We start from the raw sequence: 287,207 nt of genomic DNA, 5'->3' as shown, positions 1-287,207 counted from the left end.
CACATCACAATGGGAGCCCATGTTCAGCTGATTATCCATCATGACCCCCAAATCTTTTTCAGTCACTGCTTCCTGGGATAGAGTCACCCCATTGTAGAAGTCTGGCCTGCATTCTGTGTTCTTAGATGTATACATGTACATTTAGCCATATTAAAATGTATATTGTTTGCTTGCGTGCAGTTTACCAAGCGATCCAGATGGCTCTGATCAGTGACGTTTCCTCTTCATTATTTACCACTCCCCCAATTTCTGTATCATCTGCAAACTTTATCAGTGATGATTTTGTTATCTTCCAGGTCATTTATAAAAATGTTAAATAGCATAGGGCCAAAAATGATCCCTGCGGGACCCCACTGGAAACACACCAGATTGATGATGATTCCCCATTTACAGTTACATTTTGAGATCTACCAGTTTTTAATCCATTTAGTGTGTACCATGTCCGTTTTCTACCATTCTAGCTTTTAATCAAAATGTCCTGTCCATGTGCCTCAGCCACGAACTGCAGGGAGAAGGGGTTTATGTTTCCCAGGTCCATCCAGTGCTTGACAAGTCTACTGGAACTGTCAACGCAGGTGTGATGCTGATTTCTTGTGAGGTGGCTGCATTTCCATTTGAAACGGAGAGCTAGCAAACTCATTTCACATACTTCACGGAATAGCTCTCTGGTGATGATGACTGTACACTGCTGCTCCACACTAGTCAATGTGGAGACCTAAAGGTGAAAGGCTGTGTAGGCCACAACCATCCCCATTACCTTCATAATCCAGGGGTACATTTTAAAGGTGAGCCAGGTACTGTATTGTGGGTGTGGTTCTCCTAACATCTGATCGTACTGCCACTGAACTCAATGATTAAGCTCCCATCAACTACAGTGATGCAGGATTGGGTCCCTCTTGCATGTCCCCCTGCAATATTTTCAGTTCTGTATAAATAAGTGAGCTGGGTAAGTGGAACAGTTGACAGCTACCCTGAGGGATGTAGAATTTATCAGCACTGGAAAGGGTCACTCGTCACCCCGTGCTGTGGCATTTCACAGAGATACATTCCATCTCTGCAGTAGTTATACCGTTGTGTACAGCACTCTCTAAACGTAAGATGGATGGTCCCTAAGTGCTGTTTCCCTATGGCAGCTCCTCGGGGCTGGGCCAAGGATGTGATTTTATACTGGGGCCTGAACCCCCCTCCCTAAATTATGAAATGAACAAAATAATCAAATCCTAACACCCCGCCCCTCCTCCACCACCAACCAAACCTCTCACCTGCCTTCTCTCCTTGCTTAGGTCACTGATCTTTATTTATCTTTCAATTTTACAGGAAGTGCTCTTTCCTTCCCTTTCGGCATAGCGGTGCCATTTTTAAAACTGTAATCGCTTGATGTACTGAAATCGGGGAAGGTGGGGGAAAAGGGGAGGGTCGTGGGGGGGATTCAAAGAGAACTTCTGAAAACTCCCTGAGCAACTCAGAAAACTCAATTCCCCCACAAACCACGGCCTGTGGCAAAGGTCTGAGTAAACACACACCTGCCTGCTTTCAATGTGGCCTGACCGGCAGTAAATTCAGATTGTATCAGGCTAACAATGTAATACAGGAAGTCATATCTCTCTCTCTCTCTCTCTCTCTCCTCTAGCCACTTTATCGCAATACCAGTTAGGATTAAATACTTTCTTGTTGCTTTTAACAAAGTCCAGGTCATTCCTTCCTGGATTCATTTGTAGCATCTTTCTCCCTCACTCGTACCCACAGATCTGCTCTTTTTTGTTGTGGTAAAATAATAATAATGAATAAATGCTCAGTAAATATCAAAACAGTTTAAATGTCAGTTATAACCATAAAAAACAACAACGAGATGTCGTTGTGGCACCTTAGAGACTAACAAATTTATTTGGGCATAAGCTTTCATGGGCTATAACCCATATAACTCTGTGGGACTCCTTTTTCTTTGTTGCATTGTCTACCTCTTCCTTAGCACAGATCCGCCCCACTGGTAGTGGCATAGTGGATGTTTTAATTTAAAATGCTTATTAGTATTAATTCTTTTCTCTGTCTCTCTGGGTTTTACACTGCCACCCATCACCTTGGTACCTGAACAACTTCCACATAAAATCAACAGCAATAGCAAAATTGCTAGTGGATTGGATGGAATTTGTGGCTCGTCTTTTTGGGGGTAAAAGTCTGACTTTAATTTGCTCTCTGTTAGGCTGCTTTGTTTTGGGGTAGTTTTTATTTAGTTTTTGATTGATTGGGGTTCTGCAGTGGAAGGGGGTGTCAGTGTTGTGAGTGTCATCCTTAGGGTGGAAAAAGGTCTTTCCAAAGATGAACGTCTTGCAGCGTTTCCTAAGGACAGTCAGACAGGATTCACCTAGTTGTGCCTGGCATTTAGGCTGTATGCAGCCCTGATCTCTATTGCTCTGTGGGTTGTTTTTTCCCCTTTTTGCAGATAGTATTTATTGGCTTGTGCTTCATTAAGTTTCAGTTCAATTTCACATACAGTATAAAGTCTTCACACTTTAAACTCTGCTGTTGCTCAAACTTTAAACTTCTTAAGTGTTTGTTCTTCTTGTCTGCAGGATGCATAAACTGTACTGTCACTCTGTGAAGTGGGGAAATGAAATAGTAATACCTGTGGTGGGACGGGGGTGGAGTCGCCACAGTTTATCTTGGAGACATTTGGAGATCTTCGGATAGAAGACACCATAGAAATGCAACGTATTATTAACTAGACAAATTCCGGCATGGGTAACTACATTCTGTCCCTCTAAATATCTCTTGCAAGTTCTGCTCTATGGTGGAAGAGTCTTTACTTGTGCTGCTTTGCTCTGGTAAACCGTTGTTGTAATACACCCCGAAAATGGTTGTAAGTTTGGGGTGTGTTAACTAGGGGGAGGGATAGACCTGGTTCTCCTCTCACCTGCCACAGTTATATACCTCTGTATCTCCACTGACCGCAAAGGAATTATTCCTGATTTACATCAGTGTGAGCGAGTGAGGATCAGGCTGATATATCAAAAATGGTGGAGATTATGGTAAACAATGTTTAAAAATGTGCCCAGTTGCACTGACTTCACTCCAAATTGGAAAACTGTTGAGGGGAAGTGCCCCAGTCCTTCCTCTAAACTGATCCTCTGCAAGTCACTTTTGCTTTTATCCCGTTGCTGATGTCTTCAGCCCATGCTGGTGGAACGTTTATAAAGCAATTTGGGATTTGGTGTGCTTGGCTGAACACTTCTGGAACTCATTTTGAATGGAGAGCACATCAGTAATGATCTGGTTTTAGTAGTGCTGGGAAGTTTCCTGCTAGCTGGGGAAAGGATGGAGAGCTGAAGGCTGTTAGTAAACATTTTAAATTACATTCATTTAATTTTTTAGGGGTTGTGGATGGTTATTCAGGCCGGCTGCTTGTCATAGGCATAGCTTCACCACTGAAACCATGACTTTTAGAGGGTTTTGATTTAAAAAAAAAAAACTGGGTGTTTTTTTACCCTAGCCAGCCTGCCACTGAGTAAGACCCCAGCGTCAAGTTTGACAAGCTTGGCTCTCCTAGTGCCTGATGTGTGTATATCTCTGTCTACTTTGTCTGTCTGGAAGTCTGCATGGCCGTCATCTCCATGGCACCTAATCATGCCTGTCAGTGATGTCTCTTGTAAAAGGCAGGACATTGATTTCTATTTTTCATACTTTCCTCATGCCAAACAACTTAATATTTTAAAATAGGATTTGCAGCGGTCTTTTAAATTAAAATGACGACTTTTGCGTTTGGTGTGACAAAGCAGCGCTTTATGGGCCAGTCCAAGGCTTGTTTCGCTTTGGTTTAGAGGGGGCCTCATTCCCTCATTAACAGTGTTGTCAAAGGGTACAACTGCTTAACTGACTTCTAACCTGAATCTTCTAATTCCGTGAGACGGAATCTCCGGTGTACAGGGTGAGCAAGCGGAGTCTATCTGAGGGCACACTCATTTTATCCCAGCAGTACAGAAAGGCGACAGGTTCTCTGGAAACTGGCTCAGCCATAGTCCCTTAGAGATTCTGGAACAAACTCTGTTGGCATTTTACACTGGGGTAAATCTGGAGTTACTCCGGATTTACTCTGGTGTAACTAAAACATGAATGTGGCACTGTGTCATTCGTTCCACCCTGTGGATTTTTCCCAGTTTCTCCATGCTCTTCACTTCGAGGGGGGTTCTGTTAGCTGAGGGTCTTTGCAAAGGAGCTATGGTATATCAGGTACCACTGTGAACAGCAGAGTAAGTTAGGTCCTCAAATGATAGAGGTGGGGTTGCCAACTTTCTCCTCACACAAAACCGAACACCCTTGCCCTGCTCCTGCCCCTACCCCACCCCTCCTCTGAGGCCCCACCACCTGCTCACTCCATCCCCCCTCCCTCTGTCACTCGCTCTCCCCCACCCTCACTCACTCGCTCATTTTCACCGGGCTGGCTCAGAGGGTTGGGTGCAGGAGAGGGTGAGGGCTCTGGCTGGGGGTGCGGGCTCCAGGGTGGGGCCAGAAATGAGGGGTTTGGGGTACAGGAGCAGGCTCCAGGCTGAGGCAGTGGGTTGGGATGCGGGAGGTGGTGAGGGCTCTGGCTGGGGGTGGGGCCAGGGATGAGGGGTTTGGGGTGCAGGAGCGGGCTCCAGGCTGGGAGGTGGAGCAAAGGGGTTCAGAGTATGGGAGGGGGCTCTGGGCTGAGGCAGGGGGTTGGGGTGTGGGAGGGGGTGTGGGCTCTGGGCTGGGGCCAGGGATGAGGGGTTTGAGGTGCAGGAAGGGGCTTTGGGCTGGAGGGTGGAGCCAAGGGGTTCAGAGTATGGGAGGGGGCTCTGGGCTGAGGCAGGGGATTGGGGGTGTGGGAGGGGTATGGGCTCTGGGGTGTGGGTTCCGGGATGGGACCAGAAATGAGGGGTTCAGGGTGTGGGAGGGGGCTCCAGGCTGGGGCAGGTGGTGGGGATGTGTGGGGGTGAGGGCTCCGGCTGGGGAGGCAGGCTCTGGTGTGGAGCCGGGCATGAGGGATTTGGGGTGCAGGAGGGGGCTCTGGGCTGGGGCTGAGGGGTTCGACGTGTGGGAGGGGTCTCCGGGCTCAGGCAGGGGATTGGGGCACGGGAGGAGGTCAGGGGTGTAGGCTCCGGGCGGCGCTTACCTCAAGCAACTCCTGGAAGCAGCAGCATGTCCCCCCTCTGGCTCCTACATGGAGATGTGGCCAGGCGGCTCTGCTGTGTGCTGCACCATCCGCAGGTGCCGCCCCCACAGCTCCCATTGGCCACGGTTCCGGCGCTTGTGGCAGGGGCAGCGTGCGGAGCCCCCTGGCTGCCCCTACACATAGGAGCCAGAGAGGGGACATGCTGTTGCTTCTGGGAGCTGCGCGGAGCCATGGCAGGCAGGGAGCCTGACTTAGTCCCGCTGCGCCGCCGATGGACTTTTAACAGCCCGGTCAGCGGTGTTGACCAGAGCTGCCAGGGTCCCTTTTCGACTGGGCGTTCTGGTCAAAAACCGGACACCTGGCACCCTTAATCAGAGAGCCCTGGCTGTCTTAGCACATACCTCTCTCCTCGCATCTTAACTTGGCAGATGAGATCAGCTAGAGCTTACCGTGCCCTTTGTGCATCTAGGGATCTTCAGCAGAAAGTTCTCAACCCTGGAATTTGCGCACGCTCACTTTATCTGATAACGCCCACGTTTGTTTATTTCCGGCTTTCTCTGTGGAAAGTTGTGGTGTGGAGGTTCATCTGTGGTAGGGGTGTTATTTCACTTGCTGAGCTAACATTGAGCGGCTCGTGCACTGTACCATTGTTTTTATCGTAAAAGGTCTTGAAGTTTGACTGGGTTTTGCATAGAAAAAAACACGACCAAATGTTTTGCTCAGCTCCCTGTCTCTGTACATCTCTGTAGGGCAGAGTTCCACGTGCACAGGGCCGGCTCCAGGGTTTTTGCCGCCTCAAGCAGCGGAAAAAAAAAAAAAAAGCCGCGATCGCAATTGCGATCGGCGGCAGCTCCACCGCACCGCTTTCTTCTTCAGCGGCAATTCGGCGGCAGGTCCTTCCCTCCGAGAGGGACAGGGACCCTCCGCCGAATTGCCGCCGAAGAGCCCGACGTGCCACCCCTTCCCCTTGGCCGCCCCAAGCACCTGCTTGCTCAGCTGGTGCCTAGAGCCGGCCCTGCATGTGCAGCCACAAGAAGTCAGGCACTCGGTGTTCTGGGGCTAGCGAGAAGAAGCAAGCATTTGTGTGATGCACGAGGCACCTTCTCCTCTGGTATACATGGGTCGTGAGTTTCTCTTCACTGGCACATTCAACGGCAGCTCAAATCCACAGGGAGTGCTTGCTCAACACAGTAAAGTTAGATTGTGTTTCACAAGCCTGGATTTTCTGTTAACCACTGCAAGTGTATGGTTATAGGCTGAGGGTGAGGTGAAGTGAACATTTGGTTATGAATACACACTTCAGGAGTGAATAAGCCAGTGTATCTGAAGAGGCATGTCTGCGCTCCTTTTGTTCATGTTGTGAAGCACAGACAATCTTTGGCCTCTTCATCCTGATGTACCCTTGTGATGTGGAGGAACATCTACTCGGGGCTGGGTAGCTATCTCTATCTTGCATTTCAACCCAGGTCTCCAGAAGTGAAAAGCGAATACGTTATCTGTGCACTCTTGAGGCCTCTCTTTGTTTGCTTCATGAACGTTATTTGTGCGCTGATGGAGGGGGACTATTCATGTCAGACAAGAAGTAGGAGGAAACAAAATTGTGGAGAGTTATCATGAAAAGATTCTGCAGGTGGGTTGTCAAGTGTCTCAGGTGCTGTATAATAGTTGTAAACAAGGCTTTGTGTGTTGGTGACTGGCTTCTTCTCCACCAAGAAATCTCTTTGGCTGAAATATTTGCTAGTTTAATTAATTTGGAGGAGTTACTCATCAGCCCATGGAAAGCATGGAGAGCTGAATCACCTGGGCTGATGTATAGTTACTTTCCTTTGGGTCCAGTGAGCTTTTGTGGCAGCATCTCCCACTCCGGCATTGCATGGTACTTTGCCTTGTGTGGGTACCTTCTAGTGCCAGGCTTGACTTGCACCTGATTTCTGCTGCCTAATTTAATATGGACCTAACGTCTAATGTAATGGGCCCAATGAGTTTGTAATCTGTCATGCACTTCTAAATGATTGAAGTGATGGGATCTTGTCTTAATAGGGACTGCAAGAAGTCTGTATTCCCAAGGTTATCTCTGCAGTTCAGAAGTGCTTGAAATATGGTTTTTTAAAACTTCATTCCACCGCAGCTGATCACAACTCACTTTGGGGCTGAGACCAGATCCAGTTCTACTTAATCTCTTCATTTTGTTTATGGTAATGGTTCATTACTTATTTCATTTCCTTACCAAGTTTCTGTTGTGGTCAGTTTTCTTTGGGGGAAAATATGAATTATACCAAGAAGGAATGGTTGGATGTATAGCTACCATGACTTAAGGTGTGCTAAAATAGCATAACACAGCAGGAAGCATGTTGCGTAGTAGATCATGGTTTCTTGAATAGATCTGTATAAAAGAATCCATATCAAAAAGGTAACAGGGCCAGCTTTTTAGAATATGTCTTACCATTTTGCACCCACAAATTCAGTTGCAAATAACTCATGGCACAAATTTTCACCAGCATGTATTTTCAGGTGCAATTTAGATCACTCATTTTCTAAACTACAAAGATAACCATGTTTAAACATGATTGTAGCCAAACTATTTTAGAGCATTGTTTAATTTTCCTTCTTCAGACCGAACAAAACCTGTTTAAAATTATGTTAGGGCTGGTGTACACTTATATACTGTCTACACTTATATACTGTTTTGACTAGGAGTCTGGGTGGTTGTTTTTTTAACCAAAATAGTTATACTGGTAAAAGTCCTAGTGTGGACACAATGATACTGGTATAAAGGTGCCTGATGCTGTTCTAGCTTATTCCCCTTCCTGCATGCAGAAAGTTCATAGAATCCTAGGACTGGAAGGCACCTCGAGAAGTCATCTAGTCCAGTCCCCTGCACTCATGGCAGGATTAAGTATTATCTAGATCATCCCTGACAGGTGTTTGTCTATACTGGTTATACAGTTATACTGGTATAAGCACGTTTATAATGATTAACTGTGTCCACACTAGGGGGGCTATTCCCTATTGCTAGAGCGGTACAACTTTTAAGCATAGACAAGCTCTTAGATAACCATATGTAACCTGGGTATCTGTATGGGTTCTCTAATCTGTTATAACCTGCCATTTTTTCCTATCCATACAAACACAACATGGTTTGGCCATATCCATCTTTCACAGCTCTGTTTAAACCTGTTTGTTTTTGTTGTGTAGTTCGATAAATACTCGGTCAGTGGGTGCAGATGTGTAAGTGACTACAAAGGCTGGTGCAAATGCAGAGGCTGGGTAAATCTGGAAATCTGCTACAAAACTCCTCATTGAAGTGTTTTCCTGGTTTAGTTATATGTGGAGTCACCACAGGAAATCCTTAGGGAGCCTACAAGGCAGACTGGTTTGGCCTAAGAGAAGGTTGACATGTGCCACGTTAGAGGAAGCAAGCCAATGGATATTAAGTGAACTGGGTTAAATGCCACTACATTGATACAACTAAAAGCATTTGACTTTTGACCAAGCCCAATTTGAATGTGAGTCTCTAGCAGGGAAGACTAATGCGTTCCGGAGGTGATGGGAATCGGTGCGTGCATTAATTCGCTCTGCTGGCTAGAGTGACATTAATGAAGGGATGCATTCGTTTTCATTCCGTCAAGGAACATTTTCACAACTGTTCCTTGATTCTCTTTTAATGTGCCCAAGTCTCCCTCTCCTTTAGTTTGTTGTATTCCCTGGTGGCTGACACGTCAGGCACGGGCTCATCGCTAGGGCTTCTGAATAGAAACACACATTTCCCATCTGCACCTGGGGGCTTTTAGACATTGTGGTTTCTATAACAACTCGATGCTGTGCTTTCTAGGGTATTCATTTCTTTCTTGTTGTATGAGTGCCAAGACAGCAGATTAGCCTAGCCTTTGTGACTGATTCTCTTCTCGCTGACGCTGGTGTAACCCCAGCAAAGTTACACTTCACACACACCAATGTGAGTAGCATCAGAATCAGGCCTAATGTGTTTCCATAATCTGGCTGGGATTACAAAGAAGCCCCAGGAATATGGGTACCCAACTCTCACTGAAATTCAGTTGGAGTTGGTCTTTTAACTCCCTTTGGAAATCCCAGCCCTGGTCATTAGTATATTCTCATTCAGACGCAGTCATCTCTAACAGCCATTAACATGGCAAACGCAGGGTTTCTAATTTGCACTCAATGTGGGAGTTCAACCTCTCTGGTTTTTCTATGACATATACAGTGTGTCTGCCCAAAGTGTTCACCCTCTAAACTCTGAGCAAGACTTAGATATTCTGAGGAGTTCAAGCAAAGCTTAAACTCTGATCCTCTTAAAAATTGGCCTTCAAATAATTTCACATTCAGAGTTGCATGATTCTGGGGGAGTTGACAACTGTAGAAAGGCACTAATCTGTGCATAGCGAACAGGACACTTCTTCGCTCTTTGGTTAAGATTGCATTGCTTGCCCATTGTGCCTGCTCTCTTCCATGCTAATTCTTCAGTGCTCTGCTTTATTCTTTCTGTTTTTATGTGGGCACTTGCCCCTGTGATATCTGAGCACCTCCCATGAGGAGTAAATACAAATTTATCAGCTGGGGCCTTGTAGCGGGGTGGCTACCCCGCTCCTGCTGGGAAGGGCTTAAAACAGCCCTGGCAGAGGGCTGCAGCTCTAAAAGCTAGGCTGATTGGGGAAGCAGCCACAGCAGGGCCACGCCCCAATCAGGCTACAGCTGGCTTGTATAAAAAGGCTGGGAGCCAGTGGCTAAACAGTCTCTCTCTGCATTTAGAGAGAGAAGGGTCTGGCTGCAGGGAGCTTGATACAGGGTAGCTGAGTGGAGCAGGGCTGGGGAGCTCCAGCCTGGAAAGCCCTAGGCTGTGGCCTAGCATTGGGCTAGAAGGTACTGGGGGTTGCAGAGGGCAGCCCAGGGGTAGGCCAAGGCAGCAGGTCCAAACCCAACCTTACCTGTGATGAGTGGCCTATACTGCAGTCTGCCCCAGGGAGTGGGGGCTAGTTGGTGACTGGCAGTGGCCTTATTCTGAGGCGAGGTAGGGATAGTGGGTGTGGGTTCCTCAGGGAGGGGAGACCCTAGTACTGAGGGGTGTACAGCCAGGGGGCAGCACCCCAGGTAAAAGGGCACTGGGGTTTGGGAGGGACACGGGGCCAGCGGACAGGCAGACCACTGGCCTGCAGAGGGTGCTTTGATGGCTGGATTGAGCTAATTCCCAGAGTCACCAGCAGGAGGCGCTGCAGGGGTGAGTCTGTACCTGTTACAGGCCTCTTCACTTCCCCAACACAAAGCCCGGGAAAATGCTCCGTGTCTCTTGCACTTCCTAGTATTTTTATTATAAACAGTGGACAGTCAAGCTCAGACTTTGATGCTCCTGATCGCCTGGGAATGGAATTTTGTGTAAATGATCAGTAAGGCTAAGTTTTTTGTCATGGATATTTTTAGTAAAAGTCAGGGACAGGTCACAGGCAATAAACAGAAATTCACGGAAGCTCGTGACCTGTCCCTGACTTTCACTAAAAATATCCCTGACGAAAGGGAGAGGTGGGGTCAGCACCCACTGCTGCTGGGGCTCCTGTGTCCCCCCACCACTGCAGTGCATGGGAGCTCTGGGATCCCCCTGCCCACGGGGCTGGACTGCTGTGGGGTCCCCTCACCCCCAGGAAGTGGTAGCTGCAGGGTCCCCCCCTGCCAGTCGCTGTGGTTGGGCATCTGCAGGTGGTCCATCACCAGCCCTCTACAGCTGGGCAGTTGCAGGGTCTGCCCACCACCTGCCGTGGCTGGGCAGCTGCGGGGTCCCCCCACAAGGGTAGGGGCTGGGAGCTCCAGCCCCAGGGCAGAAAATGTCACAGATATCAGTGAAAGTCATGGATTCTGACTTCCGTGACCTCTGTGACATAATCGTAGCCTTAATTATCAGCGTAAATGGGAAAGATTATGCCAAAAAGAAGATGGGGAAACTATTTAAGGTGGGATGTGGTGGGTTTTTTGTTTTGGTTTGGTTTAGGGGTTTTTGTTTTGGTTTTTTTTGCTGTTGTATAGCTTCCTAAAGGGCCAAACCCAGCGTCCATCTCTGAAGTTCTGGCCATTCCATTGGCAGTGGGACTGGTGTAATTCTGTTACACAAGGGGGCAGAGAGGGGCTATGCAGTTGTTGTAGTTATTTATTGCTGTAGAACCTAGGGACCCCAGTTATGGGCCAGAACCCCGTTGTGCTAGGCGCTGTACAAACGCAGAACAAAAAGACAGTCCCTGTCCCATGGAATTTACAATCCCAGTATAAGACAATAGACACCTGTGAGACTGGCAGACCAGGTGCCAGCTCATGCCAAGGTCTCCATGTCTCAACTGAATACTGATAAATACAGAGCTGGAATTAGTCTGGTTCACCTGCATGTTAGTATTGCTAAAATAGGTATTAGAATTACAGTATAAGAATGCATTTTGCCTTTAGACTTTATGAATGCTTGTAAATTTCTGCCTGCATTAATCTCACTTATCCTATCGGTATTCTATACTATACGGTGGTAATTGAGTGTTTTGCATTGTAAGCCTCCATAACTGTGTAAATCACTAGACAGGAAAGAGACACTAACTGGGGTGAAATGCTGCTCTCCCACAGAAGGCGTTATGTCCTGCCTGACAGGGATGGCTCATGGACACCAAACAGACTAGCGTGGAACATTAAAGAGGACAAGTGTCTTTGTTGTTTACTCTCCCATCCCCATGGAGATGAGTCATGCAAGTGAATTCCTCCCGTCAGCTGAGTTTGCAGCTCAGGCAGAAGTGGGGGAGGTAATAAAAACTCCTAGGAAGAAGGAACTGGATCTCAGTGCTGCTTGGACTATGAGAGGCAAGGTTTTCTAGGCATAAACAACGGATCCTCAGCTACTTAGCCTAGGTCAGCCCTAAGAACATTTAGAGCTTGCTTATTCTAGAAGCATCTATTACACTTTGAAACTGAAGCTTGTAACTCATTTGTGTGTTTACCTGCTTTAACCTTGTGAATAACTCTTATTTCCTTTTCCTATATAATAACTCTTTAGATAGCTTATTGTAGGGTTGGCTACAAGTGTTGTCTTTGGTGTGAGAGCTAAAGTGTGATTGACTTGGAGTAAGTGACTGGTCCTTTGGCACAAGGAGTAACCTGAATCTGGCTGTGATTCACAGTAGAGAGACAAGGCGGGTGAAATAATATCTTTTATTGGATCAACTTTGGTTGGTGAGAGAGACAAGCTTCTGAGCTACACTTGAAGTGATTCATGGTGTAAAGGACCATCTGTCACACAGGCAGGCCTGCCTGGGCAACAAGACAGATCTGAGTACCCCAGGGGACTGTCTGTGACTCCGTATTAAGGCTGTTATCATGCCTGAGGAGTTTACTCTTGATAGTTGTGAGTTCTGTACTTGCATATCACCAACCAACCAACTTGGGGTTTGTGCCCTGGTTCTTATCGGTCTGCCCTGAGGTTGGTACTTGTGCTCTTGAGCCACGGCTGGACAGCTTGACAACAACAAATGGACGCAACAAGGAAACTGTCTAGCACCCACCACGATGGGGTCCTGGTGCATGACTGGGACTCCTAGGTGCTACAGTGGTGATCATAGTAATTAATAAACAGACAAAACCGGTCAGGGCCGGTGCTACTATTTAGGCAAACTAGGCCGTTGCCTAGGGCACCAAGATTTGGGGGTGCCAAAAAGCGGTGCCCCCAATTTTTTTTTACAGCGTTCCTATGCCCCCTCCCCGAGCCGCGTGGTCGCCGCTCCACTTCTCCCGCCTCCCATTGCCATTCAGCTGTTTCTCGCTGCAAGCTTGGGAGGGGAGGAGAATTAGAGCGGGGGCGGCGTGCTCGGGGAGGAGGCGGAGCTGGGGTGGGGAGCTGCTACACAGCTCCCCGAGGGGGGGAGCTGCCACAGGGTGGGGCACCTCAGGGTGGGGGGTGCCTCACGGTGGGGAGGGGGGGGGCGCAAGGTGGAAGTTTCGCCTAGGGTGCAAAACTTCCTTGCATCGGCCCTGAAACCGGTCAGCGTGAAAAGCATACCCACCTGTCTAATTATTGTCATGTTATCGTGCATGCCCTCTCCATGGTAAAGAGCCCATCTCTGCAGGGGGCTTCTTGCACAGGGGGCGGCACATGGGAAGGCTGGGGGAGAGGCAGGGCCAAAGAACGTGTCACTGATTAGATCTAGCAGCCCTCTCTCCTCCAATGGTGTCCACTCTAGGCTAGTGCAGGGCCACTGCAGCCGTTGGGCTGGAGTAGACCAGGAGTGGCCACCAAGCCCGTTTGCAGGCATGGGAGGAGGATGCCTTGTTGCTTTCCCTCCATACCATCCCTCCAGCACCCAGCCTGCCTAGTCAGACTGGATGTAGAACTCTTGGCCTTTTTTCAGATGCCTAAATGAGAGCTGGACTCTCTTGGAGGTGTGGCTGTGCATAGGAATAGTGGGGTTCTTCGTGCTTCTCTCTGGCTTGTGTCCAGGGCCGGCTCTACTGTTTTTGCCGCCCCAAGCAGTGCGCCGAATTGCCGCCGCGGATGGTGGGGGCAGTCTGTGTGCCGTTAGGGCGGCACGCGCATTTCCGCAGCGGCAGCAATTCGGCGGCAGCTTCTGTCTTCAGCCGGAAGACAGAAGCCGCCGAATTGCCGCTATGGGCAGCTGAACATAGAAGCTGCCGCCGTATTACTGCCGCCGCAGAAACGCGTGTGCTGCCCTAACGGCACACGGACTGCCCCCACCATCTGCGGCGGCAATTCGGCGCGCTGCTTGGGGCGGCAAAAACACACGGACTGCCGCCCCTTGCAGATTGCCGCCCCAAGCACCTGCTTGGAATGCTGGTGCCTGGAGCCGGCCCTGGTTGTGTCTTACTGGAAGGAGGCTTGAGTTTTTCCTTTTCAGTCATCTTATTTTTCTTAGTGTCCATCTGGTCAGTGACATAAACCTGCTCGGCAAAGGCCAAGAAAGATGAAGCCTTTCAATTTGTTACAAGCTCGTCTCATTAATTCCAACTGGAGTAAAGTCCGAGCTGAATTGAATACTTCTGAAGCCTCATTGGCCACGTGATTTGCAGAGGCTCGCTGGGACTGAATATGATTGCTGGGGTCCCTGGGGCTGATTAACTGCCCCATCGTTAGCCAGCTGACATAGTGGCCTGAGGATGTGGCCAGAGAAGTTCCCTTCACTCTATAGACCTTAACAGTCTTAGTGAAACTTCCCACCTACAACTTCTTTGGCCCACTGTCACCTCACACAGTCTGTCCGCTCAATCCCGCTGGACAACACAACCATCCTCTCAGTTCTTCAGACCCATACAGTGCAATGGATAGGGTACTGGACTGAGATTCGGGTGACCTGAGTTCTGTTCTTGGCTCCTGCCACAAACTGACGGTGTGACCTTGGCCACTTCACCTCTCTGCCCCTGCTCACCTTCCTACCCTTTGTCTTGCCTATTTAGATGGTAAATTCTTCAGAGCAGGGACTGTCCCTACTATAGGTACATACAGTGCCTAGCACAGTGATTCCAGGCTGAGACTTCTTGTCACTAATCATTTTTGACTCTGACCTCTGCCTAACCCCACTCATCAAGGCTGTGTCTAAATCTGAGCAATTCCACCTCCGCAGCCTTCCAAAGGGTTGATCTTTCCTGTCTATGCACAATGCCAAACCCAACAAAGGCCCTTATCTCCGGTCTTGATTCCTGCCCCTCGTCCTCTCTGCCCTTGACTATTGCAACATCGCCTCCTCTGCTGCGAAGATCATCTTCCCAGCCCATCATTCTGACCCCATCACCTCCCCCCTCCCCACCAGGCCAGATAGAAGCTTCTTGCCCTTTTCCTGTTGGCCTTTCATCATTTAGTCCTACCCTACTCACTACCCTCTTTCAGATCCCTCCTTCAGGCTCAGTGGTACCATGAAGCCTGCAGAACCCTGGCAGCTGATTACAGCTCGGCAGCATCAAGCTAGGGCTACTGCTACTCATCTGCTTCTTGGCCTCTGTTAAAGTATCTCCCTGCCTCTCCAAACCAGCACGCCTCTAGCTAAATATTGTGCATGCTGCCAGTCCGTGAGAAACCAGGCTCCAGTCACGTTACTCTGGCACCCCATACCCCTCCATTGTGTCTGTTACACCTTGTCTTAAACCACATTTGTGAGCTCTTGGGGCAGAGATTGTTTTACTACATCTGTACCGCACCTATCTCAATGGGGTCTCAGCCTGCGTGGGTGCTATTATAATACAAATACAAATGATGTGATGGGTGAGATTGGTGATTCACCTAGCTGACAGTCAGCTCATTGTATTAGTGTCTGGCCATGTCTATGCTACAGGGCCTGTCAGCGTAGTCTCCTAGTATGGACGCAACAGATGCTGACAGAAGGAAGAGTTCTGCCGGTGTAGGAAGACCACATATCCCGCAGGTTTTGTCAGCATAGCCATCTCACTAGGGGGTGTAATTTCATTTTCACTCTCCTAACTGACATAGCTCTGCTGGTCCAAGCTTTCATTGTAGACCAAGCCTATGAATTGCCGCTTGTGTCCATGCATCTAGAGACTGCCAGGAACATTTAATAAATAGAAATAGATTCAATTAGTCATTGAATGGAATAGGAATGAAATGACCTTATCACTAAACCGGTTTGGAATAATAGCGATAGTCATGATTAAATGGCCCCTCTACCCAAAAGCTCAACTGACTGATACAACGTGGCAAGGGCTACTAGGCAACATGGCACCATGGTAACCAGGAAAACCAAAATCTGCAGCTTGCCCAGTCACCGAACCTAAAAGAACGACAGCTCTCACCCATCAGATGTGAATCCTGATCAACCTAGGGCAGTTGTTCTCAACCCGTGGGGCGTGAGCTGCTGGCGGCCCAAACAGCACACAGCTTCAGCCCATGTGACATCCTCAGGGCCATACAGGTAGTGTATATATTGTGGATGTGGCCCACGTAACAGAGCTGCATATGTGGCCCACAGTGGTAAATAGATTGAGAACCACTGACCTGGGGCTCTCCAAGGTTCATCTGTAGAAGGTAGAAGGAAGTGCTTCAACTCTGAGTAATGGAGGCTTGAGGCCTGGCAAACTTGGCTCATTTTGTCAGAGGGCAGCCTGATGTACTCCAGAGCTACTTTAGTTGGGCTGCCCCACATCCAAGTTTCTGCTCTCCACCCACTCTGTGGTGGTGGAGAACTGGCTAATAGCATTTGAACACGCGGGTGTGAATTGCACTGTGAGGGCTCTCTTTGGACCCATCTGTTACCCCTTTGACTGACTGATCAGGAGAGTCAGGCCATCATTTTCTGTGAAGCTTTCACCCCTGACCTCTTCTCCACCCCATTAGCTGGATCCCAGAATCTCTCACTTTGCAGGGCTGGCAGGGGATCCAGGCCACTCAGTGCTCTTAAGTGATACATTAAGTGGTATGGACTCACTTGTCCTGAGGTTTCATTCCACTCAGCCTGACCTTATCACGCAAGGTGGTAAAGGCAAGTCTTGCACACTCTCCCTAAGATCAGTTCCAAACAGCTGCAAACATCATTTCCACTAAAGACACTCTAGAAGTTTTTGAACATTGTCCGTGTTCTGCCTCCAGTGTCAGGGTGGAGGAGGAGGAAGATGATGAAGAAGAAAGGAGGAAGATGTGGTGGGTGGGTTAAAGGAGTAATTAAAAGCCCAAACTTTAGTTTCATTAACTAGAACAAGATCAAATTAACATCTGTGATTCTTGAAGCCTATTTAAATTGAGATTTTTTTTTTCCGGGTGCTCTATTATCCAGACACAGGTATTTAGTCTGTTCTTTCTCAAGTTGCCTGTAATGAGCGTAGGTGGGTATAGACAGGGGAAAAAAAGCCCTCTTTCGTGGGAGGAAGTTGAGGCAGAGTCCACCCACATACTCCATTACGATATTCAAATGTCAATATATTTTTAATTGGTTTATATGCCCCCTTCCCCCTGCAGCTGCTGCTATCAGTTGCCTTTGGTAATTAAGGCCCTGTAAATAGATTTTACTGTAACTGGTACAAGCAGGAAAATTGGAGGACCTTGTACAGTGTACAGGCTTTTCTCTTTTTCCCCTCTCTCCTCTTTTGGCTCCTCTTAGATCTGTGAGCGTTTTATCCGGTAGAGGATGAGGTGGAGAGATACGGAGAGTTCTGCCCAAAAGTCTGAAGCTCTACGGCCAGGAGCTTTCTGCCAACTAGAAAATGGGGAACAAAATCCGAGAGAAGAAAGGGTTATCGGATACTACTCAGGATCTATGGGGGTGCTAGCGAAATATACTAGAGAGCTAAGATATTTCCCTTCCAACATGCCAAAGAGGGGGAGAGAGAGCTCCGAGATTTATTCCAAAGTCTGTTGTTGTTGCTTTGGTATGAAGCCAAAATACTGTGTCTATTTTTAGCCCCCTTTACAGGTTCTCTCTTTTTAATCCGTGTTTGGATTTAATGATGTTTCTTGGTTTTCTATTTATATCAGCCTGTTTATTTATCTCCCCCCTCTTTTTCTTTCAGTTTGTGTAAAGGACGGACGCTCTACTCGGTGGTGAGAGATGCAAAGATTGTCCTGGATGTCAACAAAACGAGGCAGATAGCTCAAGAGATTGTGAAGGTACCGTATACCACATGGGCATCCTCGTCTCACTGGGTGAAACTCAGCCACTGTGCATAACTCGAGTTAGCAGACCCTGGGTTTTGTTAACACAGGCTGACATGTCCACTCTTATTTGTAACCTTGGGTTAGGAACTGTTGAACCCTTTGTCCCAACCTGGGGCTCCAGCGTCTACACTGCATTATGCAGGCCTGAGTCCAACCACCCATATCCCAGACTTCCTAGCCGCCCTCCCAAAATGTGGCTGCACTAGCCCTTTGTTTATGGTGCAGTGTGGGAAAACTTGACTGTCTACCAAACTTGGCTGTCCAGAGGGCAAAGAAAGTCAGCCTGTGGAATTGTGGGATACTTTAGGTTGACTCCCAGAGCACAAGTCAGTGGGGCTAGAACCCTGGGTCCCAGCTTCACTCAAGCTTGGAGCCTCCACCCCCATGGGGTCCTGGGACCCTGGGTCCAAGCCCTGGGTTAGTGCGATTTGTGTGTAGATGGAAGGAGGGTTAGGCTTGAGCCTGAGTTCAAGCCCTGGGCTTACATTGCAGTGTAGACATACCCTTAGAGGCTAGACAGGATGATCACAATGGTCCCCTCTGGCCTTAAAGTCTATGAAACTAAAGTCCTGCTTAAGCCCTTAAAATGGGGCTTAAGTGGTGCCTAGGTCTTGTGCTTGCTGTCTGCATGGTGGTGATCTTCACCCAACTTGACCAAATTCATCCTCAGTTTGAAAGAGAACAAATTATAGGAGAAATATGAAATATCAACTACTTAAGAACTGTCAGCCAGTTCCTCAGCTAGTTGGAAGCTTGGATCTTACGGAAAAATTCTCCATTTTAGCTGTAATTGTTCATGATCGCTGTCCAGAGGGAACTTTTTTTTTTTTACATTATTAAAATAAATGGAAAGTAAATCAGTGCAGCTACATTTGAGGTAGGCGTGCATGTGTGTGGGCGTGTTCAAAAACCAGAATACAAATAGACTTCTCCTGCTCTAAAAATTGCTTCCAACTTTTGCTTTCACAGCGATAACTGAAAACTCCACTTTGACATTTGAAACTTGGCTATAAATAGTTCTCAGCGAGGAGCATGGTGGTGGCCCAGCTAGGGGGGAAATGGGTTGGAAACTGAAAGGTTATGTCTGCCCTGGACCTGGAAGGTATTGTTTCCAGCTTGAGTTGAGATCTGTCAGAGCTAATAGACAACAGTTGGTGTCTTTGGCCAGCGCATGCCAAGGGACGTGCACTGAGAAGCAGAGCTGTAAAATAATGCCTGTGCATGTCTCCGATGGGAGAGCTTTGAGAGGAATTTTTTTTTTTTTAAATGTGCTGTGTACGCACCGTACGAAGCTTTCAGCCATGTGGCACTTTCTCTGGGTATGTCTGCACCGGAGCTGGAAGGTATACATTTCTAAAGGTTTTAAAAGTTCTAAACGTTTGAAAGCTTAATACTGAGCGTATGCAGCAAACATTTTTAAAAATCCCTCTCAATGCACTCTCATCCAGGGAGATGCAAATGCACATTTACAACTATACTTCTCAGTGCGTGTTCCTTGCCTTGTGCTGGCCAAAGATGTTGACTGCTTCCTGTTAGCTCTGGCAGGATATAGCACTTCCAGCAGGACACCAAGCACTAATGGCTGACTGGTGCCTATATCCTTACGTGTGTGTATACGGAGCACTTGCATATGCAGATCTGGAGAGGGACAAACTTTAAAAACCAGGTTGAGGGATGCAGTTCAGAACACCTGTGTGTTCTCCCCATGCTCTCACCCGTTACTTGCTAGAACTGCTCGGCAATTTTTTGACAAAAAATATTTTTTGGTTGGAAAATGCTGATTCATCATAACAATAACAATTGGGGGGTGGGGGGGGAGAGAAGGGCGAGTTTCAATAAATTTCCTGTTTTGAAAAATATTTGCAAATCCGTTTCCAAATTGTCAGTATATCCCAGTCTGACCTTTTTTGTTTCCCCCCAAAAAAGTCCTATTGTTATATTTAAATGACTTTTTGTTTAGAAATGTGTTAACTTAGATTTTTTTTTTTTAAGTTAAAATCGAAAGAATGTTTTGATTGACCTGACATGAATTTTTTTTTATTTTTGGTTTGTGAAAATGTTTGTGATTTTGGCTTTTTGTCCCAATTCGGGATGGGAAAATTTCTCAATCTCAACTTCTCACAGGGTGGGAAAACTGTTTCCTGCCTGCCTGTGCCCCTGGCACCCTTCACACTTAAAGACACACATGTGTGGTACATGCAGACTTCCAGTGGTGGTTGTGGTTAGAGAGCTTGGCTTTTTCTTTTTAAAATAAATAAATAAACCAACCCTGGGAACCAAAATGCAAAAACTGCATTCGTGCATCGCAGAGGCTGCTCAAGACAATCTGCCTCCCTAGGCAATACCTCAGTGGGCCGCCCCCTCCAGCCTCCTAGAATAGAATCATAGAATATCAGGGGTGGAAGGGACCTCAGGAGGTCGTCTAGTCCAACCCCCTGCTCAAATCAGGACCAATCCCCAACTAAATCATCCCAGCCAGGGCTTTGTCAAGCCGGGCCTTAAAAACCTCTAAGGAAGGAGATTCCACCACCTCCCTAGGTAACTCATTCCAGTGCTTCCCCACCCTCCTAGTGAAAAAGTTTTTCCTAATATCCAACCTAGACCTCCCCCACTGCAACTTGAGACCATTACCCCTTGTTCTGTCATCTGGTACCACTAAGAACAGTCTAGATCCATCCTCTTTGGAACCCCCCTTCAGGTAGTTGAAAGCAGCTATCAAATCCCCCCTCATTCTTCTCTTCTGTACACTAAATAATCCCAGTTCCCTCAGCCTCTCCTCATAAATTAGATTTACTCAACCAGGAGGGATGATGAGTGTCTGGGGTGGGGGCATGGCAAGCCCTCTGGTTCTATGGTTATGGTAGAAGGGGTAGGGGGGCGGGAGGGACATGCTAAGTGCTAGGTTGCAGGGCCACTCACTCAGGTTTGGCCCTGCTGTTGTCATGACAGAGGGGTGGCCAGGCCAAATCTGTGTGAGCACGTTGTGATCTGGCACACCAAGTTGCAGTGCCGCTCAGGTTTGGCCCAGCTGCCCTTGCTGCCCCAGGGAGCTGCCTAGTTTGCCTATAACTACAGCAGCCTCTGGTGCAATGTGGAAGTTGCACAGTTAAAATCACAAAGTCAGGAAATGCTAAGGTTGTTTCCTCTCACTGTGCTGCCTGGGCGGCTTTGCACGTGTGTGGTATCTATACCCCTATTTGCCTTGTAGAACTTATACCTGTTGAAACACTCAAATGCACGTCATAGAGCAACATCTAGACTCTGCAGTGTAGCCCAAGTCATGATAGGATCTTCACTTTTCTCTTCCTGGTTCTGTATTTTCACTTGTGTCCTCTTAACGTTTGAATACCTAGTTTGGGTTTATTTAGGCCCAGATTCAGCAAAGCATTTAAGCATATTCTGATCTTGAAGCACCTTCTTAAGTCTTATTGAAGTCAATGGGATTTAAGCAAGTGCTTACAGTTAAGCACTTTTGTTTTCTAGAAGCTGGGAATGGGCAACAGGGGATGGATCACTTGATGATTCCCTGTTCTGTTCATTCCCTCTGAAGCACCTGGCATTGGCCACTGTTGGGGGGACATGCCTGTGGACCGTCAACGTCAGCAAAATGTCTCACGGCTTGCAATCAGATCACCTTGATGGGCTGCATGCGGCCCACAAGTTGCCCACCACTGATCCAGACTAATGAGTAGCTGTGTCACCCCTGCCCTCTAACCTGGGGTGCCCTTTACAATGCCTTGCTCCTGTAGTCTCCAGTCTGGACTGCTCACAAACAGCATTCTGCGTGCAAATCACTCCTAGCTATGTCTGGGTGGTGCTGCAGCCAACCACCCCTTGGCTCTTACCAGCCTGGGTTAAACTGCAGGGTGACCTCAACACACTCCCAGCCTTACATTTCTGGGGGGGAAATCTATTTCCTGTAGTGCCCAGCCCACTCCTGGACAACAAATGTTTATATAAAGTCCATCATTTCATCAATAGAAATGATGCGCACACATCTTGTTACCCCAAATGGAGTTTCCCAGAAACTTCAGTTTAAACGCACCGGATTAGATAAAACAAGTTTATTAACCACAAAGAGAGATTTTCAGTGAGCACAAGTAGTGAGGCATAAAAGTCAGAAATGGTTACAAGAAAAATAAAGATAAAACACACCTGGTGTCTAACTTAACAAACTATTTTAAATTCAAAGCAAAGTTTTCTCACCACATGCTTTCAGCAGTCTTACTGACTGAACTTCATAGGTCAGGACCCCTTCTCCAGTTCAATGGCTGCTTCCTTTGTCCCTTCTGGTGCAATGAATCAATGGGCAGAGACGGAGAAAGGAGGGTCTCTTGCGGTGTTTGTCCCTCCTTTTTACAGTGTCAGTCCCCCTTTTTGAAAACATTTCCAGCTGAGCTTCAGGGGACTGAGTCTATAGGGAAGGATGTTCCCTGCTGCTTTTCCCTCACCTGTTTGAGCAGCCTTTTGTTTCCCTTCCTGCTCAATGACTCTGTTTATTGCTTAAACTCAGTTTGGAACATGTGTTAAGAACACCATACAGCAGAATCTTATAACTTCACATAGTGTTGCCACACACATTTTATTAGGACAATAATGATCAGCAAATTATGAGTTTTCAAATGGTACATCCCAAAGGCATACTTTGTTCAAAGATTATTACAATAGTGTGTAGGGTGTGGACACAGGGGTACATTCTGTCACAGTGCCCTAAACACCCAGGCCCGATTTTCAGAGGCCAACCATCCACAGCTTCCATTGCAAGTGAGGGGCCTCCCCTGTCCTTAACTTATAGCTGCCTTTGTGCATGTGTCCTTAGCGTACAGGCCAAACTGTGTAGTGGTCACCCACTGCAGGGGGGACACCATGCTGTATCACCAAACCTTTCAAGCTTGGCATGTTGTTCAGTGCAGCCTTTGCTGCACCTCTGCATTGCACTGTGGCTTTCCTCTCCAAGCCAGCCTAGAAAAGGCTCAGCGTAGCCTGGACCGAGGGAGGAGAGGTGGCTCGGAGTAAGACCAGACCAGGATCCCTGACTATACTGTATCAGTCACAGTAATTGAACGATTCTATCCTTTTAGTCGCCTTACTTGATTGAAGATCCTTTAAGCTTATTGGATTATTGGGTGCAAGGGTTCCTGTTGTAATGTGATCCTAGCTAACCTCGGGTTAATTCGTTTAGAAAGCTGAGCCAGCAGGGGGAGCTGACTTTTCACATACACAGGAAGCCTGAGACAATTAATGTAGTACTTAGCAAAGGATGCGCTTATCATTATCGATGCAAAGGCTGGAGGGAGCGGGGCTGTTGGAATCTGGTGTGGGACCTGGGCTGACAGATGTAGGGGAGAGGTAGAGAATTTGGGCTGGGTGGCAAAGATGCTGTTTGCTAGTCCAGGGCTTGTTCCAACTTTAAGAAATATCCTAGGCAATACGTTGGATAAATTCCTTCCTCCTAAACTGCAGCCACTGTCTGAGCCAAAGCAAACAAATCACAAAGAGCCAAGTCCTCCCCTCAGATTGAGTGTGCGTCTGAGAGGGGAGTTTGGCCCCCCAGTGCAGGTTCCTGTCCTTGGGTTTGGGAAGTCTCTGAAATAACACGTCCCCTGTGTGTAAAACGATAATGCTCCGGCCAAACAGGGGTCCTCTGAAGTTTTACATACGCAGCATCAGTGCTTTTCCTACAGGAAACTTTTAGCCAAAACCAAGGCTATAAATAACGCTTTGCAAAGCCACCTCTTCCTTTCATTGAGAACTGCTGCCTCTTTCATAAACACAGGGGTGGCACAAAGGAACAGGGAGAGAATGACCCTTGCACAGGCACACCCAGTGAGTAAGCACTGACTTACCATAGGATGTCTGCTGTTGTCAACACACCATAAAATCACTGCTGTGCACCCCAGGCCAGCTGTGACCAAGCCCAATTTCAAATCTTTCACCCAAACATCACCCTTTTTTGGGTACGGAACAAAACCCTGAGTCTGGGTTCTAGGCATCAGCCACCCAGGCAAGGGATGGAAGAACACCTAGTGTGAGTCTGGATTTTGCTGACTTCAGTCCAAGTTTGGCTGAAAATATCCCTGGGGGATTTGGTCTATAATGAACAGTCATCGGTGGTGATGGCTTGCTTAAGGTAACTAACTTCTACTGCAGGGGTAGGCAACCTATGGCACATGTGCCAAAGGCAGCACGCGAGCTGATTTTCAGTGGCACTCACACTGCCCGGATCCTGGCCACTGGTCTGGGGAGCTCTGCAATGTAATTTAATTTTAAATGAAGCTTCTTAAACATTTTAAAAACCTTATTTAGTTTACATACAACAATAGTGTAGTTATATATTATAGACTTATAGAAAGAGACCTTCTACAAACGTTAAAATGTACTGGCACGCGAAACCTTAAATCACAGTGAATAAATGAAGACTCTGCACACCACTTCTGAAAGGTTGCCGACCCCTGTTCTACTGTATGGGCCATTTGGAAGCTGATTGTCACTATAACATAAGTGTGTGAGTGTGCGTGAGCTTGCATGCGTGCAGCACCTAGCACAGTGATCTTGGTTGGGAGCCACTCAGTGCTACTGCAACAAAAACAAATTAATTTCTTTTCTTGCCCTTAGTTTTTTGGCAAGGTGATAGTAACGATCATTCAAAAACCAGCTGGCATAGAATGTTACTACATGCATTAGGGTGTGCAGGCCCCTCTTTGGGCCTGTAATTCCAATAATAATCACCACGTTCAGCACTTCCTTGGTGTCTTTCATCAGAGGCTCTTGGAGCACTTAGCAGTTGTTGGTGAAGTAAGCCTGTGTGGGTTAGGAGAGTGTCTGTTCTACAGATGGGGAAACTGAGGTATAGAAAGCAGATGTGACTTGTCCAAGGTCCAATAACAAGACACAGGTAGAAACCGGGATAGAACCCAAGTGTCCTGACTATGTCCTCTGCTCTAAACAGTAGACCACAAAAGAGCTCATGCCCTGGTAGGAACCTGTTGTATACCTGGTGTGAGGTGGCAGAGGAGGGACTGTTTAATGGAGAAGCAACTGGCTTCTCCTTCCTTAATCCTGTTTATGGATTCTTAAAGTATCAGGTCTCTTTATGACTGGGCATTTCCCATGGCACTAGCCATCTCATGCCACCTGGGCTCTGTGGCTTGGTCTACACATAAAAGTTGTATTGACATAGCTACACTGGTGAGGGGTGTGAAAACGCCACGGTCCTGATTGACATAGCTACCATCCTCAGGAAGAACAGGAGTACTTGTGGCACCTTAGAGACTAACACATTTATTTGAGCATAAGCTTTCGTGGGCTACAGCCCACTTCTTCGGGTGCATAGAATGGAACATATATTGAGGAGATATATACACATACAGAGAGCATGAAAAGGCGGGAGTTGTCTTACCAACTCTGAGAAACCAATTAAGACTCCCACCTTTTCATGCTCTCTGTATGTGTATATATCTCCCCAATATATGTTCCATTCTATGCACCCGAAGAAGTGGGCTGTAGCCCACGAAAGCTTATGCTCAAATAAATGTGTTAGTCTCTAAGGTGCCACAAGTACTCCTGTTCTTTTTGCGGATACAGACTAACACGACTGCTACTCTGCATCCTCAGGAAGGTGGTGCTCCTACACAGACAGAAAAACTCCTGAGAACGTAACAAGAGCAGCCATACTGCCTCAGACCAATGGTCCACTGAGCCCAGTACCTGAGCTTCAGGAGAAGTGCACAGAACAGGGCAGCTGGAGTGATCCACCCCCTCTTCCACTCCTGGATTCTGGCAGTCAGAGGTTTGCATTGCCCTGACCATGGTGTTGCGTCTCTGACCATCTTGGCTAATAGCTATTGGTGGATTTAACCTCTATGAATTTATTTAGTTATTTTTTTTTAACCCAGTTGTCCTTTCAGCCATTACACCTTCCCACGGCAATGAGTTCCACAGGTTTTTTTGTGTGTTGTGTGAAAAAAGTGCTTCCTCTTGTTTGTATTAATCCTGCCGCCTATGAATTTCATCGGGTGACTGCTGGTGTTTGTATTGTGGGAAATTGTGTTCTGTCAGTGTGGGCCGAGTCTACACTCGGGGGCTATGCCAGCATGGATATTCCGACATAGCCCTATGCCAGCACAAGCTCCTTAGTGTAGACATTGCCTGAGAGCGGGCTTCAGAGTGTGGGTTCTTCCAAACATGACATTTGTAACATAACCTAGCGTCACGGCCCAGATGTCTTCCTAGCAGAACTCTGTCATTGGCTGCCTTTGACCAGCTCGAACAGGCTTGCTGCAGGGAAGTTCTGATCTCCCTTCCTCCCCTTCTTTACATCACTGGTGCTAATTATAATTTTCCACGACATAGGTCTCAATAGGAGACAAAGCTAAACCAAGCCTTTACATGCCTCCTACGCTGCTATGATCTCTAGACTATTAGAAATTATTTCTAGACTAATCTTGGGGTGAAGGTAGAAAACATGAATTAATGATTCAGAGAGGGATGATGGTGGTGGAGATGGAAAGCTTTGAATTACCTTCCAGCTCCCCAAATCGAAAAGAAAATGAATACAAAATTCCTCATCCTCAGCAGAGGATTGCAAGAAAGTGAACGCTATTTGTTATGCTGTTGTTTTTTTCTGCATAATGAATTAATCAGGATGATGAAATTGGAACCAGCTTAGCAAATAGGCATAAAATGATAACAGAATGGCTCTCTTCTTTGGCAGCATCCAGCCAAGGATCTCAATACACTTTGTAAACATTAATTGAGTCTCACAGCACCCCTGCGAATTCCTGGCTTATCCTAGTCATCCCCATTTTACAGATGGGGAAACCGAGGCAGAGAGACTCCAAGTGACAAGCCTAAGGTCAGACAGCCAGCCCCATGCAGCACAGGGAATAGTCATTCCCTTGCATGCCTGGATGTCTTGTGATTATCTAAGGCAGAATGGCTCCTGGAGCTTCTCCTGGGGCAAGGCAGTTCCACACTGGGAGAAAGGATAGACAGCATACAGTAAGATGTTTATACACGAATGCGAGAAGCCTAGGTAACAAAATGGAGGAATTGGAGCTCCTGGTCCAAGAAATGAAACCTGATATCGTAGGAATAACCGAAACGTGGTGGAACGGTAGTCATGACTGGAGTACAGGTATGGAAGGGTATGTGCTGTTTAGGAATGACCGGAAAAAAGGTAAAGGTGGGGGTGTGGCATTGTATGTCAATAATGAGCTAAAATGTAAAGAAATAATAAGTGATGGAAGGGATAAGACGGAGTCTGTATGGGCAATAATTACACTGGGTAAAAGAACTACTAGAGCCTCCCCTGAGATAGTGCTTGGGGTGTGCTATAGACCGCCAGGATCTAGCCTGGATGCAGACAGAGAACTATTTAATGTTTTTAAGGAAGTAAAAACTAATAAGAGCTGTGTAATCATGGGGGACTTTAACTTCCCAGATATAGATTGGGGAACAAATGCTAGTAACAATAATAGGGCTCAGATGTTCCTAGACGTGCTAGCAGATGAATTCCTTCATCAAATAGTAGCTGAACCGACGAGGGGGGATGCCATTTTAGATTTGGTGCTGGTGAGTAGTGAGGACCTCGTTGAGGAAATGGTTGTAGGGGACAACCTTGGCTCGAGTGACCATGAGCTAATTCGGTTTAAACTAAATGGAAGGATTAACAGAAATAAAACTGACTAAGGTTTACGATTTCAAAAAGGCCAACTTTAATAAAGTAAGGCAACTACTTAGGGAAGTGGATTGGGCTAACATACTTAGGGATCTAAAGGCAGATGACGCCTGGGATTATTTCAAGCTGAAGTTGCACGAGCTGTCCGAGGCCTGTATCCCGAGAAAGGGAAAACGGTTAGTAGGCAGGAGAATTAGACCTAGCTGGATGAGCGGGCGTCTCAAAGGGGCGATTAAGAAAAAACAGAAAGCGTACAAAGAATGGAAGAGGGGAGGGATCAGCAAGGAAACCTACCTTATTGAGGTCAGAGCATGTAGGGATGCAGTGTGAGAGGCCAAAAGCCGTGTAGAGTTGGACCTCGCAAGGGGAATTAAATCCAATAGTAAGAGGTTTTATAGCCATATAAATAGGAAGAAAACAAAGAAAGAGGAAGTGGGACCGCTGAAGAATGTAGATGGAGTGGAGATTAAGGATAATCTAGGCATGGCACAATATCTAAATGAATATTTTGCATCGGTCTTTAATAAGGCTAATGAAGGGCTTAGGAATAGAGGGAGCAGGACAGAGGGGAATAAAGGAGGGGCGATTGACATTACAGTATCAGAGGTGGAAGCCAAACTTGACCAGCTAAATGGGACTAAATCGGGCGGACCGGATGATCTTCATCCTAGAATATTGAAGGAACTGGCGCGAGAAATTGCAAGCCCCTTAGCGATAATTTTTAATGAATCTGTAAACTCGGGGGTGGTACCGTTGGACTGGAAAATAGCTAATGTGGTTCCTATTTTCAAGAAGGGGAAAAAAAGTGACCCGGGTAACTACAGGCCTGTTAGTTTAACTTCTGTAGTATGCAAGGTCTTGGAAAAAATTTTGAAGGAAAAAGTAGTTAAGGACCTTGAGGTGAATGGCAATTGGGACAAATTACAACATGGGTTTACGAAAGGCAGATCGTGCCAAACCAACCTGATCTCCTTCTTTGAGAAAGTAACAGACCTTCTAGATAAAGGAAATGCGGTGGATCTAATATACCTCGATTTTAGTAAAGCGTTTGATACTGTGCCGCATGAGGAATTATTGGTTAAATTAGAAAAGATGGGGATCGATATGAAAATCCAGAGGTGGATAAAGAACTGGTTAAAGGGGAGACTGCAGCGGGTAGTACTGAAAGGTGAACTGTCAGGTTGGAGGGAGGTCACCAGTGGGGTTCCTCAAGGTTCGGTTTTGGGTCCGATTTTATTTAATCTATTCATTACTGACCTCGGAACCGAATGTAGGAGTGGGCTGATAAAGTTTGCGGATGACACAAAGTTGGGAGGTATTGCCAATTCGGAGAAGGATCGGGATATTCTGCAGGGAGACTTGGATGACCTTGTAAATTGGAGTAATAATAATAGGATGAGATTTAATAGTGAGAAGTGTAAGGTGATGCATTTAGGGATGACTAACAAGAATTTTAGTTATAAGCTGGGGACGCATCGGTTGGAAGTGACGGAGGAGGAGAAGGACCTCGGAGTCCTGGTTGATCGCAGGATGACTGAGTCGGCAATGTGACGTGGCTGTGAAAAAAGCTAATGCGATCTTGGGATGCGTTAGGCGAGGTATTTCTAGTAGGGACAAGGAGGTGCTGCTTCCATTATACAAGGCGCTGGTGAGACCTCATTTGGAGTACTGTGTGCAGTTCTGGTCTCCTATGTTTAAAAAGGATGAACTCAAACTGGAACGGGTACAGAGAAGGGCCACTAGGATGATCCGAGGAATGGAAAACCTTTCCTATGAAAGGAGACTCGAGGAGCTCGGTTTGTTTAGCCTAACCAAAAGAAGGCTGAGGGGGGATATGATTGCTCTCTTTAAATATATCAAAGGGATAAATACCAAGGAGGGAGAGGAATTATTTCAGCTCAGTACTAATGTGGACACGAGAACAAATGGATATAAACTGGCCGTGGGGAAGTTTAGGCTTGAAATTAGACGAAGGTTTCTAACCGTCAGAGGGGTGAAATTTTGGAACAGCCTTCCAAGGGAAACGGTGGGGGCGAAAGACCTCTCTGGCTTCAAGATTAGGCTAGATAAGTTTATGGAGGGAATGGTTTGATGGGATAACGTGATTTTAGTCAATTAGGCATTAACGTGCCATCGCGGGTAAAATGAGGGTCCGGCTGTAGAATCTTGCCTGTATGCTCGGGGTTCTACTGATCGCCATATTTGGGGTCGGGAAGGAATTTTCCTCCAGGGTAGATTGGCAGAGGCCCTGGAGGTTTTTCGCCTTCCTCCGCAGCATAGGGCAGGGGTCACAGGCTGGAGGATTCTCTGCGACTTAATTTAAAGACTACAAGGGAAAGTGGGTGGGTCAGCTTTTGTGGCCTGCATCATGCGGGAGGTCAGACTAGATGACCATATTGGTCCCTTCTGACCTTAAAGTCTATGAGTCTACATAGGCAATGGCCAGTGGTCATGACTGAGCAGGTAGTAACTAGTGAAGCTGCCCCTCTGCATGGCTGCACATGGGCCTGGCTGCAGGCTCACTGGTGCAGCAGCCCTGTGCAGGAAGAACAGTTTCATTCCCTGTGTCCCCTAGGGCAGAGCTCTACTGGGGGTTCACGCCCCCGCTGATTAGAGCTTTAGGGTGCAGGAGTGGGCTGTGGAGGGCTGAGTGGATCCGGGCCACCTGAAATCTTAGTTGCACCCTGCTCATGCTTGCACTAGAGCATCACGGCCCTACGCACCCTGCTGTGCGCCGCCCAAGGGCCGTGTGCAGGGCAGGAGCCAAGGATGTCATGTGGTTTTCTCTCACAGCTGAAATTCTGTTTTGCAAGCAGAGGGGTGATACAAATAATGTGTGTGCTCCCACCCCTCCTGGACCCCTCGCTTGGAAACGCTCCGCTGCCTGGAAGTGAAGGAGCACTCACATCTGAAATCCCTTCCCCTCTCCTTGCGTTCGGTCCGTACAGAGATGGTACTGAAAGCCATCTGGAACCATGCCGCATGCTGGCACGAGCTGGTGTCTCCTCGGGGATTATGCTATTCCAGTTGTTTGTGTCTCCCTTCCAGTTCCTTCTCTCTCCTTTGTTGCAGGGAATGGGGTACCTGCACGCGAAGGGGATCCTTCACAAAGACCTCAAGTCTAAAAACATTTTCTATGACAACGGGAAGGTGGTGATCACGGACTTCGGGCTCTTCAGAATATCGGGAGTTCTGCAAGCAGGCAGGTAGGCTGCAGCTGACGCCTGTGGGGTGCTGGAAATGCTCCTGTGGGTGTTAGTCCTCCACACCATCGTTTGTCTCTAGCATCTTCCAGCCTGTCTTCTGTGCCAAAAAGTAACCTTCCTTTCTCTGCTAATGACGTCCTCCTCTCGTGGCCCACCCCCGACCATCCCTTATGGGATAGGTCCAAGGAGGGGTCATGGACCCACGCAGGAATCAGCCATGGAGAAATGGGTTTGTGGCTCTGTAGACTTGCTTTGGCCTGGGGGAGCCGTGGGGCTGGCTCAGAGAATTCCCCTCCTCTTCCTTGTGTCCCCTTTCCCCCTGCAGGGACACGGTTTGGTTTCTGGGAACCAGAGTGGAGGGTGTTGCCAGCTTACCAAGAATGGCCTTTTGAGTCAGTGCCTCCAGCCTGTTACCAAGGGAGTGGTGGAGGGAAGGGCAAGGCAAGCCACTCCCTGGATGGGATGATGCGGTGGCAGCTTAAAACTCCCAGTCACCCTACAGAGGGGATGATTTTGACCCAGAATTTTTCCTGGGGCAGAAGCCATTGTGACTCGCTCTGACCTGCTTTTTCTTTCGGTAGTGATGTGCCAACGGGAGGAAAGGGCTTCTTCATCCCCGAGTCTAGGCCGAGCTGGCCGTTGCTGTCGCATTGGGATAGTTAGCAAACTCTTGCTTTCATGAGCGCCGCGTGACGGCTTTGTAGTTAAACCCCAAAGCAGGTGGGCGCTCACTCAGAATTCAAGTCTAGATACCAACTCAGATCGCAGCCCAGAGCTCCTAGGTCCGTGGACTGAACGTGGGCCCTGTTTTGAGCAAACGGTCCAGTTTACAGTTTCAGTTCGGAACTGTGTGAAATGGGCTTCCCTGTGATCTTGGTGCTGTGCCGGAGGGCATTTCGTAGGGATATCGTGTCACCTATTGATGTGATGATAATACTTAGCATCTTTAAAGCCTGTTAATCAACCAATCCTCACAACTAGAACTGGGGGACATTCTTTGGACAAATAATTTAGTTGCTGAGAAATGCAGTTTTGGGTCAAATTTGCTGAATAATTTTTGCCGGGCCTAGATTCACAAGGGAATTTGGCTTGTCACCATTCACAAGACAGGAGGTGGTGGTGCCCCCCACCCCTGCCCCTTATAACTTGAGCCATGCGACACTCACTTGGAAGGTGGACACCTGGGTTCAGGTCCCTGCTCTCCCGAGTGAGTGTCCCACACACTGAGCTGAAGGTTATTCGGGTGCCAATGCCGCCGCCTCCTTTGCTTTCATGAAAAAGGTTAAAAATGCTAAAGGTTTTTGTTCAACACTACATTTTTCCAAATTTTTGATTCAACAAAAAATCCCCCCAAATCTCATTTTCACCCCAAAAGAACCTTCATTTAAAAAAAAAAAAAAACTGCCAGTGAACCAAAAATCAATGATTTGCACAGCCCCCTTGTTGGGGAAGTCGTATCCTCCCCATTTCACATGTGGGCTATTGAGGCAGAGAAGCTATGACTTGTCCATGGCCGTACAATGAGTCAGGGGCGGGAGCTGGGATTGGGGAACATCCTCAGCTCAGTTCCACTAGCCCGCGGTCAGTATCCTGCCTCACCCAGCCAAGAATCCATGTGCTGCAGCGATTTTACCTGTTCTGTCCCACTACGGTTCCTATACGGAATCAAGTGATCAGACTCCTCCCTGGTGTTCCTGTCTTAGCCAGAGCCTTGGGAAATGCGGCGCTAATTCTGGAGCAGGAATATTTTTGCATGCTGTCTGATGCTGCACTGGGGACATTTCTGTCTGGATCAGCCACGTCCTAGAACTGAGGCTGTGCGTCTCTGGGTTTGGAATGATTTCAGGCTGCCTCCAGGAGAAGGGTTTAGTCTCCTTGCTCTGGCAGTTGGATTGCTTTGCTGGTTTTGAGACTGGGAACCATGAGTTATAGTAGAGCAACTGGAATTTTGGGCCAGAATGTTGCGGGGGGGGGGGGGGGGGGGAATCCCTCGGTGGCTTCAGTGTTACCTTCAGAAGAGGACAACTCATGTTACAGTGGACAGGTGTTCATCCATTATAGCTCCCAGAGGTAACCGTTCTCTGCACTCTCCCCCTTAGCATTGTGTTCCCAGAGAAGTGGCTTCGGCTATTTTATTTATGCACCTGATGTGCAGCTGTTGCAGTCTGTCCCTGCAGATGATCTCTTCTCTGATGAGAAGCACCAGTCCAAACAGGACTGCAGTGCTGCTGCAGCAGCTGGTTCCCTTCGCCTAGGCCAGAAGAGCATAGAACAAAGTCACTTCCAAATTCTTCCTCCCCTGGTCTCTTGGTCCTCTATCGATGATCAGCTCTAGACCAGTCTATGCTGCCATCAGTTAAGATAAGAACAGCTGAAGGCAAACTCCACTTCAGGTGCCTCCTAATTTAGATTTAACTTGTTTTATTTTTAAAAAAATCTTCCTATATTTAAAAAAACAAACCCTCAGTATTGTAGAGATTTGTTGTGGTTAATTATTGCTTTATTGCAAAGCCACCTGTGAGATAAACGGTATATTTTAATCGTTTTTTAATTATAGTGTGTCAAAGTCAGAGGATTAAAGAAAGAGATAATGGGCCACCTATTTCTATCCCCCACCCCTCTTGCCAGTGTATCCATTGTCCAGTTAAGTGGTTAACTGTGCGATGAGCGTTTTTCTTACAACGTGCATAATTAGATCATTGCCAATTTTTAGCACAAACATTTCCCAAAGCTTTAAAAGTCCTAGGAGTACCTCTGTTTTGGCACTTTCCACACGGTATCTGCAAATGTGATACACTGGCAAATGGTGTTTCCTGTCCCACTTTAGTGGCTGGGCCACTAGAAGATAACAACTTACTACAGCTACCTGCTAATGGGCTTACTCATTAGGCTGAAGTGGTGGTGATCTATGTCCTCAGACCAAAGATTCCAAGTTCAAATCCTGCTATGATTACAAGGGGTGGTTACAGAACTGATCCTCCACACATTGGCTTGTTCTGATTGATGCTTTGTCTTATTCTTTTTAGATAGTTCCTGACCCCAATGCAGTCCATCCCTTAGACCTTCACACTAGGTGTTCTTCCATCCTTGCCTGGGAGGCTGATGCCTTAGAACACTGGGTATGTTAAAAGAGTGCCCAGAATTAGGGTGACAACCAGTGTGTACACCTCCTCCTGGGATCTGGAGGTACCGCACACAAACACAAACTAAGGATGTTTGACCCTGTTGGCGGCGACCGGACAACAGGTGAAGAAGTTAATATTGCACTGACAGATGAATCCAGGACCATTTACACAGTGTCTTTCATCCCAAAGGCTCTCAAAGCACTTCATAAGCTCGCTCTGCCTGTCAAGGCGGGGATGCAGCTAAGCAATAAGAAGGGATGGAGGGAAGTTTCAGCCAGGTCAACAGAACAAACCTGCTTTTCTGCACTGTGGGATTTTTAATGCCCATGCAGAGCAGAGACAAGGCCTTCACTTCTAAAGGCATCAGCTGAAAGACCTACACACAATATACTCAGGGCATCATCCTGGGAGAAGGAAAGGCTGAGGCAGCTCTCCCAAGATCCCAAGCGTCCTGTTTTCGTTAGGGCTGGGTGACTTCATACCAGAAGACTGGACAACAAAGCCTCCAAGGATGGGCCAGATCTTCAGAGCAGATCCTATGGAGATGAAATACTTCTTCATTCCTCTGAGGCCCTCCCACAGAAAAAGGGAGTAATATCCAAAACGGTTAGAATTCCATGCCCTTTCTGAAGGCGCAGGGTGACAAACCTATCTGCCTTCCAGGACTTACCTGGACATTTGCCCTCAAGATGTGGCCACTTGTACGTTCCCTGAGGTGGTACTAGAATAGCCTAACCTGCTCCCTGGGGCAAATGGGCTTGATCTCACAACCACGTCAATACTGTGCCCTGTGACTCAACGTGGGCGTATCTCAAGTGTCTGCAACGTGGCTTTGCAAACATCTGTGCCAGCGCAGCCCACCCCCACTCCCTGCGTGACTCAGGCATGCCAGAGGGCTTCGGCACCTGGCGCTTGCTGCTGTTTGAATGCCCTATTGTGTTTGCCTTTAGCGGGCTCTGCTAATGCACCTATCAACACGCATCTTCTCGTTTATTTGTTGTTGTTGTTGTTGTTTTTCTTCTGCGGAGTAAATTGCAGGTTTCATTTGCCGAGGGTGGTGTTTTGACAGAGCCGAAAGGAGCAGGGAATGCTAATGAGTTGTGGTAGGAGAGGGTCCTTCCAGTTGGTGTTCAGTGACTGCATGAAAAGAGCCTTGCCCGACTTCTCTGTTCCCCACCCCGCAGTTGTTGTTTGCATTGTGGTTGTACCGAAGGGCTCCAGGGAAGGACTGGGGGCACTCTGACCTGAGCAAACACTTGTTTAAAAGACAGTCTCTGTCCCAACGAGTTTACAGGCTAGGTTATTACAAGTGCACAGCAGGTGGACAAACCAACAGGACTGGAAATGGAGGATAAGCTCAGCTCTGTGGGGAGTGACAGTCATTTCCTATAAATTTGTACAGTGCCTGGCACAGCTGGGCCCCAACTTGGTAGGTCTCCATACACTGTCACAGTATAAATGTTAAATAAGAATAGCAGGGAGACAGTGAGCTTTGTGCTACATAGCTGCATAAGATGGCAAGGTCCCTGCCCCAGAGGGCTTTCAATATAGTTCAGGCACCAGGTCTCTCCTCGCATGCACCACTAACATGCAGCCCATAGGTTGGTTCTGAATTAATTCTCTATTCTTGAAGGTATGAAAAACATCCAATTACATAGATCTACAGTCATCAGACACTGCAGTTTTCTAAACTGGAAAGGGGTGTGATGACCTGATTTCACTTTGCATCACGGCCTCAGCCGGATTCATCCTACACGTGTGCAGCAGACTTTTCTGCCTTCCTGAGAGAATTTTTCCACTCACTGCAGTGGCCCTCAACTTTAATAACAATACAGGCCCTGCTTTGTGGGTGGCCTTGGAGGTTTGCTGTGGTCCCAGTGCAGTTGCTTGAGCTGGGAAAGGAGCAGAGACCAGATGCTACTAGTGCATTCTTTTTTTAAATTGCAATTTGGTTAGGGATTCCATTGGCAGGTCGGTATGCTCTGCCCGCCAGTTCTGGGGTGGCTTCTAACATTCCATTCCTTTCCCAACACGTTCGAGAAAACTCACTAGGAATTCTCAAGAGCAAGCAGGTTTGCACCTCTAACGTTGCAGTGTGACGGGGCATTCACTTCCTGAGCGCTTTCCCTCCCGCTCCAGGTGCCCCTTGTAGGTTGGTGACCTTTCTTGGTAGGTCTTCAGTGGCTCAGCCCTCCAGCCAAGTCACACAGTGAAATGGTGTAGTCAGGTCCAAAATAACACAAAACAAAAGTCTTCCAATCCCAGGCTCAAGCTGGACTCAGCCTCGCCTTCCTGAGCGGGCCTTCTCTCGTCAGCCTCTCCTGGACTCCTTTCAATCCAGCACTTTGCTCAGGCTTGTAAAGGAAACGTGTCCCTTTTCTCGGCACTGAGGTCACTTTGCCAGTGGCCAGTGGGAGAACCTGGGCCCACCTACTACTCCTGGTCCCAACTCAGGGACCCTATAAACAGCAGCTGCATACTGCTGCCTCCCGTTCACTGCTGCCGTTCCCCGGGCCGTTCCCCACGTAGCTCCTTTCTCTTCACCCTTCTCTCAGGGCTGAAGTTCTCAGATCCTCTTCCTCCTCGCTGAATGCCAGCGCCACCAGAATCCATCTTCTGGTTCTCGCTTGAGCTCCTGTGGCCAGCAAGGAGCATCCAACCTGGCTCCTCTGGCCCCAGCCAGGAACTGACTTGCTCAGGCCCTGCAGCTCCTTTTATTTGAGCCTGCTGGGCTCGGATTGGCTGCTTCCACGCAGCCTCTCTAGGCAGGCCTGGAAGACCCACCTTCACTGCTCCTTTCCTGGGGTGGGGTGTGATAAGTCTGTGGGGCCTCCAGCAGGGGGCCTCGAAGAACCAGGTACTGCCCGTCATATGCAGGCATCAGTATTTGCTGTATAATTTCCCTTTTACAGAGTCATAATGAACCAAATGAAGCCCCTCATCTTACAAAGGGTCCCACTAAGGAAGAAGGGTCTGCCCATACAGAGACCATTGCAGGCTGGTCACTCAAGTCTGCTGACACAACAAATTGACTTTTCAATGGATTCCATCACACGTTGGTGTATACTGGAGTGAGGTAGCTGATGACCTGGCCAAAATTGGAAGATTGGAAACTCAGGTTGGAACAACAGTGGTTGAGGATATTGATGCCCTCTCAAGGGAAATATTAGCAGAAATTAATGGTCAAAAGATGAAAGATCCTCTGATTGATACCAAAACATCTAGGAAAATAATATCCACAGTTATGAGATTGCAGATGGGTCACATTGCTGGAATGAAAATCAATAGAGGTGGGACCAAAATATATCCACTTTGCAAGACGTGTCAAGAGCAGGCTCTAATACCTGCTCAGGCTTTTAAATACAATATTGTAAGGAAAGTGAAGTTTTTTGGATTGAACACCTTGGATTGATCCCTTACAAAGGAGCCTGGATGAATTGCCGAATTCATTCTCAAACTCCATGGCCTGATCTGATGATTGCGGGACAAGACAACAACAATTACAACACCTGATGCACCGGCACAGACCATGCACAAAGTGCATGTGAAAATCACTGAGGTTTTGTCTTCACTAGGGAAAAAAAGGTGTGTTCTTTCTCACTTCCTGGTAACTGACGCAAGGTAAAACCCTAGTGAAGACAAGGCAATTTGTAGTTTTCATATGTGATACAGCAGGATGAAGTAAGGGCTATGGGGGAGCTTAGGGTTTACCTAGATGTGCTAAAATGTGTGAAAACAACAAACTGCCTGGTCTTCACAAAGATTTTACCCCATTAGCTACCACCTGTTAGCTACCTTGAGGAAAGAACGCACCTTTGTTCAGTGAAAACTCACCCTGAGTTGACAGGAGCATGAGGCATAATGCATTTGCAATCTAGGTATGTGCAAAAGTGCATATGCCTGTCTGATGAATAGGCTTAATGTGATCATTAAAATCTGCACTGGAGAGACTTACTTAAAGACTTAGCTCGAGAGAGTTTTATTTGTTTTATTTTTCTTTAAATACTTGGCTGCACTCAGTAGACCTCGTCTGTGATTAGGAATGAGGGGAGTGGATTTTGCAAAATTTGGCGAGCTCTTCTGCTCTCACTTTTAATGTAAAAGTAATAAAACCTTGTGTTTAAATCACCAGATTTTGCAAGGCTCTAAGTCAATAACACATGTTCATTTAAGTCTAGGGGGACAGCTTATTTACAAACCCAGGAACAACTTATGTCAGGAAGCCCAAAATTGCATCAAATGTACCCAGTTTCGGCTCTCGGTACAATCTCCGAGCCCAGCCCAGTTCAGTGGAAAGCTCATAAACCCTGAAACCCCAGACTCAAACGCACCTGGATCTCAGGGAAGTTTGGAGATGGATCTGTACCAGAACTTCCCAGCTGAATCCCATCCTAATAATAGGCCAAAGTGGAATCCTGGCACGCCAGAGTATCGCTGAACTGGATGGCTTGAGCCGATTGGTACTTTCAGGCAGACCTCCGCTGATTCGTGGTTTTGTGTCAAAACTGTGGGAATCTCCTGGATTCAACTGAGCTTTGTTTGGAGTTTTTGGACTGACGAGCAGAGGTGGGGACCACATGGGTGAAAACCAAAGGAATGGCTGAAACCTGGGAGTTGCTGCAATCTGAACTGCATGACCCATTTAGGAAGCCACTCCATTGTATTTGCAAGGCTTTGCTTTTCAGAGCCCTGTGTGCACGCCCTATTACTGGTGCTTGTCTCTCTCCCCCTCACCCACCATTAGAGAAGTGCTGTGAGCACAGACTTCAGTAGTGGGGGGAATCTTGGTGCCTTTTAATTGACCTTGGTGCTTAGTAGCAACTTGTAATTAAGAGCTGCACATGAGGGCCAGCAAAGAATCTCAAAGCCCGCTGGTGGGAGTTGAAAGCTTCCCTTCTGTACCAGAGCGCTCTCACCTCTGACTCCTGGAGCATGGAGGCCTCGGAGCGTTGCTGGTGCTCCTGGTTGCCAAGGCGCACTCCCCACAGCCAAGACGAAGAGGAGCTGTCAGGTTTCTAGAGTGATGGCAGAGACTTACTAAGCATTGTGAGCTGCTTGTGCTGTTGTGAACTCTTACGTCCCTTCACGCAGTGTGTCGGGAGGGTTGTGTTTCTAATTGACCTACCTCTTGGTTGTTTTTCTCATTACCTGCCTCGGAGCGTTTTGGGGGGAAACAGAGTGAAGTTTGCATCTGATTTTTGATCTTGCTCACGGCAATGTGAACTTGTTGATTTCAGTGGCATTTCTTCCATTGTCCATTGGTGTGATTGAGATCCAAATCAGACTGCGTGCTATCAACACGCACGTGCTGCCTCGGAACAATGGTACATTTTTGTGGTGAAGGGGAATTTTTAAAAACAAATGACTGGATTTGATCATGTCTCTCAAATGGATGCAGGCAGGTAATGACTGGGAAGAAATAGGAAAGGGGAAAAGCAAATCTCCCTAGGGGCATGTGTGTTTCTATGCATGCTGTGTATACACGGCCACACAAAACGGTGTTACCTTCTTAAGTAGGAAGAGGGAACATTTGCTTTGGGAGTTTATAGTTCTTGGGCCTCCCTCGTGGCCTGGCCAGTAGAGGAAGAGGACATGGTTGGGTGGAAAAAGACAAAGTAGAGTTGAGCCCAAACTGAAAAGTTTCTATCGGGATCTGAATTGTCCCCAAGTTTGGAGGGAGGGTGTTTGGTTTGGGCCCTTTACAGAGACAGGCCTGGGCTGTGACGTTCAGGGAGAAAAGTGCCCAGAGCCTGCCTCTTCTCCCCGATGACTGTAACCTAGAGATGAAGTGAGGGCAGGGAAAGGAGGAAATTTCCTTAAAACCAACTGGCCAACCATCTCGGAGGGCGACTGTACTTACAGCAAAGACCTGCCCTCGTGTAATGAGCTTTCCCGTTTCCCTTGGTTGTGCCAAACATTCTCTGCGGTTAGGCAACACACTCCAGACTTGGGAACTCTTCCCTGATGTGATGTTTTTCTGCAGCTGCCTTCAGAGCAGGCTAGCCCTTCATGTTTACTTTTGATTTAGTGTAAAGTTTTCTGGGGATTTATCAGTATTTATTACAAACATTTAAAAATGGGTGAAAATCAATAAAAAATGAAACTGAAGGGCCTCGGGTGCCTGGTACTCATGTGGGGCAGTGGGTGGGAAGGTGAGGGGTGCCCAGTATTCTTGGGGGGGGCAGTGGGGAGGAGGGGTGTGGGGTGCAGAAGGGGGCAGAGGCCAGGGTGCCCGGTACTCATGGGGAGCAATGGGGTGAGGGGTACAGTGGGTGAGGGGTGCCTGGTACTCATGGGGGGCAGTGGGCAGGGAGGTGAGGGGTGTTCATGGGGCAGTGGGGTGAGGAGCTCAGTGGGTGAGGGGTGCCTGGTACTCATGGGGGGCAGTGGGCGGAGAGGTGAGGGGTGTTCATGGGGGACAGTGGGGTGAGGAGCTCAGTGGGTGAGGGGTGCCTGGTACTTACGGGGTTCTTGATGGGGGAGGGGCTGCCCAGTATTCCTGTGGTTCAGCAGGTGGGAGGCACCCAGCAGGGAAGCGGGGCCAGTACTCCTGGGGTGCAGCGGTTGCTGTACTCCTTGGTTATGGTCTCAGTGTAGCAGCTGAGGAAGCCGCCTGCTCCCTGTGCGCCTGTCATTGCAGCAGTTGGCCAGGCTTGGCTGCTGGGCCCTGGCTTCCCACTTGTCTTGCTCCCTGACTGTGAAGCAGCCGCCACCGATCAGCAGTTCCCCTCCTCTGCACAGGTGTGCTGAGCCGTCTGGTGGAAACTCTGTGAGGGGGACCCCCCTGGAGTCTGGTCCTGGCCCCCCACTCCAGAAGGAGAGATGGCAGTTCACGAGCCGCCAGATCTCCTTCCAGAACAGGGAGCTGGGTCCAGGGAGTCGACACTCCCAAAATTAGGGTGAAAATCGGTAAAACGTGAATAATGGCTTTTTTTTATAACCCAAGAATTTTTTTGGAAAAAAATCGGTGAAAACCAAAACTGAAGGGCCTTGTATCTGGGCTGCTGACTGGCTGGGCCAGGTGTCATGCTGAGGGGGAGAATACGTCCCCTTATGGACACGGCTTGGCTGAGGAGACAGCTTTGTTGAGCAGCTCCAGTGTGGCTTGGGGAGCAGGTTCAAGTGGAGAGCAGTGCCCGTGTGACTGATACCTCCTAAGCTCCAGCCTGGCAGGTGAAAGGAGGAGGAAACCTACCTGGCATGCTGGTATCATCCATTTGCTAAAGGATCGTAATATATGTGTATTGATTAGCCAGGAGCTTGAGGAGATAAAGGGAGTGACTGGTAGATGAGGTGGGGAGCAGGATTAAAAATGTGCTGGCGAGGGCTCAGGATTAATAGTCATGTCACCAAAGAGATTGGCAAATACATTTACTGGGGCAGCTAGTTTTAATGAAGCAGGACGTGAGAAGTGGAATTAGAGTGAGGATGGGCTACTGTTTGGGGAGCCAATTACAAATGACCCTGGCTGGGTGCTTGCAGGGGAGGACGTGTGTGATTTGTGTGTAGCCTTGGGACACGGGGTGGAAATCTAGCGCATGCAGCTTGACTGGGGGGCAGGCAGAGATGTAAGAATTAGGGGCTGGCCGGGGGTAATGCAGAAATGTGGAAGGCAGATGCATGGGTGAGTTAGGAGGCACCTGGAGTTGACTCTGTGGGGTGTCCCTTTGTAAAACACTGAGCAAGACAGATTCCCTTACCCAACTGTCCTACAGTCAACAGTAATCCAGGCAAAAACATGTATATGGTGTGACAGCTTGTGGTAGAAAGCACAGAGGGCATCGCCTTGGATGGAGGAGATCAGTGTATGGAGCAGGACACTTCTGCTTTCATTGTTAATTCTAGGGGTCAAATGACGCTTTAGACTGGACGGTGTGCATGAGGCAGATGGAGATGGGCCATAGGCGGGATTTGATTATGGTTTAGGAGGCTTCTTTGAAAATGTTTCCTTTAGCATCCTGCTAGAAGGAAAGGAGGAAAATCACTATTTACTGGTGAAAATGTCGGTCCAGCTTTACTATTTCTGCGTTTTATTTTCTGCTCTGAGATGAAATCTAGCTTTATGCCAGGCTGGCTACTCCTCCCACAACCCTGGCACTCCAGCTGGAGCATCTGAGGTCCTTTCATCTGACCGACCAGCTGACACTACAGCATCCTAGCTCCTAGAAGAAAGCACTGAGGCTGCCTCCAGTTCCCCTTCTGCAATTAGAAGGCGGTTTTGGAGCAGTGACATAAATCTCGCCTTTGTCCCAAGGTTCTGAGTCTCGCCTATTCAAACTGCTGCCTGATGCTCCCAACACTGGCCAGCAAAGTGACAAAGGAGCTGAGCTCATGACACCCCCCCCCCCCCCCCCGGCCATGTCACTTTAGACGACCCAGGTGACTCCACGTGCTGTTGCCGAGCTCCCAGGCCACACACCTGACTTCCTTGAGACAGTTACAGAGCAGGCAATCGGTACTTTGTGCAAGTCCCACTGCTTGCTAATGCTGACCTGAGTTCACTTCATTAACTAACAGTTGTTTAATTGCTGTCAGTGATGGCTTCCCTAGGGATTATTGCTCAGTGTAATATGGCATCTGTTTTTCATAAACAGGACTCTAGGGAAGGAAAAGGTTGAGCTCTGGGTCCTAGGCTGTGCCCTTGCTGGGACGTGAGTTATGAATGTTAATGTTCTAAGTGCCAGGCAAGGTCAGTGTTCGCTCCTGGTGCCAGCACAGATTACGAAGTGTCCTTTCAGGCCAGCCGGTGACATAAAGGTTATTGCTGGAGAGGAGACACTGGAGACCTAGTGAATCTCAGTGGTCATGAATTAGGCCTTGCGTGAACCGATGTGGTTCAGTGGGTGAGACAGCCGCCAGGCATTTAAGAGACCCGCGTTCTGTTCCCAGCACTGCCCCGCTGGGTGACCTTGGGCACGTTACTTTACTGTTATTACCTTTACTTATTATTTGTGTTGCACCAGTGTTATAGGTCATCTTCTGCAGCACCGGCCACAATGTGCACTAACAAGGCTGGTCTTTCACCCTGATGGAACGGAGATAATAATGTTCCCCCACCTATTTATACAGCGCTCTGAGAGCACTGTCCAAGCACAAAGCGTCATCATTATTATTGATTGATTGATTGATTCATTGACTGATTTTATTATTTCCCCAAGATGCTGAATGGGCAAAGCTCAAGCCATCGGGTCAGTGAAAAGCAGCTGAAGGGCTGTGCACCGCAGTGTTCAGTTAAAAAAATCTATTCAAGAATAATGTTTGTGAAAACGAGGGGCAAAGTGGCCTCTAATTAAATTTGGCATTGCATTACTGGATGACTGTGCATATCCATGGACCCTCAGCCACATATATATGTCCGCAAAGCTATTGGTAATAAAAATATAGGGTGAGCTTTTCAAAGCCAGCTCTGAGATTTAGCCATGCAACTCCCATTCAATGAATGGCCATTGTCTGTCTAGCTCCCCTACTCAATAATGAAAATGTTAGCCCTCTATTGCTAACAACACTGGAATAGCTCTCCTCAAAAACTCCTCCTCCCAACTTGCAGATATAATGTGACTTTTTTCCTTGAGTTGCTAGTTCACACGCCCATCTGGACCTTTCTGCTCTATTTAGATTTCCTGACGATTTCCCTTTTGTAATATGGTGTCTTGTCGCGCTGTAGCAGATGCATGTAAAGGTCTTTTCTGCGGTTCGGTTGCATTGCTTATATTGTTCTGTACAAAACGGTTTGAGTCAACGAGGAAGCCACTTGCTAGGATTGCTTTTGTGTGTGTCTCTGACATATTTCCTGTATAGACTCATAGACTTAAAGGCCAGAAGGGCCCATCACGATCATTTAGTCTGACCTCCTGCACATCACAGGCCACAGAACCTCACCCACCCACTCCTGTAAAGGTTTATATTATGTATATATCAGGCATTGCTGTAACGACGGCCTGAAATTCCAGGGTGTCTTTTCTTTCACACAGGCTGTCATTTGCCGGGCAAAGTCTTCTCTGTTAGAGCAGTGGATATTTGGAGGCCCTTTGCTGAAGTCAGCGGAGTGACTCCAGAATTGCACCAGCATACCAGATCAGAATTTAGCCCTTTGTCCGTTTATCCCTAGCCGCTTTGTTCTGTTTTAGGACCTGATCCTACCTGGATTGACTCCAGCGGCACTAATTCCAAATACAGTTTATTACTGGATAAAGTTTTATCTTTTGCTGGTGTGGATTTCTGAGACGGTCGCTAGTGTAAAGAACTCATAGCATTGCGAGACTCTAGGGCAGGCGCTACGCAAGGTTTCTTCACACGACGCTCCTGACTAATCTCAATCCCAATTGAGCTACATCGCTCCATTTCTACCACCCCGTGTGAGTCCTGGGCTTCCACGAACAGAGTCTGCCTGTGCCCCATTGTTTTGTGAGATGGCCAAACATGCACATGGGACGAAAGTGAGGTCACTCATTTTGTTTCTACTTGTGATTTATTTAGAGGAGTTAGAACACGGGTGCTACCCTAGAATAACCACTTTACTGACCCAGTGAGGTAAACCCAGTTTGCCTCTGGACTGAATAGTCGCAGTGAGGACGTGCAGCCTTAGCCAGTTGCTATCCCAGGTCGTCACCTCATGGTAGGGACCCTCGTAGGAGGTATGGTTGAATGGCAGCTCAGTGACGCTCTCGCTATCGCCTTCCTGTCTCCTCAGGAGGGAGAATAAGCTGCGGATCCAGAACGGCTGGCTGTGCCACCTGGCCCCGGAAATCATCCGCCAGCTCTCGCCTGACACGGAAGAGGACAAGCTGCCCTTCTCCAAGCCCTCCGACGTTTTTGCACTTGGGTGAGTCCAGTTGTAGGCCCAACCTAATATTTGGCTCTGTGGGGAGGAGTTTGTGGTTGGGGGTGAGCCCATGGGCTGGCAGTGTTGCTGCATTATGGTGCTGCTGCAAAGCAGGTGGGAACGACGGGAGGGAAGTGAAATGGAACGGAAGGAATCCATTTTGTTGCAGCAGGAGTTAAGTAACTCTCTTGGTCTCCCAGGCAGATTTTTGGTTTGTGGAACAGTCCGAACAGGGGGGAGTCCGTTCCAGGTGGGAGTAGGGTGTGTGTGTGTGTATGGATTCCTTGCGGGGGGGGCACCTTCTTGCCTATAGAAAGCCTGTGGAATGCAACAAAGCCTGCAGTATTCTTTGTGCTACAGAGCCAAGTTCCTACCAGCCCAGTACATATGTGTTAGGGGTTTGTGGAAAGGCCAGGGAAGTGGCTGGACCAGGCCAATCCAGGATGGCTGGTTCCATCCATTAACTGTATGGATCCATTGGCCATCCTCTCTATGTTGAAGAAGGCACATAGGAGATAAAGGAAGTGACTGCTGCAGCCTATAGGTCATATAGCATCTGCCAGCTGTCTGCCCCACACCCTGGGGTCTTGGCCAGCATGAAGGATTCTTTCTCTCTTCTTCCTGCCAATGCTTAAACTAGTTTGGAAAAAAGTGCGGGCTATCATAAACTGGGAGCCCCAAATTTAGTAAGAGAGTGGTTAAAGCGCACCCATCAGCAACCCAGCTCGATTTTAAAAAAATATTTAAATATTTGTTTGCCGGGTCTGCGACCCCTTGCGGCCTTTCCCCACTTTAAGCGCCATTCCCCGTGTTGCGTGGGGGGATGAGATTGTCTCCATGCTAAATGCTGCTATAGGGAGTGCTGGAGAAATCTCACTGACCAGACTAAACTGGGGAGGAACCTCAACTTAACCCTTTCTTCTAAACGATGGGGTGTTGCATCGTTTAGAAGAGCCAAATTCCAGAGTTGACCCTTGTCTCCAGTGGACTGAATCGAAACCATAGTCCAAAAGCCATCCCCCAGCTTGGGGCAAGGTCCCATTTGACTTCAGGACTTCCACTTTGTTACTGGGGCCAACTCCAGAAAACTAGATCCACCTTAAGCTCTCGGGTTTTGGGTTCAGACCCATCTCTCCCCTATAAATACTTCATAACATGAACATAGGTGAAACATTTTAGAGAGCCCGGATGATTGCGTGTGACGCGGTGGGTAGGAGAAACTAGAAGAGTTCTATACTCTGAATTCTCTAAGGACATTGATCTCCATGCTAGATAATCTAGAACTATTTAAACATTATTAGAATTGTGCTCGAAAACTGCGGACAGTAGGGGAGGGGCTGCTAAATGACAGGCAGTAGAGTAAATGGTGAATTTTTCTTCCAGTTAGAGCATCTAGTGCGCCATTAATCATTCACACTATTTATCTAATAGAAAATATCCTTTGTAAAAGTGGCTCAACCATTTCCCTCATCAAAATCTTCCTTGAGGCAGACATAGGACTATCGGTTTTATCCGGTGGATTAATTTTCCTTTGTGCCATATTGATGGACACCTTAACGACTGCAGCATACAGTGATTAGTTTATGCGAAGCTGTTATCTGATGAGATATTTCCATTTTAAAATGCAGTAATTAAACCAGTTTCTGGTGTAACTTCAGCATTTTTAAAAAAAGAAGCAATTAAGGGATCTTATCAAACTAAGCAAAACCCATTTGCTTAAGGCTTAAAGTTATCTGAGCGCTCTATGCCTGTTTAAAGTAGCCGTCGATTTCTTTGAAAAGTTTTCAGTGTTTTTGTTCTTCCTGGTTCGTAATATCCTCTCAGCTGCTGGGAATTGTTCGGCCAGATCCTCAGCTGCTGAGAATTGATTTTAGTGGAGATTTGCCAGTTTCCACCGGCTGAGGCTCTGGCTCACAGATTCTTTTCCGGATGGAATTTGGGACCAAATCATGCCCTCTCGCTGGGACTAAAAATGGCAGCAAAGGGAAATAGTCATAGGACTTGGTAAGGCAGCATTGCCTTTCTGCCCCCTTTTGGTCTCTTTCCCCAGCGCACTGCAGGACAGCACTAGTTCTTCTCCTTTTGGTAAACATCAGTGGGCAGATCGTCAGCTCGGGTCATTGATTTCAGTGGCACTATGACAACTGACACCACTGTGGCTTTGCCCACGGATTTGGCTGGTGTTCTGGTTCTTCTAGAGTTACGGGTGGCCTGAGGAGATCCGGCTCCTGGGGCACTGAGAATTACCAGGGTACAGGGAAAGCCTGCATGGCCCCTTTCTGCTAAGCCTTAGGGAGCAGGGTAGTGTAGGCACGGCTCTGCTACTTCAGTGCCTCTGGTTCATTCCTCTAAGCAGGGATGGTCTTGCTGGTTGGCTGACCTTATGGGGGAGGGATAGCTCAGTGGTTTGAGCATTGGCCTGCTAAACCTAGGGTTGTGAGTTCAATCCTTGAGGGGACCATTTAGGGAACTGGGGTAAAAATCTGTCTGGGGATTGGTCTTGCTTTAAGCAGGGGGTTGGACTAAATGATCTCCTGAGATCCTTTCCAACCCTGATATTCTATGATTCAAAGTGTCTGCAGTGGGATCTAGGCTCTAGTCCCTAGGAAAAGATTCTGGCATAAAAAAAGTTTTATGGAGAAACACCGAATGTCCAGGTGATTAAGACCTTGCTTCACAGATGCTCTACATTAAGGAGGAGGAAAAATAAGGAATGGAATCAATCAATTTAGCAATGTTAAGTGTCAAAAAGCTAAGAGATGCCTTCAGCTCCACTGCAGTAATGAATGTTGTACGTCTGGTCTGATAGTTACGGAATAACCCTACACGGATCTGGGCAAGGGAAAATCATGCTTAGAAAAACAAATTAATTAAAGCTGGTTGCAGCCATCAAAATAACGGAGGCGACTGCAGGATGTGGTCTAGAATTGAAAAGTAAACTCTGGAAAATGAGTTTTCAGAGTGGGCCCTCTGAAAATTCTCTCTGGAAGCCTCATCCTCTTCACATTCAGGAGATGGACAGCTGCAATCTTTGGATCTAAAAACTGCTTTTCATTGAATCGCTGACCATCAGTAATGACTCTCAGCTGAGCTGGAAGGAGTACAGCTGCCTGTGAGATGGTGCTGTTAGACTCAGCCTTTCAAAACACTCTGATCCCCCTATCTAAACTGCATTGTCTGAGCCTAGGAAAGGGAACATATGACTATATTTATACGTACAAAGCTTTTTATTTTCCCTTCATCTCAGACAATACACGTTTATCAAGCAGATTAACGCAAGAAATAGTTCAGGTATGAGAACTCATTAGAAATAGTCCAGACCCCACAGTAATGTTTCAGGTTCCCATTCCGTTGGGAGTATAAGCCACTTAGGCACACTAATTTCTTTTTTTGGGTGGGGGGTTCACATGTTGGGTGCCCAATTTGATAGGACCAGGGCTCATTTTTTCAGCAGCATGGAACACCAGTAGCTCCTGTTGACCTTGGTAGGGGCTGTGAGTGCTCAGCACCTCTGAAAACCAGGATCTAGCATGTCAGATTTAGCACCTGAAAACAGGCATCCAAAATTAATGGACACTTCCCAAGATTGAGGCCTTAGATACCATTGCACTTAACATACCACAGTGACAGGCAACTTACAAATACCATCGGCAGACAGCACCCCTTCCTCTAATTGTGCTGTATCCAGTCCAGTGGACAAAATTGTCTCTAAATTATTGGATACTGCCAGCTGGACCTGCCCCCCCTGAACCCCAAGACAGGCATAGTTCTGGAGCAAGAAATATTTTATAAAATGTCTACCCCCACTTTTGTAAAGATGCAGACTTGTCACTCAAGGCAACTTTAGAACGGTTTGTATTTATATTATTCACAGCCCATGGATCCTTTCAGCTATAAACCATCAAGAGTTCCAAACTTGGGGTCTGATCTTGCCTCCCCTCTGCTCCAATGACTGTCACTGATGAGAATGGCACTTCCAGGCTACCACCACTGTCTTCAAAGAGGAAGCCCCTAACGTTACTAGTCCAGTATGCGAGGAAAGGACCGAGCCATGGTGGATGTACCTGGGGCCAAAGGCTCTGAGCTGCCCTGGTTTATGCCAGAAGGGAATTTAGGCCTGGTGCCCAGGTTGGTGACTGGCATGCTAAAAAGCTGCAGCTAGACCTGCCTCATCCCCAAGTCCCCTTTTAGACATTTGTGCCTTGAACATAGTGAATGTGAAGAGAGCTCCTGCCGTTTGTTGTTGGTGCTGCTGGGCTTTGGTTCTCAATCAGTTTTATCGTAACAAACAAGAAAAAAGAAATGAAGCGAAAGTTCAGTAGATGCAGAAAGAAGAGAACCCTACTTACAAAAGCACTCTGTGTGCAGCCGGTGAAATATTCCTTTCTCAAGCACATTATTTCAAAACAAACCCATTTGGGGGCCCAAAGGCCAGCAATACTAACACAGTACAGACAAAAATTCCCCAAGAAACCTTCCGATTAATCCCAAGAGTCCACTTAAAAGCATGAACATTTACTTTTTCATAAAGTCCCGTTCTCCAGACACCAGATAATAAGCCTGGTTGTCAAGGGAGCAGGGAGCAGACAGCTGGGTGAAGGCGAGCTAGCTGTTGAATGCATCTCCTCTTGGAAGGGATGTTGGAGGCTGTCTCTGGTCCTAGAGCAGCAGTGAGAAGTGCAGGCGGCTGGCTATGGGGAGAGAAGCTGATGTTTCATGCCCTCCCCTCCCACTAGTTCCATCTAGGGAGCAGGAGACAGCTGTGCTGGTGAGGCAGGAACTGGTGAGGTAGGAGCCCAGCCTAATTGTCTGCCTTCTGGATACTTCACAACTTTGTAACTGTGCCCCCAGCTCGAGTTTTCAGATCCAGCTCTATTGTGAGCAAGAGAAGAAATCTCAGTGGGGTCATGGGGGGGAAGGGAGGAAGGGAGTTGATGTCCAGGGAGACTTAGATCTTCCTTTCACGCTGGCTGATGCTTTTCAGGACGTCTCTCATTACCCTGTCAAGGTGCATTTCCCCTTTGACTTGATGGATTTCTGGTTTTCAATTAATACCTGAAAGATGAAGCGCGCGAGGCTGTATTCCCTTCCTCCCCTTCAACCTATTTTGCATGGTGCCGCGATTGCTGCTGTCATGGACAATCTTTTTTTTTTTCTTCTCCCCCTCAAGTCATGTCTTGGTGGTGAATATTATAAATGTGAAGCAGAACAATGCCTATGGACAGGGCTGTCCGCCTCGGAGCGCTTTTGAAGCAGAAGATTGATGTTTCTTGCAAAGCTGAGGGAGGTGGCTCAAAACTCCTCTCCCTCCACAGTTGTGGGGCTGGGGAGTCAGGGAAGAACATTGCCCTCTACCATGGATGGAGGCCATGGGGATGGGGCTGCACACAAGTGGCTTCAAACACCTTTGTCCTTAGCTCAGCTGTGCCAGATGTCAGGATTTGAGCCCTAAGCTTTCATTTAATTAAATGGGTTTGCAACCCTCATAGTTGTGCAGAAAACCTTATAAATCATGAGCCCCCTATCAGCCAATGAGGTGTGGTCCTCCTGACCTAGCCGACCCCGTCTCAATGGTTTGTTGACTCTGAAACCATAGGGACCCATTTTAAATGTTAACACTGTAAACTGATGATCACCTGAGCAGATGCTACCAACACGGGTCTCTTCCACAATCTCAGACCACCTCCCAGGTGCCGAAAGACCCAGCTGGCCCCCGCTCAGCTGCCAAGATCTTCAGCTTCCCCCCGACAACACAGTTCAGTTCCATCAAGTCACACCGCCTGTGGCACACTGAAACCCCCTCATGCTGGGGCAGTGCACAGCAAATGAAACGACGTACAAAATTAACTGTGCAGCCTGTGCTATCCATGGCCACATCGGCCAGCTCAGCTGTCGACTGGAAATGAAGCTGCTGCAGAATGTCCAGCGGGCTGCACCAGAGCGACGCAGAAGTCAGGTGCAGCTCACAGCAGAGTACATGGGGCCTTGGCTCATTGTCTGGAGTGGCCAAGTAGCGAATGGGTGGAGTCTGACCGACCCTCTCCACCCCAGGAGGTGGCTGGTCCTGCCAGGTCAGGAATGAAGATCCCAGGTGGGGTGGGGTGGGGGAGCTTGCATCACTGTCCAGACAGTCCCTACATTACGGACAGTCTACATACCACATATCTGCCTCTGGGGCTCTTGATCTAGCACTGGGGGAAAAATGGAAAAGCAAAACCTCCTGTTTCTACAGCGCTTGCTTCCAGATCCAGCTGGAGCAGGTGGCGTGAATGTAAAAAAACAGCTGCAAGGCATATTTACCCCCTGCATTAGCTATTAAGCTGCTCCCTATGCAGCAGGTTCAGCCGCTATTACAACACTGCAGGAGCCTCCCATTTGAAGTACCAGGCTCACTAGTCAGTCTGTTTGTGCCTCCCATCCAAGAGGCGTATTCTCTTCTCGGTGGGCCAGATTCTTAGCTGGTGTAAATGGATGTAGCCCCATCAAAATCAATGCAGCTGCACCAGTTTTACACCAGTTGAAGATCTGGCCCAGTATGTGCTAGAAAGAGTGTAGGGGGGGAATGGCACAGGTGCCTTTTACGGTTAATGAGAGTTACATTCACATGTAAAATTCCTGCAGGTCAAGGTGAGACTGTGCCGAGAATCCCTAGCAAAGGGAAGGCAGTGTATTGGAACCTGGGGCTGGCAGTCAGGAGAGCTGGGTTTTCATTCAGAGTTTGCCAGCGACTTGTCATGTGACTTTGGTCAAGTCACTAGCTTCTGTGCCTCAGTTTCCCCATCTCTGAAATGGCATTAATACCCACCTTTGTGGGATGCTTTGAGATCCCTGGGTACAAGGTGCTATCTACATAGGAGGGGGTAGCGGTGGTGTGAGAACATGCCTTCTCTGAGAGGTCTACCTTGGATGCTGAAGGAGGACTGCCCCTGGCAGGGCATATTCGATCAGTGCTGATGGGCAGAGAGAGAATGCGGCCTGGCTCCAATGTTCAGAGTTACCCCCTGCTGCATCTTTGGTGTCTAGGTCATTCTAACTCCCAGTGCGACTGTCTCCTAACAGCACCATCTGGTATGAGCTGCATGCACGGGAGTGGCCTTTCAAGACACAACCGGCAGAGGCAATAATATGGCAAGTGGGAAGAGGGATGAAGCCCAACCTCAGCCAGATCGGCATGGGCAAAGAGATATCGGTACGTGAGGCGGCAGTGTGGTGAGGTGGGTGGGGGGAGGTGCTCCCATTGTGACTCAGCCAGGAACCACTCTAGCATCTCCCAAAATCACCTTTGCGGGGGTGGCCCGTGGGCCAAAGAAAATGCGGGTGGTGTTGTGTGCCAGGATCTAACTTCTCTTCCTGCTGTCTCAGCCAGAAGAGACTGCCAGGGTGGTGGAGGCTCACGCAGTCCCTGGAGGGGAAGGAGCGCCTCATGTCACTCCACAGCAGCCACGTTTAGACCCACTTGACCTGTTTTTGGTGGGCCCCATCCAGCTCTTATTGGCTGGAAGGAGGAAGGGGTTGTGGGTAGGAGGAATAAAGGGGAGAGCTGCAGGGCTTCAGCAGCAAAGCATGGTGTATCCCTTCCCCTTCCAGACAGGGAACACAGCTGCTCCGTCCTTCCTGCATTTACCCAGCCAGGGTCTGGGAGGTGGCATATGCTCCTTTGAGTGAACTCCACTGTCCCCCCCACCCTTCTTTGCAAGAATATGGGGCCCAAGCTACAGAATTCACGTCAAGATGTTCCTCAAAGTTTGGGACCTTGTGGGGAGTTTGTTTCAGCCCATGATAGAGATAGGGAGCAGATGCAAAGTTACCCAAAGCACGCGGGTGCTGGGATCCAGGGCATTGTCTCGGCCGGTCTCTATCTGGGTATGTGCAGTCCCAGTAAAGTGTGTGGAGAGGGCTGACTCCGTTGTTTCATTCTCTGTCTTGTGCATGCTGCAGGACATCCTTCTCTTCTGCTGGGCGTATGAACAAGAGGAGAGACCCACCTTCACCAAGCTCATGGAGATGCTGGAGAAACTGCCAAAGCGGAACCGTCGCCTTTCGCACCCTGGGCACTTTTGGAAGTCGGCAGAGTAAGGCTCCTGCCCTGTATTTCCACTGATTCTCCCCTCCCTGCGCCTGGTGCTCTAGCTCTTCCATGGGTCAGCCCCTTACACAGGTCTGCCAGTAATGCTGCCCATTGGCATTAGGGTGGGTGAAGGAGGGGAGTGGATCCGGATTAACAGGGAAGTCCTTCACCCCCACCCCCTTTGGGCATTTCCAATGGCAGCAGTCCCCTGCTGCCTAACCCAGCAGTCCCTGGTCTGTGGTCCATGGACCATTGGTGATACAGGGAACACGTGTCGGTGATGCTTAGGGAGCTGGCTGGTCACATGGTGACCATCTGTAAAATGGGGGTAAGGATCCTTACCTCCCTTTGTAAAGTGCTTTGAGATATGCTGATGAAAAGCGCTATATAAAACTAGGTATTGTTGTTATTATGGTGCTGGCTTTTCTTGGTACTAGCTGCTGCTATGGGTGAGACTCCTGGAGCCCAGGTAAGTTGTTGGAGACAAGCAGGAGGAGCCAGTTAAGCTGCCTCCAGTGGGATTGCAGCTTGATAGAGAGGAAGAGGGAATGGGCTGCACTTGGGGTCTGGGGTGACTGGAGCTCCCAGGTGCCAGTGGGAAAGGAATGTTCAGAGGCCAGAGGAGCACTGGTGAATGGGGTGTGGGGAAGACCGGGGGGCCATCTATGTGCTGGTGAATGAGGGGAAGGGAGGTCTGTGGGGTGGTGAGTGGGGCAGGGAGAGAGAGGTGGCCCATATGGTGGTGAATGGGTGTGGAGGAGGTGACTGCGTCCCAATGTGGAAGAAGTTGGAGAACCCTTGCCCTAGACATAAAGTTCAGCGTTTAGCTGTTACATTCCAGGCACAGTTACTCATCAGAGACATACGAGTTTTCCAAAGCATCAGCATGCCTTTGTTAGTTAATAAGACAGAGAGAGGTTCCATGCGTTCCCTGCATCCACCTCCCCCGACCCACCTATCACCCGATACTGCATTAGCAGTATCCAGCGGGAGCTGTCACTGAGTCAGCAATGGATCTCAAACTGGAGTTCCTAAAATGTGTCTTATAGCAAAATAATGCCCATCCTTGTGTTGCTGAGACATGACGCACAGTACGTATGCTTCCAGTACAGTCCTAAATATACTTACCAGCATGGAGACGACTTGCCTGGCCTTTCCAAAGGCCGTTAACGTCTGGCCCATGATTGCCTCACACTGCGCCATGGCTTCAGAGAGAAACTGCTACGGTTTCAATGTTATTGTCAAGGATGTTTTCATTTCTGAAACTGAGAAGTCAAGAGAGGTGGTGATTTGTGGGTTGCCCGTTGTCTCCAGGGGGCCATTCGCATGTGGGAGTACAGCATGGGTCAGCCTTTCAGGATCAAACAGCGGGAGAGTTTGCAGAGCCAGGAGAAAGCTCTCATTCTGACACAAGCATCTGTCAGCCGAATCCTGTCCTCACATCATTTTGGCTTAGTGCTTAGTCAGATCTCCCACTGGCTTCAATGAACACTTTACCTGAGTAGATCCCAGGTAAGGGACTCCGGATTTGACCCTATAATAGCTCCAGGGAGAATGCAGAAAATCACATCCCCAATTAAATTGTTCCATTTTCTCCCCCTAAGTTTCCTCAGTGGGAAGGTCCTTCTCTCACTGTCTATTTTTCCTCTACAATACCTAGTGCATACACTGGGAAATAAATTACTTCACAACATGGGGAGCAGCATGCACAGTTCCATAAACATACCAAGCTGGAGGGGAGAAATTTCTCCTTACCTTGGAGTATAATTTCTGTCATGGAAATTGTAGAACGGAATGGCAGGACAGGACACTACAGGTATAATGGGTTGGGGAGAGTTGTGCTAATCCACCTGCAAAAAGTAACCAAGGCCGCCTTGCATTTGGACTCATCTATCTTGGGCAAACATCTTTCTGGAAGACAATGAAGAGCCCTGAGATGCTGATTTCTCATCCTGCATCTGGCAACCTAATCTCCCAGACTAGCATTCTAACTCTACTCTGTAGCCCCAAATGAGCTGCTGAGGCCCTTGGTTATTCACTGTGCGCCTCTCTCAGAGCTCTTTAAATTGCAGAATGTCTCATGCTCACATTGGAGAACAAGGCTTGGGAAACTCTTCACCATAGAATCTCCCTGTTTAAAGTTCTCAGCTACAGAAGTTCCTGTTGCCCCATCTTTATTAGTGTTTGGAGGCAGGGCACACCACCAATCCCAGAGATAATAAAATATCAGCCTTTAGAAGGCTACAGTAGATGGTCCAAAGCTCGCCATAAATATAGGTGGTTTGACAAGAGTGATGTTAATTGACAATTTGTGATGGGAACTGTCCAGAGAACTTACAAGGAAGGCCAGAGGTTGATGAACCCGAAGTTGGTAGGTTACGTGGTTGCTTTGTTGCATTTGGTCATTTAAATAGCTGCCCTTTAGGGTATTGCACTCATTTTGCCCTTGCTATGACGGCTGGCAAACTTCTTCTGGCTGGCAGCTTACCCTAATTACTGCAAGTCTGCCCTCGGTTTTTGGTAGCTGCACGGAGATGAAGAGGGGGAGAGGATTTCAGATCCGCAGTTGTTTTCTGTCAGAGGTATCTCTCTGGCTCCCTCATTAAGGAGAGGTTGGCTGCTGCTTGTCTCCTTGGTGTTGCTGCTTCCTCCAGAGCAGTGTCACAGGGTAATGAGAGCTGCATTGTGCATTGTAGTAATAATTTGCTCACCCGCACTCTCCCCCAGCAGCTGGTTACTCATCTCTCTGGGAGGTGGAATTCAGGCAGGCCCGAATATGCCTGAGACAGCACTGCTGTCCCCCCCCATCACCCCCCTCCCCCCCATTGCTAAGCCAGCTGTACGCGTGCTGCTGAGGTGAACATGACAAGCTGTTTCCATTCCCCACCCGACTTCGCTCATGGATGTGTTTGCATGGGGGGCTTGGGAGAAGGTGGCTGCTAACCTACACCCAGCCTTCCAGCAGCCTGGCTCCAACACCTATAACATGATTGTTTATTAATAAACACACCCCTGATTCACTGTCCTTGGCCTATGGGCTAAGACGACATATGCTGTCAGTTTGATACACGGTATTATACGTCCTCTGGGGACTTCGTGCCCCCCTTGGCAACGGACTAGATGATCTGACAGTTCTCCCCTGACTCTTACGACTGTGATGTGCCTGCTGTATAATCATCTCTCTGAGACGGCGGTCACAGACTGAACGAACAAAAATGTTTCCGTGAAGCCCTGCCATGTTTGGGCCCAGATCCTCAGAGGGATCTATGCGCCTAACTCCCATTGATTGATGGGGCCTTCATACCTTTCAGGGTCGGGGCCCAAACCTCTAGGTGCTAGAGGTAATGGAGATTCTCCCCCTGCTGCCATGGTCAGGCCTAGTAAATCTGCAGCTTTGTATTTCTGCTGATCACCAGTCGCTGGGTAGTGGTGGGTGAGGTCTGGTGATAACGGGGTTCTTGAGTCGCTGTTATGAGATGAGCAGGATGATGGTGTTTGGGAATGGACATGGGGGAATCAGGTCTTTGTAGCTAAGGGTCTGATATGGAATAGAGACCTATAATAGGGCTGCCTGGATGCTTGCTGCCTACGTCCTGAAGCGAAGGGTGCATTAGAGATGATAGCTCAGGTACTTGTATAAAAACCTTTGTCATTTATCATAGTCTGGTCTATGCAAACACACTGTGTATGTATGGAACAATCAAATCATACGTCTGCAGGGTGGGAAGGGACCTCGAGGTCTAATCCATCCCTCTGCGCTGAGGCAGGAGATAAAGGGACATCTATATATACAATTTTCTCCCCCCACCAATCTGGGCAATAAAACAGAGGGCTACTTACACCAAACAATAATGTGAATCTAACTGATATGGGGGTACCGGGGGGAAATGGGATTACTTAAGCCGTCTTACCATCTCCATGGTAACCCTCCTTTGCATAAGAACGAATGGACTTGTTGGAACTTTACCTGCCACACGTTCCTTCCATCCCCTGAGTAACCCCCCTGTCAGAATTAATCCCCTGGTGTGAGTAGGTTAGTGTTCGGAGAGGGCTGTTCCACGGTGGGTGGCACCTTGGAGTGAACTGCTCTCAACAGAATGTCCAGCTGTCATTGTTCAGGTGCTGACTGCTGTGTGTCTTGTCTCTCCTCTCCAGGCTGTGACAGGCGGAGTTAAGGGACGGTGCCTTTCTCATCCCTTCAGTTCTCCTCCTCCCCTTCCTCTCTCTTTCCTCCATGCTCTAAGGAAGACCAGAGAGTACCATGGACTGGGAGCATGGAAGGAATAAAGACGCTTCCTGCTCATTCTCTCCCCGCCCCCAGATGCTTACCCACTCTCCAGAATAAACAGCCAGCTCGGACTGGACAGGAGGAACGCAGAATTCCCGACGGTGGTCTTGAAGGGATCCTAGGGGGAAATGTCTGGAGAGAGTACAGGTTGGAAAGAGCAATCACCAAGCGCTGTATAGACTTGTCATGGAGTCCCCCTCCACTCCAGCAAAGGCCGTGAGTGAGGGGGTTGTGAGAGAGTGTGTGTGTGTGTGTGTGTGTAATTGATCTTTTGAGATTTTTCCACTAGTTCATACTGAGCGGGAAGCAACCAGCTTCAATTGAGCACTGTGGCTTCTGAGACCCCAATCAGCTGTTCAGTGTGAATGTGGGTCATTTGGGGGATTGTTTTCTTCTTTTTTAAAGAGGAATCTTGCTGCTCCATCAGTTTATCACTTGAGACTGTGCCTGCTCGATGGGGAGAGGGGTCTTTTCACTGCTGTCAGCTGACTCCTGCAAGGAAACGTGTCTGCAGAGACAGTTACGAGAGCGCTGCTCTGCAGAACCTTGATAAACACCTTTCACCTTTCACAAGTGGCTTCTCTACCTCCCGCCCACACCCATTTACTCTTATCCTGTCCCTCTCTGCCTCTCAGCATGGCACAGATCATTTTAGCATTTTGCACTGTCTTGTATCTAACCAGCAAATCTTCCTTTCTTTGCTCCCCAGGGCTGCAGCTTCTCCACTTGTGCCCTCCCCCCTCTCCCTGTTTCCCCATGTGCAGGGGGTCTGGTTTTCAGCCACAATGTGCACTGCTGAGCAGATGCACCCATGCAAATTGGGGTTCAAGTCCAGGCCTGGACCACACACACACACACACACACAAAAAATAGGGCTTTGCAGTCAGGCATCTAGCAGTGCATTGGAAAAATGTGTGCTGGCATGAGACCCCCAGCATGCATATGTGTCTGGATTTTAGAGAGACACAGAAAATAGTGTGAACATTTATTAAAACAAGCCTATGAAACCCTCACATGTCAGTGCATAAACTGGCCGCTAACTTCCTTTGGTTAGAAGGGACTTTCCTTAGGGACAAACCATTCCACAATTGTCCACCGTGGTTTCTTGCATCGTCTTCTGAAACATCAGGCCCTGGCCACTATCTGACAATACTGCACTAGATGGACCACAGGTCTGATGCAGTATGGCTGTCCCTGTGTTCCTGTCGTGTTTCCCCCCCCCAATGTATTTCTTTGGTGGACTGGATGGTTTAGGGGGTTGGTAATGGAACAGAAGTTTTCACCTCTAGGCCACCTGTTGCAATCCAGACTGCGCTAGTAGTAGGGTTTCCACCCCTCCAGGATTGGCCTGGAGTCTCCAGGAATTAAAGATTAATTTTTAATTAAAGATTATGTCATGTGATCAAATCTCCAGGAATACATCCAACCAAAACTGGCAACCCTAGCTAGTCGTGACCAGAAATCACCCCCAGCTGATAGCTGGTTGATGGCCTACTTACAATGAGCTGGTGATCTCAGTTAAGATCGTAAGAAGACACAAGCTGCAGCCTTGTCTGCAGTCACAGCAGCTAGGCCCAAGGTTTGAACGACTCTCTAAACCCTTGGAGCGAATCCCTCCGAGTCAGGGTCGAAGCTCCTCGGTGAGGTGCTCGTGCTGTACCTGTTCTGTAGTTCGCTAGAAAGCTTCCCTTCCCAGGCTGTCAGTCCTGGACTTTTCACAAACACCGAGATCCCAGCTATTTGTCTGCAACGTTCGCTTCTGCCATAACCTGGGTTCTCTCTGTCCCTGCCAGGGAGCGAGATGCGCGGCCTGGATCATTATCCATTTTTCTGTACGTTCCTCTCCTATCAGAAAGAGCCGCAATCCTCTTACTCTGCATTCTCTGAAGAGCTGCTTCGTGGTCAGCAGCTGAATGCTGCTGTTTTCACTGGAATGCCACCTACCAGTGTTGCTCTATCACCGTCAGTTTGGATGGGGCCTTGAGCCCATTACCCTAGGTATCAAGTGACAGAGGAGAGCAAATTGCATTTCCAGGCCTTTATTAAACATAATGACTTGACAGGAATCATCCTGAATCATTTAATTGTAGAATAAGTTAGCTTTAATGTGGAGGCATTACAAGGCTCTGAAAACTAACCAGTCCTGTTCTATCTCCATGAATTACTTTAACCCGCTTTTCCTTACATTGTAACTGTTTTAGCCTAAATAGATGAAGGTTAGAAACTTACTCAAAAGCATTACATTTTGGGGGGGAAATCGCTTTGATTGCGAGAACATACAACAAAGTGGGCTCGTTCTATTAAATTTGTGTGTGTGTGTCTAAGACTTAGAGATGGGCACAGTATGTAGGGATTGATTCTGGATCCCAACTTCCTCTAAGTTCAATGCTCTTTGAATTCAGGGCATTTTGTTCAGGGTTGTTTCTAATGTTTTATGGGGGAAGAGTTTCAAAATCACTCAGCGCTGGACTAACTGTGCTCCCAGTGAAGTCAAAGAAGTGGGAGGCAGTGTGGCCTAGTGGATAAATTTGCTGGACTGGGACCAAGGAGACCCAGGTTCTACACCTGGCTCTGCAAGTCCTGCTTGGTGACCTTGGGCAAATCATTTCCTGCTCAGTGCCTCAGTTTTCCCATCTATAAAATGGGGGTGATGATTCTGAACTCCTTTGTAAAGTGCTTTGAGATCTACTGATGACAAGTGTTGTTATTAAAGCATTTCACCATTGACTTCAATGGGAACAGAATACGTTCCACCAGCTATACCCTGCATCATCACATTCTGTCCTGCACTGACTAGGAGTTATATGGGAATGGCCAAAGGGGTCAAACCTCGGGATTGCAAATGGAGTGAGCGAGGGCAGAATTTGGCCCTCTGAATGTGAGTTACACAACATGCTAGGCAGCCGCACAGACTGTCCATCCCTTAAGGCTGATGAGTCTGCAGCTCACTGCTGTGTTGCTTTGCTGTCACCCTAAAACCCGCAAAAGTAATAAGTGTGTTCTATTGCTCTGTGCCGCCTCTCTTCTCTCTCCGTCGAGATGTATCCATGTGATCATGGCTGGGCCCAGTAGCTTCTGTTCCTTGTTCCTCTCCTGTTTCTCACCACCTAGCATGCAGCAGCTTCTTCATTACACCCCGGGCAGCAAGAGAGCTGTTTTCTCTCAGCCTTGCTTTCTTCACCCCTTTCTCTCTCCCACTTTCCTTGTCCCTTCTTGTGCCGCACTCCCTTATCCCCCCATCTCTGCAGGCCTCCGTTTGTGTGCATGCATCATGTGCCATAAATGTCATTGCACTAATCCTTGGAGTCTCTCTAAGGAGTTTTCACCAATGCCTTCTCTGTCTCGGGGTGGAAAAGGCAGTCCCTCGGGACTGTGGGAGCAGAGGGAATCTGCTGCAGGGAAAGGCGATGGGTTTGGACTTGTCCATCACTCCGTCCCCTGCTTCCCTTCCACTCAGTACCTGAATTCGTGGTTCCTGGGTTGTTGTCTGTGCGTGTGGGACGAGTGCATGGAGCTGCTTGGGCGTGTCTGGGGGAGGAGAGGGGAAAGTGCTCGCATTTGTAGTGTGTACAGAACAACTTCATAATGGATTAATTTTTCTTCCCACCGTTCAGCCTTCCCAGTTCGGAGGTTTGTGTTGTGGCATTTGAGTTTACATATCTGAGCACAGAGGGGGAGAAATTATATGTTGGTGTCTTGTCTTTATTGATTTTTTTAATGATGGTTTTGTTTGTAGAGTAATGGCTCAAATAGATTGTGCACAAACCAAGCGGTGGTGGGTTCCCTGGACTCCACGTGGTAATAGACACAGTGGCGTGCGTGCTTTTCTGACCCTAAAAGAAAAAAGTATGGGGATGCACACCAGTGCGTTGTGGTGAAGAGTAAGTAACTCTCTACCCAACCTCAGTAGCTAGTGGTATCTCAGCTTCTCTGATACTGCCTTCAGAGTCGGTCACAGAACGTTGCCCACCATTAAGTAGTCCCTGTATCTAATTTTTTGTGTTGTGTTATCCACCCTGCCCCCTTCAGGTGGAATGGAGTGGTGCAGAGGCTGACTTCCTCTTCTGTCATATGTTGAGTGGATTGTCATGTTTGAGAGAGGTCCATTTAGTTACACCCTGTTGCCTGAAGGACTCTGTTTAGCTACCTGGCTAGGTACAGCATGGGCTGCAACAGTTCATTGCCTCCACCAGTGTGCCTCAGCAGTGGGCATGGTAGGTTGATCTCTGTGCCCATTCATTCCTCAGCCTTTCTTCTGAGTGCCAACACAGGTGCCAATTGTGTGTGTGGGGGGGGGGGGGGTCCCAGCTCCCTAGGAAAGTGGGCTGACATCACCTTTCACAGCAGCAGCCAAAGCAGCTTTAGATGATAATGACTATAGTTGGCCACAACTTTCAGCCACTGCTGACTTGGTGACCCTGGAAGTTGACAAGGACCTTTACATGGGTGCTAACCAGTCCCCAAAGATACTGCTTCCGGCAGTGCCTGACAACTAGCCCTTTGCAGCAGATGATTGCCGAGCAACGTTACTCCAGGTCTGGATCACCCTGAGAGAATGCTGATCCCATTCATCTATTGTCACCCGTGTTTTGGGCAGGTACAGTGAAAAGTCAACAGTGGTACCTGACAATGCTCCATTTTCCCTCTGTACACGGAACAGGAGAGAACGGTGATGTCCCAGGTTCATGTGTGTTAACCCAGCATGCTCCTCCACAGGCATGCTTCTCGCCAGAGGAGTGCCCTGCAAACACGAGGAGCCGTGACAGCAGAGGAAAGATCTGGTATCACTAATGATTTCACTGTCGCTGGAAAGAGGGAGCCAAGCTGAATTTCAGGCTGTCATTAGCTGTTCCCTGGCGCGTGTAGGGGGAAAGGATTGATTATATTGTAATGACAGCCAGTGCGTTCTGCTAGACGGGAGGTTGTGCTGGCAGCACAGGATTTAATGGACGGGAAGCGTTCATTCCTCTCCTCGGTCTCAGATTATTTATGCCCCCTATCATGCTGTTCAGCTGCCTCCTAGATCATTGGGAAAGCTCGTCTGGAATCCAGCTTCACAAATCAGAGTTTGCCCAGAAAGACCATTTTGTTCCTATTAAACGATTTTAATTTAAAATTTGATGGGACTTCAGAGCCCTAGAATTAAGCAGTGGAACAGGCCAGAGAGATATAATAGTTGGCAGGACTGTGGACCAAACTCTGTCTTGACATTAGGGAATGCAACTTTCCTTGGCATCAATAGGAGTTGTGCACACTTATGCAAGAGCTCAGTGTGGCCCTGCGTGTAGAGTGTCCTGCTTGGTGGAGAGATGCAGATGTGCAGCCATTGTCCTGAGGACTCCTGCACCTGAGTGACTTCCTGAAGAAACGTCTCAACTCCTTTAGCCACTTGCCTACAAGAATTTCACCATAATGCGGCAGACACCGCATCTGTTTTATCAGCTGGCTGAGACCTGAGCAAACCAACAGTTCAGATGGTAACTGGGTAGAGGAAGGGCAGGTTTGTTCATACATTAGCTCCAGCGTCTATGTAAAAGGCTTAAACCCTGAGGCAGCTCACTACAGTCAAATGATAGCTAGCCAAAGAGTCAAGTATCTTGTAGCATATTTGGGGATGGAAGATGAGGAACCTGTGGGTGGCCATGTACCTAGCCGTTCTTCTCTTCTGCAAGGAGACCACCCTGTTACTCCCTTCCCATCCTATCCTCAAAGGCATTCAGACAGGAGACCAAAATGGAATGTGTTTTACGCAAAGTAAAGTTCTATATCAAAGACAACCCTAGATCAAGTACATAAAAGGTTGTTACAAGGAGGAGGGAGAAGAATTGTTAATCGGTGAGGATAGGACAAGAAGCAATGGGCTTAAATTGCAGCAAGGGCAGTTTAGGTTGGACATTAGGAAACACTTCCTAACTGTCAGGGTGGTTAAGCACTGGAATAAATTGCCTAGGGAGGTTGTGGAATCTTCATCATTGGAGATTTTAAAGAGCAGATTAGACAAACACCTGTCAGAGATGGTCTAGATAATTCTTAGTCCTGCCTTGAGTGCAGGGGACTGGACTAGATGACCTCTCGAGGTCCCTTCCAGTCCCATGATTCTATGATCAGCATCTAGTTTGAGTGGAAATATGCCCATGTGCCCAGGCTCTAATTTGGACTTTGGAAAGCACCTGAATGGCTTGTCAAACTGTGGCTGGATAACATCTGGTTCGCACATGTCACTTATTAGGATGGAAGGCATGGATCTTTCCAGCAGCACTAGATTTTGCATTCATTAGGGTGAGGGGAACAGGGTATGAAGCCATCAAAAGCTCATTAGAGAAGTTCTGTTTGCTCTGTGCTTACCCTAGTTTAACAGACCATTATTCAGCTAAAAACGACTGCAGCTTCCTCCCCAGTTTGTGGGCTGTCCCCAAAGACATATACACTTAAGGTGCACATCAAAATTAACCAGTCTGTCTGTCTTCTTCCAGTTGCATGTTTAAACTAGAGGCTTGGGAGAATGCTGCCTTCTGACCTGGCTGCCTGTAACGTGTGTTGTCATTCACTGACAATGCCAGTGAGTGTCACGCCTGGCCTTGGCCCGGGAAGAGTGAGGGCACTAAGTGAGCTAATAGGCCTTGTCCATCTCTGCTTTCGACCACTGTGAAAAATTGGAATCCCGTATGTGCCCCCGCCTCTTCCATCCCAAACTTGAGAGACCCGGATAAAATGTGATGTACTGAAAGCATCTCACTCCTGTCCCCCATTTCTGTTTTGAAACAGAGAGAGGCTACAGAGAAAAAGTCCAGATCCCCCTCTGAGGGCCAGTGTGTTTGCACAGATTAAATGAGGTTGCTGGGAGATTAACGCCAGATTCAAGGTGTATTAACAGAGAGGAGTGAATAATCCAGCCAGAAAATGTTAGCCTGTTTCTGCTCTCACAATGGGTCTGTTCGGAAGACCAAACCTCTCTCTGAAGCTAGCCTTTTTGTACATTTTGAGAGCAGTTAGGTGCACCGTGGACTCTCCTTTTGATGGATGGGAAGTCATTGGGCCCCAACCCCTAAAGCAGAGCGCTGCCCAGAAGAATTCCCCAGGAACACCATGACCTAAGCACAGGGACAGTTCTTTTTGGCTGTACAGGAGCAATCATGTGTCCTCTGGCCATTGCTGCCCAAGCATCTGGGCACTTCAAATCTTGATGATACTTCTTAATAAACGCCCCTTGCACTCTGCAACAAAAATATCTCCAATTGTTTCCTCCATATCTTTCCTGCTTTCTTCCCTCGTGATAACGTCTCACCCAGGCCATGAGCAGCGAAGGCTGTTGCACAATAGTGTAGATGAAAAAATAGCTGCCCTGTATTTATCATAAATTAGCTCAGAAGAGCAGATCCTTTCCTCCATTCAGCCCAGCAACAATTGTTTATGCAAACGTGTTATTTGCATCATGCTTTCTTATTTTTGAAAGTCTTAATTATTAAAAAACAACTCTTATTTTTTTTTCATTCTTTGTCTTTTAATCCCAGCTTTGTGTATCATTTTTTCCGGTTTAAAAATATCCAGCCCATCAGCGCAGAAAGAATGTAGGAGAAAATCTCCACAATGCCATGTAATAGGAGATCCGAAGGAGCAAGGAAGTTCATCCGGTTGCTCAGTTTAGCTGTGCAAGCTACGGTGGAGGCATGGGTTATTTACAGAAGTGTCTTATGACTGTACAGTGGAGATGAGCCCGAAATAAACCCCAGATCCAGTTCACAACTTCAGGTCACCTTTTTAGGGAGCCACATCAAAGTAGGCTAAGGTTTAGGAAGGTTCAGATCTGGATTTTGCAGCCCCAAGTTCAGGAGGGTTCTGGTGTGGAGTTTAATTTCAGTCAGAGATGGGTCTGAATTATCTGTTACGCTAAGAGCCCTGTACACTGCTCTGGCAATGTTAAGTTCTTCTTAGAATGTAACTGAGAACTCCAGCCAGGAAAGTCAGGTCAGGAGAGATCTGAGTTTGGGTCCCATCTTTTGACAGCACATTTCAGGGATGGGCAAATGGCATCAAATGTAGTAAGAACTCATCTGAAATCTTACCTAAATATATATAGGGTGACCAGATGTCCCGATTTTTTTTTTCTTATATAGGCTCCTATTATCCCCCACCCCCTGTCCTGATTTTTCACATTTGCTGTCTGGTCACCCTACCTAAATATGAACTGAAACATGGGTCATTGCAGGGGGAATTTCCATGATCTCTTTTGGATGTGGGGTACGAGACTGTAGTAGAATCTTGTAAGTTGGTTTTGCCAGCCACAGTCACTCAGGGGCATTGCATGATACAGACCTGGCTGACCCCAGAAGATGTTTGCAAAGGCAGAATAGAAAAGTGTCAGTAGTAATACTTTATAAACAAGCAATGCAATGCTCCGGCACACCAAAAAAGCAATGTTTGTTTTGTTTTCTTCAGCCTATCTTGCAAAAAAAACAGGGGAAAAAAGAATAACGTGAGTTGAAGTAACTATACTCCTTCACTTTCCTGAGTATTAAAATTTCACCAGTATTTAGGAAGAAACCAACCTGTCTTCCTAACAACACCATCCATAATAAATCAATCAATCAACATCTTGCATGTAACAGGAATTGCAGACAACCTCAGCTGATTATTTGGTCTCTTGAAAGTAGCACAAAGTTAAAATAGATTTCCAAGACTTCCTCATTTTGGGACAATCTTCCAGTTCACAGGAGAGGTTCCCTAAAAAACCCATTATCATACTGGTGCTCTAATTTGAAAAAATAATAAAATATCCTTTTGGTATAGAATTTTCTCTTACATGACTAGCTTGGCTATTGTGTGATTCCCCCAGGACAGTATTTTAAATAGTGGTTTGTTTGTTTTTAAATAAAAAACCCCAGGGCTCCATTTCCAGTATGTATGTTTTGGCTATTGGGTGCCACAGTTACAGATCTGAACAGGAGCACCTCACTTCTCAGTGGGAATCTTTCTTTGAGAAGAGACTTTGACTTTTACACTCGTTAATGCTTAACATTTTAAGTGGGAGAAAAAGGTACTAGACGAATTAGAAAGACGGCTCTACTGTTCACACCCAACATTGGTTATTTTTTAATCACTGTTTACTACAGGTACCCGGGTATCATGTAAGGTCCACCACAAGACATCTGGGGCAAGCATGCGATAGCTCCTGGCGCTGTTAAAATAGTCTGGTGCTAGTGCCCTGTTTTCCACAGGCAATGAGGCCCCTTTTCAGAGCACCATAGAGGCAAGCATTGAAAAGACCTTTCAGCTCATCCAGTGCACAGCCTTGCCAGGGCAATCCCCTAAAGCATGTTTTCTAATGCTGTGGTCCAGCCTGGGGTGAAAATTTCTGAGCGACGGAGCTTCCCTCGGGGAACTCTTCCATGATGCCCAGTATAGACCAAAATAGTCCAGGGATGGTGCAGGAAAGAGGGAGGGGCTACTGCTCCCTTCTCATGACAGAGGTGCCTTTGAGTATATGGCCCAAAAGTGCACTGGTCTCTCTTTTTGCTGCTAAATCACATCTCAACGTCTGCTGTTCCCCATGCTCTCTCTCAGCATTAATGGAAGCCTTAGATATACCAGGCCAGATTTACCCCCGGGGCAGCTCCATTTGAATCTGGGCCGTAATCGCGGCTGAAACTCCCTGCTCCTTCCCTCCCTCCCCTGGGCCAAATTCTGCTCTAAATTGTACCAGTGCGACCTGCTGAGGTGCATGGGTGTACGTGAGCCGAGGCTCTGGCCCCACTTCTTTGGCTTGCTAGTCTTTGAGCCCCGAGATCAGCCGACGTGCCCTGGGGGGTTGAGAGTCCGCATACAGGAGCTAAAGCTGCAGATGGACAGTGCCTGAGTGTGGCCAGCAGCTCCAGTGCTTGCTCTCTGGGTACCTGTGTGGTAGCTCAGGGGTTGGTCAGTCCCAGCTACAAAGTAATGGTGACTCTTCTCCACCATCCCATTTTCTGCCGCTGCTCGGAGGAAAGTTTACTTCTCGTCAAAAAACCTTTGTACATCCTGGCTCAGGCACAAATGTTCTCCTCTCTCTGCACACCCTGCACTGCCATTAGCGTTAATGGGAGCTGTGTGTGTGCAACCGGAGCACAATAGACCCCTGACGTGTCGTCTCATAAACAAGACGACTCCGCAAATGGCTGCAGGCTCTCGGAATGGGCTTGATGCTCGTCGGAGCATAGCTGGCACAGGCCCTTCTGCTCTCTGTTTCTGCCCCCAGCTCCTGCTTGGGGACAGGCTTAGTAGCCTGTGAATGCTTAAGCGACAAAGTTTTGCCCATTGATCGCAAGGGGCTCAGCAGATGCTGACGCTAAGAGATAATAGTCACCTCATTTGCTCTCCGGTGCTAGCTAGAAATGGGCTGTGGCGTTGCTCATCGACTGCACCAACTGGCATTGGTTTGCTGGGCACACTGGAAACAAGCAGGGAACTGCTGTGTCCATCCAGCCCACTCGCTGGCCTTTGATGCCAGCTTTATATTTCCGTAGCCGACGTTCCTATGTTCTGGGGATGTTTTTGTCAGTAGGAACCGTTTAGCCAGTTTTCCATGGCGTTGAAGCATGAAGAGAAATGTACCCAGCTGGCAGTTCGGCTGTCCGTGGTCCCCCCGGTCAGTTAGATCCCGGGGGAATTGGCCAGAACAGCCATATTAATGCCTATTATCAACACTTTTTCTTAGTAAATATTCCTGGGCCTGATTCTCTGCTGATGTAACTCACGTGACTTGTATTTGGAGGCAGTGTTGCCTAGTGGATAGCATGCTGGACTAGGAGCCAGGAGCTCTAGGTTTTAGTTTGAGCTCTGACACTGGCCTGCTAGATGACCCTTTCACTGATCTGTGCCTCGGTTTCCCCCTCTGTAATATGGGAATGATGATACGGCGCTCTACAGATGAAAAGTACTATAGAAGAGCTGGCTATTATTTTATATATATATATATATAGGGCTCTTTCTAGTTTGATCCAGCCTGACAGTGCATATAATGGGGAAGTTGGGCGTCCCAGAGTATACACACCCAATTCCATGAGTCTCCCTGAAATATCAGCGTGCCTTTGAAGCCATTGTGCTGCAACAGCTTCCTACATAAGCTGCTAGGGTCTGGGGAGGACTGGGTCATAGCAGCACCCACTAGGGGTAGTCCAAAAGCCGTCCAGTCAGTCCTCCCGTCCCGCCCCTTCCCTCCTACTCAAAACACACACCCCAGGAGTGTCGCGAGCAGTTGGAGATGTGTACTCCCACGAAAAGAGCCTTTCCCCCCTCAGCATGTCCATAACTTCCCAAGCCAGCCCTGCCATTACCCCCAGCGGCCCAGTCCCTCCCTCACACAACTCCCAGTGACTCCCTGAGTTCAACATGAGCCCTAGCACAGTGCATGCAAGTCAGGGAGATCTGCCCGGGTGTTCGTTAAAGGTCCAGTTAAGGGCCAAAAGGACCTGCTACTTGCCATGGGAAATGTAGTCCCCTAGCAAATAAAAAGTGCCCCCTGCAACATGCATGGTGTATGAATCCTGGATTCACGTCAAGTGAAATCCAGTCTCTGCAGAGCCCACACAAAGACTATGTCGCTTGAGGGGTTGTGTGAGACTGAAGCTAGGGTGACCAGATGTCCCGATTTTATAGGGACAGTCCCAATTTTTGGGTCTTTTTCTTATATAGGCTCCTATTATCCCCCACTCCCTGTCCCGATTTTTCACATTTGCTGTCTGGTCACCCTAACTGAAGCGGTGCAAAGACCGTCCTGCTCTTTGGACTGGGGTGAGTACCACCCGTTAGATCCTTACGCGGTCAGAAGTCCGTCTGGCTCTCTTTTTTGTACTTTTTTAGATGCTGGAGTATCTGCTCTCTGGAACACACAGTTTCTTAATCTGCCCCAGTTAAATCAAAGCGATGACCTGTTTCAAAGCAGAGGGCTAACTGCTGAGAGAAAGACAAGTGAAGATAGCACTTGGGTTAGTGCATTTTGGCTCTGTGATGGAAAATGAGCATACATGCGCTCTGGGTAGCACTGCAGAACTCAAAAGCCCTGTGTCTATTGCCTGATCCTCAGCCATGCTCTGTATGTGTCAATCTGCTTGCAGTGGCCACTGCTTAAGCCCACACCTGTGACAAGCACTTGGCATGTTTGATTTTATTCCTTTTGTTTGTTTGGTTTTTTGTTTTGCAAATAGTGACTTTGGGGAAATTTTGTCAGTTGCAAAAGCCTTCTTATTTCCTTTCTCTGTACAGTACGCGGTTACATTTTCCTGTACATAAAGTATATATAAATATATATACATATCTATATATGTATGTATAGAGATATATACATACATATATAACAAACTCTAAATTCTGTACAGTTTCAAACCGAACTTGATGGCCTGCTTTGTTTTCTGTGTGTTAGTTATGACTGTTGCAGTATGAGCTGAGATAAGAGTTTGAATTTTTTGTTTCCCTCTTTTTTTTTTTGTTTGTTTTTGTTTTTATAAATATATATATTTTGTTGTTGTTGTTGCAAAATTCTCGTCACTGGAAGAGAACAATTTGATTCTGGTGCAAAAAAAAAAGAAAAAAAGCTTCACTAAAAAGGCACGCTGGATCTCACCGATGTAAATTTGTACAGGAACATTTATAAAGTTTTCTACACTTTAAGAAAGTATTTATAATTTCAGCTGTCTGAGTGCGAATCTCTGTGAACTGCAGAACCGGTTAGCCATGTGTTCCTGTGTTTTTTGTGCGGTGTTTGGTGCGGTAACAATGTATGAATTATTTATGCCAATAAAGACTTTGAAAACTATTGCATCACATCATTGTATTGGTCTGTATCTCTTCTGGGTATAGAGATGCTGGCTAGGCACCTGTGCTACTTTTATTCACAGGTGGTGCTTCTACAGTATCTGATAACACTCTCAGGGCTGGTCCACACTGGGGCGGGGGATTGATCTAGGAAACGCAACTTCAGCTACGAGAATAGCGTAGCTGAAGTCGACGTTTTCTAGATCGAACTAAGTTTACTTACTGCGGGTCCACGTGGCGCAGGCAAGCTCCCCCGTCGACAGCGCTTCCTCCTCTCGGTGAGCAGGAGTTCCGCAGGTGACGGAGGAGCGCTTCTGGGATCGATTTATCGCGTCCAGATGAGACGCGATAAATCGATCCCAGAAGATGGGCGGGTAGTGTGGACCTAGCCTAATACTCCCTCCTCCCCCCCAGCTATCTCAGGCTAGATCTTCACTGCTAAGTCGAGGTAGCAAGATCACTATCAAATCCTAGTGGAGACAAGACACAGACACTACTTTACCTCAGGTTTCAGTGGTAGCCATGTTAGTCTGTATCAGCAAAAAGAATGAGGAGTCCTTGTGGCACCTTAGAAACTAACACATTTATTTAAGCGTAAGTTTTCGTGGGCTAAACCCACTTACGCTTAAATAAATTTGTTAGTCTCTAAGATGCCACAAGTACTCCTCGTTCTTTTTACTTTACCTCCCTGTACCTAGTCGAGATCACCCCCCTTCCTCCACACATGCTATTTACCTTGACTAGCTACATCAAGGAAAGAACCAAACTGACCGTGCCTTGCCTCCGCCAGGATTTGACAGCCAGCTCACTAAATCGATGCACTACACCCCCCCCCCACACACACACATGTTTTGCAGTGCGGCCATAATCGCAGGCTCTCTCACGCACAAAACGAACGCCAGGCAACCACACGTACTGCTGCACGAATGCCCACAGCATGCTGTGTTAAGAACCAGGCTTTAGCCAGGACACACTTTTCCTTCGCAGGTAAATCTTCATTGCCCTTCTCATGCAGCAGCGCATACGCCTCGCGGTAAATAGTGCAATTAATCAGGACTTAAGGCAGCCAGACAGAGTGCTGAGCAACCATCCAACTCACTTAGGAGCGAGGGCTTCAGAATTCTGCCTAACACCGAACACAGGAATGCCAGTAGGATCCCTGAGAAGGCCTGTGGCTAAGCTCCTACCCCGGCAATACCGACAGTCAGTGGGACCGAGCGAGGACGGAGCAAGAACATCAAGATTATGCCTCTTGTTCCATTTTGTGTGCAGCACACTGGGCGGGGGCCTTTGAAAGGGACTTATGGACGTTAATGTTCCTACGTCCCCTGGAAATTCAATCGGAATTGGGTGTCTAAACCCTGTAGATGCCTTGGAAATCCCAGCCTAAATGTGCATAGTGCTTTACAGACCCAGATAGGAGACGCCCCTGCTGTGCTGAGCTATTTTCCGACATAGGGAAATCTTCCCCTGGATGTTAGTGCCCTTAAGTAATAAGCAGTGCTGAGGTGGGTGGGTGTTATCTCCTGGTGGGTGCTGATAATGGACCAAATGTAGCCCAGGCTCCTAGTGACCCAAAGCTGTTACCGTCTGCTGGCTGTTTGCTGCTTGGGACGGAACGCCAGTGTGCCACATTGTTCCTTGGTCTCTTAACCACCAGCACATGCCAAGTTGTCACCCTTTCACCACGGGTGTGTTCATTCTTCACTTACAACGTATAACGCAGCACATTGCAGGCTTGCAGCCAGAGGGGTCATCCGTTCAGCCTTCACGCCTCAGCCCAGGCTCTCCCTGTGCGGTCCCCAGCTTCCTGGTCCCACTCACTGAGCCAATTGCCCCATTAGCCCAAAAGTTGCCACCCAAGTGTCAGCAATCCCCAACAGAAACTTGTTACTTGGCTTCAGGCCAGCCTGCACTCTTCCCAGGGCTGCCCTGTCACACTGCCTATGTGGCAATGAGAGTGGGGTTCACGGGGCTGTTTGTCAGTCAACACGCAACATGCCTCTCTCTCACATGTGCACACTCATGACCCGTCACAACAAGGGGGCTAAGGACTGAGTGGGCCATGGGAATTCTGTTCCCTTTCTATCCTGACTCCAGGTGCTCCCCCGACCTATAGGGGGTCAAATCAGTTACTATCATCAGCATAAAACTCGTGGCATTTTTGACACACCTGGCACACTATACCGGGTAGATGCTGTGCTCAATCTAGTCTAAGGGTCTTTGCTGCCCTAAAGGTCCCTCCAGTATAAGGCTCTGGATTCCACCTCCATTGATTACCATGGGAAACAGCTCTCCCTTGAAAATCAGCATGCGGGATTGTGCTGAAAGATGAGAGTTGCACAAACTCCGCAGAGTTGAGCATTTGATGCCCTTACTCCTATGGAGAGATGGCTCCCAACACCCAGACGCGTGATAGGAGCACAGGAATCACCATAATGGTGCTTTCAGAGGGAGGTGCTTTTAATAACAAACTATGGACTAACTCTCCCGTATCCTAACCCTACCCTGAGCTTTGGAATCTGATCCTGGAGCTAAAATTTGTACCTTGCTCCTGTTGCTATAATGGGCCAATCCAAAGACCCAATATCTAAACATCCCCCAAATGTTGGAGAGTTCAAAGTCTGGATCCAGAATGTTGTGACGTGGGCCCATTTCTCCTGGAGACCCTGCTCAAATCTTGCTGTGTTCCTGAGTACGCAGGTGAGGGATGGAGGAAAGAGACAATGGAGCGTCCCAAGGTGCTGCATGCCTGAAGCCTCTCTGGACAGCCCTCATGCTTTGTGGAAAAGCCAAATTAAAGTTGAGCTCCTTACCTTGCTTTTTGTAGATGAGCTGAGTAGCCTCCACCAGCAACAATCGCTAGATCTAATTTTTTGTTTTTTGATCCCATACTCATCCCTAATGGTGCCTGCTTGCCTTAACACCAAAGAATATCTGGCATGGCCCAGGGAGTCTAACAGCTGCCTGTGTTCTCTAAAATGCACCTTCAACTGTCCTATTGATGCTCTAAAAAGACGAGGCAGAACAATGATCAGTGCAAGCAGAACATCCGCTGTCCTCTTAGTCTCCTGTTAAAGTTAGGGTCATCCACCAGCAGTTGTCCCCTCTTGGCAATGGGTTTCTGGGGATCTTGAACTCCAGTGCTGTGTGAACTGAGAAAAGCCCCCCCCCACAGCCTTTCAAGGCATCCGGTGTAAAGAAAGGAATAGCATGCTTGACCTTCTCTCAAACCTCCAGAGAATCAGCTGTTTGGTGTTAGACGATGCCGACGATAATTCATTGTGAACATTTAGACAGGAGCAGCAGGAGACACCACAGCCAAAGATGCCAGAGTCATGAAAATTATGGGCCGGTTACTCAGACAAATTCTATTGTTCCTCACAATTATAGAATTCGGGGTGCCCATATGTATTGGAGAATGCGTGTCACACACAGCTACTGAATGCATCACAGCTGAACCCTGGTGCACCATTGCTAGTCAGGGAGAGAGAGGATGAACGGGGGAAGGTGAGAGCAGGGGAAAAGGAACAAGTGGGGATGGGTGGGGGAGAAATGCTACCAGCTCTGATGGGGAATGTTTCCCTCTGAATTGTAGCATCTTCTGGGGTGCAGCTCATCACAGCCTGGCATCATTATTGGGTAACTGCGTCTCCAAGCATCTTCTGCCTAGTTTGTTTGCTTCCCTCAAGCTGTGTTACTGCAGGGCCAACATAACTCTGCAAAATAGCCCATTGAGAAAGCAGCGCTGGCTTCAGCTGCTACATTTGCCCTGAACCTGTGGCACTGATCTGGGTCATTAACCTTGCGGTATGCAATTGATACGAAAATCACAGCCCTTTCTGTGCTCGTCACTGGAGCCCCAGTAAAGGTAAAACATTCGCCTCTCGCTGCTAATTACCCATGAATGCTCAGCACTTGCTGCCCCCCCAGTACTTCTCATCCTGAAAGCCTTGGAGAGCTGTTAAGCCTCACACACCTGGGGAGGTATTTAGCCCCTTTTTAGGGCTGGGAAAGTGAGGCACAGGGGTGAAGTGAGTAACCCAAGGCCACACAGCAAGTCAGTGGCAAAGCTGAGATTAAAGTGCAGGAGGCCTCTATGCAAGAGAGGGACGCTGAATTTCAAAGGTAGCAAAATGTGCACAGGATGAATGTGCCCCTGTCTCATGCATGCTGCCCACGGGGTTCTACAACCTCAGCAGCTCCCTGGTGCCTTGGAGGTGCTGGTATGGTATTCCCAACCACTGGCCCCCACTCAGCCCCAAAGGTGCATGCTACAGGGGGTATAGTCATCCAAGCAGCAGGAGGGAAGGGTGGTAACTGTAGGAATCCAGTCTCTGGGGGGTCATTCCTCAGGGCATGTGCGGGGAAGAAGCCTGTAGCTGCTTTATCTTTTGCTCCCCAGCAGCTCTGCCATAATGGTGCCTGGCCCATCCCTGAGGACAGAGGAATGTCAGGCCAGTTTTTCAGGGTTTAAATGTCAAATTTTAGATACCCACTTCTGACAACAATGGTCTGTGTTCCCAGGTTTCAGTGCTGGGCCCCGAGCCCTTCGTTCTGATACCCAGATGGGCTTGGGTTGGGAGGTGAGCTGGACTATTGAGCTGAGATGCAGGATTTAGACCCCGGGGCCCAGATTGTTCCTATCCGCAGCCCCCACACTTGGGGGCAGATTTATACGGAGCTCGGCACTGTGACCTTTACGCCCAGATTTTCACAACAGGCCCCCTGAGTGCCATTGGCAATCAGCTGGCCACTCATTGAGTGCCGAGCCTGCTGGGAAATTCCAGCGTCAGGCTCCAGCTCCTGTGAGGTCTAACCCCACTGGAGTGGATGGAGCAGCATCTGCTTACGCTGACAGCTCCTTGTGGGCCAGGCAGAGGTGGGTGTAAGCAGTGGGACGATGTCGGGATCACAGGGGTCAGCCACAATCACAGCTCTTGGTTCCCAGGGCTCTGTCTGCCCACAGCGGGTAACCCCTGGAAGGGAGGAAGGCAATAGTGCCCATTGGCACTCCCACTGGGCTGGCACTTGTAGGGCACAACAGGTCTCTCATGCCATTGGGCGCCGTCTTTTTGTTTTGTTTTCCTTTTCACATGTCCGCTTTTCACTCTAGCTTGCACCGAAATGGTCTGACGGGCGACGTGTGTGCTGCTGCAGCCAGAGCCTGCGCTTCTTAGCTCTCGAGGTCTTGGATCTCAGCTTAAGGAGAAGATTTTCTTCCAAACGGCATCTACTGAAAACGTGTCACATATTGACCCCTGCCTGGCCCCTTTGCTACTGATCACAGAACCGCCGACGGCCTAGGCTTCACCAAGCACATGTTTGGGCAACGAGAACCAGCCTGCATGTTTTTACAGCGCCACAAGAACATGACCAGGAGAGTGCAAGGCAAATTCTGCTCTCGGTTACTCACATAGAAATCTGGAGTTAGCCCCGTTGAAGTCTGTAGAGTAGAGTTACCCCCAATTTACATAGGTGTCACTGATATTAGGACTAGACCCAGTGTGTCCAGCATTCCAGGCCGAGAGCTAGAGAATATCTAATTGAAATCACAGCAGCATCCTTCAGCGCATGCTGAGATCTGTACATGAGATGCTGACATCTCCTGGGGTCCTGCATGTAGTGAGAAACCAGCACAGATACATAGATAAACATGCCGAGTCTCCCTAAAGCAACCTTACCAATAGCATTTGCAAGTGAGTGAAGGTGATTATATGTAGCACCCCCTCTCTCTATATGTGTATATATCCAAATTACAAAACATTCATATTGTACTGCGTTGTCCCAGGAAATAGACTGAGGGAACGCAGGTCAGGGACAAAACATCAAAGGCCAAAGGCACCTTTAGACTTTTCAGTGTTTACCAAGACTTTGTTACTGGTCTGCAGCAAAATGTCTCCAGAAGTGCCCGGTTGTGCTGTTATTTCAGAAGAACACCGAGCAACATGAAAACGGCCAAACTAATCTGACACAGAGATTCAGATCTAGGGCTGCGTGTTTGACTCTGTGCCAGGTGTCAGTATAAAAGTGTTGGTAGCAATGGCATAATTAAGGGTGTGTTTAGATTTTTCGTTAAAGCAGGTACAAAATCTCTCTGTGTGCTTTGACGATTAAATGTAGACTCCATATTTGGCACAATCACTTGTTTTTAGGAGAGTTGAACGTGCCATATACCATTTTAGTGAAATATTTATTAGCTTTTGCAGAGGCAATAGTTTTAAATGCTGAATTTTTGAAATTTCCCCCTGTGTTTCTCAGCTTCCAGTGGGTTCCTTTAGGTAAGCCATTCCACTCCTTGCACACTCCAGAGGACGTAGACCTATATGTATGCACAGACACATGGGTACATACACACACGCACTGTGAGGCCGTGTGGCCCCCTCACAGGAAAGGAATGGGTTAATGTGGGCCTGAGAGGCCAGTTATGCTGCCTGGCTGCACCTGCAGGGTGGCCCAGGCTTAATGAAAGAGGAAGCCGAGCTGGGCGATGACTATAAAGAAGGGAAGTCTGGCCCACCAGGGAGCTGCAGGGAGAGGGTGAGGAGTTCTCCAGTTGCTCCCCAGGCCTAAAGAATGGGAAGCCAGGGGAGGGGTGGAGCAGGCTCTGGTGGTGAGCCCTGGTGTAATGGCAGGAGATTGACTTCAGGGACCCCTGGTAGGTGTACAACAAGGAACAGAAAGGGGTGAAAGGTCAAGGCTGAGGAGAGCAGAAGGGAGGTTACATTTGTACCCTTACTTTGGGGGTTTGTTGGGGGAGTCCAGGGGAGAGCCCTGGCCCAGAGAGAAGGGTGAGCCTAGAGAGGCTGTGGGAGACACCAGAGAGAAGTCTGACGGAGCAGGCCTTGACCGCTGATGGGCCTCTGGCCTGGAGCTCAGTGTAGAGGGCGGGCCTGAGTTCCCATACCAGCCACTGGCAAGGTGGTACGAAGACCCTGAGGAGAGGACTTAGATGACTGAAAGCCCTGAGAGAACAGTGTACAGACCACTGGGCTCAGAGCTGAGAGCCAAAGACCTTTTACAATGAGTTGTTTTTGTTGGATTTTCTGTTACCCCAGAAGGGGTTGGTCTAAAATGTGACCTGGCCCTTCATGAAAGGAGGTGGGGGCACTATGGGACTGGAGTGACTGGGGGTGGGGGGCTGTGCCATACCCAGCCCCCAGGGGGTAGTGAGTCTTCTCACTCCCTCACAGTAACACCCCTTGTTTGGGGTAACCTCACAGAGCTATGCCCAGGCTACCTGACAACTATTTCCCAGCACTGCTTCCCTGCCTAGCAGGCTGCTGAGGCCCGGAGGACATGGCCCTTGCTTGGGGGATGAGAGAGCACAGGGAGGGGGCAGGCAGCATGCGTAGGACTTTGAGGAGGCAGCGGTGGGAGGGGCCAGGGACTCTGAGGCTGGTCAAGGGCAATGGGGTGTGAGGAGCTGTGGCTGTGCAGGGGGCCAGGAGCATAGCAGGGAGCCCAGTGGCTCTGCATTGTGGCATCTGTACACTAGACAGCAGCTCCAGGGTAGCCAAGTGTCTGTGCTGAGGCAGCAGCCCAGCCGGGGGCTGTGCGTGGCGCTGCTGCCTTGGGCTGCTAGGAGAGGCTTGGTGTGGAGACTCTGGGCTCCCACTCCCCCCGGCGGCCTGCAGGGCCCTCGTCCTCCCATCAAGGTTCCCCAGCTCAGACCCTCTTCCTCCCACATCCCTCCCTTTGGTTCTCCCTGCACCGCGTGCGGCGGCTCAGGCTGGGTGAGCAGACATGTAGAGCGGGGTGAGGAGGGTGAACGGGGAGGGAGGGGCGTTACACAGGGCATGGGGAGTGTGTGCTGGATGGTGGACGTGGAGAGGGCAAACTCAGAGGTTGCCAGGGCTGGGTGAGGACTCAGTGATTTCCTGGCTTGTGTCTGACAGAATAAGTGTCCGGGCACTTGAGCAACCTATGATTTTTGTTTGGGTTTTTTTTCTACATACACGAAACGCAGTCTGCTTTGTGCCACTCTAGCGATGCAAAGCACCTGTTGGGTACCAGTGATTTTTTCCCCCCCATACCTCTCCAAACTATCCAAGGCTGGGTGCTTATCTTGGTTCCGATGTGCATGGACGCTGCAAGCCTCATTCTCCTGGTTTATAGTGTCGTTCCTTCTGGGTCAGAACAACTGAATGTTTGGAGCTGACTGAGACCCCAGAGCACTAGAGCATGTGCTGAAGTACGGTGGTTTTCATTAAAATTAAGCATGTGAGCTTAAGTGCTTTGTTGACCTGGACTTAAAAAATCTGAGTCAGCAAGAGTGACCACAGGGATGGATACCATTGTATTAACACCCTCTCCGTGACATTAGTCATAGTCCTATGTAATACAATGAGCCAAATTCTACTCAGCTCTGCTGCCCCTTTGGCTCCTGGAGCTGGCAGTGCTGATACGGAGACTTGGCAGCACAATGTAAATCTGCACGGTGGATCCCAGGTCGGAGACTGGGTGTGAATTCCCAGGAGGAGTGGTAGGTCAGAGGGATTTTGCTCTTTAATTTCTGAGATGGAACCGGTCCCACCTGGTGAATGTGGGTTATCTGCTGCACCCACCCCCACTGCATGCCCTCTGGTGTTAGACTGAAGAAGAAATACAAGTACACTCTTTAAAAGCTGTTCCTGGGGAACCGGGGTCTTCTGGGAGGGTGGAGAATCTGTTTGACAAAGTGATAAGGGAGCACTGGAGGCTAGTTGTGGGAAAGCAGGAGTTCTAAACTCCCTTCTGACACTAAGTCCTTCTGTGGCTGTGGGCAAGGACCCACATTTCTCCTGCCCCAGTTTCCTCCTCTGTAGATTTGGGGGGGGGGGGTACAAACTTACCTGTCTCCGAAGGTTCTAAACTTGTGAAATGCTTGGTTGAGGAAAAGTAGCTGCACCGGATAAAGGACTCAAGTCTGCAACTTGAGACACAGCATCATGCAAAGCCCCTGGGCACTCGCTCTCTTTGAAACAATGCTGGGATGTTATTAGCATGGGAACTTCAGCGTGCATTGTATTTACTAGCCTTGGGTTGACTCTGGAGGATCCTGTTAGTGCCGGTCTTCCTTGATACGATAATTGCAGTGTTGCTGCCCTAGCAGGAGCTGTGATTACAGTGGCGTTCGACAATGGCGGCATTGTTTTGCCATTGTAACTTGTTTCCTTTCCCAAATCTCCTGGGCTTTCTCTGGTATCGGAAATAAAAAATTCCATATTGACTTGACCCCCCAGGAACTTGTGTGACTTGGATTATGGCGCCCTCAGGACCGCTCAATGGAGTTCCAGCCTTGTCCTGCATAGCAGGCGCTTGTCATCTTTCCCTTATCTACACCTTGGGCCAAACGTGTCCTAGGGTAACTCCATTGTTATACCATGTCAAGGCTGTATCCCCACTTTGAACTTTAGGGTACAAATGTAGGGGCCTGCATGAGGACTTCTAAGCTTAACTACCAGCTTAGTTCTGGTCCGCTGCCACCAGTCCCTACCCTGGGAAGCTTTTAGAAACCTCTCACCAATTCCCTGGTGAATACAGATCCAAACCCCCTTGGATCTTAAAACAAGGAGAATTTGACCCTTCCCCCCTCCTTCCTTTCACCAACTCCTGGTGAATACAGATCCAAACCCCCTTGGATCTAAAAACAAGGAAAAATCAATCAGGTTCTTAAAAAGAAGGCTTTTAATTAAAGAAAAAGGTAAAAATCATCTCTGTAAAATCAGTATGGAAAATAACTTTACAGGGTAATCAAACTTAAAGAGCTCAGAGGACCTCCCTCTGTCTTAGATTCAAAGTACAGCAAACAAAGATAAACACTCTAGTAAAAGGTACATTTACAAGTTGAGAAAACAAAGTAAAACTAAGACGCCTTGCCTGGCTTTTTTACTTACAAGTTTGAAATATGAGAGACTTGTTTAGAAAGATGGGGAGAACCTGGGTTGATGACTGGTCCCTCTCAGTCCCATTGTCACTCCAGGAATGAATGCAGCCTGGTACACTTACACCACTTGCTACGTTCCACATCGATCCTCTATATAGCCTGTAAGTGGAGCCATCAAAGTCTCTTGCTTCAGCTTTCGTTTATTGCCCTTGGACTCTCTCACTGGGTGTTTCCAGCATGTGCCGTGGCTGGGCCAGGCCATGAGAACTCCTCTTGTTTGTGTTTAATTACAGCTTCTCCCATCCACGCAGCTCAAAGTGCTTCACAAAAGTGCTCCTCTCACCTGCTACCAGGTCACACAATGTGTCAGGATCCCAGCTGGGATTAGGACCTGGGTCTCTTGACTCCCAGCCCTGTGCTCTAGCCATCCTGCTTCCCCTCTTTTTAACTTATTACTAAAGCTGTGTGAAACCCTCGCACCCAGGACAAGCCTTATACAGAAGCATTAGATTCTACAGTGAGCTGCTGGTGGCTTCTCACCCTTGAGTGTGTCCCCGGGTATTGCCTTGCAAGGAGCTGGGACTCCCTTGCCCAATCCCATTATTTCGTGGAGGCACGGATTGGAGAGGAGCAGGCAGTTGTTTAAAGTATTTCTTTCTCTCCCCCGGCTCCCCAGGCAAAGGCAGAAGCCAGGGCCCCTCACTGTGAGGATCTGGTATCAGGGCAACACCATTGTGAAGCCGAGCGCTTGAGGGGGTATGGGTTGTGTTCTTTCACGCATTGGCGGAGCGGTTGTACAGTATGTTTGATACCCCAGTGCTTGCTCTAGCAGGGCATGTGCTATTCCCGTGCGCCAGGACCTGCTCAGCTGATGGATTAGCAAAGCCAGGGGGAGAAGCGGAGGGCCAGCGAAGAGCCCAAGCCCAGATCAGGGGGCAGGCAGCTTGCTGGCTGATCAGGCTATTGAAGTGGCCACCAACCTTCTAACAGGATTGTTGCTCAGAACGTCTCTGAAGTGGAACAGAGCTGGTCCCACTTCATGGGAAATGGCCAGCGCGTCGGCTAATGCTGAATCCAGCCAATCAAGCGCAGAGAGCGGCTGCTATTGGATAATGGAGTACGCCGCTCAGGCTGGCTCCCCACAATGTGCATCCCCCCCACACCCCTTCACAGGCTCCTCTGGGCCCTGGGCCCATTCTCCCCACCTGCCTCGGGAAAAGGGAAGAAGCTGCTTTTGCCAGTCACTAGCCCAGGGGTGGGCAAACTTTTTGGCCTGAGGGCCACATCGGGGGTGCAAAACTGTATGGAGGGCTGGGTAGGGAAGGCTGTGCCTCCCCAAACAGCCTGGCTCCCGCCCCTTATCCGCCCGCTCCCACTTCCCACCCCCTGACTGCCCCCCTCAGAACCCCGCACCCATCCAACCCCCCCTGCTCCTTGTCCCCTGACTGCCCCCTCCTGGGACCTCCCACCCCTAACCACCCCCCCGGGACCCAACCCCCTATCCAACCCCCCTGCTCCCTGTCCCCTGACTGCCCCACCCCCTATCCACACCCCCGCCCCCTGACAGGCTCCCCGGGAGTCCCACCCCATCCAACCCCCATTCCCCATCCCCTGACCCCTATCCACACCCCCGCCCTCTGACAGGCCCCCCAGGAGTCCCACACCTATCCAACCCCCGTTCCCCATCCCCTGACCCCTATCCACACCCCCGCCCCCTGACAGGCCCCCCGGGAGTCCCACGCCTATCCAACCCCCCGTTCCCTGATGGCCCCCCCAGAACCTCTGCCCCATCCAACTGCCCCCTGCTCCCTGTCCCCTGACAGCCCCCCAGAATCCCCTGCCCCTTATCCACCCCCCCGGCTCCTTGCCCCTTACCATGCCATTCAGAGCAGCAGGACTGGCAGCCACGCCGCCTGGCTAGAGCCAGCCACACCCGCTGTGCTGCCCGGCAGGAGCTTGTAGCCCGGCCGCCCAGAGCGCTGGCGGCACAGCGAGCTGAGGCTGCGGGTAAGGGGGACAGCGGGGGAGGGGCTGGGGGCTAGCCTCCCCGGCCGGGAGCTCAATAGGTGGCCCATGGGCCGTAGTTTGCCCACCTCTGCACTAGCCCCATCCTCCATTCCAATCTGCTATTGCTGCCTCACCCTGCTTTTCCTCTTCCTCGTCCACTTCACCCCATCCCTCCTGAGCTCCTCTGCCATCCTTCTGCCTGCCCCATTCCTACCAGCCCCTCCGTTCCACCACTCCACCCCTCCTGTCTCCCCCTTCCTCCTCTCCCACTCCCAGCCGTCCTGCATTCTGCACCTCCAGTGCCACCACCTTTCTCCTTTTTCCCATTCCCATCTCCACCCCGCCTCCTCTCACCACCTCCTGCTGATCAGTCCACATGCTCTTTGCCACTGGGGTACCCCGATGGGCGCCCAGTGTCGGTGGGGGCAAGTTCAGGCTAGATGGGATCCCATGGCTCTGAGAGGAGGAGATCCATTTTGCCAGAAGTCATGACTGTGGCTCTCCATGAGGCTATTCCCACAGTATGTGCTGCAGGAGGAGGTTGTCCTGGCACGGGGGAAGGGAAGACAGCCCAGGAAAGGAGGAAGGAAAAAAGAAAGGGACACTGAGGTAGAGAGAGAAATGATGGGGTTGGACCTGCCAAAGGGCAGGGTGCAGAAAAGATGATTTGCTCAATGCACTGATAGGTGTAAGTCTGGCTCTGAGCTTTAATTTCTCTCTGGATTTCACTTTTATTTTAACGCTGCTGTGTGCCCTACTAAAGGAAAGGGAATCCTGAATTGCCCCAGGCTCTGAGCTTTGGAGCTGTTGGGCATCCACCACTGGAGCTGGCTCTGACTTTCACAGCTTGAGTTTCTTCCTCTAATTAGCTGATTTTTTTTTTTAACCCCACCAAGCACAGGGTTGCTTGGAGACCTTGGTTTAGCTATGATGAGCCCAGTGTAAATGCCAGGATGGATTAGATTAGCCAGAGCTGGCTGTGCAAGTCAAACCTGGGTTCAGAATCCCAACGCCTGGAAGTTCAGATCCGGAGTTTGGTGCAGATCCGCTTCTGACTTAAACAAGCTATTTAATGCAGAAGGGAACCTGATAGACAAGCTGTGCCCCTGGGCTCTGGTATTGTGTCTGTCACTCCCCGGCAGGAAGCTTGTGAGTGCAGATTTTAATTACTAACTTTATTTTCAAATCCAGTGTGTACAAGTCCATATACAGGGACCAAACAGAATGGCTCTCCCGGTGTGAGCTTTCCCTTGAGCTGTGCTACCTGAATATGGCATTGCTAATTACATCAGTATAAATAGAGCCACAGAGGTGACCTGAGCTGGAGCTGGGGTATTTTCCAGTGGTAGTACACACAGTCACAAGCATCTCCTATTAAATGACCTCCCATTGCTCAACGGATTCGGTTTCTCCCATCTCTATTTTTGTATTGCTCTTGTGTAACCATTTTCCACTCCCACCTGTGGACTCCAGTAATTGGAGCCAGACCTTTTGCCACTTGTTTTGGGAGAGGGTTGTATATTCAGGACATCTTCACTTTCTGAGTTGCGGCCCGGGCAGGATGTTGAAATAGGTTCCACGCTTTCTTGCCACACCCCAGAGAAGGGTGAGACGCACCAAGCGCTCAGATAAAATACGCACGATGGCAATAATAAAACATCACACCCCCTTGCACTAAAGCAATTGCCGTGTGGGAATCCTTTCTTCTCCACAAATAGATCACAAAAATAAACAAAGGGAAAGTGTTTTGCATTTCCTGTTGGCACGTCTCATGCCAAAGGCTTCACAAACGATGTAGCTAAGAACCCTGAGATGCAGCCTCCTGTGGAATGGACAATGGACAATAGCCACCCAGAACACCATGCTGCGCGACAGTGTGGAGAGAGGAAAAAATGTTCAGCTTCTCAACAGCTACTTATTTGTCTGTTTCTGTTTGGGGCAGAGATTCTCTTCCGTTCTGGGTACATCTCCTAGCACAAGGAGCCCCCGGCCTGCGTGGGACTGCTGCATACAAATAATAATGCCAAGGCTGCTACTGTCCCTCCCTTGCTCTTCTCCAAAGTTCCCTGGGAGCCTTGGTACCTACAAAGAGAAGACAGGAATTTGTTTCTTAAGGTCTCTTCTGAGAGGATCCCCTCCTCCATAAACTGCTTGGAGCACAGCGCATCTGCCTTTGTAGGATAAAGGGCTCAGTTAACCCAGCTGGTATTTGGATTTGTTGCAGGGTGGCTAGATATTTGAAACCTGCTGTTTCAGCCAATACCCCTTGAGCACTGAATGAGCGAACAACTAGCGCATGTACCATGAAAAGATCACTGGCAGGGGCTGGAATTGACACCATGCTTTACAGACCCAAGGCCTGATTTTTTTTTTCAAAGGTGCTGAGCCCCTACTGCTCCCAGCAAAGTCCATCAAACCTTCCATGGGTTCCAGCAGGAGCTGGCCCAAGGGACCCAATCCCTCAGGGGACGAGCATCTTCCTGCTCTCAGCTCCCACTGAAATAAGCAGGAGTGGAAGGCACTCTGCGCCTTGCAGGGCTGGGCCTAAACCTACCAGCCACTCCCCGCCCTGAAGCGCTTGCAGTCTCAATAGAAGACAAGGCCCAGGTGATTAATTGGCACAATAAGAAGCCTGAGAATTTCAATAGCCAATTCCAAGCCGCCTCTCTCTGCAGATACTGAGACACTTGGGGCCAATGAGATCCCAGCACATATGGAGCAGGCTGTGTAGCCATGTGTATTGTTCACTCTCGCTTCCTTCCCCCTCTATTTACGATCCCCATGTTTTACCCCCTCACAATCTCGGCTCCCCTTGGATCAGCAGCTCTCTGCAGCACTGCCTCACTTGGGATCAGTTTGTATGTTATTGGCTGGGACCTTGGAGGATGTCACGCGATGGGTTCTACTGCCAGCTGTCTCGTCCTCTCTGGTCTCAAGAGACGTGGGAGCGTGTCAGCTGAGTCACCTTCTCCTCTTCCCCTGACCCATGTGATGGCCAGAATTCACATGACTGCTGCTGACAGGTTCTAGGCCAGAATAAATTATCCAGTGAAAGGTGGAGGGGAAACGACTAAACTTGGAGAGCTTCTGCTACTTTCAGGCTACCTTGCTTCCGGTCTGAAGCCATGCATGGTGCCTGTGCTGAATGATGTCACACAAGGAAACACCATCCTGAAAATTCCTGAGTGCTCATTGGCTAATTATGGGATGACGACTACCCTCAGAAGTAGGACTTTCAGAGGATAAATATGGATGTGCCAGTTCAGATACAATACATACCTGGGTTAGGTCAGGCGTTTGTAGATAGCTGGTTGGCTTGGCACTGACGCAGAACGTATTCGCATTAAAACATTGCAGTGGGACAGACTTGCTTATTTCAGGCTAGAAGCCAGCGACTTTGGAGACTATTTTGATGGGTGCAAATACAAAATCTTAAACTGCTAGATTGACCAGGAGGCAGCTGACATATGTGCAGCAGATCTGGGCTAAGAAGTCCTCAGATGTCATTTGTTTGATGAAATCTGCCATTTTCTGTCTTGGACTGATTTTTATTCATCGTTTGAAATGATTTTCTCAATCATTTCCATGCATGAAATCCTGACTTTTCAGTTGTTCTGATTCGGCAAATCAGGCCCAGGGCACGTTTCTTTTCCCTGGTTGGCTTAGCATCACCCTGCTGTCCAGGGTGAGCAATTGTGATTAAGAATTCAAAATATTTGCAGTAAATGTATCATTTCCATAAGCCTTCCATCCAGCTAAACAGCTTCTTAGGGGAGGGATAGCTCAGTGGTTTGAGCATTGGCCTGCTAAACCCAGGGTTGTGAGTTCAATCCTTGAGGGGGCCATTTAGGGATCTAGGGCAAAAATCTGTCTGGGGATTGGTCCTGCTTTGAGCAGGGGGGTTGGACTAGATGACCTCCTGAGGTCCCTTCCAATCCTGAGATTCTATGACTGACCACTAATGGGGTGAGGTGGGGTTGATGGGAACGTGTAACTATTCACTGGAGGTTTTTAAACAGACACAATTATTTTTCAGTGTTCACCTAGCTGTAGGATGCCGTAGTAGGGCCTGACTGTCTCTTCTGCTACTACCATTCTCAGCTGCTCTGCTGTACAAAGGAGCCAGCGTCCCAGTAGATGTGGCCAGCCAGGAATTGCCCTGCATGGAGGATGTGGCTGGGGAGAAGGGGGTGGGGCCAGGGCATCCCTCTGCTCCAGGTATTCCCAGCTGCTGGAATTGCTCCTTGAGGCTGTAGGCAGCCTGGCTTAAGACAGGGTGGGGGTCAACCTCAGGGTTGTAAACAGGTGTTAGGCTGGGTGGTTGTGATTTCCTTTCTCATATTGTTAAAGAGGAGGAGGAGGAGGAGGAGGAGGAGGGGGGGGGATGAAATGGGGGGTCTGAGTATGAAAAAGGTTGTTAGAGAATCCCTGAGGCTGCTTTAACCCAATGCCAGGGACTGATTCCCCACCATCTGGCTCCAGAATTGGGGAACTTTGAACTGAAAACGTGGCCCATGGAATCTCTTCTCCTTACCAATCAGAATGTCAGTACTCTCAGCAACTCTTACCCTGTAATGCTGCAGTATCCACTAAGGGTATGTCTACACTACCGCGGTAGTTCGACGGCTGGCAATCGAAGTTCCGGGTTCGATTTATCGCGTCTGGTGTGGACGCGATAAATCGAACCAGGAAGCGCTCGCCGTCGACTGCGGTACTCCAGCTAGACGAGAGGAGTACCGCGGAGTCGATGGGGGAGCCTGCCTGCCGCGTGTGGACCGCGTCTGAACCGCGGTAAGTTCGAAGTAAGGTATGTTGAATTCAGCTACGTTATTCACGTAGCTGAATTTGCGTACCTTACTTCGACTTGGGGGGTAAGTGTAGACCAAGCCTAAGGAACCGGCCTCATGCATCGTTAAGAGCAACTAAATAAAGACCACGCTCTGGAATCAATGTCTCTGAAAATGAGCGTGGTGACTTGCCTCGCACTTAGCTCACAGCGGGCGACCTTTGTCTTGTGACATTTCATTCCATTGCCACGATCTCTGGGCTAAGGGCCCTGTCAGCTAGCAATGTGACTGCCTTGTATCATGCTTTGCAGAATTACCTGTCTCGTTCGCTCTCCGCCATGTGTCGAGAGCCGGGCTGGAACGGCTGCTGATGGAGAAATTAGATGCGCGTGATCACCCTCTCTCCACCAGCAGTGGTGGTGTAGGACTGGGTAAGGTACCCCCATTAATGCTGGCAGGCCCCAGGGGCTGGGTTAGCCAGGATACGTAAGAGAATTCCTGCTGTTGCCGATGCTCCATTATTGACAGGCAGCAGAGAAGTGATTTATCTGCTGTATGGTTTCCTGGGTACGGGCTCGGGCAGTTGTTACCCGATCTATAGCTGACAGTGCTCCGAAAGAGGCTTGGCAACAATCCTTTTTAAAGATCAGTGGTTTTCTTTAGGAACCAAACTGGCACCAACTCCAGACTGCAGCCTGGAGCCCAGATTCTCAGCCCCTGGGGCCAGAGCAGCAGAGAAGGTGAAGGTTCATTGAAGCCACCTTTGTGCATGCCATATTTTGGGGTGGTCTTTGGGTTGCTCTAGCTTAGGCTCTGTTCCCCATGGCCCCCCTGTGGGACGCCGAGAACAGCTGGAGTGCAGTGCACTTTGCCCATGGCATTGCCCCTTCCCACCCATAACGCTGGGAGCTAAGGAACAGGGGTAACACAGGCACCGTCCCAACTCTCGAATGGCCAGGGAAACCCCTTGCCCATGGGGCAGCATAGGGGGCCTTTACCACACTGAACCCAGGTCAATGGGACCCAGGCTCATGGACTCAGGCGTCTAACCCCACTCTTGAGCGTCCACACTGCCTTGTAAAGTTGGGTTCACAGTTGCTGGTAACGTAGTGCCGTACGGCTATGGAGCCCTTCTGACTCCACTCTGCAGCCTGAGCTGCGGCCACACTGCAGAACGACAGGGCTGGGAACACCACAGCGGGACTTGGGCTCTGACCCACCCATCTAGTGGGGCCCCAGGACCTGGGTCCTGAGTCAGGCTGATCAGTGTGTGGGCCCAAGAGGGGCTTGGGCTCAAGCCTGAATCAGAGCCAGGGCTTAGTGCGCAGTGTAGACATGCCCTTAGGGAGTCACTGGGATTCAGGCCCTGTGGGTGGCATGGGTGTGGCTAACTCCTGATGCATTAAATGGGGGTGCTGGTGCCGTTAGCCCATCGCCAGGCATTGAAGAATCACTCGTTGGGCTCGGCTCTCGAAGGGAAAGCCTTTCTGGAAACGCACGAGAAAGATCAAGCTGGAGGAGGGCCAGCAGCATCTGAGGCGGGGAAAGGAAGAGGCACATTTCTGTAAAATGTGTCTAGATCTGCTCTGGAAACCCTCCGAACTAAAGGTAATGGTGGACAGGTCCCAGGGAAGCGGGAGAAACCCAGAGCCTTTCCTTAACCCAGTGGGGTTCCTGGGAATGCATAATAAAAGCCAGGCTAGAAAAAGAACAATTAGGGCTGGGGGTGGGTGGCACACCCGTCCCCGGGCAGCCTCTGGAGCCAGCAATGCAGGGTGAAGGCACAGGTTGCTGTTCCCAGGTGGTGTCAATTAATCCTACTTCATTCAGAGTAACACAGGCAGCGAGGCTGGTGAGGGCTCCTGCTGATTAATTACCACTTAGCCTCCAGATGGGAAAGGCACTGCTAGAGCTGGGGTGAGACTGAAAGGGAATGCGAGAGGAGATGGCTGGACTGGAGCACCGCTTCAGAAGGGCAAGCCGAGTGAGTACCCTCTCTGCCAGTATTTTACAATCCCATTACCTGGAGCTGGGTGGGCTTCCCCGGCTCGGCACGGGTTGGATAGTCTAAGGCAGGCTCGAATTCCCTGGGTGAAAGGCTTCATGCCGTTCCTAGGAGCGAGTCCCCCGGCGGCTGCTGGGACCCTGAGGTGGTCCCTTGATGTGTGGCCAGTGCGCTGGTTTGGTGAAGTTCCAGTCTCTCTCCGACCTCCCCCAAAGTGCCAGGAAGGAAAGAGAATCCACGGTGCTCTCCGGGGTCTCTCCTGAACTGTGCTGTGCTGGCGAGGCTCCCCTGTTTTAGGAGCTGTGATACCTTGGCAAGGGCGTTGTTCGCCGTGCTGCTTGGAGAAAGACAGGACAGCCAAGTGGTGGAAATTGTGACAAAGTCTGAGACCTTCCCTTAGCGATTTCCCTTTAAGTTTGGGCTTTGCTAGCCTCTAGGTTTGTGTGCTGGATTGTTTGTTCTCTCTGGGCAGACAGGAAACGGTCTGCGTGTTTCATTTCCAAAAATAGCCCAGGTGGCTCTGCCAAGGGTCTTTTGCACCCAAGCTGTCTGCTCGCCAGCAAATGCGGCGCTCGCTGTTGTCTGTGTTATAAATCCTGTGTGTGTGCGGGGGGAGGGGGGATTGCTCTCCATAGCAACTACCCTGCTTCCCAGTTTGCATCTGAAGGTCATATTATTTATTTATATTTTTGCTTGTATTTCGGTAGTGCCTAGGAGCTGCAGGAGTGGGCCGGACCTGGATTGTGTGAGGTGCTGTACAAATGGGTTAAGTTAGGCCTGATGATGTGTGTCTTTTGGCTGGCATTCCCCCTCCTTCCCACCACACCCCAGAGAGATCCCTGGGTACTAAACCACGGTGCCAGCAGTTCCAGAGGTTAGGTGAGATGGCAGGTAATTTAACCCAAGCTGCACTCTTCCTGCCATCTGTTTGAGACCCTGAGTAAGAGAATTGTCACTGTTTTGAGGGCTGCTTTTACACTGTGGGTCCAGGCCTCACACAGCTGGTCAGAGTTCTTTGAAGCCCTTCTAAAGGGAGGACTGTGCTACCATCTTAAAGATAAAGTTCTGTAGAACACGGCGGTAATTCAGATTGTAAGCTCCTTGGGGCAGGGAACTGGCTTTTGTTCTGTGTTTGTACAGCTCCTAGCACCGTGGGGCTCCAAGATGCAATGTCAATAGAAATAATATTCCTGCTACAGCATTTTGTAGGATGGTTCTAAAAGCCTGCAGAAAGGAGATCATTGTGTATTAAAGACTATAGGTTTCTATAGTGATTTCTGTTCAAGTTCTGTTGAACACTATTGGTTTCATTCCTATGAGGATAAGCAGAGCCCTCTGAAAGGTAGGCTGGAGCAAGTACATGCCACGTAGACTTCGCCTTTTTATTTTTCCCCTTGGAATCTCTTCCTTTTTCTCATTCTCCCAGGCAGGATGGTGTCCGAGGGCAAGTCAAGCTTTTAAAGTTTGGGTGGGTTTAGAATGAGGCAAACAGAGTCTCCCCGTCCCTAATTCAAACAGTTAAACAGAAAACGTAGGACTTCGCTTCCTGCTTTGGTGTTCGGGCTTCATTTGGCGCGGAACTTCGCCCACTGCCTGGTTTTCATCATGCAAATGGCAATTTGGGTCCGTGCCACCAGCCCAGTCGGTGCCATGGGAAATGAAGCTCGGAGCACTCTCGGGTTGTGAATTGGGGGGGAAAGCCAGTGTTTATTCAGGGAGATAACCTCCTGCAGCCTCTAACCATTCCCAGGGCCAGGTTCTCGGCTGGCTGGCTTGGCCAAGGAGAAATCTTTCCTTGCTCAAGGCTGTGAGATACTTTGCTGGACTATGCCAGGGAGATGGTGGGAGGGGGCAGGATAGGTGGAAGTCAGGGTGAAACTATGTTGTGCAGCATGGAGGCTGGCCTCACGTCCACTAGGTAAGTGTGATACCTGAGACTCCGAAGGCCAACCTTTCCAAGGGGCCTGCAGAATATGGACACACCATTTGCAACAAACCTATCTTCAGCGACAAAAACCTGCATTTATTAACGAGTGTTTCTATGGCATCCTTTTACCCAGGAATCTCAAAGCACTTCACAGACACTGAATCTTGACACATCCCTGTGAGGTAGGTGGTGGTCTCCCCATTTTGTTGGCATCCTTTTGTCTGTGAGAGATGGTGGGAACCGCAGCCTAGGCTGTAGATGGTTTGCAATGTCTCGTGTGACTGAATAGTCCAATCCGAGAGTTGCATGATCTTTGGCAGTTATTGCAAATGTCTGTGTTTTGGTTGGGAGCTGCTTGCTTCCTACGGGCTCTTTTCTCTTCAAAATGTAGGTGCCACTTGTTATGATCCCAATAGTCAGGATCAATTCCAAATTCCTTCATATCTCACTTGCATGTGTCTTCATAGCGAAGCTTGGGACATCCTGTTGTTCTTGTTCCCTCTGATAGCTCCCCGTACAGCATGTCCTTGGGTGTGCGTCCGTCTTCCAACCTACTCCGATGGCCTAGCCAGCGCAATCATCTTTGCTTGAGCAGGGCTGTCACATTTGGTAAATTTGCCCTTTGAAGAACCTCTGCGTTGGTGCCTTTATCTTGCCATTAGGTGTTGAGTATGTGGCGTAAACAACATAGGTGGAAACAGTTTAACCTTTTCTCCTGATGAACATTTTACACATGGGGAAACTGAGGCACAAAGCGATTACCTGACTTGCGCAAGGTCACATGGCAAGTAAGTGGCCTAGATGAGAACCCCAGTTTTCATCGTTCCTGGTCCTGTGTTAATGTATTCCTCCCTTTTAATGCCGGGGCCTAGTCAGTCACTTAGGTAAAGGAGCACAACAACCCATGTGCTTATTGCTTCCCTTGAAATTCTGTGGAGGAACGCATGGATATCTACCCCCCCACCCCACCCCAGCCCAGAAAAATCTGTCCCTTCAAGTTCCCTCAGCTGGTGTATAAGCATCTATTTATGTATGATACAGATGGTGGCTAAAATGTGTGTGGGCACCGAAATAGTGGTGCCATTGTGACTGCTGCGGGGAACAGGCTGTTAGCAGCGTATCGTGTTTCAATTGCTAGCGCTATTTTCAGGGATGTAAATCTCAGGATAGTACTGCTCCTGGGGCAGTGGCCTTCAGGAAAGCTCTCCTCCCAGGAGCAACTGTGTTTGTTTGTTTCTGCAAAACTTGGAGGTCACTTTTGACTCCTTTTCACGCTCCCGGAACTCCAAACAGAGGAAGTTTTGATTCTAAACCGTAGGCACGTAGGATCTGCAATTTGGATCAGATCTTCACAGCCTGATATCTGGCCCCGGTAGTGGCCTAACCCGATAGGTACATGAAGAAGCAGAGGGTTTAGGGCACGTCTACAGTGCAAGTGAAGGTGTGATTGTCGTACAGATGGCAGGCATCCCTGCGCTAGCATTCATCTAGCGAGCGTGGGTAACCATAGAAGAGTAGGCCTGGCAGAACAGCTAGCAACCAGAGAATATGCCCAGGTTCTCTGGAGGGTTTGTACACTGGCTGCTAACCTGTGCTGAAGTCACTACACTATTATCTGTGCTAGCTAGATTGAAGCTGGCATGGGTAGGCCTACCTGTGCTACCTTCACTCGCCGTGTAGCCATGCCCCCCCCATCCCCCCACCCAGCAGTTCCAGGAAACTGATTGTGTGGGATTTGCCCACCTGAGTCTACTAGCAAAGAGCAAGTGCAGCGTCTGCTGATGTCCCATCCCAGGAGAGATGGGAAACCTGATTTAGCAATTCCCAAGAGGCCAGGTTCAGATCCCAGCTGTGGGGAGTGCTTGATTGGAGCCCATGAGTGTACTTCAGTCAAGGCCGCTAATAACCAAGGGCCAGACTCTAACAGCAGGGGGCCTGGAACCGCCCTTGGAGCGATGTACTGTTGGGCAGTGAGTAAAGGCATCGGCATCGGGCCCGGGAATGTGCACGAGCGCAGTTGTTTGATGTACGATGCTGGCTGGACATTCAGGGCCCATGTGATGAAGTCAAACACCAAGAGAAAAGGTGAGGCCTGGTCTAAGAACTGCTGGGCCTGCTCTGTGGTGCGTCTGTCTGGGATCCCATCTGTTCCGGTTCTGATGGAGACGCTGCCTCGAGGCGCAGGATGGGCCTGGACATGCTCTGCTGCTTGTGCACTGTACATTGCCCGGGGGGGGCTGGTGTGGCTGGGAGGGGGAGATGGGCCAGTCTGATTGTAGGTGCTGCTCACTAGGATGCGGTGGACCAGGGTTCCCTGCCCTCACCCCCAGTCATAAAGGGAAACACATTCAATTGCTTTGCAAACTTTCGGCAGGGTCGGGTCGTATGCTCCTTATTCAGGCAGTGTCCTCTGACGTCAACAGGGGGTCTGCCCTGAGTCCAGAGCGGCCTGGTCTGGCCTGTAGCATACATCCCTCTAGTCTCCGCGCAAATAAATTGTTCCATTCCTTTTTTTTCCACAGTCGGAGACAATAACTCTGCCCAGATAAGAGCGTGTGGATTGTTCGGTAAAGCTCCAGGGGTCTCCTTTGCTTCAACCTGCCAGGCAGGTGTGGAGTGCGGATGACTAACTAGGTCACAGTTCTACTGATTGCAGGGGCAGTGTTCCCAAAAGGAAAGTCACACCTGGCATGACACCCACTTACAGAAAGGAACACAATGAAAGAAAGGCTGGCCGCGTGGGAAGCTCTCTCCGCCGCTGGCTCTTGCTGAACTTGGGCCAGCAGCAACCTCCAAGGCATCTGAGCTGCTCCCTGCTTCGAGAGCTCTCTCTGCTCCACACCCACCCTTCGAGGTCTGCCACTCTGGGTGCACCTGACTACCAAGTTGATGTGTGGGAGTCCTGCTGGCTCTTAAACATGAGTCTTCTCCACACTTGATGCATGGGCCAGGGGCGTGGGAGCCCTTATCTACTGGTGCACCTAGCCATACGATGCCTGAGTTGCTCCCAGCCTGAGGTCTCTGATTTAACACCTGATTTTTTTTTTTTTTTTTTCCTTCTCCGGCCTGCTGAGTGAGACGCCTACCTGGGTCTCCCATAGTACCTGGCACTCATGCCTCACCGTGGAGCTGACGCATTTTGTGTGTGAAGGATCTGAGTGCTACAGCTTTGTACTGTGGCAGGGCTGGTGGGAGAGGAGGTGGAGGGAAGAAAGTTTCCACAGAAAATCTAAATAAAAGGCTTAGCAGATCCCTGTTGTAATGTGGCAGGTTATTACTGGTGTAACTGGCACAGGTGCTGCCCCAGGGGGAGGGACAGAGGAGCCACTCTGTCCCCATGGCAGGAACCCTCATGCGTCCAGCCATGTTTCCGAATGAGCACCCGTGACCTGAGTGAGGAAACCAGCTCTGCAGTGGAACGAACCGGGCAAAGCCTGGGGAACAATCTCACTCTCTAGACATTGACGCCGTCTCAAGCGATGGGAAGCCCGGCTCGCAGCACCCAGGGGTGCTCTGCAGGGAGCTGTCAGCGCCCCTGGCAGTTGTGGTTGATTGGGAACCCTACCGCACTCATGTTTGGGTGCAGACACCGCTCTGGCGGATGTGCCCCTGTGGAAGAGAAGCGCGCTCGCTCTTTCTCAAGTGTGCCAGTTAAATTGGCTTTGTCTCGTGTTGTGTAAGCTGCCGTGTCAGAGGCTAAGAGTTCTGGTTATAGAAGGAAAGCATGGCTTCAGATTTGGCTAACACAGCCCAGGCGTGGCTTCTGGGGACTTCTAGGCCCATCTTCTTCTTTATGACGGTAGTGCCTAGGGACCAACCAAGAACAGGGCCCCGTTGTCTAGGTTCTGTACAACCAGTAACAGATAGTCCCTGTCCCGAAGAGCTTATCATGTAAAGAGATCAGATGAAGGGTAGGGGAGAGGACTACAATGCACAGGCAGAGAGGAGAATACAATAGAGGCAAACGTTGTGTTAGTGTCACAATTCCTTTTGTGTATCTAGTTTTGTTTGCTTTTAATTTCTCAGGCCTCACATTGGATTTTCAAAGAATCCTATTAATAGGTCAGTCTACTGTGACGGTTTCCGTCATACCTAGTTTTAATCTGGTGTCTTTAACCCATCGATCTCCAAAGACTTGGAAAAACAGGGTGTCGTTATCCCCATTCTACAGCTGGGGAAACTGAGGCACAGAGCAAGGTCAGGTGATTTGCCCAAAATGACACTGAAGGTCAATAAGAACTTGAAGCAGAGCCCAGGCTTGCAGGTGAGTGACCTGTCTGCTGGACCATGCTGCTCGGTTCCTTTCCAGCCTGCACCGCCGAGGCCTCCTTCCATTATTCATTAACTTGTCTTTTTTTTTATATATATATATTGTCTTTCAGGTTAGATGAGGGGGGCAATTATGCTGCTGCCCATTGACGCGCTGTGGGGGCGAGAGCGGTGATGTCAGGTCTTTTCACTTGTCTCTCAATAGGGAAGATGCCGAACGCTCCCTAGAACGCCTGCATTCAATTATGAAAATTACCTGCTTTAAACCTATTCTGTTCTGCTTTCCCCAACTCCCTGTTTTTTTCCCATAAAGCTGCTTCATTATGGGTGATATTAACAGACTCAATCATCCCCTCCCTTGAGCTCTCGGCTGGGCAGCTCAAGGAAAAGAAAGACCTGGAGTTTAAAACCAAAACTCTCAGAATCGCACACACCTGCCTAAAAGGGGTTTTTTTTAGGTTGTTTCGTGTGCACTGTATTAAAGATAATTAGCCCCTTTGATGTTGTGTTTCTCTGACACGTAGTGTTCAGAGGGCTCTACAAAGGGGGTTGGGGCTGTTGTCATGAATTTCTGTGTCTGAAAGAGCCGAATGCATGGAATTCGATGGCTCACACACCGGATAACTCGGGGGGGGGGGGGGGGTGAGGAAGAGACATAGGGGAGGTAAGATCTGTGATGGTCTAAAACATGCTGCAAAGATCAATCTTAAGTTTATTTAAAGGTAGAACCTAGTGAAAGCTCTTCAAGCTTTGGTTTAACTGGTGCCTCGTAATGAGGCAACCGTGTAACTGGTAATAATGCAGGAGCCTGGTAGCGCTTCCTCCTTACAGAAGGTAAGACCGAGAGTGTGTAGATTTTTAGTGTGTGTGTCTGCAGAAATCTAGCCCAGCAGGACTCCGAACTAGCTTGGCAGAGACTTAATGTTTCTAACCTCTGCCCCTGGCGGAAGAAGGCTATGCTGCTTGTGGGATCCAGAACCACAGCACTCCTCTCTGCTTAGCCCATGTCCTGACTAGGAAAACAGGTTGTGTTTGTAGAACGTTTTGGCTAACTACTGTGGTTTTAAAAGAAGACTTTGCACCTAGTGTAGGCTGGGCAACAAGTGATTTTGTTTTTAAATGTGGTCATCCTTAGGACCACAGGAACCATAGTGAAAGACCATCCCTGCACCAAGGACCCTGCAATCTAACTAGGCAAAACAGACAGACAAAGGTTGGGAGAAAAGCACTGTGATTGCCATTTGAGTATGGGGAACTGAGGCACAGTGACCCCGTGGCTCAGATTTTCCATTGCCTTGCACATTGTGTAGCCCCTTACACCAGTGTAAAATCAGACTGGTAATGAGATAGACCAGTGTAAAGTGGGTCCAAGTGACCCCACAAGGTGCAGGGCAATGGAGACTCTGATCTTAGGTGACTTGCCCAAGGCTAGCCAGAAGTCTGGAGCAGTCCATCAGGTGCCTCAGACACAAGGCCATTAGTCTGGAGAATGAAAGTGTCCAAGGGAGCATTGCTCATTGTTCATAGCACAGTAACCCCACAAGGGCCCCATCAGTCTCTGGGCTAGATGCTGTTGGCTCCTTGTGTGACATGTTCTTACAGCTGCCTTCAGCAGCAGCCCTAACATGACCACTTCTGGTCTCAAGTCTGCTACCCAGCAGGGTGCTTCTTAAATCACCTGGTTCAGGGAGCATGCAGCAATTTCAACCCCAAAACTCTTGATACCCACTACGAAGGTAATCAGCATGCTGACCTAGCTTTTCAGTCACCAACTGAGACACGGGGGACAGGAGAATGCCGAGGTCCCCGACGCAGATTCTATCAAGGAGCAAATGGTTTAATTAATGTGGTGGCTCTAGGATGCATGCTAATTCCCTGGGCGAGTTTGACTTTGGAAAAGCAGGTGATGTACTGAAGCAGTGGTAGCTGCAGGCACCTCTCTGCTATCTCTCACTTTGTGGGCAAGGAAAATCAATATAAACCACTTTGAGATGCACAGAAGTGATTGTTATCTCTTGACTGAGCTCAGGAGATAAAGTCCAAAATGAAATTCCTTCACCACATGAAGGACAAGCAAACACCTTCTGTGGTCTTAGGAGGGTGGGACTCATTAATTGGGTATATATATTTTTTTAAACCACCAACACACCTCTTTAACTAATATTCCCTGATCACTCTGTTTGAGTGGAGACTTTCGTTAGCACATTCCTTAATTCTGATGCTCAGACAGACGGAGGTAGGGGTCTAACATCAAGGCTACACGATATACCCATGCTCTTGACTATATAAAAAACCCCAATAATAATGCAAATGAGTAGAGTGAAGGTTAAGTTGGGGGTGCAAATGCCCTGGGGAGATACTGAAGGGGAAAAGATGGTGAAGTAGGATATTGCTGGCTGGATAGCTTAACTGCTTGCTAACACATTACTTTAACGTTTTAGCGGTGTGTATAATTGGGAATGGTGATGGTTTGTCTGTGTTTTAAACATAGCAAGGGGGTGTAACACTTGTGCCATTTGCCACTGGTTAATAGCCCTCCAAAAGGATAGCCAAAAGGAGGTGTGCTCCATTTCTGTTTGGCTGTCTGCAATTTGCAGTGAATTTGCTGCCCATTCTGGCTTGCTCTTCCGGGGATATGCAGAGAGCTTTGGACTCCTGGGCTGACAAGCCAATATCCTACATAAGAACTACACGTTTCAGCACTAATCTTCTCTCTGACTTTCAAAGCTTGCATTAGGGATAACTTACTGCGTGTAGTTTTTAGTTCTTTATATATAATCATCATTCATCCTGACGGGGGGCCAAACACTTCACTATCAGTCCAATTCCGCCTTAGATGGGCAATTGCTGCTAACGTAATAGGAGTTGCCCCTGTGTATCTGAGAACACAAATGGGCACTAAAGATATGAGACTCTTTTCACCCGCCTCTTAAATGCAGCTTTCTTTGGCGTGGGAGGTAATGGCTGTGTAGCAGTACACAGCCAATGCTACCCAGCCATATAAGCTCTGCACTTGAAGAATGCTACAGCCGGCTCTCAGCCCATAGAGATTGTAGGCAGACCGAATGTTGTCACCCACCCTGGAGTGAGGCTAGAACACCGGAACTCTCGTCTCCGAAGAGAGATGCGTAAAGGTAAATTCTCCCAAGAAGTCCTAAAATACTGAAGATGTTTCTCTCTGGAGTTATGAGTCAGCACGTCAAGTGCCTGGAAAATGTAACTGTTCGGGGAAATATTTTTCTGTTCTGTTTGTAATCTTTACTTGTTTCTCCATAATGGCCAAGTGGAGTCTTATTCAACTTCTTGAATGCGAGTGCAAAGGGTCAGGCCGACAAGGGAGACTGGTGAGAAGATAAGCATTTAAGTGTTCAGCAAGGCTCAGAATGCCAGAACTAATTCAGCTTGCCACAGGTTTTCCATAGGAGGTGCATATTTGCTCATGTGCGTCAATTCAGTGTTGCCTAGAGGGGATTGTAATGTGAGCTGTTTACATCTCCACCCAGTAGTGAAGCCAAGCTCTTTCTTGGGAATCTGGTGGTGTTGGACTAGGGGTGTACTGTGGTAAGCTGTTAACTGCCAGGTCAACAGAGAGCTGCTGCTTTCCTTGTTCTGTGTTCAGGGAGATACGTTAATTGGAGGTCAGTGATCACGATGGTCTCTTCCGACCTTAAAGCCCGAGTTATCTCTGCGTTACAAAACTTAAGTGAAGTCTTTTTCTCTAACCTTCAGAAAGTGCCATCAGGTTTCCCTTTTATGCTGTCTATAAATCAGTCTAGGGATGGCTTGGGAGGCCTTGGTATATGTCATTAGTACTTTAAGTACAGCTTTAAACATATTATGGGCTAAAAGTGCAAATTCTGCACTGTGAGCAGCAGTCAGTGGCACTTTTCTATTAATTTATGATTCTGAAATACTTGCACCCTTGGGAGTGGGGGGTTTATAGCAAAGAAATTTAGGAAATCTCACGACGAAGCGTAAGAGTTACTTGTAAAAATGTGCAAAGGAAGCAGCGTGTCTGTAGATGCATACCTAGCTTTGAGTTTGAGTAGCTTAGGTAGTCTCTTCTGCCTGGTACAATGTTCTTTCTGTAAGGCCATTTGGATCCACAGCACCTCCATCCTCTTCCAGCTCCAGTCAGTGCCACATAATAAGAAGGTAGTTTTCCCGATGATGCCTGGCAATGCATATGTGAAGCTCTATCCCGCTACCAAGCAAAGCAAACCCCTTGACGTGTTCAGAATCTTCATCTGTCAGGTTAACTGAATGTCCCCATAATGCTGTGGTCCTGGGATGCATCGGGGCTCAGCTCCTCAAACTCCCACTGAGGTGATAAATTGGATTTTTCTCTGCTACGAAGGGCCCGGACAATGGAAAGTCACCTTGACAAAAACCGGCCGAGGTAGTTAGAAAGGATTGCACAGTACATTAATCTCAAACTTTCTCACAGTATTTCAGAACTTCCTCTTCCCAGGCAAGCCCAGGTGCTTGTGGAAACATGGGGAGGAAAGGAGGGCAAAGTTAGCCAAGCTCATGATGGGTTTGGTTTGGGCCAAGTTCAGATAATAGGACATCCTTGCTCCTGTCAGATGTAAGATCTTCTGAAGATCAAAGAGCAGAGTCCATTTCTGTTTTGGGGTTCTAGCGGGAGCAGAAAGAGCTGAAATATCACAAGGAAGGTGGTTTTCATAGGCAGATAGCCATCCAGGTGCCCAAGGAACTATGTTCTATACAGCCCCCCTCCCCTCCAAAAGCACATTGATGGTCCTCAGAAATTATTTCTGGCCCTTCTTGGAAGCAAGGGAGTGCCAGACATCTCATGAGTGAGCCTGTTCTCATGTGATTTCCAGACTGCTTTTGCAGAGCTAAAATGTTCCCATGAGTCTTGTATATTAGGAGGTGCTTTTCCTGATTTCAACCCAGACTCTGATCATCCGTCTGTGGGCAACAGGCAACTCAGACTCTTTGGGGACCCTCACACTTATGAAGTACCGTCTCCTGGTTTCCCCAATGAAAGGAAGCAGTATCAAAGTAGACAGTAGGACAGGAGAGTTCTCTGGGGCAGCTAGAACCCAACAGAGGGGTCATCTGGGGTCCTACTGGAACCTGATTCCCTAAAGGCAGCTGTATTTAATTCCTCAGTGCCTTGTTACCTAGAGATGTGGTAGATTCTTCATCACTTCAAGCAATACTTAGATGTGTTTCTAAAAGAGACTCACACACAAGTTATTAGGCTCAGTGCTGGAATGACTGGGTAAATTTCTTTGGAGGTCAGAGTAGGTAGTCCTAATGGCCATAAAAAATCTGTGACTCTAATGAGAGGGCCTACAAAAAGAGGACAATCTCTTGAAAAGGAGGCTGCTGGGGAATCGCTCCATTTCCCCAGGACCTTGGGGAATCTGCTTGGGCAGGATCCTGAAATCAAGCTCATACACAGTATGTCACTTCACCATTTGAATAACAAGCCCAGAAACATTGGGTCAGGATGCTGGCAAGCAAGCTTGGTTGGAATCTCAACCCGTAAACACTCTCCAGAAGCATAAAAGCATATGAGAGCATCAAATTCTTCCCTAACGTTACCTTTTCCATGTAATCAGTTGCTGATGTTGCCAGAGCAATGTCACGCGCTTGTGACGAGGGGGCTGCATGATGGTGAATGGGAGGGGAGCTGTACATGCAACAGTCGCTCATTTAAAATGTGACTCACTCTATTAAGAAATTGGAGAGCCTTGTAACTGAGTAGCTATAGTTACTGTGGAATCCTGTGGGGCGACTCAAAACCGTATCGAGAGGGCCTTGTGCTCCATTAAAGCCCATGAGCCACATACAGGCCAAACTGCTATTTGGGCCCTGTGTCAAAGGCCACTTCTATGGCTCGTCAATCTTCAGGTTTCTGGGCCAGTCCTAAGTGGCAACGTAGAGAGCTCTCCTGGGCCTGGCTGTGCCGGATCTCAAGAGTTCTGTGGCCATGCCCCTGCTTCTTCAGCCACACGCCTGGCACGTGTGGGTGAACTTGGGAGGAGGGGGTTGGGGGGGGGGAAGGAAGCTAGCTGGGCCAGCTGCAGACCACAGCTGATTTCTCTGTGCCAGAGGAATCCTCAGGAGGCCACCGAGGTTAAGAGATTGCTTTGTGCTACCAGAGCAGGGCCAAGCAGACTTAACAGGGCCAAGGATCTGACCCCATATGTTTTCAGAGTCCTCGCTATGGAGTGCAATGAACAGTCTAGAACGCGGCTGGCTTCATCCCAGGGAAGAGCTGTAGAATTTTTCCTATAAACACCTGCTCATGGGAGACCTAGAACTAGATTCACATGGCAGTAGTGCGGGTAAGAACTGGGGTGGGGTAGCAGATCGGGGGGGGGGGCGCGCTAGGGCTGGGACAGTTAGGGGTGCTGGAGGCCAGGATTCAGGTGAAACCTCTCCCATACTGTTTGTATGGACCAAGGTGGGATTGGATCTCGGTACTGTTCTCCATGAGCCTCTCCTGCTTTTGATTGTGCACCGAACGTAGGGCTGAGCTGGCCAGAGAGAGGGACATCTGAAATGAAAAGGCATTGAACTCCTTTCCGAAGAGGGGTTGCTGGCGAGAGGAGTCCATGCAGTCTAATGAGCCATCTGGCCAGGGAATATGACCACGTTCCTTGGCAGTAGAGATGGTAAAAGTTAGCTCATCAGCCCAGCGTCCTCATGGGACAAGCGCCGTCTGCTTATTGTTTGGAGTTTGTTTTTCTGCCTCTTTCATGTGTGGCAAGCTTTTAACTGACAGCGCAGTAGGAAAAGCGTGCTTCCATTCACTGCTGACCTGGCTGGGGTCTGTGGCAGCAGATCTGCCGCAGCAGATGATTGTGTTAGCCAGAAGTGCCCTCCATAGGCATCGGAGTAGACGGAGATACTAGTCCTGACATTGAAAGGGCCATGGTCCTGCATTTGGGGAATTCTGAGCTATCCCTAGCACCCTAAGACCTCCTGGCAATGAAGAGATCTGCCCAACATCTCTCTGTTCCTGGAAGGAAGAACATTAAGGAGACCCTCCCCCCCCCCCCCCTGAGTTGGGCAGACCCTGTGCTGGTGTGAAATAGAGAACGTGGTGAAAGGAGAGCATTGATAGGGAAGAGTGTGAGAGAGTGATGAAGCCCTGGGGATGTGGGGAAAGGTCTGGAGCCCAGGGAAGAGCACAAGGGGGGGGGGGGGACACAGCCTGGGGAGTTTGGGAACAGATATGAACCCTTTATGAAGGCCCAGATTCTGAGCTGCACTCAGCACAGCTCAAGGAGGGGCTGAGTTGGCTTTTTGTCACCTTTATGACCTTTGCATTCTTGAGCTGGGGCGGGAGTAGGTCTGGTCTCCAGCCTTTAGGCTGCTTCAACATACTCTGGGCTCCACAGGCCCTTTCCAGCAGCTGGGACTAGCTGTAGCATGGAGGGGCTGCAGCCACGCTCCGTCTTCCTGACTCTATATTGGGTTTCTATATTGGAGGTTCCCAGCACAGGTAGACATACCTGCAGTATTTGTGCTCTTGCTGGCCGTGGAGGCATGAGCAGCAGAATGGGCTAGCTACCCTGAGTACGTGCCTAGGTTTTCAGATGGGACTGTACTTGGGCAGCTAGCTTGTCCCACCACCACCCGTGTAGATGTGGCTTCTGTTTTTTAGCACATTAGCTCAATCAGAGGTAGCACAGGTATGGCTACCCAAGCTGGGAATCACATCTCCAGCTGCAATGTAGACAGTCCGTGTGTGTGTGTGTGTGTGTGTGTGTGTGTGTGTGTATAGGGGTGGGGTATACAGCCATGACACTGACTCTGGGCCACCTAAGGATCCCCCAGAAGCCGGTGGCTGGAACAGGGGTCCAGAATCCAGCCCTAAGTGCCTTTAAAAAATTGTAACATAACACATTAAATTCCCTCCTATAGTTTTAAACACCTCACGAGAAAGAGAAGCTAAACCTCTAGGCATATGGGGTGTCTACCCACAAGGGTGTTTGTTTAATCTTCCTGGTGAAGTCTGGGGTTAACAATTGAAAGGTCAAAGCCAACTGTCAGGCCAGGGTTCCTGTTGGAAACAGCAGTTTCCTTCATTCGCTTCAGCTAGGAAGTGTCTGCCCTGCATTTTAGACTTGGGTCCTGGGTTTTGCTGAGTTCCCGGAGGGGGGCTGGGAAACTAGGCGCATGTGAGTCAGCACCGGTTTGTATTTATCAGGTGGGGAAGGCCTGGGGGAAAGCAGGTGGCAGCACAGAGGGCAACATCTGTGCACGTTCACACCGGCTCTCTGCTCTCCGCTGCCCTTGGCGCTGGGGATACTCGCCGGGTGGGAGCTGTACTTGCCGCCGAGTTTTCTGTCACCCAGGTGTGTGAGAAGCGCCATGATGGCTGGGACACACTCAGCCCGTCCCCTTTACTCTGCTTTTCCCAGTCGCACGAGGGGCTCCTGATCTCTCGAAATGGCCAGCAGCTTGCTTTGTCGGAACCAGGAGCCAGAGAACACCTGGAAACAAGTAAGCCAGGGTGACGCACGGGAAGGAACGTCTGTTCTGACTGGGTGTGTGTGGGGGGTGCCTATGTTACCTGAGGGGTACTGGGAATGATTTCATGCCATCCCATGCTGCACTGCGGTAATCAGATGCCCCAGAGCCATTCAGTAGTGTGTATTACTGTGCCCAGGTGCTCACGCCGTAGCAAACGACAGCAATTTGTTTCAAAGCGATGGGTGAATTCACTGCTCTCCAGGGCTGTCCATGCGGCACTTACCAGGAGGGTGCTACAGAGTAGACTTAGTGGTGTGCAAACCACCTCAGAGGCTTATGTGCCTCAGCCTGGACTTTGAAGGGTGTTCCTGGGTTTCTAATGACCATTCAACCCTGGGTTTTTCTGCTGAAAGTGCTGGTGAGGGCCAATTAGTACCAGATGTGGCAAAGGCTTTCTGCCACTTGGAGTTGTACTGAGATCCATCAAACTCATTTCACTGAGGCCAACAAACAACAGTTGGATGTTAAGAACTTTAAGCCTGATCCAAAACCCAGGTGGGGAGGGCTTTGAGTTACTACAGAGAATTCTTTCCCTGGTGTCTGGCTGGTGGGTCTTGCCCACATGCTCAGGGTCTAACTGCAGGGCCGGCACCAGCCTGGCAAGCAGGTGCTTGGGGCGGCCGCTCTGGAGAGGGGCCGCACGTCCAGCTATTCGGCGGCAATTCGGCGGACGGTCCCACACTCCCACTCGGAGCGAAGGATCTCCCGCCGAATTGCCGCCGCAGATCGCGATCGCGGCTTTTTTTTTTTTTTTTTTTTTTTTTGGCTGCTTGGGGTGGCAAAAACCCTGGAGCCGGCCCTGCTAACTGATCACTATATTTAGAGTTAGGAAGAAATTTTCCCCTGGATCAGATTGGCAGAGACCCTGGGAAGGCTTTGCCTTCCTCTGCAGCATGGGGCATGGTCACTTGCTGGTTTAAACTAGTGTAAATGGTGGATTCTCTGGAACTTGAGTCTTTAAACCATGATTTGAGGACTTCAGTAACTTAGCCAGAGGTTCTGGGTCTATTACAGGAGTGGGCAGGTGAGGTTCTGTGTCTTGCAAGGTGCCTGAGGTCAGACTAGATGATCTTGATGGTCCCTTCTAGTCTTAAAGTCTGTGAGAGAGTCCCACTGGCTTCATTGAGCTTTCATCCAGGTCTGGTGTCATTACTGAGAAGGAGGAAGTTCTTGTAGGTTAAGCACAGGACTGAGTCTTGGGCTGTAGTCCTGTGCCCTTGGACAAGTCCCTTAACCTCCCTGTACCTCAGTTTCCAGGTATGTGTGTGGGGGTTTTTAAGTAATACCATGCAAGGTGGTTGTGAGGCTTAATGTCTGTAAAGTGCTATAGTATATCATAATACTTGGCTCTTCAGTGTCCTCTGCAGTTGTGGTGTGGACTCTTGAAGGACTTGGAGAGATAGGAAGAACGCCTGTTTGCTAAGTATTCCAGGTGGCCCTTAGCAGAGTGAGAATGGGCCACTTTCCTTATTGCTATGAGAAACCTAACCCCTCTGTTCTGATTTAAGATACCAGAGAGTGGTGCTTTTTGTAAGCTTGGAGCTTTGCCATTGATTAATGGTCTCTTCTGGCCAGAACCTCTGCTTTTGTTTTGTGCGGGGTTGAGTTTTGTGGTTTCATGTTCGAACCCCTCCTTCCACTCTCAAAGTCAAGCTCAGTTGAAATGACGCAATTTGGGGTTGACTTGACACCATATGGAAACTGTCCCGGTCTCCTCCCCCACCCCAGCTTTGTGTGACGTCCATTGGAAACGGGATCTGGGTGGAGACCTGCTTAGAACTTAGCCTGGCTTTGCCAAAATGGCCCAGGCTTGAGGATGCAAAATGAAACCCAAAACCCAGCAAATCTCTCCTGGATCTGAGTTTTGTCATGCTGATCAATAGTACTTCCATAACAATGCCTGTTCAAAGCACTGTACTTGCTTAGTGAATAGCAGTGCTGCTTATGTCATTACTCCTATAGACTCAGGCTCCTAAATCAGTTAGGCTTTGCCATGCTGAGTGCAGCAAAGCCGATATACCCTTAAAATCTAGGCCTCTAATACAATTTATGGTTTAATGAGGTGCTTGTGACGTTAGCTGCCACCTAAGGAACTGAGCTTTGAGAATTCGGTTGGTTCAGTGCCAGCTCCACCTGGTTTATATGGGCCAGTTGACAGTCTCAGCTCTGTGGAGGCAGAATGTATGACCAGAGGGAGCTGAGCGTCCGTGAGGGTGGACAAAAGCAACTGGCAACGGTGCAAACCGCTTAATAGCCTGTCCCAGTGAACCGTTAGCACCACACGGCCTTCAGAGCCACTAAAATGCCCAGTCTCTTGGCACACGTTAGAAACTACAGCACATGTGGCAACAGATAGCGACCAGCATGGTGCTGGTGGCTTGTTGACCTCTTGCCTACCAAACTTTAAGTAGAAGAACCCAGAACAGCTCAATAGAAAACATTACCATGCAAAGAAGACAGACACACACTGCAATACTGCTCCTGTTAGACGAGATGGCTGGACCTATGGATGTGAATTGTAGTTCCAGTAAAACAAGCATGCAATTTGCTTAATTTATCTTTCTGCTCAGCTCTTGGCCCTCTGTGTATCCCAGTGCTCATGGGATACTCTTGAAATAACTGCTGAAGGGTGAGTAAGTAGCCATCAGAACCTTAAAACAAATTGCCTGGCAACCAAAATTGTTCAAGTCCATTGACTGGGGTCTCTGAAACAACCAGTGCATTCACCATGCATTCTCTTACCAGCTTCCCATACTCAGTGCTCCAGAAATTGTCTAAACTGATGTCTCTTCTAAGTCTTCACTGCAATGGCCAAACACACACTAATTGCCCAGCTAACTTACGTTTTTATGTTCCAAAATCTGAACATGTCAATGGAAATGCCACATATTGGAGTCTTTGTAATTACCTTAATGTTTGGTCATTATTGCCTTAATTTTAATTAATATTTGGAAGATTAAAATATTAGTATGTGAATTGTATGTTTGGACTTAAGATCAGTGTCAGAGCATGAAGAGCAACAAAAATGATTAAAGGTCTAGAAAACATGACATATGAAGGAAGATGGTGGGGGGGGGGAATGGATTTGTTTAGTCTGGAAAAGAGAAGACGGAGAGGGGACATAACAGTTTTTAAGTACATAAAAGGTTGTTACAAGGAGGAGAGAGAAAAATTGTTCTTAACCTCTGAGGATAGGACAAGAAGCAATGGACTTAAATTGCAGCAAGGGAGGTTTAGGTTGGACATTAGGAAAAACTTCTTAACTGTCAGGGTGGTTAAGCACTGGAATAAACTGCCTAGGGAGGTTGTGGAATCTCCATCATTGGAGATTTTAAGAGCAGGTTAGACAGACATCTGTCAGGGATGGTCTAGATAATACTTAGTCCTGTCATGAGTGCAAGAGCCTGGACTAGAGGACTTCTCGAGGTCCCTTCCAGTTCTATGATTGGATGAAGAAGTCTTCGCTTTTCCTCAATTCCCCATCTTCCTTCCACCTTTTGTTATGCTTCTCTAGGGAGCACAGGGGAGAAAAGAAAGAAGATCAGAGGAAAGTGCTGGCAGGATTTGACTTGCTCATGTCTGTGGTCTGCTAGCCAGCCGGGTTATATGAATATGATGCCCTCAGGTATTTAAGCGCAGGAAAGCCCAAATTGTACCGTGAGAGACTTCAGTATTCTAATTCCTTTCACATCAATCTTTCTATTCTTTTGAGATTAATTCTTCATGTCTGACAGGTTGTTTTAAAAAAAAATTGCTGCCCTGAAGAATACAATGTGGGTTAACCATGTTCAAGTATTATGAATGAATTAGTGTTTGTAAAGTGCTTTGAAACTGGCAAGCACTTGGCAGTGGGTGTCATTTAAAAAAATAAAAAAGCATAAAAAACCCTGCTAGTACTAAATTCACATGGTGTGTACTCTCTGTGGAATGCATACCACCATGATGCATTTATGGCCTGCCACACTAAGGGCTAATGCTGCAAACACTTCTGCACAAGATTACCTTTACTTACCTGAGAAATAGGACTACTAAGTTACCAGCATGCCTGGGTGTCTGCAGGATTGGACCCTATTTTTTTTTCTTTTTGATGGCATATATTGTATAACTGGGCTTTCTCGAGTTTGAGCCCAGAATTTTGGATTTATAAATGAGATTTTGCAAAACTTAATTATAATAGAAATGTTTTCATTAGATTTCCCTTCTTTATGGAAAGGAAAATTTTAATATTTTTGGGTTTGGATTTAAAACTTTTGCAACCCAAACCATGAAGTTTTAGGCTCGTGCATAAGACCTAGGAGGTGCAGCTTACTAGAAAATAGATGTGACACCAACAAATCTATTTTCCTTGTCCAAGCTAGGTAAAATGCAGAAAGCAAGCAAATAATAAAATGATGAACAATAAACTAGATTTTAAAACTTCCTTCCCTTTTAATAACCTGAGGTGGTATTAGAAACCCAGGTCAGGAAATCTGATTTTGTTTTACTTTTAATGAATGGGGCCAGATCACTGATTGGTGTAAATCAGCATATTTACATATTTGGGGGGGGGAGGGATAGCTCAGTGGTTTGAGCATTGGCCTGCTAAACCCAGGGTTGCGAGTTCAATCCTTGAGGGGGCCACTTAGGGATGGGGGGCAAAAATCAGTACTTGGTCCTGCTAGTGAAGGCAGGGGGCTGGACTCGATGACCTTTCAGGGTCCCTTCCAGTTCTATGAGATAGGTATATCTCCATATATTTTATTTTATTTTATTTTATATCTCCATTGACTTCAGTGCTACTGCACCATTTACACCAGTTGAGGATCTCACCTGTGGATTTTTTTTTAAAAAAAATCAGTTTCTAAAATGGCTTTCAAAATATTTTGAGTACATTCCGAGGCAATGAAAGGAGAGGAAAAGGTGGGCAGGGGAATATGGGGGCACAAATCTGACACACCCGCATTCACACACAGTCAGATGCGGCATCAGAGCTGAAGCACATGCAGACCTGTGGTGCAATAGGCCATTATTCCAAACTCAGTAAATTCGGTCACCTTCTTGGTCCCTTGGCAACCACCCCAGGAACCTCCCTGAGTCCCCAGACAGAGCAGTATCTTTATTTTGTCTTGCTTGTTTGCCATATATTGGGACTCTTTTTCTTTTCTTGTATTTTTTTGTGGCTTAGAAAACCAGCCCCATTCTGTGAGCCTCTGAGTGGCAGGACCAGCATCCTTGTCACTTCAAAGCCAATGCTTAGCAGCTGCCAAGTTAATGAAGCTATCCTTGCTCTGAGTAGGCTGGAGGATGCCTGAAATCATGGCATCCCACAAGCGCAGGTGATCAAGATGACAGCAACCAATCACTTTGCACCTCCTTTTACTGCAACCAGAGCCAAGATTCCAAGCCGGTTGGGTTGGATTTGGAAGGGGGTTAGATATTTCCAGTAGAGTTGGTCAGGAAAGAGGAAGGAAAACTCCAAAGGTGAAAATATTTAATTTTTAAATATTTTAATTTTTGTGTAGAATTTTTTTTGGAGTTTTTGTTTTTACCCCTCTTCCCCCACAAAAATCCCAAACCTAAGCAGAATATTTTTCATTTTTGTTTGCTTGTTTTTTAAAAGGAGAATCAGGAAAAGATCAACATGAACAGAAGACTTTTCTAGTGTGAATTTCTGTTGAATTGAAAAGGCTGAATTCTTCCAGGCTTGGCTCTGTGAGGCGTCCGTACAATTCCACTCTTCAGTAGTGGGACGTGGGTATGCAGCAGGGTTGAGAGAACAGACCTGATCATGTCCCCTTCTTGTCTCTTCCCCCCTCTTCTCTCTGGGCCTGCAATAAAAGCAGACCAGTGTTTGGGGTCTGGCTGGTCACTTCTTGGTGCAGGACTCTAGAGAGAGAATAATTATGGCCAAGAACAGCCATTCCCATGGGCTTTTAATTTACTAGTCACTGCGATGGGAAAGGGAATGAAGGGGGAAGGGTCAGCATATGATATTTCTACCATAAGTCGAACTTGGGACATAAACGCCTACTGGACAATACACCAGTGTGTTATTTCAGAACCCGTCTCTCTCACGCAGACTTGGACCCAGAACTCCGAGTTCCAAAGCAACGCAGCTAAACTGCGAAGGAAAGTCAAGGAGCACTAGTGCCGTAATGACAGACTGGGGTGGAATGTGTTTACATGTCAGCTTTGGAAAGGGCCAGGGGTTCTCAAACTTCATTGCACTGCGACCCCCATCTGACAACAAAAATTACTACACAACCCCGGGGGGAGGGGCAAAGCCAAAGTCCAAGGGCTTTAGCCCCAGGTGGGGTTCCTGTAACCTGAGCCCCACCACCTAGGTCTGAAGCCCTCAGGCGGCTTCTTCAGCCCAGGCAGTGAGGCTTGGGCTTGGGCTTCGGCCCTGGGCTCCAGCAAGTCTAACGCCAACCCTGGCGACCCCATTTAAAAAGGGTTGTGACCCATTTTGGGATCCCAACCCACAGTTTCAGAACCACAGGGCTAGAGAGATCTGGGGCAGCCATTCTGGAAGTTCGGAGGAGAAGGCTCTGTTGCCAGCAGTGGTCCATCCACACGAAGGGACAGAGAGGAGGCTGGTGCTGAGAGCTGGAGACCAGGTTGATTTAAGAGGCAGGTGCCAAGTCCACAAAGTCTTTATAAAAACAGAAGGCCGACATTTCTGAGCAGGCTTCTGGAGCCTGTATGTGTGTCCCTGCAAATACAGCAAGCGGTTTAAAAACAGCTTGGTACGTGCATCGGACAAAGACATATTCTTTTCCCTCTCTGTCCTAGCGATTTCCTGATTGCTCAGAGCACCTGGCAACTCACCCTACTTCTCCCTTCATCTGTTTTTTCTCTCTCCCTTGCTGTCTTTTCACTTAGCAGTTTGGTTGAAACATCCCTTCTGCTCTCCATGGTGCTGCACGGAGCAATAACTGCTTGGTAATAAGCAAGCTGAGGTAAGCAAAGCAGCTACAGCTGGAAAGGGAAAAAAGGAAGGATCAAGCCACAGAGGTCTCATGAAGATGCTGCTGAGAGCCCTAGTGACTGGGATATACTGGAAAGTCTTTGGCATGGAGAAGGGCTCTCCTTTCTCTTCATCTCTGTGCAGTCAAATGCTTTTTGTCTTCTGCCTGGGTACAATGTGCCAGGAGTTGAAAGCAGATGGCATCAGCAAGGCGCTATCCCAAATCTCCATGACTTATGGCACTTGATTGGACAGACGTTGTTATTCTTAGTAACCCTCCCTTAGTAACCACTCTCCACCAAGGAGCCGGCCGTTCTTTCTCTTTTTGTCGGGTTTCAATTCCTGTTTAAACTCGATCTTTTGACTTTATGCAGCTTCCCATGATGCATGTTCCCTGTCACTGATGTTATGGCAGCACGTGGGACATGGATCATACAAAACTAGTCCATGCTAAGAGAGGGTGATTATATCTGGGGGGGGGGAGGTTATAAATACTTTTTGCCCCCATGTTATAGAATCTGCCTTATGCAGGAATTCTGCAATCGTTATTCATGGCAGGCTTCAGAAGCATTAGCCATTGTGCACTTTATTGTCAGTTGCAAAGCTTAAAAACCATGGGCCAAATCCCCAGCTGGTGTAAGTCAATTCTACTGACTTCAATCGGCTGAGGATTGGACTTCACGTCCTGTTAGTATTCTATGTTCCAGTACAGCTGGTTAAAATTTTCAATTCAAAAATGTTTGATGAAAAATGGCCTTTTTTTCTCAAAGCAAATCTTGAAAAGGAAATCATCTTCGTGAAAATGTGGTTTTTAATGGGGAAAAACCCCAAACCCAATTATTTCATTTTTGACTTTTTTTTTTTTAAAAAAAAAACCACTCTGAAAAATGTTCACAATCTTCTGAAATTTGTCATGGCCCATCCTTGCACTTCGCCCTCCAGCTCCATAATACAGAGGTGCCCACGGCTCTGAATTGAAATTCTGGGCCTAGGGTGCGGAGTTTTTTTTTTTTTTTTTTTTTTAAGCAGGTAAATAAGCTAGGGGACAATTTTTGGCTGAGGTTTAGCTGCTGAAACCGAGCACCGTTTTAAGCCTTGTCCGTCGCTTTCCACAGCCGCCTGACTGTTGGCCGATGCAGTAGCGTACACAGCAGGGTTCCTTCTTCTTTGTTAAAGCGCCCCCAGACATCAGAGGTTAATCACACACACACACACAGACACACACACACACACACACACACACACACAAAGAAACGGTGGGCCTATGCTGTTGGATACGCCGAGCGTGTCTTGCAGCAGCATGTGGAATACATAACTGCATAGCCCCCTGGCATGGGTATAAAGGCACGGTAGCCGGTGAGGCGCATCTTTGGCAGGTAGAGAGATGACACACCTGAAGGGCGTGGGTATGTGTGTGAGTGCAGACCCTACATGCTCTACTTGCCCATGCCTGCCATCAATGCTGCCGTTTGCAACTGTGCAGTGTCCCACTGTCTCCACGCTGCTGGAGCCCTTCCTGCTCCGCAGGGAAAGACTCTGGCAAGAGGCTCTGGCAGGAGCCTGTCACCGCTGCCTTGCCTGGCCGGAGTCTGTCACGGACACGTGTAGCTAACCACCGCATTGTGGCTGCAGCCTGCTTTTCACTGCAGCGTGTAGCTATGTGTACACTACTAACCGCCGCCAGTGATGTACAGTGTAGGCGTAGTATCCTCCCTGCCCCTCTGCTGTGGCTTAACCAAGCCATGGGCCCAGTGATTTTAATCTTTATTCTTAAATCAGTTTTGCCGTCCTTTCCACCTCAAGAGCACAGGCATGGCCGGCCAGGGCCAGGACTTTGAGAACCTGCTACCCCTTTTCCATGCCTTGCAATCAGGCTGCATCAGATGCATTTTCTGCCCTCCCTCCGTCCTCCCACACACACCCAGCCCCTCCTTGATAGTGCCACATCTTGTACACCCAGAGGGGAAGGGAAATTGGGAGCTATCCAACATGAAACCCATTTCCTACCCCTCCCAAGTGCCAATTTAAGACCTGTGGGAGTACTGAAGGCTGGGCAGGGTGTTGGCCAAGAGATAGGCAGGGCAGAATGCTTCCTGCGACATGTGGAACTATCCGTGAAATGGGGGCCTTCATAAGAACTGTCCCCAACGTGAAATGTGCTGTGTCAGAATGTCCTCCTTGTTGTGGTAAGTCACCTAGGGGTGCCAAAATCAGTTGCCAATTCTAAGGCCAGGTCAAGTTAGGTCACCCAGCAAGGATAGCTCACCTACCCCCAAAGAATTTGTATTCTGAGCTGGGAATAATCGTCACTGACGATTCTGAGCTGGGAATAATTCAACCCATGTTAGCTTTTAAAATAACTCTTCAGAGAAGATCAGATCTCACAGTTTAACAGGCCTGAGTGGCTGTTTAATTTAGGAAACAACAATATCTCTTTTTTTTTTTTTTTTTTTTCTCTCTCTCTTAGCAAAAATATGACAGTTCCTGTCCTGGTTGTCATGGATGGTTTAGATTTCTTAAGAGCTTTGTGGATCTCTAAATAAGATGCGTGTTTCTAAAAAGCAGGAACTGTTAATCAAGTGTTCTTATTCCATTAAACAAATGGAGAGTTATTTACCCCTTTTTGTTTTCTGCAGGCTTAATAAATTTGTTAGACAGGCGTTATCTTAAACTAGTCTAAGGGAATTGACCAATTTGCAGCCATGCTTCTGACGATGTCTCCTTTTAATTGAACTGCCTGCCTTCTTTCCAAAACGAGGATTGCAATTTAAACTGTTAACACTAATCACTCTTCCAAATTAATCAGAAAACTCCTGTGTTGTTCCCAAATAAATCAAATCCTCAATCAGTGTCTGTTCAAAACAAACTGCACTGGGGGTTTTTTTGTATAGTGGTTGTTAGTCTGAAACCAATCTGAACCAGGATCTCCAGGAGCCTTAACAAGGGAGGCGGTGTGGTCTAGTGGATTGCCTCCAGACTTCCTGGTCTGTGTTCTTAGCTAGGTTTATTTCCCCACACCTACCAGACTGTGTGACCTTGAGCAGGTCTGTGTGCCTCTGTAAAAGTAGGGATGGTGACACTTCCCCTGCTCCGGGAAGCTCTTTGAGCTCTACAGATTAAATGTATCCTAGGAGAGAGAAGTATTTTAGTTTTTACTGCGATCTATTGCAACGGCTGGGGTTTAATGTCATCTGAATGCAGCGTAGGAGTGTTGATTTACACGTTAAACTATTTTGACTTGTAAAGTCTCCTGATGGAATTGCTCAGATGGCAAACCGAGTGTGTGTGTGTTGTGTGTGTGTGTGTGTGTGTGTGTGTGTGTGTGTACACACAGATTAAAAACATAGAATTAACTGTTTTGGCTGGTTCCCTGGGGCCTCTCAGTCCAAACCTGTGTCTCTCATCTGATCTCTGCTGTCTGTGACTGGACAATGTTCACCATATTATTATTTTTGGGATGGTCTCTGGTATTCCCTGCTTTTTTTCCATCTCTCTCCTCTGGTCTTTGCAACTGTTTGGGTCATGGTGGTTACTCGCTTACCGCTCCCATATCTCCAGCTCCACGTTCTATTCACATGGCCTCATGGCTCACATCATCAACTCAAGCACCATGGTCCCTGCTTTGCATTTGTACCAGAACTCCACTCCCAACATGCTTCTCTCCATATGGCTGCCTCCCCAGGTGGCTAGTGCTTGGCTCACTTTGGTTTCCTCTAGCTGAAATGCAGCTGTTTCTACTCGCAGTGTGTCCCCATCAGGGATCTTTCCCTGAAAGCCAGCGGATTGAGTAGAGAGGGCAGAAGGAAACTCTGAGCATTCTCCCGGAGTTTCTTCAAAGCTGCTGGGCCAGGTCCTCAGCCCTCTTAACCTTCCTTTGCGCAAACTTTTAAAGCCGGTCTAACTGGGCAGCTGAGGGTTGCCTGGTGTGGGGAAATCTACTGATGATGTAGCTCTGTACTCTACCCCATCCTGAGACCCTAAGTGGAGGGGACATGCCTGAGGAGTACTGAACCTCTGTTAGGAGTCAGTGAGGGTCTCCTGCCATAAGGCCAGTCCTGTCGTTATGGTACTAGGTTAGGTGATGGGAGACCAGGATTCAATTCCTGGACATGCCACAAACTTCCTGTGTGACCTTGGTCATGTTACTTCGTCTCTGTGCCTCAGCTCCCCACCTGTAAACGGGCTAGTAGCACTTCTCACAACACCCCAGAGAAAGTAGCTGGATAAATCCATTAGCGTGTGAGGTGCACAGATACTGAGGTAGATGCCTTCTATTCAGCCACACCGCTACCCCCTCACACTCCATTCACAGCTCTCATTTCTAAACAAAACTAACCAGCCCAGAGGACTTTCTTTCTTTCCTTGAAGGAAAATCTTTTATGCTTTGCCTGATGAGCTTGTTGCATCTTTCTCCCTCCCTCTCCCAGCAAAGCCATTCCCCAGGCACCTTGAGTGATTGGTGGATTTTGCTAGATTGGAACATGCCTGCTAATTTCCCCCAGAGGTGTCACGCATTGGTAACCACAGAGACGGCTGATTGCTCTTTCTCCAACCCACCTGGGGCAGCACGGAGCGGAATTTGTGCAGGTGCTTCCATCGAGCTAACTGACCTAATGCCTGTTCCCTCTCCCCTCCGCCCCTGCCCACCCACTGCAACACTGGAGTATTTGGTCCTGCCATGAGGGCAGGGGACTGGACTCGATGACCTCTCGAGGTCCCTTCCAGTCCTAGAATCTCTGTTTTCCAGGTGAGCTAGTTTTGACGGTGTGATTTGTCCAATTCCCAGGCATCCACTGCACTATGCCACCATCACTCTGGGCCTGACTCAGGGCTGCCTGGTGGTGGTGTCAGCAGAGAGGCCAAGGACTGAGCAGGCTGCGAAGCTTGCCCGGCTGCTGTCAGAAGTGGCTACATTTCAATGGGGCTTGATGCATCTGGTTTGTAAAGCCCTCTGAGACGCTTCAGGAGAGAATAGCGACAGCCGTGTGAAAGGCCTTTGCCTTGATATGGGCAATTTATTCCAGCCTCCGAAATTGCCACTTGTTTTACCCAAGTGGGGCCTTCCAGAGAGGATGTTGCATGGTTGCATTTAGCGTGATGGCATGTTAGGACACGGTCTTGAACCACGTTCCAGAAAAGCCCCAGGGTCAGGGCCGGCGCAACCCATTAGGCGACCTAGGCGGTCGCCTAGGACGCTAACATTTGGGGGGCTGCGACCGCGGCGGCCGGATCTTTGGCCGCCCCAGTTGTCAGCGGTATTTTGGGGGCGGGACCTTCCGCCGCCTCTGTCGGGGGTGGTATTTCGGGGGCAGAACCTTCCACCGCCTAGAGCGGCAAAAAACCTGGCGGCGCTCCTGCCCAGGGTATGTCAACCTGTTTGGGCAGTCGAGCTATTTATCGCTGTTTTATGGAGGCCGCCTTCTCCCCATCAGAATACCTCTGTAATCTACTAAAGGACCTCACATTTCACTGTTTTTAAACAATTAGCCCAGCTCAAGACCTCTGCAATACATCAATTATTACAAGCTGTGGCAGTAAATTAGAGGGAAACAGGAATGGACTCAATGGGATTAGGTCACTGAAACTATAAACTTTGGAACAAATCAGATTTCCTTGGGAAGTGAAATGGACAGCAGCAGTATGTCAAACAGTGAGATGAGACAGGCTCAGAAAAACTTTCCAGGGTCTCTTGAGTTGGACGTATGAGTAAGAACATCGTCCCTAGGGCAGTCTCATCCAGCCGACCCCTCTGTTCTTAGGAGATCCTTGAATGGCTCTAGGAGTGGCTCTGAGAATTCCAGACCACAGAGTCTCACATCTGTAAATTGGTTGAAAGGAGAATTAAAAATAGAAGAGCACTTGTAAAGCTGGAAACTCATGACAAGCATGGTTACTGCGAAGGAAAATTGTATCTCACTTAATCTATTAGGAGTCTTTGTAGCAGTGACGTCGTACTGGTTGTCATCGCTTATTCAGATTTTGACAAGGCACCACAGTGGAGACTATTAAAGGAGCCAAGTAGTCATGGGCTGAGAGGCAAAGTATTGTCCTGGACCAAAAACTGGCTAAAACAGGAAACAAAGAGTTGGATTAAATGGCCAATTTTCACTACTGCTAAAGATTATAACAACAAGGGCCTTGAGGGCCTATACTAAGTCCTCTGTCATTTATTAATGATCTGAAAAGGGAGCTGAGCAGTGAGATGGCAAATTCTGCAGATGATACAGGTTAGGCAAGGCCAGAGAAAACCATGAGGAACTCGGAGAGCCCTAATCATCCTTGGGGAGAGGGGTAGTGTGGTGGCAGATGAAATTCAGTGTTGATGAATGGAGGGAAATAGTCAAATGTACCTTTATAGGGTTATAAATGATCAATAACAGCTCAGGGAAAGAACCTGGGCAATGCTGCCAACAGTTCAGTGCCCAGTTGCTTTGTTAGCATCTTTCCACCTCAGTCTTAAGTCTGAAATTTGAACCCTGGTGCGCAGAAGTGAAAGTGCATTGACCTAACACCAGCCAAACTCCGACTCTTCCCCCCCCCCCCTTTATGCTAGCTGTGCACACCTAGGAGAGCAGGTGGTGAGGTTACCCTATCACTGAGTCACTCTCCTTGCTGCTACTCGTGCATTGCTGTCCCATTGAATACTAATGCCTAGCACCTTTTTTTTTTTTTTTTTTTTTACATTCATTCATATTCAAGTACTTTTATAAATGAGGTCAAATTTATGAGTATATGATGGGATTGCTTGTGGGGGCGGGGGTCAGCAGCCCTGAGAGTCCCTTCTGGTTGTCTGATGTTCCTAAAATCTCATGCAGGTGGCAGGCTGAAACCCTACAGCCGGGGTCAGAAAGGGATCCCCACCCCCAGTGTGTTAGGGGCTTGGGGGAGGGGGTTGTCTCCTTCTGGAGCATCAGGGTTGGTCACGACTGATCTGGAGATGGGATGGGCCAGGGCTCTGAGGAGGCAGCGAGCATTCTCTCTCTCTCACTCTCAGGTGTTTGGCTGGCTGGTTCTTGCTTACATGCTCAGGGTCCAACTGATCACCATATGTGGGGTTGGGAAGAAACTCCCAACCCCCGGTCAGCTTGGCAGTGATCTTGGGACAGTGTGGGGGACAGTTGCCTTCCTCTGCAGCATGTGGATGTGGGTCACTTGCTGGGATCATCTTACTCAATCATTTCCTTACCATTGCCTGGGCCTCGGTCTCTCCTGTTCTCTGCCTGTGGCCCAGAATAGTTTAGTGTCCTGCAGGCTGTAATACCGTAGTCTAGTTTAAATTGTTGGATTTAATGAGTGGGCGCTGGTGGCCTGCGACACATAGGTCCTACTGGATGATCGGGTGGTCCCATCTGGCCTTAAACTCTATGACTATGAGGCGCCTATCAGCATCATCCCCATCTTATTGGTGAGGAAACTGAAGCTATTTTGTCTGAGATCTCATGGCAGGACAGTAGGAGAGGTAGGCCTAGAACCTTGAGCTCTCTCTGGCCTAGTCCCATGTCTTGTATCCGCTCAGCCACGCTACGTCTCATTGAAGCATTAATGGGGCTCTCTCACTAGCTTCAGTGAGTGTCCTCCCTGGTGCTGATTACCACCATGGCTTCCATTCACTGGCTTTTCATCCATCGTGACTACTGATCTCTCGCCCCACAGCTGCAGAGTCCTCACTTAGTTGGAGCGCTTCCTTGGCAGTCAGTGCTGCCAGCGTGGAGAAGTGAGCTGCTCTGAAATAACTGCCTCCGAGTTGTGGGAATGTTGCTAGGCTGGTAAAGGCCATGTAATGTTCCCACTGATCTCCGTGGCAGCTCTGCCTGTAGACCAAGAACCGTACGTGACCCAGAAAGATAGTGGCATGATGAGTGAAAACAAGCCTTTATTGTAGGTGTAGTAACACTCGACTCCTCCACGGTGCTTTTCATCTGCAGCTATCGAAGTGCTGTACAAAGAGAGGGAAGTGTCCTCCTCCCCATGTTACAAATGGAAAACTAAGGCGCCGACAATTGTGACTTGCCTGAAGTAGCCCAGCAAGCGAGTGGCCAAGCTGAAAATCTCATCCAGATTCCTTTGTACCCATGTAAATCCAGAATCACTCCATTGTTTGCAGTGGAATTCCGAGTTCATCATTGTAACCCGGAGCAGAATCTGGTCCCACGTCTCCTGACTCCCTGTGCTGTGTTCAGCCCACTGGACCACGACTGCCCCTTCTCCACGGATCCATCGCTGTGGAAGTGAGCCTGCCTTTTGAGCACACACGCATGCACCCCCGCTGCGTTGCTGACCTGTGACTGACTCGCGCCCCGCTGAGACCCTGCTATGCACAAGACTCTGGGAGCTAGAACGCTGGGTGGGCCTGTCTATTTGCCACGCTGCCCAAGCCAGAGATGCTAGGTGGGGTTAATCCTGGGCTACCAGTTGAAGCCATGTTGTCTTTCAGCCAGCAGACAAAACCTCCGAAGAGATGCTGCTGAGTTTCTTCTATTATCTTAATTAGTTCTTTATACAGACTTCTCTTGTAACCCTTCCCTCTGCCTTCTTTCTACCTCCGGTATGGCTGTCACACCAGGCAGAGGGTAAATTCCTAGATGTTACAAAACCTGGCTTTGGAGTATTCGGCCTGCCAGCTCTGACTGGCTCGACCGCCGTCTAATATGCTTTCTTTAAGAACTGTTGCATTAATGAGAGACTTGCAGATAGTTTCCGGTGACGCTTCAGCACTGAGAGGCAGTTAGTCAGTCCCTGTGAAACTGCAGAGTCGATTTCATCCGTTCTATTCTATCTAATGTATTCTTGTTGCATTGCCTCTTTTATTTGTGGTGTTTGGGGATGGGAATGGGAAGGGAGAGATTTGGTGACTCCAACACTGGCTAAAACCAAGCATGACGTAAGTAAGCGAACACCCTACTCTGTCCCAATAGCTCTGTCCTCCTCCTCTTGATTTGCTCCCACTCTTGATTTGCTAGACTCTGGACTCCCTTGATCAGTAGCATCACAATCATAATGGATTGTGCAGCCTTGAAGTAGGAAGCATGGTTCTCTGGGGACTCAACTGAGATCATCCAAACTTCTTTGTCTCTAGGCTTGTCTGATGAGGAACCCAGATACACTCAAGTGAAAGGCCCAGTGGTTCCTGACCTCGTATGGACATCTATGACCGTTTTATACTAAGACCTCAGTTGTACCACAAAGTACTTGTGTATTTTCTCTTATTCAGTTGTGTTCATTCTAACCTGTAAGGGAGCTTGGACTGCTCCAACCTGTGGTCTTGCTTGCATTTCTGACAACCCAAGATCCATTGCAGATTAGAGCATGCACAACCAAATGGGAACTGGGCAGTTGGCCTGGAACAGAGTGGGTTATCGAGGGCCAGTTTTGCTTCTGGTGTAGCAAAGGTAGTCTGTGGGAGTAGGATTTGCGCTCTAGGACAGGGAGAAAGCCGTGAATGCCAGTCTCTGAAGGCTCCAGTACCCATCCGGGAATGCATACTCAGGGAGTCATTGCATTAGACCCCCCCTGTATCTACTTTCGTCCCACTCATTTGCACTTCAAAATTCTGCAATTGGCTCGGTTTTGGCTCTTGAGTCTGGTGTGGGAAGTTGAGATGACTGCAGTGAAATCATAAGGTTCAGACGCTGGCTAATAGCGTTAGGAAGCCAGTGGTTATTGCCAGACATCCAGTGGGACCTGGTAAATGAACCATAATTCTGTAATGTGATTTCCTTTTCCCGGCCAGACTAAATGTTCTTGGCCACTGGGAATTAACAAAAAAAAAAACCAACAAAAAAAACCCCTGTCTCTCAAGCTGTCAATCTTGATCACATCAAAGATTTGAAGAGCTCTTGGATGTCTGTGCCCATTGCAGCTCACTCATACGCTTTCGTTACGTGCACTGGTGAGCTTTCTAATAGCTAACTTCACATTCATCTCCAGGGCCTTGCTAGGACCCTGTGGACAAGTGAGACGTCTTCAGGGAGCCAGAGGAGTCTGGATAGGGCAGGGGGTGAGATTCTCTGTGTGGAGTAGGAAATTGGAGGCCTAGTTCTACTCTCTGCTAAGAGTGGAATTTCTCCTATTGACCTCTCTAATTGCAACATTTATATAGGGCCAAGAGAGATCTGAATCACATTTTCTTCTGATGCTATGAAGGGCACTAAAATCAGGGATGTCCCTTTCCCCAGTGAGATCAGTGGGGTTTCATGGGGTATAAGTGAGGATAAAGTGTTTTCTGTCTACTTAGGAAAGGTGGGAAGTGTTTATGGATCACTGTATATTTCCCCATCCATTGCACTAGTCAAATGGGGTGAGTCATGCTCATCTTTGATGTAACTTCCTTGACTTCGGTAGGGTTACACCAGAAATGAATTTGGCCCAGGCTGTTCACAACTCACTCTTGGTGTCATGTGAACCTCTGTGGATGAGGGGAAAGCAGTGAACGTGTTATTCCTTGACTTTAGCAAAGCTTTTGATACGGTCTCCCACAGTATTCTTGCCAGCAAATTAAAGAAGTATGGGCTGGATAAATGGACTATAAGGTGGATAGAAAGCTGGCTAGATCGTCGGGCTCAACGGGTAGTGATCAACGGCTCCATGTCTAGTTGGCAGCCAGTATCAAGCGGAGTACCCCAAGGGTCGGTCCTGGGGCTGGTTTTGTTCAATATCTTCATTAATGATCTGGAGGATGGCGTGGACTGCACCCTCAGCAAGTTTGCAGATGACACTAAACTGGGAGGAGGAGTAGATATGCTGGAGGGTAGGGATAAGATACAGAGGGACCTAGACAAACTAGAGGGTTGGGCCAAAAGAAATCTGATGAGGTTCAACAAGGACAAGTGCAGAGTCCTGCACTTAGGACGGAAGAATCGCATGCACTGCTACAGACTAGGGACCGAGTGGCTAGGCAGCAGTTCTGCAGAAAAGGACCTAGGGGTTACAGTGGACGAGAAGCTGGATATGAGTCGACAGTGTGCCCTTGTTGCCAAGAAGGCTAACAGCATTTTGGGCTGTATAAGTAGGGGCATTGCCAGCAGAATGAGGGACATGATCATTCCCCTCTATTCTACATTGGTGAGGCCTCATCTGGAGTACTGTGTCCAGTTTTGGGCCCCACACTACAAGAAGGATGTGGAAAAATTGGAAAGAGTCCAGCGGAGGGGAATAAAAATGATTAGGGGGCTGGAGCACATGACTTATGGGGAGAGGCTGCGGGAACTGGGATTGTTTAGTCTGCAGAGGAGAAGAATGAGCGGGGATTTGATCGCTGCTTTCAACTCCCTGAAAGGGGGTTCCAAAGAAGATGAATCTAGACAGTTCTCAGTGGTACCAGATGACAGAACAAGGAGTAATGGTCTCAAGTTGCAGTTGGGGAGGTTTAGGTTGGATATTAGGAAAACTTTTTTCACTAGGAGGGTGGTGAAGCACTGGAATGGGTTACCTAGGGAGGTGGTGGAATCTCCTTCCTTAGAGGTTTTTAAGGTCAGGCTTGACAAAGCCCTGGCTGGGGTGATTTAGTTGGGGATTGGTCCCACTTTGAGCAGGGGGTTGGACTAGATGACCTCCTGAGGTCCCTTCCAACCCTGATATTCTATGATGAAAGGCCTGAGGGCTTTGTCTTCTGACTGACCTTGTGAAGGGTCGCATGGGCATACAAACTCCACTGAGCACTGTGCTCCCACTGTGACACATTAGCAACCTGCTGCTGCTAAGGCATGGCCAAGAACTTGCCTCTCAATTGAACACAACCCCCTACCTTTGCATGGACAGGGTAGGTGGTAACTGGGCGGTGCATGTGAAGCCGTGTGCTATTGGAAAGCCAGGAGGTGTAATCAAGACATTGCTGTGTTGGAGTTGCTAAGGGGTAAAGATGCTGTGTATTTATTTGCTCTGGGAAAGATCACCAGTCTCCAATGAAGTGGAAACCCACTATGGGGACTGTCATTAACGTAAACACTTTCTACTGCTACAACGGGACCATCTGTCCCCTGCTCTGCTCAATGAACCTTTCTTCTCTGAGATGGATGGCAAACCCTGCTCCTGAAAATGCTGTGATTCCAGTGCCTCTGACTCGGTGGAAGACAGGAACCCAACCCCAAAGCAGGAGATACCTTTTAAGCATGTCATTACACCACCTACGAGAAGGAGGCGGTGGAGCCATTAAAGCAACATGCTTCTGATTAAACTCCTCTAGAAGGTGGTCCACAGACCATCGGAGTTCCTTCCTCTCACCCTTTCAGTAGGCTGACTTCCAGGCTGGGTAGCCAAGGTCTGGAGCAGATGGTGCCTTGTCTGTGAAAGGATATGAATCTCAGGTATGGATTGATGGCAGGGACCATCTTGCTTGAAATGTGAAAAGTGCCTAGCACATTTTGGGTGCTACCATGATCTAAATTAATAATAATAAACATATGGAACTGATTCTGATATCTCAGTTCTACCAGGTAATTCCATTAATGTCTGTTGAATTATTCCAGATACACCAGGGTAATTTGCCAAAAGCTGGGACTGGGTGACAGGATGGATCACTTGATGATTACCTGTTCTGTTCATTCCCTCTGGGGCACCTGGCACTGGCCCGTCGGAAGACAGGATACTGGGCTAGATGAACCTTTGGTCAGACACAGGATGGCTGTTCTTATGTTCTTTAATTGAATTCAGGATTGGGGCTATATATTTAATGCTTCACCCTAGGAAAACCCAGCTCAGATGCAATGTCTGTGTCTTCTGGATGCTCTTGTGATTTTAGTTGAACAATAGGCTAAGATAAGTGAGGCACAGGGAACTTGCAAAAGCAGCGTATGTCTGTCTGTCCAGACCTGCAGCTACTCCGGCTCTCCGAGTGACCCTTCGTTCTGACCTGCAGGGTCCCCACCAGTCTCCCCTCTGCTGGTCCAGCCCTGTGTCACCACACTGCTCTGGCTGTGCATGTCAGTCCTGGCTCTGCATCACCTCAAATTGCCCATGGGAGCAAGGTTAAATTTCCATGGCCGACAGAGTCCGTGCTCTGTAACGTGTGGGAGAGGAGAGCCCCGACACCCTGGACTTGGACGTTGTGTACCAGCATTCAAGAGGTAAAGCAGTAATTGATGTTAAAGATTTTGAGGGAGAAATCATTCAAGCTGGTGCCATACTACGCTGTGGCTCCTCCTCCTTCTAGAAACTCTTGAGTTTAGAAGCTGGTTTCTGGCCATGATTTAACATATCATAGAATATTAGGGTTGGAAGGGACTTCAGGAGGTCATGTAGTCCAACCCCCTGCTCAAAGCAGGACCAATCCCCAGATAACATGCAAGTAAAACCTGCACTAATGACCACCTCCAGCAGGCAATCCCCTCCCCTCTTCCAAGCCTCCTTTAAAGTATTCCCGAAGTTTCCAGTACAATTTTGTTTGACCTCTGGCTAAAACAACCATCCTTCTAGACAAGTGACTGTTTTTCTGGCCACTGCAGCCCTGGCTTCCCTAGATGTTAATAGTCTGGATGGGCATGTGCGTTTCAAAGACTGGGGATCAGAGCAGGACTTGTCCATTGCAAATTTAAGTATTGGGTTAGGGCTGTTTTTTCTTTCTTTCTCTTCTTTTATCTGTTTTATTCTCCCCCTCTGTTTTCCTTGAACGAGTGTGTTTTTTACTCTTACTTTTATACCTTCAAGGTGAACAGAAAAGCTTTTGACCTGCAGAGTCCTGGGCAATGTGTTTCTCTGGCAGCTACTGACACCCTTGAGAGCATTTTACAGCACTCCCTGTGCTGCTGTAGAGATTAATGATTTAATTTAACTATTGCAGTGGAGACGCTGTGTTCTGGTCTTGGCAGGTAAGCAAAACAAAACAACACTTTTCCCATCCTTTTTAAAATGTTTGTCCCTTTTTAAGGCTGCACCTCTTCCATTGGGACTAAATCCTGCAGCCTTCCCTTGGGTAGAAGAGCATGGAAGGGTCAGAACTCTGGAACACTTATGAGTTAAGCCTCACAAAGCCCTTGTGTGATATCCCCATTTCACAAGGGGGAGGACTCCGTCATGGAGAGGTGAAATGACTTGACCGAGGCCACTCAATAAGCCAGTTGCAGAATATTTTACCTAGTCCGCGTGACTCTACAACCAAAGATCTAAAAGAAAAAGCTGGCTGATTCTCTCATGGCAAAGGAATAAACCTTATGAAAGTACCTCTGTTTTTGGTGGCCAAGTGGATCGAGCACGGGACTCAAACCGAAGAGCCCGGGGGTCTAGTCCCGACTTCTGCTGCTGGGTGACCTCGGGCAAGTCATGTCCCAGCTCTCTGCCTCAGTTTCTCCATCTGTAAAATGGGAATAGTGATAGTGACCTCTCTTGGTGTGTGCTTTTGAGAGCTACTCCTGACAAGTGCCTGAGAAGAGTTAGGTGTTCTTTCTTATGGTAGTAGAAGGTAAGGACTTCATTAGATGATGCAAGGCATACCTTTCGGTGAGGATCCTCTGACCCGTTTCTAACTTGGTGCTCCCCTTTTCGAGTGTGTTTAAGCCTGACCTGCCCGTGCTCCCTTCAGAACGTGCATTTCTGCTTGAGCTACAGAAAGATCAAACGAAGGGGAGAAAATAGTTCTGCTGACTTCTATTAAAAGGGGGGGGGGGGGAGAAGAATCCCAATGTCTGTTGAGTGTCAGCTCTACTGGCGTTCTCCAAGCGGCTTTCCTCCCCGTCAGCTGGCACCGCTCAATACTAATCTCATCAGGAAGCAATGGACTATAGCAGGGGAAGAAAGGTGCCCTGATAGAGCAGGACCTCTGTTAGTCAGACCCAGCTGCGCTGCTGCTCCAGCTGCTCTAAGCCCTGTTTCCTATGCACGCGCACTCCCTTTAAGAAGAAAAAAAACAAACCCAGAACAGATTAAATGTGCCGGACTGAGAGGCCTGGAAATTGAAGTTCTCTGTTGATTCAGGAAATAAGGTACAGCGTGGACTGTGGTAATGCACATACCTAGCCAACCGCCAATGGGCTTCTGTTCTGACCTGGGGGGGGACCCCTTCTAGCAGGGGGGCTGGAACAATTTGTACAGTGGGGGCTCAGAGAGCCATTGAAGCAAACTGTAAACCCTGCATATGATGGAAACCACTTCCAGCCGGGGGTGCGGCAACCCCCCTTGTTCCAGCGCCTCTGCCTTCTAGGGGTGAGAGGACAGTTTAGCCTTCATCCCTATGCCCCCTTCAGTCTTTGACTTCTCTGCTAAGACTGCCAGCTAGGGAGGCAGGCAGGGCCGATTGTCCTGCTGGTTTTTACGATGGGAAGTGCTGCCAACTAGGAGTTGGACCGAGACTATGGCCTCATGTTTCATAGAATGCCAATCTCGTCCTTGCGTCCCAAAGGATGGGACAAGTTCAGGAATGGGGTTCCCACTCTGGGGCAGCGGCAGGCGGCATGACAGGGGGAGGAGGGTAAACAGTGCCTGCAAGGACCCCCTGGGACAATGCAAGCTCCTGTTTTAAGGTGCCATGTGAGAGACTCTCCTGCTCTAAGCTCCATGGAACTCTAGAAGATGGATCTTGCCTGGCATTCTAGGAATTCACCGGACACCAAGCCAATCCCCCCCGCTGTAGTATTGCAGCAATTCCTGGTCACGTCTAAAGGCTAGAATATCCTATTACCAGCCCTGGGAACCAGCCTTTCCTCTCCTCCATCCCTGCTCTTCAATATTAAGGGCGTAACTCACGCCCCATCTGCAGCAATCCCCGCTGTTCTAATCTGGACACCCTTCCGCCAGCTCCCCACCCCCGCCTCTCTCTGCCAGCTCCCTCAGCCCTGGGCTCCCAGACCACTCTGCTCACACACACCTATGTTCTGAATTGTGCTACTCCCTGCTATGGTCATCTTTAAATGAGCCCCCGGCAGCCTTCAGCCCTCCTCCATGTCAAACTATACAAGCAGGGAGCATTGGGCCATGCTCTCTGTGTAACCAATAGACAGGAACAAAATGTATATATTTCCACCAGGTGCCCTCAATAGACCTTGGTTTGTTTGCTGAGCAGTCCTGCTTCCCTCCCCCCCGGCTATGATTATGGTTATGGCAAACTGTTACTGTTTAAACCGATCCTGCTCACCTCCTCTTTCCAAGGGCACCTACCCTGGGGCCAATAAGGTGTTTTGCAGGCTAAGGTTAAGGGGACATTTTTACGAGACCATTGGCAGCGAATCACTGGTTACGTGGTGATTTTGTGACGTGTACGAGGATTAGATCACCAATACTTTGTCCTTTCTGAGCTAAGGCAGGATTTGAACCCAGGGCTTCCAAGGTCCCAAACCAATAGCCATTGAGAAAGGGACTCACTGACTTCAGAGGGGATTTGGAGTAGGCCACTAACCCACTATGGCCACTAGCCCTCTTGCCTTTTACGTTTCTATTGTTGCATTAGCATCCTGTGTGTGGGGACGCAAGGAACCCTGAATCTGGTTAGGGTTTATTGTTTCGTGTAGACCAGAAATGTAGCTGCGCACCAAAGTTGAACTCTTCAGGAATCCTTATAGTGTAAGATGAAGCCAGGGAAAGAATGTTTTAGCCTCTGAAGCAACCTTTTGTGCCCAGCCCTTACACATGCTGGAGGTCAGTCAGCCTGCGCTAGCCCATCAGTGAGGCCAGGCCTACATTATAAACGTATAACTGCGTTGCTTGGGGGGTGTTGATTTTCCAGGAGTGTGGATTCCACACCCCTGAGGGACGCAGTTACACTGACCTAACCCTGGTGTAGACAGCGCTACGCCGACATAGCAACCGCCTCTCACAGAAGTGGATTAACTACGCTGACCGGAGAAGCTCTCCCAACGGCGCAGTAGCGTCTTCACTGAAGTGCTGCTGCTGCACTGGTGCAGCATTTAAAGTGTAGAGCTGCCCTGAGAGTGAGCCAGAAAGGAAGTGGTCATTCTGTGGGAATGCCAGTCAGCCAGGCCAGGGAGGGTTCTCGGCATTATTTGGGTGTGTGCATTTTAATACAAAGAGATCATTCAGAGCAGAAGGAAACTAGCCGGCAGCTCTGGAAGGTTTGAAGGTGGGGTTTTGTTTTTGCTTTTAAATTAAAGGTCCATCTAGATGTGTCCACCTGTCGTCTCTTGTCTTGTACGTAGGCTGTAAGCTCTTCAGTTCAGGGGCCATCTTTTTTGTTCTGTTTGTACAGCACCTGGCACACTGTGGTCCTAATGCAAGACTGAGGCTCTTAGGTGCTATGGTAATACTACCACTAATCCTATCTGGGGATGAGAGACGTTTTAGGCATGAATTATTGTGGAGGACCAACTAACTTCATTCTAAAATTATCCAAATGTGTCGTTTTAGGAAAACCAGGAACAGCCAGGGGAATTTTCATACCAGTTCAGGGATCTGACCTCCCCTAATTTAGTCACATGAGGTTCTCCCCCTGCCTTGGAAGATGAAAGACAAACTGAAGTACTCCAGCTTATTAAAAAAAAGGAAAATAATAAAACAAAACAAGCACCAAAACAATGGGTTAATGTAGTTACCCTTTTTGTTGTTGTTGCTACTTCTCTTTTGCAGAGAGATTCTAACCAAGATTAGACCTCTTAAAGGAGGGTCCGTGTTGAGCAGGGGCACTTTTCTCTAGGGAAGTGAAATCTAGAGTTGATTACTTCCAAAATTAGTAGGTGGATTCTGCTTTGCGTATTGAAGATAACTAAGGCCTGGAGCTCTGAATTCAATGCAGCTTTGTGTGCATAGTTCTGCTCATGTGGAGTTTCTTGCAGGAATGGGATCTAAGAGTTTTTGTAAATGGACAGAGGCAGGTGAATTCAGCTAAATTCTATGAAATTCAGTAACTGGAGGGAGGATTTGCACATGGCATAAAAAGCCATTTAAGAAATTACTACTCACGTACTTTACGTTAAGACACCTGCGTAAATGTTTGAAGGACAGGGCCTTGGTTCGCTTAAAATGGCAAGGTCTTTTATAAACCACTGTCCTTTAAAGACCAATTTGGTGACAGGCAAATTAATGAAAACGAATCATCTTAAATGTGAATGAAATGTCACAATGTCGCTGTTTCACCAAAGTCAGCTTCCATCTCCTCTCCAGGAAATGTGGTTTAACTTCATCCTGGTTTAAAAGGGAGAAGCTGTTAATATCTTTAAATTACAACAGCATTTCAGTATCCCATTAAAATCATTCCAGAAATAAATCTAATTCCTGGCAAAGCTCCTGTGAACTTCTTGCCAATCAATGCTAAGGCTGAGTGGAGTCATTCTTCTGTAGATTGCAGAGGCAGCACTGGGCCTAGAAAGTGATGTGGTTTTTTTTGTTTTTTCTTCTTCTTCTTCCACTTTTTGGAGCTGCTGGGCTGTGATTGATTTATTGTTTGTGTGAGATCATTGCTAATGTTTGTTTGCAGTGTGATGATGCTGATTCAGAAGTGTGTGAGTGATGCAGACCGCGTGTTCCAGTTTAGCATCCACCGCCCGCTCCCCATGGCTGTTTATCAAAACGATAAAGTACTAATCCTGCTGAGTTCAGATATTCCCATTGATTCGTCACCCCGATGACCGAGGCTGGGTGACTCCTTTAACTCCTAAATATGCAGCTCTGTGAATATACGCATTTAGGTTACTGTTTGTTTGTTTGTTTTGTTAGCAAGATATTTATGGCTCTTTGGTTTTGGGGGTGGGATCTTTTTAGAACTCTTTTTGAAGTTAAAACTGTAAACCTTTTTCTTTTCGTTTTAGTTTGTTTTCGTTTCATTATTTTAAAGACCTACACATTATAATCCGTCCTTTCTCCCTCCCTTCGTCTATGTAGACGCTATAATCTTTGGGGCCAGGGACTCTTACTCTGTGTATGAACAGCACTAGCACAGTGGGGCCCTGAACTTGGCTGGGGCCTCCAGGCACTGTAGGAATACAATAATTTATAGTTTAAAGATGTTTTTGCTTTGTTTTTTTCTTTGCTTTTTTGGTAGCATTTTTAAATGTTAAAAGACTGAGCCTATATTTAAATATATTGTGTAGGGTTTGTTATTAATAATGCTTAGATTTTGTGTGTTTTTTTGAAGTGGGCAAGAAATTTATCAGGTAACTTTTTTAAAAAAATTATTATGAATAACTTTTCAAGAGCTGCTTTTTTTTGCTAATGGTTAGACAATGGGACCTCAAGTCCCATTGGGAAGGGCTTCAAGTCACCCCTTATTTGGTATGAATGTAAAGGAACAGCTTTTCAGCTGCTGTAAACCATCCTAGCTGGAGCAGCTTTGATGGAGTTTGCACCAGCTGAGGCTCTGGGCCCAAACATAGAGCTCTCTTTCCGTTTCTAAAATATATTAAACAATGCTAAGGGGTAACGAGAAATGCTCCTGTTTAAAAATAGGGCTGTGGCAAATGAGCCACTTGGGAGAATCTTGTACCACTTCAAGAATATGAGGAGCAAACAAGGTTTCTACCCTTTTAAATATGAGTATGAACTAACAAGACACCCTCATTCCCTGGATTTTAAATATTTTCCTTATGGTATGAATGTTTGGGGAACTTCCATTAAAAGTATATTAATAACAAGTAGGGCTGTCAAGCGATTAAAAAGATTAATCGCGTTGTTAAACAATAATAGAATACCATTTATTTAAATATCTTTGGATGTTTTCTACATTTTCAAATGTATTGATTTCAATTCCAACACAGAATACAAAGTGTACAGTGCTCATTTTATATTTATCTTTTATTACAAATATTTGCACTGTAAAAAACAAAATAAATAGTAATTTTCAATTCACCTCACACAGGTACTGTAGTGCAATCTCTTTATCATGAAAGTGCAACTTACAAATGTAGATTTTTTTTGTTTGTTACATAACTGCACTCAAAAACAAAACAATGTAAAATTTTGGAGCCTACAAGTCCACTCAGTCCTACTTCTTGTTCAGCCAGTCGCTAAGACAAACAAGTTTGTTTACATTGACAGGAGATGCTGCTGCCTGCTTCTTATTTACAATGTCACCTGAAAGTGAGAACAGGCATTCGCATGGCACTTTTGTAGCCGGTGTTGCAAGGTATTTACATGCCAAATATGTTAAACATTCATATGCCCCTATATGAATCTTTAGTGCATCTGGCATGTAACTATCTTGCGATGCCAGCTACAACAGTGCCATGAGAACACCTGTTCTCACTTTCAGGTGACGTAAACAAGAAGCAGGCAGCAGCATCTCCTGCAAATTGTAACCAAGATTGTTTGTCTGAGCGATTGGCTCAAGTAGGACTGAGTGGACTTGTAGGCTCTAAAATTTTACATTTTGTTTTTCAATGCAGTTATGTAACCAAAAAAAATCTACATTTGTAAATTGCACTTTCACGATAAAGAGATTGCACTACAGAACTGGTATGAGGTGAATTGAAAAATACTATTTTGTTTATCGTTTTTACAGTACAAATATTTGTAATAAAAATAATATAAAGTAAGCACTGTACACTTTGTATTCTTTGTAACAGAAATCAATATATTTGAAAATGTAGAAAAACATTCAAAAATATAATACATTTCAAATGGTATTCTATTGTTTAACAGTGCGATTAATCGCGATTAATTTTTTTGAGTTAATTGCGTGAGTTAACTGCGATTAATTGACAGCCCTAATAAAAAGAGATTCTCTAGGATATTTTAATCATGAGTGTGATTTTTCAAAGACAGGTGGTTGACGTGAAAGAGGGAAAAATGAGGGGAAGATAGACAAAGCCTCTATGGCATTGATATACCAGCTAAGGAGTAATTCATCCCTCTGGAATTTCTTCTGTGGACCAGATCACACACTTTTATCTCTTTGGTGGCTTTCTGAGACTCAAACTAGGTTCAGTCAAGGAACCTACCACTTGCGCCATCTCCTGCTATTTAATTGCCATTTGATTAGCACTTTTTTGTGGTCCGCGTTTGTATCCACATTTGTATTGCTCTTCAAAGGTGTTATAAAGGAATAACAAATATGTGTGTACGTTAGCACGTTTAGAAATAAAGGCCCCAATTCAGCAAGCACTTAGGTATGTGCTTAAAGTTTAAACATGTGCTCGAATGCTTTTCTGGAAGGGGGCCAAGTTAAGTGAAAAGCTGCAATCCAGAGTGTGGTGTGGGGCTAGATGCTATGCTATCATATTTGTGACTTGTCTGCTAACTAAAGGACAGGCACTAAGGAGAGTTTTCCTTTAAGGCTGACAGACCATGGGGGAGAAGGAGAGGAGGAAATTCAAAAATAATTCCTCCTTTGGATGGCTTTCTATTACTTTATGCTCCAAGTTATGTTAGCTTGATAGGATGAGTAATTCTTAAAGGGGAAGTTAAACTTGTGATGACCCAGCTAATATAAAATCCATATGATGATCAGATCAGTTACTAATAACCAGTGACTTTTGCATACATACTGAAGTCTGAAAAATTATCTTAATTTACAAGGGTGTGTGTGGGTGTGTGTGTGTGTGAGAGAGAGAGAGAGAGAGGAGTGGTTGAGGGTAAGCAGGGAAGAGATCAGGATTCTTCGCTGTGAGGTCAGCCAGAGGTTCTGGGTCTATTACAGGAATGGGTGGGTGAGCTTCTGTGGCCTGCGATGTGCAGGAGATCAGACTAGATGATCATGATGGGCCTTTCTAGCCTTAAAGGCTATGAGTCTGAGCCTGTTTTATACTATCTGTGTGGAGGCACGCACGCACTCGGTAACATAGCGTATGAGCAGCTGAACAGAAAGCACAAACCCCATAACCTTTAGGGGACTTTCCAGCCCTCCCATAGTGGTGTACGGTTGGATATGGGTGCAACAGTGAAGGTTCACTGCCACCTCTAGGCAAGCGTTAGTATAGGCACCCTCTGAAGACTGGAGCACAGAGAGAAAACAATCCTGGGATGTGTCCCAAATCATTGCAATCTCTGTGCCAGGCCACCTACTATCAGCTGCTCTATGTATGTATGTATGCAACTACATCGGCTGTTTAGGCTTTGGTATAAATACATTTTGTTGTTTCTTTATTCCCAGTGCAGTAATCCCTCTAGGACACTTAGAATTACACATAACAAGCAGCCGAGTGAGTCCAGAGCCACCATTCTACACTGAATTGCTGCCTAGGTTACTGCAGTCATGATCCATGCTGGGGATACATTTTTTTTTTCCTAAGGATCTTAAAGAGCTAAGCATTGCGGGCAGCCTGTTGTGAGCAGACGGATTCACAGTTAGATCCCTTTGCAATGGAGCTTGTCTGGGGCTGTCCCTAAAACTGACCTAGCCTGGGGGTGTGCACCCACCTGGGGCAGCACATCCTGCCACTGCCTTCATAAGACGCTCTAATATAACCCCCCACCCTTGATAACCGGTTTGTCCTCCGAGGGGTGGGGGGAGGATGTGTTGTAGAGGGAGAGGAAAAGAGAGGCCAGCACGACAGGCGAAAACTTCTTAATGAGTGCATGAGCTGGGAACATTCATACTTGGCTCCTATAATCACACCAAGCATATAGATAGCCTAGAACAATATTTGGCCTGTGTTGTTTGAAATGGGGGGGGTGGAGGGGGTTGAAGACGTGGAGAGGAGAGGAAGAGTTATTTCTCTTGTCGGTTTTTTTTCCCCCCCCCCATTCAATCTGCCACTTTGGTGCATCCCAAAAGCAGATAATTTGCACTTCCCAAGTATGGTTCTATGACCTGGGGACAAGACATCACAGGCAGGCCTGGTTCAGTGGTATCTAGAAATGGGGTGATGCCATCCTGGGAAGGGACAGCCTCTCAACACTCTATTCTCTGGGGTGGGGGCTCCTGAGTCCCCTCTAGCCACATCTGTGCTGAGATGGGCATTGCTTTCTCTGCTTTTCTCGGGGCCGTCCTGTGTGTCTGGCAGCCACTCCAATTTCCCCGCGTGAGAGAAGGATGCGAGTTCGAGGGTCAACGTCCGCATGCTGGTAACCACCTCCTTTTCCCCTGGAGGAGGAGGGCACAGAGAGTATGTGCCCACTATGGAGAAATTCAGTTTGTGGGCACCTGTTACTGGAAGAATAGTGTCTCCCAGAGGGATGCAAACATCTGCCGTCCTAGCATCAAACCCTGGGCTGGATTGGAATGGACTCACTGAACACTGAAGGCTCCTTCGCCTTCTCTGCTCACCTGAGTCTTCCTTTTGATTCCAGTTTGCCTCTTATGCTGTTCATGATTTAACTTTGTATTAACCCCCAAGCATCTTTCTCCAGACTGGCTCCCAGCCAGTATGGGAAGGGAGGACTGACAGACTCTTCCAGGGCATGTGAAGATTTCCAGGGTGCACAGAGACTAGGGCCCTGGCCTGCTTTTTGAATACACAGGGCCAAATTCTGCTCTTGGCTACCCTGGATTTACACACGGAGACAGATCAACATCGCTCCACTGACTTCAATGCAGTTGAAGTTGTCAGGGCTGTGTTGATTTGTGCCAGTTCAGGGTCTGGCCCATTAACTTTAGCATGGATACTCTAGATTTACACTGGTGTAACTGAGAACAGAATTTGACGGGCAGGGCATTGCAAGTAGTCGCTCAGTGAATCCACAGATCTGCACCTGGGGCTTGATCCTGCACCGCTGGTGTCTGACATACCAGACACGCTGGTGTCTGATCCTCCACCGCTGGTGTCTGGTGCTACTGGATGGAGTGGGAACAGGCTCCTGAGGAGGAAGGTAGAGACTCACTAGGGAGTGGGAGCAGGAGCACCGTTTATCTCCTCTTAAAACATGGGCCAGCGAGGAGTGTGGGAGCCCCTCAAAGGGGCCAGCCATGTTCCTGTACATCCCCCACTGCACTGCCCATCTCTACATCACAAAGCCGTGCACCATGGAGGCCAGGCTTGAAAACACTCTCTCCAGGAGGATCACTTTCACTGGGCAGGTGTGTATATGAGCCCTGTGCTGAAATCGGCGACCTCTGGCCTAGCACTGTCCGGCTGTCCACTAGGCCAAGCTCAACCTGGGGGTCACTCAGCTGAAATCATGGGGGATGAGTTGGGCCAATTGGCTGTTTAAATATTCATGTTGATCTGTCAATCCCCCTACACTCCCCCCCCCACTCCTTAAATTTGTGTTCCAGGCAGGTTTCCCTGCTGAGTGTATTTGAGCAGATGCCTTTGGATAGCTTACTATTAAATTAGTCCTTCCTGCATCCAACTGGAGATAATTATGTTTTCATTAGCCTGGGATGATGTATTACATCTTGATGTAACAGGCATGCCAGAAAACAAGAGAGGTGGAACTGGACTTTTTCTTTTGAACTGGCTGACACAGCTAGCTCGACTTTTCCGCTTTCCCAGGCTGGGTGTGCTTAATTAGCCTATTATTTTTTTTTCTCCCCCTTTCTTCATCGGCTAAATGCTCTGACATCTCACAGGCTCACTCAGGTGTGGTGGCTGCTTTTTTTAATCAACGGTGGAAAGTTTTCTAATTGAATTACCTGGGATGCTGCTGTTTAGGGCAACTAGACAATCCACCACTGAGCACTCCGTCTACCCAGTCCTTCCCTGCCCAGCTTGGCTGCCCTTTTTACACACAGGAAACCCAGGGTCCAGGTTTCCCATGGGAAGGGTTGGCACATGCAAATCAAGAGAGCAGGCCCTTAGATCCAGGTTTCTTGTTTTAAGCAGGTGAACGGTGAACTCTTGAAGAACAGATTTTTGATCTATTTTGTGTGGTGGTGTTGCCATAGAAATGGGAGCAGTTGCAAAGACAGGATCGTGTCAAACCTGTGTCTACACGGTGCTTTAGCAGGAGCAGTTAATGCTCCACAAAGGGAGGAGAGCTAAAGATAGGCAGACAGTCCCAGCTCTCTCCTTGCTAGAACTCTGTGTCTTGGTTCTTAAGTACAGAAATATATTCCATTGAGGGAAAAAATGCTCTACTATCCCGCTCCCCACAATCCAAGCCTTCCTCCACCCTGCGCGCAGGCACTTGAGTGGCCGAGACTTTTGGCCTTGCTTTTCAGACTGGGCTCCTTTCCTCACCATGGTCCGCGCGGGGGCAGTGGCAGAATGAGGCATAAAACTCCAAAACCATTGTGTGTCTTGTAGCCCACCTGAACCATCCCTTCGCCCTACCCTTCCCTTTGGAAAGAGGTGGCTGCAGGGGGATGTGGGAAGAGACCCTGCAGGATGCAGACGCAGGGCCAGGCAAATATTTGTTTCAATACCGGTGCGAATGAGAGGAGCTCTGGATCCAGCTCTGGGGTCCATCCTCTACAACTCTAGACCCTGGGGGGCTTACTGGGGGGAGATGGCGTGTGCGGAAAGACAGACGATGCTCCAGGCAGCGCTGGGGCTGGGGCTGGACCTGTAGGTCTGGCACCAACCCAGCTGCAAAGTTCCATCGGTGACTGTATAGGAGCCTTTCCCCAACTGGGCGAGCGGGGGGGGGCATCTGTGTACACCCCCCCTCCTTTTCCCGAGCAAGTGCGGGCTGGCAGGTCCTTGGCTGGAGCCCCCTTGGCTTTGGGAGATGAAGCAGGCTGCAAAGTGCCTGTCAACAAGCGGGGGGAGGGGGGAGTGCTTAGCTCTCCACTGGGGTGGTTAGTATTTGGCCCCCTGCTACAGTGGACCCCCCCCCCCGAACCCGCCCAGGCGGCTCTATAAGAGATGGAGGGGGCTGCGCACACAGAGCCTGGCCTCTCCAAGGAGGGCTGCAGCCTCTCCCTCCACACCCCTCAGAACCCCTGGTTGGACGTCCAAGCGCATTCGTTTCCGCTATGCTAGGAGAAAGGAGGCACGCTAAGGAATAAATTCCGAGTTGAGCTCAGCGCTGGGGCTCCGTCCCTACCTACTGATGCTGCTTTTCATCTCCCCCCGAAGAGCCGCCCGGTGCTTGCAGGGGAGGAGGGAGAGGAGAGGGGGGGCTGGGACCGGCTACTTATTCCTCACTCGGCGCGGGAGAGCGGAGCCGGCAGTTCAATTGCTGGGGGAAGGGGGGACTCCACCTCGGCCAGCCACAGGCGGCTCCTCTCGCGGAAAGGTAAGTCCATCGAGCTGAGCATCTGTGCTCGCCTAGAAGGCGGCCAGAGCAGCGGGCTGGCGACTGCTTTTGTGCTTAAACCAGGACCCGGAGCCGGGGAGGCTGGAAGGCACCCGGCGTGACCTCTGGGTGCGCTAGGGTACCTCCGCCTCTGGGCACGTTTCCCCAGGAGCAAAGGTTTCCCCCTTCTAAGGAAAAGCAGCAACCCTGCTTGTAGCAGATCTGCGGTGGGAGGAAGCCAGGCCGTCCGATGAGGCACAGGCAGAGCCGTGGGGTTTGGCCGGCGTTTCTCTAGCAAACTTTGCAGCTACTTTTCAGTTTGTTCGGAAGCGCGCGCGTGTCTTTGTGTGTCTGTCTGTGTGCCTCTAATACCACAAAGCTGCAATGACAATTGGTCAACAACAATAGTGTAGGGAAAGGTGTGCTCGCCTGGGGGCAGGTAGAGCTCGTCCTGTTCAGCACTTTAAGAAGATCTATAACATGCGTAGCCTGGGTGCGTACACACTTCTCTATCAAATGTGCGTGGAATAGGCGAGATTGTGATATTTTCACATAGAACTTCGCTGTCCACAGGACGCCGATGCGGGTTCATTGTTGGGTACTTGGTGCAAACTGAAGCTGCGGGAGCGAACAAGTTGTAGGAAAGGGGGATTTTGATCCCCAGTCGAATACATGCGGGGAAGCTTTGTTACAAGCCCGCCGGTTCTCGTGTTTGCCAGTCACCCCTGAAGTTCCTAGCTTCTCTTCCCGTTCACACGCCGGAAGGCGAGGGCATTTCGGAGCGAGGAAAGCGGGTGACGGATTCACGTTTCCCAAGCTGGTCACCGGGGGCACTTGTTGGAAGTGGGAGAAGGGGTTAGGCGAAGTGCTGGCCGCGCAGAGGAAGAGGGCGAGATCTGGAAAACCAGAGGGGCTGGATTTCAGCTTGGCTTCCCTCTGAAACTTTGTCTTTGCTCCCAGCTCTTTCCCAGGCGCTGCAGGAAAGCCCCTCCGCTTTGGTCGGGGGGGATTCGCCAAGGGAAAGCCGGGAGCAGGCACTCCCCGCCCTGGTCTCTCCAGGTCTCTGGCCTCTCCCGGCGCAGGTGTCTCTTCCTGGCAGTTCTAGAGCGCATGGAAAAGCAAGGGCGCTGCAGGGAACCCCCGCAGCTCTTAGGGCCGCAAATCTCCCCCGGCCGGTGTGACTGTAAAGCGGCCTTGCTGTGGCGGGTAACCCCCTGGCAGGCAGGTCTGGCCAGTGCCAGGTTAGATCCGTGCCAGCCACAGCGACCCCGCTGCTGTTTTGGCTTCAGAGGCTCCTGCTTTTTCTCCCGAGTCTCGCCAGGACGCTCTCTCTTCCCCGCACCGAGCGGGGGGAGTGTGCCCGCGGGGCTAGGGAAACTGCCCCGGGGCAAGAGGGCCGGGGCTGCTCGGCGGAGAGCGGCCGCGTACAGAGCTCCCCGGAACCCTGGCTCCGTGCCCTGGGCTGGGACAGGGGCGCTGGGGGGCGGCGAGCTCCACTCCCGGCAGAGAGCGGGGCTAGCACTGAAACGGCGGCTGGCACCGGCTTCACTTCGCGCGGGACCTTGGGCCGCTCCTGTTCTAGTTTGACGTCGCTTTGAAGATTAGCCGGGCTAGCTGAAGCCGGGGGTATTAACATGTGCATTGTCCTTCAGCTGCTCCAGCCCCCTGCCCGGCCGGGGGCAGATCCCTGCCACCCCCGGGGGGGAGAAGCCAGCGGCAGCCCAGCCAGAGACAGGGCCGGGGGCTGCGAGTTTTGCTCTCCGCGAATTAACACCCATCGGATGGCCGAGCTGTTGCTGTAACTCTGATCAGGTGTAGCAGGGCCCTGAGAACCAGCAGCAAAAACCACGCTCCGGGCGGGACAGTCCCTGGCTGAAAAAGCAGAAACCGCCGCCTGCGGCCTTTCCAGCGTGTCCGGCTTTCCCCGGCTCGCTCTGCAGAGGTGCGCGGATACCTGGGGGCGAATGCCTCCATAGAGCCGGGTCCCCTCCCTGCCACCCTCTCTCCGAAACGCCCTAAGGCCGGGGGAGCTAGAAAGAGCATCTGGCAACCACGGGAGTCATTGGACACCGCCCGGAGTGATCCGAGCTGCTCCGGCGAGCATCCGCCCCAGAGCTCAGGGGCAGCTGCTGCCCGCCCATCGCTCCGGCTCACGTTTTACCTAAACGAGTCTTCAGAAGTTTTGAGGGTTTTTTTTTATAAAGGTTTTCAGGCCCTGGAAATGCACCCAGCTCGGCCACTGCCACCAGCCCTGCGCCCCCCCCCCCCCCCCGCCGCCTTGCAGAGTATTCCCCGCTCCGTCCTTCCCGCTCCGAACCGCTCCGACTAGGAAAGGAGAATCGCTCTGCAGAGCGAACGAGCCGGGGGTGATCAAAGAAAGCCGCTTTCTCGTGCTGGGCTGTGGGTGGACGTGCAGCGCCGGGGTTACCGCTGAATAACTAACGCGACTTCCCACCCCGCTCCGCCATCCCCTGCCCGCGCCCTCTCGCTGATGTGTTAAGTCGCTAAAGAGCCCCCCCCCCCCCGGGCCGTGTGTACGGGCGACAGGCTGCTCCGATTCTGCCCCAGAGCCACTTGTGGGCTCCCAGTTGCTCACCCCGCTAGCAAACCCGCCCTGCGAGATCTTCCCCTCTGCGCCTGAGCTCCCTCCCGCGTCCCTGGGCGGGAACTTTTCCTGACCCCGTTGCAAAAGGAGAGAGTCATTCTCTCCGCGGCAGGGTTTTAAGGGCTGGGGGAAAGGGGACGGTGCGGATCACAGCTCTGGCTTGCAAAGCACGCCAGGGCCAAGGGGGTGTCCTTCAAACCCGCTGCGTGCCCCGTGGAGACCGGCCTGGGCTCAGCTAGCTCCGATCCCCTGCAGTAAGCGAGTCCCGCTGCTCCCGGGGTAGCTAGGTTCGGAGCCCAGCCTGGAGCCGGCACTGGCTCGGAGTGGGCAGCCCCGGGATCTGTCCATGGTGCTGACGCCGGGCTAAGGCCTTTCCGGGCACAATCCCCTCTGCCTTCCAGAGGCACCTGCTCGCCGGATTCCCGGCCCAGGCGGCGGGTGAGTTCAGAGCCAAGCATGGGTGATGACAGCGGCTCCGGGCGCCCACCGAAATACACCCCGGCTTTGCCTGCAAGCTCCACAATCAAGGGAATCTCTGCTCGAGCCATGTGCATTGGCGGGGTTTCCTTCCAGCCCTCCGGCGCTCGCTCGGAAACGCCAAGGCGGTTACAAGCTGTAAACCGTTTTCTCAGCTCCTCTGCAAAAGGGTCTAGGCCTCGATCAGAACCAGGCATGTACCGCCGGTCTCCCCTGTTGCCACCGCTCCTGGCTGCTTGCTCTAAGAGCTAACCCGGGAGTCCAACCTCAGGTGCGCTCCCGTAAAGCGGAGTCAACGCGTTTAGGAGGCTGCGGGTCTCGGGTTCTCTGAGCCCGACTTCAGTCCGGTCCCGCTTCGCCGCCTGGTGTCTGACGCTGCCCTTTGGGCCAAAGCGGGTGGGGATTTCCCAGGCTCTTTGCCCGGTCCAGTACAATGCCATATCCCTTTTCCCTCCCATGCCTAGGCTGGCCCACCCCCGTCCGGGACCTGTCCTCCAGCCTACAGCGAAATTCGGAGTCCCACTTCGAACGGCCCAGAACGCGACCAAAAACCCGGGGTTTGGGTGCTGTCCGTTAGGGGAGGCAAACTTCAGATCCGGATCTCGATTCAGATTTTGAAACTCCCCCCCCCCCCATAACCTGGGGTGTCCACACCTAGAGAGGAGACGGAGCAAAATCCTCGGTAATTTCTCCTCCTACCTGATGCCCGCTCCATTCTGCTTCAAGTTAAAGGCTAGCAAAGGAGGGGCAGAGAATGTGCCTCGTCAAGGAAACGGGGGGTTTCATTTCTTTACTTGTTTGGCTCCAGGAAATTGGAAAGCAATTTTTATCTTTGAAAAAAAAAATGTAATTTGTTCCCGCAAGACTCAAACGGGATGTGCCCCGCTTGCAGTGCATCTCGTGTGACTCAGAGCAGGGCTGTGTGGAGTGGCTAAACATCAGCTGCCTGGAGCCAACGCGCGGGGGATGCTATGTACAGCGTTTGTTAACATCAGAGTTTGTTAACAAATAACACGGGCAGTTGCGCCGTAACGAATGGAATAGCCCAGGGGTCAGATCCGTGTTGGCGTAAATCAGCGTCGCTCCGTTCAACTCAATGGAGCTACACGGATTTTACACCATCGGAAGATCTTTGCTTAACTGGATGCTCTTGAACATATAGCTCGGTGCATTCATTGCCTTCCTGTGCTTTCAAGTTAAAGTCCTGTCAGGCCTCTTGATAATTATGTACGAAATCCCTGAAGGTCTGATCCACCTCCCATTGAAGTTAATGGAAAGATAGACGCTCGTTGATTTCAAGGGGAGCAGAATCAGCTACTGGCTGTGAATGGAGCAGTACGGATGTGTGGGAGATAAAGGGGGGACTTGGAAAGGCACAAAGGCAATGAACTGCCAAAATCCATCTGCCTTTCAATGACAGTGGAGGCCTGAATGCCATTTGTGCCTTAGAAATCTCCCCCCCCCCCCCCACACACACACACAGGCAGGGTCCCTGTCCCCAAAGAATTTACAACCTAGGTTTAGCTATAACATCCTAGTGGTAACCTAGCTGAGGATCTGATCCTATTTTTTGCTAAGGAGTCTGTATTTGCATTTCAGGTCAGTAGTGGATCTGTATAAAGGCTCAGGAAATCTGCCTAAATGTTTAAATCAGTGACTGAAAACTATGTATAGTAACTGATAAGTCATGTGCGCTCGGCTTGCATACATTAACATTTACCTTTCCTGAGTAAGGAGAATACTGTTCAATACCTCCACAATAAGTCCATGCTGGGAGCCGGATCTGTACAGAAACTGTGACTCTGGTATTCTACTCATGCATGGATACAATAACTGTGGCATCAAAACAAATTGATGTGGATTATCTGGTCACTCATGTATGTCCATAAATAAACATGTTCTGGCCTAAAAATAGAGGGATCCATAAGCCAATGCCTTTGCTGAAACTAAGGGAGTGTGTGTTTGCTCGCATCAGCCTGTTCCAAATGAATTTCACAGCACAATGTGTACAGTACCTGAACCAATGTACTCTTATGTTAATATCATCTGGTTGAACGTCACCATACACTGTAGCTGTAAAGCAATCAGTGCAAAGTACCAATATGACAATGTATTAATGTTCGGCATTTGTGTGTGACTGGATGTAGCATGGATGTAGATTTGGATGCACCTGTTATGAGATATACAAACAGTTTATAGATGCAGTACACCTCTACCCCGATATAACGTGACCTGATATAACCTGAATTCGGATATAACGCGGTAAAGCTGCGCTCAGGGGGTCGGGGCTGCGCACTCCGGCGGATCAAAGCAAGTTTGATATAACGCGGTTTCACCTATAACACGGTAAGATTTTTTGGCTCCTGAGGACAGCGTTATATCGAGGTAGAGGTGTACTTGGGTATCTGAGTATTGCATATATAAGAAATCTATATATATTTAGGCTAATACTTTGCCTTTCTATATCCCCTTTTATCTGAGGATCTCAAAGCACTCTATAAACAATTAATTGGGCTTCACAACTCCATGTATTATCCCCATTGCATAGACAACTAGGCCCATGTTTTCACAGGTGCTAAGACCCTGCAACTCTTATTAATTTGTGATGGGAGTCTGTGAATGCTCCGAGACTTTTAAAATTGAATCCCTCTAAAACTGAGGCATCCAAAAATTAGTGGACACTTGAAAATGTGGGTTAGGGGTTAGGGTTAGGATTAGGTTAACCCTAACCCTAACCCTGGCCAGGTTTATGGAGAAAAGGTGAGATTGGAATTCTGGGCTCTTCAGCGCCTCTGCCTCTCTCAATGGTAGTGTAAAAACATCTCCCTGAGTAGATCCACGGGGCACAAATTGGCCCAGATTGAAGAGTTCATCTGCTTCTGCTCTTTATTTGCCCCCTCCCTCCAGTGTACAGTAGCCTTCAGTTTGCAGTATCCTGCTTATTTCCGCATCAACCAGAAGTGATGACACAAGTGCAGGATTATGCCATCCGGCCAGGGAGTAAGCATCCAGAAAAGATACTCTCTGAGGGCCCGATCCTGCCTCTCTCACTCAGGTTGAGTTGTAACTTTCTTGGGGCTTGATTCTGCGCTCTGCATCCAGCACTCAGTACAAATGTTTTCATGCCCCACAGTGGGTGCGGGATCAGGCCATTGCAGACTAGTCTGGTTGAAACCATTGGGACTACTTACTAGGTAGGGCACTACTCAGCATGAGCGAGGTGCCTGAACTTAGTCTTGGAGAAATGTTTGTTGTCCAAAATGCCTTTCCACCAGAAGACTGACACTCAGGAACAGAAGACTGAACGGGACCTCCTAGGTCATAGACTCCAGACCTCATAGTCCTAGAGCAGTGGCTCTCAAACTTTTTTACTGGTGACCCCTTTCACACAGGAAACCTTTGAGTGCGACCCCCTTTATAAATTAAAAACACTTTTTCATATATTTAAGACCATTATAAATGCTGGAGGCAAAGCAGGGTTTGGGGTGGAGGTTGACAACTTGCAACCCCCCATGTAATAACCTCGCGACCCCCTGAGGGATCCTGGCCCCCAGTTTGAGAACCCCTGTCCTAGAGGGACCTCCTGGGTAATAGAATCCATTCTCCAGGTTTTGCAGGCAACACTGTCATATGGTCTTGTTCATAAACTCATCAAGATCCATCTCCAAACTACTGACAACCTCTTTTACTTTTAAACCTCCGCTAACCAAGAAAAGGGAACAAAACCCCAAACCCCAACAAACAAAAACCCTTCCCCCCAGCAGAACTTTGAGCCTGTAAAGGGAATTGCCAGAGACTCCATATAATTCACTGGGGATTTTGCTATTGATTTTGCATGGAAGACATTCAGGTACTACAGGGATGGATGGCGTATAAACCCCTAAAATAAAAGAAACTGAGATTCTGGGCCTAAATCATCGCTGCTCCACACCTTGCACCATCATTTGCACTAGTGAAAAGTAGGAACATAAGGCTACTGGATCCAAATGGCAGCACCGCACACCCACTCTCCACTGGTGTAAAAGATGACTCAAGGTGAAAAGCAATGGTGAAGCTGGCCCCCTGCTTTTATGCCCATGTCCCTAGATATCGAAGTAGCGATGTTGGGTGGGACCAGGAGAACATGAGCATTTGGAGGAATTATCTCCAAATGGAACGCTTCCATAAGGAACTGGCAGCAAATCTTGAATGCCACTCTGTCTTGATAAACGACTGCGCTTCAAACCAAGAAACCATAACTCCTGCCAGGAGAAGCTTGACGTTTTCATGAGGATTTTAAATAGTGATATGAGTCATTCTTTCTAAAAGTCTGTGACAATGAAGTTTATTATCATTTTCTGTCTTAATTAGGCTGCTTCTCTCTCAGGCTTGTTATATTAGGAACATTTAACAGCGAGCTAGGAAGATTTCTGAGAGTCAGCAGTAGAAAGAATGTAAGAGAGTCTGGGCTTCTGTGAAATTAGTCCGAAGCTTTATCCCTGGAACATCTTAAGTTGCAATTTCTGCCATTGACTTTATTGCTTCTGCCTGGCTGGCTGCATTAGAGCGATTAAAGTTTGAGCCAACCTGCTGCAACTTAAACATCTATTAAAATGGAAACAAGTTTTCTTTACTGTGCCTTGATTGGATTTCAAAGCCATATATCAAGTTACATTTTCTCATTTATTTCCCATCCATCTCTTGTACTTTTGGTAAGAGTCGTGGACAAACTGTTGTCATATCAGCTTAGATCCATTTGTCAAATAGGAACCTCCGATAAAATTCCATTCCCCTCCGGAAATTGATATCAATGAAATTTATGTTCTACAGATGGGCCCATACCTAATAAGAGCTTTAATTTTGCTTGTGGATGGGGTGGAATTGACTATTTTAGCCAAATAGTTTCAATATCACATTTCAGATGCAAAACAGAAAACAAACAAACACTGTAGGAAACAGTGAAATGGACGTGGCGATCTTCAATATCACATTTCAGATGCAACCCCCCCCCCCAACCCACTTATGAAATGGAAGCGGCAATCATGTTATTGAAATATGTTTAGCCCTGGAACTCTAAAAAAGCTGTTTCCATCATCAACATAGTTGTCTTGGCAACATTAAAATGTATTTCTCTCAATCTGCTTAGACAGCTGCAGGTTATTTCACTATATTTCAAACAAACTCCAATGGCACTTTATATATAGGATCCAATCTTGCTTCCGTTGAAGGTCAGAGCCTAATGTGATGGGCACTACCACTGATTTCACTGGGAATGTGCAGGAATGCTGTACAGATGAAATACAATTGGCTGCTATTACAAGACCTGTTGGGTTCCTGGACTTGGCATTACTTTGTCATGGAATGCACTGAGCGAGGATGATTCAGATAAATATGAAACCATGTCCTAGTAATTGAACAAATGTACATTTGTTCACACTGAAGAAATACTGTCTCACTTGGATTCAGTTCAACTATATTGGGATGAGGAAACATGGACTGCTTTAATTTCATGAAAACAAAGCCCTGATTGGAGACTAACGTGTTCTCTTAGGAAACGAGCACAGATTTATTTATATCAGAAAGTAGGCAACAGTTTTATTAACTCATTTCCTGCTGGTGGCCATTCTGTATACATCCATAATGAATTCGCACTGGCTGTACTGCTAAATACATCAGGCTAAGCATCTTAGGGTGACCAGACAGCAAATGTGAAAAATCAGGACGGGGTGGGGGGGAATAGGAGCCTATCTAAGAAAAAGACCCAAAAATCAGGACATCTGGTCACTCTAAAGCATCTGGACTGGGCACTTGACTTCTCCATTGGGATGAACAGGAGAAGAATCCTTCCCATCCCACAAACAGGCTGGGGAATGGCAACACCGCTTACTGCACCCAGCGATTGCCAGGGGCTCCATGGCCCTAGATCTCCCCATCTCTCCCTCCATGGGGGCGAAGGACCAAATGTTGTACGTAGTGGTAGACACTCCATGCCTCCCCCTGCATGTGGCTGCCCAGGCGGCTGCCGCCGATCTGAGCATAGGGTACACACTGCAGTCTCTTTCTCCTCTACTCTATGCAGCAGAACCACACCAGTTACATTACCAGCGAGTCCCCCAAACCTATAGAGGAACAGGCAAGAGTTGTCCCCTAGGATTACATCCTAGCATCCTTCCTTAGGCACAACTTCCACTGAAATCGGTGGGAGCTAAGAACTGAAGGATCCAGTGATTTCAGTGGGACGTTAAATGGTGACAGTAGCATATTGGGTGTGGTGGAGGTGCAGCAAGGAAAGAGTTAAAATGTACTACTACAGCCTGCATGGACTGGCTAGGTAAATTAGAGTGGTCCCACCAAATACTGGGATGGTCACTGGCAGAAAAGTAATAGCCGGGTATCAGTAAGCACAGAGCGCTGGCAACGGCAAATAAAATCATTTCATTTACCTGTAGGTGCAAGTCAGCCTTACAAAATAGTCAGGAAAATGTACCAGCCCAGACACACGATTTACTTTCCTCCCCTTTACTCTATTGACTATAACGACATGCATGATGTTTTACTTGCCTGTCAAAGAAATATTACCCTGTTCAAAGTGGATTTTTGCAAGGCTGGGGTAGATGGATATTTGGGATTGTCACACAAATAAAATCATGAGAGCAAAAAGGCCTGGGTCCCGTGTAGATATATCACTGCAGTTGTTTGAAACGGAATGGCGTTCCGTGCAAAGCAGTTGGCAAGAGTACAGATGCCTGTCAGTGAATCATCTCAGTGCTCCATTGGCAGGTCCACAAACGCAGGTTTACAGTAGCTGTGCATATGTTGCATCCCATTGCTCTTCATCAGATTCACTGAAGCTCCATGGGTTGTAAAAATTAAACCGGCATAAATCTATCAGCTCCGGGGCTCTTTGTCTAACCATATTAATCCCATGAAAACTGATTTAAACAAGACAATAGTGTGCCTTTAAAGCTGGCACATAAAAATGTAAGCCATTAATATAGCCAAGATAGATGAGGGAGAGGACTCAATTGATTTTTCTGAAGGCCTGGGTAAAGTAAGTGTCATTCCTGAGGGCAGGTGTGTAATGTGTGTATACTTCTGGTAGCCTGGAACTGATGGCTGGCGTAGTTAGGGGACTGTATATTACCACATAAGATTTATTTGCCTCCTGTCTTGCTTTTAAATAAAATCAGCCAATTAACATATGTGCTGGGTTTTATTACTTGGAATTGTATCTGGCGACTCTAAAAGCTTTTCTTATCAGTTTTTGTGGGATTTGGGGTTTCTTAAACCAAGGACCGGCAAGCTGTTTTGATTTTTATCCCTCACCAACCATTAGCTCTTACCCAGGGCCCGATTCTGCCACCGTCAACCATGCTGACTGCGAGTTTGGTCTCCGAATAATCCCATTGAAATCAAAGGGACTGCGCAGGGGGTAATGTACAGCTCGGTGGGAGTGAGTGGATCAGAATCCAGGCCAGAGTTAATCCCTTTCAGCAAAGGTTCTGAAAGCACGTCACAAACCATGAAACCTTGCAACACCTTCATGAAGCGGGTTGATACTGTTACCCCCATTTTACACACGGGGAAGGAAACCGAAGCAGAGAGGTGAACTGATTTTGTCCATGGTCATGAAGGGCAGCCGGTAAGAGAATGCAAGAGTGCCGGTTCCCAATCCCTTCTTGTTCTTACCGTTGGCTGCCTAACCTGGAACTCCTGGAGTGTCAGCGTATTGATTTTGGGTCTCACTAGACCACAGTAATGTGTGTATGTTGCCAAGTCTGCATCCTACAGCACAGCACAGCCATTGCTATCAATAGCAGCAATTCTTTATGAGGGGGTTGCAGCGTGTGTGTGTGTGTGTGAGTGAGTGTGTGTTGCCATTAAATGGATGTACTCTTAGGTATTTCTGTGGCTGCCATTACTGTAATATTGGAGCAGCTCACTCTGTCCAATGTTTTTATCATCACACCACCCCGGGGAGGCAGGGCAGTGCTATTATCCCCATTTTACAGATGTGGAACTGAGGCCCAGCGAGACTAAGTGATTGATTTACCCAAGATCACATAGGCAGCCTGTGGCAAAGCAAGGAATAAAGCCTGGGTCTCCCAAATCATAGGCTAGTGTACTATTTAAACTGGTCCTCTTTCATATGGAAATGAGAAGAGGATCATCCATCAATGCGGCATATGTTTACTGCATTCAAAGGCAAATCCGGCTCACCGTATTCACGTGAGTAACATCAACGGGCGTAAGCAGGATTTGATCCCTAATAAATTTAATGCTATGTTAACTGGTTCTCTGAATCGATGCTTTTAGATTCATTGATCACAGATGATGTATTTTTGCTTGTACTAATAATTCTCCTAAAGATAACTAACGTGGGCCGTTAACTAGCACCATTTTGCCATCCCATTAGGACTGTACTGCATCTCTCCCTTGCTTTCCATTAGTGGAACACTTCAGATTTAGTCCAAAATTTGTCCTCTCCGTTCATGAAAGGTGATCTGCAGAAGTTGTGAAAGATCATAGGACCTGCTTGTGCAGGGAGCCAACAAACGCGATAAGGAAGCTTGGTTTAGTGAGAATACATTTCAGATAGAATACTGATGTCTCCTTTTCCCTGCTGTCCCCTCTGCCTGGAACCCCCTTCTTGTCCCAGTCCCGCATGCCGCCATTTAAAAGTTTATAAACAACTCTTTGCACTCACATGGCACTGTTTTAACTTCCAAGCACTTTGCAAACATTAGAAACCTTACTATGACTCTGTTAGATAGGTCAACGTATCCCCATTGTAGAGAGGGGGAAACTGAGGCACAGAGTAATCACTTGAGTACAAGGTCGCACACAGACAATGTCTGATCCAATCAGCGCTGAAAAACCCTTGTCCTCTCATCTTTGCACGGGAAGGTTGGAAGGGATCCTTACTCCTTATTTCCATCCAACTCCTCCTCTTTCTGGAAGGGCTTTGCCCCAACAGATCTTCCTTAAATTTGGGGGGCATGTAAGGAAAATATTTAAATGTTAAATTTAAAAAAATCTTGGGTTTAGGGGCAACTATGCAAAAGCGGGGTGTGCAAAATAACATTGTCCTAAATTCTGCTTCGTTGTACGCATGCAACTTCCTGGCCTGTTTTCCGTCATGGAAAGCCATTACCATCTGATGCACACTCGGGAGTCTCCCTGAAATGTAACTGGGGCCCGCAGATCAGCTCCTGGTGGGAAAGTGTTTGAATCACACAAGGCATCCTTGTAGCTGGGTCTCTGAGGCCTCTCTGCTGAAACTGCAAGGTGCAGGGGTGTCAAGGACTGAGTGGGTCACAGAAACTGAATTGGCTTCTAATTTTTAGCTGTGGGCCCCTCTGGGAAGGTCTGGGGCATGTTACTGGGACAACGCTGAGCAGGAGCTGTGCTGAGTCCATGGCATCCCGGCTCCGTGGATAAGTCCCAAGGCCTGACAATCTGGCACCTTCCACAAACTAATTTCTCAAAGGATGTTGACCTCCTTTGTAAAGTGCTCTAAGATGTATGGGTGAAAAGCTCTGTATAAGAGCTAGGCCTGAGTATTGTTTGTTACAAACAAAGGATTAGATTCAAATGCTTTACTAAGGAGGAAATTACCTGAGTTCTGCATGTAGAATCTGAAGGATAGCGTGAGCTGTGTGCACAAGTGTAGCTAATGCATGAAACAAGCGGCACTGCCTGGACCTCTGGAGCTGTTCCTTAGACTTCCCTCTTGGAGCATTTGCCTGGAATCGGTGTTTCTTATTGCTACCTCTGACTTCTCCCTGAAAACATGGCTCAGCTGATTGACATGTGATGGCCTCTAATGGGCTCTTGTGTGTCTAGGAAAACATTTATAATGGGCATGTGTTGACAAGCAGATTCCTAGATTGAGAGCTTGGCCCCTCATTCCCCAAGCACTATGTAGGTGGCACAATCTGCGCTCTCTAGCTTCCCTATAATGACACCTTCTGGGCTTTTAGGAGGGACATTGACTAGGCTGGAGAAGACTCAGAGGGACAGAAGGGGTTGATTCTAATATTTGTTTACAGCCAGGAGACACTCCACTGAATTGGACAGAGTTGCATCTGTATAAAACCAGCATGAGTGAGATCAGAATCCAGCCTAAGGTGTCTGTATAGAGATCGGGAAAGTTGCATAAGGGGAAAAGCAAGGAGAAGTCTGACATAGCGGTAATTCTTTCTGACCGCGTGAGGACCTGTCAGAGCTGCAAGATACTAAGACAGCAAAACCCAGGGCCTGTCTAGGCTTTGCCCATGAATTTCTAGCAGGTGAGGGGAAGGTCTGTTTGATTTCTCGCTGCACTTTATAATTCTGTAGGAAACAACTGAAAATTAGGAGTTTAGGAGAAGTGAGAGGCTCTACACTTTTTTTTTGCAGGATAGGAAGATTTTGTGTGTGTGTGTGTGTGTGTGTGTGTGTGTGTGTGTGTGTGTGTGTGTGTGTGGTGTCAAAATATGTTTCTTAAACAGCTTTCAGTGATGGGTGGGGAAGCAACATTGATACCTCTGTGCCCAAAGCACAATTTCCTGGGCAAACAAATCAGATTGGAGACATTAAGGACTATGGGTCTGATTTTTGCTAGAACTCAGTACCCAGTGGCTCAGTGTAGGCACCTGAATGCAGGGGCTTCATTTCCAGATGTGCTTCGCATCCAGCTGCTGCCATTGCTCTGTGGGAGTTCAGCACTTCTGGGAATGTGGCTGAGGTCTCAGCAGGCCCTTTGTCTCTGAGGAACTGGTTTGGCCACTCCCCAGCCTTCCTTGGAAAACATTTTTAGTCATGATTTCAGCTTGTGTGTATAACGTCACCTGTAACGCTGCTAGCTGCATTTTGCCATGATATTATTGATCAGCAAATTGAGTGTTTTAAATGATATCTCACAAGGCACACCTTGTACAAACATTATTACAATAGTGTGTAGGGTGCAAACACAGGGGTATATTCTGTCATGGTGAGGTCTGAAGAACTGATTCCTACCAGATCACTTGCAGGTGTTGGGAAAAGGGGTGACCTCTGGTAAGCTTTTTGGTATGCGTGTAGGTTCTTTTATGGTTTTTAATGTTCTCTCTCTAATGCTTTCACCTTAGGAATAAATGTGCTTGCTTAGAAAGAGCTGTATGGTAACTCATCACCGTGGGCAGTTACGTTGTTCATAGCCTTTGAAGCATAAGCAAAATGCAGGTGCTGGCCTGGTTAAGCAGTCTGGATTGCTGGTGCTATCACAAGGTAGGCAGGGAACTGCGCAGCCTGGAAAAATGCTGGTCAGCATGGAGAGAAATGTGGGTCTGTGCCCCAGAGATGACTGCTGGGAGCCGGACACCTAAGAATGGGTGCCCTCAGGGGACCACAGAGTGGTACAGGTACAGTTACCATGAACTGTGACAATGGCCACTGCATTTAGGTACCTAGATAAGTGCTGGGATCCTCTGAACATTTGGTCTTGCATGGTCTCAAAAGATCTGTGGAGGTGGATCTTCAGACCTCAAAGGTAAAATATAGTGGCTTGGGCAGAGGCCTTGGGAGTTGGGGGCTCCTGTATCCTTACTATGACCTTGGCCAAGTCACTTTGGGTGCCACAGATTGTGGATGCCTGACGTAAAACTCCTTGGGCCTGGTATTCAGAGGTGTTGAGTCCCTATGGCCCCCAGTGACTTCAGTTGGAGTTATTGCTGATTTACACCAGTGTGAGATCAGGATCTGGCCTCTTCCGTGTCTGCTGCCCCCACCTGCCAAATGGGGATAATAAACATACTGCCTGCCTCATGTGCAAGGATTAAATCAGTAAATGTCTGGGAATTGCTAAATCGTTGTTGGGATCCCAGTCGTGCCTAGGGACTCGTTTCAGACCAGGACCCCATTGTTCTAGGCACCGTGTGACCGCGGAACAAAAAGACAACCCCCACCCAAGGAGCTGACAAGCGAAGTGCTGCTGCTGTGTAAACTAGCACTAATAACGCGGTTATCCACCTCGACCATTACATTGCTCGCGTGGTATGCACGCCGATTGTAGAGTTTACACCCCTATATTACTAAGCTAGCCTGTCTCGTACTCCTGTCCTCTCCTGTGAGCTTGGGGTCTGGGGAGCCCCACAAGAGAGCCCAGGCAGAGGTAACCTCAGGCACAGCCACTGGACAGACCCATCAGAGAGGCAACTCGAGAGCAGAGCTGGTTGCTTTGTGCAGAAACAGCCGGTTTAGGGCAGCATCACCCCCGCAGACGGGCCCGTCAGGCACGAGGCTTAAAGAAGGTCTGAGCTTGAGAAAGGGTCTGTGGGAAATTCCCCCACTCCCGCCACCGCCGATCTTGCTCAGCTTTCGTGTCCCTGTTGTAATGCAGGCACGATCCCCTCCCCCATCTCGATTCACCCCAGCTGGGGGGGCAGATGAAGTAGGGGATGTGCCCATGTTTGGCTACCCAGGGAGCGGGGTCTCCCACTCGCAATGAGGTGGACCCTCTCAAACAAGCCCCCCATTGCAGGGAACAATGTGTGTAGTGGGGGGGCTGAGAGCCATTGAACCAAACTGTAAACCCTGCATATGATGGAAACCACTTCCAGCTGGGGGTGGGGGCGGCAGCCCCCCTAGTTCCAGCACCCCTGTCCCATTGGCAGCAACTCTCTCTAGGCAACTGCTGTCGCTAGCAATAGCAGGCGGCCTCCCTCCTGTGGCAGAATGAGGGGTGATGAGACGCTCTGGATACAAAAGGCTGCGAGGGAGAGGCAGAGACTAATGACTTGAGATCGCTATGGGACCCCTCTCTCCCTTCCATTCTCAGCCTGCCTTTTCTCGCGCTCTGGGCACAGCCAGTGTGTGGGAGGCTAGAAAGCAAAATACTTTCTCTCTTCATCTTTGCTTAAATGGCTGTTGAGCGGAGGAGCTGGGAGACTCTCCAAACCCTGCCTCGTTCCCCGCCTGCCTCTCCCTGGCTAGGTCTCCTTGATGCTTGTTCAGGAACTGAGCACTCGTTCCCAGTGGAGTACGGGGAGGAAAAGGATCCTGGGACGGGACGGGAAGCTACCTGGTGCTGGGTGCACCTGCCCCTGGTTCTGATCTCTTACGCTGGTCAATCAGGACTTACTCTAGTGGAAGTGAAATCGGGCTCTGGGCTGGGAGTGGGGGAGGGAGACGTTGAGAAATGGCCTCGGTACCGTACGGTACCAGCCATGAACCCTGCTGTGTCGCTGCTCCTTTGGACAGCTACGATGGTATCTTCTGTACTAGTTGTGTGTAATGGGCACCGTGGAGGGGAGGTGGCGTTAGTCTGCCTAGTATCCCATCTCGGCTACACAGGGGCGGGGGATGCTGCAGAGAGAACCACGGGGGATATTGGAGGATAAAAACCTATGTCCCAAATGCAGCAGTTGACCCCACAGCTGTCAGGGCCAGGTCCGCATCACCTGGTCCTGAAGTACAGGGCAAGTGCCAGCTGAAGACACCAAAATGGTTCGAATAACCCGAGGGCACAGTCTGTCTCAAGTACCCCACAAGGGGGGAGGGTCCCAGAGGCCAGCTCCAGCCAGAGCCCAAGCGTCTACACTGGAGCCCCCGAGCCTGAGCCCCGTGAGCCCGAGTCAGCTGACCTGGGCCAGCTGCCGGTGTTTAATTGCAGTGTAGACGTACCCCTAGTGACTTGAATGACCTGACCCCACAATAGGCGGGTTATGCTGCGTTTGAGTGGCTTGTCCCCAACCGCCATCCCCACCACCAAAGACGTGTTATGAGACCTCCCCTCCCCTCCACTCATTGCACGTGTGGCTCATTTGGTCCCAGGGAAGGGCTGTGCTCACACAACACCCTCAGGCTGCGCGGCTCAGGGGCTGGTCTCCGGCTGGAGTGGGTGAAGATCTGCCCTAGGATGGGCCAAGCTGACTCCGGGCACTGCCCCAGGGTCCCAAGGCAGTGAGGCAGCTTGGAGCTCAGCCCAGAGTGTCTGTGCGGCGCAAGTTGGTTTTTCTCCTTTCAAACTCAAAGGAAAGGCAGCGAAGGCCCCCAGTGAAATGAAGATGATTTTGCCCTGGAGGATTCCTCACTCCAGCTGCTCGGCAGCGTATCCCGCCTGTGTCCTAGCGCTGGTTAGTCTCCTTTGTGGTTCTGCAGTTCTGTGCATGGAGGTGGAGTGCCGGGAGCCGAGCCTGCTTCATGCGGCAGGGGAGAGCTGCTGGCGCCCCCCTCAGAAATATTCCCCTCTTGGGCTTGGATCTATGGTTCTGAGCCCTTACGTGTGTGCCCACCCCGTCATGGTGTAAACGCAGTGGCCTGGGGGGGGGGGGGTGCTGCAGAAAGGAGTGGGGAACCTCTTGATTTCTTTCCCCTCCGAAACCAAGGAGGGAGGCAGCGCCACCGGGCAAACAGACTTCTACTACCGGCGCTTTGCTGGGACCGTTTGTACGTCGTCCCTGAACTGTATCCTGGGACTGCGGGGCCTACGAGTTTCAAAGGAGACTAGAGAGTTAGGTGCCCAGCTCTGATTGGATGTCAACGGGCTTTGGGTGCCTAACTCCCTTTGGCACCTTTGAAAAGCCCAGCCCGAGAGTAACGAGCAGTGTGGTGTTGGAAATCAGGGTGGGAAGGTGAAGATCGTGGGGGGTCTCCTCCCCTGGGAATTAACTTACACATACACCTGCCATTTGCTGCAATCTGGCCCATTTTAAATGCAACATAATGTTCTATGCCAATATTTTGCTGAGCCCCTGAGTGAGCTGCCCCGGCAGCGAGGGTGTATGGCTGTCTCCAGAATCGGGGTGACTCCATCAGAGACATGGCTCCAGCCCTGGCGGTGGAGCGCGAGCAATGTTAACCCTTTGCACACCTTGCTGCAGCGTGCGACGGAGCTGCGCCGCCGAGCCCGGAGGGTTCAATCTCTCAGCATAGGATGGGCTCCAGCAAGTGGACCCTCAATACTCGAGTGGATTATTCTTTATTCTTTTGCCCTTTTATTTGTTTGGGCTGAATTGCAAATCACTCTGCCTTCCAGAGAGCTCACTTTGAGGGCTGGGGGGGATCCTCGCCGGCAGAGACGCTCACGGCCTGGTCGGGCCGCGCAACAATCCGTGACCTACCCCGTGGGCGATTAAGGAGTCACGGAAGAGGCGGATACCCGTGTATCAGTGGAGGAGAGAATGAGCTAATGCTGAGCGCCTGCTGCACATGCAAGCCAGGACTCTGCTCCTCGGAGCTCCTGTTCTTCGCCTTGGGGCCTGGCTGGGACTCGGCTCCCTCCTGCCTTGCTGGAGCTGGTAGGTTTCCCCTAGGCCAGGACGTGGCCCCTGAGGTCCTGCTCGTATTGCTGCAGGGTCCCCCTGGCCATCTGGAGGGAGGGGGCACTTCCCCTGCGTACAGAGTGAAGCTTATTCCAACTGTAACCATGATTGTTTTTCTCTGGAATGCATGAGAGTTACTTGAGTCCAGCCAACAGGCTGCTGTTTGGCAAGCTGCCTGCTCTTTTCTTTGTGCACTAGAGAAGCTGAGTGAGAACTGGCTTTCGGGAGTAAAAATCCAGAATGTGCATGGTTTGGGGGATCTGAGACCATTTGCTCTGGCATGCAAATCCTTCTGTTCCAAGCACAAACAATAGGCCACATGTGAAGCAATCGATCCTGCCTTGAAGGAGCTCTTTAATATTCAAATTCCAGTTGCAACTAAAAGAAACTACGTCGGGACTTGGGAACGGAGGGGAAAATTTTCAAAAGCATTTAGGTGACTTAGGAGGCTACGTCCTATTTTTAAATCTAGCTTAGGCCGTTAGGAGCTAAGGGCTAGTCAACATGATGCAGCAATGCACACTAGAGAGGTGTGAATTCTGCAGCTCACCAACATCTTGCACAATAAAGGGTCCATGCAGACGCTAGTGCTGCTTCAACAGTACCGTGTTAATACGCAATAGGGAACTTTTAGTGCATGCCAACAGGGCCTAGAAGGGCCAGTTAGTGTGCAGCACGTTGGTGCGCTTTCGAATTCACACCCCTCCAGTGTGCATTGCCGCACAGTGTAGACCAGGGGTCGGCAACCTTCGGCACGCGGCCCATCAGGGTAATCTGCTGGCGGGCCGCGAGACATTTTGTTTACGTAGACTGTCTGCAGGCACGGCGTCCCGCAGCTCCCAGTGGCTGCGGTTCGTCGTTCCCGGCCAATGGGAGCTGTGGGAAGCAGCGCGGGCCGCAGGGATATGCTGACCGCCGCTTCCCGCAGCTCCCATTGGCCGGGAATGGTGAACTGCGGCCACTGGGAGCTGCGGGGGCCCTGCCTGTGGGCGGTCAATGTAAACAAAATGTCTCATGGCCCGCCAGCGGATTACCCTGATGGACCGCATGCCGAAGGTTGCCCACCCCTGGTGTAGACAAAGCCCAAGTCTCTCTGAGGGTATGTCTACACTGCAGTTGGAGGGGGTGTAGTTCCTAGCGTGAGCAGACTAACACACGCTGTCTTTGCTTGAGCTAGCATGGTCAAAATAGCAGTGTGGCCATGGTGTGGGCAGCGGCTCCAGCCAGCTGCCCAGGTACGTACCTAGGATCTCAGGTGGGGTCGTGCTTGGGTGGCGAGCCCATGCCCGAGCCACTGCCCATCCTGCCATGGCCATACTGCTTGAGCAGAGCTACCACTTGTAGGTCTACCTGAGCTGGGAATTACACCGCCAGTTACGGTGTAGCCACAGCCTGAAAATCAAGGGAATGTAGGAGACTAAGGCACCTAGGCGTTTTTGAAAATGTTACCCACCGGCTTTGGGTTTGTCGGGAGCTGAGATTGATAAACTCACTGCATCTCCACCCTGGGTGATTTTCCATTAGGTGAAGTAGTTTGTTTTGGAATCATTCCCTGAGAATTGAATGTCAGGGGATGGGAGTCGGAGGGATTCTTGGACTGCCTCCTCGAGTTGGCATCTAACGCAGGAACACTTTTGATTTGTAGTAAAGTGAAGGAGGAGATGAATTGGGATCAGATGATGATACCCTTGCTCCAGCTAAGTAACACCTTGCTCCACAGGTAGTCCCATTGCCTGCAGTGGGACTAGCCAAGGAGTAAGGTGCTACTCAAGGTGTGTAAGTTAATGTGGGAATCTGTCCCTTAATTCAGTGGCTCTCAACCTTTCCAGACTACTGTACCCCTTTCAGGAGTCTGATTTGTCTTGCACACCGCCAAGTTTCACCTCACTTAAAAACTACTTGCTTACAAAATCAGACATAAAAATACAAAAGTGGCAAAGCACACTATTTTGAAAAATTGCTGACTTTCTAATTTTTACCGTATAATTATAAAATAAATCAATTGCAATATAAATTACACTTACTTATATTGCACTTACATTTCAGTGCATAGTATAGAGAGCAGTATAAACAAGTCATTGTATGAAATTTTAGTTTGTACTGACTTCGCTAGTGCTTTTTCTGTTGCCTGTTGCAAAACTAGGCAAATATCTAGATGAGTTGATGTACCCCCTGGAAGACCTCTGTGCACCCCAGGGTACGTGTGCCACTGGTTGAGAACCACTGCCTTAACTCTCTCCCGCCGTTAGGGTCGTTATATGATTTTTCACTCTTTCTCCTTGTCCCTCGGCGCAGGTTCGGTGTTCAGATGGAAAGGAGGTGGGATTAGATGTTTGGCTGCATGTGTGTGTTCTCTCTGCGTGCTGTACTGACAGCCTGTACTCCGGGCTCCGATTGAACTGCCCAATAAATACACAGACTTCTTTTTTAGCGAAGGAACTTGGTTAGGTTTGTTGCCGACGAAGCACGGTGCTAATGCCCTGGCACAATGGTTACAGGTACGCTAACACATGTATGCTTGTGGCAATGGACCGGCTCAGGCAGTGGTGGGACTTTCCACTGTTCCCTCGGCCAGACAAAGACACTCCCTTCGAGACTTTATTTTATACGTTAATGCAAACAAGTTACGTACTGCCCCTCTGACGTAGTTAGTGCCACCCTCTGACGTAGTCAGTTACCACCCATCGCCTTGTGCATTTGTATTTATTACACTGTCATCCTGACCTTATCTCTAGGATGGGTCAGCATGTTCCTGTTATCTGTGGGGAATGTGCTGGTATCGAGGTGTTCTGGTACCACCCTTCTGGAATGTATCTGCGTGAGTGCTCTGTGCCTAGCATGTAGGGTTGCCAAGCCTCCAGGATTGTCCTGGAGTCCCCAGGAATTCAAGATTAACCTTTAATAAAAGATGATGTCATATGATGAAACCTCCAGGAATTCATCCAACCAAAGTTGGCAACCCTACTAGCACCTCTTAGGAATGTGTGTTTTTGCAATATTAGCCCTGTTCTTGCCAGATTCTGTGAGCAGGGCCTGCCTCTAGCTCACAGCCTGACTTTGCTTTATATTAGCAAAGCTTTGACCACTACTTTAGCCTAGGCCTCAGGCCTCATACCAGGCCTTTGATACAAGGGCTTATGTCTCATGCTGTCTTCCTACTACATTCCCCCACTTTTTGTCTTTTTATGGGGTGGACATTTACTCATCGTCCTGGAAAAGCATAATGAATGGACTGAAGATGACCCAGTGGGCTAAACACTGTTATGTGGTCACCTTACTTTACCATTTACACATTCATGCCCCATCTGTTCCTTGGTTTGCACATTTGTTTGTACGACTGATGGACAGATTTTATTTTCCAATTATGTGTAGTTTTTTATGGTGGGCCTGGGAATGTTAGGCCCAGGACTTTGATTGAGGAATGTAGTTTTATAATTGCTATGGTATTGTGGTTTGGCCCAGATAGCTACACACTCCTATTAGGGCATTTACTGTTACCACCTCTATTATTATTATTGGTAATAGGCTGAGTGCTTTGAAATTCTGGGATAGGTATTATAACTGTGAGTTTTACAGTGCTATGAATATGAGAAGTAAAAGAAATGTGGAGTATTGGCATTACAAATGAGGCCTTTCCATATACATTTTTGTAATTGGTTGCTACACAGTACTGTCCATTCGTGTTATAGGTTACCCTTCCTGCTGGTTGTTACCCTTTGGTAAGCTTTACTGGGCAGGAAACAAGAACAGCTAGCTTCTCCGTTCCATTGGTTGCATGGCTTCGTGATACACCAGTAGTTGACGTAGATACAGTTGTTTTTTATGGATGCTGTTTTTTAGATAACGTACTGAATGGACAGTAACCGATTTGTTAAATATTGCTGTGCCAGGATTTAGTATTGGTGCCCAGACACTGAACAAGATTGTTTTGAATAACATGTGCCTTACTTAGGATGCGTTGTCACTGACCCCAAAGTCTGACTGGTACTACCAGGGAATTTTTTTACCCAATTTGAAGTTACTGCGTAACGTAATTTTTTTTAACCAATTTGGGTTTAGTTTTTTTTGCCTTCATATTGTTTGCTGCCATTTATTTGTTGATTTTTTTTTTTTTACTTGTGTGTTGGTTAAACAGTTTAGCAATGTTATGCACATTGTAAATGTTGTACAGCAATAATACAACAACACAGCAATAATACAGTTGCTTTTACACAGTAGCCAAATTTAAATTAAATGACAGTTTAACCTGGTTCAGCTAGTGGTTTCTAGCTGATTGCCAACTTAATTGTTCATACACCTCTACCCCGATATAACGCTGTCCTCGGGAGCCAAAAAATCTTACCGCGTTATAGGTGAAACCGCGTTATATCGAACTTGCTTTGATCCACCGGAGTGCGCAGCCCTGCCCCCCTGGAGCACTGCTTTACCGCGTTATATCCGAATTCGTGTTATATCGGGTCGCATTATATCGGGGTAGAGGTGTATATGGTAGACTGAGGTGTAGTTGACCAGTTTTTTATTTATACTTTGTTTTTCTTTTCTTGATGCTTGGGGGTTTCTTTACTGTGTATTGATATCTTCTGATGTCTTTGGGGTGTGATATTTTTTGGGAGGGGGGTTGGTCTGTGGGATGCAAACCTAAATAGCTTAAGTTAGTTAACATCATAATGTTTTTTGTTTGTTTTACATTTTTCTTGGTTTTAGTAACCCAGATTTAATACACTTATTAACGTAGTGTGTTTACAATGCAATAGGGACCAAGCTTTTTATAACGCAAGCTATACTTTTGCAATTGTTGTATAGACATTCATTTTTCACTTGAGGTGCATTACTGATATTTTATGTACTAAATATAATGTTTAACTGCTTAAATTGATGCTTACATTTTTTTATGAGACGGTGTATTGCTTTCCCCTGCTGAGCTTTGTTTTAGCAAAAGAGGTAATGTTAGAATTTTTACCCAAGCTTTTTAGAGTTAATTTGCTTCTGATACCAATTTCACTTTTGTTAACTGTTTAGAGGCACAAATGTTAACCACTGCTTTCCTTGAACATAACTTAAAAGAGAATAAAAATGAAACCAAAATGAATTTTAAATACAGGTTTATGCAAATATTTTGAGGGTATTAAATTGATGACACTTGGTTGTGTTTGGGAGACAAAGGTGGAAACCTGTTGAAATTGTTTGGTTAGCTTTATGCATAAATTGTTGTGTTTTTTTTTAACATTTTTTCTATGATGTTCTTATGACGATATATTTAATAAGGTGCAAACAAGTTTATAAAAACCCAAATAAGAAATTGACATTTTGCTAATATTACTTTAATATTGAGGTTTCCCTTACATTTGTTTTGTTTTGTTTGTTTAAATCAAAAACTTGTGATTAGGTTGGTCCTGGGGCCAGGTCTACACTACACACTAACGTTGGTATAACTACGGGATAAATCCACACCCCTGAGCACCGCAGTTATACCAACCTAGCCCCCAGCGTAGATAGCACAGGGCTTCTCCTGCCGACATAGCCACTGCCTCTCGCGGAGGTGGATTAACTACACCAACGGGAGAAGCTGCAGCATTTTACGGTCATCTCTGCCAGGCAGACTTTGGCTCATGAAGATACTTTGAAGAACAGCGGCCAGAGCCTTTGCTGGTGTAAATCGATGTAGCTCCATAGAGTCCAGTAGAATTATGCTGATTTACACCAATCAAAGAATTGGCCCCAAATTTTCCTGACCAGGACTTTATTCCGCATCTGCTCTAGTTAAGCTGGAAGAACTAGACAGTGGGAGAGTTTGCAGAGGGACAGAGGAAATATAGCTTGGGATGATTTCAGGGTACAGCCAGGCTTTGAAACCCATCTCTGGAGAGGGTATCTGTGCTGAATGTTTTTTATCAGGGTGTCTAAGTCATTCAGATCTCTCTATGCGGCCCGTACTTAGCTCTGTCCACGCTCATGTCTTTCTCTCTCTTTTTTTAATCCCCCTTTACAGACAGAGAAGCTCAAGATCCATTCAGAGCCTAAAAACTAGTCTGCGGAAATGTCTGTGAAGTGAGCCAGTTCCCAAGCACAAGATCAAGGGATGGTTCGAGGCCTGTCATGTCTCCTCTCTAATGTTTCGTCCCTGTGACCCTCTTCGGCAGAGAGATGCCTAGTTCTGTGCCTGCTCCCGCCAGCCCAGCCTTCTGTTGGTGACACACTCTTGCTGTCCCAGTGAAGGTTATCTGGGCTGCTGGCGTCATTACCTTACAAAAGAGAGAGAGAGAGAGAGGAGGGAGGAATGAATGAATGAAATTATGCTGGCGAAGACAGAGCTGGAACTGATGTGCAACGACTGATGCTCTGCAGATTTTGCAACAAGGCAAGTCATTCCAGAGCCAACAAGTTCCTCCTTGCAAGCAGAGATAAGCTGTGCTCTCTTCTCAGCCGCTAATCTCTCTGCTCAGCGGTGGGCTAGTCTGTGCTCAGTGGGTCTAGAGGGCTTGGGCTGCAGGCTAGAAGACCAAGGGCTACAATGGAAGAGAATGTGTTCAGTGTGCAGCAGATACAGCCCAATGTCATTTCGGTGAGACTCTTCAAGCGCAAGGTTGGGGGTCTCGGGTTCCTGGTGAAGGAACGCGTCAACAAGCCCCCAGTAATCATCTCCGACCTGATCCGGGGAGGGGCAGCTGAGCAAAGTGGGCTCATCCAGGCTGGGGACATTATCCTGGCAGTCAATGGCCGGCCCCTGGTGGACATGAGTTATGAGAGTGCCCTGGAGATCCTGAGGAGCATCGCCTCAGAGACCTATGTGGTTCTGATCCTGAGAGGTCCCGAGGGCTTCACCACTCATCTGGAGACCACCTTTGCCGGTGATGGGATGCCAAAGACCGTTAGAGTAACCAGACCTTTGTGCCCAACTGCCAAAGCGGTCGACTTGTCCAATCCAAGCATTCACGGCAGAGATCTGCAGCAGGGTGCAGACCATACCATGGGCTCGGCTAGTTCAGCATGGGCCAGGGAGAACGGGCAGGAAGCAGAGTCCCTTGTGCACGTCAATGGTGTGGTTACCAGCACCAAAGGCGAGGACTCTTTGAAGGGAAGGGACAATGCCAGTGCCAATCCTTGCCTCAACGGTGGGGTCGAAAACAATGAGCTGCTAAAAGAAATAGAGCCAGTCCTGAAACTCCTGAAGAGCGGCAGTAAGGAACTCAACGGAGACGCGCCAACCAAGGTGGAGACAAGAGATATAGAAGTCCAGGTGGACTGGTAAGTACCTACATACATTTTTTACCTTTGGTATAGATTATGGTGACACAAGCCAGATGGGTTTGGTGGGGTCAGGTTAGAGCCTTCTCCAGGTCACAGACCTATTGCCCACTAAGGCTTGATGGTCAGGAGAGAGGAGGAGGGAAAGAGAATGACAGCTAGAAAGGGAAAAGAGAGAAAATGTGGGAGAGGGAAATGGAGGCAAGAGGAGGACAGATGCGTGGGGGAGAAAAGAAGCGGGCAAGAAGCATGGGAGAACGGAAAGGGGAGAAAAAGGAGATTGGAAGAGGACAAAGGGATGGGGAAATAAAATTCCACGGACACCAGAGCTAGCAATGTGGGTATACCAGATTGGGCACTGGACAGGTATACGGCACACCTAGCTTCTATTCCTGGTTCTGCCACTGACATGCTGCATGACCTTAGGCAGAGTTCGGTGCCTCGGTTTCCCCATCTGTAAAAAGAAGCCAATGATATTGGCCCTCCTAGTACAGTGCTCTGAGTTTTGTTCATAAAAGCTGCCATATAAGAGCTAAATCTTTTATTATTACAACCCAAACCTTCCAGAAGGGAAGCTCAGCTTGCTGTGAATGATGCTTCTCACGGCCACTGTATTTCAAAATGCTCTATGCCTGTTCTGCCACCCAGACCCAGCAGCTAGACGTCCAATCCTGCTCCTACAGAAAGCAGTGGGAGATTTCAGTGAGAACAGGTTTGGATCCTAGATGTGCAGCTCTGCTTCTCTGGTTTTACACAAGCAGGAGAAATGCTATAAGCCGAGAGTCTTTAAAGTGCCCCCGAGAGCTTGAAAAACTACATTTCACTAGAATGTAATTGAGGAGCTGCGTAATTCCCCCCCTGTGTTTTTAATTGTTGTTAATTGTTCTGGTGTTTGTGCGCTCACAGGAGCAGGCTCCTTCCCAATTAGCTCTCTCCTCCTGGCCATTTATTAGCAGTGATGCATTGCCGTTTTCTAGTCCCTTTCCCCAAGAATCTCAAAGCATTCTACAAACATTTTGGGTACATCTGCCTAGCAAAACCAACCCCAAAGCAGTGAGTCTCAGAGCCCGGGTCAACCGACTCTGGCTCGAGGGGCTTGTGCTCTGGGGCTAAACATAGCTGTGTAGAGATTCCCGCTTAGGTTGGAGCCAGGGCTCTGAAACCCAGTGAGGAGAGGGGGTGTCAGAGCCCTGATGCCTACAAATGCTACACTGCCAAATGTCTACACTGCTATTTTTAGCCTGGTAGCATGAGCCTGAGTCAGTTGACCTGGGCTCTGAGACTCACTGCCACTGGGTGGTTTTTGCCGTTTGGATATACTCTGAGTCTGCCAGCCCCCCCTGTGAGGTGATGGTTGTTAGTTTACACCTGGGGAAACTGAGGCACGGAGCAGTGACGGCCACTGTTTTCAGAAGTGGGTCACTGATTTTGGCAATCTGAGTGTTTGGGGATGTGGCTTGAAATGCCGGCGGGCCTGATTTTCAGAGGTCCTGAGCATCCTAAATTCCAGCTGTAGTTAGTGGGATCTGCAAGGGCTCCACACCCCTGAAAATGAAGTTGTGGGTGTCTCAGGTTGCGCACTCAAAACCAGAAAGATGCAAAACCAGCAGTCACTGTTGGAAAACTGTTGACCTAAGGGAGTCACCAGCATCACGGAGAAAGTCAGCGGCAGAATCAGCAGCAGTGGAACCCAGGAATCTTGACGCCTATATGCCTACTTGACCTGCTAGACATCAGTCTCTCTACGTCCCTCCTTTGTTCGCCACAGTGACAACGCAGCAACTTCTGTGGAATGTACTGTGATGTCACAAAGACTCACTGTGGTATTGCTGAAGAGGTAGGGAAGGCTGATTGTAGAGGAGACAGCCCCTGAGCATAAACCCAATGAATGGCTTGCCATGCTAGGAAGGCAATAAGCCAGGGTGAATCCAGCACTTATATGAGAGTTGGCTGGTGAATTAGTCTAAGTTTGAAAGCTTGCAAGGGTTGGGAGCAGGGCAGTGGAGGGGGAAGAGACAAAAGGGACTGGAAAGCCACACAGCTGAAAGGAGCCGTGTCCTTTTCATAGATTCTAGGACTGGAAGGGACCTCGAGAGGTCATCGAGTCCAGTCCCCTGTCCGCATGGCAGGACCAAATACTGTCTAGACCATCCCTGATAGACATTTATCTAACCTACTCTTAAATATCTCCAGAGATGGAGATTCCACAACCTCCCTAGGCAATTTATTCCAGTGTTTAACCACCCTGACAGTTAGGAACTTTTTCCTAATGTCCAACCTAGACCTCCCTTGCTGCAGTTTAAGCCCATTGCTTCTTGTTCTATCCTCAGAGGCTAAGGTGAACAAGTTTTCTCCCTCCTCCTTATGACACCCTTTTAGATACCTGAAAACTGCTATCATGTCCCTTCTCAGTCTTCTCTTTTCCAAACTAAACAAACCCAATTCTTTCAGCCTTCCTTCATAGGTCATGTTCTCAAGACCTTTAATCATTCTTGTTGCTCTTCTCTGGACCCTTTCCAATTTCTCCACATCTTTCTTGAAATGCCGTGCCCAGAACTGGACACAATACTCCAGCTGAGGCCTAACCAGAGCAGAGTAGAGCGGAAGAATGACTTCTCGTGTCTTGCTCACAACACACCTGTTAATACATCCCAGAATCATGTTTGCTTTTTTTGCAACAGCATCACACTGTTGACTCATATTTAGCTTGTGGTCCACTATAACCCCTAGATCCCTTTCTGCCGTACTCCTTCCTAGACAGTCTCTTCCCATTCTGTATGTGTGAAACTGATTTTTTCTTCCTAAGTGGAGCACTTTGCATTTGTCTTTGTTAAACTTCATCCTGTTTAACTCAGACCATTTCTCCAATTTGTCCAGATCATTTTGAATTATGACCCTGTCCTCCAAAGCAGTTGCAATCCCTCCCAGTTTGGTATCATCCGCAAACTTAATAAGCGTACTTTCTATGCCAATATCTAAGTCGTTAATGAAGATATTGAACAGAGCCGGTCCCAAAACAGACCCCTGCGGAACCCCACTCGTTATGCCTTTCCAGCAGGATTGGGAACCATTAATAACAACTCTCTGAGTACGGTTATCCAGCCAGTTATGCACCCACCTTATAGTAGCCCCATCTAAATTGTATTTGCCTAGTTTGTCGATAAGAATATCATGCGAGACCATATCAAATGCCTTACTAAAGTCTAGGTATACCACATCCACAGCTTCTCCCTTATCCACAAGGCTCGTTATCCTATCGAAGAAAGCTATCAGATTGGTTTGACATGATTTGTTCTTTACAAATCCATGCTGGCTGTTCCCTATCACCTTACCACCTTCCAAGTGTTTGCAGATGATTTCCTTAATTACTTGCTCCATTATCTTCCCTGGCACAGAAGTTAAACTAGCTGGTCTGTAGTTTCCTGGGTTGTTTTTATTTCCCTTTTTATAGATGGGCACTATATTTGCCCTTTTCCAGTCTTCTGGAATCTCTCCCGTCTCCCATGATTTTCCAAAGATAATAGCTAGAGGCTCAGATACCTCCTCTATTAGCTCCTTGAGTATTCTAGGATGCATTTCATCAGGCCCTGGTGACTTGCAGGCATCTAACTTTTCTAAGTGATTTTTAACTTGTTCTTTTTTTATTTTATCTGCTAAACCTACCCCCTTCCCATTAGCATTCACTATGTTAGGCATTCCTTCAGACTTCTCGGTGAAGACCGAAACAAAGAAGTCATTAAGCATCTCTGCCATTTCCAAGTTTCCTGTTACTGTTTTTCCCTCTTCACTAAGCAGTGGGCCTACCCTGTCTTCCTCTTGCTTCTAATGTATTGATAAAAAGTCTTCTTGTTCCCCTTTATTCCCGTAGCTAGTTTGAGCTCATTTTGTGCCTTTGCCTTTCTAATCTTGCCCCTGCATTCCTGTGTTGTTTGCCTATATTCATCCTTTGTAATCTGTCCTAGTTTCCATTTTTTATATGACTCCTTTTTATTTTTTAGATCATGCAAGATCTCGTGGTTAAGCCAAGGTGGTCTTTTGCCACATTTTCTATCTTTCCTAACCAACGGAATAGCTTGCTTTTGGGCCCTTAATAGTGTCCCTTTGAAAAACTGCCAACTCTCCTCAGTTGTTTTTCCCCTCAGTCTTGATTCCCATGGGACCTTACCTATCAGCTCTCTGAGCTTACCAAAATCCGCCTTCCTGAAATCCATTGTCTCTATTTGCTGTTCTCCCTTCTACCCTTCCTTAGAATTGCAAACTCTATGATTTCACGATCACTTTCACCCAGGCTGCCTTCTACTTTCAAATTCTCAACGAGTTCCTCCCTATTTGTTAAAATCAAGTCTAGAACAGCTTCCCCCCTAGTAGCTTTTTCAACCTTCTGAAATAAAAAGTTGTCTGCAATGCAGTCCAAGAATTTGTTGGATAGTCTGTGCCCCGCTGTGTTATTTTCCCAACATATATCCAGATAGTTGAAGTCCCCCATCACCACCAAATCTTGGGCTTTGGATGATTTTGTTAGTTGTTTAAAAAAAGCCTCATCCACCTCTTCCACCTGGTTAGGTGGCCTGTAGTAGACTCCTAGCATGACATCACCCTTGTTTTTTACCCCTTTTAGCCTAACCCAGAGACTCTCAACACTTCCATCTCCTATGTCCATCTCTACCTCAGTCCAAGTGTGTACATTTTTAATATATAAGGCAACACCTCCTCCCTTTTTCCCCTGTCTATCCTTCCTGAGCAAGCTGTACCCATCCACACCAACATTCCAATCATGTGTATTATCCCACCAAGTTTCAGTGATGCCAACAATGTCATAGTTGTATTTATTTATTAGCACTTCCAGTTCTTCCTGCTTATTACCCATACTTCTCGCATTTGTATATAGGCATCTAAGATACTGGTTTGATCTTTCCTTAGATACTTTTTAATAGTATCTAAAGGAAGTTGAAAATTTTCTGTAAAAATGGTTTAAGGAAAACTGTGGCTTTGAAACTTTTGAGAACAGTATCGGCTTTCTGTGGTAAATGTCAACTTTTTGACAAAACACTAACCTGAAACCAAAAAATATTTCTACCTGGAAATGCCCCCGTGGTGCCTCCTGGGCTGTCTCATGGCTCTGTTCTCCTCTCTGGCTGGGTTCACTAGCTGGAGTACTTGACTCATTTTCTGCCCCCCCACCCCAAAAAAAGTCCAACCAGCTCTAATAAACTCCACGATAAAACGTGCGTGTTTTTTTTAAATGCTGAATCAGTAGGTTTCATGCAGAATCACGGTGAGGGAAGGTGAACGGCTTCAACTCTCCGGCTTATGAAGAGAGGCCAAAGAGCAGAGAGAGCTGTCTCATACTTTATTCCCGAGGGTCCTGAGCCTGTGAAACGCTCAGCCCCACCTGCAGCAACGTACTAAGAACCCTCAGCTCTCAGTGAAGTCCGTGGGAGCTGAGGGTGCTCCAGTCCTAGCTCCTCCATGGAATCTGTCCTAAGCAGCTGTCCCAAGAACCAGCAAGAATTAGTGGCCTTGAAGAAGTTAGTGTTTAACTACACCTGAAAGAGCACACTAGCATCCTTGGGGAAACTTTAAAGTGGCCTCTGGAGAGAAACTCTGGCCCAGGCTTCACTCAGAGGCTAATATAAGGCTGAGAGGGAGCATGAAGCCCTGTAAGAATGAAAAGGGCAGTGGCATAATTCACTGCGTTGTGGGTAAAATACTGGGGCACGGTGATGCTAGTGGTTTTAGACAGACATAGAAGAGCAGAAACGCTGCAGGGAAACCGGCAGAGAGCAGCTCTGTGCGTCAAAGAGTGTTTTCACCCTCAAGAGAGACGTGGGACAGTCATCCCAATCCCTACTCACCACTACACTGGGCTGAAGATGGTCAACTCATTTCCTGTGCTATCTGCTCTGTCTAAAACAGGGCTGGTGCATTGGGGAGGCCTGATCATACGGAGAGAGACACTGGGACAAGCCCAGAAATCCCAGGGAGACTGGACAGCAGGATAACTATGGATTCTGCAGTGGCAGACACCATTGAAATGCCTATAAAACAAGTAACCCTTAGAAGAATTAGACAGTGGTTAGGTGCAGCTGTGACACCTCGGGCTGTGACCTCTTCAGACCTCCAGTTGGGCCTAGTCAGAGTGGGAATGGGAGATCTCCAGGTGAATCCCAATTATTGCAGGTCTGATGTTCGCCCTTTTGTCCGAGGTCAGTACTGAACATATGCCTCCATATGGCGTTAAGGATGTTAAAGAGGCCATCTTTTGGATAAGAGCTAAAGCTGAGGTGCCGACCCCTCATGGTCACTAAAGGTCTGGTGGTACTTAGTCTCAGAGTGAAGGTGTTAGTCTCAGCTAGAATCTAGTGTGAGTAACTGTGTTCTGCCTACCTAATTCCCCCCCTGCCTTTGTAACTGGGTGCCGTGTTGTTCTCTTCCTGAACCATTGTGTAACATTGCACATGTTGTTAAGAGGCTGCTGCGTGGTCCAGAGATGGCGGTATTTCAGGATAAAGCCAGTTCCCTTTTGCAGAGCTTTGGGGATTCTTTGGAAGAAAAGGAATGGTGCAAATGTGGAGTTTATTAATAATGGGTCAAGTAGTGAGGGTCTTGCTCAGGACAGTCTCCCTCTGAAATCAGTGAATGTTTTTCCTGAGTAAAAAGTGAGTAAGAACCTCAGGGTTTTGACCCACTACTACAATATCATATGTAAGTGTAATACCGAAAGACCCTGGTCGTCAGCGAGCGGGATTGAACCTGGGACCTCTGAAGCTAAATGCATGAGCCTCTACTGCATGAGCTAAAAGCCACATGGACTTTAGCTAAGGATGTAGAGGAGACTCATTAATCTCTCTCTAAGTGGTCTCAGTGCCACTAGATGGGCCAGAACACCACACCCAGGAGGTGTGTGGGTTACATAAGGGATACAAGAAGTCACTAAGACTGCACCTGGCAGAAGGTGGCTAAATTGCATCCTAAGCTTCCTTGATCTGTATTCACCTGGGAAGATGCCTCAGATATTAGATACCATCCATCCACTGCTGTTTTCTGGATACATGCTCGCCCTGTGTATTTGCCGTCTGTCCTCAGGGTGGGCTATAACCACAGCTGAGTGTGCGCTGTTCGGGGCAAAGCAGCTGTAATGGAGTTAATATAAAAATATACCCTGGAAGTGGGGAGAAAGGTCTGATGAGAAGCAACCTCTCATCTAACAGGGTCTCAGCAGGCTACAGGGTAGAAATAGAGCACAATTCATTCGTTGCCAACTAACCTTGTTCTATTTTTGACCCTCAGCCGGAAGAGAATTGTCACATCCCATTTCCTTTTCATGTTGCCAGCATTTATATTGTTTAACCCTCTGGGTTGTTTTTTTTCCTTTTCCCTCTAAGGCCCGTTCCTTAGCTAGATAGAAACATGGCAATTTTAGGCAGTAACGGCCTAAAGAACAGTAATGCCACAGTAAGAGGTAGACTGGTGTGGAGGATGGAAGTTGTTTTACAAAGGATTTCGAAATCTGGCGTCATTCTGTACCTGAATGAAACCCAACATTTTTTAAGTTCTCCATGAAGGAAAATTCTGGAAAAAGAAAATCATTTGGGGAGCAATCAAAACATTCAGATTTTGACTTTTTCATTTTGTACTATGATATACATAATATTATAAACACATTTAAAAAAAAAATTAAAAACAAAAAATTGAAACTCTTCTTTCTGGAAGTATTGAAACAGGACGTTTCGAGATCAGAATGGCTTTTCTGGTTTTCCTCTAAAACTAAATTCCAGTATAAGTTACTCACGTTCGTAAAGTGTTTTGATTTTGAATCTGACAGAGTATGGTTCTGTTGAAGTTTCACCTACCGGCCCTAAAAAGGCAGACTGCTTAGGACTAGTCTGACAGGATACTGTCGTGTTTTTTCCCTGAGCGGTTACATTTGTTTTTGTGCCTTGAATTCCACCTATTCAAATGACCGACCTGCTTTATAGTTGAGAAACCCACTAGAGCTGGGGTAGCCAAAATCCTGTGCGTGGATCCATATGGCCTGATACATTCTACAGTGTGGGTTGTCCGCTTCAGTGCAGATGTTCTGCCAGCAGGCAGCATTCCAGCCAGGCTGCCGTGCCCAAGAAGGGAGCATTGCATGCTGGGGCTTTATCCAGCTGCAGCTCTGTGTCAAAGATGGGAATGACTTCAGTGTGCTGTCTGATGTGTTTAAGGTACTCCGTGCAGTCTCCTGCAAGCGGGAAGGTCATGTGCTCTAGTGATATGGGTGAGTGATCAGGAGACCTGGGTTCTATTTCAGACTCTGCTATTGATTCACCAAGTGGCTTTGGACAAATCACTTGACCTCTTGGTGCCTCAGTTTCCCCATTCATTAGGTCCTGTTTGTAGAGTGCTTTATAGAGAGTTTTATCATTTGAAAATACTTCATAGCAGCATCATTAAATTGCCAGGGAGGGAAAAATTGGAGCACACCCTGATTTAGTGTCATGTGGTTGAGCTGGGGCTTGATTTACCTCCGGCTGCTCTTACTGAGGTCCATGGCAAAGCTCTTCTTTACTTAATTGAGTCCAGGCTTTAGCTCTGGGGCTGGTGCAGCTCATGATGATTCACTGACCAAAAATAAGGGACACTTGAGAATATGCAAGGTCTCGGTTCCCCGGGAAACAACACAGGAATACTTCACCTGACCACACAGAACTCTTGGGATCCTAGGGGGAGTGAAGAGGGTAACCAAAGGCAGAAACTTTCTTGGGTATGTTGAACCATTGCCTATAAAGAGAAGAGCAGATGTGGGCAGCCATTGCTACTGTTCATGGCAGCCAGTGTTTGTTCTGCTCGCAGTCTGATGACTGGGCTGCTGAGAGGAAAATGTACAGCCAGTAAGTCACCAGGCACCAGTAATGATATGGAACATACTGATCACATGAATGAAAATAGAATTTAGTGTAGTAATCCTAACCCAAGTTTAAGGCAGGTGGAGGTGCTGACAGGAGGCCACAAGATCACTGCACCTTGCAACTCATGATCCAGCAGGGCTGAGCATATATTTATTGGATGTCCCCACAGGAAAAAAGAGCTTGACTGATGCCCGAGGAGAATTTCTCTACTGACGCGGTGTTGCGGTGATGTGACTCTTTCTCTCTTTTGTTTTGTTTGTTCTGCCCCCCGAAGTCGCCAAGGACTCTTCTCTCTATAGAGGGGACTCTCTCTCTCTTTCTCTCTCTTTCTCTCTCTCTCTCTCTCTCTCTCTCAGCTCTTTCACGGAGACCTTACTTTTGTCCTTTCTTGTTTGCTGACTTGCTTAATCTATAATAAGACATTCATGCTGACCATAGCTTCTGGTTGCTCTTTGTGTATTGGAAACCCAGCTGGGGAGAACATTCTACGACGCCGTTTCTGAACCTGGCCAAACCCCGACCGATGACAAGGGGAGTTTTGTGTCAGTAAAGGCTTTAGGGTTTGGCCCGATGTCTGTATTCCTCTAACACCCTCTGTAGTGAAGGGCATGTTCAGAACCTATTCAGTACCTTTAACAAACCCTTATTAAATACAAAGACACGGCTCAAACTGCTAAGCGCAGCCACCGCAGTTACTTATTTGTTAATCCAAAATCTTAGCATAATTCCTCAGATGCATTGTCTCCTCCTCAGGGCACGGGATCCACTTATTGTTCCGTACAATGTTCTCTTTAGGGAGGCTTTTGTTCTTTGCATTCATATATTTAAAACGCTCCTTTATCGCTTAGGAAGCTGTTCTCACTTGGATCATTTGTGATCCCTGGGTTCTAGCTGCAAGAGCAGCCGCAGCGTGTGGGCCTTGTTCCATCTTGGGGAACTGCCCCCCGCCTCTTGACATGCCCTGTTCACTTCTAGTTGGATGTGGTGTTCTCCACGTCTTCCCCAAGACTACCGCAGAATGCTGCTGTGTGCTGCTCCCTGCCAGCCCCACGGGCGGTTGCGTTTCACTGCTATGTGCAGCCTGGGATTGCCTCTTTCTATTGGTGTGTAAAATGCTTTGAGATCCTTTGGCCTGACTGCATAGAAAAGTGTGTTGTTACTTCTGATCTCTGACATTGGTTTGATCCTAGGTAATGGAGAAAAAAGACTGGGTAGTCGGTTCTTCAGCATTGCAGACCGTAAACTGCTACCTGGTTGTGACCGGAGCAGAGGGTGGCAGCTCCTTCTCAGCCTGAAATATTCCCCACAACAGGAAATGCCACCTGAGAATGTGGAAAACCCAGAGAGAGAGTGAAGGAGAGTCACTTACAAACTACCCTGTCGTCCATATTATTGATGGTGGTGGGTGATTCTGCCGGAGGAAAGCTGACGGCAATGCCCCAGGGCAAAGTGAGATGGGAAAAGAAACCTATTTCTCTTGCATAGCCGAGAAGAACACACTTTCTCTCTCTCTTTCTCCTTCTCATGCACACAGAGCTCCCCTCCCAGCTCATACTGGCACAGACACCTATAGCCAACATATGCTTTTCACCCACTGGGACAAGTGCACTCACAGAGGATTTTGGCTGCGTTCTGCCCGTTCCCAGCAGCATCCTAGCCTTCTGGTTACTGCACTAGGTGTTGCTTACGGCATCGGTGCAAAACATTAGATTTCCAAGCTCTTATTGGTTCATCCAAATGAACTGCCAGGAATCCGAGCAATCAGTTCTCTCTCTTGTCAAGGCAAGGGAAGTTCGAGAACACCTATTGCCAAGCAAACCCCCTAGACTGAATAGGTGAATGGGCTGGGACTCAGAAGATCTGGGGTGAAATCCTGATACCAGTGAAGTCAATGGCAAAACTCCCCTTGGCTTCATTGGGGCAGCTTTTCAGCCCTGGGTTGTATCCACAGCTCTGCAACTAACCTGCTGTGTGCCCTTAGGCAAGTTCCTTGACTTTCCCTGTGCCTCTGTTTCCCCTCCCACACTCCTGAGTGACGTAGTTCTACCAAAGTAAGTACATAGTGTAGACCTGGCCTAGGTGTCCATACAGTACCTAGTTCAATGGGGTCCCAGTTCCGGTTGGGACCTCATTGGTGCAACCCAGAGCTGCCCGGCAAGGGATGGAGGACCAAAGGAGCAGTTGCCCCAGGGCCCCCAAATTGAATTTGAGGGAAGGGCAGCCTGGCCAAATCTGAGTTGCGCTGTGATCCCGTGCACCAGGTTGCAATGTCCAGCCCTGCAAGGACAGGAGGTGCCACTGCGGAGTGAATACAGAGCGTGCTTACTCCCCAGTGCCCCCTTTCCCCAGGCCTCCCCTCTCATTGGTTTTGCCCCCTTGGTTTCTTGATTTCAGGGGGGAGTATTCGTTTCCATAGCAGTCATTTTGGAAAAGGGGGGGAGCCCTCAGTTTCAGATGTTGCCCTAGGTCCCCAAAATCCTCTGTGTGGTCTTGGTGCAACATGCATACAAATAAACAATAATAATAGCCTTGGAGGCATCAATAAGAATAATAGGTCTTGATTGTGCTAACGAACAGAGGATAAAAGGACGTATGGTCCATTGGTTAGGGGCACTAGCCTGGGACTCAAAAGATGATCTGGGTTCAGTTCCTGGCTCAGCTTGACTTCCTGTGTGACCTTGGATGAGTCACTTAACCTCCCAGTGCCTCCGTTTTCCATCTGTACAATGGGGATAACAACCTTGCCCTGCCTCATGGGGGTATTGTGAAGGTAAATACACTATCGCCCGGGAGGGTGTTCAGATATTACAGTAATGGGGGGCCATATAACTACCAAAGCTCAGTCCCTGCTCTGGAGAGTTGTTGTATTCTGTCCTTGTGATGTCAGCTCTTATGTACAGCCCCAGAGGGGTTTGTGACATGCACAATAGGTAAACTGTGCCTCAGAAGCAGGGCCCCAGCTTGGCAGGCAGGAGTGGGGACAACGCAATGCAGAATGTTCACAGTGGGTTTGATGCATGTGTTATTCTGCATGTAGCACGTAGGCATTATTTTACAGTTGTCTTTGACTTTGAATGGACCAGATTAATGATGGGTGAGGTTCTGTATTTCATCTGATCAGAACCCTTTCACATGTGCATAAAAGCCAAGTTAGCAAAAGAGCAATTTCCTCCTGGTAGAGGTGACAGATGGGAATTTCAATTAAAAATCCAACCCCTGTTGGGTTTGAATTCTGTTGGAAATATAAAGTGGAGGCTTTCCCCCCAAGGCTACCCGGTGTTTAGAAAATATCCCCGGGAAGTGGTGTAACATCTTGGGTGCTGGAGGGCTCAACTTCATTCCATAAACGAACTAGAAACTTCTGGAGTGGTTGGAAGAAAAAGAAATAAAACTGAATGCTGTTTTACCTCATTTATACCAAAAGCCACATGCCTGGGGAAAACCTCCTGAAAGTTAATTTGCTGTGGGCATTTCTCTTCTTTTTAAGCTACGAGTGGCTTTGTGATCAGGGCGCCTATTGTTTTGAGTGCCATGTTCCTGATTTGGGGCCTGATCCCAAGCCCACTAACGTCAACGGGAAGGCTCTCACACTGCAGCGGGGGTCCGACCTAAGATACGCAACTTCAGCTACGTGAATACCGTAGCTGAAGTTGCGTATTTTAGGTCGGCTTACCTAGCGGTGAGGACGCGGGAAAGTCGACCGCTGCCGCGCTGCCGCCGACTCCGCTGCCGCCTCCTGCCGAGGTGGATTTCCGGAGTCGACGGCAGAGCGATCAGGGATCGATTTTACCGCGTCTTCACTAGACGCGGTAAGCCGATCCCCGATAAACCGATTGCTACCCGCCGGATTGGCGGGTAGTGAAGACAAAGCCACTGACTGCAGTAGGCTTTGGATGAGGCCCCAGATTTGCAACAGGAATCGTTTTTCAGTGCTCGATGTTGTCAGGGGAATAAAGATCAGACCTACATAGAAAGAAAGGAATTGTCAGAGCAGATTAGAACAATGGTCCATTTAGTCCAGTCGTTTATAAAACCCTAACAGTGGGCAACTAAATAATAGCATTCTTACGGAAGAAGTGTCTTCCCAACCCTGGGCTGTAAACAGCTGGGTTATGTCCTAAATCATGAGAGCTGATGTCATTTACACATTTTTATCCTAGCTGGTTTGACTGGATTATATTCTTATAACTCATATAAATATCTAATTCCTCATTATCTTTGTTTTAGTATTCATATTGCAGTAGCGCTTAGACACCTTATTGGAGCCTACTAAATAATTATCCTCAATGATATCTTGTGGTGATAAGTTCCACAAGTCAATTCTGCATTGTGGGGTTTTTTTGGTTTTTTTTTGTTAAACAAAACCAGTATTTCTTTGTGTCACTCTTAAATTAAGTCTGATCCAGCATGGGTAACAATTGCAATGTTTTTTTTTCTTGCAGTACTTGTCTCTTAGCACATTAATCCTCCAGTCTTGGAAACATGAGTAATTTTACATGTGTGAGTAGTCTCACTTCAGTGGAATTCACTGTGTAAAGTTACTTACACGCACAAGTGTTTGCAAGATCAGGCTCTCAAAGCATCAAACTACCTCCCTGAGAGCCACATCAGTTTGTTGCTTCCCACTTATGTTCCACTTAAGCAACAAGCCCCCCGCCCAACCCCAACAAAGCTATTCTAGAATAACCACCATCAGCCCTATATTATATCCCCTTTCCTTCCAATCCTGTTTGTAAACTAGGGCCCCTAATTTGTTTTGATACATTTGTATATTAAGAGCACTTTTTGTTCTTTTTTTTTTTTTGCTTTTTGTTCTTCTAGATTCATAAATTCATAGATTCTAGGACTGGAAGGGACCTCGAGAGGTCATCGAGTCCAGTCCCCTGCCCGCATGGCAGGACCAAATACTGTCTAGACCATCCCTGATAGACATTTATCTAACCTACTCTTAAATATCTCCAGAGATGGAGATTCCACAACCTCCCTAGGCAATTTATTCCAGTGTTTAACCACCCTGACAGTTAGGAACTTTTTCCTAATGTCCAACCTAAACCTCCCTTGCTGCAGTTTAAGCCCATTGCTTCTTGTTCTATCCTTAGAGACTAAGATGAACAAGTTTTCTCCCTCCTCCTTATGACACCCTTTTAGATACCTGAAAACTGCTATCATGTCCCCTCTCAGTCTTCTCTTTTCCAAACTAAACAAACCCAATTCTTTCAGCCTTCCTTCATAGGTCATGTTCTCTAGACCTTTAATCTTATTCCATTGGACAGCATGGGGCAGAGGGCATTGTGTATAACTCAAATGCGCTCTGGCTAAACGTTCTCCACTCTTTATTGGGTCCTACAGTGGCTGGTGTTGGGAGTGGTAGCACTCCGCGTAGCGAATGATAGGGTTAGGAATATGTCTTCCCGGCAGTGCAAAGGTGTAAGCTGGATGATTATCACTTCCCTACCTTGGCCTAGTGAGGACTTCAGCTTCCTGCCAGTTTTAGGAATTGGGCTTTTTTACGTTGCAAAACTCCCATTGCTTGTCGTCGAGCTAACACAGGGTGATCCTTTGCCAGTGTGGGGAGTTTCCAGTTCCTCCCCTCAACAACCCCCCCCCCCCTTCAAACTCTTGCAAGTTTTCAATCCTGCGGGAAGCTGCCCAGAGCCAGTCCTGTATCTAAGCAATTGGCAGAGGGTAGCAGTGGTTGCCTGCGGCTCGGGTTCACCCCCCATGCGGTAGGCAGGGAGGTTTTGCTCTAAGGCTGAGCAGTCTGAGAGCTCTGACGGGGATCAAGCTGCGTGTGGCTCTGGGAATGAAATGACTAATATTCCCCACCCTCAGTTTCAGGGAAGTGGACAAGTCCCAGAAACCTGTGCCAGCCGGGATGGAAAATGACCGAGTTTTCAATGACCTGTGGGGGAAGAGCGACACACCCGTCGTCCTGAACAACCCCTACTCGGAAAAGGAGCAGGTAGGCGCCGGTGTCTTGTGGGGTGATTAGTTGGGGTGGGAGCCGGTGTAGAAGCATAAGATGGGCTGCAATCCGCTTGTAATTTGTTGCTTCTCACACCCGCTTGCCGGGTATTGGTTAATGGTATTAACCTCATGTTTGCAGAATGGACAGAGAGGGAAAGTGATTTTTCCCCACCTCAGTGGGATCGCACCAGGGATAAGGTAGTGTGTGGAATTTCTTCTGGACTTATTGGGCCAAATGCATTCTCAGATGGGACCAGTGTCAGAGGCAGGGCTAGAACTTGGCAGTTCCTGGCACCCAGCCCTGTGCTCAGACCATCCCATTCCCATGGCTCCCCCCGCTGTAATTCGCGGTAGGCCATGCGGCAAAGAACACTTTCCAAAGGGAAAAACAGATGAACATTCAAATGAAGAAGTCCAGAAAACCAGTATTGCCTCTGCTCAGCTCAGTCACTTCCTGAAACAAAGGGCCTGACCTCCCACCCCCTTCCCGGCCAGGAACCATCGGCAGGGCAGGCACTTTTTGATGGAGTGCATGTAAGGCTATTTTTCTTTCATACCTATATTTATCGGCTCCTGCCCTCTGGGCTGGCGTTCGACCACTCTCGCCAGCCCAAGGCTTATTAATCTTTTCTATCCATTATTTATATTCCAGTAGTGCCGGTCAGGATCAGCGCCTCGCTGTGCTAGGTGCTGTACTAACAAGTAGGGTGACATTGTCCCTGCTCCAAAACATTCACAGTACAAGAGAAGATGTCAAATAGCAGCAATCGTCACGGTCCTTCCACCGAGCCATGATCCGGCCCTGGGCGGTGACACGACTTGTTATCACATAGGGATTCTGCAGTAGAGTTCGGAACGTAACTCAGAAGTCTGGACTCCTAGTCCTGTTCCCTACCTACTAGATCATTCTTTCTAACATAGCCTTGTTCTGTGCTGCTCTGTCCTACCCAGGGTCTCCATCGCTTGGTGCACTCCCTGCTCATTGAGAAGTGACTAAGATGCAGGGGTACTTGGCACCTTTGTGGAGAGCTTAACTCTCCACTGAGACCTCAGCGCACTTTGTGAAGTGACGCAGTGCAGGCAGGCATCGTGGTGGACAACGATTTAGAAGTGTGGTACCTCCTTGTGCCTCCAGGAAATAAGGGGCCCCGGGAGACCTTTCTAAACATCTCAATCTGTTCCTGGAGTTTAAACCTCTCCGGGATGGGGGACACCTGCCAAAATTGCAGGGTAATGGGTTGGTTTTTTGCTCTGTCACATCTGCTATGATCTTTCTAAGGGCAAGATCCACTGTTGAGTCCCTAAATAAATATTTTTAAAAATAGACTGTAAGGGCTTTTAAATGTTTATTTATACAAAAAACACCCCAGTACACAATCTAGGGGGGCGTGCACACACGAAATGCAGCTCTTACCCGAGGTTCAGACCGAGGAAAGCCAGACAGTTCAGAGTAAAGTCTGAAAATCTGTCCTTATCTCCCCCAAATGCAGCCCCATATTGCAGATGATCTGGTTCTCAGAACAGCGTAGCTGATCTTGCCATATGTGCTGTAATATTTAGGCACAAGGAGGTGAGTCCAAGAACTATGACACACCTCACTCGGTTGCCAGAGTGACCTCCCTGTTTCAACCTGACTCTTTCCGCTTAGCTGTCGGTGGGTGCTGTGACTCCTCTTCCAGCCAAGCTCAGGTTACTGATTTGGTCCTTTCCCCTTGCCTGGAAGCACAGTCTTTCTGTTTTCTTTGCTAAGCTCCTTGCATGGGTCTGTGACTATAAGCACTTTATAACCTTCTGTGTTCAGAGCTTAATTTCTCTCCGTTAGTGCTGCTACAATCCCCAGTCTTAAGCTGCTATTAAACTCATTTTTTTCCACTAGATGTGCAGGCTTCCCTTTTATCCTTCTTATCCCTATCGTTATACATCCTCCTCCACTAGCAGTTTTGGTCTCTCCATACGCTTATCGCTTCCGCATCTCCTCTCCCTCCCTTCCCTGCCCCCTCTCTCCGCTACAGCCAGACTTAGAACTTCTGCTATGCCATTCAAGGCTGGCCTGGGTGGGTTCAGGGCCGGGAGGGGTTGCATCTGAAGGTGTACCTTACAGCCGGTGACAGCACCTGCCACTCAACTCCCCATCAATATAGGTTAATTGGGACCTACAAGAGGATCAATTAACAAGTGGAGGGCTAATTAGAGGGGGAAGCAACCCCAGCCCCAGGAAGTAGAACGAGAGCTCCAATTGTCTACTCTGCCCTAGAACCACTGCTCCTTGGGCCACTCTGAAATGCCCTCTGCACTAGGCCATGTGGAGAGGGGAAAGGCAGCAGCTGCAGTAGAGACCCCCTTGTGCCAGGGGTATTCCCTGGCTGTGGGGTGCGTATACCTGCACTACGGCCCTTATGTGCCATCACAAAGGGATAAACTCCCCTGTTTTTTCCACACACCCAAGCAAATCAAACACTCAGGGGGCTGGATTGCATTCTCACATCCATATGTAATAACCGAAGAAGGATCACTAATCTGCACACTTAGTACTTATGATAACATGCTCTGTTGTAAAAAGTCTTTTGCATAATGCATGTGCGCCCCTGACTGCGACATTAATCTCTCCATTTGTCCCACGCCTGAGTCGCTAATATCACCGCTACCTAATTAAAACATAAAAGGCGCTAATATCACCTCCCTGACAGAACCCCGGATAATGTTTGGTTTCAAGCACGCAAGCCAATGAGGCTGAGTGGAGAGGCAAAAAGCACTTCGCATTTTTCTGCTGGTCATCAGTTTCTTTCCTGTCGCACTGCACACAGTTGCCAAGCCAAGCGAGAGAGCCTCTCTTGGGTGCTGTCTCCCAAGCCATTAGAGGGCACATACTGCCCTGTGTCCTCTACGTAGTGTTACACTACGGCATAATGTGTCTCTGTCTTTTCACATATGCTTCCCCACTGCATCTAACACATTCACACACTCCTTCAAGTACTTCACTAACCCCACAGAATTCCCCAAGGAAAAACATCAAGCACAACAGAGTATCTGAGGTGGGCTGAAGCTTGAACAGCGGGATCCAAATTACAAATAACCCAAAGTTCACTAGTGCTTTGCAGCTGGTTTTTAGTTGGGCCACTGCTGAAGATAGGACCATTTGTATAACTGCCTTTATAATGCTCTGTGAACATGCGGGTACTTCAGCTCCATGGTTCTGGTTAAAGATCTGCTTTCCACATTCAGGAAACATGAATTTCACAGTAATGCATAAGGTGTTTGCTAATTCGCTGCAGTGTGTTATGTCTGGTGGGGGTGGGGAGAAACCTTAATTTTGGGAGGTTTCAAGTGTCAATTTTAATTAAAGTTTTATGAATCCTGTGGCTGTCATGGGAACTTCATCCCCAGAGAAATAAAGGGCCAAATTCACATCTCAGTGCATTTCAGTGGTGCAGCTCCGGTGAATTCAGCTGGCATGCAATAGTGTTGCTGGCTCACAAACGGTTGAGATTTGTTGAAGGAAGCAGGTGTGTCGGAAAGAAGATTACAGCGTGGCCATCCCCGAGCATTCCAAAATCATGAGTCAGGCCCCCAGAAGCCGTGAGATTGGCTTAAAAATCCAAGATTTTGAAAATAATAAATGTTGGGGCTCTTCTGATTTGCCTCCAGATTTTGAGCCTTTAGGGTTCACATTTTCAAATTGTATTCTGCAACCATGAGGGCTAGAGACACGCTTTAAAACAATGAAAACAGAGACCGTCATTTAATCACGTGACTCCAGGAGCTGGGGAGACCACACACAGCCCAACAGAGCACAAGCAGGGATAGCGAGAGACTCCAGAGCCCGTGAGAACTAAAGAATATGGTACAGTAGTATCAGATGGAGTTCCCTTTCTCCCCCCGACACGTACACATGGAGGAAGTTACCAGATGATGCACCATCCTGTTGTCACTGAAGTGAGTAGCAAAATCCCCATTTTCCAGGGTCAAAGACACTTTTAAAAACTTAACTTGTCAACGGTTTTTGTGAAATTGCCACCGCCCAGCATCTAACTAGTATAGTATATTCACATGGCTGCTGCTATCTAGCCTGCCTCAGGAACCCAGCCCAGACACGGCTTCTCTTTCATATGCTGCAATGTGGTTTCAGAGCATTCCTAAAAAAGAAGCGTGAGAAGAAGCTTTGGCTTTGCTGTTCTCTATGAAACACTTATGCCTTTCTGTAAAGCAGACACATTTTCACCTGGAGCAAAGTGATCTACCAGGACATTCAGGGGCAAATGCTGCTCTCAGTTGCTGGAGCCGTTCCACTGAGAAGAGTGAGGTTGGCTTTGGATTTTCATCAGTGTGACCGAGAGCAGAATTCTGTATAGTGCAACGAAATGCAGACCAGGCTGAGGCCTGAGTAGAAAATAGGAGCTCTCGTTCTAATTCCTACCGCAGCTTTAAGGGCGGATGCTGCTGGAATGTCTCATTACTTGCCTTCCCTGGTGAGTTTTAGAACATAAGCCCTTTTCTTGTGGTGGTCAAGTGATGGCTGGGGGGTCCTTCACCAGTTATCTCCACAGCTATCAGGCCTGTCAAATGTGTCAAGTGAGTGATTGCCTCTAAAGAGTGAAGGCAGTTTCCTTGTCTGTATTTCAATGTGGAAGGGAGGAAAAGTTAGATCGAGGAGAAGCAGATGAATCTTAAGTGACTAGATCCTTTAAAGGGCTTTCTAATAACATTGGATTCAAATATTTAATCTACAATCTATATCTACAATTTAATTCTTCATATGGGTTCCATCATTTTTCTTCCAGTGTGTGCTCATCGGCAAAGCTAGTCGTGTTGAAACACGGGCTTCCTTCATCACAGCTCATCTCTTTCCCCCATTTAGTGAGGTCACAATGCCAAATTTGTGCCATCGCAACCATTTCATGATGTGTGATGATGCCATGAGCATAGGATTACAGCTTCTCTACAGGATCACGGAGAAGGAGCATGAATATCTGCATCAATAGTAAAAAAGAATATGGAAAAATGCAGAACAGTTTTTTTGTTTTTTTAAATGTTGGTATAAATTAGCTCTGGTCTACACTACAGCATTAGGTTGACGTGAGGCAGCTTACGTTGACCTAACTCTGTAAGCCTCTACACTAAAACATCATTCCCGTCGATGTAACTTGCCCGCTATGCCGACTTAATAACTCCACCTCCACAAGAGGCGTAGCACTTTGGTTGATGTAGTGAGGTCGAGACAGTGTCAGACACTGTGTTGCTTACATTGTCTGCTGCTGGCTTTCAGAAGCCATCCCACAATGCCCCACCCTGACAATTAAATCGATGCAAGCACTCCCGATGAGGACGTGCACCAGTGACACAAGGAGCATAGTGTGGACGTGCAAAAGCAATTTAATTACTGCGGCGGCTGTACATTGACATAACTTGAGTCAACATAATTTTGTAGCATAGACATAACTTCAGAGTGGGACCTGAACCACAAAGTTCAGATCCAATGTCTGGATCCAGATCCAAATTTCCCCAAAGTTTAGGCAGTTCGGATCTATTTTACAGCAATGGGCTTGAGACGCCAAGCTTTGTTCTGGCTCCAAACTTCCCCAAAACTTGAGTGGATTTGGATAGGATGCCCCAGTTTGGGACCAGAATCTCTTCTCCATGGAACATCCAACCAGGTCTTAGTAATACTGAGTGATGACACTGCGATCTGCTGAAAGATCTAATTCCAAGATGAACAGGAGTACTTGTGGCACCTTAGAGACTAACAAATTTATTAGAGCATAAGCTAGCCCACGAAAGCTTATGCTCTAATAAATTTGTTAGTCTCTAAGGTGCCACAAGTACTCCTGTTCTTTTTGCGGATACAGACTAACGTGGCTGCTACTCTGAAACCTGTCAAAATTCCAAGATGGGATATCTCCCCCTTCCAAGAGCAATCTGGTGTGGAGCTTTTGGCATCTTCATGGAGTTTGTCTGCCAAAGCAGATTTCCTCTGAAGTTCACTAGAACTATTTTTTCCCTGGTGTCACTCAGGATCTCTGCAGGCCAAGTATGTTCATTGCTGTGTCAGTACTTGCACAATGAGGTTCACTCCAAGATCCTGGCTTGGCACACACCTACATAGGATATCAAGGAGCGAGATGGGAGTGGTCCAAGTGTACATAATTCAGAAGTCCTTTCACTTCCTCCCTATGCTTGTCCTTAGCCCTACATTTCTCCAGCAAAAACGGGCACTGGGGAGGCCTGCTTCCTGTTCATTCCCTTACAGTAATTGTCAGATATTAAGACAACCTTCCTTGGAGTAGTCAAACGACCGGCACTGGCTTTGGTGCATTTAAAACCATGGCAGATAATACACTAGTGAAGGTAATGTAGGGGGAAAATCCCACATTGACAGGGAATGGACTACATCAGGGGTCGGCAACCTTTGAGAAGTGGTGTGCCAAGTCTTCATTAATTTAAGGTTTCGCGTGCCAGTAATACATTTTATATTTACAGGGGCCGGCGGACAGATCCCCAGACCGGCAGCGGGCTGAACAGCTCAGCCCGCTGCCGGTCTGGGGTTCCATCTGCTGCCCGCGCTGCCGGTCTGGGGTTCCGTCCGCTGGTTCCTGCCAGACGGGGTCCCAGCCACCGGACCCGCTCAGTCTGCTGCCGGCCTGGGGTTCCGTCCATCCAGGCCAGCAGCAGGCTGGCAGCAGAGTGCCACTAAAAATCAGCTCACGTGCCGCTGGTTGCCGACCCCTGGACTACATGAGCTAATAATTAATTTCCATCTCTAATTTCTATGGCTCTTTGCTCTTTCGAGGTTAGGCTTCTTCTGAACAGAGTTAACTTTACAGCTATCCAGAGTAATTTTTTTTGGTGTGGGCAAATATTCACTAGGATGTAGGTCAAGACCACACAATTCTCACCAGGCCTCCATAGGTGAAGAAGTCCATTAATCCAAGATCCACCTGCTGTTACATCCTACACTTCTCCTGTAACTGATCAGTGAGCCATAGTCTGACACATCATCATTTTTTCTCTCCTCCAGCCACCGCCATCTAGCAGACAGTCCCCAACTAAGAACTTGGTGAATGGAAGCCCGTCTAAGTGCCCACGGTTTGCCAAAGTCAAGAACTGGGAGACTGGCTCGGTGCTTCATGATACCTTACATCTCAAGACAGCCATGGTGAGTGGGACAGAGTGTTTTGGCCAATGTTTTCTGAGTGCAGTTGACCAAATCAATGTCTCTAAACCTGATTTAACTGGAAGAATTAGAGTTGCTTTGAATAAATGAGCCTATCTTGTGTGCTGCCGTGGCGTCTTCAATGAGCTGCTCTGTCGTGGGCTAGACTAGAATGAATCAAAGAGAGGCAACTGAGCTCTTTCGAACCTTCAAATGCTGGTGGAACATGAGGGTGGGGAATGGGGATGATTAGAATGCACGCCAACTGCATTATCCCTCTTTCAATCCCGGTGTTCTCTTTTCTTGGCAATAGCTTGTGGGGTAGACTTCTAGGCTGATAGGTTGTAGATTCTGCAGGGAAATGTTGCAGAGGTGTTTACCCCTAGAGTAGGGGGAGATATGGTGTAAGGGAAGGTCTACTGTGGAGATGGGAAAGTAAGGTATGGAGGTGGGTATCTGTTACCTCCCAGCAGCTGACTGTGGCTGGATGTAAAGCATTTGCCTGCTGCTGGCAGAAAGGAGGATGCAAAGCTGATGATACGTGATTGTTTCCTCCAAGGATTTTATGGAGACCGGCTTGGGGGAGAGAGGACGAACAGAGAGCTATAACTAAGATTTAGGTTGGACACTTACGAATCCCACTTGTCCGAGCCACAGTTGTAGGTCAGGCATCCCTCAGTCGTATGCCTGAGATCAGTGCCAAAAAAAGTGCAAATGTGAAAGCAAACACACTGGAAATATCACCACTTGTGCCAAATCCGGAGCTGGCATTTCACCAGCGTTAGTGCAGCCCGTCCTGTTGGCCATGTCAGTGTAACCAGTGGTGCATCCAGTAATCTATGGTTCATACGTGGCCCTTCTGTCCTTGCAGGCCAGTGCGTGTACAGAGCAGATCTGCATGGGCTCAATAATGACGCCCACCCAGCATATCCGGAAGCCAGAAGACACCAGGACAAAAGAGCAGCTGCTCTCCTTGGCTAAGGACTTCATTGATCAGTACTACTCCTCCATAAAGAGGCAAGTCTTCTGGCACTCGCAGGTGGTGCTGCTGGCGGGTTTTTAGCGGGAGCTACGCGGTGCAGTAAAATACCTCTGACTTGTTACCGGCAAAGCTGGATGCAAACTCAGACGTGGTGTTGTGATCAAATTGCAGTGCCCAGAGTTAGCCAATAGTCGGATCACTAGCTCTGCGTGCCCCAGCTGTGCGCACTCCCAAGGGCCAGGCCATTTGAAACCTGTGCTGGCCTCCAAAGAACAAAAGACTGCAGACATGCATTTATAGGTCCAGAATGGTTCTGCTCTATGTCGGACAACCTTGTGCTTCCAGTGGTCTGCATCTGTGCTCTGTGTGTGTGTCTAGCTGGGTACACAAGCAGGTGTACATGCACATGAGCATGTGGTATACTGATCTGTCGAGAGATTGTAATGCACGGGTGCAGCCAGGGAGGTTCCCTTCCGCAGAATTTCATCCTACAATGTAAAAAGCAACAGAGGGTCCTGTGGCACCTTTAAGACTAACAGAAGTATAAGCTTTCGTGGGTAAGAACCTCACTTCTTCAGATGCATCCTACAATGTGTCATCTCAGAGTTTGACCCCCTGGGGCAGAGGGGAACTTTTGCCCCCACAATTATCATGATTGGTCCAGAGTTACCTCCAGCTGGCATGTGTGTACGTGTACCAGGACCAGACTGCATACTTGTGTACAGACAGCATCCGGCGCTATCCGCTGCCCTACGAATTGGAGTTGGTCACTTCTCCTTTCCCCATGCTCACAGGTTTGGCTCCAAGGCCCACGTGGAGAGGCTGGAAGAAGTGACCAAGGAGATTGAAACCACAGACACCTACCAGCTGCGGGACACAGAGCTGATCTACGGAGCAAAGCACGCCTGGCGTAATGCATCCCGCTGCGTGGGCAGGATTCAGTGGTCCAAGCTACAGGTAAGCAGCAGACTGCTCTGGCGACAGCTGGCAGGTTGCTCTTAGAGGGGTCGATGGGCATGGAAGGTAAATCAAGGGAGACACGGCTGTTTCTCTGGATGCTAAGGATACGGTGACTCATGCTTGTGGCTCTGGGCAATACATGTAAGAAACATGCCACCCTTTCATCTGTGGGTGCAGGGGCTTCTTTGGAGGCTCTGGGAGGAGAGGGCTTTGGAAGGAAAGGTGCTCATGGGGGAGGGTGGCGCATAGATGATGGTGGCGGTGTCTGCATTCGAAACTGCAAAGCAGACTTCGGAGGTAACACTATCATCTTCCGAAACGTTCTGGGTTCTGGGCTCCTACTTGCCACATGCTACTTTAAAAACGGTAGCCTTGCCGTGGATGGAGGCCACGGGAGGAAAACTCTGGTGAAGTCAAAGAAGCTATTCCAGGGTTGCATAGAGCCCCAGCCCCAGTGCCCTTTTGGCTCAGGGTTGGAGCGGGGGTTGTTTGAATGCATTGTTTCCAGTGACGTTGGGCTGGGGCTGCAGTCTGAAGCCATACTCCAACACACACACACACGTGACGCCGTCACTCCAAAGCTGATGAGCAATTTCATACAGGGTCTCAGCACGGTTTGGAGCTGGGAGGCCAAGCCTCTCTCTCACACAGTGAAGCTTCCTGCTTCTTTTGTTTTAATTAACATCTGGGGGAGCACTTGGCTGTGGAAAGGAAAGGACTCGCTGCAGCCAGGCATAGTGCAGGAAGATGCTTGCAAGCATCCCTGCATGGCTCTGCAAAGGAAGGTCAGTCCTAGATTACCTTGGCACTCGCCCCCTTCCTCTGCCATGCCACTGCCCCTCAATCACTGATCTCTCAGCCCTGGGGCTCACTTAAGGAGAGACTGCGGGAGCCAGAGCTGATGGTGGCTTTGGTTGGCTGGACACGTCTGTTGCTCTTTATGACCCTGGGGACTGCAGTAGGCTGGGAGCAGGGAACAAATGTCAATCCTGGATTTGAGTTTGGCTCCCCGCAGTGGAGAGGGCTGAGGTACGAGGTGCCGAGATGCTACAGTGGCAGGGAGCATGTATGTGCTAGACACTACTTACAGCTAGCTAGATCCTCGTCTCCTGTAATGCGTCAGCCCCTCGGGCTTTCCAGTGGGCTGGGCCGGCTATGGAGGAGACGCAGGCTCATTTAGGAATGAGAGAGTTCTGCAGACCAACCCTCTCGACTGTTGCAGGTGTTTGATGCACGAGACTGCACCACAGCCCATGGGATGTTCAATTACATCTGCAACCACATCAAATACGCCACCAACAAAGGGAACCTCAGGTGAGTCCCCCCCCTCCCCCGGGCCAAAGGAGGGAGCTCTGGGTCTCAGCTGGAGGGGGCTGTTAATTGTTTAGATTTGTGTTTATGGCTTGGAGTGAGAGTAGTGCTCTCTTCCAGTCACCTGGCCCTGACCTCAGCCACGTGCCCGGGGAGCCTCTGACCTGCCATGAGACGGAGACTTGGGGTTACAGGCTCCTTTGTGCTGCGGGTTTCTGCTGCAGTTCTAATCGCACCTTCCATGTGCCCTGCCTCGCCTTTTGGGTAGCTTCTGCACAACCGCGTACTCCCTGAGATCACTGACTCACCACTCAACTGGGGGGTGGACGTGGGCTGAGCCACCAGCCCAAGCGTGAGGACAGGCTGCCTCCCTGCCCTGGCCGGTTGTGAGCTGCTGTCCCAGGTTCTACAAGAACTTGGGCCAGACTGAAGAGCCTTCGAATGCAGCATGCAGGCCCGTCCTTCACCTCCCTCCGGCAGAATGCTACCATGTGCCTGCAGCCGAGTCTCTGGAGAGTCCCGGGTTCTGAGCTGGAGTGTCCGGCTGCCGGGGGCAGGAGCTGCTGAAGGGAAGGAAGGAGTGTCCCTCCTGTCCACCTTGCTTGCTCGCCCTTGGGCCAGTGTCTCTTCCAGCTGTAGAGAAGCAATAAATTAAACCTCTCGGTTGCCCCTCTACCCACTCCACCTAAGGGCAGGAAGTAAAACTTAGCCCCCGGGCCCACCTGGGCTACAAATGCTGAATTCTGCCTCAAACCTGTGTGTGTTTCAGAATGAATTGACCCCGTGTCCAAGCGATCAGTATCTTAGCAATCATGATACTTAGTGCTTGTGATTCACAAAGGTGGGAAAATATCAGAGGGGTAGCCGTGTTAGTCTGGGTCTGTAAAAAGCAACAGAGAGTCCTGTGGCACCTTTAAGACTAACAGATGTTAGTCTTAAAGGTGCCACAATACTCTCTGTTGCTTTTTAAAGGTGGGAAAGTATCAGTAGCCCCACTTCCCAGCTGAGAGAACCCAGGGACAGAGAGACTCAGTAACTCTGCCCAAGGTTATGGACTAAATCAGTGGTGGAGAAGGGAACAGAACCCAGGTCTCCTGGTCCTGTGCTCTACCTGCTGGGCCCCTCCGTCTCTAGTGGCTGGGCTGTATAGAAACATACAATGTATTTCTCCTCCTTTCTCTTGCTCCTCTGTCTTTCCCACTGGATGGATCTCCCCCTCCGCCTTATTTACTGGGGGCCTGTTTGATCTATAGGCTCATAGGTCACTGGAGCGAAGGGAAAGCACTGAGAGGGAGATGAATTTGCCAGGGAAACAGAACTCTCCCTCTGCCTCCGCTACCTATTTGCCCCACCTTGGTACCTGGTCTGCAGACTGGACTGTTCATCTCGGGGGCACACCCACATTCATAAGGCACAATGGTAGTAGCTGGAAAATCAGTTGGAAAGGGGGCTGGCTCTTCTCTTTTCCGGGCATGCACGGAGGTTAATCTGGTCCCAGGCATGTTCACAAGCACAAACCACGTGGCAGAAAGCGTAGTGGCTGAGGTGCTGTGAATGCTGGCAAGGGCTGTCCATCATCCCAGGCAACCCCGCTCAATCTCAGGAACAAGCACATGCCCTCCCGGCTGCCACCTTTCACATCACTAACGCCAGCGCCATCCCGTCCGTTCCTTTCAGGTCTGCTATCACCATCTTCCCCCAGAGGACAGATGGCAAGCATGACTTCCGAGTCTGGAATGCCCAGCTCATCCGCTATGCTGGCTACAAGCAGCCAGACGGTACCATTCTGGGAGACCCAGCCAACATGGAGCTCACAGAGGTAAGCAATGAAAAAAATCCATTCTTCCCAGTCATTGTAGGTCAGTGGCCGGGCCCATAGGGGAGTGCACCTCTGAGCGCCTCCTGAGATGCTCAGATAGGATGGGGACAGCTGCATATTATACTACAGTGTTTCAGTCCACCTAGGACAGTAGTTCTCAAACTTTTGTACTGGTGACCCCTTTCACATAGCAAGCCTCTGAGTGCGACACCCCCCCCCCCTTATCAATTAAAAACACTTCTTAATGTATTCAACACCATTATAAATGCTGGAGGCAAAGCGGGGTTTGGGGTGGAGGCTGACAGCTCGCGACCCTCCAGGTAATAGCCTCACAACCCCCTGAGGGGTCCCGACCCCCAGTTTGAGACCCCCTGATCTAGGAGACCCACTCTGATTTGCTTTGCTTTTCCCAAGACAGGTCATGAGATGCTCTGTAGTACCACTAGAGGGACCCTTAGTATTGCCATGTGAACTTGTATTTGTGCTTGTGTGTTCATGCACCACTGCCCTCTTCAGGGTGGACTCAGAACTTCTTACTTGTGATTCATAGTCTCTGTACTGCTACAGACTAACAACACTATAGCTCGGACAGTGGTTTGGAGCAGGAGGTCCAGGTTCTAAACTCGCTGTCACCTGCAGGTCCCAGGTGGCTCATGGCACACTGCCCAGTGACAAGTGTGAAGTCCTAAGAGGCCGTGGATTTGTTCCAATAGCCAGTCTCTGTGCACCATAATGAGAATGTGCCTATCACCTACTGCTTGATCGCAGAACACTCTCCAGTGACTCAGCCTGAACTCTTAGCTTACACATGGCTCAGACTGAGTGGAGACATCCCTTATTAAAAAAAAAAAAGTACAAGAGACTACGGTTGTACTTAGCAGCCTACCGCTTTGCAACCCCCACATCCTGCCCACAGCGCCTGAGAGACAGTCACATTGCTGGGCAGCCAGGTTGGCGAGAATATTATCGTGAACTCTGTTTGGCTGCAGATCTGCATCCAGCAAGGGTGGAAGGCACCCAAGGGGCGATTTGATGTCCTGCCACTCCTCCTCCAGGCCAACGGCAATGATCCGGAGCTCTTTGAGATCCCCCCGGAGCTGGTGCTGGAAGTACCCATCAGGCATCCCAAGTAAGCTAGAGCACATCCGGGTGCCGCTGTGGGGCAGGTTCTGCAGAGTTCTGCTCTGCTCGAACCACCTACGCCTGCTCACAGTGCACTACGTGGCCTTGCCCGGGGGACCCCCATTCAGACCTAGAGTCCCACCAACCTGGAGCCGTGCCCATTTCTGCCAGTTGGTGCAACCCCTAGAGCTTCCTTCCATGCTGCATGGAAAACTGGCCCAGGCTTGAAAACCAGTGACCCTGGTCCCTTTCCCGTGGAGGGATGGCAGGGCTGCTCTCGCATCACTTCAGTTTCTCTGGTTCCTCTGCCCTGAGCCTCCTGCCATCCACCTGTTCTCCCCGCCCCTCCCCACAACTCCCCTGTTGTGTGCGCCCCTCCTGTGTGCAAAGGAAACGGTGCTGCCATCCCCCCAGGGCCCTGCTCTGCTTCCTCGTTCCCAGGAGTGGTTCCGAATGTTGGTGAGAACTGGCTCATTGTAGTAAGACAAAGCTGCCTTCGGGCTTCTGTGGAATGACTGTTAGGGGCAAATCTCCCCCTTTGTTCCCCTCCCCGTGAGCATCCAGCAACCCGGCTGACCCCCCTGTGTGCTCGGCAGGTTTGCCTGGTTTAAGGACCTGGGGCTGAAGTGGTACGGTTTGCCAGCGGTGTCCAGCATGCTGCTAGAGATCGGAGGCCTGGAGTTCACTGCCTGCCCCTTCAGCGGCTGGTACATGGGCACTGAGATCGGCGTCCGCGATTACTGTGATAACTCTCGCTACAACATGCTGGAGGTAACCCTGCCCTCGGCTACTGCCTGCTGCGCCTCAGGGCAGCGGTGGGGCTGGCGGGGGTGCTTTGGGGTGTACGGAGCTACCGGGGAGCAGAGCGCCAAGCTGGGCGTGTCCCTGCTTTGTGGGGGACGGTAAATGAAACCAAAGGGCTGCCTTAAATAAGCTCTGAAGATCAAAGTGAATTCCAGCCACGCTGCCACATCAGGGCGATGTTCCCAGGGGAGCCCTGGCCCAGCAAGTCCCTGGTACGTCACCTGCATGATAGTTACTTGGGGTGGGAAAAGAGGAAGAAACATTGGTACTAACCACACCCAGATTGTGGCTTCCCCACCCCGTGCTGGAGGAGTCCCCAGGGGGAACTCTGATGCTGCTCCCCCACAGAGGTGTACTGTGCTCCTCCCCCCACACCCAGCCACCTCTGCTGCTTCCCTTGGAGGCCTGGGGGTGCCCCACAGGGCTCACTCCTCTCCTCATCCTCTTTCAGGTGCCCTGCCCCCGGGTGGGCACTGGTAGGGAGCCGTGCCTGCTGTCAAGCTGGCCTTCAGTGGCGCAGGGCGTGGGGAAGCAGGGCACAAGCCCCAAATTGGCTAAGCACTGGGGCGCTTTCAGTTATGCTTCGTTATCCTTGCCCCTCAGAGTCCCAGCAGCATAAAGATACAGTTCCTTCTTGTTAGGGCCTTTTTTCCTTTCCCCCTTTGGTCTTTGAGCAGCAAACTCAGCTGATGAAAGGAATTCACTTGCATCACTCCTCTTCATGGTGGGGTAAGAACAATCAACGAAGCCTTTTGTCCTCTTCAGTGTTCCACGATAGTTCATCTGGTGTCGATGGACCTTGCTTGTGGGGCAGGACCTAATGCCTTCTGTTGGAGCTCCGCGCTTTACACTCGTTAATGTCTCTCTCCTGTCTGGCGATTTTCACAGTCACAGAAGCTTGCAATACAAAAGGCTCAAATGTTGCCTCATACTCTGGGGTACAGATGTCACAAGTGAGATTAATGCAGGCAGCAACTCACACACATTCCATAAGGTCTAAACACTAGGCACTGTTTTATAACGAATGCCTGTTTTAACAATACTACCACACAGGTGAACCAGCCAGATTCCAGCTCTGTATTTGTCAGTATTCAAGTGAGGCATGGGGCCCCGCTAGGCAGCAGTTCTGCAGAAAAGGACCTAGGAGTTACAGTGGACAAGAAGCTGGATATGAGTCGACAGTGTGCCCTTGTTGCCAAGAAGGCTAACAGCATTTTGGGCTGTATAAGTAAGGGCATTGCCAGCAGATTGAGGGACATGATCATTCCCCTCTATTCGACATTGGTGAGGTCTCATCTGGAATACTGTGTCCAGTTTTGGGCCCCACACTACAAGAAGGATGTGGAAAAATTGGAAAGAGTCCAGCAGAGGGCAACAAAAATGATTAGGGGGCCTGAGCACATGACTTATGAGGAGAGTCTGAGGGAATTGGGATTGTTTAGTCTGCAGAAGAGAAGAATGAGGGGGGATTTGATAACTGCTTTCAACTACCCGAAAGGGGGTTCCAAAGAGGATGGATCTAGACTGTTCTCAGTGGTAGCAGATGACAGAACAAGGAGCAATGGTCTCAAGTTGCAGTCGGGAAGGTTTAGGTTGGATATTAGGAAAAACTTTTCCACTAGGAGGGTGGTGAAGCACTGGAATGGGTTACCTAGGGAGGTGGTGGAATCTCCTTCCTTAGAGGTTTTTAAGGTCAGGCTTGACAAAGCCCTGGATGGGATGATTTAGTTGGGGATTGGTCCTGCTTTGAGCAGGGGGTTGGACTACATGACCTCCTGAGGTCCCATCCAACCCTGATATTCTATGATTCTATGACCTGGGCATGAGCTGGCATCTGGCCTGCCAGCATCACACCTACCCTCCCTGCTGGGATCGCCCACAGTCCCTGTGCGAGGCTGGGCACAGCCAAGCCCTGACTGTTCAGGAGGGAACCAGGCCACTGGGACGAAGTTCAGTGAGACAGGCAGGTCATTTACTCTGACCCATACCCAGCAGCCATGCCTCCCTTCACGGAAGTTCTCCATCAGATGCGGAGGTGGGGCTTGCCCTCCCTTAGCTCGCTCTCTGGGGCAGAGGCCTTAGGACTTCGCTTTGCGGCCGGTACTGAGTCCCCGCTCACCGATTACTGCGTGTCTTTGCAGGAAGTAGCCAAAAAGATGAACCTGGACATGAGGAAAACCTCCTCACTGTGGAAAGACCAGGCGCTGGTGGAGATTAACATCGCTGTTCTGTACAGCTTCCAGGTACCAGAGGGGCAGGACTTGCTGCTGGAGCTTCAGCACAGGCATCCCCAAGGCTTTGGGGTTTGGGATGGGACCGGCGCCTGGTGCTCCGTCAGAAACTGGCTTGGGAAGGGGCGGTAGGGAGATCTGCCCCAGGGCCACAGCAGCTAGTGGTTTAACAAACATGCTTTCGTGCGACACTGTCCTGACATGGAGGTGAGGGTGACTAAAGTCTGGGCTGTGTTGCTCAGGAGGGGCTATTCCCCCTTTGGGGCCTCCCTAATTTGGGGTTGTTCCAGGTGCCGGGGTGGCCCGCAGTGGAATTTAGCACACTCAGGCCAACACAGACAGGTGGTGTAGGGCTGTCTACATCAGCCCTGTGCAAGCCTTTCCCTGGGGGGATTTCCAGCTCCTTTACAGGGCATGAGTGGCACAAAAAGGGCCAAGGATCTGGCCCTGAGTATCCACATTTGCATTTAAAGTGATTTGCGATTTTGGCTCGTCCAAGCCAAAACTAGTGATTGGGGCAGAATGCTGCTTGGCACCGGGCGAACCAGGAGACTATCTCTCTGCCTTAGTGTGTCTGCTCTGGGAGGGCAGGGGATACACATGGGCAATATCTCAGTCTTAGGCAGCAGCATCTTCCAGCAGCTGTTTTCCTTGGAGTTTTATACGGGTGAGCTGGGAGGACAGCCCTAGAGGAAGGGAGCAGCGGCTGGTCCCCAGAGCTGGACACCAAGGGTAACAATCCCCTTTGACCAGCCCACAGCAGAGCTTAGGGGGTTCAGGGTCCCTCCTACCTGTCAACCAGCTCAGCATAATCAAATGAAGGGAAGTTCCAAAATGAGGGCTGTCTTCTCAATCAGACCCCTCCACGGGGCCCTTCCGGATTGTTCCTCATGCCCCATTGCCACTGACAGACGCCTTCCATTGGAAGGAGGAACTGAGCTTTCAGCCTTTGACTTCTCCTAGACAGAAGCTGTTTGTTGTCCTAACGTCCACTGCAGTTCTTGGTGGGGATGCTCCTTTTTAGCCCTCACGGCAGACTCGGCTCCCAGCCCGGGGTCCTAATGCTGCCTCCCGACTCCTGTCCTCACTGCCCAAGGAGCACTAGCCTGCAGTTCTACTGGCTGTCTTCTCCTTCCCTCCAACAGAGCGACAAGGTGACCATTGTGGACCATCACTCAGCCACAGAGTCCTTCATCAAGCACATGGAGAATGAGTATCGCTGCCGCGGGGGGTGCCCTGCTGACTGGGTCTGGATCGTCCCCCCGATGTCCAGCAGCATCACCCCAGTCTTCCATCAGGAAATGCTCAACTATCGGCTCACGCCCTCCTTCGAGTACCAGGTACTATCCATAGCCAGGCTTCTGCCGGTGCCGCACGCCCTGCCCCTCGCACACAAGGGTACCATGATAGACAGGGGCAGCAGGATCTACGTCTCCTCCCCAGCTGTGGACTGGCTCTGTATCCCAACCGTTGTCTCTCTGCAGAGCGGTGGTGCTTGTTAACAAGCCTGATTGTTACAAGGCATCAAGGTATAATCAGAGTCAGGTTTGCCGACCCCCGGCACGAGTTGCCTTCCCGCAAGGGGGTGGCTCTTCGCATCTCTGCCAGAGCCTGGAGAATCATCATGGTCCCATCTTGCATCCTTCATCCCAGGGGAACCTAGCAGAACACTTTCAGGAGCTCATCAGCCCTGTTCCTCAGTCAGCCGTGGGGGGCTGCTGTCGGCCCATGCCAGTCACCCCTTCCCTTCCTCCGCCATCTAGCAAACTTGAGCGAGCTGCTCCTGCCAGCTTGGGGATAGAAAATCTGACTCTGGTATCCTGCCTGGCCGTGCAGCGCATGAGCACTAGGCCATAATGTTAGCAACAGAGCACGTAGCCCTTCAAAGAATGGGACAAGGGACCCTGACAAACATACCTTCATTCGCCGAATGTCTATGCTCCTGCTGCTTTCGTTCAGTCTGGCCATTAGTCTAGGTCCCATAAGGAATAACGAGGAAAGGGAGTCACTTGTTCATCTGTATTATCCATCTCCCATGAACCCAGAGCATTCCCAGCTCTGACTGTATCCTCAGGGATTGTGCAGCCGCTGATCCTCTTTCCTAGCCTCCGCCCCTTCTTGAGGCCCTATGGAAAAGTGGAGGGATGCAGTCCTGCATCTCCCTGCTCATTAGCTGTCAATGCTCCCTGGGCAGGGCCGGCTCCAGGCACCAGCTTGGCAAGCAGGTGCTTGGGGCGGCCACTTCGGAGAGGGGCGGCAGGTCCAGCTATTCGGCGGCAATTCGGCGGACGGTCCCTCACTCCCGCTCGGAGCGAAGGACCTTCTGCCGAATTGCCGCCGCAGATCGCGATCGCGGCTTTTTTTTTTTTTTTTGGCTGCTTGGGGCAGCCAAAACCCTGCAGCCGGCCCTGTCCCTGGGACAGCCCCACTTCCAGGAGGCACAAAGGGCATGGTCCTCAGCCATGTTGTTAAAAGCCAGCAACCTCCTCGCTGCTTTGCGACGGCGTGTTGAAACCCTGGTGCATCCAGTCATAGCTCAAAGACATGGGGATCTCTAGAGAGGGTCATCTCCAAGCTTAAATAGCTGGGTTGTGAAGGGTAGGATGGGGTTACAGACCAGGCCCACAAATAAAGACCTATGACGAGGGTCTGAGGCCAGCTGGTCCCTAGCAACCGGGTGTTGTGAATGTATCTAAACAGGCTGTCTTTACAAGCGAATGCAATTCCATTGCCGGGCCCCACAGACCTGGCCCTTGTTGAATAACAAAGCTCTGTCCCTCAGCTGATGACCATCTTTTTCCTCCTAGCCTGACCCTTGGAACACGCACATCTGGAAAGGGGTCAATGGGACTCCCACCAAAAAGAGAGCCATCGGTTTTAAAAAGCTGGCCAAGTAAGTACACAGGAGTAGCTACCCCCACACACTAGGAGCCAGAGCATCGAGATGCAGCACACGGACCGTTTACTGTTCAGGTTCTGTGTGGTGGGGCTGCCGTGTGCTCCTTGAATTACTGCTGCGTGGTCAGCTCCTCGCTCACCAGGATTCCCCCAGTGTCTTTTGAAGGCCTCTCCTTTTGCCATGTCATCTGGTGTGGCACAGGAGAGAGGTGCCCGGAGAGGTGGGCAGCATTTGGGGCCTGCCACTGGAGCAGTAAATGGGAGGGTGAAGGTATAAAATAGCTAAAAATCCTCATTGGGTCTCTTCCCACAAATCAGTTCATTCTCCAGCAATGTCTCTCTGGTTGTTCCAGCACTTGGAGAGAGACTTCAGACGGCTCCTCTTCCTTCCTCTCTCTGGGGTTATAAGGCCTGATTCTCCTTCCTTCTCCCCCTATGACAATGATGTAACTCCATTGCTGTTACTCCCAATTAGCACTGGTATAAGTGAGAGGAAACTCGTGCCACGGAATCCTCCTCTTTGCTATTTGGGATACTTCCGCCGATCGCTCCCCTGCAGCTCGTGGGGACCAAACCCTTTGTGAGTGTGAAAGGAGAATGGCATGGGGAGCCTTTGTACATATGGACCTAAGAGAGGGGCTCAAACCAGGATCCTGGATCTGGACAGCCCTGGACATTTTGGAATAAAACCTGGGTCCATATGTCATAGCTAGTCCCCATCCCTTCCATGGGCAGAACAAGCCCCCTAGAGATGGATACCCCGGAATGCTGACCAGGGATCTGCCCAATTGAGCTGAGCAACTTTGGACAATCTTGATATTTTATTCCTGGTCTGGAAGCCTCCCCACCATGGGGGTGGGGCTGGGGGAGGTGTCCCAATAGGGGAGGCAGAGTGGCCTAGTGGAGAAAGCACTGGACTAGGTAGGACTCAGGAGACTTGTGTTCTATTTCTGGATCTACTCCTGGCCTGCTGGGTCACCTTGGGCAAGCCACGTCATGCCTCTGTGCCTCAGTTTCCCCATCTATAAAATGGGGAGGAGAATACTGACCTCCTTTGTGAAGTGCTTTGAGATCTACTGATGAAAAAGCACTATATAAGAGCTAGGTGATATTATTATTAGCCAGTAACATGCATGTTATGTCACAGACGACCTGACCATGGTCAATGGTGCTACACAATCATCTAGACACTGCTAAGTCTGTGTCCCTGTTGTTGTGACTCTGTTCTCATCCGATAGCCCCCATCTCTTCCATTAAGTTAGTTTCCATGGTGCCACCATGAAGCCACCGTACCAATTATACATTCTTGGGGCCAGTGCCTGGCGCATGGGTTTCAGCAGGAGTCTGGGGGAGGTAGAGGATTCGAAAAGATTAAGTGAGCTATTGAGTTAGAAGAGGACACAGTGGCTGTTAATTATAACTGCTCTGTGTGTGAGTACGTAATTGATAAACAGCTTTATAAAAATGTGAACTTGGCAGGTAGGATTTTTAAATAATGTCCCCCCCATTGTTCGTGGTGTGTAGGTGGTTTTAATTTTTTTTTGTAAATTTACCATTAATTCTGCCTGGCTCTGAGCTAATCTGCTTTTTGACTGCTCCCGCGCACAAGATGGGAACGGCTGAGCGAGCAAAACATTCCTGACCAGGTGGGGTTTCGTTACAAGAGGATTTAGACGCTGTCCAGAACTGGTTGCAAAGGAGCCAGACAGTTCCTCTCTCAGCTTCCTCCTGGACCCATCTGTACTTTTGCTAAGATCTGATCAGTGCCAGGGCCGGGGAGGCCAGTGGCATCTGAAATGAGTGGGTGAAATTGACATGGAAGGGTGAATTCAGGAGCCGTGTTATAGCAGCAGGTAACAACCATAATGAATCAGACTGAAAGCAGGATAGGAACTGGCCAGAGGCAAGTACCTTGAGACCACGGCGGCAGGCGGGACTAGTCACCCAAATACGTGCGTGCTGTCTCGGACGGGATCGTACTCCAGATGCCCGGCCCCTCCCGCTAGATGCACCGCTGCTGTTATTCTGCTATGTTTAGCACGCTAGCTCAATCAGAGCTAGTGCAGTCTGTCTACTCCAGCTGGAAATGGCACCTCCAGCTCCGGTGTAGACGTACCCGTGGAGCTGCTCTGAGCTGGGTTAGAGGACACAGGGCTTGACACACTAGTGGGCCCCATCTACACTAGCGCTAGAGCTGGTGGAGATGAACCAATAGTAGTAATGGTGGAAAATTCTGGGGCAAAAGGGGTTTTTATGTAGACAAGGCTAATGGGTGCATCTGCTCAAGGAAATCGATTCCAGCTGCAGGAGACGAAAGGCAGGTGGTTAGAGCCCCTGTCCTGCAGCCATTTAAAGGGGAGTAAGTTGGCTCCTGGGGGTGATCCCCATGGGACTGTTCCTACAAGTCAAGTTATGCCCATAGGTGCTGTCCGCACTGGGACATGACGGTGAGAAAAATGCAGGGTTTTAAGTGAACAAACGCCCTGGCTGATTGGGGAGAGGTCAGGTTCAGTTTAGTTAATAATCAACACTCTTCCCAGAGCAGTGGGGGCCAGGGGTAAGTCCTGGGCCCTGTGCACAGGGAAGGAAGTGTGTGTTTTTTCTTATTCAAACAAACTCAAAAGCCTTGTTGACGCCCCTGTTATTGAAAACAAAGAAAACAGCCCTTTCCCAGATACTGTCTCGGCATGCATGAGTGCAAGAGATAAAACATTCTCTGGAGGTCTGAGACCCGAGAACATGAGACCGCAAGCTGGCAGGCTTCCCTTAAAGCCAGCAGTATGCGGGTGTGTTTCCATAGGCAGCGGGGGACTGGTTCCCACTGCCTTGAGCCCTGGGCAGTTACGTACAGCTGTGCAGAGCGTCGAAGGCTGCCTCTCCAACCAGGGAGGGGCCTCCAGCCGCTACAGTTGGCTGTAAATCATGGCTGAGTGAGGGCAGTGGCTGTTTAAAACAATTCCTCTTACTTTTCCCCAGACTCTAGAACTCTCAACCCACGGTTGTGAACTAATAACCCCCCTGTGATCACACAGCCGTGCTTGAAATCCAGGCGAGAGAGAGAGAGAGAGAGATGGGGGGAATTGCAGACTGGGCTTCGCATGTCCGAGGATCTTATCGAGGCTTCTACTTGCTTTCCAGAGCCGTGAAGTTCTCTGCCAAGCTGATGGGGCAGGCAATGGCCAAGAGGGTCAAAGCAACCATCCTCTATGCCACGGAAACGGGGAAGTCCCAGGTCTATGCAAAAACCTTATGTGAAATCTTCAAGCACGCTTTCGATGCCAAGGTAGCGTACCAGCTCTCTGCCCATGGAGAAGAGTGCATGGGGCTGTATGGCTTACGTACACCGGGCCCAATGCAACGAGCTGCTGGGCACCCTCAACTCCCGGGGACTTTCCTAGGAATTGCAGGCCCTCAGCACCTTGCAGGATTGGGCCCTGGGACCGGTTAAGAGACAGAGGCCCGGAGGCAAACGAAGCTGCCTTCAATTTGAACACATTTGGAGAGGACTTGTGGCCCAGTTTTGCCCTCTGTTACCCATTTAGCCCCATGGAAGTCCCCAAGAGGAGCAGAATTTGTCTCTCCTTTAAGTCTCTGGGCCTCCTCTCTTAGCATAATAGATTGGATCTCAGCGTCAAGTTCTCTGCCAGAGCCTCAGGCCGAGCTCTCCACCAGTAGAATCGCACTGAAGTCAGCGGAGAGACTGGCCCCTAGCTCTAAACCCAGCCAACTGAACGGCAGCAAGTCTCCCTGTGCGAGGGGCCATCACCAGCATCTCTGTCTGTCTCAGGTGATGTCCATGGATGAGTACGACATAGTCCACCTGGAACATGAAACCCTCGTCCTGGTGGTCACGAGCACCTTCGGCAACGGAGACCCACCGGAGAATGGGGAGGTAGGAAAGGGTTAAGAACTGTCCCAGTACCGCACATGGCAGTAATGGTGGGGGAGGAGGAGCGGCACCCATTTCTAGGCCCATTCATTATGGAGAGGGGGGAGCATGGGGCACTGGTCAAAGCACATGGCTGGGCATCATGAGACCTGGGTTCTTTCCCAAACCTGCCCCCCACTTGCTGCGAGACCTTAAGTTTGCCTTAGTTTCCCCATCTGTAGAATGGGAGAACATCTGCCTCGCCCCCAGGGAGGCTGTGAGGTTTAATTAATTAAAAGCCTGCTCTAGATCCCATCAAAGTCAGTGGAAGGACTCCCATAGATTTCAGGGGGTTGGACCAGGCCCTCAATGCTTAGAGACCCTCTGATGTACGGCACCACGCAAGGGAAAATGATGATTAACCTGCGGATGTGCTTGGTGCTGTATGAGCCCTCAAGGCCCCGGTCCTGGCCCCGGCGGGCTTACAGAGCAATAGCTGAGTTCAGTCCCAGCGCACGGTGCAGATGACCCACGGTTGGGTCCCACTGGTGAAAGCAGGTGGGGGCCTCTGGAGCGGGACGGAGCAGCCGCTTACCTTCGGGGTCCTGTAGGACGGCCGGCGGAAGTGACGACCCTGCTGTTTCTCTCTCTAGAAATTCGGCTGTGCGATGATGGAAATGAGGAATCCCAACTCTCACCTGGAAGAGAGGAAGTAAGAGACTCAGACAAGAGCCCCACATCACTCCCACCCCAGCAGAGCTGGCCCGTCCCTGGGGAACCAGGCACCACCTCCCCCCCCTTGGGTTAGCTGGCCTCTGTCCCAACTGAGGCTGCAAGTTTATGGCCTGGGGAGGGACTCGCAGGTACTCAGGCAGCCAGTCCAATGCTCTAGGTAGCACTGGCCTTTCCCCTCTGGACCAGGCTGAGGTCACAGGTGAAACAAACCTTGGCAATTTCACTCCACTCCACTGCCTGGTGGATGTTTGTCTGGCCTCTGGGTCTGTAGGGACTCAAGTAAGAGATCAGGTCAGGTGGGCTCTGCTGAGGGAGGGGAATGGGGGTGGAATTGGGCCTGGCATGTCCTGTGCTTTGCTAGATGAGGAGGAGAACCAGGCCAGGAGCTGCCCTGTGGCCCTCCCAGAAGAACAGGACCCTGGGCAGTTGCTTGTATGTAAAGCTGATCCAGAATTCCAGTGTTTGGAGGGTTGCAGTGCAGGCCTGGCTCTAGGGGAACGAGTCTATATACCTTCCCTGGCATTAAATCCCCTTGCATGTCATCCCCTTTCCTCCCTCCAACAAGACACTGGGTCCAGCCCAGCAGATGTTCCTGGCCTGGTAAGAGATGGGGCCAGGAGAGGGCTGTTACACTTTCCTTTACGGATACCATTCCTTTTGGTTTGTTTGCCACGGGAGCGAAGTCGGTCACCCCGGCAGAAACGCACACCTCTGGCCAGGGCAGGAGAGCACTTGTAGGGAGAACCAAGCACGCTGGAGCAAGAGCAAGGATGGTCCATTGGAGAAGGTGCTGGCCTGGGGCTCAAAAGACGCATATTCAATTCCTTGCTCTGCCACAGACATCCCGTGTGGCCTTGAGCAAGTCACTTACTGTACGTCTCCACGGCAAACAAAACAGGACGTGGCAGCAAGTCTCAGAGCCTCTGTCAGCTGAGTCAGGCTCGCGCAGCGAGGCTCAAAATAGCAGTGTAGATGTTTGGCTCTGCATGGAGCCTGGGCTCTGAAACCCGGGGAGGGGGAAGGGTCCCAGAGCCAGGCTCCATGCGGAGCCAAATGTCTGCACTGCTAATTTGAGCCCCACAACCCAAGTGGCTTGAGCCGAAAAACTGCCACGAGGTTTTTCTGGTGTTTAGCCGTACCCGCTGTCTGCCTGGGTGAGGAGGAGAGAGAACCGTGAGGTGCTCAGATCCTTTGGCAGTGAGGACTCAAGGCAAACTCCTGTTGCCACAAGACTGAACGCAGAGCCCAGAGACTGTCAACTAAAGATGGGCCCGCCCCAAACCCAGGATCCAGCTGCTCCGGGGGTTCTGAATCTGGATCCAGACTTGGTAGTTGTGCCTTTCTCTAATAGCATCTGTAGCAGGGAGTTACCTGGTCTGGCATCAGGCCTGTCTGCTGCCTCAGTTTCCTCCCTCGGAGCATTTATCCTCAGCCTCAGAGGCTGCTGCAGTGCTCTTATGCAGGAGCTTTCAATGCACTGCAGCCCTGAGGTCCCGCAGTCCTCGGGCTTAGCCAGCGTTCTCTCTTGCTGGGGCAAAGCCGGACCTCTGAGGGCCCCTCTGTCCTTTTCAAGTGTCTTTAGCCCTTTACTGGGCTCGGCTCCAGCCCTCTTGGGCTCCTACCACTCCGTCCCTTCTTCCCCTTGTTAACCGCCAATGGCTGCAGCCACGCATGGGCTGGCAGCTTGGGGGCACCTATGCCCACCCTCTATGACAGGTCCATGCCATAACCCAAACTGCCCTGTCTTCCCTGCACAGGGCCTCTTCCTGCTTGATCTCCCAGGTCTGCTGTCCTTGGAGTCTTTCTCCTGACTAGTCACCGGCCACCCTTATATCTCACAGCAGGCCTGGGTCTTAGTCACACATGACCCCTGCACTCTCATTCCCTTTGCCAGGGAAGGTGGGCTAACCTTTTAAAGGGCCAGCTCACCCTGTGACCGTACCATACAGATAAACACCACTAACGCCGAAATGGAGCCAAAACTGGGCTCACAGCTGGCCTTTGCACGGACCGCTTTTCGTAGCATGGACCACATCTTCACAGAGTCTCATGGCCCTCTCCCCTCCCATTCGCCCATTCGTCTCATGGCCCTCTCCCCTGCTAGCGATAACGGGATATCATCCCTGAGGCAACCCCAGCAATCGCTTACATGGAAAAGGACAAGAAACTATGGCGTGTATTTTAGCTTCTTTTGATGCAAATTAGCTGCTGCAAACGAAGAGGAGCCAGCACTCTGCAACCAGCCACGTGTCTGTGGACCAACAGCAAGTGCCCCATGAACTACTGGTCATCCACGAACCACAAATGTGTAGCTATGCTTTGAACATACAGTAGTAGTTAAATCAAATTACCACTAGGTGGCAATGTTTCACAGATTTCTCTTCTTCCAGGCAGATCTATATCTGCATTGCCAGCCCTTAACATTGAGATTATTTAAAAATAGTAAATGTCTCGTTCTTTTTATTTGCCTTTAAGCCTTGAAGGATCACATTTTTTAGCTCTTCTCTGGAACCAGAAGGGCTGGTAACTTTCTTTAAAATGCTGAGATTCTCACGTGACTTCAGATGCTGGGGTTTCAAGGAAGACCCCGAATATAGTGAAACTCACCATAAAATCGCTTTAGGTGGGCTGAAAGGCCTGGGGATGTTAGAGGGGTTGGCCGCAGTTTATTGCAGTGTTGTGCAAAAACACCTCTAAGGCGCACGAGGGCTGTGGTCAAGCTAAGGTTGTGTCCTTCCTTTAAGGAAGTCTAGCTTGGGGTTAGAGCAGGGGACTTGGGAGTCAGTTTTCTGGCATCTGTTACTGGCTCTGCTACTGAAGCAAGATGAGACTTGGGCAAGTCACTTAACATCTGCCAGAGTCAGTTAAACATTTGTAAAAAGCTTTGAGATCCAGGCTGCTGCAGAATGGCAAAGTGTTAAACATTTATTGGCTGCTATTATTATTTTAGGGGTGAAGTACAGCATATTCCACTTAATTGAGACATCCGCTCCCTGTGAAGTCTCTTGAATTAACATAACGAGGATAGTGAATGGTAATGTCTGCTGCTTAGTCAGGACAGAATTAGCATCCGGCCGGTGATAAGTGGGTTTTAATCAGATGTTAAAGAGGTCGGAAAGTCTTGGCTCTAGTCTTTTCCTTCAGAAGTGCAGCAGATAACACGCTTGTGCAGAGCAGTAATGTTAGTTATTTGCACACTGATTGTGGTGGTGTTGCAGCCCCAAAGTGGCCTACCTGCTATGCGGACATGTGATGTGACAGATCCCTACAGGGCTCGCAATCTGAAAACCCATTACGGTTTTAATGGCCTCTTCCCCAATGGGGACAGCTGATGGAACAGGACAATAGGCCACCCCCAGAGGTGCCGCCGGGAAAAGGATTCTGCTGTGGTGTTCATGTGTGTCGCCTCCACGCTGGACGCTTGCAATACACCGTGTTACGGGGTATCCTGGAAGGAGATTGTAGTTGAGCTGTGAGGTGGACAGCAATATAGAACTCACGTGTCTGAGCTCGGCACTGGCTGCTGCAGTCACTTCCAAGAACAATCTGAGCTGTTGGCCACTGTCTTTAAGGGCCTGCACAGCCTGGAGTCTGACTATATGACAGACAGTCTCAGTCCTCCATGTCCCACAAAGAGCTCTGAGGACGGTCTTGCTGTTCGCATGGACCTCTCCAGTACCCGTGGCTGGAGTTTCTCAGTACAGGACACTCCCCACTTGACCGCTCTCTCTGGGGGAAGCCACCAGAACCCGGGGACAGTGACCTTCCGATCAGGAGGTAGAGCGCACTTGTTTATGTGCTAAGGTCACCGTTTCTGAATCTGAGTGTCTAATGGCACTGGATTCTCAATGGGGCCTAAATCCCTGAGACGCCGTTGGAAATCCAACCCCGAAAGCCATATTTAGGGGCCTACACTTCATAAGGATCTGTGCTTGCTGGAGGGGAATGGAAATACCTATAAAAACCCCAACCCAACCTTCCAGCGAGTCATGGACCTGCCGCTGGAAGCCAGGTCATGTAAAACCCTTGCCTGCTACACAGCTGAGTAAGGCCTGGGTGCAGGGCTCTGCTTCCCTCACTACAGCTGATGCCATGAACTGGGGACCTCCGGAATGTGTGAGTCTCTGCAGCTTGAGCCAGGCTGGCTAGTCAGGGCTTGTAACAGACTCGCTTCCTCTGTGCATCGGGAGGCATGTAACATACACTGAGCTCCCTGCTCTGCTGTCGGCATCACTAACAGCCTCCCCGGGGGCAGGCAACAGCAGAGCCCTGAACTCAGGCCCTGGCTGGTGAGAGCTGCCCAAGCTGCGCCCCAGTTCCCAGCACTCGCCTGCCCATCCTACCGCTGGCCTGGTAGCAGGTGTAGAGGTGCCGCGGCGCCGTAACGCTTGCTGTCGTTGCTGCTTGCAGGAGCTACAAGGTCCGTTTTAACAGCGTCTCCTCTTACTCGGACGCACGGAAGTCTTCGAGCGACGGGCCTGAAGCCAGGGACAACTTTGAGAGCACAGGGCCTCTGGCTAATGTCAGGTGAGCAGGATGGAGAGGGAGGTTGCTGCTAGCTTCCTGAGGGCTCAGCCTGTCTCCAGCAGGCAAGGAGAGAGGACACTGCAGCTGCTGCAAAGGGCCCAGTACCCCATGTTGTGGGGCCTGCCTGCCCTGTAGGGCACTCAGCTGGCCTAGTGTGGCACTGGAGGCACTCCCTGCCTCAGTTTCCCTTCTCTCCGGGCCCCTTAAGAATTCCACAGAGTCCAAAAGGGTGTAAGACGCAGTCCCCCTGCTGGGTTCTGCTTTATTAAATCCCCAAATAAACTTGAAATAAAGTCTCTCCCTTGGGCTCAGGGGTCGCAGAGCCACTGATGCTGCCCTCCTCTTCCGAGCTGTGGGCTCTGGGAGCTCCTCACTCTGGGACCCCCTCCCTGGAACTGAGCCCTGATGGCTTTTATCTGGCTCAGGTGCTCGTTGTTCAGTTAACTACCTAGATGGGTTCCTTCCCCTTAACTTAGCTGGCCGGGGTAGCTTGGACCGGGGTCCCATGGGGTAGCTTGGACCGGGGTCCCATGGGGACCGGCAACCCCATGACACCTGCCAAGCGGTCCTGCAGTGCCTCAAAAGTGGTGAGCACAAACCTCCAGGCAGTCTGTTGAGAACCAGGGCCCAAGCCCCAAATTGGTTGTGAGTTCTGTACTTTGATTTCACCAACCAACCACCAAGTGTGAACTCCTCAAGCACCGTAACAGCCTCACCATGCAGTCCCAGACTGTCCCCTGGGGTACTTCGAATCCTCTGTCTTACCACCCAGCTAAGCCTGCCTCTGTGATTGTCTCACACCAACCAGCACAGCGCTAGTCAGGTTGTGCCCAGTCCCAAAGGACCAGTCACTTACCCCAGGTCAATTGCACCTTAGATCTCACACCAAAGACAACACATGAAGCCAACCCTATCATAAACGATCTAAAGATTTATTAGATAGGAAACAAGAGAGTTATGTACAAGGTTAAAGCAGGTAAACACACACCCAAATGAGTTCAAGCTTAACTTTCAAAAAGTAACCGAAATTTCTATAAGAAGCAAGCTCTATGGGTCCTCTAGGGCTAACCCAGGCTAAGCACTGGGGATCTTTTAATTATGCCTAGTAATCCTTGCCCCCCAGAGCCCAAGCAGCATAAAGAGAGAGGTCCTCCTTGTTGGGGCTTTTTATTCCCTTTCCCTCTTGCGCTTTGAGCTGCAGACCCAACTGACAGGAGGAATTCACTGTCATAAAGGAGGGAGGAGAACAATCAGTGTTCCACAGTAGTCTGGTGTTGATGGGCCTGGCTTGTTGGCCAGGACGTAACAGCTTCTGTTGGAGATCAGCACTTCACACTAGTTCCTGTCTCTCTCCTGTCTGGGGATTTGCAGTTACAGAGGCAAACAATGCAGAACGCTCAACTATTACCTTAGAACACGGGCTACAGCTGTTACAAGTGAGATTAATGCCGGCAGCAACTCCCAAGCATTCCATAACGTCTAAACACATTATTCTAGTTCTGACACCTGCTTTAGCAATACTACCACCCAGGGGAGCCAGACTGGCTCCAGAGCTGTATTTGTTAGTGTTCAGTGGAGGCATGGGGACCTGGGCATGAGCTGGCACCTGGTCTGCCAGCGCCACAACCCCCTGTAGCAAAGATCTCCTCTAAGCAGCTGTGCAACAGGTAAATAATCACCAGCTCCCTGAGCTAGCCTGACTCCATGTCTCTGTTATATTCACCCCCTTCTCCTGACTGACTTGGTCAGTGCACCCTGACCTCTGGGGTCCCTGGGAGACCAGTCACAAGGCATCACCCCAGACCCGCTAAGACTAACAAGCTGTGACTCTCTGTGCTTGGTTCATCTACATCCCATAGCCGTGTCAGCCCCGCTCCCGCCTGGCACCTTGCTAGCCAGATCCCACCAGTCCCTGCCAGGCAAAGCCAGCCGTGCCCCTGCTGCCCTGGCATGGCCTGGCAATGCCTGTGGTGGTTGATGCACCCGTGGCTGTTTCCTCCCAGAACTGGTGAGGCAAAGTTGCCTCTGTAGGGATTCCTCCCTTGGTTTCAGGCAGGGGAAGGCTGAGCCCTGATGCCCTGGTTTGGGGGGCCCCGACGGCTGCAGAGGGGTTTCAGTGCCTCTCTTTTTTGCTAATGCTGCAGGGCCCGCAGGCCGGGCAATGGCATGTGGGTGCGAGCCAGGAGACGCTGCCCGCTCTGCCTCCTGTCTCTGCTGTCATCCTCGGGTAGCTGCAGCTTTCCGGTCTGCTTGCAGGTTCTCGGTGTTCGGCCTAGGATCACGTGCCTACCCCCACTTCTGCGCCTTTGCCCGTGCCGTCGACACCCTGCTGGAGGAGCTGGGAGGGGAGCGCATCCTCCGCATGGGGGAGGGGGATGAGCTCTGTGGCCAGGAAGAGTCTTTCAGGACGTGGGCCAAAAAGGTTTTCAAGGTAGTCTGCTTCCTTCGTCTTTGGGAAGGGGGGCGGGGAGATTCAGAAGGGGGCGGGGGGAAAGAGCCTGGGAAGCTGCCATTGGGCAAAGCTGCTTTCAGTTAAAGTCGGGCCTGAGCTCGCCCCCTGGGTCCCCAGCACCCTGGCACATTGCAAGTCCTTTGGAGTTCACAGCTTTAGCCGTCCCTGCTCTTTGTGAGGGTCCTGCAGCAAAGCAAAGAATCAGAGACCTGGCTCCTCAGGCCTCCTGCCTGTGCACCGCAGCCCCCGGGGGCCTAGATGGCGCGTGGGGACCAAGCTGGTTCGGGTGGCACAGGGGGCAGTTAGGAGCCCCGCTAGAGACCTAGAGCAGAGCTCAGGGTAATGCGGCCCCTTCTCACCGGGCTGGGGTGTCTTTGAGGGTTTGGAGGAGGTATCTAAGTGCATTCTGGGAGGTGGGCTCTAGCTTTGGGTCTGGATCGTGAGCCGCCCAGTATCCGGGTGTTTGGACCCCGGGTTTTGGTTCAGCCAATGTATAAGGAGAGGAGCCCTTGGCCAAATTGGGGTGTGAATCCAGTATTGCCAGCCCCACGTGTTCAAAAATCACGTCAGGCAAAAACAAATTGGAGACCAAGTTAACAATAGATTCATAGATTCTAGGACTGGAAGGGACCTCGAGAGGTCATCGAGTCCAGTCCCCTGCCCGCATGGCAGGACCAAATACTGTCTAGACCATCCCTGATAGACATTTATCTAACCTACTCTTAAATATCTCCAGAGATGGAGATTCCACAACCTCCCTAGGCAATTTATTCCAGTGTTTAACCACCCTGACAGTTAGGAACTTTTTCCTAATGTCCAACCTAAACCTCCCTTGCTGCAGTTTAAGTCCATTGCTTCTTGTTCTATCCTTAGAGGCTAAGGTGAACAAGTTTTCTCCCTCCTCCTTATGACACCCTTTTAGATACCTGAAAACTGCTATCATGTCCCCTCTCAGTCTTCTCTTTTCCAAACTAAACAAATAGTCAGCGTTGAGTTCCATTTACTGGCCTTCTGGTTCTTGAGCCATTAGTGGTCATGGCTTTAAGCTTTCTTCCACACCATGAGGACTAGAAATTTACTCCTTTTATTTTTAAGGAAAGTTGATAGTCTCTTGTAATAACCTGACTCCAGGAGCTGGGGCATGAAAGAGAAACCTCAGAAACCATGTGAATTGTGGTCCAATCACGAGAGCTGGCGAAAGAACCTAGGTGTGGAATCTGGACACCTTCAAACTCTGGAGGTGGTGGGAACCAAGGCCTATTATAAAAAGAAGGGGCCATTTCAGATTCCAAACACCCCAAACTCTGGGGCGATCAGAACTGGGCTTCTGGTTTAAGCCCATGTGCAACTGAGGAGGGCGAGTTCTAGGGAATATCCCCTGTGTTTGTGCGTCAGGGGAGAGGGGGTGACGCTGACACTAACAGGAGATGTGCCCATGCACCACTGGCAGAACATCCCCCTGAGATGGACCAGGGGAAGCTCGCATAGCCTCCAGGCATGGTGCTACACCCTAGCCAGCGCCGTCCCGCCCTCCCTCCTTTCGGTAATCATTTGGGTGGGCGTGGTGTTGGCTGAGAGCAGGCGGTGGCACCTCCTAGGAGCCAGGCTGGGCTGAAGGCCTGGCTGAGCTGGGGGGTCCCCTGACAGCCTGGTGTGTGCTGCAGGCAGCGTGCGATGTGTTCTGTGTGGGAGATGATGTGAACATTGAGAAGGCCAACAACTCCCTCATCAGCAACGACCGGAGCTGGAAGAGGAGCAAGTTCCGCCTGACCTACGTGGCTGAGGCCCCCGAGCTCACGCAAGGTACGGCCGCTTGGTCACCAGGGGGCTTTGAGCATGGGGCAGACCCTGGGGCAGATGACAATCCTTGGGGCCAGTGGTGGGCTTACCTGGGGGAAGGGTGCAGGGCACCCTGGACAGAGCTCTGCTGAGACCCTCTCTCTGGGTATCCGACTCTCTCTTGTCCATATCTCACCCTCCCTCAGATATGCCCTGTCCCTGCTCCCTCCATTCTCTCCCTCCTGCCCTCTCACCTCCCTCCCTCTGGTTCCTTTCTCCTGCTCTCTTTTCTTCCCATATCCTTCACCCGATGTCCAACCCTATCTCTGGATAGAAAACTCCCCCTTGTCCCTGCCCCTCCGGCCCCCATTCAACTTCAAGCCCCTCCCCTCCCCCCGAATGGCGCATTGTGGCCTGGGAGAATTCCACTGAAGTTCTGTCTGGTTTTGCCTCTTCACCACCCGCTCTAGCCGCAGTCAGGGTGGGAAGCCCACGGTCGGCTGGAGGAAGGGGCTGGAGACAGGCAGCTGCCGGCCTCTCAAGCTGGCGGAGGGCCTGTGCCAGGGCAGTGGTAGGCTAGGGCAGTGCTGAATCTGGCCTGCCTGCTGCTGCCTCCTCTTGCAGAGCAGACGCACTCATTGCTGAGAGGAAGCAGAAGAAGTGGAAATCCAGGAGTGCTCTATGCCACCTGTTTAAAACTCTCCCTCCCATGGCGTAGCCCAGGGTGGGGCCCACCCACTAAAACACAGCACCATAGAGCGGCTCCTGCAGCTGGTAAACGCAGCGCTGCCTCGGCTCCTCCTGAATTCAGATGCCCAGTTGCCAACCAGATGGCATGTGTTGTGTTAGGAATGAAAGGAGTGTGTATGTTCATGCGGCTGGTGGTGGTGGTTGTTCCTCCATCCCCCTGGTTACCTACCTGCTGAGAGCAGGGAGCTGCTGCAATCATTCGCTCCTTTCACATGGCCCCGAAGGCTCCCTGAAGCTTACCAGCAAAGGCCCTGTGGGTCTCCCGTGGGGTGGAGCAGCAGGCCCCAAGCCAGGGCAGCCCTGGAATCACTCGGCTGCTGCATCCCAGACCAGGTTCTGAAATGCTGAACGTGGTGGTACCCAGACAGATCCTGCCCTCGTCAGTCTCCGCCGCTTTCATCTGATTGGATCTTCTCATCCGCAGGTCTGTACAGTATTCACAAAAAGCGAGTCTATGCCGCCCGGCTTCTCACGCGCCAGAATCTGCAGAGCCCAAAATCCAGGTAGGATTGACAGCCACACATCTCACCCATATACCCATGAGGCACACACACAGTCTGCCCTGGTACATACACGTGACACACACACAGCTCTCTCCAACTTCTTAATTCCAAGCATCTTCCGCTCTACTCTGCTCTGGTTAGGCCTCAGCTGGAGTATTGTGTCCAGTTCTGGGCACCGCATTTCAAGAAAGATGTGGAGAAATTGGAGAGGGTCCAGAGAAGAGCAACAAGAAGGATTAAAGGTCTTGAGAACATGACCTATGAAGGAAGGCTGAAAGAATTGGGTTTGTTTAGTTTGGAAAAGAGAAGACTGAGAGGGGACATGATAGCAGTTTTCAGTTATCTAAAAGGGTGTCATAAGGAGGAGGGAGAAAACTTGTTCACCTTAGCCTCTAAGGATAGAACAAGAAGCAATGGGCTTAAACTGCAGCAAGGGAGGTTTAGGTTGGACATTAGGAAAAAGTTCCTAACTGTCAGGGTGGTTAAACACTGGAATAAATTGCCTAGGGAGGTTGTGGAATCTCCATCATTGGAGATTTTTTTAAGAGCAGGTTAGACAAACATCTGTCAGGGATGGTCTAGATAATACTTAGTCCTGCCATGAGTGCAGGAGCCTGGACTCAATGACCTCTCGAGGTCCCTTCCAGTCCTAGAATCTATGAATCTATGAATCAATCAACCAGGCCAGGCCTAAAGTGTGCCCTGCGTTACAACATAAGAACGGCCAGACTGGGTCAGACAAAAGGTCCATCCAGCCCAATGTCCTGTCTACTGACAGTGGCCAATGCCAGGTGCCCCAGAGGGAGTGAACCTAACAGGTAATGATCAAGTGATCTCTCTCCTGCCATCCATCTCCACCCTCTGACAAACAAAGACTAGGGACACCATTCCTTACCCATCCTGGCTAACAGCCATTAATGGACTTAACCTCCATGAATTTATCTAGTTCTCTTTTAAACCCTGTTATAGTCCTAGCCTTCACAACCTCCTCAGGCAAGGAGTTCCACAGGTTGACTGTGCGCTGTGTGAAGAAGAACTTCCTTTTATTTGTTTTAAACCTGCTGCCCATTAATTTCATTTGGTGGCCCCTAGTTCTCATATTATGGGAACAAGTAAATAACTTTTCCTTATTCACTTTCTCCACGCCACTCATGATTTTATAGACCTCTATCATATCCCCCCCCTTAGTCTCCCCTTTTCCAAGCTGAAAAGTCCTAGCCTCTTTAATCTTTAATCTACAAACCTTACTTCTAACTTGGTGGTGAATGTTCCTTAGCATCCAATGTAGTGAATCCTCTACGGGTATCTCAGGCATGCTCCTGTCCGTGCAGACCACCCCACCGTATCCCCAGCCGTAATGCGTCTGAATATGCTTCACCTTTGCTATATTGGTGGGAGAAGCTGTCGACTTAGTGCTGTCCACACCGGCGGTTAGTTCGGTACGACTGCATGTGCAGCACACCCCCGAGTGACATAGTTATACCGAAGTAAGTGTGTAGTGGAGACCTGGCCTCACTTCCACGTGCTTTACAACAGTAGGGCCACAGGCACTTCGGTGGCGTTTCTCCTCGTGGACACCTGTGGCCCACTCCTTTGATGTGACACACCAGAACAGTACATGGGCTTCTGCTGCTAGCGCTGCAGCCGGTCAGGGGCCAGCTGGTTTCCTTGAGACGTTCCTGCTGACACCAACCGTGCTAGTGCCGAGAAAGGGGCAGGGTGCTGCATTCATGGCATGACAGGCGATGCGGAAGTTCCACGAAGGACAGCATTGGGCCAGCGGACTCAGCTTTCCAAGCGGTGTGCAGAAGAATGGCTAGCAGTGGAAAACACCACCACAGGAGAGTGGGGCGGGAGGCCAGGTCTGAACAGAGGGCAGATTCTTTCCTAAGCTCCCGTTCTTGTTTCCTTTTCCTTAGTTCAAACATACGATCATCTGGGCAGACTCTGGGCTGCTCCTGTGCCCTCCTTCCTGCTCCTTAGAAAATCACACCTAAAGAAACAGCTCCCAGAGCTGGGCCCCGTTAGCTGAGGGCTTACAGCTGTCCAGAGGGCTCGTCACAGTGCTGGGTTTGTTTTGTTTTTCACCCCCCCCCCCTCCCTGCAGTCGGTCAACGATTTTCCTGCGACTTCACACCAACGGGCAGCAGGAGCTGCGCTACCAGCCTGGAGACCACCTGGGAGTGTTTCCAGGCAACCACGAGGACTTGGTCAGCGCCCTGATGGAGAGACTCGAGGACGCACCCCCAGCCAACCAGTTGGTGAAGGTGGAGCTCTTGGAGGAGAGGAGCACAGCTTTAGGTAACCAGGGCCAGCTGGACCCCATTCCCTGCCCCCCTTGCAGAGTCTCTGGGTGCCATGTGGATCCTAGCTGGGGGGTTTTGGACCACATTCCCTGGTGCATTCCCATAAGGACTGTAGGGTTTGTAGCGCTGGTTTTAGCTTCTCCCTCATGAGAGAGGGGGCCCAGATCCACAGCTGAGCTGCACTCTGGGGCTGTGGGGTGCTCAGAGCAGCCGTGTCATGGAAGAGCAGGGCCATAGGGGAGGGTTTTCTGTTCCCTCTCGCCAGCGGAAACCTCTTCAGGTACCTAGGATGCAAGACCTGAACAACTGGTCCATGGAAAGTAGAGTTAAAGGGTGTTGATTGGCCGGACGCACTGAGCTCTTCCATACTGGACATTCTATGGGCCTGATGCTCCATTGCCCTGCGCTAAGCGGGTGGCAAATGCTCTCTTCCCAAAGCGATACAAGACTGGGAGAACCAGTCGCTGTATCATTAGTGTGGCCGATTGTACAAGGTGAGGTCATAGCGAGCCCCAGGAGATCATGCCAGACTCATCTTTCTAGCCCTTCCTCATTCATTGTCTCCCACTGGAGTCAAAGCCTTCATTGGCTTGCCCAGGGTGGGCTGGCAGGCTCAGCTGATCACAGCATTGTACTGGATTCTCTCTTGTCAGGTGTCATCAGTAACTGGACGGATGAGAACCGCATCCCACCCTGCACCATCTTCCAGGCGTTTAAGTGCTACCTGGACATCACCACGCCTCCCACCCCACTGCTGCTGCAGCAGTTTGCCTTACTGGCCACCAACGACAAGGAGAAGAAACGTCTGCAGGTCCTTAGCAAGGTAAATCCGTAGGTCTGGTTGGCAGCCTCTTCCTAATGTAGGAGGTTTACTTGCCCCATGCTTCTGCTTGACCTTAGACAGTGGTAACCAGAGAACGCCCCCTCCCCCTGAGAGAGAGAGAGAGAGAGAGAGAGAGAGAGAGAGAGAGAGAGAGAGAGAGAGACGGCTCCCTCTCGATGAACACTCCACCTCTCTATCTGCCTCCTGAATGTCTTCGGATGAATCTGGCTGAGGAAAGCAGCTTGTCTATGTAAACTGCTGTCAGTGACTTGCCTTCTCAGATCCTGGAGCAGGGTTCCCCTGCAGTCCTGGGCAGTTCATACAGAAATGCAGGCTGTGGAAATTACATGTCCCCAAGATGCATTCTTCCATCCTGATCAACGTGGCCTCCCGCACTGGCTCCTTATCCAGGGCTACTGACAGTTTAATGGATCAACGTCTTTGCACTGATGTAGCCCCCCTCAGTGTGCTTTATGCTCAGTGAATTTAACCGCGCAGCTCCTTGTCTTACAGAGGAGGGCTCCGAAATTAAGTGACGTGCCCAAGATCACACGGGGAGTCTGTGGCGGAGCTGGGGCTTGAGTGTACGGCTCCTGACTCCCTGTCCTGATCTCTAGACCCTCCTTCCCTGGAAATCAGCATGGGTGTCTTGCACCACTACTGCTGTGTCTGTGTAGGACAGTGTCTGAGCCCGGGATCCCTTGTGATTGTGCGGCACGCTCGCGGTATAATGGGAGTAGCTCGGAATCCACTGAAGGCTCCGTCAGGAACATTCGAGTCCTGAGGAGCAGGCCCTAGGATGGGTGGCAATCAGGGCTAGAGCCCTGGGTGTCCTCGAGCCCTGTGAGAGGCAGTTGCAGCCACGCGTCCTGGCATCCCCAGCCAGAGCTCCCTTTCGTCTGCTCCACCCTGCCGTGGGGCCCGCGTGATGCAATGTGTCTGGCCTAGAACAGGAGCCCACCTGTCCTTTCCCTCCCGCGCTTCAGGGCTTGCAGGAGTACGAGGAATGGAAATGGTCCAAGAACCCCACCATAGTGGAGGTGCTAGAGGAGTTCCCGTCTGTGCAGATGCCCTCCACCCTGCTGCTCACCCAGCTGCCCGTGCTGCAGCCTCGCTATTATTCCATCAGCTCCTCCCCCGACATGTCCCCGGACGAGGTGCACCTCACCGTGGCCGTGCTCTCCTACCGCACTAGAGGTACCATGCCAGCAGCGCTGCAAGGGGCTCATGGTTTGGGTGGTGGCGACCAGCTAGAGCTGTCCCATGGCGTTGTGCTAGGTGGCCACGCAGATGGGGCCTTCATCTCCATTTGCATGGTGGGCAGTGGCCATTAACGTATGGGGGCATGTCTGTGTGTTTGGGGATGGGGGAATCCCTCGTTAAAACCTGGCTGCCTGTTCACACGGGGCTCCCTTGGGGTAGGGCTGGGAGCTGTGGCAGCCAGATGCAGCAGCACAAACCGGCGGCTTTCCAGCTCTTCCAGGCCGCTCTGCACTGCGCAGCACAACGGTTGCATGCGCTCGTCTTAGCTGCCTCACACCAGTGGGTGGCGGGGAGCAGAGACTCCAGATCGGCCCCCAGGGTGGATCGGCCAGGCCCCCTCACGCAGGCATGTGTCTCTCCTGCTTCCCACCCCTGGGAAGCTTATAGAAATGCTGAACGTTCATCTTCCACGCAGCACTGCCAAGCGTGGTGTCTGCTTGCGTTGGCAGGAGAATATCGGGGTGACACAGAAGCCTATTACCATCGTCTCAAGGGGCATGGGAGGAACCCTAGCTGGGGAGGGGGTACCTGGTATATAAACCTCCAGCAGGAGCCTGTGGCCAAGGTTTCTTTGCAAGCACTCACCCAGCTGGAGACAGCTCGGGAAGGTCCCATTGGCCCTTAGCAGGGGGACTGTGTTAGGGCCACAGCAAAGTCACAAACTGCCCTGCTCCAGCCAATGGCACCTCCCTGATGTTTGCCTGGGGGAAGCCAGCCCGTCCTGAGTGCTGCAGTGGTCCAGCCTGCCCTGAAGAGCAGAATTGGTCTCAGGGACCACTCAGTGCTTGGCCATTCTGACCCCAAGTGACAGGTTGTCTGCCGTTAGTGCTGACGTCAGATTGGGGGAGGTTTGGGCAGAGCATTTCGCTGGGTGCAGAGAGGTAAATGGCCAGGGCGTTCTGCAGCGATCCATTCAGCAGTACTGGGGCAGGGTACAAACCCTCTCCTCCTTTTCTCTCCTAGATGGGGAAGGACCGATCCACCACGGGGTATGTTCCTCCTGGTTCAACCGGATACAGGCTGACGAAGTTGTGCCCTGTTTTGTAAGAGGGTGAGTGGCATGTTCACTGCATGTGGAGTCCCCGAGAGCCAGGGAGGGTTTAGACCATTCCAAGACTGACTGATCTGTCGGCTATTCACAGCAGAGAGCCCCCGAATCCCTGTCTGTAGCCATAGAGCAGTCTGCAACAGCACCGTACAGAGCATGGGGCGGGGTGTGGTACCCAATGCCCCTGAATAGCCAGAGGTCACAGAAGAGAGCGCGGCGTGGACTGTTACCATGCGCTCTGCTTCGAACGCCACTTTTTGCCACCGCCGTCCACACTCAAACTTCTGCACTTGCATGTCTGAGCTACATTTCTACCCCCACAAGGATTTCATTGACCCAGCCTGGGCCTTGGCCCATGAGGGGCATCACTAACTTTAGAAACTTGTTTGTCCAGAGCTGCTGGGTTCCACATGCCACAAGATCCCCAGGTTCCCTGCATCCTGATTGGCCCAGGTACGGGAATCGCCCCGTTCCGGAGCTTTTGGCAGCAGCGGCTCTTTGAAATCGAGCACAAAGGTGGGTCTGAGGTCTTGAGCCTCTGGTAAGTAAGGGGGCGAGCGAGTGCCTGCCCAGCATCCTCAGCGAAGCCAAGTGTAGTACCCCCACTGAGAGCATGTGATCACGTCGCCCTCCGGTGGCTGGTCCTGGTGAGGACGAACCTATTACTTGCAGCTAATAGAATCGCTCTGTTAGCTCCAGGGGTGGGCGTCAGGCTGAGTGGGAGATGGCTGCTGTGGTGTGTCGTATGTGTTGCCATGGCTGTTTCGCTGACCGCGAGATGACCTAACATAGAGCTGGTTTGACATTTTTCCACTGGGCTTTTTTTAATGAAAAATGTCACAAATTCTTTTCTTTAGAAAGCAACAGAGGGTCCTGTGGCACCTTTAAGACTAACAGAAGAATTGGAGCATAAGCTTTCGTGGGTGGATGCCCACTTCATCAGACGCAAGTCTTGCGTCTGATGAAGTGGGCATTCACCCACGAAAGCTTATGCTCCAATACTTCTGTTAGTCTTAAAGGTGCCACAGGACCCTCTGTTGCTTTTTACAGATTCAGACTAACACGGCTACCCCTCTTTTCTTTAGATTACACTTCATTCCATTTCCCCAATTTTTCAATGAAAAATTAAATTGTTTACAAATAATTTTTTATTGCAAAAACAAACAAAAATGATGTTTTTTAAATTTCCCACCAAAAAAGTCTGATCTGTTTCACCCAGCGCTAGTTACTTGGGACCCTGGATCCATGCGTACGGCTCTGAGGGGTTACACAGTCTCCCCAAGTACCTCCTCTCGGACCTTCTACCCTTCCCCCTCTGCCATCTGCTGTCCCAGAGAACAGAGTGACGTATCCAAATAGCCTCCCTCAGAGTGCACAGAATGGCTGCCAGCAGGCGAAGAGGGAATCCAAGCACAGCACATGCCCATAGGGTGACCAGATATCCCAATTTTATAGGGACAGTCCCGATTTTTGGGTCTTTTTCTTATATAGGCTCCTATTCCCCCCCACCCTCTGTCCCGATTGTTCACACTTGCTGTCTGGTCACCCTACGTGCCCACTCCACGCAGGAGGGCGTGCGCGAACCCAGGCTTGGGAACTGGGGTGCAGGGGATGGTTTCCGTGACTCACTGCTATCCCACCTGTCTCTGCTCCAGCACTGAAGCCCTGTCCGATGATTTTGGTCTTTGGGTGCCGACAGTCCAAGATCGACCACATTTACAAAGAGGAGACCCTCCTAGCCAAAAACAAAGGCATCTTCAAAGAGCTGTACACAGCCTATTCCCGGGAACCAGACAAACCAAAGGTAACCCTGCTATGCCACCTACGTTCAGCCCTGAGTCGCCGTGACCAGTCTAACACAGATGGTGAGCGGAGCTCCGGCATCCCCAGGGCTGTGGATTCTCCCAGCCACTAGGGGAAGTGTCCGACCTCTCATGCAGTCACCTGGAGGGACTTGCCTGCACTAGTTTGAGGACATGATCTTGGCTCGAGTTTTTCACAGCTACGTGGGCCAATGAATCTCCCGTTTAAGAATCCCCAGGAAGGCAATGACAGCACAATAGCCCTCAAACCCATTAACCAGCCCTCTCCATCTCTCTCCCTTTCAAACGAGACCTAAAGCCACTTGTGGACATTAACAATCCTCTGGCGCTTTCCCCTAGCCGAGTACTGACCCCAGGGCCCTGGTTGAGTCCCACTGGGAGCCTGTTTTTCAGGGGTGCTGTGCAGCTGGGCACTTCCACTGACTTCAGCTGGAGTTTCTGGCGCTTAACACCTCCGAGTATGCATTGTCTTCAGTTCCCTTCCCAAACAGTGGTGCAGCATTGCCGTGCGTTGTTAAATGGCTGCCGTGTTCCACCCCAGAGGTGGCTGCCCTGCGCCGATGGATGGAGGGGTGAAGTGACTCCTGCGTGTAAAGCTGGGCTGGGCCCTTTGGGAGCTGTGGGTGACAGGCGCTGTGCAACGTCCGTTCCTGTCTCCCCCAGAAATACGTGCAGGACGTGCTGCAGGAGCAGCTGGCTCAGTCTGTGTACAAAGCGCTGAAGGAGCAGGGAGGCCACATCTACGTGTGCGGGGACGTCACCATGGCCGGGGATGTCTTCAAGGCCATTCAGCGCATCGTGAAGCAGCAGGGGCAGCTGTCGGTGGAGCAGGCTGGCGCTTTCATTAGCAAGCTGAGGGTGAGTAGGCCCTCCCCAGCCTGCCGCAGGGCAGCGCAAGCTTGGGCCAAGGGCATCGTCAGGGCTTCCTCTTGCACAGTCACTGATGATGGGATAATTGCGGCCACGAGCTCTGGGAGTGGTCAGTAGGCACCACCCCTTCCAGCCTCCTGACCTGACTGTGGGCCCAGGCTCTCTGCCCAGCTCTGCCCATGTAGCTCAGTCCTGCTCTACCGACCCTCCCGGGCCCCTGGCTTGCCAAAGGAGCTGGGGGATGGGTGAGCTACTAGAGGACCAGGCCCCTGCAGCAGGCCATAGGGGCCTGGGACTTGGCTTAAATCTGTAAATCGGCAGAATGGTTCTTGCCGTTACCGGCCGGCCTAGGCCCAGCACAGGGAGGGTGTCTGAGGGAGCAAATCTGTGCAAAGGACTGGTTCCCGGAAGAATTCTTGTCCGTAGGGGGCCAGCTTCTCGGGGAGCTCTGCTTCTGCAGATTAACCCTGTTAGCCTTGTCCACACTAGCACTTCACCCACCGCTGGCCTAGCACTGGTGCAGCTCCAGTGCCAGCGAAATGCCAGTACAAGCTGCAGTTCCGGGTCCTTTTGCAGTGCTGGCTCTACCCAGGAGATGTCTCTGGAACAGTAGGCAATGTCCAGCCAGCTAATAGCCTTTACCCACCATGCATGTTATTTACCTATCTAAAAATTGGCTAGAGCGTCCTCACTGTAATAAGCAAATATAGCAAATCTGTGGCCACCTAGTACCTTCATGGTTGTCACGTATTGTACAATCCGGCCATGCAGATCCTACTACTGCATAAGTACAGGCCTCTACCATTTGAGCTAACAGGGAAGCTCCTCTAGTTGTTAGCAATATAGGGCCTATGACATACAGTTAGGCAGTTCTGATTCCATCCAGTGCAAGGCACTGGTACACATGCATTGCAGTCTGTTTACTAGGGCAATGTCCCTGTTAGGCTGTAGTACAATCTCCAGTTCCCCTGGGCTTTCTCTCGCTTTCTCTACTTTTTAACCGTAAGGCATGTGGACAAGTAGCCATTGAGAGAGGCAGCCCGGTATAGTGGACACTGGACAGAGTGCCAAGGGACCTGGATTCTATCATGGCTCTGCCCCTGACCTACTGGGTGAGCTTGGAGAAGTCACTTCCCTGCTCTGTGCCTCGGTTTCCCCTTGTAGGCTTTTCCTTTCTTGCCTGTTTAGCATGTAAGCTCTTAGGGGCAGGGATTGTCCCACACTCTGTCTGCACAGCACCTCCCACCTCAGTTAGCATCTCTGGGTGTTACAGAAATACCATAATAACAACTTGTGACTACACCCTTCTCCTGGTGCCATGCCTCTGCTGTCCTTGCTTTCAGGATGACAACCGATACCACGAGGATATTTTTGGAGTCACCTTGCGTACATATGAAGTGACTAACCGCCTTAGATCTGAGTCGATTGCATTCATTGAGGAAAGCAAAAAGGACACGGATGAGTGAGTTGACGTGCTTATTTTAACCTGCGCTATTGTTTCTTAGACACGCGTGGGTTGTGGAATAAAACTCGGAAGGATCCTTTGATTTATTTGCATGTATGAAGCCAGTAATAGCAGAGACGGGAACAGGCCTCTGATCCGAAAAGTAGAAACAGACAAAGCTGCAGTACAGTTTCTTTGCGAGAACAATCAATTCAGTGGGCTAAATCCATTCCGGAAGGAATTGCTAGAGTGAATCTGACCCATTATATCTGCGAACACAGCCTTTTCCATACCAGGAGCCCCTGGCCCAACTGACGAGCTAGAAAGCATGAGTGGGCGGGCACAACTGGAGCTGGTTGAAAATTTCCCAATGCAATAAAGTTCAGTGGGAACGTGTCAATTTGATGGAATTGACTTGTTCTGTGGGAATGTGTCGATTTCATCAGTGGAAACCAGACCAGCCGGCTGTCAGGCTCCCTGGGACCTGCGGCTCTCCAGCGCCTGGGCTGCATGCCTGGTAGGGGGGCAAGCTTGCCGGCTACCCGGGGAGCCAGATGGCCGGTTCCCCAGCCAAGGGAGCTAACTGAAGACCCGATCCCGTTCAGACTGAAGCCAAATGGCAGAATACCCATTGGGATCCCAGGTGGCTTTACTGGCTCCATGCTGAATCTCAGCTGGCTGGTGGCCAAATGTGCTCCGGGCATTTAAACGCTAGCTGCCCCATGCCAGTAGGGGGGGCTGCTGGGCTAAGCGTGGAAGGAAGCATTGGTAGCTAGTCATTCTCCCCTTTCCCTTGCAGGGTTTTCTGCTCATAACCAGAACCCCTTGCCCCAGACGGGATGCCAAACCAGCTGCAGCGGCAGCCACCCCCCTCCAGCCGGAGGGCGCTGGGTTTTGTATTTACACGGACACGGCGGCTCCTTTTCTGCGGGGCCTGCCCACGGAAAGTGCTCTGTCTCTCGTCCTGTCGTCGTGTCCCGATGATGATGATTTCCCTTTCCTTTCTCTCTCTGTCGTCCTGTGGCGGTTTCTTTTCACTCCTTGTTTCCCTCCTCGGAGTCCCCCGCTGAAGTGCGATGGCTTTATAATCCGCAGTGGCTCTTACGAAACTACGTTTCTTCTTCGCTCGGTCCGACGAGGGCGTTTCGCGGCTGCATGAAATCACCACCTTCGTGATCATCTGCATTCTTTGGTGTTTGTGGGGGTGGGGCTGGAGCGGGGGGGTCCGGGCAGCGAGGACTGGAGAGAAGCTGTTTTGCCCGAGACCCCTTTCCCCACCTCGACGTGGCACTTGGCTGAATCGCTGCATCTTCCTCGCTTTGCTTTGGCCGCTCCGGGCCTGGCCCAGGGGGAAGTTGGTTGGAAAGGAAGTGCTGCCCTGCCCCCTTTCTTGCTGTTGATGGAGGCACCAGAGCTTTGTTCTGTTTGAGGGGTGGGGTTCGTCTGTGTTCAATGGGTAACAATTCACCTAAGTGAGCTCTGTGCTGTTTGTATCATCAGCCCCACACCCCACCCCCTCTTGGCTCCGTCCTCAGTCCTCTCTTGCCTGTGTGCCCTGTGCTGATCCTGCTGGTGCAAAAGTCTTCACGGGCAGTGTGCAGGTGCAGGCTGGTGCTTCTGCAAAGGGGCAGCACGTGCGTGCTCTCTGGTCACGGGGAAGCAGGGGATGTACTGCCCACTCTGCATCCAAACCTCCCCAGCCTGCAATGGGAGTTAAGGGTAAATGTGGCCAGCCGGCATGAGAGGGCTACAGATTAGCTGAGATCCCTGGAGGAAAGATTGTGACTCGGGCATGGGTTGCATCCTGTAGCTTCCCCGGATTAACAGGGCGCTGGCGGTGGGCACATGAGTCCTCTCCAGCAAGGCAAGAGAACATGTAAGGCGACAAGGCTGAGAGGCGGAGTAGCTCTGAAGCCATTTCTGCCCAGGTCCAAGCAGCACCTACTTATAAAAAAGGTTGATAGGAAGCCAGCAAGTAGCCGCTCAATGGGGTCTACTGCGGCCATTCCTGACCGCTGGTGCCAGGCCTTCTGGGAGCCCCATGTAACGCCCCATTAAATGAGTAACAGTTGCCTTGAATACTCAAAGCATGGCAAGTCTGTCCTAGTGTGATCTTGTGAGATGTCCTTTCTCAGCAACGCCCCCCCTCCCCTCCAGGAGCTGCAAAGCTCTCGTGGTGCCAGGCTGGCTGCAACAGGTGCCTCCACTCTGCAAAAAGCCCCAAATCCTCTCCATGCCCACTCTGCTGCATGCCCGGTGCCATTGTTCAAATTGCACGAGGCCTCTGGGCCGGGAGCTCTCAGGAGAGAGGGGGAGCAAGCCCGAGAAGAGAGGCGCTGGTGCTGTCTAACGCCAGGCTCTGAGGTGCTGACCGCTCAGATCCACTGCACAGATCCAGCCCCGGGAGAGACTCTTACAGGAACTGCTAAAGAGCTGGCAGCCCCCGAGGGTCACTCCCCTTTTCCAGGTAGGAACTTTGCCACCCACCCCAGGCCGGCTCTCTCTCTCTCTTTCAGGGGGTGGGGGGGGCTTTCTCTAGTTGCCAGGTTCTTCGGGGGTGTTGGGAGCCCTCGTCCCTTCCCCCACCTGCACTGTACGTAGCCATCCACTGTGGCTAGACTGAGGCAGCAACAGCAAACTGGTGCCTTCAGGTAGGCACTGGCCCCCCTCCTGCCGACAGCATAGGGAATTGCCGCCGGAGGGGGACAGGACTTGGGCACGGCAAAGGTGGAGGGTCCCCACAACCGCTGTCACCGAGGGGTTGTTTTCAGAGCCCAGGACCTGCCACTGGCTCCCCCTGAGCCAAGCTTCTAACAGAGTGAGTCCAGCAAGGTCGGAAGCCTCCCCCGGCCTAAGTGTGACTTGGCAGCTGGGCTGCTCGACTTCAGCTCGTGTTCACTGGTCTCACGCTACGCAGTGACCACATGGTTGCTTTGGTTTTGCTGCCTAGACCCTCCAGTGTTGGTAGGCGCTCGTGTGTGCTGCCACTGACACAGCAACGTCCCTGGTCTTTACCTTCCCTGCCCACCCCAGATGGATCTGACCCAAAACCCTGGGCCCAGAGGCCCCAGCACTTTGGGAAAGCTCCACTCCAGGTTTTTTGCTGCCCCAATCCATCTCTTCTGAGTGTATTGCTCAGCTAAGAGCCAGCAGGACTTTAAATAGGGACATGCACAAATGCTGCCACCTTGTGGTAATTTGCATGCACGCTGTTCTGTGAGGGTGGCCCAATGTGCTGCCCTAGGAGGATGAATGAAGATCCCCGGCTAAGCCCCTGTTCAGTTACGAAATCACGGCTGTAGTGTGGTTACAAGTGATACGGTTCAATTTGCAGCAGCGACTGTATGTCCGCACCTGCCCTGCTGCCTCTCAGTGTTTGCCCCCAGTGTGTTCTGAACAGCTGCCCCTCACTGCCTCCGCAAGAACCACCGAGCCATGGGGACATGCACACAGTGCCGCGCATGGAGAAATGGATTCTGGGCTGTCCCACTGCACAGAGTGCTGGGCTGAAGGAGACCAGCCCGACGAGGGGGAGTAGGGGCTCCTGTCTACACTGCAAACCCCCAAGGTGCTAAGCCAGTTGCACCAGCCTAGGTCCCTGGCAGGGGGCAGGTGTGGTTAGCTGCCGTTGTTACTAACCAGATGGTGTGCAGGCATCAACCACAGCTGGAGCCATCAGTACCATGTGCTGGTTACAAACCCTGGTCGCTGTTGTGTAACTGGGGCCTAGAGCTCGAGCCAGTTGTAGGGAGCTCTTCAGTGGGGCCGAGAGCTCAGGCAGGCACCGACCCTTCCAGCCGCATGTCCTGGTCCCCTGGAAGCCAATGGGAGGAGAGAATGAGGAACACATCAAGGGCAGAAGGATGCCTTTGCTCGAGATTGTGCCTCACCAATCTGTGTAGGGATCCAGCCCCTGGGGGCGGGGGAAGAGATGACAGATCCTTTACTCCGCCCTTCGCCCCCCCCCCACCATCCCACACACTGGGGAAGTTTGGCTCTGGATCCAGCTCACACCAGGCTGACCTTTCTGTAAGGTGCCAGAGCAAAACCCGGCATCTCCCTTCAGCCCACCCCACACCAACCTTGGGGCGAGTTTGAATTTGGATCCAAACTTTGCGCCAGGCCCATCTTTCCTGGAAATATCCATGCAAAGGAATGCCCAAAGACCTAGCCTTTACCTCTTCCTCTTTTCGCCTGTGTCCTTCGCGTTCATTTTCCCGTTCAGTCCTGTGCTCCTGTAACAGCCCCGCTCTGGAATTCGCTTTGCTGGTACCGATGCTCCCTGTCTGGATCTGACAAGAGAGGCTGGCTTTGGCAGGATGGGTTGTGTCTCCTCCTGTCCAATATACCCATGAGCCACGCTAAAAACGCAGCAAGTGCAGCCATGGAGGAGCCTTGACATCCAGATTCAGCCTCTCCCGCTGCTAAAGGCTGGAATTTCCCCAGGTCTACAGGAGTTAGGTCCCCAAAGCCTGTTGAAATTAACTGTGAGTTGAGCACCTGAGTCCCTTCGTTCTCTTTGAAAATCCCAGCCTTAGAGAGCAAAAAGCCGTGTTACGTCCAGCCTGCTCACCTGGTGCAGCCAAGAGACAGGACAGGGATGGGGGAAGGGACAGGTGAGTAACAGGGAAATCCTACCATTGTGGGGTGAGTTGAATTCAAGAGCTCCAGAAGCTGTCATCAGCCTGCCCGGCTCCGCTGGGATAGTTGACTTTGAACAGGCCGGCCTGGCTTTCTTTTTAACTGAGCAAGTTCCGTTTACTTTAGTAGCCAGTTTGCTCTCTTCACCTGCAAGGGTTTCACATGCTTAATTTCCTCCCCCAGAAAAGGGGACATGATCCTGCTAATCTCCTCTGTCATGCCACAAACAGACCTTTCATCCGCCTCCCAGACGCAGTTCAGCTGGGTGAAATGGGTGTGTATGTATAATAGATACATAGCACACGGGTGGTGGAGAATGGAGATAGCCAGGTGATGGACTGAATGTATCTTGTGCGGTTGATGGCTTCGCCTGCCCTCTGTCCATTAATCCCAGTCCCCACTGGCTAATTCCAACACTCCAATCGGCTGCGCAGCTCCAAACAGCTCCTGTAGCAATTGGAGAGTGGGCATGATGGACCAGTGGGCTGATCCTGTCTGGCAATTCCCATGAATGGCAAAGACTGCCATCACCACCACCAAAATGCTTCACAGTGCCTCAGCTCACGTCTTACTCCAAAGGGTTAACAGCCAGGTGGGTCCTTACTAGAGCTGGTCAAGACTGTTTGAATTTGCAAATTGTGCATGAAAAATGCTCCCCATTTTTTTCTGACCAGCTCCACGCTTTACCTTAGACTGACGAGCCACTAAGCCCGCTCCACAGCGACCGTCCCCAAGGCTTTGCCTCCCCACAGCAGCTTCTTGGAAGTTTAGATAGGGGGCAACATACAGGCCAGTCTTTATATTACAGCACCCTGGAGGAGGGGAACAAATAACAAGATCACTTTCTGCCCCCAAAGAATTTACAATCTAAGATGACAAAACGCAGCAGCAGGAGTTGAGGACAAGCTGCAGCACAAGAAGCTTCTCCCCGCTATATCTTACCCCTAATCTATACTCAATAGTGATTAGTTATTGACCTCTGTTAATTCCCCATTTCACTATTATTCCCCTCCCTTATCAATTCACACCCTTAGCCTGTTACCAATTAACTGACTGGCCTTCCTGCACCTCTCGCTGGAGAGACCTTCCCAGCATCCAGCCCATGCTCAGCCACGCAAAAGGGGGGAGTAGCTCTTTAGTAAAGGTAGGTTCTGGTGATGGCAGTGGGACATGAAGCACCTAAAGCTAGGAGGATGCTAATGCTCTGGGGACTTGCTCCCCTTCTAGCTGGCTCTCTCCAGCAATGATCCCAGCCCATGGAGAGACTGAGGGATGCAGGGAGCAAGGAACTTCACCTTAAAGAGCCAAATTCTGCTCTCAGATGTGTCGGTCAATTCCCACAGGAATCAATGGCAGTCAATTTATACCCGCCTAAATGGCAGCAGAAGTTGGCCTACGTTCTGAGACCCGTTCTGCGATCATTTACCCGGAGCGCTATGTGAATAGGAAGAGTTTGCAGGACCAGCTCTTTAGAAGCAGCAGCATGTACACACTGGGCACAATCTCTATATGACACATACAGTGCACGGAGGCCTTGTTATTACTGATGGGGGACAAAGGGGGTGTCCTTGCTGAGGTGTCTGTGAGCTTAGCCAAATACACCAGGCTAGATGCTAAGCTGCTGTAAATCTATCTAGCACCATTAGAGTGCGTAGAGTTGCTCTGATTTACCCCAGTGGAGAATCTTCTCCAGGGGTTGCTGATATTCTGAGAAGGAGAACTTTATGGTCTACGCTAATGGTGCTGTTACTGTCAGACTCGATAGATGTGGCTATTGCTAGAGTGAGATCTGTTGCTGGGTCTGGAATTATTATTATCATTTCTCAATTACTCGCAGAGTTCCCTAGAGGATCATGGCCCTTCTCAGGACAGACAGAGATGGGTGGCGCTCAGCATGGCCCTAATTTTGCTTCTGCGGGGAGTTTCAGCACTGGCATCAGCGCTAGCAGAGTTAAGGCCACGCTGAGTGCTTATGAAATCCCACCCCCAATCAGCACTGCATTGAGATTGCAGAATCTTGTGAGGTACTAAGGACCCCCAACGTCCATTGGCTTTGGTGGGAGACGGGGCGATCGTCACTCTGCAGCATCGGGCCTGAGGGCAGTAGCAGTTACAGTGATTGCAGCTTTGCATGCACCAATGCATTATTCCCTAATAATCTTGTTCCAAATCTATCCCAGGCTCTGGAATTTCAGCTCTGGCTTCTCCCATACAACTTTTCTTTACTAAAACTTCAGGGGTGATGGGAAAAGCTAATGAGATAGTGGATTTAAAGCGCTTTGTTCCAGGACTGAAGTGGGTCAGTGTTTTCTGGGTTTTGCTAAAGACATGAGGATGGCATCTGAACTTTTTAAACATCACAGTACGTGCCTATCTTCTCCCTGCTGAGTCAGTGTTACAACACGGCCTGGACTCTAAAATGCCCCAGGCTGGTGCTGTTGCCTATAAGGGCCAATGAGGAGAAGCTGCAAAGCTCATTTCAAACGTTGTTTATAGACTCTCTGCTGCTGAGAGCTGCTTACAGTGACTCGCTGATCACACATGAGGGGACCTTTCTTTCTCGTGTGGGCCAGATTGTGTGGGCACAACTCACAGGCAGTAAAACCAGCTGTGTATAGGCCGCCCGCTGGTTTAAGGGATCCCACAGGCTAGTTCTTTGCAGCAGCTTGCTCTGAATCACCACTGAATAGAGCTAGTTGAAAAATTGTCTATGTGTGGGGGTGGGACTGGGTTTCCATGGAAAATGTGGATTTTGTTGGGTGGGGGGGCGGGCAGAAATTCAAATACTGAAAACTTTGAAAACAAATCTTTTGGGTTTGAGGCATTGGCTTTTTGATGAAAAATCAAACATTTCCATGGAAAGTGGGCACTTTGAGCCCCCCTCCAAAAAAAAAATAGTTTACTCAAAAACTCAATTCTACAACCAGCAAAACAGCTCTGACAGAAAATTTTCAACCATCTCTGCTTGGGAAGGCAGCAAAACCGACAATAAATGCAGCAACCCCTGCCCCATCTGCTCTGGCGTTTACCCTGAGTCTGAAAGAAATGGGTTGTTTTTTTAAGTCGTGTTCAAAAAATGTAAAAGTTTGTGTTTCCACAAGTGCCAACCAACAAGCAGCTTTAGCTTTACTAATGCGGTTCCAGACGTTTCGCATGTGTGTGAACTGCTCCCATCGATTCCAGTGCGAGCTGATTGCACCCATCCAAGGCTGGGTTTGGCTCCGCTAAAGAGTGCAGAGTTCATAGCAGAATCCAGTCACTTCATTTCAGAAACAACTGCAGCCCACTGAACAATGCAAAACCAAACCATCATAGACTCTAGGACTGGAAGGGACCTCGAGAGGTCATCGAGTCCAGTCCCCTGCCCTCATGGCAGGACCAAATACTGTCTAGTCATCGGGACATTTGTGTTGAAAATTTTCACTGACATTTCGAAATTAGACAAAGTTTTGACCAGCAAAACTGTAGCTGGTCAAAAAACATGCGGGGGGAGATTGTAAAAATGGCTTCAAGAGTTGGGGGGAGGGGGGTAGTCAAAATTCAATATTTTGTCCAAAACAAACTTTGAAAAAAAATCAAAATTTGAAAAAACATCTACCAACTTCAGGGGAAATAAAACAACTTTTTAAAAACTGTATCTAAATCCACCTTTAACTAACAAGCCTGCATGCCTCCATTCATGTCTGTGTGGGGTATAGAATGGTGTATTAACAAAACTCACTCTAATGCCTCTGGTGTAGGACTGCATTTCAGACCCTTCCTTAAATGAAGTTTGCTGATGTGCAGCCTTGAAGTGATGGTTTGAAAGCCAAGAAAATGCAGGCCAAACATCCATTCTGGTTACAGTGCTGTAAAATAGACAAATGTCAGGAACTCCCAAGTTTGGGTCAACTCCTGACCTGGAAGAAATAGCTCTGGCCCATTTGGGAAGCCCCTCAGAAACCCTGGTTTCTTATATTTTGAAAAGACCTGAAGAATGGTGAAGATTGAGTTCTCCTTGCTTCTGGCAGTGTCTGAGTTCTGGGCTGTATGTGGTTCCCCAGGAGCAGGGCAAGAGTGCCTTTCAAGCAGGACTGGGTGTATGGCACTGGCTCCCATCTAGTTAGAAACACAGGCTGAAATCCTTCTAGCTCCCAAAGGATTTTGGGTGCTCTGTTCCAATTAATTTTAAAAGGAACTGGGTATCCAATTCCCTTTGGCAGATTTGAAAATCTCAGGTTTTTAAATGACTTGTCTCATGAAGAGCAAAGGCGCAACAGTGAAATGGAGACATTTGTGACATGTGACAAAGGTTTGGTGAAAGCTCTACATTATAGAGGTTTCCTGAATCCTCTAACTGTCCTGGGTTTTCCCGTGTTTGCTGGAACTCCATCTTTTCCAAATTCTCTCAGCCTCGTGACCCTTCCGCCTTCCCCTCGTATCATTGTGCCTTCCGTTTATTTTTTAAACAACGCCATGAGTTAAGACTGGAGCATCGGCTTGACTCTCACTTTGTGTTTCCTGAGGTGGGTGGACAGATTGGTACATTTTGTAGCATTAAATGTGATTCAAATGTAGGTTTCTTTCTGAGGAAGGAGGGTGGGGGTGGGGGTGGGAGTGGGAGTGAGGGTGGGCAGGTGTTGTATTTGATCATACCAGTGCTTTAAGCAGTCAGAAACATGGTTTCCCCTACCTCTGAGCTCTCAATGCTGCTAAAATCTCTGCCATTCATACAATGTACTCCAGCACCTCTCTCATGGACTGACTCCTGCTCTGTTTGCGAGGTATCCACACTGTTCTAAAGCATGCACCTCTCTGTATAGTTCCAATCTTTTGATTTTATGGAATAAAATACCTATGCCTGTTTGCATTACAGTCAAAATAAAAAAGTGGACTAAATCTACTGGACTGTCTTGTTAGTTGGTTTTTCTTTTTCTCTTGTGGGGTTCCTGACACTGAAAATGCCCTGTCTACCTCACTACATCCCATTGTCCCTCCATTGACTAACAATAGTAGAAAATGCTGGTGCTTTAAAAAAGAAAACGGTAAGATCTCTTGTATTTCTCTGTGAGAGATGCTCACTTCCTTGCAGGGCTGCTTGGTTTCTGAACATTACATCATAACCCTGTTTGCACTGTGAGCCCTCTGCGGGGGTACTTACACTGAGAAAACATCTCAACTGAACAGGGTTAGATGCCTACTCTGTCTATTCGACACCATCCATTATTGGAGCTGCAACAATCATAGTGCAGTCAATGCCAGAGAGAACTGGAATACTTGTCTGGCACAAAGAATGGCGGCAGGGGGCAGGTGAGATGGACAGAATCCCTGTGTAGCTGTAATATTGCCCATGCCTACTGTACTGTCCGCTGATATAAAATGCCTTTACTTAGATACAACTGCTTTTAAACACACTCTCTCTCTCTCTCTCTCTCGGCAGGGATAAGAATAGAATAGAGTGAAGCCCAAGACTAAAGCCCAGATCCTGACATACCTGTACTTTGGGGACATTCAGTTCAAGATCAGAATCCAGATCCAAATTTTGCATCTCAGGACTCGATGTCCAAAACAATTAAGTTACCTATGGAGCCTTTCGGGCCAGCAAAATCCAGATCCAGTACCCCATATCCCCAGGGCAGTGTGTTTGCTAGTGGGAGTCACACACCACAGACAAAGGGCTGCCTCCTAAACATGAGGAAGCTTCAAAGAAACCTGAAGAACTGGGATAAAAAGGGCAGAACTAGCCCCAAGGGGGATTGGCACTGGTTGTGGGCTCTGATGCAGAGATCTCAATGGTCAACAATTCAGAGAGGGCAGAGCTCATTAATGGGGTGTCAAAATGCCCATGACCGCATCTCTCCAGGATGTTCTGTCAGGACCACACCCTGCCCCTCAGTCCCGGGCTGGGGCGGGGACGGTCTGGCTAATAACCCAAAGGCCGGTCAGCAGTTACCCCAAGAGAGACCCTGCTTCCCCAGCTCCACCAGGGCTTTCCTAGTCGCTGGGACCGGTCACTATTGGAGATGGGCCTGGGGCACAGAACTCTGATCCCAAGCTGGATTTCTACCCTTTCCCCAAAGATTGCAGTGTTGGAATGTGAGGGTTGGTCTCAGGTCCATCTCTAATGGACCCAGAGATGCCAATAGCACAGGGGACAGGTCCTGGCAGCAAAGCACATCACCTCCTAGTGGGTATGTGCAGTGAGTCTTGTGAAGGTGCTAAGAAGGGGATAGTGGACAGTGGAATCCATTCTCCAGAAATCCTAGGGGGTGGGGGGTGAAAGAGAGAGTACGAGAGACTTCCTAGGCTCCCTGATCTGGCGCATGCATGATGAGTCGATACCAGAGATGGGGCCATCCAGCAAATTTCTGCTTTGGATTTGAAATACCCCAAGGGCAAGGGATGTTTGGCCTTGTGACTTTCTTTTAGCGCATTATACAGATGGGAGCTGGTGAGTAGATTCAGATCCAGGTTTGGATTCAAAACCTCTGCTAAATTCCAGGGGCTTGAGATCCAGGGTTTTGGTTTGGGAAAAGGCAGGTCTCTCTTGATGGAAATGGGGCACCAGGAAAGAAAATATGTGGGGAGTAACCAAGGGCACTAACATTAAAAAGACTGAAACAAGGAAAAGATCAAGGGGCCAAATTGTAAGAAGTAAAGAAGTGACCTGTGTGTGCCTAGCCCTGTAATGACACTCATTCATATTTAAGCACTTAAGTAACTTTGGCCTGATTCCAGAGTGGATGAGCACCCACAGCTCCCACTGAAATCAATGAGACTTCAGCAACTCTTAGAACCAAGCCACTCATTCAGGTGCCTACATATGGACTTAGTTGTTCAACTTTAAGCAATCTATTTTGAACATTTTGGCCTTGGGGTAAATGAGAAGGAGAAGGGCTCAGTTCTGATGGGAGCTGGGTAGGTGACTAGTCCCAAATTGTTTCTCTTAGGAGGAGAGAGCGGTTGAAACGCAGCTGCCGCCTTGGTTAAGAGCAGTTGAAAAGTGGTATCACACTGGCAATGAATCACTGGGTGTCACAAGGGGGTGGCTCCCTCTTTCCATTGCTTTCCCTCTCACACCTGCCACTGGAGGCTGGCTGAGTGGGGGGCCCTGTGACAATGTCCTGGAGCAGTGTAACATTTGTGATATAATAGTGAAAATTCACAGGCCTCACAAAAAGAACAGGAGTACTTGTGGCACCTCAGAGACTAACGAATTTATTTGAGCATAAGGCCTCACAGTGCATGAGAATCTTCAGCCTACATCGAGAGAGACAGCATGAGTGTGAATGACAGCAATAGCGAGAGAGACAGGCGCCCATCCACAAAGCCCATGGGACCCCAGCAGGGCAGGTCACTGAGTCTGTTCTCCTCCCAGATCAGGAGCTAGGAGGAGCCCCTGTCTTGCTCCAATGGTAATGAGCTCACTTGCAGCCCTGAATACTAAGATAATTTGTATAATCATCCTTATGCTTCAGGGCTTCAGCTGGCCAACTGCAGAGGACAGGATGAAATTTTGCCTCCCAGATGCACAACTGCTCAGCTGCATTATAGGTGTTTTTTCACCTTCCTCTGAATCATCAGGTTTGGGCCACGCAGAACAGTGGATGAAAAGGACCAGTGCTCTGAGGCAGTACAGCGAATGCTCTATTCCTAGAGGCTTGGCTCATGTTCAGGGTCACACTGATCACCAGGTTTGGGGTTGGGAAGGAAGTGGCAGATTGGCAGGGACCCTGGGAGTTCTTTCATGTTCCTCTGAAGCATGGACCAGGGACCCCCTGTTAGGATCATCGGGGCCTATCCTGCTTAATCAATTCTCTGCCATCCCTGAGGCCTCAGGCACTGCTGGCCCCTCGGTCTCTCCTGTTCCAGATGGAGTCACAACACTTTAGTTTCTTGAGGACTGAGAAGAGGAGAAGATCGTCGGCTCTGAATTGGTCAGATAAAATCTGTTCGGAAGACACTGAAGTGAGTTGTGTTTTCTCTCTCATTATTTACAAAGTGGGGCTCAGAGGGTGGGGAATTTAGCCCAGTGCATGATTGGTAAAGTTGGGAAGAGAACCCAGAAATCCTGCCACTACCAGGCGCTAGCCCTGAGAGCTGGAGCATTGTCAGCTGAGGCAGAGACTGTTCAGGCTACGGAGAGGAGAAGGAGGCTGAAGAACTGCACCCACAAGAGAGAAGCAGCCCCGTCAGAGCAGGAGCAGTGAGCGCAGCAGCAGCGCCAACTCCCCAGAGAGGAAACTGAGCAAGAGCAGAGTGGTGATAAAGAACAAGTTAAAAATTCAACGTGGGGCAGCAATGAGGGGACAGGTGCAGCTGCAGGCCCCGCTGTCAAAGGCCCCCCCTCAACACCCTGAGCAAGGAGGGGCAGACAGTGGGTCCAGGGAACTTGAGAAACTGTGGCCAACCCGAAGGGGGGTGGAATTGAGGGCCCTTCATAATGCTAAGAGCCTCCTCCTGACGGAGCCAGGACTGGGGTAAAGTGCCTATACAGCTGAGAGATGGGCTGTAACAAAGATACCGAATGTCCATGGAAGCTCATGGCGGATGAGTGAGTGAGTGAGGTGCAGAAAGAGGTCCATGGAAAGGCGCTCTGAGCTGGGGTACAGTAGTGTACGACACCATGGGGAGGAAGTGGGGAATGGACAGTTCCTAGAGCAGCTCTTGAGGGCTCATCTCGAAGGATGCATCCATCCAAGAGGCTGCTCTGGAAAACCCTGGAAAGAATGAATGGAGGTGGGGAGAGAACAGGATCATAAGGGCAAGTCCAGGCAAAGGTTCAGTGATCACCAGTGAAACCACAGCCTGAAGCATCTCCAGCCCACCCTGAGAAAGGTAGAACAGCAGTAAGAGAAATGCTGGGTCTTCCAAAAGCTGGGCCATTTTTTCATACAGTTGGCAAATTTGGCCAACCCAGAAAAAGAGGCCTGAGACAGGGCCCAGGCAGTGGATTCACGGGTTGTAATCTTCAGTGTCGAGCTGGAGATCATACAGCCCAGGAAAAAACAAATCTTTTTAGCAGTTGCATGTTAATGGGAATCAGGTGCCAGGGCTGTAGGGCAGAGGCGCTGAGAGAGCCCTAGGCTGGATTCAGCCATTCCAAATACTCCCCTCCCAGGGGTGGTTTACTGGGGTTCCAGGGCACGTTCCCCGATAGGGGGACCAGATGTCCCGATTTTATAGGGAGTCCCGATTTTTGGAGCTTTTTCTTATATAGGCTCCTATTACCCCCCACCCCGTCCCGATTTTTCACACTTGCTGTCTGGTCATCCTATTCCCCGAGCTCAGGTATTACTGGGCTGGGAAGGAGTCAAAGGGGGTCAAAGAAAGGGGTTTGATGGTGACCACCCTTTAATGAACAAGGGCCGGGTTCAGTATCTAGGGGTTCCTTTTCAACAATACAACACAAAACCAGCTTGAGCCCCCACCCAGTGACCTGGGACAATTACACACCACCCCCTGGGCACCTCTAAGAGGCAATACTTCCCCTCTCACTAGCATAGAGTCTGGTTGTAGCAATAACTTTTAATAAAAGGAGGGAAGTAACTCAGCATTTGTTTGGGGAAACACTGCAACTAGGGTTCATAAACACAAACCAGGAGCAAAAGACCCACCCCCAAGTAAGTTGGGCAGTGTCCCTTTCCCCTTAGGGTCTTAAGTCCAGCAACCCAAAAGTCCCTTTAACATGCCTGTCCCTTCTCTGCACCCCCCTCACAGTTGCTGTCCTTGGCCAGTGTAGCCCCAGAGGGCAGGGTGTTGGGGTGTTGGGGGAGGAGTGCGGGGTCCCAGCAGCGCTTACCGCAGCTCCCAGGAAGCAGCTGCCAGGTCCCTGTAGCCCCTAGACGCATGGGCAGCCAGAAAGGCTCCGTGCACTGCCCTCACGCCCGCAGGCACCGCCCCTGCAGTTCCCATTGGTCGTGGTTCCTAGCCAATGGGAGCTACAGAACCGGCACTCAGGGCGGGGGCAGCGCCACGGAGCCTCCCTGGCTGTCCATGCGCCTAGGGGCCACAAGGACCTGACGGCCGCTTCAAGGAGCCACGTGGAGCTAGAGCAGGCAGGGAGCCTGCCTTAGCCCCTGACCCCCGTTGTGCTGCCGACCGGACTTTTAACGGCCCAGTTGGCAGTTCCGACTGGAGCCGCCAGGGTCCCTTTTTGACCAGGCGTTCCAGTCGAAAACCGGAGGCCTGGCAACCTTAGTGCTAGCAGAACATATCGAAAGAGGAACCTGAGCTCAGATCGAGACCTGGAATTCAGATCGAGAACCCGGGCTCACATCAGGAACTCAAATTCAGATCAAGAACCCGGGCTCACGTCGGGAACTCGAATTCAGATCGAGAACCCGGGCTCACGTCGGGAACTCGAATTCAGATCGAGAACCCGGGCTCACGTCGGGAACTCGAATTCAGATCGAGAACCCAGACTCATGTCAGGAACTCGAATTCAGATCGAGAACCCGGGCTCACGTCGGGAACTCGAATTCAGATCGAGAACCCGGACTCAGATAAAAAACTCGATTTCAGCTCAAGAACCTAGGCTCTGATGCAATGGGCAACGCGAACTCCTCCTGCAGTCCTCAGCCTGAGCAGCTCTTGTGCCTGCTGTCGGTGGGCCCTGCGCCCTGCTTTGCGCCTCTCAGGGAAGATGAACTTTACAGATGCCCCCTAACGCCTCTGCCCCGCGGCGCGGCTGGGCGGGCAGCGTGCCAAGCTGTGCGCCGCCCGTGGAGCTGCTATAGACTCCACCCCCGTCACCCCACCACCCTCCCACCTTTGCTCTGCGCCTCTCCTGGAATCGAACTTTGCAGACGCTCCCTACTCCTGCGGGTCCCGGCCGCGCTGCGGAGGGGGCGGGGCCGCGCGCGGGTCACTCACTCAGGTAAACAGCCAAGATGGCGGCGGCGGAGGCCGGCGGGATGGGCCTCACCGACCTGCCCGGGGAGCTGCTGGAGCTGATCCTGTGCAGTGGGGTCCTGAGCGCCGCCGACATCGGCCGCGTCTCCTGCACCTGCCGCCGGCTGCGGGAGGCGTGCCAGGCCCGCGGCAAGGTCTGGCGGGAGCGCTTCCGCCTCCGGTGAGCGCCGAGCCGGGGGGGCGGTTCCGACCCAGCCGGGGGCAGAGCCGGGGGGGGCGGTTCCGACCCAGCCGGGGGGCGCAGGGGCAGAGCCGGGGGGGGCGGTTCCGACCCAGCCGGGGGGCAGAGCCGGGGGGGGCGGTTCCGACCCAGCCGGGGGGCAGAGTGGGGGGGCGGTTCCGACCCGGGGGGCGCCAGGGCAGAGCCGGGGGAGCCGGTTCCGACCCAGCCGGGGGGCAGAGCCGGGGGTGATGGTTCCGACCCAGCCAGGGGGCAAAGCCGGGGGGGGGGGCAGTTCCGACCCGGGGGGCGCCAGGGCAGAGCCGTACTTCCAGGGTGCTGAAATGTGGAATAAACTTGAGTTGAGTGAATAATTTCTGATTCTGGGACTGAACCAAAAAATCTGGGGAAAACATATTTAAAAATATTCACTAGTTCCGTTTTTTTCATGCCAATCTCCATCCCCATAATTTTTTGTTTCAGGTTCAACAAAACATTTTGATGGACCCAAAATGTGGTGGTTGTTTTTTTGTTATTTTTTAAATTTCCTTTTGGGTCATTTTTAGGTTTTGCTGCTATTTGTTAAAAAATCGTTAAATTTCTAGTTAAATTCCTTTTCATTTTGTTTTGCCAAAGCTATTCACCAAATTTGACCTGAATTAATGAATAGTTTCTGTGTTTTAAAAAGTGCATTTTTGGCAAGTTTACTATTTGCTGGAGATTTTTTGCCCAGCTCTAGTTTGGGGGGGGGAGAGAGAGAGAGATTAGAGGGCAATGATGCACCTGTCAGATGGATGTGACTCAGTGCAACTCACTCCAGAAATTTTGGTGATAAAATCCAATAAACAGAACATGTTATTCTTAGGTGACCCTATTTTCTCTGAATCAAAAGCATCGTACTCAACGTGATTGTCATGTGAAGAAGTGTACATATAGACGAATGCCCTTTTAGTAACATAAGAAATGTTACATTTGTTTTTGTAATTGGGAGTCCATAATGTGTATTGCATCTGAAGACTGTAGCTCAAAACAACTACCAAAGCTTGTAAAATATCTTTTGCTGACCTCTGATGGAAAGGACAAAGGGCTAATTAGGGAACTCTTCTGCCCTGCCCCATCCCACCCCTATCCATTACTGTATTTGGTAACCCATAGTGAGCAAGTGAACCCAACTTCGAGATTCTAGCTTGGTGAAACAAGGAAAATAACGTTGTCAGTCACTCCCATCACGAGCATCGGTCGAAATAGATAAGTATGTGTGTAGTTCAGAAGTCTTTCAGTATAAGCTATTGTCAATAAAATTAGTTTTGAGGGCTGCCAAATTGGGTAGTGCAATCGATTACATCTGCTTGTTTCACTTTCTCAGCAATCATAAACTCAACAGATAAAAATGTTCTCAAATTAATTTTTAACATATAAAATTGAACGCCTATAAAATTTCAGTGTGAATATACAATGTACTGTTCCAAGGGCTCAAAATCACTATATAATCTGTGATAAATCTCTAGATGAATCTCTGTAATTCACTAAAGCTACTGGGCTTTCTAGATTAGAATAAATTCATTTGCTACCTGGTTTTGTTCATTTCTTGGCACAAAAAGATAAATTGTGTTGCTTTCTCTAACTGCCAGCTGGCTTCTAAAATTTAGGTTAGTAAATGAAACTCTTCTTTCTCCACCTGTGAAGGAGGCTACTGAACAATAGCTAGTTCATCAATTCAGCAAGCTATGACTTTGGATAGGTAGCCAGATATGTTCATCAATTCAGTAGTTATAATTTCAGGAGCAAGCCTGAACTTTTAGAATGGTTCAGAGTCATTCTTGAAATTGATTATGGTGAGTGATTAGTAGATGCTCATGTTGCAGTAGCATCCACGTCTTTGATAATAGAACTTTTGGCAAGAGTTTAGATGTTGACCTTGTAATCCTGGCCAGATTCCATTTTGAGTATTTACATTTTATCTCTCTCAAATTCTCCCTGTAATTTTAGTTGGACAAATTATTCTTTACTTACCATCCTAAAATAAACAGTTGTTAGTATTGTTGCAATGTGGCTGCATTTTAGTCATGGGTGAGTAATTGGGGATCCATTAAAATGAAAGGTACTATAGAAATACAAATGTATTTGGCTAGCCTCTGAGTTTGTGTGCCAGCAAATTCAGGGTAGCCTTATTTTTAACTAATACTAAAATATTCTCCATATGTTTTAGTTCAAACAGTATTAGTTACACATTGACTTGGTTAATATCTATTAAATAGAAATAAAACATGTCATTCATTACTTTAAGAATCTGAACATATTTTATTTAAGGCAAGTCATGTCATTGCTTGAGGAAAACCTAGATTTTTACTTTTCAGATTTGTGACAGGAAACAAGGGTGCATGAAAACCTGTAACATTCTGATAAAATTTTAAAAATAAATATTAAAAATTACAGCAAGTTACAAGTAACCTCTTATCTTAAGAAACCGCACACAATATTTCCAGCTGTACTGAGTGCAATTCTGCTTCATCTTTTAAACACTTTCATTAAGCAGCTGATTTTCTGTGAGCAGTCATGGGTATCGCTGTGCTGGTTCCTATTCTCTTACACTGGGGCTGCCACGGAGCAGGTGTCTCAAATGATGCCAGTTTATTGGGAAAAGTGCTTTTGTCAATACTAGCCTGAGACATATCAGTTGCAGTTGACCTTTCATTTCAAATACATTTTGTGGCTTAGAGATGGTGAGAAGGGCTTCGTGCTTTGTTAGCTTTCAAACTGAAGGGCTGATCAAAACAGGTACATCTTTAAGTTTGTGTGTGTTTGTGTACTTTAAAAGTACTTGCAAAAGCCGTTAGTAAGATCTGATTTCAGAATTCTGTGACTTTCCTGCAATAGTTGATGTCATTGTTTACACCTAACTCAGTATCCAGAGCTACATTCTGCATACCCTTTTAGTTAGAGATCTCAGCTGTAGCAGGAAAAACATGGGCAATGAATTCAAGTCCTGTTAGTTGAGAACAATGTCACCTTTAAGCTGTTTTGTCTTTAATATTAGAAAATATATGTAGTTTAAAGCTATAAGCTTATTCTCTTATTGATCTGAGGACTTAAAATTATTTTGTAAAGCTTTAGGGGGAGATTCTCAGAAGTGCCTAAGATATTTAGGAACATAAGTCCCATTCAAGTCTCTGATATCTGTGCCTCTTCAGCACTTTTTCCCGTAATGCTTACTTTGTGTTTACTGTAATTTCTTATGATCTAACCAGAAATAATTAGACTGGAGGGGAATAGGAATTATACTCTGCTTCTTTTACTTCAGTATGTGGATGAATTTTAAAAATATAACTTGTCTTGACTTAGTCTCAGGTACTCAAGTCACAGATGGTTAACTGCCTAGCAATAAGTAACATATTTTACAATATTAAACTGTCTTGTGGAGGCTGCAGTATTAACCACTGAACCTGTTCTGTGTGTGTTATATAGGTGGCCATCACTACTGAAGTACTATAGCCATACAGACAACGTCAATTGGCTAAAGGAATATAAAGCACGGCACAATGCCGGCTTAGAAACTCGACGAATTGTAGCATCATTCTCCAAAAGATTCTTCTCAGAACATGTAAGGTTTCTAATTTATTATACACTTGAAAATAACCTAGCCGTTTGTGCACTAGTATCTCTTACTTCATATTTCTTGTCGTCGTCTTCTCGCTCTGAGGCTGAATTTTACATTTCCTTCTAGCCATTATTCTTATGATTTACTTGTATTGCAGTAGCATCTAGGAGCCCCAGTCATGGACCAGGACCTCATGTGCTAAAGTGCTGTACAAACATAGAACAAGAAGACTGTCCCTGTCCAATAGAGCTTCCAATCTAAGTGCAAGAGAAGCGAGAACAGATGGATATGGGGGGAAGTACGAGGAAACAATGAGACACTATTGACCAAATAGACCAGATGGATGTAGGGTGGGGGAAAGGGTGTAACACGCAAGCAGAGTGAAAAATATGATGGTGGTAGATGGCATGTTAGTTCCATGATTTTTTCCCCGTTGGGTGGGTTTACTTAGGAGGGGAACCGCTAAAGGGAAAGGAAGGGGATAAGGCAAGGGAGGAGGGACAGGTGTGGACTGAAGGTGATGTCAAGGGACTTTGTCTGTTTGCTCCTACTCCCGCCCCCGCAATCAGCACAGGGCTGAGAAAGTCAGACGTTGGAAACATACTGATCCTTCAGAAGCGGCTATCTCATTCTTTTCAGATTAGTTGGCTCTGCCATTTTTATAGATTGTGTGACAATGTGTTCTCATAAGTGGAGGGTACTGGGGCTAGACCAACATTTTTAAAGCAATAATATGGATATAATCAATAGACACACAAAGCACTATGTTTTACAGTAAGTAAAAGTAACATAAGTATTTTCCATGTCCATTTCTGTAGCATTTGTGAACTTTTACATACACTGTAAAACTAACAGGACCACTATGTCACCCACATCAGGAATTACTGCCCTGTTGTTTGTTTACTGGGGCCCATGGCTGGTCATTGATGTTTACTCAGCTGCATCTTTCATCATAGCTGGAAGACTGCAAAACTTCAGGTCACTTGAATTATTGGAGGCCTAGTACTATAGATGAGCACCCTCCAATGAGAACTCTCAGTTGCCAGGCCTGGAAAATCTGTTTTCAGTTCAATTTCACTTGTATACACAAAGTATTAAATAGGGTCTTGAAACTTCTTTGAAATTACCTATTTCTGCTTGAGAAAGTAAACTCTTCAGTAGTGTATAACACAGTGTTCTGTTTGCAGGTCCCCTGTGATGGCTTCAGTGACCTTGAGACTCTTGGGTGCCCGGGTCATTTTTTTGAGGACGAGCTGATGTCTATCCTTAACATGGAAGGAAGGTGAGAGAAAAATTAAAGGAGTTAGAAATGGAAGTGGAAAAGACTAATTTCATGTTTGCTGAGTGGAGGTGAATCCTAAAGTGCTGAATGCACTCCGGTCAAATTCAGGCTCATTTCATCCTCCCTCATTTAAAATAGATAAATGTCACAGCCTAATAAATCTCAGCATTATGAAGTTTATCTTGATATTCACCTTCCTTTCCCTTAGGTAGTAGCTGTCTCTTTGTTTTTAAACTTCAGAGCAAGCTTAATGGAAATAACTTTCCAGAGGGAAAACACTTGAAATATTCTACAATAAGCATGGCTTTTGGCACTATGTACTTGTAGTCCTTTTGTTGCTTTTCTGGTTTTTGGTAGGGAAGTGCAGCTTACAACTTTTTTTGTCCTGAAATCAGCTTGTTTGAGCCACTACAAAATGCACTCTTTGGTTATATTGTATAAATACAAGCGTGTTACATTGATCACTTAAATTAAAGGTAGAAACAAACCAATACACCTCTGGGTCTTGTCTGTGTAAATATTTTTGTTGCCATTGTTAATCTCTGGAGCGGTGAAGAGGTGAGCATTATCATTCAAACAAGGGTCCATTACACTTCTGTGCTATTAGTGGCATATAAACAGTAGAGTGCTGCTTCTGTTGTGATTGAAATGACAGTAGATTTCTCTTAATGTTGCCTGGTAGCCTGTTGTCCTGATTAAAGGGACTGTTTGAAAAGACATAAACTAGAATGAAACTATTCATTTAATTTTCTCTTCACATTTATTTTGTTACTTCTGTGTTGAAATGATGGCTTTCATTTCATATTTGACAACTGGTTAAACACAATTTGAGTCTTTGCACTCGCCAAATGCATTCCCATAAAGCAGAATTCATGCTAATTACACCCTGATTGAGCTGTAGTCCTTGCCATTCAATATCATTAGGCTAAATCGTTTCCCTGGAAAATGTTCCAATAAAGTGGCTGTCCCTATGGAGCATCCTGATTAATTAGTGGAGGATAAAGTATTATGGGATTTGATTCTTTCAGTTGGCAGGATGCAGAAGAGTTGCCTGGTCCATGGCTTGGGGGGGTAAGGAAGAAGAGAAGGGAATTCTCTTCAAGGAAGCAATTCAAATGTGTTTCAATGGAAACTCCACAACATGAAGAAGGAAGCCAGACTGAACAGAGACATTTATTTTCTGAGCAAATGTAAGAAACAGTACATTCCAGAGGACTCGCCATCTGTAACCCTCTGACCACTCCATACAACTTCATATACGCTGGACAGCTCTGTAGAAGGACCTCAGAAAACTGAGAAGTCATTTTCTGTACCTTACATACTCCAGAAGAGACCATCTCAAACAATAAATCATCATATGCTCCTACACATTGGAAGAAAAAAAAAATCAGGAGACCTACTAGTGATCATGCAGGAAACACAAAACAATTACTTAAAAAACCCCCAACTCTGACAGCCATCCAACACAAAAACAAAAAGTGAAATCAACTACCACAACTCCACAATGCACAGAATACCACCTCCGGGAGAAACCAAAGACACCATGACCAAACACATGGACACCGAACGACAACCCAACATCATCAACCTATCAAGAATACTCCTTACCAGAACTGAAATATCTGTACACTCCAAGAGACTGAATTTCTGCCTCACCACAGAACCTGATACCTTACTAGCATGTGGAGAACTAGAAGAAATCTTCTGCTGACTCCATGACAACACTACTCACAACTAACACAACTCCACTGACAGTCCATAAGAAAAAAAAAAAACCATCTGATTGGATGCCCCCCCAACGGACAAAACCACACACTGGATCATTACATCAATTGCTTTAAGAAAAAAAAATTGACTCTGAAATCCTCATCAAATGTTATATCCGCCACAATCTCTACCACTGTCTGGATAGCTATACATTCCCTGAAATCCCAGCCACCAGATAGTGATCAAACCAGCAGACAAAGTGGGTGCCATGATAGTCTGTATGTTGTGATGTGTACATCACAGAGAAAAACAGATAACTCAGGGTATGTCTACACTACGAGAGTAGTTCGATTTTACTTAAATCGAATATGTGGAATCGATATTACAAAGTCGAACGTGTGTGTCCACACTAAGGACAGTAATTCGACTTTGTGAGTCCACACTAACGGGGCAAGCGTCGACATTGGAAGCGGTGCACTGTGGGCAGCTATCCCACAGTTCCCGCAGTCCCCGCTGCCCATTGGAATTCTGGGTCGAGCCCCCAATGCCTTCTGGGGAAAAAAATGTGTCGAGGGTGCTTTTGGGTAACTGTCGTCATCCAACCGTCACTCCCGCCTTCCCTCCCTGAAAGCACCGGCGGGAAATCAGTTCGCGCACTTTTCTGGTCAGTGACAGCGCGGACGCCACAGCACTGCGAGCATGGAGCCCGCTGCGACCATCGCTGCAGTTATGGCCGTTGTCAACACCTCGCAGCTTACCATCCACCTTTCCCAGAGGCAGATGCTGAGAAATCGGGCGAGGAGGCTACGGCAGCGCGGTGAGGACCTGAAGTCTGAGAGTGGCACAGACCTGTCACAAAGCATGGGACCCCGCGCCGAGGACATCATGGTGGCAATGGGTCATGTTGATGTTGTGGAACGGCGATTCTGGGCCCGGGAAACAAGCACGGACTGGTGGGACCGCATAGTGCTGCAGGTCTGGGATGAATCACAGTGGCTGCGAAACTTTCGCATGCGGAAGGGGACTTTCATGGAACTTTGTGAGTTGCTGTCCCCTGCCCTGAAGCGCAATGACACCCGGATGCGAGCAGCCCTGAGTGTCCAGAAGCGAGTGGCCATAGCCCTCTGGAAGCTTGCAACGCCGGACAGCTACCGGTCAGTCGCGAACCACTTTGGCGTGGGCAAATCTACCGTGGGGGTTGTTGTCATGCAAGTAGCCAACGCAATCGTTGAGCTACTGCTCTCAAAGGTAGTGACCCTGGGAAACGTGCAGGTCATCATAGATGGCTTCGCCGCGATGGGATTCCCAAACTGCGGTGGGGCTATAGATGGAACTCACATCCCTATCCTGGGACCGGACCACCAGGCCAGCCAGTACATTAACCGAAAGGGCTACTTTTCAATGGTGCTGCAAGCACTGGTGGACCGGAGGGGACATTTTACAAACATCAACGTCGGATGGCCGGGCAAGGTTCATGACGCTCGTGTTTTCAGGAACTCTGGTCTGGTTAGACGGCTGCAGGAAGGTATTTACTTCCCGGACCACAAAATAACTCTTGGGGATGTGGAGATGCCTATAGTCGTCCTCGGGGACCCAGCCTACCCGCTAATGCCCTGGCTCATGAAGCCCTATACTGGCGCCCTGGACACTGAAAAAGAACTCTTCAACTACCGGCTGAGCAAGTGCAGAATGGTGGTGGAGTGTGCTTTTGGCCGTCTCAAGGGGAGATGGAGAAGCTTACTGACTCGCTGTGATCTCAGCGAAACCAATATCCCCATTGTTATTGCAGCTTGCTGTGTGCTCCACAATCTGTGTGAGAGCAAGGGGGAGACCTTTATGGCGGGGTGGGAGGTTGAGGCAAATAGCCTGGCTGCTGATTACGCCCAGCCAGACAGCCGTGCGATTAGAAGAGCCCAGCGGGACGCGCTGTGCATCCGGGAGGCTTTGAAAGCTAGGTTCCTGAGTGAGCAGGGTAACCTGTGACTATTAAGTTTGTTTACAGAGAAGCTGAACCTGCCCCCATTTCTTTACCCGGTAAATGTTCAGTATCCTCTCCAGTTACATACCCCATTCCCCCCCTTCCAACACAGGTTTAAAAATAAAATCACTTGAAATTTGTTAATGAACACCGTTTTCTTTATTACTGTTTTCGCGGGAAAGTGTTGAACCTGGGACGCAGACTGTGGTGGGGAGCGGGTGTAGTGTAGTGATGCAAAGGACGCTTCTAAACTCCAGGAATGACAGGCTCCGCAGTGGTGGACTGGTTGTTTCAACGGAGCCTGCCACCCCTCCTGTTCGGGACTCTGTGTGTGGGGGCTATGTGACTTTGTGGGAGGAGGGAGGATGGTTACAGATCCCCTGCTGCGTGGCTCTGTGATCCAGGATAAGGACCGCTGCATAAGATCTCTAACCGCCCTCCCCCGCCACAAAGTCACATAGCTCCCCCCACACACAGAACATGAAAACCACCTCCCAGACTGACCAGGGTAACTAGTGACTGCAATGTGTGTGTGCCCTGCTGCTGAACCTGCCCCCGCCTCTGTACCCTGGTAAAGGTGACTGTCCTGTCCAATTACCAACCCCCTTCCCCCCCCCTTCAGACAGACTCTCCTCTAAAAGAACATGATGGAAACAGTAATTAATAGAAACGTATTTTTTATTAGCAACTACACATGAAACTGGGGGATGAAACTGGGACGGGGGCTTGGGTGAGGCGGGAAGGAAAGGACTTATCAAATTTTGGGGAATGAGATCCTTCTGGTACTTGAGCAGTCTGCAGGGGTGGAGTGAGAGTTTTCACGGACTCTGCCGCCCCTCCTTCTTGGGACTTTGGGTGAGGGGGGTATGGGACTTTGTGGCGGGGGAGGGCGGTTAGAGATAGACTGCAGCGGGGCTCTGTCCTCCTGCCTCCGGTCCTGCAGAACATCCACAAGGTGCCGGAGCATGTCCGTTTGCTCCCTCATTAGTCCAAGCAGCGTTTGAGTCGCCTGCTGGTCTTCCTGCCGCCACCTCTCCTCCCGTTCCATGTGTGATCGGTGCATTTGGGACAAGTTCTCCCTCCACTGGGTCTGCTGGGCTGCCTGGGCTCGGGAGCAGCCCATAAGTTCCGAGAACATGTCCTCCCGTGTCCTCTTCTTCTTACGCCTAATCTGCGCTAGCCTCTGGGAGTGTGATGCCAGGCTAGGTCGGGAGACAGTCGCAGCTGTGGGATTGGTAAAAGGGAGTGAATTCCTCAGAAAGATAAATTTAGTTGTGAACAAAGAACATAGTCTTTCTCTGTGAACAAGACCATGCACAGCACCTATCACATGTGCACTCAGGACAAGGTCGAATTTTCGGCCTTCGCATTCAGTGCCTGGGGTCTTGCAGTGCAGATCAGAGAAGCGGGGCAGGACAGCGGAATTTGTGTAGCAGGCCGACATGGTAAGCCGTAGACTTGTGGCTGCTTAAAACTTTAATAATAGCACTGGCCTCCTTTCACGTTCAAAGCAATGCTCCTAGCGTTGGCCAGTTCCTGCTGCCAGCAATCCGGCAAGCATGAACTCTGCCCCTGTCCCACCCCCTCGCGGCTGTCCCAGGGAAAGATCCCTGTATGCTGCCCCTCTCCCGCCTCCACCGCGTGGCTTTAAACCGCCGGTTACAGTTCTGTAAAGGAACAGGCAAGCAGTCCCAATACTAACATTCCCCTACCTAATTCAAAGCAGGTCACCATGAGCGACATCACTCTGATGAGGATTTCAGAGACGGAGAAAGAAAGGATACTTCGGGAAAGCATGCAAAGACCAGGGCCGTATGCCGCCATGCTCTGCAAGGCAATGATCCCGGAGTACTTGCTTGTCTCCTGGCGCGGAAACGTTTCGTACCACGGAGGACCCAATAAGGCCGCTCTCCCCAGGAACCTGATGCAAAGGCTTTCCAATTACCTCCAGGAGAGCTTCGTGGAGATGTCCCAGGAGGATTTCTGCTCTATCCCTGGACATATAGACCGGATTTTACTGTAGCTGCACTGGCAGGGACTAAACAGTAGAGCACCTAGGGCAGAACAATCATGCTAAACCGGACATTGTTAGATTTTTTTTCAGTAGTTGCACTGCCAAGGACTGAAACGTGAAGCGTCTAGGGCAAACTAATCATGAAAAACCCATTGTTAATATTGTTAATATTCCTGTTCTGTTAAAAATAAATGTTTACATGTTTAAAACACTTACTGACTGATCCTTCCCCTGATTCTGTGTCCGGGTTAACGCCTGGGGATGGTTGGTAGGGGATCTCTGTAAGGGTGATGAAGAGATCCTGGCTGTCGGGGAAATCAGCGTTGTAAGCGCTGTCGACTGCCTCGTCCTCCTCATCTCCCCCGTCCGCTAACATGTCCGAGGAAGCGGCCGTCGACAATATCCCATCCTCAGAGTCCACGGTCAGTGGTGGGGTAGTGGTGGCGGCCGCACCTAGGATGGAATGCAGTGCCTCTTAGAAACGGGATGTCTGGGGCTGGGATCCGGAGCGTCTGTTTGCCTCTTTGGTCTTCTGGTAGCCTTGTCTCAGCTCCTTGATTTTCACGCGGCACTGCGTTGCATCCCGGCTGTATCCTCTCTCTGCCATGGCTTTAGAGATCTTCTCGTAGATCTTTGCATTCCGTCTTTTCGATCGCAGCTCGGAAAGCACGGACTCATCGCCCCACACAGCGATCAGATCCAAGACTTCCCGATCAGTCCATGCTGGGGCCCTCTTTCTATTCTGAGATTGCATGGCCATCTCTGCTGGAGAGCTCTGCATCGTTGCCAGTGCTGCTGAGCTCGCCACGATGTCCAAACAGGAAATGAGATTCAAACTGCCCAGACAGGAAAAGGAATTCAAATTTTCCCGGGGCTTTTCCTGTGTGGCTGGTCAGAGCATCCGAGCTCGGACTGCTGTCCAGAGCGTCAACAGAGTGGTGCACTGTGGGATAGCTCCCGGAGCTATTAGCGTCTATTTCCATCCATACCTAGCCTAATTCGACATGGCCATGTCGAATTTAGCGCTACTCCCCTCGTTGGGGAGGAGTACAGAAGTCGAATTTAAGAGACCTCTATGTCGAACTAAATAGCTTCGTGGTGTGGACGGGTGCAGAGTTAATTCGATGTAACGGTGCTAAATTCGACATAAACTCCTAGTGTAGACCAGGCCTCAGACACTACCGAGTGTAAAGAATTCAAAAAAGACCCCACACCACCGTTTACACGGGAGTTTAATGATACCATCAAATCCTTCCTCAAACAGCTCCAAGAAAAACTTTACAATCTCATCACACACAAACCCAGGGACCTTCCTTCTGCATGCTTCCCAGGATACACAAACGAGGGAACCTAGGCAGACCCATCCTAAATGGCCATGGCGCTTTTCCTGAAGGAATATGAGGACTCATAGAAACCATCCTCAAACCACTTGTGTGTCATAAGTTTCACCTTCCTCTGAGACACAACTGATTTCCTCTAGAAACCCCACAACATTAACAACCTCCCTGAGAACGCCATCCTTGCCACTATAGATGTCATCTCCCTATATACCAATATCCCTCACAATGATGGCATTGCTGCCTGCCTTAGATACCCACAACGTAATTTACAACACTCAGAATTCCACCCTAAATGCAGCATCAAACTCATCCATTTCATCCTCGCCTGCAACAATTTCACATTTAACAGACGTTTTGTACAAACCATAGGAACAGCCATGGATATTAGGATGCCTCCCCAATATGCCAAACTCTTCATGGGCCACCTTGAGGAAGAACTTTTGGGAAAATGCACCATGAAACCAATGATATACCTGAGATATATCAATGATTTTCATCTTCTGGACAGACAACCTAAACTCCCTCATAGATTTCTACCATAACTTCAACTACCATCACCCATCCATCAAACTCTCCCTAGTGCACTCCCCCACCAACATCAACTTCCTGGACATCATGATTAGCTTCAACAGTGGAACCCTACAAACGACTATACAAGAAACCCACAGATGACCACACTTGCCTTGAGAGATCCAGCAATCACCCCAGACACACCAAGAAATGTATCTACAGCCAGTTACTCAGATACTACAGAATTTGCTCAGAAAGGAAAGTGGGATACACACCTAAACACACTTAAAACTGCCTTCACTAAAGAAGGGCATTCCACCAGAGAAGTAGATTGCATCATGGAAAGGTCCACCCAGATACCCTGGGAGAACCTGCTTCAATACAGAAGGGAAAAACCCACTGACTGCACAGTTGTCACCCTACTTTGGAACCCATATTGGGTATCCTCAAACAGTTACAATCCATATTTGATGGGAACCACATCCCCAAAGAAATCTTTCCCAACCCTGCTCTTCTGGCCTCCAAACAACTCCCCAACCTCTCCAGGCTCATCAGAAGCAAGCTCCCCACCAACCATGACACGCCAACTCAAAGCTGCTAGAACAACAGATGCAAAACCTGCAGATGTACCACCACTGCTACAATGATCGATACACCCCACAACACACCTTTCAAGATTCATGGCTCCTACACTTACCTTGTCATGTATCAACCAGTGTATCAAATGGCCCAACAACAATTGTGTAGGTGAAACCAGACAATCGCTATGCTCTGAAATGAACTCACAGAAAAATGATAAAAGCCAGTGGCCGAACATTTTTCACAAAGCAGTCGCTCCATATGTGACCTCTCAGTCCTTGTCCTCAAAGGAAATCTGCAGAACACATTCAAAAGGCGATTTTTGGAAGCTTAAATTCATAATTCTGCTAGACACCAAAAATCATGGACTCAATAGAGACACTGGTTTTATGGCTCATTACAACAATTTATAACACACCACATTGCCTGCTAACCATCAATTGCCCATTTCTTTTTAAATAGTTTCCTACAGCGTGCAGAACCCGATTTGTTTAGCAATCTGTCCCAACTTGTATTTAGTTCAGACACTCTGAGGCTTGAAAGCTTGTACCTTCTATCATCAGAAGTTGGTCCAATAAACACATGGCAGTAATAGTGGGTGAAATAAAACTATGGTGAAAACGAATGGAATTCTGCTTTGCTATTCCGGGTCTTGGACTTATCCACTTGTTAACATTCTGGAACAGAAGAGTTTGAGGAAATTGGCAAAGGCCAGTGGTGACCCTGATCGATGTGATTTAGAGTGTCTGTAAATTGGAACTGTTGGCATTTAAAGCCCCTAACCATGTATGCCTTGACTGCATTCAAGATCACCTCCTTAAACATCCCCTGATGGTTATTAGATCTTTGAAACAACAGGGCTTGCAGAGATTCCGCCATTACTTGTTAATTTAGTAGGTGATAGGGCCTTTACGTTTTTATGTTTAATTCTACAGGAAGTGTCTAACCTGGAAGTACTATGCAAAGAAAATTCTTTACTTTCTACGACAACAGAATATTTTAAAAAATCTGAAGGCATATCTTGAACGACCTGGGGACCAACTGTCATTTTTGGAAGGTGAGTATTGGCCTGAAAGAAGTCTCATGGTTTATTGTGATGGATTCACGAGGTCTGGTCTATGCCTTACCCTGAAACCCGTGTCCTGGGAGTGTTTCTGCAGTGTGACAGACTCCAAGGATCCACGGGGCAGAGCTGTGGCCTCCACAACTCAGAAACTGGGCTTTCAGGCACCAGCCATCCCTGTCTCTTTCCGGGGCTCCCTGCAGTGAGTCCAGCTAAGCCAGAGTCCTGGGGGAGACTCATTGCCACCCCTTTAGGAGACAGTGCTCTGAGGAAGTATCTGCAGTGACACCAGGCAGCCTTTTCAGAACAAGGTAACTATTGATTAATCACGTGCAATACAGAGTCTGAAAGTCTTTAGGTTAGCACGAGAGAGGCAGGATATGGTTCCATGCCCTGCTCCCCTTTTGTTTCCCAGTGCCAGGAGAGAATCTTTTCCTGTTTCAGTGTACCCTGCTCTTAATACAGACACCTGACACCTTCCCCCTTTGTTTTCCAACTTGCGGCTTTTGCTCTGCTTTCCTGCAGAGATGTAGGGGGAGTCTCCTCCTTCTTTTGGCTGTCTTTTGGGTGTGACTCTCCCAGGCCATTGGGATTTCCATTGTCTCTTCTGGATAGGGTTGCCAACTGTCCCAGTTTCGCCGGGAGTCTCCCGGAATCGGGCTGTACCTCCCGGTGGCTACTGAAGCCAATCTGGGAGATTTTAGGCCACTAAAAGTCCGGCAGCACAGTGGGGCTAAGGCAGGCTCTCTGGCCCTGCACTTCTCCCGGAAGTGGCCGTCAAGTCCCTGCAGCCCCTGGGCAGGGGGGGAAGGGGGAGGGAAGTGTCTTTGCATGCTTCCCCTATCCCGAGCACTGACTCAGCAGCTCCTATTGGCCAGGAACTGCAGCAGGTAAGGGCAGCACACAGAGCCCCCTGCCCCCCCACCCCCCCCAGGGGCTGCAGGGATGTGCTGGCCGCTTCTGGGAGCAGTGCAGGGCCAGAGCAGGCAGGTAGCCTGCCTTAGCCCCGCTGCGCCACTGACGGGGAGCCACCCTCCCACACCCCAACCCACTGCCCCAGCCCAGTAAAAGTGAGTGAGAGTGGGGGGAGAGTGAGCAATGGAGGGAGGGGGGGAATGGAGTGAGCGGGACGGGGCCTCGGAGAAGGGGTGGGGCCTTGTGGAAGGGGCGGGGCAAGGATGTTTGGGTTTGTGTGGTTAGACCATCGGCAACCTTACTTGTGGCTCCTCCGTTCACAAAGATGTAGGCTCTGTTCAGTTAGTTAATTATTCTGCTCTCCAACCAACAAACAACTTTTCCCTTCCCTTTACCCTCGGGCCATTTCTATGCTACAGGAACTGTAGAGGCATAGCTGTGGTGCCATAGCTATGCCAGCATAATCCCATAGTGTAAGTACAGCAACAGCAGGGTTTTTCCATTGCTGTAGGAACACCAGCTCCCCAAATGATTGTAGTTAAGTCAATAGAAACATTCTTCCGTTTACCTTGCTTTGTCTACGCCATGGGGGCTAGGTCGGCATAGGGTGTCTTTCAGTGCTGTAGCTACATGGACCTAAAACTTCACTGTAGACCAAGTCTCAGTGCATAGCTGTACAAAGGACTGAGGGGAAACTGAGGCACACATATGACTCCTCAAAAAGTTACCAAAATCCCTATGACAGTCACCATTATTAACAAGGTAGTGATTGAATGCTGTCTAGCTCAAACGGACTGTCAGCTGTTTGTATTTTTACTAGATCTTGTTGAGTGATTGAACAATAGATCTGAGCTCTTTAGGTAGCTGAAATCCTCAAAAACTAATGCTGTCTGCTTGGACATGTATCGGTGTCAAGACTTCATTTGTTTCTCTCCCTGCTGAGCACTATAATGCTCACAAATGCCGATGGGTGTGACTGGGAAAGCAAAAATACTTGTCAGAGGGCACTGTCTGCCAGAAGGCCTCTAGGAGCCTGATTCAACAAAACATTTAAGCACATGCTTATATCTATCTATGCTTTTATAGACAAAATACCATTAAACATATGCAGAGGCAAAGCTAGCGATAGCTCACATTCGAGTGCATTTCCTTTGGTCGATTATACTAATATAGCTACCGTACATCTCAGTTCCAGTTTTCAGAACCCCTGGCATCTACTCTTTGAGTCCCATCAGCTGTCTATGGAAATCATTGATCGGACAGATTTTTGCCCTTTTTATTGAATGCATTTTAAAAAATCACCATTGTTATTTTGTACATAAAATATAATACTTCTGAATTTTTTTGATGGTAGGAGAGGGAAAGGGCCATATAACAGTGTATTTAATTGGCTGCTTTAATGAAAATGACTTAACAGTATCAGTTAAACCAAGCCAGACTGCAGACATACTCAGTGACTTGACATATATAGTACCTATGTGGTATCTTCTAAGGTAAGATGCACAATGATACCATTTCCCTGTTTTGATTTTATGTTGTTTCAGCATTAACTTTTTTGGAGGTGTGGGAAGTGGATGGGTGGCTTTGTGTTTATTTCTGCACCAGCTTGGCTATTTGTTAGACTATGGAGATGTAAATTTTTTTTTATTAGGCACCTTGGCCTAAATCAGGGGTTCTCAAACTGGGGGTCGGGACCCCTGAGGGGATCGCGAGGCTATTACATGGGGGGTCACGAGCTGTCAGCCTCCACCCTAAACCCCGCTCTGCCTCCAGCATTTATAATGGTGTTAAATATATAAAAAAGTATTTAAAATTTATTAGGGGTGTCACACTCAGAGGCTTGCTATGTGAAAGGGGTCACCAGTACAAAAGTTCGAGAACCACTGGCCTAAATTCAGCTGTCTGTCTGTATTCAGCAGAGCACTTAAACATATGCTTGAATTAAACACTTTGCTGTAAAAGAGACTCTGATAACTAGAACTGAGGTATATGGTAGCTGCATTATTGTAATTGGTCAAAGTAAATGTGCTTTAATAAGAGTTGCAACTAGTTTTGCTTCTGTATATGTTTAATGATATTTTGTCTAGAAAAATATTTCTGGTGTTTTCACTTTGTCCTCAAATGTTTTAGAATAAATATTTACATTCCATGCATATTTGGCTAACAGAATGAAGATTAATGTCACTATGAAAGGTTTATTTTTATACCATGTTTTGTAACCTCTTCCTGTATACAAATGAAATCTACATTTATTAACTGTCTTTCAACTTTGTTCCTCAGGGTTACTCTTTGCCAAAGGCATTTGCTGTCATTTCTTTTATCAAGTAATCTTACTTTTCTTTAAAATGTTTGCTCACCGGTGTCGTCTTAGGAGATGCACTTATGTGATTGTCTCAGGGGACAGTATTTATGTAATATCAAGCAGCCTACTTCACTACTGTGTTAGCATAATGTAAGGCCACTCACACTACACGAGGCTTCTTAAAAATGAGATATAGTTTATTTAAAATAAAACCCTAAACACCTTCCTTTTAAAGTTCTAATAGTGGAAACAAGTGCTCTTTAAAGAAAACTTGCGGTATTGCTGGAGACCTGCTTTCCCCAAAGTTCATACTCTTGAGCTACGTCATGTAAGCCTGAAATAGAGAATTATGGAGAGAATATGTTTAGACTTTGGAAGTGAAGGGTTCTCCCGAGATTTGGGGAAGAAGCAATCAGTCTTGGTGTGTACTCTAAAAATATGATAAATGTGAAAGTTAAAACACAGTTTAGAGAGTTTATTTTGGTGTTATGAGTTAAAAGTGGTGGTAGACTTTAGAGAAGGGAATGTGTTGGGGCAGGACATAGAAGCCAAAGGCTGCCACTTTGTGGGCTTTTTTGGAGGGGAACTCTGGCTGATATTGCAGGAGGTGTTTTTGTCGTACATATTTGGCTGCTGATGTATGTGGCACTTTGCAAAACTAGAAAAGACATGATCCCTTTTGCAGAGATCTTATAGACCTTCGGCAGTTGAATATAGTCAGGACAAGAAGTTGGACAATAGGGAGGTTTTGGAAAGAGCAGTGACAAGGCAACCAAGGAAGGATTCTCGGAAAAAGTGTTTTTTTCTCAAGGAGTTTGACACAGGACACTTGGACAAAAATGGGAGACTGTTCCAAGAATAGTGGACACATTAAATGAATACAGCATCAAGGGTGGGGGTAGGGGACAAATGGAGCAATAAGAAGAGAGGCCTGAAGGAATGTAGGGAGCAAGGCTGTAGTAGAAAGAAATATGAGCAGAAATGGAGTTGGATTGAGAGTATGGAAGGCCTTAAAGGTGAGATTCTTGAGTTAGACATAAGTGACAATAAGCTGCTGAAAAGATTCAGAGAGGCAGGGAAGAGAGATGACTGGTACAGAATTGATCTAATGCAGCTCCCCTATTCCATGTGAGATTCCATTACTTCTGCTTTCAAGAAACTGGGGGACAAATTAGCTCTAAAGAGCAGGAGGTTGCATACTTGAGATTCAAAATCTGAAAGTCTGAGAAGTGGTTGCAAGACATAAATAAATGTCTCTTTAAGTCAAAGTATCCATATCATTTGTGTCTGTGTGTCTGTTTTATGATTTGGGTATGACTTTATATCAGAACCAATGAACATTAAAAAAAAAAAAAAAGTCTTGTGTTTTGCTAAAATATGTGCTTTTAAACAAAGAGCTGGAAAGTGAAGAACAGACCAAAATCCTGTTTTTAAATAGTTTCTCTGTTCCAGGTGCTGTTTTAATTGACCAGTACTGTAATCCTCTCTCAGACATCTGTCTAACAAGTGTCCAGGCGCAGGTTGACGATATCACAGACAAAGTTCGCAAAGTCCTGCGGACCAAAAACCCTAGGCATCCAAGCTTGGCTCCAAAGGCAGGTACTGTAGAGAAATGTGGTCCAGTTGGCCCTTTCAGAGTGATGTTGCTATAGTCTTGATCTTGCCTAAACAATGCTTATTTTAACTTACTCCATAATTTTTAAATAGTCTTAACATGGGGCTTGGGAGGTATCCTTTTCTTTCTTGGAGCCATTACAAACTGAACAGCAATCAAATCACACTCTTGAGTGTCTTCTAAGATCTGAAAGAGGGGAGTCTCTCTCCCATGAACCTTATGAAGTGTTCTGTGAAGTTTGCTCTCTTTCAAGGAATGAGCAGCCAGTGTGTGTATCATTACTTAAGTAATAATCTTTTCTCTCAGTCTTGTCACTCTGTATTCATTTTAGGAGAGGTCTTGATTGTTTCTGATGTGGAGTTTCAAAGGCAGGTACTGGATGCTGTGAATTGTGTCCTGTATGAACAATTAAAATACAAAGGAAATGAGATGGATTACTACAACTCCTTGAATTCATACATTCACCAGGCAAGTGTGTATTTACTGAACCAGCCAAGGAAGCCACTGCTAGTACGAGTGTGAGAGAGAATTCTACTTGCACTTCTGTCATGTTTGCATAGATGAGTAAGTAAAATAAACCTGAATGCACCAATGTCACAAAGGAGTGGCTTGCTGTAAACAGCATAGTATGTTAACTCTCTCTGCACTTGCTGCTGGGTCAGTGCATTTTGAGGCATTTTGAATAAAATTGTATCTCAGCTGAGAATCCTGGTACTCTGTACATTGAATTTTTAACGTCCTGCATTAAATGACCTATGATTTGTAAGCTTCCCTCTGATTTAGTCTCATTTTTCAGGTTTTAATCCGTAGGACGGGAATCCCTATCAGCTTGTCTGTGCTCTATTTAACAATTGCCAGACAGTTGGGAGTCAGACTCGAGCCAGTCAACTTTCCTAGTCACTTCCTGCTGAGATGGTGTCAAGGGAAAGAAGGGTAAGATTTCTGTTAATTCCATTTGACTTTTGGGAAGACCAATAAACCATTTACCCCCCAGGAGGCAGTTTTCCCAGCCTGACATTCTGTTGGCAGAGAGGTCAAGTAAAGCAACCATCTCTGATGACCAGATGTTAAAATAGATCAGGTTGAAAGTTCCTGGTTAACTATTTTTTCACATTTTTTTTTCTGATGCAAATAGAAAAGTTACTTTAATGCTGAAACAAGAAGTATTTTCTGAGGTAACCCATAAATGCAGGAGCATCTTGTCCAATATAGATATGAGTTTAATTGCTAAATCTGTACATCAGCCAGCAAGTGAATACACAGCTGTGTATTCACTCAAAGGGTTCTGAATGGCAACAGATTTCCTGAATAAATAAAACAGTAGTTAGGGTAGCACTTCCGCTTTTCATAATTTTATAGCTTTTTTTTTTTTAAGGAATTTCATTTAATCCTTTGTGCAGCACAACTGATAGAAGCTGATGCTACTGTGTCATATACCCACCTGGTCTCTGAATCAGTGTTGGTGACTCCTCGAATAACCTAATGATTGGCTGTTGGCAGTGATGTTACTCCCTGAAATTTGTACTTCTGGGGTAATGTTAGTGATCTCATTCAATACAATGAACTTGATTACACAACCCCCTGATGGGTATTTGACTCCCATCCCGCCACCATACACTGCCATGGGCTGCATTGTACAACAATCTCTTGTTAGCCAAACATGGCCTTCAAATATATCCTAGAATTAGGTAAAGCAAACTTGAGAATAGTTTGCAAGCCTCTCTGGGGAGAAGCACTACTGATAAAATAATTTGACTTTTGTAGTCTTTTGCCATGTGTTTGCAAGAAGGTAAATAAGAGGAAACTGACTAAACCCTGTCACTAAAGGAGCTGAGGTACTGACAATATTCACCTCAAACTTAAACAAACTTTATTTTCTTGGTGTTTCATTAGAAGCACAGACATCTTTGACTACATGTACATAGATGCCTTTGGAAAGGGAAAGCAGCTAACTGTGAAAGAATGCGAGTACCTGATTGGCCACCATGTAACAGAGGAGTTCTATGGAGTGGTTACTTCAAAGGAGGTCTTGCAGCGTATGGTGGGAAACCTCTTAAACCTTGGAAAGCGGTAAGGTTTACTTAAACCTCATGAAGAATTTAAAGCCTTACGTAAATGTGGACCTGAAAAATTCTGCTTTGATCAGTAATATGCTTCTTTGTGGCAGTCATGAGTGGATTTACAGGGTATAAGCTGTACCAGTTATTCACTTGGCAGTTCTACCCATCACTTCTCATTATTTAGTGACTCTTAACAAGAATATTCCTGTAGAGTGAATATCAGAGAAAGTATTTAGTAAAACAAATTTCATACAAGCAAATCAAGGGACTGTTTTTCCTTTAGGGCATATTAGAGTTTTCTCTATCCTGTAGAGAAAAAGGATCTTCCATTAGGATCTGGTGGATTGATCCCACATGATCAACTTGGTGTGGTTACACTGGGGCTGTCATCATTGGACTTGTAATTCTGTTTCTATTTATGAACACCTTTCTTCATTTTGTCTAAGGAGTCTTTACTGTTAGTTATAGAAGACCAAAAAAGCACAACCCTTAAAGAATTGCTCCAAGCATGAATGAGTAAGGAGAACCATATCCCAATCTGAGAGAAAGTAAGCTTGCAACTTGGAGAGTGAAGTCTCTGAAAGGGGTCTTGGAACCATGAGATTTTTTTTTTCCAGGGGGAAGGAGTAGAGTTTGGTAGGGCAATTTTAGTGTAATTCCCTCCTAGCAGAGTAGTGGATGCTGTTAGCAACAATAAGCCCCTGGAGTTGCTCCAATTGGATGAGTACCAGTACTGTGTAATGTCTTTATTGATCACTGTCTCCCGGATGCTGAAGTAATAGGGAAAGGAAATGAAGATTTAACCTTAAAATTGAATTTCTTCTTTGCTGGTAGGGAAAGCACTGATCAGTCCTACCAGCTCTTGAGAGACTCCTTGGATCTGTACCTGGCCATGTATCCGGACAATGTGCAGCATCTAATGCTCCAGGCTAGGTTATACTTCCACCTGGGAATCTGGCCAGAAAAGGTACCCTAACACTTGGTCATATATTTTATCATAGGGGTAAGCTATAAAAACAGTAGGTAATTGATTCTGGGCTACAGTAGCTTGTGTTGTAGTCAGCCAAGAGCTGTTTCTGTTGTACAAACAATGTAAAGAATTATCACACTTCAAAAATCAATATCTCCCGTATAGAGAAGAGATTTTCCTTTTTGTATTCCCCACTGCATATCTGTGGATAGCCTCTGACCTGAGTCAAAAGTTAGGATTTCCTGCCCATAACTGTTCATTTTTTTTCATTTTAACTTGGGCTTTCAGATTCTCTTGATATATCTAGTGCTTTACCTCTGCACCAAGATTGTATGTTTCTAGGTAGACTTGAACAGCCATAGAGCTGTAAGATACACAAGTGTTTTACCTAGGCTGTTCTCAGTGGTGGCAGATAACAGAACAAGGAGCAATGGTCTCAAGTTGCAGTCGGGAAGGTTTAGGTTGGATATTAGGAAAAACTATTTCACTAGGAGGGTGGTGAAGCACTGGAAAGTGTTACCTCGGGAGGTGGTGGAATCTCTATCCTTAGAGATTTTTTAAGGCTCAGCTTGACAAAGCCCTGGCTGGCATGATTTAGTTGGGGATTGGTTCTGCTTTGAGCAGGGGGTGGGACTAGATGACCTCCTGAGGTCTCTTCCAATCCTAATCTTCTATGATACAGAGGTCATGGGTGTAAGAGCTCTTACTGGATTAAGGAAAAATATTTCCTGATAAAGTAAATCTTTGGGATTACCTGTTATAAACTAAACTAAAACTGTGTTTTGGCACTCTCAACCCTTTCCCACTTATTTTCACAATAAAACAACTGCAAAAGGAATCCTAAGCATGAGGATAATGGGGCTGATGCTTCAGTTACGCCAATGAAGGCAGGAGACCAAATAATTTGACAGAGAAAGGACCTGGACATATAAATTGTCTGGGTCACTCAAGCCTTCCATCAAGCTGAGAATAAAGCACATAATTAAGGAAACCATTTAATTACATTGAGCATGTTGTTACAGTGCAGCTGCATATAACTTAGCAAAATTCAATTCATATCAGCGAAGGGGGATACCTCTTAAATCAAAATACATGTAAATCTCTGCTCAGCAGGGACTCGCCATTGGAACTTTACCCCCCCCCCCCCCCCCGAAGATAACCCCATTCGCTGCTTTAGGGCTCTGCTGCCAGATCTTTGATTGTTCTTAGGGGCAGGAACAGTTGCTTCCTATATGTTGGTGCAGTGCCTAACACAATGGGCCCCAATCCTGGTTGATTATGGATAATAATATGTGGCTGCATATTCCACAGATATTGTCAATCACTTCTGCACAGCACAATGTTACCCAACATAGTGATTGTCAAAGTGACGTGATGAAAGTTAGTGGCTAAATTAAGAGGATCATTATATGTGTACTGTGGTTTTTCTTGTCCATTTCCTGGAGTCAAGGGGAATACAACAAAACAAGATCCCCAAAACTCTATCACGTGTCTTTATTTGTAATATCCTTTAAAAATCAAAATCCAATAGCTGCTTGTTTGGATTATGAAGAATGTACGAAAGGAGCCCAAACTTTCAACAACATTCACTTCATTCCTCTTGCGGTTGCTTCAGCAACTTCTAAGCAATCTCTTCTCTCTCCTCCCTTTCCGCCCCTCTTCCCCCCCGCCCCCCAAAAAAATTCTAATATTCTTGTCTTAATCTCCATGGACTTCAAAGTGACCACCTGTCCATTACCAATTTTGGAGTATATAGAAACACCCTTCTCATTACAAAGACACGTGATCTGACTACAAAACCATTGATTGAAGGCCCATATAACTAAATTCCTCTTTGGCAGGCATACTTCAGTAAGCTTGGGTGGTATAGCTAGCGTGAATGTCTACCTTTGTATAATAAAATGTTCACCAAGCTTGCCGTTGTCTGAAGGAAATATCAGATTTAAGAGATTCACCCACAAATAAAATGATACAAGCTAATGAAGATTCTCCGTGGGAATCTTCAAGTAGAAATGACAGATGTACTGTGACATGGGACAGCTAAGCTTTATGATTCAGAGAGCTACCTGTGGCAAATTCCCCAGACCATCAATTTACTTCCTCTCACACCAGTGATTTGAAGGTTTATGGTTGATTTATTTTCAATTTCCACTTTACTATCCTGCAATTTCTTGATCTTAAGTACAGATGATGTCCTTAAATTGTATTCTCCATATCACTAATTTACTGCTCCAAATTTGCCAAACACCTGGAAAATCCTCAACCTTCTCAGTTATTGGGGATTCCAGCATTGCATCCATCTGTGCATGTGTTAATTCCAGACTTCTGGACCAGGGATCCGTTCCTGGCACCTGAGAACAGCTGACAGAAGGCCCAGCATCTTTCTCCAGCTGAGAATGTGCTTTCAACTCGTCTCTGTGACATGGAATTTTTATTTTTAAGGGTTCCCTTTTAGCAAAGTGTCCATCCAGCATAGGGGAAAAAAATAAACCAACAACAATGGTAGAAATAAATGTGAAATCTTAAGAGCCAAACAGAGCTAACCAGAATGCATGTTTTACTATTGCTTAAATGTGTTCTTTTGCAAATGACTTAAATCCCTAAACTGGATTAATTAAGGATAGACAAATTGGAGAGTGCTTATAAACAACTATAATGCCAGATGAAGAAAAGATCCCTTTCTTTTGGTGTCACTTGATGTAGAGAAAGCTTTTGATTAAATGTAAAGTTCCAGACTATTCTAAGTCATGTCCCATATGGACCTTGGCCCCCAATTCCTTAAATGGATAACTGCTTTTTACACCAGCCCAAAAGCAGCTGTGTGAGTTAATGGGGTTAAATCTCCCTGCTTGAATTACACAGACAGGCTAGGTAGGGGATATTCATTGTCTCCTTTACTTTTTGCATTGGCCATGGAGCCTTTTGCAAAAAGGGTAAAGAGCAATGAATCTATCACCGGAATAAAACTTGCAGGAACATATCAGAAAATAGTTTTATATGCTGATGATGTAATATTTTAATCTAAACCAAATATGTCTCTAAAACTAGTATCTAAAGAAATCTGAGAGTTTGGGAAAGCCTCTGTATTAAAGTAAGTTTTATGCCAAATCTGAAATACTAGCTATAAATTTGCCAGATTCTGAGAAGTCATTCCTCCAGAAAACATTTGAATACAAATGGGCAATAAGTCCGATAAGATTCCTGGGAATTCAAATCTCAAACACCCTTGAAGAGCTGTAAGATTTCAATGTCAAACTGGAACTGCAGTAAATGGGGGGTGGTGGGGGAGCTGGAGTCCTGAGGTAAATATGCAATTTCTTGGTTGGGAAGAATAGCCACAGTGAAAATGAATGTTTTGCCAAGCATAGTCTTGTTTCAAAATCTTTCTGTAATCATCGCAGATAAAACCCTCGCAGGAATACAGAGGAGACTCTTAGCATTTATATGGAATAAGAAAAGACTGAGTGCTGATACTTCGGACAGATCTTTAAACAGGGTGCACTAGCTGTTCCAAATAGTCAATGGTACTAACATGCCAGCCAGCTCAAAGTAGTAGTGGATTGGTGGTGCCCTAACCCAGACAAACACTGAGGTTTTTATTGAACAAGAAAATTGTGGCAGTGCCAACATCACTAGGCTACCATGGATAATAAAAAAAATCATGTCCTCCAGACATTTATACTTACCCTTAACGAAGGCTACTCCGTGGTTTGGGATAGAACTAGAGAGAAGTTCTTTTCCCTCGCCAGTGACACCCATTGTAAATAATCCAGATCTTAACCCAGATCACAAACTATAGAGCTTTAAAGACTGTGTGCCATGTTGGCTGGTTATTCAGTAAAGAAACTTCTCTAACTTAATTTTTTATCTCTAAGTTTAACTGGCCCATTCTTCTATGGTATCAGTACTTTCAAATGAGGCATTATTTCTCAATTTAGCTGTTTTATACAGAAAGCTAACTTTAATAGAAGTAATGGTGTCTAGTCAATTAGGAAACAAAAATATATATAACTAATTGATATCAATCTTTGCAGGCAGCTTTCCTAACCAAAAAAAGATCTATGTAGGACATGCTGTGAAAAGGATCTGGGTAGAAAGATTGCCCCAGAGGAATAGGATTTGATTTGGAAAAGAGGATCAGCAGCCTGTCTGTAACGCAATCAAAATTTCTCTAAAATGCTGTTTCAATGGTACCTCATACCAGTCAGGTTAATATATGTGTATGTATAATATATGTATATAAAATATAGATTGAATGAGGATAAATGTTTGAAAAATTGTGGCGAAAGTGCAGATTTCATGCATATAGGGTGGACATGTCCAGTCGTTAAAGACTACTGGATTGCAATTCATAACCAAACATTACAAAGTGTTGAATATTTATTACCAAATGGTCCTTTGGTAATCCTCCTTGGACTTCCTAGCGGAAATGATCACACAAAAGGAAATGAAGAATTAACTTCTTATCTGCTAGGCTACTGATAGTCTCTCAATAGAAAAAGAAATAGCACAACCGTAGAGGAATGGCTCAAAAAAATGAGGTTCTGGTTATGGAAAAATTAATGCACCAGTTACACCTCAATCTAGGACAGTTCCTCAGATTTGTCACCTAAAAAGAATGGCTCAGGTTTGGGAATCTCCCTCACATCCTCAGCCGTGAAGACCGATGCAAAGAATTCATTTAGTTTCTCCACAATGGCCTTATCGTCCTTGAGTGCTCCTTTAGCATCTCGATTGTCTGGTGGCCCTGTTGGTTGTTTAGCAGGCTTCCTGCTTCTGATGTACTTAAAAATTTTTGCTATTTACTTTTTCAGTCTTTGGGTAGCTGTTCTTCAAATTCTTTTTTGGCCTTCCTGATAATATTTTTATACTTCACTTGCCAGAGTTTATTCTCCTTTCTATTTTCCTCAATAGGATTTAACTTCCACTTTTTAAAGAATGCCTTTTCACCTCTCAGTGCTTCTTTTATTTTGTTGTTTAGCCATGGTGGCACTTTTTTGGTCCTCTTACTATGTGTTTTAATTTGGGATATACATTTAATTTGAGCCTGTATTATGGAGTCTTTAAAAAATTTCCATGAGGCTTGCAGGGATTTCACTTTTGGCACTGTACCATTTAATTACTGTTTAACTAACTTCCTCATTTTTGTGTAGTTCCCCTTCCTAAATAATGTTTAAAACAAAAATTGAGCAGGTCGCTTTTAAATAGCAAAAGATCCGAGACAGCTTTGATCACTGTGCCAGGACTTTGCTTTTCCAGAGATTTCTTGCATTTGATGTTCCTAGCTGAGACATTAAATGGGAAATAAGACCCCATGTCCTATGCAGCACATTTGACTGAAATTAAGTAGCAGAGGATCTTGAACTAGGCAGCACTGCCCTCCAAGCCCTCTGCTCATTACTTGTCTAAGTATTTTTATGCCCTCGTTCATTGCCTCTCTGCCTCTGAGTCATATGTCAAACAGATCAATGTTTACTCTGATATTAACTTGTTATCCTATCCCAGATTTTCAGTGTTCAGTGTGCTGCAGGCATTTTGTAATGAAAATGCATAACCATGTTGCAGAAGCTATTAGGGGGATGCTGGGCAGGGGATAATTGGGGTATTTGACAGCTGCTGAGGTGTGTAAGTCAGTTTTGTTTTTTAGCAAATAGTAGGCAGATGAGGCTTTTGATACTGGAATGGGATGCATTTCCCCTTCCCCTGACCCTTTAAGACAAATCAGACTACTTAAGATGACTTGGGCCCTGCTGAGTATCCCGTTTTTATAACGCATGTCTGTGTAATATATGTTTCTAGAATAGTCTCACAAGGGCGGTCTGGTAGTCTAGCAACAACAAGCTCCCACCATCTCGGAAACCTTGTTTGGAATCCTGAACCCTTCTAGCTCTCAACGGTTGTATGGCTTACGAGTCTTTCAGAGGCGTACCTCATGTTTTGCAACACTGACCTTTCTGAGAAATTAGGAGTGACATTAGTTGGCTTTGAAAGGACTATTTCCAGTCCTTCCAGCTAAAAGGCTAGTGACTGTATTAGTGGGCATTAAGGGTGCTTGTAATTAGAAACAACTCTGAAGGGCTCTTTGGCTCTGCAGTCTAGAGCAGATGCTGGTTTTTGAAGAGCTGGCTGGTTGCAGGGTGCTGGTTCCTCGCTTTCACTTGCTAAACTGCAGTAAAAGGCAGCTGAGATGTTAAATATTTTCCTAATATTACTTTTCCGGTAAGTAATTGCAGTAGTTGCCGTGTGCATGTTACATGATGCTGAATGAGAAGGGAGGTAGTCTGTGCAGTGGTGGATAGGTGGCAACTGGTTCAAAATTTGTAGCAAATGTGCTTCACCTTATGGAAAAAGTTTAGAGAACCCTCATCTGAAGAGGAGCAGACGTCTAGAATCGGGCACTTAAGCTCTATGGAGAAGATCGTTTTCTAAAGCTACTATAGAGACCTGTTTATAAACCTAGTTTTCTTTCTCTCACTGCTGAAGGTTCTGGACATCCTGCAGCATGTTCAGGTGTTGGATCCATCCCAGCATGGGGCAGTGGGGTATTTAGTTCAGCATACCTTAGAGCATATTGAACGCCGTAAGGAGGAAGTGGGACCTGAGGTGAAGCACCATTCTGATGAGAAGCACAAAGATATCTGCTTTTCTATTGGGCTGATCATGAAACACAAGAGGTAATCAACTCTGAACCTTTCAGTGTCCAGAAGCTTCCACTGTAACACTGCGGGCTCTTGTTTGTATATGGAATGATGTATTCAGCTGCTTCCTTCTTACTGTGATTGAACATCATTTTTATTACGGTTAGAGAAGTGTCTGAGAAGGAACATACTGCCCCTATGTGTAGTTATGTATGTATCCTTTTAGAGATATGAAGCCCGACTTCTGTATACTTCACTGTCCTTTGACAGATTGCAGGTGTGTTGTCATTTTTTTGCTTAGTAAGAGGACGGTGAAGATGAGCCATCTGAACCCTAAGTGTTAATGTATTGGTAGGGATTCTATGGCTAAGCTCTTGAAATATACTGATAGCAATGAATATATCTCATTGTTTTCTCTGTTCTTGCTCTTCTGTCCTCTTTGAAGGTACTGTGGGAAGGAACAGCAAAATCTTATACATCTTTTTTTCTCCCATAATATCTTCCCTCCTCTTCCCTCATTCACTGGAGACTTCATTTTTCTGTTTTTACTTTTTTGGGGGTGCGACCTGCTGGTGATTGCTGCTTCAGCTGCCTTTCTGGCCCCTGTGCCTGATAAATGCATGAGGAGCAGATTTAAGGGCAGAGACAGTAATTTTGACTTCTCAAAGGATATCACACAATCACGTATAATGCTATAAAAATAAACTAGGTTTTATATTTCTGGAAACTCTTTGCCCAGAATCCTTTGGTCACCTGGCAGGAATGGACAATAATTGTCCCTCCCAATACAGTGACTTCTAAACTGGGTGTTAAATGTAAGCTGCAGGTCAGTTTGCATTGTAATAGGTTTGACTGCAGTTTTAGTATTTGACCAGCACATAGCAACTAAATATGCTTTTCTTGCCAAATCTACTCTTAAAATGCATCTTTTCTCCTTCCCAATTCTTAATTTTTCTGTTTTACTGTAATTTCACTGTAGTTTTCAAGTTGGCTTTAATCTGTGCCACATACTGTTTGTTTGTCTTTTAGTATTTAACTCATGATTTGTATTTCAGTCATTTGGGAGTTAGTTCGTTTGAAGGAAACTTTACGAGGCCCGTTGTATGAATTTACCAAGGGTTGTGGTGGATTCTCCATCACTGACCATTTTAAAATCCATATTGGATGGCTTTCTAAAAAATCTGCTCTAGGAAATATTTTGGGAAAGTTTTCTCTGGCCTGCGTTTTATACAGGAGGTCAAACTAGATGATCACAGTGGTCCCTTCCGGCCTTGGAGTACATAAATCTATGTGCTTCTATGACAGCAAGGTGTTTGTTATCAAAGAAGATGGGATTGGGGGCAGTATACATGAACTACATACCTGAGGCTCCTACAAGCTTGTACTTCACCCTTTAGAAATTCCTGTAACCTTATTCTGCATAAAAAACTTCTTTATTGGAATTTGCCCTTAGGCTAACAAGTTGTGGCATGATCCCTTATGACCATTTGCTGCAAAGTAAGATTTATGGTGTATGGGCTGTGAGCTAGTGGATGCTGTCCTGCTCTGGGTATTCAAATACTATGGTGAAGGATAGGCTGGGACTGATCAGCCATTGAGTAAAGGGAAAGAAGGTGTCCGCATCTCTGAAGTGATTTGGGTGTGAGGCAGGAACCATGGTGATAATGATTATTGGTTTATCAGCAGAGATGGGGAGAGAATGGCTGTTTGTGTTCAGTTAAACAAATGTGAGTTTGCTTTATTATTCAAAATATTTTCTTTGACCACAGAGTTAAAGTACAAGATGACTGTTCCAGTTCCCTCCTCTATGAAGGAATATTATAAAAGGATCTCTTTGAACAAGTCTCCTCAGGTGGATTGGATTAGAATTGGCACCATGAGAACTCCATAAATTTTTTGTTCTCAAAATGACTCTTAATTGGCTTTGTCTTCAGTTTGAAGATGGAATGTGAATTTCTTATTCTACTTTGATCAACGGTGTTCTTTATACAGAATCTCTCCCAGGAGCTCATGAGTGCCAGCATGCAGCTCCCATACCCTTTAATGGCAGTCCTCCTCTCTCAAGAAGAGTATCTAGCTGTGCACCTTTCCAAGGTTTTGATTATTATTTTTTTTATACTTCTAATTAGATATGGCTATAACTGTGTCATCTATGGCTGGGATCCCACCTGCATGATGGGACAAGAATGGATTAGAAATATGAATGTCCATAGCCTACCTCATGGCCCCCATCAACCTTTTTACAATGTGCTGGTGGAGGATGGATCCTGCAGATACGCTGCTCAAGGTGAGCAAATAAATCAGCCTGTCGATGTGATATGTGTGCATTTGATTTCTATGTACATGTGTGGTATATCAAATCTGTTATGCTTACTATTTGAACAATGTTAATATTTACACTAAAGTTATATGGCTACTAAATCACTAGTGTTTATTATTTAAACAAATTAATATGTACTCTGAAAATCAAGATTCAAGCAAGAAGGAAACTGATATTCAAATCTTAAATTGACCTACTTTGCTTCTGAACGCCCCGATAACTTCTCAACGAGATCAGGACTACTAGGAATAAACTCAAAAGTTAACTTCAGTTGAACTTGCCACCCTCCAATTTTATTTTGAAATACCTTTAATAGTTTACATAAGAAAACACTGCAGAAAACTTTGATTGCTATTATTTGGGAGAATAGATCCAACTTTCACTTAAATCTGAAAATTATTTGGTGGTATTACAGTTGATGTAATTCTGTAAGGGGCCTCAGAACAGTCTGAACACGTACCACGTGAGCTTCATTGTCTAGGCAGAATATGTTAAGGATGGAATTTCAGCCTTAACCCTGAATTTCTTGGCTTTTGTGGGTTTTTTCTTTTTTGTTAGGTTCCTAAGGAGATTTGGACAAAAATCAGGAGTAAAGTAATTGTGTAATGGAAGGCTTCCTTTTTTATGATCACTGTGCCTTTTATAGAAATTGTTCTGGCCATTTTTTTAATGCACTGTGCTATATAAAAAAAGAAATCTTGTGGTGGTCAGAACACAGGCATATTGGGTACTAGGAACTTCTGCATTCTAATCCTTCCTGTGACACTAACTTCCCCTTTGAGCTTGGGCAGATTACTTCACTTGTCTTCCTCTCATTATCTATAAAATGGGGACAATACCTTCATCGCAGGGGGGTTGCAAAGACTGATTAAATGTTTCTGAAGCACTTTGATTATGAAAATCTATTTTGACTGAATATGGTTCAGCTTTCACTAGAGGGTGCTGTCTAACCTAGTTTGCAGTACAGTACAAGAGCAAGTTTAAAAAATAAATTTAAAGGTCAGATACACTTGTAGGTGTAAAATACAGGGAGATTTGTGGTTCTAGATTTCCCCAAATATTTTACTTTGCACTTGGTAGTCCAAAAATAAGTATTACTTGGGATTCTTGAATCTGCCCCAATGCTTGTGTGTTTATGAAGCAGACTTTGGAAGGTCCTGCATTTTCTAAGAAACAATATTTTCTTCTCTCTGCACACACTGCTATTAGGATGAGAATGAAGTATCTGCCCCGGTATCTTACTATAAGTGTTATGTTCTCATCTGTTTCACTTTTTTTCTTTTCTTTTTTTTTTGTAAACAAAATTAGTAACTATAGTACAGGTTGGTCGCAGAGCCCAAGTTCTCCTACATAAGCTGTGGGCTGGTAGTGTCGTCTTGGTTCTCGAGCACAATCTTGTATGCTACAGTTGTTTTGTCCTTACTTGCCATCACGTATCTCCCTTGACCACTCGCACTTCCTGTCCCTTCCAAACTATGTGCAGGTCACTTTTTGCTTGTTGCATCAGTTTCAATTTTGTGCTTTGGAGACAGAAAGTGGGATTTTGAGGGGGAGAATTTCAAACAAATATGTTTGTTTTTTAAAGTTTTAACAGTTGTGGTTTATATGGTTTGGGTCACAACTAACTACTAAACACATTACCGGTAATTCTAAGTGGTTTTCACCATATTGCTTGTGACCGATCAGTTTAATTGTTGCTAGTTTCAGAACTAGCGATGGATGGATTGTTCCTAAGTGGTGGTCTCAGCATCCTCCCCAAACAGTGCTATGCATAGCTTGTATCCACCCATATTCCAGTTACTGCCAAGTGTCTGTTACATCATTCAAGGCCTCCACAGGGATCGTACACCTGAGAGTCACTAATTGGCCACTGCACAGCAATGCTGCTTTACACAAACGAGAGCTTTTCCTCTGACAGAATAAATGAGAGGAGTGGGCATTTGGTTCATCTTCTTACTGTAGCACCATTGCTTCTGATCTTACTTGAATCGCTGTGTGTGCAGGGATTAAATGTTAATGTTTTAAAAATAGGAAAGGACATGAAAATACTGTGGTGGTAAGGAATAAACATTCACTTCTTATAGGACTGCTATTCCAGAAAATTTGGGTTTTAAATGGTAATCTCTGTGTGCTAGACATAGGTCAAATCCCAGCTGATCCTTAGGAGCCTTCAAAGTGGAAGACCCAATTCTTCCTTCATGCATGTTTGAGACAACTGACTTCTCCTTTGCTCTTCAAACAATTTGGCAGTTTGTAAGGACCTCTTCTGGGAATTGGCTTCCTGACTGTGGGAGTTAAAGCCCAACTGTGTAGATTCTGCATAGATGGAGTGCCTATAGGATTGGGACCGAACTCCCAAATGTCCTTGTTCTCTCTTCAGTATGAACCATTTACTTCTCTTCTGCACAGTGAACTGGTATCCATTAATGACTTCACAGCAACAGCCAGTCAGCATTCTGACACTCTAGTTTAATTCCAGCAGTACTGTTCTCAGACACAGTAGTTTGGTAGTAGTATCAAAAATATCAGCTCTGCTCAGAAAACAGAGCAGGTGAAACCCTGAAACAGAAGACTGACTAGCTTAAGGCAGAGACAAAAAGCTTCTTCAATGCTGGGCATTAGTGTGCTGATAACTGCTTTTTCTTCTCTCTACAGAGAACCTGGAATATAACTTGGAGCCTCATGAAATCCCTCACCCTGATGTCGGCCGCTATTTTTCAGAGTTTACAGGCACTCACTACCTGGCAAATACAGAGCTGGAGATTAGGTATCCTGAGGATTTGGAACTTTCTTGTGCAACAGTCCAAAAGATCTACAGCACAGTCAAGGAATGAGTGAAACTTGATCACAAGGACTGAAGAAAGTTTATCACAGCTGCTGCTGTATCCTCTTTGTGGACAGAATTATGGAAGCCAATTTTCACAATGATCTTCAGGCGTATGCCCCAGGAATTGCATCGCACTTCGTAACCTGTGAGATCGTGTATGTCTAATAACCACTCAGTTACCATCTGCCCACACTAGTCCATTAATTTGGGATGCGTTGGTATTCCAGACAAGGCATTCATTATCTTGAAGTGACAATCAAAGTGTGAAGTGTATTGTCCCCTTGAGCGCTTGCATTTACCACTTGTGTGTTTATGATCGATTTTTCATATTTAGGATGTGAGCATGTTACGACTCTAGCTGGAGTCTGGAATAATCCCATGTTATGGATAAAGAGAGTGATCCTACTTGCAGTATTTTTTTATATATCTATTCTGTGTATGCGGTAGTTTTAAGGTCTCTCTGAAGTTCCACAATTGTTTGTTTCCTCAATTCTGATTTTCCTCTTACCCTGAAAATGATAAGTGTTGCTAACATTCCAATTCTGAAATCACTTGTCAGCCTCGGCAATGGCACTGAAACTTTCTTGAACAAGAATCATGAGGCACCATATGATGGTGAGTTCAACAGTAACTTGAATGGACCTCATACATGTAACGCTTCCAGCTGTTACAAACGCACCGTTGAATCATTTAATAGAAAATAAGATCCTGGCAATTTTCTCTCCCCAATAAACTTGTTGTTGGGACCCTGATTCCTACCTGTACTTTTTCTTCCATTATGTTCTCTTCATGGTGTTGAATTTGTGATGTGGTCATATATGTATTTTTCTACATGTCTCCTTTTATCTGGTTGAAACTGTTAAAACTTGTAGTTTGAACCACCATCTTGTGGTGAAGTCTTTATTCAGTGAGCTGTTCTCTATACTGTCAGATTGCGATTGTGCCATGAAAGCCAGTAGACGCCAGCATCTGGCAAACAATACATGGAGAACTTATTTCCTATATCATGATGCCTTCTTTCTTTTGATCAAAAGAAAAATGCCCTTTGAAGGGGAAAAGAGGGTTAACTATTTGTCCAAATTCTGACTTCTGCAAGGGAGGTGCTTCAGAAACGGAGGACACTTGAATTGTAATGAGGCTGCCGCCGTAGAGTCTGCAAAGCCTAGAAAAATAGTACATGATTATTTTCTTTTAGGGTTACATAAGAATTGGATGTGAAGTTGCAAAGTATTTACAAAGATATGGAATATCTACAGTACTTTCGTTTCTAAATTAATAACTCCTGGCAGGCTGCAGTCATTGTTTCTAATTACCGTGTGGTTACATAGTTATAGACAGAAGACTTAGTTATCCTGCCCTGTAGAGTAAAATGACACCCTTATTCTTGTAACATTTTAAATGTGTCTGTGCACTAACGTGCACCCTTCTTTTTAAGATAATAATTGATTTGCACGCAGTCTTGTGTAAATATTTAACAAGCAACTTATACTTTTCACAGTGAAGTTTCGTGATCTGCAAGTTCCTCAACACTTGAGAGGCAGCAGAAAAAAACCTATTAGTGCTAATAAAAAGGAAAGAATAAAATTACACTACAATAAATTTTCTGATAATCCCAGCTGAATTAAAGGGGGATTTAGGTACAAAATTGTCACTGATTTGAGAGTCATGTAGCTAAATCCCTGTGCAAACTTCAAACTAAAATCCAAATCTCTGTCTCTAAGGGGTTGAAAATTGTAATTTTTAGGGCATATCCTGAAAGATTGCCCATGTTTGGAACAACTCTGCTAGTAGAGTAAATGAGGGAACACTGCCTTCAGTTTTAATTTCTAGGCTGTTGTGCATCTGTCCCTTAAACATATAGTAGAAAGAGACAGATCACTAGGAGTCAGGATTTCCAGGTTCCCAGCTCTGCCCCTACCCACTGTGTGACCTTGGGCAAATCATTTCTCTCTGCCTCACTTTTTATCTGCAGAATGGAAGGTCTAGTATTTACCTGTTGTACCTCCCATGGGTGTTTTGTGAATGTTTGGAAAGCACTTTGAAATTCTCAGCTGAAAGGTGCTTTATAAATGCAAACTCTTATTCCGCTATTGAATATCAGTGGTACATGTGCAATTAAACTCCTACACAAACTCTGGTCAGCATCGTGTTTCAGTGTGACTTGGTTTTCCTTTGCTTTTAAAGGTAACATTAAAACAAAATTTTAACCTCAAGTTATAACTGTAAATATGTATTGAGACACATTTTAAATATATGCTATAATTTAGTGATACAAAATGGGCTCGAAAGTAGCCCCTTATAGCCTGTTTGTGTAAATTTTTATTTGGGCACTTATATATATTTTTTTAGAAAGTGGATTTTGGACCTGATAAATCATAGCAACTGTTCTTGACCTTTTTCACAAATCTGTGACATAGTCCCTTGTCACACTTACTGTATCCGTTTGTGAGGTGGAACCATTGCAATGTACTATTGGATACGAGTATTAAAAGTGAGTTATGTATAGCTACTTTTCAAACAATTGTTCAAACAACTGTTAGCTTGTGTCTATATTATTGACTAGGTTGATCTTGTCCAGGGGTTCTCAAACTGGGGGTCGGGACCCCTCAGGGGGTCGCAAGCTGTCAGCCTCCACCCCAAACCCTGCTTTGCCTCCAGCATTTATAATGGTGTTAAATACATTAAAAAGTGTTTTTAATTGACATGGGGGGGGGTCACACTCAGAGGCTTGCTATGTGAAAGGGGTCACCAGTACAAAAGTTTGAGAACCCCTGAATTTTCTTATCTATACAATGGACACATTGTCTGCAGAATTTAATGTACGAATTACTTGTGAATCATAGGATCTGTAGAACACTTCTGCATGTCTATGTAATAAAAATAGCAGAAAGATTTCTATGGAGGTTAGAAGGGGAAATACCTTTGTATGAGAGAGTTTAGCCCACATTGTGATTCTGCTCTGCCGTATGATTCTGTAAAAATGGCATCATGTGACTATATGTATGTTCAGTTTTCTTTTTCGTATGGACTAAGTTTAGGAGTAAAAAGATTAACTTTCTAACTTCCAGTCCTACACACCCAGTTTGGGATCTGAGTCAAGTTTGGATTCTTTTCTTAGATATCACTAGTAAGAAAGGTTCTGTAGGGGAAATTACATCCTCAGTGACACCCACGTGATCCCATTGCTTTCCATGGGGTTGCAGAAATGTAAGTGATTGGAACTTAGTAAACAATTCTGTTGCACAAGAATGAATTGCTCCTTCTTAGCTTCATTGATTCTGCACAGCTAACTGGAGTAAAAAATAGTGTGAGCTTATTTAAATCACTAAAGTGGTCCGATCGGATTGTGTTTATACACAGATCTGATAAGTCAAGTGCCATTTTCATAGTGACTTCTTAGAGTAGAACTGTATTTCACCCAGAGTATTCAGGAAAATAAAAGATCAGGGCCTGGGGGAAAAGACCATTGACAGGATTATAGATGTATATAGGGTCAGACTTGCTTAACTTGACAAATCACTTCACCTAGATCATTTTATCCTGAGTAAATTACATCCAAAGCCAAATTCTTGAGTTATCACTTCATACTCAACAAAAATCTGCCTTTAGAATAGTCAAAACACCTTTCTAATCTGGGAAACGCCTTCCAGGATATAAAACAGCTCTGAGAGTTGTATCTTGTCCTATGAAGTGTTCCATATGTCATCTGTAGTAATTATGTACATGTTAAGGGTACAAAAGCTTTTCCTAAAGCAGTATTGGGCTTTATGAACTTGCCATTACAAATTGTATTCAACATTCTCTTGGTTTTGTAGGGTTTCCATTCTTGTAATTATGTTCCACTCTGTTAAGCAATTCTACGTGTCCGCTTTGTTCCTTTTCCCTATTCATATTTTTAGTATCCTGTATCCCATAGCAAAATATTACTTGTGTATCTCCTATTGCAACTTCTCTCTAGTCTTAGTGGGGGGGAAATGAATGTCACATCTTGGTTATTATTAACACTGCTTGCATACACACCTAAGCAGAGGCTAGATTGATCTTCCAAAACTGTCAAGAAAACTTTCTAGAATGGGCACAATACTTACATGTCCACATTTAATACACTGATACTGATATAGGAGAAACAAATATTTTACTGGCCTATCAAAATTAAAATTATTCCAGGTGTGTTTTGTGAGTGCAACTCTTCGAAGCCATGTTAGATATATCTGTTATTGGGCATGAAGAGACACTAGGGGTTAATCTGATATCTAGGGAATGTCTGTCCAACTTCATGGATCTTGTGCAAGGATAGCTCGAGCATCAGCACCCCCAAACCTCCTCAACTGGTGTGTGCATTTTGTAGGATCTTTTCTAGGCTGCACTCTTTTTGTTTCAGAAGGACATTGAGTCTGGAATTTCTGATTCTCTTGAGCTGTTCTTTTTGGGTGACTTCAGCCAGTATATACAGACAAAATAATATCTAAGCTGGTCCTTACCAGGCCTGTGAATAGCTTGCTTCTGGAAATATGGCACGTTTTCCAGAGAAACTGGAAGACTGTCTTTTCTTGTGTCATCCAACTTCGCTCCATCTCCTTTCCGCCAAGTAAAATGGATTTCTATACCTGTCCAGTCTAGTACCAAATTCCTGTTCCCCATGGTTAATATGTACTCTACCTTTTTTTTAAAAGAGTAGAGCATAAGGAAGCTGCACTTCCTGCTGCAGCTAATACTGTCCTATTCCTTTTCACCCTCTGTTTCATAGATATTAGAAGGAGGCTCCTGTCCATATTTCAGGATGATAATAGGGACCACTGAGGTATTAATTGCATTAAAAATATCACCTCACGAGGCTTTTGGCAATGGAAGATAATACAATAAAGTACGGGGAGGAGAAAGGAATGGGAGGATAATGAGAGCTAGGGGAAGCAATGTATATTAGGTGCATGATTTATTATAATCTTCAGCGGGTGGGTGATAAATCTGATTGGGTCATGTTCAAGCCATATTGGGTAATCCACGTGGGTATTCTGCCCAGTTATCTGGTTCACTGTCTTTAGTATGTGACTGCTCAAGTCATGGAAGCGCTGAGCTCCAGGCACAGGTGGAACTGATCATCTATTTCTACTACTCTTTGGGGTAAGTGTAAAGTCTGTTGTACAAGGTCCTACTCTTTCCCTTACTCCCAAGACACTTAAAGAGACCGGACTCTTTGTGAAAATAAAGGGCTTTTGTCTTTTTTCCAACTTCCTCTTGAGAAACCATAAAATGCTTGGTGCTGAATTCTCTGGTTTACTCTTGTATTGATTTATCTGATGGGACAGGGCACTGGACACCGCAGTTCTGGATGCTAGTACTCAAATTGCTATGTAACTTTTACTTCATGGTACATGAGGATGATGGCGAGTGGATATGGGGGATGTTGAGACTTGCCTGCAATCGCCTTGATTCTTGCCGATGTTTCACTTGTACAACACTGAAACGTAGTATTACATCTCTCTCTCATCATGGATAGGGAATGTTCAATACCTAATGACTCACGTGGTTCTCTAGGTGCTCTGGTTTTTCCCAATTTGTATTTCTCCTGAATTTTTTTTTTTCAGTGTGTGGACACCTTTCCCCCCCATGTGCTATGGCCCTTATGACTTGGAAAATCCCAATAAAATAAATAATTGATTAAAAATATGGCTATTTGTTTTTATTCTAAAGCAGACCACCTACCATGTTACAAACCAAGAGGCTTGTGCGGTTTTAAAACAGATCGCAAAGGGCTGTTAGGAACTTTTTTAAGAGTAAAGAATGCCATAAGTAAGATATGCCCCCAGGGCTTTCAGAAAGAGAAGAAACCAGCTGATATGCTTCTTTCTACATTCTCTGGTATGTCTGATTAGGAATATAAAATGGGTTTTTCTACAACATGGACAGGAGTTCCATTTTAATATTAAGCTCGGTTTTCTAAAGCGTATGCCTTAGAAGACCCTAAAAACAAAGCAGCTTACTAGTGTCCGTGACTGGCCTGTGCTTCTAGATTCCTTGTAGAATCCTCAGCAATTTTGTCTTGATGTTGTGTTTTGAGTTCTTTCCTCCCCCACCCAACCTGCTACAATTGTCCACAAAGCCCAATTCCCTCTTCTAGCACCGGGACTAAAGGCAGGAATGGGAAAGCCAGGCTTCTGACTATTGCGTATGGCTCTCCAAAACTCTTAAGGCCATCCTTGCTGATTTCCTCCAATTTGTTGCATTTCCCTTCTTGTCTTGGCAGCCATACTTTTCTGAAGTAGCCCTTAAGGAGCTGAACTATGCTAATATTCATTTTCAAAAAAACCTTTGCACCAGGTGCAAGACCCGCAACCTGGGGAGGGACCATGCACTCTTCTTATTGCTGCTTTTTCCTACGGGTAAGTAGATGGATGATTTGCTTAACAAATGTAAATTAAACTTGTTTGAAAAAAATCTCAGGGCAGAGTAGCAAATACATTATTAGAGATCAGTGAGTGCCTTATGAATAGTTTTTGATGCCTTTTTCCATCCCGCTCCTTCCCAAACAAAGCTAGTCACAATGATTTGCATTTGTCGCTCTTGGACTGCATGACTGTAATTCACTGTGGGATGGAAGTAATGTTCCAGTTGTCCAGAAGGTGGCAGTTAGCCTTCCGATTGTGAACAGCTGCCATGGGAATGCTTATCTCTCGTGCTCCAGATCCCTCTTAGGGCTTGTCTCTGTTATGGAGTTTTGCACTGATCTAGCTACAACAGTGCACGTTCCCAACATAGACACCTTGTACTTGGATGAAGTGTTGGCAAGCAGGGTCACTTGTACCAGTACAAGTCCTGCTTTACACTGGCGTAACCCATCTAAGCTTGGAGGTTTGCACTGGTGCAAAAATCCCTAATGTAGGCAACCCCCAAATGATGTCTCAATCCGGGACCATCTGCTCTTCTGGGATGACCCGGTTGTAGAACAAACTTCCTAAGGGAGGTCAGAGTGATCCAGAATCTGACCCCTGTTAGGCACATTGTAATACCCTTCATTTTGAGAGCGCTTTCCTATTGTAACCAAAATGGTGGAGGTCTAGTGGTGGCATATCTTTAGAACAGGCTCCTAGGCCTGGGAAGGACGAAGAGCCAGAAGCCATGAAATCCACCAAGGAGTATGATTTCCTTCTTTAACAATGTGGCTGCATGGTGGCTGATGGGTTTAGGCTCTCTGATGCATCTCTCGCTGACTCATGTCTTGATGGTAACTCAGAGCCATACCTATGTCGCTTTGTAACTTTAAATGCTTTCACACAGGTTGGTGGAATTATCTTATCTACCATGTACAGAAATTCCCCGATCCGCCTCTTTCAGTCACTTAGCATTGATTTCGCTGCCTTTACAAACAGCTCTTTGACCTCGCATCCTGGCAACTATTGTGGGTGGACGTGTTGATGCTGAACAGCAAGTGCTGCATTCAGGATTGGGATCTGTGCACTCTGTTTAGCGACCGAGAGCTGCGCTTTTATTCCAGAAATGTCTGGGAGGTGGACAGACACATCCACAGCAACTCTTACACGCTACTGGAGGGTGGGAGGGGGAGAAAGTCCACTCATCATTTGAACAGGATTCCCTTTAAAGCCCATCCTGCATTTTCCTTCAAAGCCAAGTGCTCCAGCGCGGCAGACCTGCACATGATGATGTCTTCCCAGCTGTGTGGTATTTTTGTCTCTAAACTTTCAGCAGTGCATCAGAGGTATTTATGTGCATTGTTCCTTTATCATGACACAGGCCAGGAGTGTTTTCTTTTCTAACAATCCCAGCTGCCCCTTGCCCTAATTCTGTCTCCCATTCCTGCTCTAATCCCATTGCACTCAACCCTAAGAGTTGTTTCTCAGTTGTATCAGAAACAGGAGGGAGACAGGATGGACTTTGAATTGCTCTCAGATTAGCCATTTGCCCAAGAATCTGATCTAGTCAATTGTATTCTTAATTCAGAATAAAACAAAACTTGCTTCCACCAAGTGTTATGAAATAACTAGTCCTCCCTTAAGAATTTGTTCCTATAGAGCCCACTTTTGGTGTGCATGCTGTCATACCAAGCTGGGAGGGGTTGCAAATGCTTTGGAGGAGATGATTAAAAGTCAAAATGATCCAGAGAAGTGGTCTGAAGTAAACAGGATCAAATTCAATATGGACAAATTCCAAGTACTCCACTTAGGAAGGAACAATCAGTTGCACACATACAAAAATGGGAAATGACTGCCTAGGAAGGAGTACTGCGGAAAGGGATCTGGGGCTCATAGTGGATCACAAGCTAAATATGAGTCAACTGCGTGACACTGTTGCAAAAAAAGCAAACATCACTCTGGGATGTCTAAGCAGGAGTGTTGTAAGCAAGACACGAGAAGTAATTCTTCTGCTCTACTCCGTGCTGATTAGGCCTCAACTGCAGTATTGTGGCCAGTTCTGGGCACCGCATTTCAGAAAGGATGTGGACAAATTGGAAAGAGTCCAGAGAAGAGCAACAAAAATGATTAAAGGTCTAGAAAACATGACCTAGGAGGAGAGAGTGAAAAAATTGGGTTTGTTTAGTCTGGAGAAGACTGAGAGGGGACATAACAGTTTTTAAGTACATAAAAAGTTGTTACAAGGAGGAGGGAGAAAAAATGTTCTCCTTAACCTCTGAGGATAGGACAGGAAGCAATGGGCTTAAATTGAAGCAAGGGAGGTTTAGGTTGGACCTTAGGAAAAACTTCCTGTCAGGGTGGTTAAGCACTGGAATAAATTACCTAGGCCTAGATTGTGGAATCTCCGTCATTGGGGATTTTGAAGAGCAGGTTAGACAAACACCTGTCGGAGCTGGTCTAGATAATTCTTAGTGCTGCCACGAGTGCAGGGGACTGGACTAAATGACCTCTTGAGGTCCCTTCCAGTCCTACGATTCTATGGATTGGGAGGGGGTTTAATGCCCCAGCCTTTGTACAGTTCCCTAAGGAGTACTCTTATTATTTGCCATGCCTTAGGGCAGGGGTTCTCAGACTTCACTGCCCCGCGACCCCCTTCTGACAACAAAAATTACTACACGACCCCAGGATCGAAGCCTGAGCCCACCCAAGCCCAGCTGCCCCGGGGAGGGGGGGGGCAATGCCGAAGCCCTGTGACTTAGCTGGAAGGTAGTGTACTAGATCCCCAGCAATGCCATGCTCTGATGCTAGGGGATGCCATGGCAGTGAGGGGAGCTACTCACACTCCCTCTACACCCCCACCCAGACAGTCTGTTTAGGTCTGTCACGTTCAAAAGCGTGGTTTTATACTCATGGTCTAGTTTAGCAGTTGTAACCCTATACAAATCCTTAAATGCATCTTAACAACCAGGGGAGCTTGGCTTGCCGTCTAGCTCAGGACACAGGTTGGGAGGATCTTTTAAAGTTTATTTAACAGTGACGGAGTGACGGCATTTGAACAAGGATTCCCCTTGTTAGCAGGCTGAACGCAGTTGTTTGTTCTGTGCGCTACCCCAAAAATCTACAAGATTAATGTTAAAAGGACACAATCAACTGGAAATTTAGCCAGTTTCAAAAAGTAGCTTTACAGTAGTTTCAGGAAATTTCCATTACTTGCATCTGAAGAAGTGAGGTTCTTACCCAGGAAAGCTTATGCTCCCAATACTTCTGTTAGTCTTAAAGGTGCCACAGGACCCTCTGTTGCTTTTTACAGATTCAGACTAACACGGCTACCCCTCTGATACTTTTTCAAATGTGTTTCTCTCCTGTTTGTGAGACCCACACAAACACCTGGAGAATCTGCTCAGAGAGGGGAATCCTGAAACTGACTAGATACAAAGTGCTGTCCTCAAATGCACACCTTGAAACATACGTATTTTTCCTTCTAATCACATGACACTGATCTTAGAGGCTACATAATAGCTACATCTTTTCCCACAGAAGGCACAGTCTGTCTCTGGATGGTGGGAGTTGCACAATGTTCTACTGTAGGGGGAAAGCGATCACTGTATTTTTGTACTCAGCGGTGGAAGAAGATGGATGAATGGATGTGGCATAGCACAATCCCCTGGAGCATTGACAATGCTGAGTTACGTACCTCCCTAAATTGGTTGAGATCTTGATCTAGGCAGAGCAGCCTAGAGCATGTGTACTCACCAGAAAACAGCAATCACCCCCAGCCCTGTTCAAAGGCAGCTGGTTTGTGTGTCTGGGGCAGAGGTGAGTAGTAAATATTTGTGCATGGCTATTTAAAGTTTATTCTTTTCATTGGATGTATTTAGTGCTGGGAAATGTTGCCAGACTCACAAACCTGGAGACTGAAGCCCTCTCTCTCATCCACAGAGCAGGTGGAGCATAGGCAGAGCTTGATTTCCCCAAGTGCTGGACTCATCCCAGCCCATCAGCTATGACCTGGGGATGTCACCAAAAGACTGAATGACCTATCAACAATGGTACCACCAGTTGATGAGACACAGGTGCCAGGCTCCTGGGAAATGGATTTACAATACCAGCACCTTTCACAGAGACCACCAAATAGCCATCACACAATGACTTTTATTAACTACTGCCCTGGGCCTGAGCAGCCGAGCAGTCTCCCTTCCCCATTAACCACCCAGTGCCCCTTCTACTTCTCATGGGAATTCTGGTTGCCCTGACTCTGGCAGGGATCTGGGTCTGTTTGGGGGAACCATGATTGTCATCTAGGGAAATGCCTTTCATTTTTTCATCACTTACCTGACAAGGTAGTAATCTCTCTGTATCTGTCCAGCACCTAATACAACGAGGCCTTGACTTCCATGCACCATTGTACTATAAATATGTTTTGTTGATATACAGCCTCTTTATTTACTAACAGCAGAAAGGATAGGGTGTCTGTTCAGCAGCAGCTAATTTTTACACATTAGAGCTGCCAGCTAGGAGATACAGCTGTTGATGACACACAAGGCAGTGCGCAGCAAGCATGTAAAGAGATGAGATAAGGGAGCAACCGAAAAGAAGAAACAGTGTGAAGTCCGTGGTTGCCTGACCGTGCTGAAAAAGGATGTGGAATTGCTTATGCTTGATAGTCAAGTGAGACAGCATCGTAGTTTTATTGCTGTGGTGTCTAAACACCAGCAGACAAGCAACCACTAAATGCTGCTGCTTAGACAAGTTGTTTTGGGTTTTTTTTTTCAAAGAAAACTGTCATACTTCAGCAATGGAAGTTCCTTTGCAGAGAGGTTTCAATATGTGCCTGTATAATTTATCCTTTCTGGTGTTTGCTTTAAGGTTTTTTTGCTATCATAAGCAACATGGGGTTCAAAAAGATGTGGCTAATTTTGTTATAAAATTAATAATGGGGTGTTATGCAGGCAAAAGATTCAGAAATCAAATCTCATCTTCAGGGCATAAACTGATCAAGGGAGGAATCACAAGTGGCTAATTAATATATATTATAGAACTGTGAAAGGAAGGATGGGTTGGTGGCCTTTGTGGAGAAGGTGGAACACACCTGTATTTTAATGAAAATAGTGACAGTTCCCCACTCACTTTTGTATTGTTACCTCCTTGATATAAAGGGGTTTACTCTCTTTCCAGATACAGAAGAATAAGCAATGAAGTGACCGTGTGAGCCAGGAAGACATGTCAGGGTTGGTATGAATGGACTGTCAACATGTGAATGGAGCTACCTTGGCGGTAAAATAGTGGACCTGTCATTGGCCGTCCAACATTTAACAAGTGCTAACCACGGGGACTGTTGAGATGTGGATGGGCAAGTTACTTGTGTGACCCAGGAGGGGAGTGGACGTGAAACCCAAGATGGGGGGCAGTACATGTGCAAGGAGTGTGCCTGGCACTTGAAACAAAGAACTGAGGTATGAGCAGTCTTCTCTCCTCTGGAGGGTGAGTCTGTCCCCAATGATTGGGAAAGGCAGCGAGGTTTTCTGCAACAAGAGTTCACTCTTCCTTCCAACAGGGCCGCCCAGAGGGGGGGGGGGGCAAGTGGGGCAATTTGCCCCGGGCCCCGGCCCGGCGGCAGTCCGGGTCTTCAGCGGCATTTCGGCGGCGGGTCCTTCAGTGCTGCCGAAGACCCGGATCGACTGAAGGGCCCCCCACCGCCGAAATGCTGCCGAAGACCCAGACCGCCACCGGGTGAGTACAAGCGCCGCAGCTTCCCCGCTTTGCCCCAGGCCCCCTGAATCCTCTGGGCGGCCCTGCCTTCCAGGCCAGGGCAAAGCAGAGCCTGCACAACTGAACAAGCAGAAGTGCCTGTGTTAAGTGAGACATGCATGTAGTCTTTGCTTTACCACTCCAACCTAATGTCCCTATCCCCATATTTCAGCTGGCTAATCAATAATGTCCAGTTTGGAAAAGGCTGCCCTGTCACCGCAAACCCCTGCCACTTGCAGCGCTCCCACACCAGAGAAGTCTTCAACAGCGGTTCAAGTTCTTCTGGACCTACTGAAGGAGCCACAGTGAGAAACAGGTGCTGAAGCCAGGGACCCAGTCTTGGAGTAGCAAAGTAACAGGGCTTGCCCTGGCAAAACGCGAAGGCCCAGGGCTGAGCACGAGGAAGGGACTGCATAACAGTCAGAGGCCTACCACACCCTGTGGCGCCTCTGCCAGCCTTCCTTCGGATATTGGACACTCCAAGAGGCAGCAGGATACTGGACATAGAGGGTGTCTCAGTCCTGGTCAAGCTCCGCCTTGTTGGACATGCCCCACGCTGCTGTGTTTGGACCCACATGCTGGGCCTTGTGCTTGTACGCTCCCCCTTGCCTGCGCAGGCTTCAGTCGCAGTCTCCGGCCACACTGGCATGCTTCCTGGGCACAGACTGTCTGGTACCTCACCCTTGAAAGTGGGGGCCCCACAGCCTAGCTGCCTCTGCCCCTGTACCCTCTGACTACTGCTGACACCCCAGTAGCTTAAGGGCACACTTTCCCAGAGCTCCAGTCTCATGAGCACTCTGGTTTACAGTTTATCCCTTCAGTGACACCTCATAGTTGAAGCAAATAGTCACAGACTTTATGGAGGGACTACTGTCACAATCACTCTGCACTTTAGACAGCAGACAATACACCGATCCATGCAAGGTAAGAAACCCCTGCAGGTAAGTCCCTGCCTCAGTTGCTTCATCTTTTTGACACATTCTTTGGGGTTTGGTCAGAGTCCTCCAAGGAGTCCAAGAACCTTTCTCTCCCCAGTCTCCTCCGGAGCACGGAGTCTCCTCTCCGACTCCTGTAGTCAGCATCCTTCAGCTCAGCTGGTCAGATAGCCAGAAAGGTCCCTTCTGCCTTATTCAACCTGCTCCAGACTTCTCACCCTCAAGGGCTGTTCAGAGTCACAGACTGTGTTCCCAGGCTGGGGATTTTCCACTCCTCTGAAGAGCTGGAGCCTCCTGGTTTCACCTAGATTGTCGCTCTGCAGCTTGTTCATTGTTCTGCCAGGTCCTGGGGGCCTATTCCCTTGTTGCTGATAGTACTTAATATCTGCCTCATTCAAAGGCAAAAGTTCAGGCCTGGCTCCTCACCAGGGGTTGCTGGAAATAATTTAACTCTTTGAGACCGAGAAGGTAGCAATCCAACTGTGAGTGGGGGAACTGAGTCGTACAATTTTAATAAAAGTACAGAAATTTCCCACATTCCCCATGTCAGGATCCTGGCCTGATCTGGTATAGCAAATACCTAAATAACCAGCCATCCCAGCTCCCAGTCACTCACACCAAGAAGCATCATCATCTCTTGTTACCCTTAGGTGACCACCATTTTAGATTGCATAGTGAAGTTGGCCATGGTCATTGGAAGAAGGGAAAATTCTCTCTTCTCCCCCAACTACATTCATGCATTCTTGTAAAGAAACAGGTTTCTGGACTTCCCCTCCCCCTACACCTTTCTGATTAATATTTGGTGTCCTCCGATTCCATAAATGAAAGTGCCTTTCAAACCTAGAATCTGAGTCCAAATAGTCTTGTTTTCAAGTTTTGTCAGTGTCAAGCTGTCCTGCAGTGGTTCAAGAGGGTGAGTACCAAACTCTGGGCAGACTGATAAGAATCAGGGCACAAACCCCAAACTGGCTGTGAGTTCTAGATGTAGATTTTACTAACCAAATATCAAGCGTAAACTCCTCGACCCTATAACAGCTTTGGAGTACTAGACAGTCCCCTTGGGTACTCTGAATTCTATCTTCCCACCCAGGTAAGCCTGCCTTTGTGAGAGATAATCCCTTGCACCAACCATCACAGCAATATTCAGGTTACTCCCCGTCCCAATGGACCAGTCACTTACCCCAGGTCAAGTATCAGGGGGTAGCCGTGTTAGTCTGTATCTACAAAAACAACAAGGAGTCTGGTGGCACCTTAAAGACTAACCGGTGTAATTGACCCCAGATCTAAGGTACACCTTAGATCTCACACCAAAGGCAACACTTGTAGCCAATCCTATAATAAACTATCTACAGATTTATTACTAGGAAAAGGAACTAGGAGAGTTGACAAGGTTATAGCACGTAAACACACGTACACAAATGAGTTCCAATCTTAAGTTTCCAAAGTAATAGATATTTCTATGATAAGCAAGCTCTATATGTCCTCTAGGGCTAATGCAGGCTAAGCACTGGGGATCTTTTGGTTATGCCTAGTAACCCTTGCCCCATGGAGTCCAAGCAGCATAAAGAGAGAGTTCCTCCTTGTTAGGGGTTTTTATTCCCTTCCCCCTTCTGTGTTGAGCTGCAAACTCTGCTGATAAGAGGAATTCACTTGCAATTCTCATCTGCATGGGGGAGGGGCAGAAAAGTAAACCACAAAGTCTTTTGTCCTCTGCAGTGTTCCACTCTAGTCCATCTAGTGTCGATGGGACTTCCTCAGCAGTCAGGATGTAACGCCTTCTGTTGGAGATCACGTGCTTTACGCTAGTTAATGTCTTTCTCCTGTCTGGTGGTTTATACAGTCACAGAGGCTTGCAATGCAAACACTCAATACTCCTGGGGGAATTCTGCACCACTGCGCATGCACAGAATTTATGTCCCCCACAGATTTCTTTGCTTCCCTGCAGAAAAATGCCTTTCTGACAGGGAAGCAAAGGGAAGCCTCTTCCCCTGCATGACATCCGAGGCCATGTCAGACCCACCCCCCAGATTTCTCCCCTGGCTGAAGGAAACTCTGCAAATCCCACCCTGCCACCGCGCTTCCTGCTCCCATCGCTCCTCAGCTGCAGGGGGAGGGATCAGTGTACAGGGAGCAGCTCCCCCATCCTCCCAACCCCCATGCATCCAAACCCCCTCATACCCAGACCCTCCCACTGAGCCTCACCCCCCCACACCCAGAACCCCCCCTAACAAGCCCAACTCCCCCTGCACCTGGACCACCCTGACGAGCCACCCTGAGCCCCAACCAACTGCACCTGGATCTCCACCTGACTGATCCCCACTCCCCCAGCATCTGGACCCCCCTACTAAGTCCCCCACACCCAGACCCCCCTGCCAAGCTCTATCCCCCCCACACCTAGACTCCCCCGCTGAGCCCCAACCACCTTCACCTGGGCCCCCCTGCAGAGTCCCATTACCATTGCATCCAGACCCCCCCACACCCAGATCCCCCACACAGAACCCTCTGAACCCACACCTGGGTCCCCACACTAAACCCCTCCACACTTGGATCCCTCCTTGCTGAGCCTGCCTGCTCACACCTGGTACACCTGGCACGGAGGGGCAGGGCCCTGGGGTGTTTCTGGGGCAGGCCCAGTCCTTGTGCTATGTCAGGGTTGGGTGCAGCCTCACTGCTGAGTTCATGTGCCAGGGGGGAGCTGCACAGTGCTCTCCCTCCTCTGTGCAGCCAGTGGCCTGTGCTCCCCAATGCCATGCTGGAACCTCCACATTTATTTGACAAAATAAAATTTGCAGAATTTTAAAATATTGTGTGCAGAATTTTTAATTTTTTGGTGCAGCATTCCCGCTGGAGTAACTCAAATATTACCTTAGCGTATGGGGTACAGATTTATACACGAGATTAATGCAGGCTGCAATTTACAAGCATTCTACAAAGTCTAAACACATTCCAATTCTTTTTTTTTTTAACAATACTGACAGAGGTGAGCCACACTGACTTCAACTATGTGTCTGCCAATGTTCAGGTGACACGGGGGACCGTGGCCTGAGCTGGCACCTGGCCTGCCAGCATCACAGGCATGACTCACTTGCTCAAAAATACCCAGCAAGCTGACATTAAAGAGGTGATTGTAACTAGGTGCTGTAAGAAAGCAGACCAAACCTGCTTAGTGTAGTAAGGTCTTTGTAATACAAGCCATCAGTAGGTTGTTTTAGAAAAAAAAAAAAAATGTATTAGGCATGAGGCAGCTCTAACTGCTTGTATTTTTAGAAGAGCTATTGGGCTATTTAAGTGCAATGTGCTGCAGCCCTTATCTCTGTCCCTAAGCCGGGGTTGGGTTTGTTTTGGTACGGGAAGAAACAGCAACATAACCTGGGGTGTGAGAAGGGAGAACTGTTTAACGGTTCTCCCGGCTGATAGAAAAAAAGGTGCATTCAATAAGAACCTGAAAGCAATGCTGTGAGGAATTTGCCCCCAGTCTGAGTCAGGCATTCACATAAGTGAAGCACTCGGAAGTGCATTCCAAACATTGCGTAACGATGCCCGTCTAACCCGTCTGAGCAGGGCCGGCTCTGGCTTTTTTGCAGCCCCAGGCAAAAAAGCCTCCGGCCGTGTCGTCCCCCCCCCCCCCCCGCTGCGGCCGGAGCCCCGGGGGGAGGGCGGCGAGCCCCGGCGGGGGCTCCGCTCTCCCCCCGGCGGCCGGGGGGAGGGCACCGGGGGGGAGGGCGGCCGGAGCCCTGGGAGGAGGGCGGCGAGCCCCGGCGGGGGCTCCGCTCTCCCCCCGGCGGCCAGAGCGCAGGGGGCAGGGCGGCGAGAGGGCGGGAGGAGGGCGCGGGGGGGGGGGAGGGCGGCCAGAGCGCCAGGGGGAGGGCGGCGAGCCCGGCCGTGGCCCCGCTCTCCCCGGCGGCCGGCCGGAGCGCCGCGCCGCCCCCCTCCAGGTGCCGCCCCAAGCACAAGCTTGGTGGGCTGGTGCCTGGAGCCGGCCCTGCGTCTGAGGTCGGCAAACAGTCGAGTTTTGATTTTACAGTTGTAGGTGGGACACCATGGGGCCAAATCAATTGCTCGTGTTGCTCCATTGAATTTAATCCAGCATGATTTTGATTTATGCAGGGTCATTGGTGGCATCTGATGTCACAGCTAGAATTAGTACTGAGCCGTTCCTGGCTCCCAGTCCTGGTCTTAGCGCAGGCCCCTTTTGCTGTGCAATACAACTCCGCCTCTGATTTCCCCGGCGCCATGTTTCCACATCGCCCTCATTTTATCCACATAAATCATTTTGCACAGGTGCCTTGTGCCTTAAGTCAAACTGGTCGTCATCTCCCTATCCCCACTTCTTGCAGTTTGTTCGGAGCGTAGCGAAAGTCTCCATGTGGGTCTGGGAAGAAGGCGAAGGTGCAGTGTAATCCCCAAGGGGATTTGGGATTTTCAAAAATGTACTCCGGGTGACTTGGCAAATTTTAGAATTTGGGGCGGCAGGGAGGGTTAAACCGCTGTTGGGTTATAAACTCTGAGGTGGTCCTGCGACACTAGAGTTAGCAGAGACAGCAGTTTTCATTGATAATTTCAGTTCTACTGGGTTCATGTAATTAGATATCAATGCTAAAGGTTTTTCATATAACAGAGCAGCACAGAGCTTAAGGCTCCCACTGAAAGAAACACTAGCTAATAGACCACACTCAGGCAAAAGTCCAACCAATCAATGGGATCGTCTTAGGGGAGCATAGCAACCCCGGAGACAGGTGTGTGCCTTGGGTGGCTTAATCTGCCCTTATCTCATGGCTCTTCCTGTTAATTTCTGTGGTTTTAAAGTGCAGATACG

The 287,207-nt window shown here is 48.3% G+C and overlaps 3 protein-coding genes across 4 annotated transcripts in view; all 3 read left to right on the top strand.

The window, feature by feature from the left end:
• Positions 1–52,682, top strand: part of KSR2 (kinase suppressor of ras 2) — a 277,818-nt gene extending 225,136 nt beyond the window's left edge. The window contains exons 15-19 of the mRNA XM_065417851.1: positions 17,630–17,726; positions 30,526–30,659; positions 44,475–44,606; positions 51,666–51,795; positions 52,545–52,682. Coding sequence (XP_065273923.1) covers positions 17,630–17,726; positions 30,526–30,659; positions 44,475–44,606; positions 51,666–51,795; positions 52,545–52,682 — 631 coding nt within the window. The remainder of the gene's footprint in view (positions 1–17,629; positions 17,727–30,525; positions 30,660–44,474; positions 44,607–51,665; positions 51,796–52,544) is intronic.
• Positions 52,683–160,868: 108,186 nt separating this feature from the next.
• NOS1 (nitric oxide synthase 1) lies at positions 160,869–219,950 on the top strand. 2 transcript variants are annotated; one of them, XM_065417934.1, is made up of 27 exons: positions 160,869–161,602; positions 176,335–176,458; positions 183,476–183,613; positions 184,482–184,627; positions 185,387–185,549; positions 186,775–186,866; positions 188,541–188,682; positions 189,672–189,811; positions 190,401–190,575; positions 192,750–192,851; positions 193,985–194,179; positions 195,647–195,732; positions 198,876–199,020; positions 199,525–199,629; positions 200,259–200,317; positions 204,751–204,867; positions 207,124–207,298; positions 208,984–209,122; positions 210,273–210,351; positions 212,459–212,652; positions 213,311–213,480; positions 214,467–214,677; positions 215,707–215,794; positions 216,186–216,307; positions 217,447–217,595; positions 218,278–218,472; positions 219,828–219,950. In XM_065417934.1, the coding sequence occupies exons 1-27, from the start codon at positions 160,869–160,871 to the stop codon at positions 219,948–219,950; spliced, it is 4,308 nt and encodes a 1,435-aa protein (XP_065274006.1). The 2 variants fall into 2 exon arrangements, with proteins under 2 accessions (XP_065274006.1, XP_065274005.1); XM_065417933.1 differs by having other exon boundaries at positions 176,329–176,458.
• Positions 219,951–235,440: 15,490 nt separating this feature from the next.
• FBXO21 (F-box protein 21) lies at positions 235,441–270,222 on the top strand. The gene is made up of 12 exons (XM_065417813.1): positions 235,441–235,622; positions 239,088–239,223; positions 240,408–240,502; positions 249,566–249,687; positions 254,363–254,509; positions 254,857–254,993; positions 255,322–255,458; positions 256,419–256,595; positions 257,420–257,552; positions 264,039–264,229; positions 266,323–266,480; positions 269,169–270,222. Exons 1-12 carry the CDS (start codon positions 235,441–235,443, stop codon positions 269,345–269,347), a joined length of 1,794 nt encoding a protein of 597 aa, XP_065273885.1. The 3' UTR covers positions 269,348–270,222.
• Positions 270,223–287,207: the final 16,985 nt, after the last annotated feature.

Source organism: Emys orbicularis, chromosome 16 (genome assembly GCF_028017835.1).
Source record: "Emys orbicularis isolate rEmyOrb1 chromosome 16, rEmyOrb1.hap1, whole genome shotgun sequence".
Lineage (NCBI taxonomy): Eukaryota > Metazoa > Chordata > Testudines > Emydidae > Emys > Emys orbicularis.
This window is presented reverse-complemented; position numbering and strand designations above follow the sequence as displayed.

Bases quoted from the DNA above. Each gene is read 5' to 3' on its own strand.
- NOS1 (XM_065417933.1), top strand. From the start codon at position 160,869: ATGGAAGAGAATGTGTTCAGTGTGCAGCAGATACAGCCCAATGTCATT. The intron at 213,481-214,466 runs GTAAATCCGTAG...CCCGCGCTTCAG, and splicing joins GTCTGCAGGTCCTTAGCAAG to GGCTTGCAGGAGTACGAGGA. The intron at 216,308-217,446 runs GTGGGTCTGAGG...TCTCTGCTCCAG, and splicing joins CTTTGAAATCGAGCACAAAG to CACTGAAGCCCTGTCCGATG.
- FBXO21 (XM_065417813.1), top strand. From the start codon at position 235,441: ATGGCGGCGGCGGAGGCCGGCGGGATGGGCCTCACCGACCTGCCCGGG. The intron at 254,994-255,321 runs GCAAGTGTGTAT...CTCATTTTTCAG, and splicing joins TGAATTCATACATTCACCAG to GTTTTAATCCGTAGGACGGG. The intron at 264,230-266,322 runs GTAATCAACTCT...ACTTCTAATTAG, and splicing joins CTGATCATGAAACACAAGAG to ATATGGCTATAACTGTGTCA.